We start from the raw sequence: 250,236 nt of genomic DNA, 5'->3' as shown, positions 1-250,236 counted from the left end.
CAAGAGCCCAGTTGCGAAGGGTTTACAATATTTATAAACTGGTTGGTACCAATAGAACTCCAGACCTATCTTTTTCCCCTATTTCCTGCAGTTGCAAATAATATGGGGTCTCTTTAATGACTGAGGGTTCCAGCAATGTCATGATCGCTGGGCCATGGAGAAGTGCTGGATGCGACTTGCAATATGGTCAGAAACTATAACAACATTGTTGTATATCCCCAAAACTGCTTGAAATTCAGGTGAGGACCTCTGACATATTTTGCATATGTGAATTTATAAATGTAGGAAAACAATCCATGTTTGTTTAACCTCTCCTTACCCTCCAATTCAGACAGCATACTGGTAAATCTCTTCTGTACCTTCTCCAAAGCCGCCACTCTTTCCTGTAATGAGGCGACTAGAACTGCATTTAAAACTCCAAATGCAGCTTAATCATCGAGCTGCAACATGGCTTTCTTACTCTTATGCTCAATTCTCGGACCGATGAAGGCAAACATACCAATATGCATTCTTTACCACTTAGTCATAGTCATTCTGCATGGAATAGGCCCTTCGGACAGTCCTATCCTACCCAACCTTTCCCTATAGCTCAGGCCCGCGAATCTTGGCTACATCTTCGTAAATCTTCTCCGCCTTATTTCTTGGTCTACTTGTGTTTCCATTTTCAAGGTACCATATATAACCATATAACCATATAACAATTACAGCACGGAAACAGGCCATCTCGACCCTTCTAGTCCGTGCCGAACACGTATTCTCCCCTAGTCCCATATACCTGCGCTCAGACCATAACCCTCCATTCCTTTCCCGTCCATATAACTATCCAATTTATTTTTAAATGATAAAATCAAACCTGCCTCCACCACCTTCACTGGAAGCTCATTCCACACAGTCACCACTCTCTGAGTAAAGAAGTTCCCCCTCATGTTACACCTAAACTTCTGTCCCTTAATTCTCAAGTCATGTCCCCTTGTTTGAATCTTCCCTACTCTCAGTGGGAAAAGCTTATCCACGTCAACTCTGTCTATCCCTCTCATCATTTTAAAGACCTCTATCAAGTCCCCCCTTAACCTTCTGCGCTTCAAAGAATAAAGCCCTAACTTGTTCAACCTTTCTCTGTAACTTAGTTGCTGAAACCCAGGCAACATTCTAGTAAATCTCCTCTGTACTCTCTCTATTTTGTTGACATCCTTCCTATAATTAGGCGACCAAAATTGTACACCATATTCCAGAATTGGCCTCACCAATGTCTTGTACAATTTTAACATTACATCCCAACTTCTATACTCAATGCTCTGATTTATAAAGGCCAGCACACCAAAAGCTTTCTTTACCACCCTATCTACATGAGATTCCACTTTCAGGGAACTGTGCACAGTTATTCCAAGATCCCTCTGTTCACCTGCATTCTTCAATTCCCTACCATTTACCATGTACGTCCTATTTTGATTTGTCCTGCCAAGATGTAGCACCTCACACTTATCAGCATTAAACTCCATCTGCCATCTTTCAGCCCACTCTTCCAACCGGCATAAATCTCTCTGTAGACTTTGAAAATCTACTTCATTATCCACAACCCCACCTATCTTAGTATCATCTGCATACTTACTAATCCAATTTACCACACCATCATCCAGATCATTGATGTACATGACAAACAACAGTGGACCTAACACAGATCCCTGTGGCACCCCACTAGTCACTGGCCTCCAACCTGACAAACAACCATCCACCATTACTCTCTGGCATCTCCCATTCAGCCACTGTTGAATCTATCTTGCTACTCCACCATTAATACCCAACCATTGAACCTTCTTAACCAACCTTCCGTGAGGAACCTTGTCAAAGGCCTTACTGAAGTCCATATATACAACATCCACGGCTTTACCCTCATCAATTTCCCGAGTAACCTCTTCAAAAAATTCAAGAAGATTAGTACTATTGCCAAGATCTTTCTGTACATCTATGCTGTTAGAATCTTGCCATTCCAATCGACCTCCCTAAGTGCAATGCTTCACTCTTGCTCCAATTAAACTTCATCTGTCATTTCTCTGCCCATGTCTGTAACTGATCTTTACCTTTCTGAACTGCTTGCAACTCCACCAATGTTGTTGTCTGCAAACGTTATTAACGAACCATACTGCATTTTTGTCCTCATTATATCTATACCTCATCAATCACCTTCTTCGCCTCCTCAAAAATCTGAAATCAAGTTTGTAAGACATGACCTGCCTCGGACAAAGCTATGTTGACTGTTCCTAATTAGCACATTCTACCATAAAATCTATCTCTAAGAATCTTCTAGAATCCTCTAAAATAGTTTCCCTACATCTGGCGCGAGGCACGCCAGCCAAAATGAACAGGATTACCTCTATTTCCCTTCTTACACAAAGGAACAATATTGACTGTTCTCCAGTCTTTGGGGACCTTGCCTGTGGTTAGAAAGGATACAAAGATCTTTGTCAAGGCCCCTCTCTTGCTTCTTATTAACCTGGGATAGATCTCTTCAGGTCCTGAGGATATATCCACCTTAATGCTTTAAGAGATCAAACATTATTTACTTTTTGATCTCAACTGCCTGAGCAAAAAGTATATCCCATGCTCATCTCACGATCTTCTATGAGCCTATCATTGGAAAAACATATGCAAAGTATTTAAGAAGGAACTGCAGATGCTGGAAAATCGAAGGTAGACAAAAGTGTTGGAGAAATTCAGTGGGTGCAGCAGCATCTATGGAGCGAAGGAAATAGGCAATGTTTTGGGCTGAAACCCTTCTTCAGACATCAGTGAGTTTCTCCAGCACTTTTATCTAGATTAGATTATATTAGATTAGACTTTATTAATCCCCTTATTCAGGGGAAATTCAGATGTCCTTGCAGCACAATAATAAAAATACAACATAGTATTCATGAAGAAATTCAACACCAAAACATAAAAACATCCCCCCACAGTGATTCCCACTGTGGGGGAAGGCACAAAGTCCAGTCCCCATCCTCTTGTCCACCCAATGTTGGGCCTATTGAGGCCTCCACAGTCGCCGCCACGGCGCCCGATGTTCTCGCCGGGTGATGGTACTCCGGCGTCGGGAGAACCCCCAGCGGCTTGGGGTGCCAGGAACGGCCGCCTTCCCACCGGAGCCCGCGGCTTCCAAGCCAACAGACCGCGCCAGACGGAGCTCCGCACACTGACGATCTCGGTGAGAGATCCCAGGCTCCGGGATGTAAAGTTCAACGTCGCAGCTGGCTGCTCCACAGAACCGCGGCTCCACGATATTTTCATCGGCGGTCCCAGCATACTGGAGTCCCAGCGCGGTGACACAGGAAAGGCATCGCCCGCTCCACGACAGCGCTCCAGCGCTGCGCCACCGCCAAAGCCGATGTTCTGGCCAGGTCCCCTCAGGGAAATGTCGCTCCAGGACCCGCTGGTAGGCCGCGAGGACAGGTCGAAGACGCTGCTCGGAGGAAGGCAACCCCTCCGACCAGGTAGGGACTTGGAAAAGCAGTTTCCCCCTTCCCCCCCCACCACCCCCCACACATAAAAAGATTTAGACCCCCTGACTGTACACTTAACGAACTAAAAATAATAAAAAAGAAGGGAAAAAACGGACAGCTGCAGGACAGGCAGCCGTTCAGGACAGCGCCTCCTCCGGATCTACCTATGCAAAGTGTTTGTTCTTCTACATCTGACTCCAGGCATAACTATCCTTGAGTGATCCTACCTTTGCCCTTGTTACCCTCATGTAACTTTTGTGAATTGTTCTTGTGGTTTTATGTCTTCAAAGATAAAACCACGCCAGGATCTAAGCAAAGGAAGCAGAGTTGATGACATACATCACTCCAATGCGTCTGCTTTGCATGAATACAGCAAAGGAAGGTCTCTATTATTAGGGTAGCAGTTCTCCTGTGAAGATGCATTCCAAGCTATAAAGATATAAGTGGCATGGGACCAAAACTTTTTGTGGGTGATTTGTGGGTGCGCATAAATATTGAGGCAACGAGAGCAGCTCAGAGGTTGGGTGATTGACTAATTACTGAAACCACAAGGCCTTTCTACCATCTACAAGGAACAAGTGTGGTAGAATATTCTCTGCCTGCCTGAATGAGTGCAGCACCAACAAATCACCCTTCAAAGAATATTGCCCACTTGCGTGGCGCCTCGTACGCCTTCCTAAACATCAATTTCCTCCACCACATACAGTGACTGCAGTGTGAACCATCTATCTACAAAATGCACTGCAGTTTCTATCTATCATGTTCTGAAACCACCTCCCAAACCCATCTTTTCTATTAACAGAGAATGCTGGGGTAACAATAGTTATACAGCACAGAAATTGACCCTTTTCCCAACCATATCCATGCCAACCATTAAGTATTCCTCCATATTAAATCTAATATTTTAACATCCACGATGGTGATAAGCATTTTGGGAGTTAGAGATATATGGTAGCGGCTGAGAGTGCGCAGAAGGGATGTTTGCTGGAATGCAAGGCTGTAGTTATAAGGAGATATTGGAAAGTCAGTGTTTATTCTCACTGGAATGTAGGAGCCTGAGGGGTAACATAATGGACATTTGTATCATAAGAAGGGGCATAGATAGAATCAACTTCCCATAGCAGGGGAATCCTCAAGTAGAGGGCACAGGTTTGATGGGAGAAATTCAAAGGAGATCTGAGGGGTGTGTTTTTCCACATATAGGGTCATGAATACATGGAATGAACTGGTGGATAGAAGCAGACGTAATTACAATGTTTAAGAGGCATTTGGACAGTTACTTAGATAGGAATGGTGAAGATCGATATGGACCTAATACAGGCAAATGACATTGGCGTAAATAGGCATCAAGATCGATATGGATGAGGAGGACTGAGAGTGCTTGTACTCTAATTAAAGACACAAACTGCTGGAGTAACTCTGGGTCAGGCATCATCTCTGGAGAACATGAATAGTTGATGTCTTGGGTTGGGACCCTTTAGACTGATTCTATGATTGTTAGAATTACATTTACACAAGTGGAAAAGTCACCATCACACTCCTGACTTGTGCCCTGCAGATCATGGAAAATCCTTGGGGGGGTGTCTGGATGCGAGTCAGTTGCTGTCAGGATTACAGTCTCTGACCTGCTCTTAGAACTGGTGTATTTACGTGGGTGGTCAAGTGAAGCTTCTAGTTAACAAGGAGGACCATTGATGGTAATGGTGGTTAGACTCCCTTGTCGGATATGTTTGTTGCCAATTACTTTGTGGGGCAAATGTTACTGGCCATTTACCAGCATATATTGAATGTTATCGTGCTACAGACAAGCATTGGATGCACCATTTGCTGAAGAGTTGCAAATCACGTGACCTTATGATGGAAAGAAGGTAATTGATGCAGCAGTTGAATATAATTAGGACCAGGGCACCACCCTGAGGAACTCCTGTTGTAATGTACTGGGGCTGGGCTGATTCACATCCAACAAACTTTGATTCCTGTTTTACAATGTCACTTTGTTGCCACTCCTCATGACATCAAATGTGATTTGATATCAAGGGTTGTCACTTTCATTTTACTTCTGGAATTCAGCTCTGATCAATGTATAATCCAATGCCATGAGGAGCTCTGGAGCAAAGTTGTCCTGCCAAAGTCCAAAGCACTGATGACAACAGATTCCTTCACCTAGCTGATGATTGAGAGTCGATTGATTGGGCTGCAATTAGCCAGATTGCATTTGTCCTGTTATTTTTTGTGAGCAGGATAATTCTGGGGAATTTTCCACATTGTCGGGTAGATGCCAGCATTGCAGCTACTGGAACAGTTGTCTAGAGGTACAGTTAGTTCTGGACACAGATCTTCAGAACTACCTCTGCAATGTTGTCTGGTCCCACGGCAATTGGTGTATCTGATGCTATTAGCTGTTTTTTTTAAATATTTATATCTAGCTTCCGTGATGGTGAAATCTCAGGAGGAAGCTGAGATGGATCATCCACTTGTCGCTCTTGCAGAAGATGTTTCTGTATGTTTCAGCCTTGTCGCCTGCACTCACATGCTGGGTTCCACAATAGTTGACGATGGGGATGTTCTTAGTGCTCCCTCCTCCTGCTAACTGGGTAATTGTCCACCACCATTCATGACAGGATATAGTAGGACTGAAGTAGTTTTGATCTGACCCATTGGCTATAGGAACACATAGTTTGACTGCTTTTGTTGATCAGCACGAGGTCTTGTGATGCAGCTGGTCTACATCTCGCCCCAGGAGAAGCTGCAGAATGCAATCAACAAATACCAAATGCATCCCATCATAGCGGAGGCCTTCAAGTCCAGCTTGAAGTCACTTCCTAACTAACACCAGCATGTGTCCTGCAGCACCAGAGGATCAAATACTGTCGACAACTGCTACTTCACCATCAAAAATGCCTATCACACCATCCCTCGCCCTTACATTGGAAAATTAGAGCTCCTGGCTGTACTCCTCCTTGATTATAGGCAGTGACTAAGGAGGGCAACTCCAGCGATAAGGATTACATAGAGCTGTTCAGTAGTGGCAGAGGAATGGCTCTGCTTGGAGCCAGTTGACTGGATGATATTTATGGACATGGCAACAGGCCTGAAAGAATATGCCACATTTGTTACCAATTCTTCATGAAGAACTATGTGGAGGAGTGTGTTTCCACCAAGACCATCTGAGTGTTTCCGAACCAGAAGTTTTGGATAAACCAGCAGGACCGCAATCTAAAGAGGATCACATCTCGGATATTTATGTCTGTCGATACAAGGTCATGTAGGAAGTCTAGGTATGACCGTGGCAATGGCATCAGAAAAACAAATAGACATTCTCAGTCTAAACTGGAGGGTGAAACAGGTATTCAGCAGTTGCGGCAGGGCTTGTATGCCATAATTTCCTAAAGGGCAAACAAAGTAGTAACTCAAGTGACTACTTGCATCACTCCGAGATGAGCTTCATGGTTTCTGTGCTTGCTACATCTGTGAACCTCTCTGGATACCATAGTCCCCAGTGACATTGTAATCTCAGTCACCAAGTCAGATGTCAGAAGTCGGATGTCAGAAGATCCGTCTGAAGAAGGGTCTCAACCCGAAATGTCACCCATTCCTTCTCTCCAGAGATACTGCCTGTCCCGCTGAGTTACTCCAGCATTTGGGTCTACCGTCAGACGATCTTTCATGTGGGTGAACCTTCGGAAAGCTCCTGGCCCTGATCGTGTAACTGGTTGTGTTCTTAAAACCTGCATGGATCAACAGCTGGAATTTACGTGGACTTCTTCAAACTTCTCATTAATAAGGTCCGAGGTTTCTACCTGCATTAAAAGAATATCAATAGTACCAGTGTATAAGAAGAATAAGGCAGCATGCCTCAATGATTACCGATCATTACCTTGCTCAGATTCTCCTGTGTTGATGATTATTGATGATCAGTGGCACTAACATTCGTGGCAATAAAGTGCCTGGTTATGACACACATCAAAACCCGCCTTAGTTTTTTGTGTGTCATAACGAGATTTGGAATGCAACTTCCATCCGATGTAATAACTTAACTAGCTAAAAATTTAGACACCTAGAGAAACAAGATTTAAAAAAACAGTTAAAACAGTATAAAGTGCTTGTTATCACTTGGATAACAAGTCATCGACTGCAACTTGGCATTCAACACTATCATCTCCACCAAACCTATTATCAATCTGGGAGATCTGGGTCTCTGCTCATCCCCATGTGATTGGATCTTGGACTTCCTCATGGCAGAATTGGAAACGCTTCCTCCTCAATAATCATCAGCACAGGAGAACCTGAGCAAGGCTGTGTGCTCAGTCCCCTGCGCAACCCATATTGTGTTGAAAATGGCTCCAACGCCGATGATGCCATTATTGTTGGACGAATAACGGGTAACGACGAGTCAGAGTCCATAACAACAATGTTGCTCTCAACCTCATTGAAACTTACAAAGTAATGAAAGGTGTAGATAGGGGATGTGGAAAGGATGTTTCCACCAGTGGAAGAGTCTAGGACCAGAAATCATAGCCTCAGAATTAAAGGCCACTCTTTTAGAAAGGAGGTTAGGAGGAACTTATTTAGTCAGAGGGTAGTTAATCTGTGGAACTCATTGCCACAGAGGTCTGTAGAGGCCAAGTCAGTGGATACTTTTAAGGCAGAGATGGACAAATTCTTGATTAGAACGGGTGTCAAGGGTTATGGAAAGAAGGCAGGAAAATGGGATTGGGAAGCAGAGATTGGGCATGATTGAATGATGGAATGAACTCAATGGGCTGAATGGCTTAATTCTACTTGAACTTGTGAACATTAGCAAGACCAAGGAGCTGAATGTTGATATCAGGAGCAGGAGGAGGTCATTCGGCCCTTCGAGCCAGCACCGCCATTCATTGTGATCATGGCTGATTGTTCCCTATCAATAACCCAGTTGCACTAGTATTTTGATTCTTAATTTATTGTATCTTTGATTACTATATATTATCTATATGTTATTACATTTATGGGCCTGTTAAGCTGCAAAGCTAAGAATTTCATTATTCCATTGTTAGTATACTTGACAATTAAACACTTGATTTGGTTTTTCTCAGTAACTGCTGCAGACTTAGTCTGGTGGTTACCTTCAGGAGCTGGATTAGTGGATGTTCTCATTGATGTCCCCCAACTACAGTACATACTGCTTTATTAGCAGTTCTTCCAAGTGTTACTCTTTGCCCATGTTTGACTTATTGCCATGACACTGCATTGGCTGTTGAAGAGTGCAAGGCTATTGGCGAATCTGTGATGAGGAAAGGATAGTGATGGAAGAATCGGCTATTGTCTGCAAGGTATGGCCCTGTGAATGCTGCAGCCCTTCAGGATTCGCTGCAAAGTCAATACATTTGGGCAGCTTACTTTTCTTGTTTTTAATCAGAATTGGTCAGTTCTGCTGTAAGATTACCCATCTATAATATTAATTGCTTTCTTTCTCCACAGACACAGTGCGATCTGCAGGGCTTTTATAACATTCTTTGTTTGGTCTCGGGTTTCAGCAACGGCTCTGAATTTACATAGATTTAACTTGTTCATTTGTTTGTTTTCTCTCTAATGGCAGTCCTTAACCTAGTAACTTAACTTAGCTTACTTTTTATTACATACGCAAGGTCCAGATAAAAGACAAGACATTACACAGAATAAATTGCATACAAAGGCACAATAAATTACTTACAAAAGCACAGTAAATTAATCAAACAGCTCTGTTATTTGAAAGATAGACCCTTCTCGACCCAAAACGTCACCCATTCCTTCTCTCCAGAGATGCTGCCTGTTCCACTAAGATCCACTTTTGTGTCAATCTTCAGTGTAAACCAGCATCTGCAGTTCCTTCCTACACATGTCGTCTGTTATTTGGATCCCTGGCATTAGTCTGATAGCTATTCCCTTAGTCCTAGCCATTAAATTAATGTTTTTCAGTTCTGACTGAGGTCCTTCAACCTGGAACATTAACTATGTTTCTCCTTCCACAGGTGTTCCTTGATCCATTGAGGTTCACCGTATTTTTTCCTCTCTGGCCTGGTAATTAGCCTGGTAACCACATCACGCTGCCACCACTGTCTGTGCTGCGAGTGGATATTTAATGTAATGGCACACATCAAAGGATAGTACAGTCAAGAGCATCAAAGGCTGCAGATAGCACAGTGCAGGAAGTGAGGTTTACTATTTTTAGTAACCAAGGCTGTTATTTGTGGCTTTGAAGGACGTATGTTCCCCAGCCCAGGACCCTACCCACAAATGAAATTGAGCCCAGAGTGATGCCTAGCAGAGTTGTGTGCCTGCTATTTTGTGGCCCAGCTCTAAAGAAACAAGGGGATTAATCAGAAAGAATCATGATAATCCATGTTCACATTTGTCCCTTAAGTGTAATAATTTACATAAACATGGTTAATCTGCTGGATTTTTAAAATTTTGACTTGCACTATGTCATTGTACTCAGGGTTGGCATCAGTAATGCATGGTCCTATGATGGCTAACATAATCATGGATATACTGGGGATTGTAGGGATGTAAAACACAACGTGTTAGAGTAACTCAGCAGGTCAGGCAGCATTTCTGGAGAGAATGGATAGGTCATGGGACTCTACAGACTGCTTCTCTCGTCTGAAGAAAGCTCCCGACCCGAAACGTTGCCTTTCCACTCCCTCCAGAGATGCTGCCTGAGCTGCTGAGTTACTCCAGTATTTTGCATTTTGCTTAAAATTATGGACCTTATTGGTCTTAGTGGTTTCACAGAAAATGATAAGAATAACTCATAAATTGCTCACCGTTGCAAATTTCTGAGCATTGTTGAGGGTGTTGGCCGCACACATCTGCACACGTGATACACTTGCGTACGAGTTTGTCCCAATAAGATCCAGCAGCGTTATTGCATTTCCAAATCTCTGTGATAAAGGGACAATCACCATTGTAAGAATCAAGCCACTTAGTTTGCCAAGGTAAATACCAAGCAAGACAGCTCAACAATGTCTAATCACTGGAATAAACACAATCATAACTCACAAAGAAGTAAAGGGATAAATAAAGCCTGGGCCGTAACCAGAAGGAATCTTCATCCCATTGAAAGTGAACTGAATTCATTAAGTTTTAGGTGACCCTTGCAGCCAAATAAAATCCACCTTGGTGTAAGTAGAAAGTGATCATCTTCGGCCTGAGGAATAGTTTTTTTTATTGGAAAAGCAAAGGTTTTTAGACAGTTTGACTAAACACAGAACTGGTTATTGGAGCCACACATGAAGATAAAATGAGTAGGTACTAGTACAACAACAGAGGTTTTTGAGACCAGGTAGAACTTTGCTTCAGAGACATATCTGCAGGAAAATATTACTGCAACCGTAAAAGTCTGAATGAATTCATACCTATCACAAGGGTTGTCTGAGTTTCTCAGCCTAAAAGACTTGATGTCCAGAAAGTAATTGGGACAAACTGAAATTAGGTGCTTTGATTTTTTTTGGTGTGGGGTGGGAGGAGGTGCACAGAAGTGTAAGGATAAATTACAATTGTTTTTGGGGAAGAATTAGCATCTGGGCCTGTTTCGGCTTTGTATCTCTAAATTAAACAATATAAATTCTATTAATTCAGTGAGATTAAAAAAAATTAATATGATATGATGATTGTGGCCAAGTAATTGATTGGAAACCTATTCTAGTCTGTTTGAGAATTGAAACAAGTAATTTTTCTGGTCTGTAACTGAAACAAAAATACAAAATTTCCACCAAGTTTCTATTCAAATCAGTTCCATGTGCTTACGGGCTGCAGAAACAGGTAGTGAAATGGTACAAACCACAGGACTTGCATGCGCTGTTCCAGTTTGGCCCACAGTGCGCGCATTTGTTGCAGAGTTGCAGGAGGTCGTCCCAGAATTCATCAATTGAACAACTATTCATCTTCTGTCAATGTCTTCAAAATAATTGGAAAATAAATCTTTAGTATTAATTTTGTTGCCTTTATAGATTTATACTGATAGTACATTACTCTGAGCCAGCCCCTTACACAACTAAAGATATCTTTAGGTACACAAAATTGCTGGGGAAACTCAGCGGGTGCAGCAGCATCTATGGAGCGAAGGAAATAGGCGACGTTTCGGGCCGAAACCCTTCTTCACTCTAAAGATATCTTTAGTTTTATAGAGGAAAAAAAAATCAGCATCCCTGCATTGAGGCCCCTGAAATGAATGAATTGGGTAGTAGATGGATTGAGCCAGCCAGTCAGCTTCTTGTCGGTGTTGGCTGAAGGACAAAGTTTTTGACAATATACCAGAATGCTGCCTGGATTAGATTAGAGCTTACCTAAAAGAAGAGGTTGGACAAACTCGGATCGTTTTCTCTCGACCATTGGAGATTGAAGGGAGGCCTGAGAGAAGTATATAAAATTAAGAGGTATAGATAGGATAGACAGTTCTAAGCTTTTTTCTAGGGTGGAAATGTCTAAGACTATAAAGGACCCAGCTTTAAGGTTAGAGGATAAAGTTTAAAGAAGATGAGTGGGGGAAATATTTGATACAGAAAGTGGTGGGTGCTGGGAATGTGTTGCCAGAGGTGCTGGTGGAAGCAGATACAATTGCAACTTTCAAGAGGCTTTTACTTTTTACACACATAGATATGCAGGGAATGAAGGTATTTGGATCACATGAAGGCAGAAGAGATTAGGGTAACTTAGCATCATGTTCAGCACAGAACTTGTGGGACATGGGGCCTGTTCCTGAACTGTACTATTTGAAGTACTGTTTTATTTTCTATGTTGTCAGATCGTGTTGGATTAACTTTTTTCAGAATCATTGTGTCATTTAAGTAAAGGAAATGCACTGGACTTTTAAAAAATGTCTGTTTAGATGCCACTTAATAGAGTTGGCCACGGTGAAGCGACCAGTAATAAGAAATGTAATTGTTATAAAAAGGTTATGATATAATTGTGCAGTAAAATGTAAGAAAAGCCACTTGTGGCTCAACAAGTTGAATGTATGTCATTCCTGGATTAATTCTCTGAGACATAATTTCTATTTGTCATAAATTATTTAGGTGCAGCCAAAAATAATTGTATAGATTTAGAAACATAGAAACATAGAAAATAGATGCAGGAGTAGGCCATTCGGCCCTTCGAGCCTGCACCGCCATTCGATATGATCATGGCTGATTATCCAACTCAGTATCCCATCCCTGCCTTCTCTCCATACCCCCTAATCCCTTTAGCCACAAGGGCCACATCTAACTCCCTCTTAAGTATAGCCAATGAACTGGTCTCAACTACCTTCTGTGGCAGAGAATTCCACAGATTCACCACTCTCTGTGTAAAAAATGATTTTCTCAGCTCGGTCCTAAAAGACTTCCCTCTTATCCTTAAATTCAAATTTGGAGGCAAGAAGGAAATATGCAGAAGACTGCAGTAAGAAATAGATCTTGCTGGAGACAAGCAGAGTGAGACATAATATGGTAGTTACTGAAAAATATGAAACTACAATTTGGAATAAATTATTTAAACTCTAAAAGCAAATTTAATTAACGCTTAAAAGGGAACATATAAAAGAATGATCAGCCATGATCATATTGAATGGAGGTGCAGGCTCGAAGGGCCGAATGGCCTACTCCTGCACCTATTTTCTATGTTTCTATGTTTCTAATATGGGGACAAAAGTAGGATTTCGGTAAACAACTCTGGAAATACCAGCATGTGCAAATTTGAATGCAAGTAAAGAGTGTACAGTTAATGGTAAAACCCTGAACAGCATTGATATGCAGATGGATCTTGGAGTCCAAGTTCATAGCTCAATGCAGATGGCAGCACAAGTAAATATAGTGAAGAAGGTATATGGTATGCTTGCCTTCATTGCTAGGGGCATTGAGTATAAGAGTCAGGAAGTCATGAAGCAGCCCAATAGGACTTTGGTTAGGTAGCACTTGGAGCAAAGCGTGCAATTCTAGTCGCCCCATTAAAGGAAATATGTGGAGGCTTTGGAGCGGGTGCAGAGAAGGTTTACCAGAAAGCTGCCTAGATTAGAAGGTTTCTACTACGGGGAGAAGTTGGACAGACTCGGATTATTTTCTCTGGAACGTCGGAGGTTCAGGGGAGACTTGGTAAAGTATATAAAATTATGAGAAGTATATATAGGGTAGACAGTCGGATTCTTTTTACCAGGATGATAATGTCCAACGCCAGGGCATAGCTATGAGCTGAGAGGAGGAACATTGAATGGAGGTGTGCGGGCCAATTTTCGTCACACAGAGTGGTGGGGGCCTGCAACACACTGCCAAGGATGGTGATGGTGGCAGATATGACAGTGGTGTTTGGGGCTTTTGGATAGGTACGTGGAAATGCAGAGAATTGAGGGCTATGGATAATGTACAGGCAGATGAGATCAGTTTAACTTTGTATCAGGTTCTGCACAAATATTGTGGGCCAAAGGGCCTGTTCCCGTGATGTCACTTCTATGTTCTAAATGGCCAAGTGATAACTTTTTTAGGAATTAATTCTGATCTCTACAGGCAAAATGTATAAATTTAGAATTGTTAACAACCACATGAATGCTAAGTTCTTGTATAAGGTACATAATACACATTGTGAATGTGTTTAATGAAAGTAATTTACAACTAGAGACCAGCAACACCCTTACCAAAGTGACCTAATGGATGCTGGAAGAATAATTTTTGAACTGGAAGCTTTTAACACTACAAATGTGCGATCCATGTCATATAATTTTTGACTTTGGCTTGATACTTGAGGATGAAACCTGCATGAAACAGCCAGTGCAAAATGTTAATTTGTTTGGCTTGCATGTGGCACGTAAGGCTGGATAGTGTGCTCAGCAGAAGCTGCAACCAGTGCTATTGCTGAATAATCGTCACATGCCTAATGGGTAGAGGCCTGATCCTGGCATGTAAATCAAAATGTTCTATCATATTTTTGTCTGAAGAAGGGTCCTGACTTGAAACGTCACCAATCCATGTTCTCCAGGGATGCTGCCTGACCCACTGAGTTACTCCAGCACTTATGTCTTTTAAAATATTTTATGCATTGATTCATGCAGACTTTGTCCAATTGGCATTCATCAATCCTGCTTTCTTACAAATATTTTCATCTTTGCTTTGGATGCATGTGGGTTGATTTATTTTTTCACACATTAGAATACTGCCATGCATAGAATATATTGTGCAATTGCATTTGTATCTTAAAGATCTCCATATCAAATCAGTCAGCCACGGCAAATCTTGACTTTTATAGAGTGTAAAACACACGATAACTCCATAATCAAGGAATTAATCTTCCATGAATACCGACACTGTCTTAGTACTTGGATCTCCTCTTGCTAGTTTTCTGACTGTTTAGGAACAGATGATATCATGATGAGACCCTTCCTTGTCTCTTTCTCCTACCACACTCCTATGTCCTCCCAAGCATGGCCCGTTCTATGCTACATGTGTGCAAGCAAAATAAATTGTGATCATCGAAACATTTGCTTTGTTTGATACCAGTCAGAGAGGTATTGATTAATCCACAAATTTCCTGGATCTAAAGATTTGAAGCTCCTGGGGTATTACTGAGAGCAAACTCTGATTTTAAAAACAATTGGGAAATTTTAAAACTACCTTTTATTCCATTTTCTTTGAACACGTTTGCATATTAGTTGTAAAATAATACTGAGAATGAGAAGGCTCTTTGCCTGACAGCCAAGAACCATTTGGGTGACAGATCATAGTAAGGCAAGGAACCATGAGGATGAGCACAGACACAAAATGCTGGAGTAACTCAGAGGGACAGGCAGCATCTCTGGAGAGAAGGAATGGGTCTGAAGAAGGGTTTCGACCTGAAACGTTACCCATTCCTTCTCTCCAGAGATGCTGCCTGACCCGCTGAGTTACTCCAGCATTTTGTGTCTATCTTTGGTTTAAACCAGCACCTGCAGTTCCTTCCTACACGAGGATGAGCATGTTGATTGACTGGGATGTGGGCCTGTGATAGGATATTGATGATAATCGAGGGTTTCAGAGCCTGTAATGAAACATCAAGGAAAATCTCCAACTAAATTTGGAATCTTTGCAGCGGGGATTCTGCAGTCAATTGAGATGTCGGCATCCATCGTCAGCTGCACCTCTGGAGGAAGGTTTACCAGCATCTACTCTTCACAACGTGACTTGAGAATGCTTAGGGCAAGTTTCACTCTGTGTCCAGTTCATACACTACTTCACGTAGGGTAGGGAGGTGGTGTGTGGTTTCCATCTGACAGAAATTAATGCTGATCTGAGTGTCTGATTTTGGTTCATGGTTCTCATGTTCACCTTGCTGTAGAGTGATAGACAAATACATAGAACAGTACAGCACAGGAACAGGCCCTTTAGCCCACAGTCCGTGCTGAACATGATTAAACTAATCTCTGCCTTCAACTGATCCATATTCCTCCATTCCCTTCATATCCATATGCCTATCCAAAAGCCTCTTAAGTGCCACTATGACTGTATGTATGACTGGGACCCGACGGGTCCCACTTAGTCTAGTTTGTACTAATCCTACGTTAATCCAATTTTTTTATTTTTCCCATATTCTTCTTGATACTCCTGAAACTAAGGGCAACTTATGTGGCCAATAAACCCACAAAGTTGCATGTTTTGGGGACTTGGGTGGAAACTGGAGCACCTGAGGACAATCCATGTGGACTCCAGGTCGACAGCACTGGAGCAGTTAGGATTGAAACCAGGTGCACAGAAATAAAAATTCAGTAGTCATACCACAAGGAACAGGCAGATATAAGCAATTTAAATTTGTTGCACTTAAACGTTTAATAGTTGGTATGATCTGTCAAAATGCAATTTGAGGCATTGCTTTAACCTAAACGAGGACTAGGATTTTGCAAACTGTCCCTCCTCCTTTTATTTCTACCCTGTCCGTCACTTCAACTATGTACCCACGTTTCTTTGATTTTATTTTGTTCATTCATTGTATATCCTGGAATTTAGTGTTAGTGAATATTGAAGATAAGTAAATGAATAGACAAATAAATGTATTACTTCCAACTTGCCTCTTTTGCTCTTTCGCATCATCTCATTCACACTGCATTCTGAGCTGAGAGAGAGGCTCGGCGCAATCTGCTGCAGATTCAATCTATTTCTGGAACTTGAAGTGTGGGACTCAATACCTCCCACAATCTTGCTACAACCTGCTTGCTTTTAAAACACTAACTTCGCTTAACCTAATTATTGCTTCTTGATTTATTCAGCCTCTTCTACAATAGGCTTAGCCCTTTATACTAATTACCACTGAAATAATTTATTGTGTGGCGATAAGTTAAAGTTGTTGATTGTAATAGCATCGCCCTTCAGACTTAAATGGGATTATGAATTAACTAACACATGGAAACTTGTCCAAAACATGGAAATTTGTCAAAGATTTTTACAACCTAATCAGTATTTTTAGTTTCAAAATTTTTTAATGTTAAGAATTGGAAAGTTTCATGCAATCAGATAAAGAAGAAACAATTTTAATAACCTCTTCAGCTGAAACACCTAATATGTTTGAGAAATCAAATGTTCATTCTTAACATAAAATGTAGTTAAGTACATATTGCTACAAACTGGTCAGTCCAGTAAGACTGGACATCTCCCACATTCCAGAATTTTACCAATGGATTGTCTTTGTATTTTCCAAAACTGTGTTAAATCTATCTGTTTTATGATTTGCTGCCTCCACAATTCTTTGCCACTGCTATCTTTTCCATTTACCCTGTGGTTTGTAGTCTGAAACTAAGAACTATATTTTGTCAGACTTGCTTTTGTTTCATAGTATACACTTTCTGAGCTGAGCTCCTTTTTTACATTTCGCAGATATGTGAGGCACTCGCACTGCACAAGTACCAGACAATTATCTCCAACATGAGATCCTACCTTGACGTTTACTAATATTACCATCGCCAAGTGACCCATCATCAACATCGTATGGTCACCACTGTGGCCACAGAATATGGGGATCTACAGTGAGTGACACATCTCCTGTGCCCCAAAGCTATTCCATCATCTACACATCACGTCAGGAATGTGGTGAAACACTCTCCATTTGCCTGAATAATCGGAACTTCACCAGCCTCAAGATCAAGAACACTGCAGCCAATTTGATTATCACTCCATCACTCTCGATATATATTCCCTCCACCATTAACACTCGCTACATTGTGTACAATCTACAAAATGTACTGCACTTTCTTGCTTAACTTACTTTTATAGTAACTCCGAGACCAGGATCTCTCTTACCAAGATAGACAAGGGCAGCAGGCATAGGAAATACCACCACTTGCAGGTTCCCCTCCAAATCAGCCATCATACTGACTTGGAAATATATGACTGTCCCTTCATTGTTGCAGTCCAAATCCTGGAATCAACCATCCAACCACTCATAGAACATAACAACATAAGAATAGGCCCTTCAGCCCACATTATCTGTGCCGTACATGATGCCAAGATAAACTAATCTAATTCGCCTGCACATGGTCTATAATCCCTCTATTCCCTACATATGTGTGTGCCTGTATAAAATCTTCTTAAATGCCACTATTGTATCTGCCTTCACCACCACCACCACCCCTGACAATGCGTTCCAGGCACCATCAGGTCTGCCCTCAATCTCCGGCTTTCCAGAGAAAACAATCCAAGTCTATGAGTGTTCCTTAACCAAAAAGATTGCATTGGTTCGAACTTTCTTCTCAAGAGGAATTATAAATGTTGCTTTACTACTGATATTGATGATCCAAAAAAATTATATAATAAAAACACAATTTAGGTTGCAGAAGTGACATTGGATCCAAACATGTCCTAGTGCTTTTGCCATAAATCTATAGAAACAGTAAAATGTTTCAACATATTTAAATTTCTGTATTGAGATGGGTATACAGTATTTGATTAATTCTAAATCAAATGTAAATTACATCTTTTTTGGAAAGTGAATTTAAGTCAGTACCTTTCCCAAATTTATCAATGATAGTATTAAATATTACCTGAACCCAATATACTGTACATTTATGTATGGACTTACATTATCTTGGACCCAGTTGGCTGTTCTTTGTGGCTTGATGGTGTGTGTGCATCTGTGAATCAGTGTGAAACCTCTTGTCTTATCAGAAGGCAGTACTTCCAGGGGTTTTCCCTTGTCATTTTACAGCACATTTCTCGAAAGACAGAACAGAAAAGCAGACAAATTATGTAAAATTTGCAAATCTTACTCAGTCATTTAACTGGTTATTAACAGTCGAATGATTTTACACTTTTACAGCACAACTTCTGACAGATGCGAAGATTAAGTCTGGCCACTGATTGGAAATCCTTTAAACAATTTACCTCAACGTGAGTAAGTAGAAGTTAGGTTCAATTAAATGTGCAGGACAGGTGTAAACTCCACACCAATCCAAAATACTTGATTCTGAGGTTGACATTGAACAATGATTAAACAGCAGTAAAGGAAATATCATTATACATCCCTAAAGAGGAGGACTGTTCCTTACATGCACCAAGGCAATAATTCCTTCAATATCGAAATTATCTTCCTGGTTCTACTATGTGATCTTGACGCTATTCAAAACTTTGTTGCTTGTTTCATAACTTGTATTCTTGTGCCATTTATCCATGTGCTTACTGCTTTACACTGGCTTCCAGTAACGCATGGACTGAGTTTAAAGTTCTCATCCTTACTCTGAAATCCCTCCATTATTTCCCCTCCTCACTAATTTCTAATCTCCTGTCATCCTCAGGTATTTTCCCCAATTCTGGACTCTTGGTCATCCCCACATTAAATCACCATGGTAATGAAACCAGGCTTTGTTCGCCAGAAATCCAATCTTGGAATTTCCCCCTTTAACCTTTCCATCCCTCTTTTAGCCTCTGCTTTTTTGATTGGCAGATGATTGCATAGGGGTTAAAAATGAAAAGACAAACACGATGAGATAAAGATAGACGAGACATGAGATGTGAAGCCAGCGGAAGGAATATAGGTGTGAGAGAGGGTGGAGAGGAGAAATGGGGGTATATCTAGGTGGGCCACAGGAAAGGGGCTGGGGCTGAAGCCTCGAGTACGTGGAGACCACTTTCGAGCATGAAGGAGAGTTACGAAGACCTCCTACGACCTCGTGTCGACCATGCTATGAGTATGAATCGAGGGCAAACTCGCCAGAACTCGCGGATTAGGTCGCCCAAGTGGGACAGGCCCTTTAGTGTTTAATTCAGAACTTTGTTTTTCAGCACTATGCCACCTTGTCATGCAAGCATACTGACATGGTATCATCCTGATGCTCTCAATTGGAAAATATCTCAAAAGTATGGAGGTCTCTGAAAGATATTTGCCAGAGAAAGTTGGAAAAGCAGCAATAAGCACTATACCTTCCAGTGAGATTGAGCAATCTAAACTTCAAAGAGGCACAGACACTAAGCTAAATACTTGTACCTTTAATAAATTGTGAATTGCAGCCATTCATCATCTCACTGTGCATCCTGAATGATTGAGCTGAACCTAGTGGGCAGTTAAACCTGCAACTGGGCCAATGGAGATGGGTTGTAGTTCCAAAACTATTTTAGTTTCCCACTGACCAAAACAGTCATGATAACATTTGCATCTCACTATCTAAAATGGACAAGTTTATTAGAACTGAGCACCAAACAACTAATTATCCAGGAACTTCAAATAATATGTTTTAATAAATGAACTCATGCGAATAACTGTTTTTCATGTCAGAAGATAGTTTTAGGGTAAGAATACCGACTCAACCAAATAATGAAGTGACTCGTATTAAGCAGGAGTCAAGGGATTTGCTTTCTTCTTTGTTGTTGAATACAGAAAAGATTGTGTGAATCACATTTGGAGGTGTGAGACCAAAAGGGGAAGCCTTGGAGAATAAATAGATATGTATATTGCACCAACTCACTCAGAGAGGAAATGAAATTATTCATATTATGATAGTTTCAGCTGCATTTCCTGCAGGCAAAAGTAGTGTGAAAGACAACAACATTTCAAGCTTCTCCCAGATTGAGGAAGTATTTTAAACCATTTAAAATTACTGATGCATTTGGATAACATTTTTTTTTTTAAGTGCTTAAATCCACAGGAAAAATTTTTTTTTTCTTGATTAAGGATCATATAGTTATGGAGTTAAGAGTCAATTTCAGATGCACTGGGAATGGAACAATGAAGTTCTTGTTTGTTGTAGCATTTACAGGCACATAGACAGATATATACAACAGATAAATATGTAATAAACCATAATATTATAAGATTTAATCTACAATTTGAGAGGGAGAAGGGTAAATCGGAGGTGTCAGTATTACAGTTGAACAAAGGGGACTATGGAGCCATGAGGGAGGAGCTGGCCAAAGTTGACTGGAACGATACCCTAGCAGGGATGACAGTGGAACAACAATGGCAGATGTTTCTGGGAATAATACAGAAGGTGCAGGATCAGTTCATTCCAAAGAGGAAGAAAGATCCCAAGGGGAGTAAGGGGCGACCGTGGCTGACAAGGGAAATCAGGGACAGTATGAAAATAAAGGAGAAGTACAGCATAGCAAAGATGAGCGGGAAGCAAGAGGATTGGATAACGTTTAAAGAGCAACAGAAGATAACTAAAAAGGCAATACGGGGAGAAAAGATGAGGTACGAAGGTAAGCTAGCCAAGAATATAAAGGAGGATAGTAAAAGCTTCTTTAGGGATGTGAAGAGGTAAAAAATAGTTAAGACCAAACTTGGACCCTTAAAGACTGAAAAATGTGAATTTATTATGGGGAACAAGGAAATGGCAGATGAGTTGAAAAGGTAGTTTGGATCCGTCTTCACTAAGGAGGACCCAAACAATCTTCCTGATGTACTAGTGGCCAGAGGATCTGGGCTGACGGCGGGAACTGAAGGAAATCCACATTAGGCAGGAAATAGTGATGGGTAGACTGATGGGACTGAAGGCTGATAAATCCCCAGGGCCTGATGGCCTGCATCCCAGGGCACTTAAGGAAGTGGCTCTAGAAATCGTGGACGCATTGGTGATCATTTTCCAATGTTCTCTCGATTCAGGATCAGTTCCTGTGGATTGGGGGGTAGCTAATGTTATCCCACTTTTTAAGAAAGGTGGGAGAGAGAAAACAGGGAATTATAGACCAGTTAGCCTGACATCGGTGGTGGGGAAGATGCTGGAGTCAATCGTAAAAGATGAAATAGCGACACATTTGGATAGCAGTATTAGGATCGGTCCGAGTCAGCATAGATTTATGAAGGGGAAATCATGCTTGACTAATCTTCTGGAATTTTTTGAGGATGTATCTTGGAAAATGGACAAGAGAGAGCCAGTGGATGTAGTGTACCTGAACTTTCAGATTGCATTTGATAAGGTCCCACATAGGAGATTAGTGGGCAAAATTAGGGCACATGGTATTGGGGGTAGAGTGCTGACATCGATAGAAAATTGGTTGGCAGACAGGAAACAAAGAGTAGGGATTAACGGGTCCCTTTCAGAATGGCAGGCAGTGACTAGTGGGGTACCGCAAGGCTTGGTGCTGGGACCACAGCTATTTACAATGTACATCAATGATTTAGATGAAGGGATTCAAAATAACATTAGCAAATTGGCAGATGACACAAAGCTGGGTGGCAGTGTGAACTGTGAGGAGGATGCTATGAGAATGCAGGGTGACTTGGACAGGTTGGTTGAGTGGGCAGGTGCATGGCAGATGCAGTTTAATGTGGATAAATGTGAGGTTATCCACTTTGGTAGCAAAAACAGGAAGGCAGATTATTATTATCTAAATGGTGTCAAGTTGGGAAAAGGGGAAGTATAACGGGATCTGGGGGTCCTTGTTCATCAGTCAATGAAAGTAAGCATGCAGGTAGAGCAGGCAGTGAAGAAAGCGAATGGCATGTTGGCCTTTATAACAAGAGGAGTTGGGTATCGGAACAAAGAGGTCCTTCTGCAGTTGTACAGGGCCCTAGTGAGACCACACCTGCAGTTTTAATCTCCAAATTTGAGGAAGGACATTCTTGCTATTGAGGGAGTGCAGCGTAGGTACACAAGGTTAATTCCCAGGATGGCGGGACTGTCATATGCTGAGAGAATGGAGCGGCTGGGCTTGTATACTCTGGAATTTAGAGGGATGTGCGGGATCGTATTGAAACATATAAGATTATTAAGGGTTTGGGGACGCAAGAGGCGTGTTCCCGATGTTGGGGGAGTCCAGAACCAGGGGCCACAGTTTAAGAATAAGGAGTAAGCCATTTAGAATGGAGATGAGGAAACACTTTTTCACACAGAGAATTGTGAGTCTGTGGAATTCTCTGCCTCAGAGGGCAGTGGAGGCCGGTTCTCTGGATACTTTAAGAGAGAGCTAGATAGAGCTCTTAAAGATAGCGAAGTCAGGGGATATGGGGAGAAGGCAGGAACGGAGTACTGATTGTGGATGATCAGCCATGATCACATTGAATGGCGGTGCTGGCTCGAAGGTTCGAATGCCCTACTTCTGCACCTATTGTCTATTGTCTATAATACAATAATTAAGCAGTTATACTAAGTAACCAGTCCATAATTGTACAAGGTTAAGTACATTGTGCTTGGTAGTACTTAATGTTATCAACCTGGTCACTAAAGCATTCGTGGTTCACTGCACCTGTATGTTGGAGGTAAGTACAGTACCCATAGCAGCCGCTTACTATTGTGACCCAGAATTAACGTATACCCTTCTCATGTTATATTCCCTCACATTTGTTGAACACGACAGTCATGCAGCATAGGAAAAGGCCCTTTTGCCCACCATGTCCAAGCCAATCCTTTTGGCCATCTGCACTACTCGTATTTTGCCATGCCCTTCTATGCCTTGTATATTGATCCTAAAGTCTCTTAAAGTAGTGATTGTTTCTGATTCCACCACTTTAGTTTCGTTTAAATTAGAGGTACAGTGTGGATACAGACGCTTCAGCCCACCAAGTCTGCGCCAACCAGCAATCCCCATAGGCGAGAATTACCCTACACGATAGGGACAATGTACAATTTTTTTTTAACCAAAGCCAATTAACCTACAAAGCTGTATGTCTTTGGAGTGTGGGAGGAAACTGGAGCACCCAGGGAAAACCCACACGGTCACAGGGAGAACGTACAAACTCCGTACGGACAGCACCCGTAGTCAGGATCGAACTCGGGTCTCTGGCGCTCTAAGGCAGCTGCTCTACCACTGCGCCACCGCACACACCCCACTTCCTCTGGCAAATGGTGGAATCAGACCTCATGTTGGTTAATATTATAGACACAAGATTTCATTAAAAAAAATATAAAAGCTTTATTGTGCAAAAGAAAATAATTTACAACCTGTTAATCATTCAAAATAGTAGTAAAATCATATTTTTGGAGATGTAATCTCTTGGTGGTGTTGATGGCTTTGAATATGCACTGCCTTAGATTTCAAAACATAAAACTCAACATCATGAAGAAAGAGAGAACACTCATCAGAAACAGGTGTTGCATACAGAGTGGTGGGGGGATGGAACGCATTGCCAGGGGCGGTGGGGAGGCAGTTGCGATAGTGGTGCTTAAAGAGGCTTTTGGATAAGCACATGGAAGTGCAGGGAATAGATCATGTACAGGCAGATGAGATCAGTTTAACCTGGCATCATGTTCGGCACAATCATTGTGGGCCAAAGGGCCTGTTCCTGTGCTGTACTATTCTATGTCTTCATGTTGCACCAGAAGCCAGCCTGTGCTGGACCACTGCTTTTTGTGCATCATATGATTTCAGGCATATGCGCCTATGAAAGGAGACTTTTAAACCCATTAGGTCATCTATCCATAGCAAGTGCAGCATTACAATATGTTTGTGTACACTAAGGCTGTTGATCATTTGGACTCTCCGCTCAATATGTCCCCCATTCCTGTGACTCCCCTCCATGCAATCTCTCTGACTCAGCCAATTCTTTCAAGGACACCGAGTGTTACTTTTAACATACACTATCATCAAAAACTTGTTCAACATCCATTGTAGCATGAAAAATCAAGCTGGCAGGGAGTACCCCAGTGCACCAAAGTTGCAGATTCGATTCAACAACAGGATAATGATACAACAACCAAATTGGTCCTTTTTTACATCAGTAGTCTATTATATCACTCTGCATAGCTGAGAAATATCCCAGTAAATTTTCTTTGAGTCATCTAGAAACTCATTTTGGGCAGGGAACGGACAAGTGGGGGAAGTTTCAGTTGCACAGTGACTGGTTTGTTACTTCAGAGATTTGCATGTTCATTTGCCTGGGTCGTAGAAGTGTGTGGTGTTGCAATTTGGGAAGTCAAACCTGGACAGGTTCCTCACAGTGAATGGTAGGACCCTGGAGAGTGTTGTAGAGCAGAGGAGTACAAGTACATCGTTCCTTGAAAATGGAATTGCAGTTAGATGGGTGTTGAAGGCTTTTGGCATGTTGAACTTCATCAGTCAGGGGATTAAGTATGGAAGTCGGTACGTTGTACATGATGCCGGTGAGGCTCTCCTTTGAGTACTGTGTTCAGGTTTGGTTATTTTGCTCTAGGAAAGAGTGCATGGAATATTAAGCTGGAAAGAGTGAAGAGAAGAGAGTGGAGTGGCACTGTAGCACAGCAGTATAGTTACTGCCTTACAGTGCCAGAGACGTGGGTTTGATCCTGACTATGGGTGCTGTCTGTACATAGTTTGTACATTTTCCCCGTGACTCCCGATGGGTCTTCTCCTGGTACTCCGGTTTCCTCCCACATTCCAAAGACATACAGGTTTGTAGGTTAATTTGGCTTCTAAAAATTGTAAATTGTCCTTAGTGTGTAGGATAGTGTTAATGTATGGAGATTGTGGGTCGGCACGGATTCTGTGGGCCGAAGGGCCTGCCTCCACGCTACGTCTCTAACCTAAACTAAGATTTATGAGGATGTTGCCAGGACACAAGGTCCTGAACTATGGGAGAGGTTGTGCAGGCTAGGACTTTATTCCTTGTGGCACAGGAGGTTGAGGGTGGATTTTATAGGTGTATATAATTATGAGGGGCAATAGGGTGAATGCGCAAAATCTTTTTCCCAGGGTAGGGGAATCAAAAACTAGATGTCATAGATTCAGTGAGAGGGGAAATATTTAATAGGAACCGGAGGGGCAACTTCTTCACACTAAAGGTGTTGGGTATATGGAATGAGCTGCCAGAGGAAGTAGATGAGGAAGGTATAATATCAACATTTAAAATACTTTTTAAAAGGTACATGGATAGGAAAGGCTTTGAGGGATATGGACCAAACCCAAGCAAATGGGACTTGCTTAGATGGGGCATCTGGGCTGGCATGGACAAGTTGGACCAAAGGACCTGTTTCCTTGCTGTATACTGTAACTCTATAACTCTATGAGAGAGGTGTCAGTTGTTTATCAGGGACCCCAAAAAAGACAGGCTGACTGAGTGATAAAAAAATTGATTGAGCATTGGCTCAACAACGCACTTAAAAATTATTGAGGTATTAACATATGGTAGAGATATTTCAGAGTGAGGGGGGGGCTAAAAACAATAGACAATAGGTGCAGAAGTAGACCATTCGGCCTTTCGAGCCAGCACTGCCATTCAATATGATCATGGCTGATCATCCACAATCAGTACCTCGTAATAATTTAACAAATATATTAACTACAGTAAGGAATTCAAGTTCTTTACCTGAGATATTGTAAGAGAATGGAAAATATTAACAGAGAGGCTGAGACAAATATCACAGGTATCTGTTTTTGAAGGGAAGCTAGATAATCTTTTAAAGTAATGTAACAAGAATATACTGATTGGGCCAATTGAAGTAAAGTAAAATAAGTTTTGTCTGAACCTTAAAATGCATTAATGGCAGGTAGAATTTAACAATGTCTAAAATACTGCAGATTGGAGGAAAGTATGGGTGTAACACAATTACTTAAAGCTTCTGAAATTGCAGTTGTTGTATTCAATTCTGGACTATTGGTAGACATGCTACCTAACATATCTAGAAGGGTTCTGATCCAATACATAGTTTATTTTTTGAGTAAGGCACCAAAATGAAATAATAATAATAAAATACTAAAGTAAGTGGGACCCGTTGGGTCCCATGTTCACACGGGAGGGCTGGTCCCCCAGCACAATATTCCACCTCTCCACCAATTCCAATTTTCCAGTGGGGGGAGGAGCTGTCTGGAGCGCTAGTATGGGTGTTGTGGGCCGAAGGGACTGGTTTCTAGAGGGCTAGTATGGACATTGTGGGCCGAATGGACCAATCAGCTGATCTCAAGATTTTTTAAACATTCATAACTTTTTTTATTTTTCATCGATCGTGAAAATTCTCGGGGCTGCCTCAGTGGAGGAGGGCTGTGAGTAAGATGGCCAAAAATCATAGCGATATATGGTAGTTTTTTTCTAAAATCAATATACAGCGCAGACAGGAAGTGGTCACAATGAGACTTTTAGTTATATAGATGAAAAGGCATTACATTGTCCTATCTGGGACACATGACAATAAACTCTCTTGACTTGACTTGACTTGACTTGACTTGACACACCTTCAGTACTGGTCTTGAGGATAAGAGCAGGAGAGGCTGGTCAGCTCATTAAGCCTGTTCCACCATTCAACAGTGTAAGGGATGTTCCAACACTACTTTCATCCACTTTCTTCCCATTGTCCTTGATTCCCCTATAATTTAACTGTATGTCAGTTTCTGTATTGCACATATTCAAGTACTCCATCGTCAAACCTGTGAGGTAGAGAATTCCAAATATTCATGACACTGAGAAATATCTCCATCTTCATTTGAAATAGGTGATCCATTTTTCTGAGACTCTGTCTCCTAATTCTACACACCTCCATGAGGGGAAGCATCCTCTCAATGCCCACCCTGTTTCTAGGTGCCAATTGGATCAGGTCTCATTCTTGTCACCTTCATTGAGTTTAGTCCCAGTTTATTCAGCCACTCTTCAAATGCCAAGCCTTTCAGCCCAGGAATCAACTGAGTGAAATTTCTATGCACTGACTCCTAAACTGCATACAGTATTCCAGATGGGGACTCACAAATCCAAGCTAAACTTCCCTTTTCCCCATGCCCCTTGTCATAAAGGCCAATATTCAATTAACCTTCCGAATTATTTGCTGTTACCTGTATGCTAATGTTTTCTGTCTCATGTACTGGAACCTCCTGATCATTTGCACTTCAATATTTTGCCCCCATAGCCTCTGACGATATTACAATCTCAGTCACAGAGGCCGACGTCAGAGGATCCTTCAGAAGGTTGAACCCTCAGAAAGCATCTGGACCTGATGGTATACCTGGTCAAATTTCTAAGACCTGTGCAGACCTATTGGCTGGAGTTTTTGTGAACATCTTGAACTTCTCATTAGTGAAGTCTGAGGTTCCCACCTGCTACAAAAGAGAATCAACAATACCAGTGCCCAAGAGAAGAAAGGTGACATGCCTCAATGATTACTGACTAGGTGCACTAATGTCGGTGGTGATAGTGCTTTGAGAGGTTGGTAATTAGATAGAATTTAGATTAGATAGAATTTATTACCACACAACCAGGGTCGGTGGAATTTGGGTTGTCAGCAGCGATACAATAATAAAGAACACATAACCACAATAAAAATGTAACACAAACATCCACCACAGCATTCATCACTGTGGTGGAAGGCACAAAATTTGGCCAGTCCTCCTCCATTTCCCCCTCCGTGGACAGGACCAGAGTCCAGAGTCAGTCCAGGATCGGCTCTTCCTCACCAGAGACCGCGGCTTTAAGTTGTTGTAGGCCGCAGGCCGGCGGTCGAGATTTAAAGTCTCCGCCGCAGCCAGAAGCACCGCAGACCGCAGGGCCGGCGGTCGAAGCTCCCCTCCAGGGGTGATGTTAAGTCCATGCCGGACCCGCGGTAGAAGTTGGCCGCGGGCCGGCAGTGGTGGCTTCTTCTTCCCCCCCCCCCCTGGGTCCCCCACGTGGGATCCCGGGCTGCAGACGCCGCACCAGCTGGAGCTCTGCAGACCGCGGCTTCAGGCTGCCGGCTGCCCCGGGCCAGCAAAACGGAGCGCTCCCCTCCAGCAAGCCCCAGCGAGGGCTCACCCGCTCCACGCCGAGAGTCCACGCTGCGCCCGCCGATGAAGCCCCGGGCGCATCTCCAGGAAAGGCCGCGCCGATCCTTGTTGTTAGGCCACGGGGGAGGCGACCTGGAAAAAGTCGCCTCTCCGTGGAGGAGGCGACCGAAGCGGTTTCCCCCTTACCCCCCCCCACACCACCCCCCCACACAAAACACACCGAGAAACATCAAACACATACTTTAAAACATACAAAAAAATAAAGTTAAATAAATAAATAAATAAATAAAGTTGGAAAAAACTGACGCGCTGCTAATAACACATTTCAACTCCTAGCTCAATAAGAACCTGGACCCACTACAACAAGGGTTCCCAACCTGGTGTAAATTTACCCCCAGAAGGTAAATTTGTTGATTCTGGATTTGTACATATTTTTTCTCATTGACTGACTGTGTTTGGTTCTGGTATATCGGTATCTGTTCATCATTAGTTGTTCATAAATAAGTGAGATAACATTGTTATGTGCTATTAAAGTTGCCAGGGGTAAACGGGATGAAAAAGGTTGGGATCCCTTACACTACAATTTGCCTACCGCCACAACGGGTCAATAGAGGATGCGATCTCGCTGGGTCCCCACTGTGCAGTGGACTACATGGACAATAAAAACACATGTCAGGCTGTTGTTCACCATTTGTGCTGCTGCAAGGAAGAATTTAATTGTTCCATTTCGGGACATTTGACAATAAAACACTCTTGAACCTCTCAAAGCGCTTAATCACCGTGGACATCAGTGCTACCGGTTGGTGGTCATTAGGGCATGTCACCTTGTTCTTCTTAGGCACCAATATTATTGATGTCCATTAAAAGCAGGTGGGGACTGATCCAGCCCGTTGGTCCACGCAGGTGTTAAGATCGTGGCCAGGTACACCATCATGGCAGGATATTTTTAAATTATTCACCCTCGTGTAGGATCTTCTGATATCTGCCTTAGTGACGAAGGTCACAGTATCGTTGGGGGATTTGGGGGCCCGAGAAGGTTAATCGATGCTCTCCCTTTCAAAATGAGTATAGAAATCATTGAGCTTATCCAGGAGAGATGCATCACTGTTACTTGAGCTACGACTTGGTTCCCCTTATATAGGGAGAAATGTTGCGCAAGCCCCACCATGGCTGCCGGAAGTCTGTCTTATCCTCCAATTTAGACCAAAAGCGTCTCTCTGCTTTCTCAATCTCCTTATTGAGTTTGAGTTGAGTTTAGTTTATTGTCATGTGTACTGAGGTCACTGGATCATGCATTGTCTTTCCAGTCATTGGAAAGACGATACACGATTGCAATCAAGCCATCCACAGTGTCGAGATGCATGATAAAGGGAATGATGTTTAGCACAAGATAAAGCTAGTAATAAAGATAGTAAAGTCTGATCAAAGATAGTCTGAGGATCTCTAATGAGGTACATAGTAGTTCAGGACTGCTCTTTAGTTCATGGTCGTGTTGATCGAGGTTGTTCCTGGATTTCTAACATGAATTTGCATCGTCTCTGAAAAATCCAATCAAAAAATCCAGTCAAATTGGTTGTTGCGCCTGGCAAACCCACCATGGGTTGGGAGTCTTGCTCAGCGTGCTTCCCCAATGCTCCACCATATTTAAATGCAAATATGAGAGTCCGTCAGCTCCATGAACTACTCTTGTAAGGTGTGCTGGGGATATTGCTCATCATCAATACTTCTGTTCAGGGTGACATTGTAATGACCCCACATAATCGCACTGTCTTGTCTCCACTGGGCACCACCAATAATGGAGTTGGCCAATTACTGTGCTGGTCTTCAACCATGCCCCTTGCTGAAAGCAAGGACTTCCTTGCCATCAGTTATATAAATCGGCAGGGGTCTGGTGTTGAATAATAGTAAATGGGTTTAGTACCAGATTAAAGCAAATATATCCCCCACAAATGTGCAGAAAGGTGCTTGTACTTCACCAAAAGCTGCAGACGCATTAATACCATGTTAATGTATTGCATCTCCACCTCGGTAGTGAAAGCAGTGGTTGGGATAACATGTGGCATATATAATACCACATGGTGTATGTTTTCTTATCGAAAAGGTACACATAACACACCTACACACACAACATGTAAACCTGTGAAGGTTGCTACATCCTCATTACCTCAAGGCATCAGCTGGTGCTTTTGTGTCCAGCAATGGTTCAGAGCCCAACTATCATTCCCATTCTAATGACCTGTCCCTGAGGGGAATCTCTGATTAAGTGTTGATAGTGGTATTTTTATTCTTGCGAAAGGACAATGGTCTGGAAGGTAAGTTTTTGCTTCTCACAGCATTTTTCATTTTCAATGTTTATTTCATCCAGTTGCAACGTTACTTTAGGCCACTTGGTGGTGCTGGTGGATCCTGCTTCACATAATAACGAAATGACACACATTACAAAGAGAAAATTTACATCTCTGATGATACTGGACAATTTAAAAACTACAGAGATATGTCTTGTCGCCATGTTCATATCTGACTTCCAACAGCACATCCCTCCCCTTCTGCAGAAACTGTTGTAATTCCTTGCCCAAGCATTTCCCCTCCTGTCACCCATTCATTCTCTCTGAATCAGGTTCAGTCTCCACCCTTCATTCCCAGGTAAGTCATGTATTAAGTGACCAATTCCATAGATATGTCAGATGTTGGAAGAATATTGAGCATTGTGTTGAATCCCTGTCAAATCCATAGTTGCCTCTCTGCTTGCTGTTTGCCTTTAAATTTAAAAAAAGATTTCTACATTCGCCCTATTAATTTTCACAGCAGTTTTTTCATTAATTTGCGTGTTAATCAACATAACCAAGATTGTTTAGTCTGTTACTAATCCTGATTTGTATGTGTCCTTAGAAGAATTCCTTCTCAGATGAGGTTTTCTTGATCCTTTGGGCCAAAGCATTTTATATCTGCTGATACAAGGAGTTGCAGATGCTGACTGACAAAAGTAGACACAAAATGCTGGGGAAACAGTTGTTGAGTCTATGGTTACCTTCATCAATGTACAAGCATAGACTTGGTGATTGTTTCACCGAACACCTGCGCTTGGTCTGCCAAGGCCTACTGGATCTCCTGGTTGCTAACCATTTGAACTTTTCTTGCCATTCCCATGCTGACCTTTCTGTCCTGGGAATCCTCCATTGCCAGAGTAACACCACATGCAAACTGGAGGAACAATACCTCTTATTCCACGTGGGTAGTTTACAACCTAATGTTATGAATATTGAATTCTCCAATTTTAGGTAACTGCAAAACCCTTCCCCTCTCCCCATCCTCCCCTCCTTCCCTCCCCTGTGTCCCACCTGGGCTTGCACTTATTTCTCCCCTTCCCATTCCACCTTTGTTCCTTCCTCTAGCTTCACAATGAGCAACTCTTCAATCTTTTTGTCTTACACCTTATGTTTTTTTCATCTTTGACCTTGGCTCACCAATGTTTTATCTCTGAGGGCTGGAAGCCCATGTTGTTACTGGAGATAGGGCTGGAGACATAAGAGCGATTGATAAACATTTTTAACAAACGTGCAGATGCTGGAAATTAAGTCATAGAGCTACACAGAAAAAGATTCTTCGGTCTGTGATCCATGCTGACCAAGTTGGCATACTGGGCTAGTCCCATTTGGCCCTTAGCCCTCTAAACCCTTTCTATCCATATATCTATCCAATGTCTATTAAAAGTCATAATTTTATATGCTTCTCTAACTCCTCTGGCAGATCTTTCCAGATTTGAACTATCCTATGAGTGGAAAATGTTGCCCCGAGGTCCCTCTTAAATCTGTCCCCTTTTCCTTTTTGCTCATGCCTTCTAGTTTTAGAATCCTCTACCTGGGACTGTGAGCGTTCACTTTATCCATGCCCCTCATGATCTTGTGCACGTCAACCTCTGCGAAGGAAGATTGAGGAGAATTCATACATTGACAAACACTCTATCGAACTTCTATAAGTGAGGGTAGAGAACATACTGACTGACTGTGTCACTGCCTGGTTCAGGAATCTAAACGCCCAGAAATGAAGGAGACTGCAAAACGTGATAGATGCTACCGTCCATCACAGGTTTTGACCTCCCCACCATTGAAGGGATGTATCGGAGCGTTGCCTCAAAATGGCAACATTTATCATTGAAAGCCAACATCCTGGCTACGCTTTCATTTCATTACCACCAGGAGAAGGTTCAGAAGCCTGAAACCAGATTTAAGAACACTTTCTTCCCAACAACCATTCGGCTCTTAAACATTACACAACATCAACCTCAACAAGTATGGACTGTGTCTTTGGTTGCACTATGGACTTTGGTTTTGCACTATTTGGTTTGGTAGTATTATGGCTATTAATTAATTGCATTAGTGATTATTGGCTGTGTGTTATTGCGTTTATGGGCCCGTTAAGCTGCAGCAAGTAAGAATTTTATTGTTCGTTTGTCAGGTCGTCTAATAATTACGCACCCTTGACTCCTACGCTCTAAAGAAATCTGAAATAAATATAGAAAATGCTGGCAATATTCAACGGGTCAGTCCACATTTGTGGGAAGGATATCAGAGTTAACGTTTCAGTTAGAAGACTTTTCTCGAAGCTGGGAAGAAACTAAAGAAGTTTGTAAAGCTGCAGGGGCTTTGGGGGAAGAGGGATATCTCATATAGGATGAATCCAGGGTGACCATGGGGATACGTAACAAGATTATCCGGTCAGTGAGTGAATTTGAGTAGTTAGAGATTGAGAACACATGCAAAAGAACATGGACAGAAGAATGGACTCAATATTTTATTCTACAGCTTCAGGTCTTTATCAGCCGTCCCTCTGTGATCCTGGCCCAGCTTTTTTTCTGTTTATCCTTTTCTTTTTCTGTAAGTTGAGGACAAGCCCAGCCTGGCGTGCATTTTCAACTCTTAATTCTTTTGCCTATGTTCAAGTTAACAAGTGACGATAGTTGGATACACCAGAGCAGAAGGTGTCAATTACACAAGCAGTGCAGAGGCCACCAGAAGGTTGGGAATCAGGCAGTGAAACAAAATATTAAACTGGCCAAGGATTGGATCAGGGTGAGGTGTCCAAGATGCTCTGGATCTGGGTGCAAGGATAGACTGTCCATTTTGAGTGGCTTGAGTCAGAGGCACCTGGGCAGTGAAGTTGGTCACCTTAGAAAACGAGAAGATTTACTTCATGGTAAGTGTTTCGAAGGAAGAGTCTGTAATTTGTTTGTGCAGTACAAGAGAGACACTTCATAGAAGTTTCAGGGCAACAGCTGTGCCATGACACGAATCCACAGATAAGGGGAGAGTCTGTAAAGACTATCACTGCCTTCTACAGAGCAATTACGGATGGGATGAAAAACATGCTAAGTAACAAAAGCCCCTTCTTTCGGGAGATTGAACTGCGAGTTTATAACATGACAGAAATCATCTGGGAATCACCTGTGCAGGATGAATGCCCACAGCAGCTAAAGATCATGAGAGATCTTGAGATAATTAGATTAAAATCCTAAACATTTGGATATCTACCAGTTTGCTTTACTACTTCCTTGCTTTTCACATTTGAGGAAGTGCATTAACAATTGATCTCTTGATTAAATATGTTCACAAAATCATCCCTTTAATTTAGCTCAGGAATGTTGGCAGGTACAGCTGATGAATGATTCATCAAAATATAATTTCCCAACTTCCTTCTCCATGTGCTGCCTTTGACAAGAACGTATCAGGAATAACTCTCCCTGCTTGAATAGCTGTGGGATTGTTTGGATACAACCCCCCCCCCCCCCTATTCGACAACAAATCATACAGAAAACATTCAGTTTCAAATACAGTGATTTGAACAAGCCCTACTGGCTGGTAACACACTCTAAACTGCAATACTATAAATACTTGCATCCACTTTACCAATTCCACGTGTTAACAAAATGCAATACCCATACTGCTGCCAGAGAACTTTGAACTCTGGTTAAACAAGTTGTTTTTCTATGGGCTGTTTTGCAGCTTGTTTCAAGGGAAGTTGTGTAAATCATTAATCTAAAATGGCACTCTTTTGACTCTGTACAACTAATATCACAGAAGAATATTTTTCTTCAGCAAAGATCTTCTTATTTCAGTTCGTATTAAATGACATTTAGTAGCGGGAAAATCAGTTTTTGTTTTGGCGAATCTCAATAAATGCTTAATTCCTTGCTATTCAAATAGCTCGGCCTTTAAAACCATTATCTCAATCAAGCTCATCACCAAACTCATGGAGTCAGCACTCATCTCTGCAACTGGATCCTCGACTTCCTGACCAACAGACCACATTCAGAGAGGATAGAGGACTAATCATCCTCTATGATAATCCTCAACACTGGTGCTCCACTAGGATGCGTTCTCAGTCCACTTCTTTACTCCTTATACACCCACGACCGTGCAACTAAGTAGAAATCCAATTCAATGTATAACAATTGTAATTTCCTCTGTGAAGTTCGCTGTCCCAGATTATTGAGAGCAATGCAGCAATGAATCACCCATCCATCAATTTCCGGCCATCTTTCCACATTTGTATAACTTTTGTTTGGTTATCTATCTGTCTGTCTGTCTGGCGGTCTGTCTCTCTCTGCCATCTTGTTTGTTTGTCTGTCTGTCTGCCTGTCTGCCCATGTGATCCTGAAATTAAACCAAAATGGTACATGATAGCACTACAATTTTTGCCCCACCTTACCCACCATTGTCCTGTGGTGTGGTGTATCAAGTCTTGCTTAGATTGATAGTGTATTTTACAAGTTATTCACATTTTAATCTTTACAAACTGCAGTTTGAGAAAAATCACTTGAACTTGCACTGGCAGTTGGCAGCTATGACGTCACAATGGGATCTCATTTACATAAAAGATTGCTCTTTGAAAACAAATGTCGTTACAATGTTAACAAAGACAGGACTCCCAGTGCAATGAGAGATTTATTACATTGTTGTAAGGAGAGGGAGGGAGTGGGGGACGGGACGAGGAGAGGATTGTTGTTTCATGTTATTTAAACAGATAGAGGGAGAGGAGGGGGATAGGGAGGGGAGAAGGGTTATGGAGGGAGGAAAGGAGTGACTCTTGGAAAGGAGAGGGAGGGCGAGGGAGGGAGTGGGAGAGGGAAGGAGGAGAGGAGAAAGAAGAGGGAGGGTGAAGACGTGGGGGAGGGAATGCTGGAGATGAATGGAAATGACCCTTAACCTTAACCCTTAACCTTAACCCCGACCCTTACCCTCGACCTTTAACATCGATCCTTACCCTCGACCCGTAACCTCCACCGCAAACCTTGACCCATAACCTCCACCTTTAAAATCCACCTTTAACCTCCACCCTTAACCCTTAACCTTTAACCCTAACCCTTAACTGTAACCCTTAACATTATCCCTGAACCTTAACCTTGTTCATCTTAGAGAGTAATAATACAATTATTCCATAACCTTTGTTATACATGCCTTTAATATCATGACTTAAACTATGAAGTGCATCACCATACAGCTCCATCTGAACTACTTCTGCTTCTTGATTTGCTGAGCTAAGATCCTTCCTTCTTTTAACCCATTCTTTAATATCAAGGCTACTTCAGCTTATTTTTAATTTGGCCTGTCTCTAATAAAATTTAAGTAACTGGTAATATCCTGGAATATCAAATTCCCAACCTTGGGTGTAATGGCGGTTAGATCAGAATTATTTTTTTCTATTCCATTCATTAATTTCCCATCTTATTATAATGTGTGCATGCAAATAAAGAACCATCATGTTTTCAGCAGATCAGGCAGCATCTCTGGAGAGAAATAGAGTTAAGTTTTCACGTTAAATGCTCTTCTTTAGAACTGGGTAAGGAAGAAGATGTTAGTTTTAAGTTACCATTTTTATTACTCTGATCCTAATAGAATTGTGGATGAAAACAGGCCCTTCAGCCCACTGAGCTCACACCAACCTTCAACCATCTATTTACACTAATTGTACATTAATCCCATTTTTATACTTCACACAGTCTCCCCCCAGATTCTACCACTTAACAACACACGAGGGACGATATATAGTGGACAAAAACCTGCATGTTTTTGGAATGTGGGTGGAAAGGGAGCACCTGTGTAGTCACAGGGAAAACGTGGAAATTCTACACAAATATAACCTGACATCAGGACTGAATCAGGGTCTTTGGCACTATGAGGACTAATGGCTCTACCAGCCACTATGCCACCTCCCATCACCCCCCCCCCCCCCCCCCCCCCCCCCCCCCCCCAACCTACCTCCCCACCGCCCTCATTGAGGAGTACTCTTAACTTTGTTTTCACAGTCCCTTCCTGAGAAATCTGGATTTCATTATCCATTTTAACTGCCCTCTGTTTAAAATCAAAGAGCTGTAAATCTGAAATAAAAACAGTAAATGCTGGAAACACTCAGCAGATCAGACAGCATCTCTGGAGAGAAAAACACAGTTAACGTTTAGGTCGGAGACTCTTTGTCAAAACTAGGCAAGGGTGTTAAGCAACAGTGAGGATGATGAAAGGATGGAGTTGATATATCCAGTCATCTGTCTGCAATGTTGGCTCAGTTTTTTCTCTCATTAACATGGCCTGACTGTTGGTCATTCTGGACAGCTCTGCATTTTGCAGCTTTTATGTTCCTTTTTGTTTTTTCTCTCCCTCTTGTCAGTACACTGACAACGTTAATTCTTGTTATTTCTTTCTTTTAAATCGCCCTATTATATGCCCTTTGTCCTACTCACCGCTTTACAACCTCCTGCAATTTATCCCTCTCATTTCCAGTAGTGACAAAGGGTCCGAAACCTGAAATGTTACCTCTGTTCCTCTCCACAGATGCTATCTGACCTGCCGAGTGTTTCTTGCCTTTACTGCTTTTATGTCATTATACCAGTATTATTACTTTGTCCTTTCACTTTTTAAACTACTCCTCTGCATACACCTCTCCCATCATTTTAGTGTAATACTATAGCAATAGCCCTAGATTATTAGTCACTGGTCCCAGCCCAATTCAAGTAAATTCCATCCCAAAAGAACAGCTCTTTCTTTCCCCAGTAATGCCACCAGTGTCCCATAAATTCAAACCCATTTCTCCCACACCAGTCTTTGAAATATGCAATTATTTATCTGATCTTATTTATGCTGAGCTAATTTGTATGTGGCTCAGAAAGTAATCCAGAGATTATTATCTCAGTGGTCTGCTTTCCAATTTGAATCCTACATACATATTTTTCTCTTCAGCACAACCTCCTTTTAAATCATTTCTATGTCATTGGTTCCCATCTGTGCCACAAAAATGTCTTTTTTTCCCCCACCCATTCCATGCCTCTCCAACTCCAAGGCAATATCCTTAACCCTTGGCACCAGGCAGGAATCAAAGCCTTTGGGACTAACTCTTTCTATCACTATTACATTCATCTTCTTTGCCCCAACTTGAATGGCTCTCGGTATCCCAACGTTGTTGTCAGTTTGGTCATTTTCCCTGCAATTGTGGCTCTCACCCACACAGGCTTCAAGAACCTCATGCATGTTGGAAAAGTGCAAGGTTTAGGCTCCTGCAACATTAACTTCTGATCTCCATACTGTTTTAATTGCAATGAAACACACTCTCTTATCCACTTTGGTCGACCAATTCTATGGTACTGAATATAAGGGGTAAGACTGCTTTGTAGAACAAAGTGTCCAGGTAACTTTCCCCCTTCTGGATACACTGCTATGTAGAAATGTTTGACTGCAGTTTGCCAACTGATCTGACTACAGAGATGGTGCCAAGATGCCATGTTTTCTATCAATTTCCACATGCAAAAGACGTATTAGATCACCTTCCTGAATGAAAGAGTTACATATCTTAGTCCATTTTTGTCAACAACCCTCCCCCAATATCAGCTAAATCCCTCAGTTGCCAAAGCCTGCGCTGTGAATACTACATTTCCTGAGGTGTGAGGAGCTGACATTTGATGAATCTCTTTGGGCTTACAAGTCGGTCCATTACCTCTTCCCTAGTTCCCTCTAATTTGCAAAAAGGATCTTATTTCCCATTTCTGCTGTCTGATTGATACCTAATATGCACCATGACCTCTGATTGTTCACCCCACTCCCTGCTTTGAATATTTTGTGGCTGTTCAGTGACATCCTAGGCTGTGGAATCAGGGAAGCAAATAGGCCAAAATGCAATTATATCTGCAGTCACAGAAGTGTTTGCCTGCACCGATTATTATATATGATTATTGGTTAGTCTACTCACCAGCTCTCTTTATCAGTAACTTGCAGATCTTTAACATGTTAACATAGAAACATAGAAAATAGGTGCAGGAGTAGGCCATTCGGCCCTTCGAGTCTGCACCGCCATTCAATATGATCATGGCTGATCATCCAACTCAGTATCCCATCCCTGCCTTCTCTCCATACCCCCTGATCCCTTTAGCCACAAGGGCCACATCTAACTCCCTCTTAAATATAGCCAATGAACTGGCCTCAACTACCTTCTGTGGCAGAGAATTCCACAGATTCACCACTCTCTGTGTAAAAAATGATTTTCTCATCTCGGTCCTAAAAGACTTCCCTCTTATCCTTAAACTGTGATCCCTAGTTCTGGACTTCCCCAACATCGGGAATAATCTTCCTGCATCTAGCCTGTGCAACCCCTTAAGAATTTTGTAAGTTTCTATAAGATCCCTCCTCAATCTTCTGAATTCCAGCGTGTACAAGCCGAGTCTATCCAGTCTTTCTTCATATGAAAGTCCTGCCATCCCAGGAATCAGTCTGGTGAACCTTCTCTGTACTCCCTCTATGGCAAGAATGTCTTTCCTCAGATTAGGAGACCAAAACTGTACGCAATACTCCAGGTGTGGTCTCACCAAGACCCTGTACAACTGCAGTAGAACCTCCCTGCTCTTATACTCAAATCCTCAAATCCTTTAAGTTAAGTTACAAAAATACACAATTTGTACTTATTATTGTTTGTATATCCCTTTTCCATTTCATTTCTTCCAAAAGGAGTTTTGTTTGTAATGTGCTCTTATATTTCTGTTTACTTCGAGGAATACTTTTGAGAAGAGTGAAACGGGTATGTAGGACAAATTTGAGTTTGATCAAAAAGGACACAAAGTGCTGGAGTAACTCAGCAGGTCAGGCAGCATCTCTGGGGAACATGGATAAATGATGTTCCGGGTTGAGACCGTTCTTCAGACTGATTGTGAGTGGGGGAGGGGGTGGGGAGGAGAAGAAAACTTGAAGAGGAGAGAGGCAGCACAAAGCATGGCAGGCGATACAAGCGAGGAGGGTTTTGATAGGTAGATATTTGGAATAAAGGCCAGAGATAAGATCAGAAGGTGTGACACAGGATTGAAAAGTTGCTAATTATGATGCTGGAAGGAGCATAGTCGCAGGAGGGAGGGGGGAGAAATGGGTGATCCAGGTTGGGGCATAGAGGAGGGGGGGATTTGAACAAACAATATTTTGAGGCAATAAATTATTGTTAGTAGACACAATGAAATGCAGATATTGGTTTACAAAAAAAGGAACAAAGTGCTGTAGTAACTCAGTGGGTCAGGCAGCATCTCCGGAAAACATGGATAGGTGACACTTGGGTTGGGACTGAAGAAGGGTCCTGACCCGAAACGTCACATATTCGTGTTCACTAGAGATGCTGCCTGGCCCGCTGAGATACTCCAGCACTTTGTGTCAATTAATGTTAGTGAAAAGATCAAATGTGCCTAAATAACATTCCTCTGTCTGTTATTCCAAAATAAGCTTTAGTGCAGTTTAAAATGTGATTGACTCCACTGGCATGTGTAATATTTATGAAGACGTTAACTGAAACAGTAACTTTGGGATTCCAGAATTGTTAGATTTTAGTTTGTTTGATCATAATACGTAGTGACACACAAGCTAACCTTGAGTTAACTTAATTTTATTAATTGAATGTCTAAAGGTTATTCTTTCAGTTTGGATTGGCATGTTGGGCTTCTGATCTTCAAATATTGATACTTTGTTTGAGGTTGTTTGAGATCTCTGTTGGTAAATACATTGGAGAGGTGGGCTGTACATTTTCTGGAGTTCTTCATTCTGAGCAAATTGACCTGCAGTACATTGAATGGGTGTTGGACCAAGTTGGGACTGTTAAAGTTTTCATACATTTAGTAAAATTGAAAATAATTCTGTTGGAAAATGTTGTTATAATACAAAGATCACAGCCAGGTCAACCTCAAGTTTCCTCTTTCTACAGTAGATAGCCAGGGGGCTTTGCTTTGACATTCGATGGGGGCAATTGAGAATGTTTGGCAGAGTTGTGCGATTGCCCTACTTAGGGCACTGGGTGCTGCAAAGCCCCCGATGAACGGGGCATGGGTGTAATGGCTGAGTCTCTGCTTTGTCCACGGTCCGTGCCCTGTCTAGGTGCATGCCATGGCCAGGGTCGAGGTCCGGGCTGATTCGGTGCCCTGTGTTGGTGCATGCCGTGGCCAGGGTCGAGGTCCGGGCTGATTCGGTGCCCTGTGTTGGTGCATGCCGTGGCCAGGGTCGGTCCGGGACCTCCTGTTGCAGCGCTCCGTGCCGCAGGCTGACATGCGCGGGCAATGCGCAGGCGTTGTGTTGAGTGTGTGTGGCGGGGCTGGTTTCTGTCGCTCGGGTCGGGAGCTGCGAGCAAAGATCTTTGGCTGCGAGTGCGGGCGACGGGGCAGGACCAGTGTTCGGGGCCAGGAGTCTAGGCACACACCTCTTGAGCAAGTGGTGGCGCCTGCCGGGCGGTCCCTCGGCTTCCCCGGCCGGCCGGGAATGTGGCTCCGGCGTTTCGCGGGGTGACCGCGGGTTAGTGGCCGGAGTGGGGTTCCCGCCTACGGCAGCTTCGCCCGACATCTATGGGAGCCCGTGCCGGCCCGGCCCGCCCGCCGCTCTCCGGCTCCATGGAAACGGCCGCCTGCCGCAAGTTCCAGGCAAACGTCTTCAATCATAGCAAGTGTCAGAACTGCTTCAAAGCCCGCGACTCGCACCTCGCCTCCGACCGGGACCTGACCCAGGTGAGTGGGCAGAGCGCGGCTCGAGTGCCGGTGTGTAAATGGGCCGGGCCAAGCGGGGGACCACGGCCCATTTCAGTAACCAGGGAGGCGGCGGAGCCCACCATCTGGGCTGCAGAAGAGAAGGGCTTGTGCACAGGCCGGCTGGGGGGGGTTTACGGGCAATCACAGGTTCTGTACTCGGAGACAGAGAGAGAGGAGACTACTCCACGCGTTGTTGTCACTGGGGGAAAGTTATGGAGTTCCCCCACCGCGACCCGACACTGTTTGGTAAAGTTGGGGACCTGCCTGGTGCAATGATATGTGAGATCAACCAGGCATTTCACTCTCTTGCTCATAAAAATAGAAAAACACGACTTTCCACAAACGTCAGAGACAAGCTTAGAGTTGTCATCCCGTCCCAACCTTTACAGTGAAAAGTTAAACTAACTACCCTCGAACTTCTAATTTCGAGAACGTTGTGTTTAATCATTTCATCTTTTGTGGAAATTGCTTCTTCTAACCCCGAATCTCCAAATGGGATGGGTAATCTGTATAATTAGATTTCGGTCCTGTACTTATTTTGACTGATTTGTATGAAGGTCACATCTGCGTTTAGTTGCTGTGTAGCGAGCTCGATTAATTCGCCCCAAGGATTTATTTAGAGATCTTTCAATTTCTATCAATATTTATATACATATACATTTTCAAGTTCGGTATTTAACGCATATACTTTCTACAAAGTCTCCGAAAGTTGGCTAGTTCGCTGGTTTAATGTAAAGTAACTTTTTGGAGACGCGCATTACATTTTGTAGTTAACAAGAGACAAATCAAGTATCTCGGTCAATTCTGACAAATTTTCTCATGTATTTCCAGCATCTTCCGTTTTTATTTCTGCGTTTAGATTTCGCAACACGGGCTGATTGTTAAAATAATAACTTTTACTAATTAGATGAAAAATTGCAAAAGTAGAGGTTCTGGCACAATCTCGCCCCCAAAATACATTCTGTTTAAATGCCAGTGTTCTCATTAATCTATTTCGTTTTAAGCTCCCATTTCCCCAATTATCCCAGGAAATCACTGCGCTTGCAATTGTTATACGTTTTCAGTGATTATATCTGGCACTCATTTTTTGTTGGGAATGTCGCCATGTATTGGTCGAGTGTGAATGCTCGATTTATTATTCAATGACGGATGTAGCGCTGGCAAAACCACGCTGCCAAAAAGATCATCGTACACAATGTATTAAAATGTTTACAATTTCATACCTTTGGGGTTACCTTGCCCCATTAGAAATGTCTTGTCCACATTATGTAAATTATAAACTGCAGTTACACCCTTCTAAGAAAGCAAGTTTTCAGTTTTACGTCCACCATCTCAGTTTGCACGCTCTTTAATGCTTTAATCTATCCAGTAGCTCAATATACTAAGCTAAAAAAATATTTTTAAAGTAAGAATGTATTAAAACAGGGATTTAATGATGCCTGCCTTGGGTTTCAAGAAGAAGTCATCCTGTGTGTGGATTTAGTTGAAAGTGTTTTAGTTAAAATGTTCACGACACCATCGTGATTCTCTCAATGACACTGTTGTGTGGTAATTTGAAACCACTCCAGTTTATTATCTTTCTATCCAAGTCCTGAAAGTGGTAATACTTGCTGAGCTGCAATTCTGCAGGTGCCCTCACCTTCGTAAATGGTGGTTCTTCATGGGTGGCCCTGGAGTATTTCAGCTCGGTGCTAGTGAATGATTAGAATTGCTTATTTATTTAGCGAATGCAAAGTCCTTTAGCCAAGCAGTTGCCTTATCTAATAAATTAGAATTGCTGTGAAACTAAAGCCCCTGTCCCACTTTGGAGACATAAACAGCAACCTCTGGTGACCTTGCCCGCCACCCAAGGTTTCCATGAGGTCACCGGAGGTTTTGGTCACTCTCCCTAATGGTCGAGAGTGGTCTCCGCGTGGTCGAGGCTTCATCTAGGTTGCTGCTATTTTTTCCATCATGTTTAAAACCGGCCTCGACTAAAAATAGGTTGCCGTTTTAAAAATCGATAATTTTTTTGTCGCAGGTCTAGTCGAAGCCAGTTTTCTTCATAGTCGAGGAAGGTTTTCAACATATGCGTGGGAGATGGTAAGAGGTTGCAGGTAACCTCGACCTTGATTTTTTTTTTTGGGTGGCGGGCAAGGTCACCAGAGGTTGCTGTTTAGGTCTCCTAAGTGGGACAGGAGCTTAAATATGTTTTCAGTGCAGTTTTCTGTTGGATATTAATGGAGAAAAATTGCACACGTTGTGGTGATAGTTTTCCAGGAAGCTGCTTGTCAGTCCCAGCTAGGCTACTGGTCAAAGTCCCCAACTGTCCCAGCATGATGGGCAAAGAAAATTAGGCAGCTTGTCTAAAAGCCAGCTTGGCTTTATCAGACAAAATGTCTTAAAAGTAAACTTTGGGAAATCTAAGTTTTGTTCTAGCACAAATTCTGCAACAATATTAATTGCAGTCTCACTTCCTCTTTGTCCGGCACTGAAGCAAGTCCTTGAGATTGAAATATTGAGTTAGCTTCACGATCCAAAATCCTCTCCTTAATTGCTTCCACCTCTGATATCACCGCTTCTTTCTCCATCCCTGTCCATCTGTAATGTCCTTGTCCCACTTAGGAAACCTGAACGGAAACCTCTGGAGACTTTGCGCCCCACCCAAGGTTTCCGTGTGGTTCCCGGAGGTTTTTGTCAGTCTCCCTACCTGCTTCCACTACCTGCAACCTCCGGCAACCACCTGCAACCTTCGGGGACCGCACGAAAACCTTGGGTGGGGCGCAAAGTCTCCAGAGGTTTCCGTTCAGGTTTCTTAAGTGGGACAGGGGCATTACTCTCACCCCTGTCTTCATACCTTTGATACAAGACCCAGTGTCCTTTTAATCAACTTCACCCTGCCTACTTACTGCACAGAAGACTATCCAAGGCTTTGCTGCCTCTGTCTTATCCAGGAGTATTCTTCCCACCAATCTGCAAGACTGCACAACTTTAAAAATCTCAACCTTGTGTTTAAATTGCCTCATGGTCTTAAACGTCCATCTTTATGCATCCCCCTGTTCCATATCTATATCTTAACTTTCTGAAACAAGTTCATTTGTTTAAAAAGGGGAAGTAGAGATAATCCATGGAATTATAGGCTGGTGAGCCTCACGTTAATCTATTGGAGAGGATTCTTCAGGTTAGGATTTACTCACATTTGGAAGAGAATGGGCTAATTGGGGACAGTCAAATGCAGATATCTATATAATACGAAAAGTCTCGCCTTGTTTCTATGTGTCTGTCTGTGTGATCGTATCTACGCCAAAACGGCTCACTGTAGTGCTGAAATGTTTGCAGAACCTTGCTCAGCTTTTTCCCGTCGCCGCCCTTGTCAAGTTTCCTTCAGATTTTATGTTATATTTCACGTTATTGATATTTAAAGGTTTAAAAAAAGCCAACTTTGAGAATAATAACTGACTGACTATCTGACGGAGACTATTCTGGCAGCTTCCAGTGATGATGTCACAATGGCATCTCACAGTCTGCCAATCACAATGGGATCTCATTTACACAAGCTGCCGTACATACAGTGCCCTCCATAATGTTTGGGACAAAGACCCATTATTTATTTATTTCCCTCTGAACGCCATAATTTGAGATTTATAATAGAAAAAAAATCACATGTGGTTAAAGTGCACATTGTCAGATTTTAATAAAGGCCATTTTTACACATTTTGGTTTCACCATGTAGAAATTACAGCAGTGTTTATACATAGCCCCCCCCATTTCAGGGCACCATAATGTTTGGGACACAGCAATGTCATATCAATGAAAGCAGTAATGTTTAGTATTTTGTTGAATATCCTTTGCATGCAATGACTGCATGACGTCTGCAATTCATGGACATCACCAGTTGCTGGGTTTCTTCTCTGGTGATGCTCTGCCAGGCCTGTATTGCAGCCATCTTTAGCGTGTGCTTGTTTTGTGGGCTAGTCCCCTTCAGTTTTCTCTTCAGCATATAAAAGGCATGCTCAATTGGGTTCAGATTGGGTTATTGACTTGGCCACTCAAGAACTTACCATTTTTTATCAGTGAAAAACTTCTTTGTTACTTTAGCAGTATGTTTGCGATCATTGTCTTGCTGTAGAATGAACCGCCGGCCAATGAGTTTTGAGGCATTTGTTTGAACTTGAGCAGATAGGATGTGTCTATACACTTCAGAATTCATTATGCATCAGCAGTTGTATAATCCATGAAGATAAGTGAGCCAGTACCTTAAGCAGCCATGCAGGCCCAGGCCATAACACCCCCACCACCGTGTTTCACAGATGAGGTGGTATGCTTTGGATCTTGGGCAATTCTTTCTCTCCTCCATACTTTGCTCTTGCCATCACTCTGATATGTTAATCTTCATCTCATCTGTCCACATGGCCTTTTTCCAGAAATGTGGTTACTCTTTTAAGTACTTCTTGGCAAACTGTAACCTGGCCATCCTATTTTTGCGGCTAACCCATGGTTTGCATCTTGCAGCGTAGCCACTGTATTTCTGTTCATGAAGTTTTTTGCAGACAGTGGCCATTGACAAATCCACACCTAACTCCTGAAGAGTGTTTCTGATCTGTCGGACAGGTGTTTGGAGATTTGTCTTTATTATAGAGAGAATTCTGTCATCAGCTGTGGAAGTCTTCCTTGGCATGCCAGTCCCTTTGCAATTAATAAGCTCACCAGTGCTCTCTTTCTTCTTAATGATGTTCCAAACAGTTGATTTTGGTAATCCTAAGGTTTGGCTTGATGTCTCTCACAGTTTTTTATTCTTGTTTCTCAGTCTCATAATAACTTCTTTGACTTTGATTGGCACAACTTTGGTCCTCATGTTGATAAACTGCAATAAAAGTTTCCAAAGTTGATGGAAAGACTGGGGGAAAGACTAGGTGCTGAGAGCTCTCTTGTACCTGCATTAAGGAGGCAACTAAACACACCTGAGCAATTACAAACACCTGTGAAGCCATGTGTCCCAAACATTATGGTGCCTTGAAATGGGGGGGACGATGTATAAACACAGGTATCATTTCTACATGGTGAAGCCAAAATGTATAAAAAATGGCCTTTAATAAAATCTGACAATGTGCACTTTAACCACATGTGATTTTTTTTTTCTATTACAAATCTCAAATTGTGGAGTACAGAGGCAAATAAAGAAACGACGGGTCTTTGTCCCAAACATTATGGAGGGCACTGTATAGATGGATTGGTTCGTAGGTTTGCAGATGGCATCAACATTTTTTGGAGTTACAGGGAAGAAGGCTGTCAAAGTATACTGTGGGATACGGATCAGCAACAGAAATGGATGGAGAAATGACAGATGAACTTTAATCTTAGCAAGACTGAGGTGTTGTACTTTTGGAGTGTTGAATGTAAGAGGAAAGTATATAGTTAATAGCAAGACCTTTAACAACATTGATGTCCAGAGGGATCTTGGGATCCAAGTTTATAGCTCCCTAAAAGTGGCACCACAAGTTGATGGGGTGGTAAAGAAAGCGTATGGGGGTGCTTGTTGTCATCAGTCGGGACATTGAGCATAATGGTCACAGAGTCTGAAGAAAGGTCTCGACCCGAAACGTCACCTATTCCTTTGCTCCATAGATGCTGCCTCACCCGCTGAGTTTCTCCAGCATTTTTATCTACCTTCGAGTCAAGTTAAATGTAACTTTATAGGACTTTGGTTTGGCAGCTTTTGGAGTATTGTGTGGGATTGTGACCACACCATTACTGGAAGGTTGTGAAGGCTTTGGAGAGGATGAACAAGTTTACCATATTGCATCCTGGATTAGAGGGTATTAGCTATAATGAGAGTTTAGTCATATTTAGATTATTTTCACTGAAGCGTTGGAGGCTGAGGGGGGACCTCATAGAAGTATATAAAAATCTGGGAAACATAAATAGAATAGTTAGATGGAATATTTTTCCCAGGATAGAAATGTAAAAAAACAAAAGGGCATAGCTTTAAGGTAAGGTAACGTTTAAAGAAAATGTGCGGAGCAAATGTTTTTACAGAGAGTGGTGGATGCCTGGAACTCACTGCCAGGGGCGGTAGTGGAGGCAGATTAAATAGTAGCATTTAAGGGACTTTTAGATAGGCACACGGGTATGGAGGAATTATGGATCATGTGCAGGCAGAGGGATAAGTTTAGCGGCATCATGTTCAACATGGATATTGTGGGCCTGTGCTGTACTATTCTAGTTCTTTACTCCATGTACCTCAGTCGTCCCATTTAAATCATTTCTTGAAATTTTCCGATGGTCATAATGTTGTCTGTTTCTTCTGCTATCACTCGGACCAAGCACAGTGAGGTGGAGTGGAGGCTGATGACATCCAGCAGGAGAGTGATGCTTGCCTTCAATGGTTGGGACATCGATTCAAAAAGTTTGGATGTTATTTTGCTACTGTACTAACCACTAGTTGGACTGTACTTGGAAGATTGTGTGCTGTTTGAGTCACCATACCAGAGGTAACCTGTAGTCACAGTGGAGAGATTGCAGAGGCGATTCACGAGGAAGTTGCCTGAATTGGAGGACTTTAGTTATGGGGAGAGATTGGATAGGCTGGAGCGAAGGTGACTGACGGAACGACCTGATAGAGGCGTACATAGTCAAAATATTTTTTCTTGTCAGAAACAAGAATGCTTAGGCTTGAAGTAAGAAGTGAGTCTCAAAGGTGTTTGAGTGGTAATTATAGGGAGGTTGCACGGCAGTTGAGGTCACGACCTGTGACCCGCACTGTTGCCACGCAACGCCTTCTGGAGTACAAGCGGTGAACGTCAGGTAAGCACTTACTATGGCTGACAGTGCAGCGGGCCTGTCTTCTGTCCCAGGATCCGGACTCCACGCTGACTGGTTCCACACTCGCGGACCCCGGGCCGTCTGTCCCCCCGTGTGGGGGTCGGGGAGGGGGTGAATCTCCCGGTGTGTGGGTCGGGTGAATCACCCTGTGTGTCGTGTGTGGGTCGGGGGGTGAATCACCCTGTGGTGTTGGGGGTCGTGGAGGTGAATCACATCATGTGTGGGTCAGGGGGTTGAGTCACCCCGGTGTGGGGGTCGGGGTCCGGTGCCGGTGCAGCGCGGTCAGTGACTCTGGGTGGGCGGAGGGACCAGACTGTCCCCAACTCTGCTGCAGCTGACGGGGACGTTGCCGGGTTTATGGCCCCATGTGTCCGCTGCCCGGAGTCGCAGCCCTGCTCCACCCGGCCCCGTGTGTGGGCGCTGCCGACCCACAGCCCGTGACAGTGCGGCCGCACAGGGAGACGGGGTGGAGGGCGGCCGTGGCCGGACAGCGCTGACCCCGGGGGGGAGAGTGGGGGCTGTCCGGAGGGATACGCTCATCGGCCACTTACACTTTGGTGCTGCCTTGTACTCCAGAAGTCTTGAGCTACTCCGTGGATCACGCCCTTTGACCTCCGTGGATCCACGCCCTTTGACCTTATTGTTACACAGGGAATGTTGCCATCTGGAATGCACTGCCAGAGGATATAGTGGAGTCGGATACAATCAGAATGTTTAAGAGGCATGTAGAGAGATACCTGTACTTAAATAAACAAGACATAAAAGAATTGGTTTTAATCTGAGCAAGTTGGATTAGTGAGGATGGGTAAAAGGTCAGGCTTGTTTCTGTGTTGTGCAACTCTGCTGGATTCTAATAAGAGCGGGCAGGGCTTATTATGAGAATGCAAAAGAAATGCAGAGACAGGTGTGACTGATTAAAATGTAGTGGGTGGGGACCGTGATTTGGAATAGAGGTGCAGCTATTTACTCAGTGATATGGAGTGCAGGTGGAGCAGTGTGCTGACTCATGAAGTGGAAGGACGGTCTGATCTGTTGAATGGTGCAGAGGGGGGAAATGGCAAGATGGGCTGAATTTTCATCAGTGGATGCACCTGTACAGTTCCCTGCATTAAGACATCTCTCATTTGCCTGCACAGCACATGCAGCAGAGATTGCCTTCTTGTAGCCTTGAACTATTCCTGGATCTGGAACTGAAATGACAGAGACACTTTGAAATGCAACAAGAACAATTTGACAGTATTTCAGTAGTTTAAGAAATTATTATTCTTAATTGACTATTGTTCAGTTATATTTCCAACTCTTCACTCTGTCTTTCTGCCAGGTATGCTCTGTTGTCCACAGTGGATCAGCAAGAGGTAGCAGCCACAGTTACTCTACGCAGTCATCTATGTACTGTGGAGAGGGTACTAGCAGCTGATACTTTAAAATCCAAATGATGGTCCCATATTCAGGTTACAGAACATAGAATAGTACAGCACAGGAACAGGCCATTCAGCCCACACTGTCTGTGCCGAACATGATACCAAGTTAAACTGATCGCACCTGCCTGTACATGATCCATATCCCTTTATTTCGTACACTTCCATGTGCCTATCTAAAAGCTTCTTAAATGCCAATATCGTACCTGTATCCACCACCAGCCCCGGCAATGTATTCTAGCCCCCCCCCCCCCCCACCTTTCTCTGTGTATAAATATTTGCCCAGCACGTCTCCATTAAAGTTTCCTCATCTTACCTTCTAGCTGTGCCCACTAGTGCTGGACATTTCCACCCTGGGAAAATGATTCTGACTTTTATAATTTTAAATGGTTCTATCATGTCTCTCCTCAACCTCCATCAGTCCAGAGAAAACAACCAAGGTTTATCCAACCTCTCCCTTGCAGCTGATACCGTCTCATCCAGGCAGCATTCTGGTCAACCTCCTCTGCACCCTCTCCAAAGCCTCCACATGCTTCCAGTGATGGGGCGACCCATAACTGCATGCAATACTCCAGTTGCAGTCGAACCAAAGTCTTATGTAGCTACGTCATGATTTCCATGACTTGTTAGAAAGTGGACGTTTTCAATTACAAAAGGCCGTGCAAGTAATTTGATCAGTAAGAAGTTCTCAATGGTGCCAAGCATGTGGTTATATTCCCAGGTTGGCAATCTTACTAAAGTGTTTGGTTTGGAATGACACTGCAATGAATGTAGTATTTGCCATGGAATTATCAATAATTGCCTTACTTTGAACCAACAGCCACGCTAACAGTCCCTCTCTCCCTTCCTTCTTTGTTGTTTTTTTGTATGTTTTTAGTGTTCTTTAGCTTATTTTATGTGGGGGGTGAGAGGGAGGGGAGTTGAGGGAAACTTTTTCTGATCTTTTACCTTGACGGAAATGCGATTTAAAAAAAAAAAAAGAAAAAAAAATTCCCGTATCGTATCTCCATCCGCACTGCGTCCTAACATCGATGAGTTGGCGGCCTTTGCTGGAGACCAACTTTGAGAGCTCCACCGCGGGAGCCTGCGGACTTAACATCACAGAGCTCGCGATCCCTGTCAGGGATCGACTATGGGGCTCCAACCTCGGGAGCCTGCGGACTTTAACCTCGCGGAGCCCGTGGTCTCTGGTTAGAGATGGACTTCGGGAGCTCCAAGCCGCAGGGGCTTCGACCGTTCCGATCGCGGGACCTTCGATCGCCGGCTGCGGGAGCTTTAATCGCCTTGACTGCGGATGGTTCGATTGCACCGACCGCAGGAGAATAAAAGCGAAAGAAGATTGGACTTTATTGCCTTCCATCACAGTGAGGAACGTGGGGAATCCGCTGTGGTGGATGTTTATGTTAACTTTTATGTAGTTGTGTGTCTCGTTTTTTTTTTTATAGCATGGCTGTATGGTAATTCGAATTTTACTGTATCTTAATTGATACGTGACAAAAAACTGACCTTGAACTTTGAGATTAAACAAAGGTGTGATGCCTAGAAATGTTAGTACAGGCAGCCATTTTGCTCTGATCATTGTGAATTTGGTCTTTCATACATTGATTACCTGATATATTTACCCATTTCCTGCTCTTGTCACAGACCTCTTATAAGCTAAGGATATATTCTGAGTCCTCCAGTCTACCTCGGTGCTGCCCTCGCTTCTTTCTTTCAGCTGCAGTTTTCCTGTAGCTGTAACACTATATTCCACCTGATTTTATTTAATTCAGGTATGGAAGTCTTATCTGGATAGCAAGTGAAAAAAAGGTTTTTCACTATCTCAGTATACTTGACAATAAAAAATCAATACCAATATATTTGTTACCATTTTGAGTATTATCAGCTTCAGCAACTACCATTCCTACCCGAATCATGTAGGAAGTCAAAACTGCAGGTATATGGAAGAGTTCCATCTATTAAGACAGCACCTAACACTGGGTTGGACTATGAAGAAGTGGGTTCCATGCTGGGGTATATCTTTGCAATTTACAATACAAGGATACTTAAGTGGGCTGACCCACTGTACGAGCTAATTCAAGAGCTCTCTCGAGTTTTAAAAGAAAAATCAAACTCGTGTTAAGTTCCCATTGAGAGTAGGGAAGTTTCAAGCAAGAGGACATGACTTGAGAATTAAGGGACAGAGGTTTAGGGGTAACATGAGGGGGAACTTCTTTACTCAGAGAGTGGTAGCTGTGTGGAATGAGCTTCCAGTAGAAGTGGTGGAGGTAGGTTCGATTTTATCATTTAAAAATAAATTGGATAGGTATATGGACGGGAAAGGAATGGAGGGTTATGGTCTGAGTGCAGGTAGATGGAACTAGGGGAGAATAAGTGTTCGGCACGGACTAGAAGGGCCGAGATGGCCTGTTTGCCTGCTGTAATTGTTATATGGTTATATAAGTACGTAGAATGTACGTAGCAGCTACGTAGGAGCTCGGGACGTCTCTTAGCAGTTCGTAACGCTAACGGCAGGTACTCGGGAAACGCAGTAAGCTCGGGAAGACTCGTGAAGATTTTTCAACACGTTGAAAAATGTTCACGAGAACCCCGAGTACCTACGAGCGGCTATTACCGTAATTCTCCGAGTTCGAACCAGGGGAAACTCGGGAGAACTCTTGAATTAGCTCGTACAGTGGGACAGGCCCTTAACATGCAGCAGTTTGGGAGTCTGCTCTGTTTTAGGTGTTCCAGGGTAAAAGCTTATATGCTTTTGAAGAAAAACAGGACCTACTGGTGACCTAGCCAGTGTTTATCCCTCAGTGATATCACTGAAATAGACGTCTATTGGATCTTGCTATGTACAAATTGGCCACTGAAGAGCTATGGGACTTTGAGATTGTGTAAGACATTATATATATATAAATTTGTAATTTTCAATTTTAGTTCCTAAACATAATACTTATTGTGGAATTACTATATGCAAACTCTGAATCTTATACTGAAAGTGGAAAAGATTTAATTGTTATTGGGGTCTGGGATAATTTGATACGAGATCAAGGAATTAAATCCTGGCCCAACAATGCCAAGGTTTGTCCTGGATATTTTCAATGTTCCTATAATAAGGAACATGAAAGAGATTGCTCGGCTATATACACAAGCACACGTACAGAAACAAAAAGGCCTCTCTCAAACTTTAAAGTGTCAAATTGTTATTTTCTGGAGACCTGGTTATTATCTCCTTCTTCCAGATGTGTTTGGTGTCGCCGCGCACTGCCTTCCAGCACATTCATCTATTGCCCTATTGTGTCACTGTGATGAGCTGCAAATTCTCAGTCTGAACATCAATGTTTTTCCAGATTCAGTCTCTTCCATATCCTGTGACCTCTTCACCTTTGCTGGGCAGGATCTAGTTCTGTGATGGTGAGCCAAAATAATGAGACTGGTTTCCTGAACCAGATACTGTCATGACTTGCTCGCCTCCGTAAGCACACTCCAGTCCAGAAAACAAACTGAGAAATGCTAATTTAGCTGCCCTGCTTTGGAACCAACAATTCAGTATCGATGTAACATCATTTTATGTTGTGAGGGGTGACAAAATATACAATATTATTTCTGCCTGGACTCCAAATGCATTCCTGTTATGAGAAGACTGTCAGCAGCTGTTTGCCTCTAAAGTTAAGGGGGAAATCACCCGTCTAATTCTTGCTTTCTTGCCATATTTCATAGGCTCCTTGATTCTGTTGCTTCATTTTTGTTAACTGGATAGGATGCTTGCTTGATCTCTCCCAATCCTGATGCCCTTAGATTGGATAACTGAAGAAGGGTCTCGACCCGAAATGTTGCCATTCCTTCTTTCCAGAGATGCTGCTTCACCCGCTGAGTAACTCCAGCATTTTGTGTTTACCTTCGATTTAAACCAGCATCTGCAGTTCTTTCTTACACATTGCTCATCAAGCCAGCAGCTAACTGGGCGAAGCTTTCTTACATCCGACTCGTGTTGTGGACAGTGAATAGAGACCTTGCAGCAATATGTGCATCAATGTTCAGAGGAATGTTTTCAATAAACCATCATTGTTTCAGATAATCTGGATAGATGCCACTCCTGAATTCCCAGTCTTTACACCCCAGCACATAAACTTCCGTAGGGAGAACACCGATGTTCCATCACAGGTCCCCATAGCCCCGAGTGGCATTCTAATTTCGGGACTTGAGGTTTTGTTTCATTTTGTACTAATATTGACGTTTTTTTTAATTAATTGAACTTTTTAATTTGTTTTTTATTTTGTTACCTATTGAGTACTGTGTTTACAGACCTGTTATGCTGCTGCAAGCAAGAATCTAATTGTTCCGTTTTAGTACATATGCCAATTAAACTTACCGAATAGTGAAAGGCCTGGATCGAGTGAATGTGGAGCGGATGTTTCCACTAGTAGGAGAGTCTAGGACCAGAGGCCATAGCCTCAGAATAAAAGAACGTACCTTTAGAAAGGAGAAGGGAAGAATTTCTTTAGTCGGAGGGTGGTGAATCTGGAATTCATTGCCATAGACGGGTGTGGAAGTCAAGTCAATGGATATTTTTAAGGCAGAGATTGACAGATTCTTAATTAGGAAGGCTGTCAGGGGTTATGGGGAGAAGGCAGGAAAATAGGGTTGAGAGGGGAAAAATAAAATCATCTAGGATTGAATGGCGGAGTAGACTTGATGGGCCGAATGACGCTTCAAGTCATCAAAAATCCTTACAACTTATCTGGACCTAAGTTAATGGGTAAGAAATGCACACAAAAATGCTCTGCAGTGTTGGAATTGTTAAATATTTGCAGTATTACTCTGCACAAATAGACTAATTCCTTCTCTCCCTGATTTTATAGATTATATATAGCACACAAAGGATCAAGAAAGCAGATTCACGCCCAATGGCCAGTTCATTCAATGGGTAACAGCTCAGATCCCAAGGTGCATTTCGGTTGCATTGCCTGATTGTGACTGTTTCTTTGATATTGCATCTTTTAAACATTTGTTTTGGTGTTGATCAAAGCTGATAATTGCGATATGCTGATTGTCCCAGTCTCCTGAATTGAATCTTTCAATTGAGCCTTCCTGGATTGAGGAATTGTCATTCACATGGACAAGGCAGTTCAGTGGCTGAGAGTGGCTCACCCAATCATTTATTCCAGTTTCTTGAACTGTCCGGTGTGTGCTGAAGCATCTGGGTGTGTTGTCATCTGGGATCTTGTGCCCAGGTCGTCTGTCATAAATGCTAGCAAAGTTCAAGGTCAGCTCAATGGGAACATTGTGTTGTGAATAAAGTGAACAGTTGTTGCAAAGATTAACGTTGCGGAATGGAACAAGTTGGGCGAGTGAATTTATTTCATTAAAATTTGGAAGAATAGTCCTGTAAGTACACTGCTTGTAACACTTGGTTTTAACTACCTGCTGTCATGATTTTTTTTCAATGAAGATAGTGTTGCAACGCTGTATTGGAGAAAGCTGGAGATGCTCAGCAGGTCAATCAGGACCTGTGGACAGAGACAGCTAACATTTTATCTCAATCTTTACCCCTTGGTCAGACTAGGGAAAAGTTAGAGATCAAATAAAGTTAGAATTCAGAGAAGGGAGAGGATATAAGAGGAAGGCCTTTGTTCTAGAATCCCCTTCCCTAGTGAAAAACAGACTTTTATTTTAGACTTTGTATCCTATCTATGACCCTCGTAATGTTATATACCTCTGTCAGGTCACACTTCGACTTCCTGTGTTCCAGAGAAAACAATCCAAGTCTGTCCAACCTCTCCCTGTAGCTAATACCCTCTAATCCAGGCAACATTCTGCTAAACCACCTCTGCAGCCTCCACCTCCTTCCTATCATGGGGCGACCAGAATTCCAAACAATACTTCAAATGCAGCCTAATTAAAGTCCTATAACGCTGTATCGTGACTTCTTGTCTCTTATGCCGTTAGGGAGACTGTTTCAATGCAGGTCCTCTCCTGTTTATGAAAGGGATCTGTTTGTGATTTGAAAATGTTACCGCAAACCAAATTCAGCAGACGATGCCTGCAACTCCACGGCAACCGGCAAAATTTGGAGTGTCTTCCAAACACTCGATCGTATGTACAGATTGTATACAAGTCGGCATTAGAAAGCTGGTACATATCTATATTGTAGTGTGCACTAAGATTGGTTTACTGGCTTCCATCTTTGACACCTTTGCCTTACTTATCTGGCCTGGGCTCTTCTGATTGATCATTTACTTCCCTGACAGCTTAAGAATCGGTCCAGGTGGTCCACTATTGAAGAATCCAAATGTTAAAGATCCAAAGTTCAAGTCCTTCAATCTACAGGTGTAATTTAGGGTACAGTACCTGGCTTTGACTAATCTGTGTTCAAGATACAAACAAGAAAAATGCTTCTGATAGTGATATCTGCTGGAGACAAAATATGCAGCTCCATAGCAGCTAGCAAATTGTATGGGAGGTTGCAAAACAGGATAAGAGGGGGTTATGATGTGCCACATAGGTTTACCACTTACTATTTCTTGAAAGAAATGACCACGAGAGAGGTACCAGAGGGATCCATCTCCATCAAGGAACAGCACCTTCACTGTAACCACAAACATGTATGTGTTATACTTATCTCAGTTATAACTCTTGTAGTTAATCTTTAATTATTGACTTTGGTTATTTGGTTTCAGGCAAAGCCTATATACGGGGGCTGGTTGCTATTGGCTCCTGAGGGGACTGACTTTGAAAACCCAGTGCAGCGATCAAGGGTAAGTTGCAAACTAGTTTAAATTTACTGCTTTTTACGTACTTAGTTAACAGATGTTAGTAAGAGTTAAACCTGTATATACAGGCAATGTTGCTGGAACAATGACTAAACAATTAAGAAATGATAGTTACACAAAAATGTTGGAGAAACTCAGCGGGTGCAGCAGCATCTATGGAACGAAGGAAATAGGCAACGTTTCGCCCTGAAACGTTGCCTATTTCCTTCGCTCCATAGATGCTGCTGCACCCGCTGAGTTTCTCCAGCATTTTTTTGTGTACCTTCGATTTTCCAGCATCTGCAGTTCCTTCTTAAACAATTAAGAAATGATTGTGGGCACATTTGCAAAATGGAATCCATTGCACTGGGTTTAGGTACAATGGCAGAGGCACATAGAAACTAAATGAAGAATGCTTGCCATGAAACCTGGAGTTATTTTTAGTTTTCTCTTTACACGATTCTTCCCCCCTCTACCTTTGGCCTCCTTTTTGCTGCTAAGATAGGCAGGAGCAGCTGATAAAGGCAATAATAATATCTCATGCCGAAGGTTGATAATAAATTGGCCTTAATGTGTACGTTCAGTAGGTGTGTTTGTCCAGCAGGTACTTCTTGGAAATGGTTGGATCAAAGCTAGAGTTATGCAGACCAAATAGAAATATTTAGGGCATTCACGGGAGTACACAGTGATATTCTGGAGTGTATACACATTACGAAGGAGGAGATGCTGGATGTTTTGAAATGCGTAAAGGTTGGAATTAAGTTTGCGATTTTCCAGTCCTCTGGAATCATTCCTGACTCCAATGATTCTTGAAAGATCACTACAAATGCCTCCGCAATCTCAACAGCTACCTTTTTCAGTCCTCTGGCATGTAGCTCATCTGGTGCAGGTGACTTGTCCACGTTCAGACCTTTCAGCTTCCCAAGCATCTTCTCCTCAGTATTAGTGACTGCACTCGCTTCTGTCCCCTGACTCTCTTGCAGTTCTGGCACATTGTTGGTGTCTTCCACCATGAAGACTGATGCAAAAAACGTATTCAGTTCATCTGCCATTTCTTTGCTCCCCATTACTACTTCTCCAGCACGAATTTCCACTTCGATACATTCAGTTCCTCCATTCTCTCTTCCCCCCCCCCCCCTTCTTTCCTTCAACTTCAAAATGTTTGATTTCTAATGTTTCCTTGTGCTGATGAAAGGTTATCAACCTGATATGGTAATCTTGTTAGTCTCTCCAAAGCCTGATCTGCTGAGTATTTTTAATTTCTGATTTTATTACAGATTTTTTAACATCTGATGCTTTTTCCAATCCAGTAAGCATAGCGATTCTTCATGATCCTGTCATTTGGGAGAAGGCATTTGTGGTTTGTTGAGCAACTTTTTGAGTTGAGTGTAGTATATTGTCACGTGATACAGTGACAAGCTTTGTGCAGTCACATTTTTAATGCAAATGCAGGGGTGTCCTGGGTTACAAATGAACTTGTTTACAGAAATCTGAATATTTAAATTCTCCCATACATTTATAAAGAATTTAAGTTAGTAATGACAAAATGTTTCATGGTGTTCATTGACCATTGGATATGGTACACATTCCATTCGTTTAATTACAGGTAGCGTTAGTGTGATTATCTGCTGAACTGAAGAATTGTAGCACGTATATGTAGAGCGACATGGGGTATCTATAGAAACATTTTTTTACTTAAGAAATCGGCATACGGGCCTTTCTCAGGAATGGGAGGTGTAATCTGGTGACTGCCTGCAACTGGTTTAAGATTTTTAATCCAGCATGCTTGAATTTATGATTTAAAAGAAGAATTATGAATATTTTTTTGCTTCAATTGAAAACTGCTTTTGACTCTTCAAATCATTGGCGAAATTGGGTTTTAGCCTAAATAAAAACACTCCTCATGAGAGAAATACAAACTTTTTATGAAGAGTTAGTTTTGATTTCTCATCCTCCACTAAATGAGCTAAACATGAGTTGAAAGCACTGAAGCAGAACTAGTTGGAAGAATGAGACATAATGTGACAGACTTTTGTTTATTTATGGTTGGTTGTGAAAACATTACTTTAGATTTCAGTAGCCAGACAAAAACTGCTTGTCTTACCCAGATTCTTTTCTGAATGCTTCCAGTTCATTGGATAATTTCTTTACCTACCCCTTCACAACTTCTAATTCACATCATTCCCTACTTTCCCATATAGTCTTGCTTCAGTGCTGCCAAGTCGCTTGACATTCTCCTCAGCACTGCCTAGATCTTGGGATTCACCCACAGGCATTGTCCCATTTTAGCGGGGCTCAGGTGAATGTTATCAAACCTCTGTAACCCCTCCCATGCTGGTGCATCTCAGAAATCCTGGTGGTGCTGCATGCCCTGAGGATTTACTATAGTGTCTCAGTGCCAGGGACCTGTTAGCTGTCCTGTGGTGTGATGAATAATCTGTGACCTAGCATGCAGCTTGTGTGTCTATCACTGTTTTGAAGTTAATATAAAGTTATGTAAGTACCCGTCATTTTAATATATAATAGATTTATTGAAAGAAGGCCCCTGATGAGAAGTTTTGGAATGAAGAAATAGGTAAACTTGAAACATAAATTTACTGAACATAGAACAGGACAACTCACAAGATCATGTTTGTGCAGAACATGATGCTAAAGTTAAACTGATGTTGTATGCCTGTACGTGATCCATATGCCTCTATTTCTTCCACTTCCAGGTACCTCTTAAGCACCTCTATTGTATCACCACTACCCCATGCAATGCATTACAGGCTCCCACCACTCTATGTGGGGAAAAAAACTTGCTCTGCATATCTTCATTAATATTTCTCCCTCTCACCTTATAGCTTCGCCCTCTAGTGTTGAACATTTCTACCCTGGGGGGGGGAGTTCTGACTGTATACCCTATCTATGCCTCCTATAATTTTATATACTTCCGTCAAATCTCCCCTCATCCTCTGACGTTCCAGTGAAAACAATTCAAGTTTATCCAACCTCTCCCTGTAGTTTTAGCCCTCTAATCGAGGCAGCATTTTAGTAACACAACACACAATCCTCTGAAATTTTCGCCACCTCCAACGGGATCCCACCACTAGCCACATTTTCACATCTCCACCCTTTTCTGCCTTCCGCAGAGACCATACCCTCCGCAACTCCCTGGTTAACTCATCCCTTCCCACGCAAACCACCCCTTCACCAGGTAACTACAACTGCAGAAGATGCACCACCTGTCCCTATACCTCCTCTCTCGACACTGTTCAGGGACTCCGACAGTCCTTTCAGGTTAGGCAGAGGTTCACTTGTACCTCCTCCAACCTCATCTACTGTATCCATTGCTCAAGATGTTGACTCTTATACATTGGCGAGACCAAACGCAGACTGGGCGATTGTTTCATGGAACACCTTTGCTCAGCCCACCTGAACCTACCTGATCTCCCAGTTGCAAGATACTTTAATTTTCCTTCCCATCCCTACATAGACCTTTCTGACCTCGGTCTCCTCCTTTTTCAGAGTGAGGCTAAACGCAAATTGGAGGAACAGCATCTCATATTTCGCTTGGGCAGCTTACAGCCAAGTGGTATGAATATTGATTTCTCTCACTTCAGGTAGCCCCAGCATTCCCTCTCTCTCTCTCTCTATCCCTCCCCCACCCAAGTCGCACTAGCTTCTCGTTTTCACCCTACAAACAGCTAACTGGCCTGTTTCCTTTGTTATCGTTACTTTTTTGCGTATCTTTCAATCATTCTTTATCTCGCCACATCACCGTCTAGTTCTCTTGTTTCCCTTATCCCTAACCAGTCTGAAGAAGGGTCGAGACCTGAAATATCACGCGTTCCTCTCTCCAGAGATGCTGCCTGTCCCGCTGAGTTACTCCAGCTTTGTGTCTGCTCTGCACCCTCTCCAAAGCCTCCTCATCCTTCCTGTAATGGGTCAACCAGAATTGCATGCAATACTCCAAATGCAGCCCAATCAAAGTCTTATAGAGCTGCATCATGACTTGCTGATTCATACTCGATGCCCATAGGAATGAAGACAAGCATACCATGCTCCTTTTTACCACCCTATATACTTGTGTTGCCACTTTCAGTGAGCTATGAACTTGGACTCCAAGATCTCTCTGCATATCAATATCATTGCCATTACCTCTCCCCTTAAATGCAACCTCCCAAAGTGCAACACCTCACACATAGAGCTATACTGCAAGGAAACAAGTCCTTCAGTCCTTCTTGCCCATGCCTACCAAGGCATCTACATCAGTGCCCGCATTTGGCCCATATTTCTCTAAACCTTTCATATCCCTGTACTTGTGTAAATTTCTTTTAAATGTTGTTACAGTATCTGCCTCAACTACCTCCTCCGGAAGCTCGTTCCATATACCCATTACCCTCTGTGTGGAAAAAGTTGCTCCTCAGGCTCTTATTAAATCTTTCCTTTCTCACCTTAAACCGATGTCCTCTGGTTTTTGATTCTCCTACTCAGGATAAAAGACCTCTGCCCCTGCCTTATCTATTCCCCTTATGATCTTATATACCTTTGTAAGATTACCTCTCATCCTATTGCACGCCAAGGAATAAAGTCCTAGCCAGCCAAAGTTCTCCCTATAGCTCAAGCCCTCAAGTCCTGGCAACATCCTCGTAATTATCTGCACTCTTTCTAGCTTAACATCTTTCCTATAGCAGGGTGAGCAAAACCGAACACCATACTCTAAATGTGGCCTCACCAACATCTTGTACAACTGTAACATAACATCCCAATTTTTATAATCAGGATTATCTTGTATTAAACTCCATTTGCCATTTCTCCGCCCATTTCAGCACCAAATTTATATCCCACTGTATCTTTTGACAGTCTTCCTCATCTCTGGAACTCCTTCAATTTTGGTGTTGTCGGCAAACATACGCACCAGCCCATCTACATTTATCTTTTATATGCATCACAAATAGCATCTGTACTTCATAAAATTAAATTTGAAAATATACTATACTTTATGACATTATTTGGGGGGGGTAATATTCTTTGCTTTTAATAATCTAATTTTCATGCTCTGATTTGGATGTCAGTTATTCAATGTTTCTTTCTGCATTTGTTGTTTTTTGGCTATTTGCAAAACAGTACGATATTGCATTTTACAAGCCAGTTTGAATAATATGTATTTCTGAGCTGATATTGTACCTTCAGAGAAGATTTGCACCACAATTTACTTTACAATGTCCAGCATCCGCAATAAGGCCAGTTTTTAAGATCTAAACTTGATCGAAACATCTAAACAGTGTCCCACCGTACGAGGTAATTCAAGAGCTCTCCCGAGTTAAAAGAAAATCAAACTTGTAAGTACGTAGAATGTACGTAGTGGGTACGTCGGAACTCGTGGATGTCCCGTAGCGGCTCGTAATACTAACGGCATGTACTCGGGAAACGCGGTAACTCGTGAAGTTTTTTTAGCACTGTGAAAGATGTCCACGAGAGCCCCGTACCCACGAACGGCTAGTACCGTAATTCTCCGAGTTCGAATCAGGGGAAACTCGGGAGAACTCATCAATTACCTCGTACAGTGAGACAGGCCCTTAAGAAAACATCAGTAACTCCTCTCCCAAACAATGGCATTCTTTTTTTTGCGCAAATTAAAAAATATATATAGTTGAGGCAGTACCTAATGCTGAAAACATAATCTATCTTTTACAGAAATGGCAGAGAAGGTTCTTTCTTCTGTACGAGCATGGCCTACTTCATTACGCACTGGATGACTCTGTAAGTTCCTTTGTTTATATGTATTGCATTGAGTGTTGTGCAGATGTGGTGAGTTTTCATGTGCCAGGTGGGTTTTTGAAGTGTAATTGCAGCTTCCCTTTTTTGTTTTCTAAGCCTCACCTTTTTTTCTTTTCTTTTTTTTTTAATATATTTTTTTATTAAAGGTAATCAATTACAATGCTTCAAACAACTTTATATCAAATTAATTCAATTTGCATTAAGTAAAACACTAGTAATACTTATCTACTATTTTTTTAGAAATAATGATAGAGAAAGAATAGAACAGTTATAAATCATTAAGAGAGTGATTAAATAATAATTTGATTATATATAAGAAAGAAAAGAGAAACGAAAAAAAAAAAAAAAAAAAAAAAAAAAATTTTTAGTAACCACAATATGTATTATTAATAACACTACTACAAGTGATAGTATCAATAAAGACATATATGTAATTCCAATATAAAAATGAATTATTCTCACCAAATCCCGCAGGGTGCACGTCGAGCTGTGTTGCCAAGAACAGCTACTTCTCTAAATACTGTATATATGGAGACCATATCTGTTCAAAAGAATTATACTTGTCCAATAGGACAAATCTAATTCTTTCCAGATGTAACGTCTCCATCATCTCTGTTGCCCACATTTTGGTTGTGGGGGATAATGTTCCCTTCCAAAATTTCAATATGATTTTTTTTCCAATTATTAAACAGTAATCAAAGAAATTTCTTTGATTTACTGTAAGTGATAGATGTAAATCCGGAATTCCAAATATTATTAGCTTTGGGTTAGGGTCCAATTTAACTTTGATGACTTCAGAAATAACTTTAAAGATTTCTGTCCAGTAATAATTCAATTTAGGACATGTAACGAAACTATGTATTACATTTGCCTCTGCTTTCTTGCACTTATCACAAATAGCGGAGAGATTCGGAAAAATACTATTTAATTTAGTTTTCGAATAATGTAACCTATATAATACTTTAAATTGTATCAGTATATGTCTGGCGTTTAATGAACACCGGTGTATTCGTTGTAGACTTTCTTCCCAGTTTTCTTTTGTTATAGCCAATCCCATTTCATTTTCCCATGCTTGACGATATACTTCCGTTATTGGATTCTCCTTATCCAAAATGATGTTATATATATAGGCTATTAATTTTTCTGTATTTGGATATAAATTAAACAGTTCATCTAACAATCCTGCTTCTTTATTTTTATAATCTTGTGTATTGGATTTAATATAATCTCTAATTTGTAAATACCTAAACAAATGTTGTGGAGACAATCCATAAATATCTTGTAACTCCTGGAATAAAAGAAATTTTCCTTTTCTATACAGGTGTTCTATCCTTGTAATTCCTAAATCATCCCATTGTTTAAACCCCCCATCTAATATAGCAGGTTTAAACGATGGATTATTCATAATTGGTAATCTAAATGAGAGATTATCCAAGTGTAGAGTCTTAACTATTTGTTTCCAAATACGTCTATTATTATATATTATTAGGTTGTCTTTATAATATTTTTTTTGTACTTCCGTTGGTGCTTATGATTTTTGTTTTGTTGAAATGATTGTTATAGCCATGTCTTGGTGTTGCTTCAAGTGATTGAGGCTGTATTTAGTGATTTACTCCGTTGCTTCATGTGAAGTTTCAGAGGTGGGAGTAGCATGACCATTGATGTCCCAACAGCTGCACACGCAGTAAACATGTATTTCCGAGCTGATATTGTACCTTCAGAGAAGATTAGCAGCCCAGCTAAGTCGTTGTGAGAAACAGCGATCAAGATATTCTTCTGTACAATGCAAACTAATTTAGAACCCAATCAGTAAATGTGATTAGGTCCTTTGTTTAGGGGTTGCACAGTGTTCTGATCTTATGTGTATTTATGCACAGACGCATCTGTGTTTGACCAGTGATCAAGTGGCATGCATCATATGTTATGATATTAGTTGAACAAAGTTCAGTCGCAAAAGTAGCATTGAGTGACTCTTATCAAGAGAGGTGTTCTGCATCTGTGTTATTTCAAGGGAAATGCTTCAAATATATTTGTTGGTGTTTGCCTGCACTACTTCATCCCTACTACTGCAGATGTTAATCAAGCCACCTAACTGTGGTGCACAACCACCCATTCCCCCCCCCCCCCCCCCCTGTTTTTCTGCCATCTGAACCTGATGTTCTGACTTTGTCCCCATCCTCCATTCATCGAAGGTCTGTTTACCTGAGCCATAATTATGATGGTGCGGTCAAAAAGGAAGAGTCCTTGGTTCTTGTTCTTGGTTCTTGGGTCCTCCAAAATATTCCAACTGGAATTTAAACTGGAGGTGGTGAAGGGAGGGATTAAGCCAGAAAGGGTATAAAGAACACACACTATAGAATTTAACATAAAACATCCCCACACAGCAAAATCAAAGTTTCCCACTGTGGGAAGGCACCAAAGTCAGTCTCTTCCTCCACTGTTCCTCGTGGTCAGGGCCTCCCCAAGCCCTCCGCAGTTGCAGCTACGGGCGGCCCGATGTCCAGGACCGCTCGCCGGGGTGATACAAGTCGGGGCTGCGGGACGTCCTCAGCGGCGTGGACACCAGAGTCGGCCCCCTCCTACCGGAGTCGGCGGCTTCCAAAGTCCACAGGCCGCGCCGGGTGGAGACTGCTGCTGGCGGCCCTCTGCAAGGCGTCCCAGGCGCCCCAGGACTCCACGATGTTGTTCAGCGCCGCCCGCATTGGAAGCTCTCCGCACCAGAGCTCCACGATGTTGGAGCAGTGGCCCAACGCTCCGGAGCTCCAAACGGCGACTCAGGTAGGCATCGCCCGCTCCGCGGTGACTCCAGCGCTGTGCCGCCGCTGTAGCAGCCCTGGTCCGGTTCCCGGTTCCCGGTCCCCGGCAGGAAAGGCCGCTCCGATCCAGCTGGCAGGCCGCGAGTTAGGGGGCGAGGACGCGACTCGGAGAAATAGTCGCGTCCCCGCCAGGAAGAGACTGGAAAACGGTTTCCCCCTTAAGCTGTAGAGAGATCTTTAGAAATGTGGGACCATTTGTAAATGTGGCCATATCGTTCCTCCTGTGAGTATGAGTGGATGAGCTGGCATGTTGGCATGAAAGATGGCAGATGGAGTTTAATGCTGATAAGTGTGAGGTGCTACATCTTGGCGGGACAAATCAAAATAGGACATACATGGTAAATGGTAGTGAATTGAGGAATGCAGTTGAACAGAGGGATCTAGGAATAACTGTGCACAGTTCTCTGAAGGTGGAATCTCATGTAGATAGGGTGGTAAAGAAAGCTTTTGGTGTGCTGGCCTTTATAAATCAGAGCATTGAGTATAGAAGTTGGGATGTAATGTTAAAATTGTACAAGGCATTGGTGAGGCCAATTCTGGAGTATGGTGTACAATTTTGGTCGCCTAATTATAGGAAGGATGTCAACAAAATAGAGAGAGTACAGAGGAGATTTACTAGAATGTTGCCTGGGTTTCAGCAACTAAGTTACAGAGAAAGGTTGAACAAGTTAGGTCTTTATTCTTTGGAGCGCAGAAGGTTAAGGGGGGACTTGATAGAGGTCTTTAAAATGATGAGAGGGATAGACAGAGTTGACGTGGATAAGCTTTTCCCACTGAGAGTAGGGAAGATTCAAACAAGAGGACATGACTTGAGAATTAAGGGACAGAAGTTAAGGGGTAACATGAGGGGGAACTCCTTTACTCAGAGAGTGGTAGCTGTGTGGAATGAGCTTCCAGTGGAGGTGGTGGAGGCAGTTTCGATTTTATCATTTAAAAATAAATTGGATAGTTATATGGACGGGAAAGGAATGGAGGGTTATGGCCTGAGTGCAGGTAGATGGGACTAGGGGAGAATAAGTGTTCGGCACGGACTAGAAGGGCCGAGATGGCCTGTTTCCGTGCTGTAATTGTTATATGGTTATATGTTAGATATGCTTGGAGGGAGGAGGCATTTCAATGGAACTGGTGAATCCTTCAGTCCTGGTGTATAAATTTTAAGTTACCACCATGTGCTGGACAAGGAATATTATTGTATGTGAATTAACTTGCTGATTGCATACTTGTCTTAATGCTGAGTACAGAAGATTCAACACAAGGGCAACACAGTGGCGCAGCTGGTAGAGCTGCTGCTTCTCAGCGCCAGAGACCTGGGTTTGATTCTGACCTCTGGTGCTGTCTGTTTGTGTGGAGTTTGCATGTTTTCCCTGTGATCGTGTTGGTTTCCTCCCGATGCTCTGGTTTCCACCAGTATCCCAAAGGCATGGATTTGTAGGTTAATTGACCTATGTAAATTGCTCCTAGCGCATAGGAAGTGAATGAGAAAGTGGGGTGGCATAGAACTAGTGTGAGCGGGTGATTGATAGTCGGCGTGGACTCAGTGGGCCGAAGGGCCTGTTTCCATACCGTACCTGCAACTAAAATTAAAACAATGCTACGTTTTAATTGAATATTCCAAACAAATATTGGGATGCAGCGCGTTGTTAATTATTCCTGTACTGTATTCTGCCAGCTGCTTTGTTTGTTGCTTCTGAAAACATTGGTAAAGCATTTCGAAAAAAGGTGGACCTCATTACCAAGCCGTCAGAAAGGCACATTCTGAGAGTGTGATGTAATATAAGATGAAGTTCCATTAAAATAATGTATCATTCTGACTTCAGCTTCAGAGCAGCTTGGTACATGAATCCCTCAGGTTATCTGATAACCTGTCTCCCTGGAAGTGTGCCCTATCTGATTAATGAATGAGTAACTAAATGTTTCTTGAATGTAGTTCAAATTGACTGTGGCAACCCCTTAGCTTGCCAGTCAGATCTTTACGCCTCGGCGTGCTGAAGGACTGCTGTTTCATCAGTTTTCATGTTAAACATACACCAGTGCCGATTTGTGCATTAAAACTCAGTCTGTCTGAGCACAATTATTATCTGGCAAGAAGAGTTCTCGGTCTTGAGTGCTGTTGCTCGTTTCATGACGGTGTTTCAGATGGATGATTTATTTTTTCCCTGCTACATTGCTGACAACATATAAACTAATAGGGCGGTGAATCGGGAAGTGCAAGCAGTGGGAGGTGAGAGCTGATGAGGTTCCAATCTCTAACTGTACAAGAAATGCATCAAAGTGGGTGGCTCATTCGTTTGGCTATTGCTGCTCATACTTGCAATAAATATCCTCCACATGTGTGAGCAGATTGGCTATGAAAGCATGTTGGAAGCCAATCAAGTAAGTTATGGGAATATGTGTAAGGAACTGCAGATGCTGGTTTAAACCGAAGATAGAGACAAAAAACTGGAGTAACTCAGCAGGACAGGCAGCATCTCTGGAGAGAAGGAATGGGTGACATTTCGGTTCGAGACCCTTCAGGGTATTGACATGGATAGAGAACTGGTTTGTAGACAGGTAGCAAAGAATGGGTGATGTGTCGGGTCGAGTCTGAAGAAGGGTCTCGATCCGAAACGTCTCTCATTCCTTCTCTCCAGAGATGCTGCTTGTCCCGCTGAGTCATGGGAATATTATTTAATTGCAACCGTTCCCAATAAAGAAATTGCTTTGAAATTTGTGGTTTTGGGAAAGAGCTCTCTGGAAACAACACTGAAACTGATAAAATACTCAACAAAATAGGCAGCACCTGTCTCCCTCTTCCTGTCACACGTACTGTCTGACGACTATGTCCAGTACTTTCTGTTTTTATTTTGGATTCCCAGCATCCACAGGAATTTGCTTCTGTAAATACCTTGCACAAGTATGAAAATCTAAAGGTATTAAAGGCACGGATAAGTTTCAGTTGTAGAGCAATTCAGATAGAAGAAGAGGTGTTCTGGGTGTGTAAAAGTACAGGCACATGCATAAATTTAGATAAACATCGGAAGAAATCAAATGAAGATGGCTGAGAAACTAGCAGATTCTATAGAATTAAATCTTGACTGCAGAATGACTTCATATTCCAGTGTGGGAATGATAAACAATGTACAATAATCGTGACCTTTGAAGGTCAATTATAAAACCACTGTCCCACGGTACGAGTTCATTCCAAGAGTTCTCCCGAGTTTGCCCTGATTCGAACTCGGAGATTTACGGTAATGGCCACTCGTCGGTACTCTGGGCTCTCGTGGACATTTTTCATCATGTTGAAAAATCTTCACCAGTCTTCCCGTGCTTACCTGCCGTTAGCGAGTCTTCCCGAGTACCTGCCGTTAGCGCTAAGAGACGTCCCCGAGCTCCGACGTACCCGCTACGTTCATTCTCTGTGCTTACCACGCATTTGATTTTTTTTAACTCGGGAGAGTTCTTGGAATGAACTCGTACCGTGGGACAGGGCTATAACTACACTCTAACCTAGAGTCTGTTCTGTGGTGAAGGAAATATGAATAGCACTAGTGTTTGTTTTTGTCCTGTCACCCATTTCCCTTCCTACCTCTTTGTTCCTCCCCCCACATCCCTGCCTCCCTGTAATTATACTGTGGGAGATTGACATTGTCCCTTCAACATCGAGGTCAACTCAAGTGGAGACAAATCCTTGATAGAATAAACGCTCTTAGCCTCTGGGTGGAAGAGGTCAAATTGCCTTTCTGTCTCCAAATGTTAAAGGCTTACAATAATAAAGCTTAATTTAGTTCTGGTTTATGCAGTTTAATTTAACTACAACCCTATTTGATATTTATATTTAGGTAATTTTCGTGTTTCTGTACTTATGAAACAGATTGTTGAATTTATTTTGTAACCTGAGTATATATCAAGAGTTTCTAGAGGTCAATAGAGTGAGGCAGCAGTGCTTTTATAATGTACTAGACCAAGTGGGACCCATTGGGCCCCGTCCCCAATGCAATAATCCACCACTCACCCGTTCCCCCAACGCAACCCGTTTCCACCACTCACCCGTTCCCCCAACGTAATCTGTTCCCCCAACGCAATAATCCACCACTGACCCGTTCCCCCAACGTAATCTGTTCCCCCAACGCAATAATCCACCACTCACCCATAGCCCCCACTGGAGGCCTGGTCCCCCAATGCAACCCGTTCCCCAACGTAAGATTCCACCACTTAGCCGTTGGGTCCCTGTCACACGGGAGGCGTGGTCCCCAATGCAACCCATTTCCCAACGTATGATTCCACCATTCACCCGTTTCCCCCAACGCAACCCGTTCCCCCCAATGCAATATTCCACCACTCACCCACAGCCCCCAACTATGCAGGTCATTTTAAACTTTAAAAAAAAAAATGCAATTGCACTAAGATTTAATGTGATGTAGGTGCCACCGACAAGGCTATCTTCTGTTATCCAAATCTAATTATTAAACTTTGCTGTGCTGGGTTAGGCTGGCAGATTATTTCCCTAAAAGACATTTATTGTGATGGACTCGGTGTTCTGGGATAGAAACATTGTAGCCGGTAGGGCATTGTGACATCATAACTGCCTAACTGCCAGTGCAGATTTGAAGCAATCCAACTTTTAAATGTCACTTTAAAACTTTTAAATCTCCCCACTACGTCCCTCTCTTTACAACAATGTTATAACACTCTCATAGCTAGTGTATTGGCAGCAGAGATCACATTGTGATGTCATTTTCAGTTTTTGGAATCTTCACGGCAGCTTGTGTAAATGAGATCCCATTCTGAGATGCCATTGTGACATCATCACTGGAAGCTGCTAAAAAAAGTCTCCCATTCACAGGCAGTTATTTTCAAAGTTGGCTTTTTTTTAAACTTTAAATATCAGTAACGTGAAATATAGCATCAAATGTGAAGAAACTATACTAACTACCACGGGGAAAAGCTGAGTAAGGTTCTGCAAAAATGTTTGCGCTAATGTGTACCGTTTTGGCGTAGTTCCTTGATCACATACAGACAGACAGACAAGACGAGGCTTTTAATAGTATATATAGATAGATAATTAGTCTGATGTTGGGAGAATTATTTTCATATTTCATTGCCCTTGATAAATTATACAGTGATGGTCTGAAATTAGCTCGGCATACCATGGAATTGAGCTGTTTGATAAAGACAGTAAATCCTAATTTTAGAAAAATAATTACATATTCTGGAAAAGATGCAAGGTGCTGGTGTAAGGACTGGGTTACTATGTGCCAGGCCAGGATAGAATGTTAACCCAGGAATTTGAAGTTGCTAACCATCTCTATCACCTCATGTTTGACAAATCTGTTACTAGGTGCTAGGTCCGCTGCTGTTTGTTCGTAATTTAATGATTTTGTATGGCAATGTAGTTAACATTGTTAGTAAATTTGAAGGTGCCACCAGGGTGGCTCAGTGGCACAGTGATAGAGCTTCTGCCTTGCAGCCGCCAGAGACCCAGGTTCGATCCTAAGGGTGCTGTCTATGTTGAATTTGTATTTTCTCCCTGTGACTGCATGGGTGTTCCCCATGTACTCTGGTTTCCTCCCAATTTCCAAAGCAGGTTTGTCGGGTTCTGTAAATTATGTGTAGGATGCGACAGTGGAATGTGACTGGTGTATGGGTAATCAATGGTCGGCGTGGATTTGGTGGACCGAAGGGCCAGTTTCCACGCTGTATCTCTAAAATCCAAAATCAAAATTGGTGGTATTGTGGAATGTGAGGAAGGATAACAACATCTTAGTCAGTTGGGAAGGTGGGCTAAGGAATGGCAGATGGAATTTAACTCAGACAAATGTGATGTGTTGCACTTGTGTTTGTCAAACCAGGGCAGGATTTGCACAGTAAATGGTAGAGCCCTGAAGAGTGCTGCAGAACAGTGGCAAAGTCAGATAGAACGTTGACTTGAAAGTGGCAAGTCAGGTAGAAGTGTGAAGAAGGCATTTGGCACACTTGTTTTCATTGTGATGGGTATTGAGTATAAATGTTTGTACGTTCTTCCGGTGACCACATGGATTTTCTCTGGGCGCTCAGGTTTCCTTGCACATTCCAAAGACATGCAGGTGTGTAGGTTAGTGTGTAGAATAGAACTAGTGTATGGGGAACCGTTGGTTGGCGTGGGCTTGGTGGGCTGAAGGGTCTATTTCCACACTGTTTCTCTAAAATAAACTGAACAGAGTCTGTCCGTTTCACTGTAGGTGGTCATTGAAACTGACAAGCAATCATTTGTATTGATAGTTGTACGATGACACTCTGTAAAACAATGTATCTTACAGTCTCCAGTTTGTTTTTAGCTGACAGTAAGTAACAAAAGTGTACCTAAAGCTATTAAAAGAAACTTTATATTTGTAAATCCTGTGGGGTGGGGGGGGGGGGGGGATATTGTTATTGCAAACCTGAAATTCTCACGATCCTAATACCCTCATCCCTGACACAATTGTCTTTATAACACATTTTATTATTATAAGAGGTTTGTTAGGAAAGCAACAATCTCATTATAACAGATTATCTGTATTCTTGTTCTTTAAAAAGACTTTGAACAAGGATTTTTTTTCTGCAATTCACACCATTGTAAACTGCAATTCTGCAAATGTAAGGGAATGTAAAAAAATGAAGCCACAACCTCTTAACAGGACTATACTAAACTGGATTTGCCAGAAACAGGCCCTTCAGCCCGCAAAGTCCACGCAGACATTTGGTCACCAGACATTAGAATCCATGTTATCCCACTTTCGTACTTGGGCCCATTTACAGAAGCCAACTAATCTACAAACCTGCATGGCTTTGGAATATGGGAGAAAACCTGGAGAAAATCCATGCAGTCACAGGGAGAAGCAAATGCTCAAGTGTGGGAAATCTGCCCAGTATTGGTGCATGAACAAGCTCGTTGCTTAGTGCTATGGGAATAAAAGGAAGTTTCAGATCATTTAACTTGTTAAATTGTTTTGGATTAAGTGTTAATGGCTTTCGCGTGTTTTTAAGAATATATGTTTCATGTTTTTACTTTCTAATTAGTTTTTAAATTGTTTGAATTTTCTAATGTTTGTAGAAAGTTTTTGAATGTTGAATGAGTCAATGAACAGACCTGGTCCTGGAATATCTCCTCCATCCTATCCCTGCGGATTAGTCCAGTATTAGAGATGAGTTTGATGTTGTGAGGATTTCATGTAAAAGTATCCAGAATGTCAATCAACAGCAAGTACACGAGGGAAGCTGGAGAAAATTCTAGAGCAGGGAGTCCTAGAATTCCCAAGGACGCTTGGAGAAGTATACATTCTACAGTGAGTAATTATGGGGAAGTGTGGTGTTGTATGCTGCTGTTTTCCAGGCAATGTTGCTGATTAACTTTTTGCTGTGATGTGCCAATTTCCATTGTCATCTCATACAGATGATCATGTGTGTTAAGTGTTGCACTTGGCTCCGGAAGGGGCCCTGTATGAGATCTGACTTTGGTAAAAAAAAAACTCTACTTGCTCTAAAGGCAGAGACATTCAGATCAATTTTGCTGTTTTGCAAATTAAACTTGTGAAGTGTAGAACGGAGTCCTTCCCACCTCAACCACCACCCCCTCCCCTCCCCGCCCTGGTCCCTCCCCACCCTGATCCCCCCCCTCCTCCCTGCCCTGATCCTCCCCGCCCTGGCCTGGCCTCCCCCTCCCCCCCATCCCACCTCGTCCCCGGCCCCTCTCCCTCTCACCCCTATTTTAATTAAAATATTATGCCCAGTCACAGAATCTCATATATTGCATATTTGCGATTTCAATTAATGGAATTTACAGATTAAATTATGTCAACAAGTATACAGTTGGTGCTTTGCACTGCAATTATCCTGAGAAAACTGCAGTAATGCAAAAGCTCCCATGGTACAACAGTTCAAACCGAGACACAGGAGAATTGGCATGTTTACAGGCAAAGGGTGAGTGATTTTTGTTTTGATGTTGTGGGACTAGCTTGCGGCGTGGGCCCTGAATTGGGGCCGGGAGCTTTTCTCCAAACATTGCAGTTGTAAACTTTGGAGACTTATCTTCCATTTTCTGCCTTTAATTATTGAAAGTGAGGCGTGGGAAAAGTTGATATACTTGAAGGGAAAATTTGATCTAATCGTACCAGCATAATATAACAGACACTGATAGTTCTATAAATCACTGCTTAATGGATATTGTGAGCAATCCTCCTGAATTTCTTAAGTTGATCTTGTTAGTCATTTGAATTTATTGCATGCCCAGTGTTTATTTAGGATTGCAATCAATGGAATAATTATGTCAACATCATAGAATAGATTATGTAATTAACTGAACATAATCAATTGCAATTTGTACTCCCCACTCCCCACACCATTCTTGACCAGGAATTCACATTATAGGACAGATTGGAATTCCACAGAGTGCATATGTAAATGTTTGAAAATGTGTGATTTGGCTTGGCTTTCCATTAGAACCACATGAAATAGTATTCTGCTATGGTACATTAGTGTTAACATAAGGAGTTTGAGGAGCATAACTCGCTCACATGCTGGTTATGTCACAATTATATCTATATAATTTGATAGTTAAATAACACTCCACTGCAATCTTTTTTTGGAAATAGCTGTGACTATAATTAAGAGTTCTCAATTTAAAGAGTACCATTTGAAAGCCGTTGTGGGTTATTTTTTGGTGGAATCAATTGTGTGTGAACTTGCATTGCCTGATGGTGCCTATTTTTAATAAAATAAATTAATTTGTTAGATTCTCTCTTTCCACATAATTTCACTATTTTCATGAAAATTTTCCATGAATTAGCCCAGTGGACTCAGCTCAAATCTATGGCATAACACAAACTGAGAAGAGGGAAGTGAGAGTGCCAGGAAAAGAAAATCTCCTGAAAAGAAATTGTTTCAAAACATGTTGCACAATAAAATGGTGCAGCGGTTGAGTTGCTGCCTTGCAGCGTCAGAGACCCGGGTTCGATCCTGATGATGGATACCATCTGTACGGAGTTTGTACATTCTCCCTGTGACCGCATGGATTTTCTCCGGGTGCTCCAGTTTCCTCTCACATTCCAAAAGACGTGATTTGTAGGTTAATTGGCTTTGGTTAAAAATTGGAATTTGTCCCTTGTGTGTAGAATAGTGTTAGCGTGCGGGGATTGCTGGTTGGTGCTGACTCAGTGGGCCGAGGGGCCTGTTTCTGCGCTGTATCTCTAAACTAAACTTTAAAAAAATGATTGTAGAAGGGGGAGAAGGCTGGAAAGATCTAGGGACGGTACAAAGCTAGGCAAGTGATAGGTGTATACAGGTGAGGGGGGTTTGATTGGCAGATGGGTACAGTAAGTGACAAAGGCTAGAGATGAACAGGAGACAAAAGGATATCAGGTAAGGAGAGAGTAAAATGGAAAGCCAGAGGGAGGGCTACACGTGGAAGGGAACAGGGAGGTGGAAAAAGAGGGAGAATAAAAGGAAAACGAGGGACTGGGATGGGAGATGAGGATGAAAGAGGGGAAGGAGCAGGGTGACTGGGGTGGGAGTATAGGAGAAATGAGTGAGGCCGGGGTGGGGGGGATGATGGAGGGCACTGGAAAGTGGGGGGTTTACTTGAAATTGGAGAATTCAGTGTTTATACCATGGATTATGTTACCCGTGGAATATGAGGTGCTGTTACTCCTCTTTGTGTGTGGCCTCACTCTGGCAATGGAGGAGACCAAGGACTAAAAGGCTTTGGACAAAATCACTTGAATGGTTCATTGAGGAGCTGCCCCTTTGTGGAGCTCTGCACCTCAAACACTCCTGACTCTGGGGTTTATTGATGTTCTTTGGACTCTTTTAAAGGACAAACAGTCTGCTATAAACCATCCATTTATCCAAAGGGCTAAGATGGCATTAGCTTAGACAGTGAGGTGTGAAGTTCTCTTTGTTTGAGCTTGCTGTTCCGAGCTCACTGCTCTTCACTACAGCACTGACTGGCCCTTTGTTTATGTGATTCCATGCCTGAAATCCCTGAGCTGTAAGGCTCTAATCATCAATTACAGTTTACCACTGCCTTCAACGTGTCGTTACAGCCTTTGGTCAGTTGGGCATTTAAGGGTAATTTATGCCATGGGATTTATGGTCTCTGATGCAGCTTTTATTCTTGCCATTTTATATGATTCTGAGATTAGGACTACCGCACTGCAAATATCTTGGGTAACGGGCAAACTACCATCAACATTACTGTGCAAAATCTTCCAAACAGTCTGGAATGATAAGCAAGTCAATGATAAGCAAGCAAGCAAGTCTCAATTATCCCCTCCCTGGGCAACCTCCTGAGTTAGGCCTAGTTAAACTCATTGGACTACCATGAGCAGTAAACTTTGTGTGCTCAGTACCAGATTTCCAAAGCTGACACCATATTCTATAGTCAGCTGAGAAAATGATCTAATGATGAGCTCAAGACGTTATTGAAACACAGTAACACGTCGACTCAATTTTGGTAATCTTTAACCCATGTCCTTTAAAAGGGCATTGGGTTGGTTTTGAGAGCCTCCAAGTATTGGGACCATGCAGGGGTGTGCATAAGGAGCAAACCTCCTTACAAACAGCCTGCCAGCCAATGCCACTTCCATCTGTGGCGGAGACTGCCGTGCTTACGTTGGCTCGTCATTGGCCACAAACATGGAGTAGAACTGAGTCATCCTTGATCTAAAGAGGCTGCCCAAGAAGAAATATACTCTTGTGTAAACATGCAGTGAGTGTATAGCGAAGAGTTACAAAATGAGTAACAAACTGAGCAAAGCACTGGTGAACTCTCAATCTACTTGTCCAAATTCTAAACATTCCATTGCAACAGTATGGTCAGCTCCATGTTCACAAGCCACTGCCCTTTGTTCCCATTTGAGAAGATGGTACTCTCATGCTCTTGGGGTCACTTTTGCTGTAGTAGTCACATCTAGTTTTGTTGCTAATATAGTTTGGACAAATGGAGAGAGATATGATTTGATTGTGTCGGAGAAACAGAAACCAGTACAGCTCAGAAAAACAGACCCTTCTGCCCACCTTATCCATGCTGACCAAGTTGGCATACTGAGCTAGTCCAACTTGCCTGCATTTGGTCCATATTCTTGTAATTCCCTTCCTATCCATATATTTGACCAAATGTCTTAAAAGTTATTATATCTGCTTCTATAGGTTCCTCTGGAAGGTCATCCCAGATATATTATCCCCCGAGTAAAAACGTTGTCCCTGAGGTATCTCTTAAATCTCTCCCCCCCTCCGCCCCCCCCCCCCCCCCCCCCCCCTCACCGTAAGCCTATGTCCTCTAGCTTTAAAATCCACTATGCTGGGAGAAGAAACATAGAAAATAGGTGCTGGAGTACGCCACTCAGCCCTTCGAGCCAGCACCGCCATTCAACATGATCATGGCTGATCATCCAAAATCAGTACCCCGTTCCTGCTTTTCCCCATATCCCTTGATTCCTTTAGCCTTAAGAGCAAAATCACTGTGAGCAATCACTTTATCTGTAATCTCTCGTAGTCTTGTACACCTCAAAAAGGTCACTCTTCAGCTTACCAGCTCCAAACAAAAATGTCCCAGCTTATCCAACCTCTCCTTTTGACTCATGCCTGCAAAACCAGGAAACATCCTGGTGAATCTCCTTTGCGTTATTTCCAGTTTAATGACGTCCTTCTTAGAACTGGATAAGCAAAATTGACGTATACACAGCCAGTTTTGCCAAGAAAGTAGTCTTGGTATCGTTAAGCAATGTTAACATTCTATTTTTGAGAGATGATTCAAGGTTATGTATCACTACAAGTGTGTGTGAAAGTTACAGAGTTAAAAGTGTTGCAGTAAATTATTTACTTATCTAAAAGACTGTACATCCTGGCCTAATCGTTTGTTTATATTGGGAGCTCTCTTGTCCTTATCCTCAGCGATTCTGGAAAGCCTCCAGCAAACAGGACTTGTGTTCTTTATTCCTACTCTGTTAATCCAAGGTTTTGTGAGGGACATTTATTTCTCCTTAACAGCACTCCATAGGCAGTGAAATACAGTTGGAAGAAATTCCCTGTGGCTTGTACAGTTTGACGTGACCATCATTGATTGGGCATAAGCCTCCCTGTTTTCCGTAACTCTTGGAGGTCATCAGATTATCAAACATTCCAGAGTGAGCTCACCATAGGTTTGTGTGATTAACAGGAACTAACCTGAAATTTTGCAGCAGAATTCACGTTGTTCAGTGTGTGTGAAAGTTACAGAGTAGGGAGTGCATTTAATGCTGCTTTTTCCAAAGTGAAACTTGTTGAATCTGGCAGGAATGCATTAATAACATTTCAACCTTGTAAACACAAGCCCTGCTGCAGAATTGGAAACTTTGAAATGACTGCCAATCTCTTTAATCCTGATGCTGGCAGCTAAAGTACTTAATTCTCTGCTAATCTTTAATTGCACCGCCTTAACATTAGCAAGAGGCTTAGAAGACAGTTGTGTTCCACAGTTTGACTAGCTTTAATGTTTGCTATACGTCATGTTGGGGTTTATTCTGTTCCTGGACAGTTTCCAACCATGACTACGTTATGCACTTTGGGAAGAGGGGGTTGGCAGCTGGTACAGCATCTGAAAAGCCAAAAAAGATGTAGATATTTTGTTTCAGGCCTTTCATCCTATACTTGGTATTTGTCTTGGATGCCTCCATTAGGCATCGCAAACATTGGCCACTGTTGAGGCAGGTTTTGAAGGGTAAGTGACCGGGTTATTCTGTTGCAATTCCTATTTTTCTTGGGTTCAGAATTTATTGTGTGAAATATAATAGTTAAAGTTAACCGGCAACATTTTTTATGCAAAATCAATATTTTCCAGGCGTGCAGGTTTGTTGTCAGTGTTTTGATATATCCTTCAGGCTTTCTTCAGTTTATTACCTTTCACTCCTAGATGAAGCATTGGGTTTACCTGTGGATTTAGTCACAAAATTTATATAAGCACACGTTTTTGTAAGTCATATTCTTATAAATTAAGAGATGTTCTAAAAGTCATATTCTTATAAATTAAGGCATGTTCTTGCAATTTTAATGTCGGCGTGCTGTCATGTCTTTTTCAGGCTGCAGGTAGGATTGACAAATTTAATTTGCTTTCTTTGATTTTGGTCACAACTGCTTTGAAGATAAGTCACTGGTGTGTGGCCAATAAATATACAAGATGGGGAGATGAGTAAGTGAATTGCTGCATTACTTGCCAAGACCGATGAAGCCCTCTGAATGGTGGCGGGGAATGGGGAGATGTTGTATCTCCTCCAATGGGAAAGTAACTACAGAAGGGGAGTGACTGGTGAGATTCAAAAGGGATGCATGTGGCAGCAAATAAAATGGTTCCTTCAGAATGCTGGAAATGGAGGGAAAGGTGTGTCTGGAGGTGGAATAGCATTGATGGTGTTAGAAATTATGTAGTTGAATGAGGAGGCTAGTGGAAGATGAGTACAAGGAAAATCCTGGCTTGCTGTAGGGAGGGGCTGAGAGCATAAGTGTGTGAAATGGAGCTGATGTTTCTGAGAGCCCGACAACTATCGTGGAGGGAAGGTTGGGATAAGGGTAAAGCACTGCAGCACAGAAGAACTGGTCTGGAAAAGTATTTTGACCAGAACGGATATGAGAGTTAGAGAAACTGGAAAAATGCAATGGAGTCCTTGCAGGAAGCAGGTGGGAGGAAGTGTAGTTAATACAGCCGTGTGGAGACTGCGAGCTTATAATAAATATTTGTGACTAACCTGACCCTTGAGAGAGTGGTTGAGCAAAGTCAGCTGTAGAAATAGTAGGATGAAAATTAGTAGCAAAGATGTTTAAATATTTGAGTTCTCTATGTGCAGGAAGTAGCACCAGTACAATCACCAATGTAGTGGCCAAAGAGATGAGGGAGGGATCTGCGTAGAATTGAAACAAGAACATAGCTCGTGCTTAAGTGAGTTCCCATAGCCACACCATTTGTTTGATAGTTAAACAATTAATTTTAAGAAACCTGGGACTAATATGGTAATTTTGTTTTCTCAACATAGGTTTACTGGGATTTATATTGCTAAGATGCACCCTGGACACGCTCATAGCCACCATAATTGCTACTGCTCAATCTGAGCAGGAAACTAAAATGTTCCCAGATAATAACCTTTCTCAACAACCCATACACCATGGAGTCATATGGTCATGCAGAATGGAAGCAGGCCCTTTGACCCCCAACTTGTCCAGCCGACTGAGATGTCACAGCTAGTCCGAATTGCCCAATCAGTCTGAAGAAGGGTCCCGCCTCCTTGTCTCCTATCCATTCCCTCGCAGGGAATGTCCCCTATCCATTCCCTCTCAGATGCTGCCTGATCCATTGAGTTACTCTAGCACTTTGTGATTTGCTCAAGATTCCAGCCTCTGCAATTACTTATGTACAAATTTGCTCATGTCTGGCCATTATCTCTCTGAACCTTTCCTTATTGATACCAGCCCAAATTAATGGATGTCATTTTGTGTAGCATTCCTCCTGTTATGACATTTCAAGTATAAAATAATTTCCCAGTAACTTTTAAGGGTAATTTATATAAGTTTTCTGGAAGAATCCTCAATTTACTTTGCAGTTTACTTTGAAATTTATTCTCATTCACCATTCTCTCAAATATGATGCATCATCTGTGACACTGTCTACAGCACAAGTTCACCATCTTCTGCATGAAGTCTAAAGCCGCTGTACACCTTATTAAGAAATCTTACAAACTGTCTGTCAATGTTGTGGTAGTCTGAAACGTTTGGGTTTAGTTTACCTTTACCTGAAGAATCATTAGTATTCTATCTCTATAGATCTCTGCCCTCAGGTGAAAAACAGCAGAGCTCTTTAAATGCCCATTGTGGCTGGTTGGCAGTTATGACCTATTGATGAATTGTTTCTTACCAAGGTTAGTTACTTTGCATAAAATAAAAATGTAGGCATGTTAAAAGCAAGTTGTTCAAGTTTTAAACCATTGATGGTGAAAGCCAATGATCTCACATGGTTTGGTAAAGCCACCTCCGAGAATTTCTGTTTCCTGCCAACAGTCTTTTGCCCAACAACTGAAGACCAAGTTGGTCTATGTAGATGGTTCATGCATGCAACCAATAATATAGCTACCTCAGTACCACTAACCACGCCTTAGTTATCGTATAATAATAATAGCTCTCTCTCTCTCGCTCTCTCTCTCTCTCTCTCGCTCTCTCTCTCTCTCTCTCTCTCTCTCTCGCTCTCTCTCTCTCTCGCTCTCTCTCTCTCGCTCTCTCTCTCTCTCTCTCTCTCTCGCTCTCTCTCGCTCTCTCTCGCTCTCTCTCGCTCTCTCTCGCTCTCTCTCGCTCTCTCTCGCTCTCTCTCGCTCTCTCGCTCTCGCTCGCTCTCGCTCGCTCTCTCTCGCTCTCTCTCGCTCTCTCGCGCTCTCTCTCTCGCGCGCTCTCTCTCGCGCGCTCTCTCTCTCGCGCTCTCTCTCTCGCGCTCTCTCTCTCTCGCGCTCTCTCTCTCGCGCTCTCTCTCTCTCGCGCTCTCTCGCGCTCTCTCTCTCTCTCGCTCTCTCGCGCTCTCTCTCTCTCGCGCTCTCTCTCTCGCGCTCTCTCTCTCTCGCGCTCTCTCTCTCTCTCGCTCTCTCGCTCTCTCTTTCTTTTTCTTTCTTTCTTTTTCTCTTTCTTTTTCTCTCTTTCTTTTTCTTTCTTTCTCTCTCTTTCTCTCTCTTTCTTTTTCTTTCTTTCTCTTTCTTTCTCTCCTAAGAGATGAATTTGACTTCCATATCCAAGAGGATTTTTAAATGCTTTCTTATTTATGGAAAAAATATAAAAAATCTAATTTTGTTATTGGCAATGCACCATACTCTAGGTCACAACTCACGTGGTCTCTTTAATTTATCACTACTCTCACTGAAATATCAACTCTTGCTGCTCCTCAGTTTTTTGCTGCTCTCCTTGGAGTGTCCTTATAGCCTTTCGCCATATCAAGTGTGAGTGTTCTTTCAAATAACTAATCTGATTCCCAAGTATTTGGGATATTATGAGAAGTTCAGGTACTATTTAAATGCAGGGGATTTTTTTCTATAGCTGCATTTTCAAACTATTCAAGCTACCTTGATGCAAGGGGTCTTTTTGTTGCCCCCGAACTTTTGCTGACTAACATTTTTTCATTGTTTCTGAGTTGTCCCTGCTTTTCCTGCTCATAAACTTTCAACACACATTTATGAACTGCTCATAAAAATGAGCCTTGACTGCTCACTTTCTGGCCAATATGGCAAAAGTAATTTGCACTGTTGGATAGGAATATCAGTAAACCATCTGCTCACCCAAACACCTCACATCAGTAATGCTAACCACCTAATCCCATTGTTTAACAATGTGCATTTAATGGGGAGAAAATATTTGTAGCCAGAGTTAAAATTCTGTTTCTTCCCTTGCTTTTGCATGGATATACTGTGAAGCTCAGTGGGATATTAACAGTGGCCGGAACTGATTTTGAAGTGTTTGTATTTACTGGAATTGCCCTTTGTGTTTCTGCAGGAAGTAAAAGGTAGCTTGAGGCAAGATAGAATTGCAAGCAGATGCTTAACTAAAAAACAGTTTCCAAAAACTGTTGTTGAGTGAGAATTAAAAATGATTTTGATGGGTTCCAAGTTGCTCTTTCCCATAATATTCGTAGAAATGTTTAAATGAACCATCAATAGAAAAATGTACTTCTGGAAGGAAATAAAGCGTACTAATCATTCTTAATTATGTTTTCTGTGGGAGGGGATAGGAAACCCTTTGACTGTTCACACTCCTGTGAGGCTCCTTTGTACGCACTCAGGAATTCCAAGTACTGCAGAATTGAACAGAAAGTCTACAGAAATTGAGCTGCACCGTGCATAATCTGGGTCATTCTATAAACAAACTGTGGTGGAAAAAGTAAAATTGGTGAAAGACTGGGTTTAAATACTATTAGACCAAGTGCAGACCCGTTGGGTCTGCTCCCCCAATGCGCTTTCCCCACCCCAAGATGTGAGTTGCCAAGCAGTGTTCTTAATATGTAGAATCAAATGCACTGCACAACGCAAGTTAAAGGAAATGTACCTGTGTGTGAGTGGCCATATGAAGACGGTCAAATTCAGCTGAAGACCTTTTAGCATGTAGCGAAGCTACAGCTTTGTGGTGTAAGTGGATGCAGTTTTAAATAGACTTGGTATTGTGTAAGGAATTTGTCAATAAAATATAACCATATAACCATATAACAATTACAGCACCGAAACAGGCCATCTCGGCCCTTCTAGTCCGTGCTGAACACTCACTCTTACCGAGACCCATCTACCTGCACTCAGACTATAACCCTCCATTCCTTTCCCGTCCATATACATATCCAATTTATTTTTAAATGATAAAAATGAACCTGCCTTCACAACTTCCACTGGAAGCTCATTCCACACAGCTACCTGAGTAAAGAAGTTCCCCCTCATGTTGCCCCTAAACCTTTGCCCCTTAATTCTCAAATCATGTCCTCTTGTTTGAATCTTCTCTGCTCTCAATGGAAAAAGCTTATCCACATCAACTCTGTCTATCCCTCTCATAATTTTAAAGACCTCTATCAAGTCCCCCCTTAACCTTCTGCGCTCCAAAGAATAAAGACCTATCTTGTTCAACCTTTCTCTGTAACTTAGGTGCTGAATAATGTGTGATGTAATATAAACAAAGCATGTATGTTATATTTGAATGAAATGATGTGTTTAATGGGCTGCAGACTACAAAATATAAATCCTGTGCGATTGTTTTTACATCTTTCTTCAATCGTGGCTTTATTTGTAAAAGGCGCCAGACATTACTGGATGAATAGAGGTTTCACAAGCAGACAAGATTCATGGTGAGGAACCTTTATTCCCTACCCAGTGGATGTATAACAGAAGCAGTTTGCATATTATTTTGCTTTTGCTGTGGTAAAGCATCAAAAGATGCTCGAGAGGGTTAATTTGTAAACTCCATTGATTCCGATTTTAAAACCAATGTATTTTTCTCAAATTTCCAGCCCTTCCATCTTCACAGCCTTTCTATCACTCAGTATTTCCTTTCTCTCGCATTTTCACCCATCCCTCAATCCAATTATTTCTCATCTTGCCTCCTCATCTAATAGGTCATGGGTTGATCTTGACCTTCCATGCTACATGTGGAGTTTGCATGTTCTCCCTGTAACCATGTGGGTCTCCCCATAATGCTCTAGTTTTCTCCCATATGCCAAATATGTCCTGGTTGGTAAGTCCATTGGCTACTGTGAATTTCAACTGGAGTAGATGGAGAAGGGTGGAGAGGTAATGTGGAGTTGGTGAGTGCAGAGGGAAAAATAGAATTTGATAAAAATAATATGCTTGATGTTTGGTGCAGGCCTGGTGAGCCGAACGGCCTGTTTCCACTGACTCTGAAATGTTATCCAAAGTGACATTAGTTTTGTTTAGAGATACAACATGGAAACTGTTAATGAGATGCTGATTTTATAACATGAACAGAGAGCAACTGTCACATTAGTGTGTTTGAACTACAACTAAATGAAATTCTGCTTGAATCGCTCAGTGGGATAGGAGCTGCTGACAGATTATTTCCACTTGCCCATCTTGTAAGCAGGATTCCTGCTAAAACGACGGAGGCTTTTAACATTGAAATGTTGCAGAGGCTCCAGAGTTGCTCGAAGAACTGGACATATGAAGAACTTTCTTCTCTTCTGCCTGAGAGTACCTGAGCAGTCATCTTTAAAGCATTTTCTCCTTGCATCTTTGCACCATTTTCTCCTTGCACCTTAAATTCAGCTCAAGATCAAAATTAAATCTGGTGGTGATATCTGTAACTTTTATTTTGTGCATTATTAACTGTTCCAATTAACCAGCCCGCTGACCATTCTAATGAAGGAACAGCCCTCGGGTACGGTACATGCTGTTCATTTCCCAGACCATGTTGTGATTTTAGCTTATTTGTTTTCAGCTCCAGGCTGTCTGTCTTCATAAGTTCGTAAGTTGTAGATGCAGAATTTGGACATTCGGCCCATCGAGTGTAATCAACCATCATTTAATTATGGCTGATCTATCTTTCCCTCTCAACCCCATTCTCCTGACTTCTCCCCGTAACCTTTGACACCCTTACTAATCAAGAACCTATCAATCTCTGTTTTAAAAATACCCACTAACTTTGCCTCCACTACTGTCTTGGCTTGGAAGCTGAGCTTTGACAAGTATGTGAGCTCCGTAGGTTAGCTGTAGTTGGCACAACAGAGTCAGAGAGATACAACATGGAAACAGGCCCTTTGGTCTACTGAATCAGTGATCAGTATAATACTAATCCTCTCCAAATCAATTTTATTTTTCCAACGTTTCCCCATTGAATCCCCATTGAGTAGGATGCCTCGTTCTGGAGATGAACAAAATAAAATTAATAAGAAAAAAAGGGAGATGAAATATACATTATTCAATAAAATGGACAAATTCCAGGTAGCAAACAATCTGTTTGAAAAGTCGAAAGAAGAACTTTGCAGCATAAACTGAGCAGCTTTGTCTGATTTTAGTTCTTTTGTAATACTATCTGCTTTCTTCAGCTGCATGCTTTCTCCGAGTTAGATATCTTGGTCAGTGAACTTCAAGTCCGGCATACTCAGGTGTCTGGGCCAGTCTACCATGCTCAAATTAGGGCAGTGACTCTCAGTGTCTGGATTACTGCCCAAGTGAAACTTTATTTATTTCAATATTTCTGTTTTGAGGAGAGCCAGACTTTTTAAGGAAGCTGCTCCAGTACTTTATGTCCCATAAACATGGAGTATCAGATGTCTCAGGAGCTTGGGAAATATTATCTTAGGAGTTAAAAAAAACATTCCCTGCAGTTCTATATAAAGTGCTATTTAAAAATAGGTGGTGGGAGTTGTATTGGGGGGTGGGGGGAAATAAAGTCAGTATGCAACATAGAAACAGGCCCTTCTGCCCAACTTTTCTATGCAGGCCATCAAGTACTCATCTGTACTGATCCCATTTAACAGCACTAAGTCCACTTCCTTCAATGTCTTTGCTAGATGTTACTTTAATATTGTGATTGTTTTTTGTTTCCACTACCCCCTCTTGCAGTACGTTTCAGACTCAAAGCACCCTCTGGGTGGAGAAAGTTCCTACTCAAGTCCGCTGAAGTATGGGGAATAGTTTCCGACTATCTACTCTATGCTCCTTCTAATTTTGTCTATCTCTATCAGAACCTTTCTCTGCTCCAAGGAAAACAAATCTAACCTATTCCCTTTCTCCTAATCTGAAACGTTCATCCCAGACAACATCCTGGTGAATCTCCTCTGCACCCTTTCAATGTAATTGAATCTTTCCAAGGGAGTGATGCCATAAAAGAGCACAGTCCTCTCGCTGTGGCCTAACCAATGTTTTATAAAGTCGTACCAAGACGTCTTGTGCCCTTGCCATCCATGCGCTGGCATTCCGGATGCTCTCTTCAGCGCCCTATCTGTGCTGTCACCTTCAGGGCAACTTAGACAAGTTGACTAAATGCAGAACAATTAATGAAAGATATGCAAAAAAGTAACAAAACTAATTGTTCTATATCTCTCTACATCATGGTCTATATCTCTTGTTTCCATTTCCCGTGACTTTCAGTCTGAAGAAGGGTCTTGAGCCGAAACGTCACCCATTCCTTCTCTCCAGAGATGCTGTCCTGTTGAGTTACTCCAGCATTTTGTACCTATCTTCAGTTTAAACCAGCATCTGCAGTTCCTTCCTACAAATACTTTGGTTCGCTCTTCACAGAAGAGGATTCAATTGATCTTCCAGAAGTGTTAATGAATCAAGAATCTTTTGAAGGCATGGAACTAAAAGAAATTAGCACCAGTAAGAAAATATTACTGGCGAAATTAGTGGTACTGAAAACTGATCCATTCCCAATGACTGACAATTTGCATCCCAGACCTCTATAAGAAGCTGTGGAAATAAAAGGTGCATTGTTTAGCACTTTCCAGAATTCTGATGTTTATACAATTAGTGACACATTAAATAGACACAGAAACTTAATCTGATTTTAACTGCCTCGATGACGATATTAGATCATCTAGCCTTGCCCCATCGGAAATTCTCTTTGTTCCGCCATCCCTCACCTTCTCTGCAAATGAAAACTGACCTGTTTCTCTCTTTAGAAACAAGGAAAGGCAGATACTGGTTTACAAAAAAAAACACAAAGTGCTGGAGTAATACAATCAACCTGCTAGTTTTTGTATATTCCAGGAATTAAGTCAGAAGAAATAGATTTTATTGTCCTCGGTTTGCTATTTGTTATTTCCCTACAAGGTCAATCTGAAATTTTACTGATAATTGTTAACATTTTGCATAATAATTTAACAAAGGAACAAAAGCAATCTGTTTGCTGTTTCAATCCCTCTCATTTCTGCAGTCAATTAATTTCAATGGACATCTTTCCTTGGGTATGAATGGATTGATGGCTGAATCCAGACCAGTTATATAACAGTTGACTGGGAAATGCTGGTGCTAAAGGGACCCGGTACATATCACTGAAAGCTAATGCACAGGAGCAGCAAACAGTTAGGTAGTTGAATGGAATGTTGGCATTAGGAGAGGATTTGAGGGTAGAGGTAAAATACCTTACTGCAATTGTAAAGGGCCTTGCTGAGACTGAACCTGGTGTTAAGTATGCCTTTGATCTCTTTACGAAAAATATATATTCTTGTGAAGGAAATAACAACTCGTGGTACTGGTAGGAAGGTGGGTTTTCTGAACGCGGAGAGACGAAGTAGACCCGGCCTACATTCTCTGAGAGCTTAAAATAACATTCCGACAAGGCCTGTCAGGGTGGATGTTGGGAGATTTGGCAGTCAAAAACATGGCTGACATTAGTGGAATGATGCTCACTATTTTGTCCAAATAGTGGTCAAAGCTGGACTGCGCGCAATCTAATGTGAGGCTGCAGAGATTTGTGGGGAATTGTGAGGAGAGTAGTCCATGGAAGGCATTGATAAAGCTTTCCAATTCAACAACGGAAACACTTTTCTTCTGTCTAAATGTGTACCTATCTGTGTTATTCACACTTCAGCTGTTAAGAATTTCTAACAAGGAGCAACACTGAGATTGTTGGCTTCTGGGTCCTGCAGTGTTTCTGCAGCTGGCGAGCCTCCCTGTGGGCTAAGATCAGACCTATTGCCTTTGGCTCGGGCTGACTTCTGAATTTGGCACCAAGTTACTGGGTTATGATTATTCCAAGATAAAGTTCCCATTCACTTATTTAAAATGTGTTCCAAAACTGAATTAAATTCCCGCAGCATTAGCTGCATTAAATATCCTTAACCAGATTCAATGCAAATGAAGAAAAATATGCAACTGCATATAGTGAGTCTGTCAATATCCAAGCGGAGAAAATGAAGAGTGTACACCTTCATTACAATGGGATATTGGAGTAATTTGAAAACAAATATCCTGTATCATGAAAGATCAGAGAATCCACAGCAAGGAAGTGTGATGCTAACTCCTACCCCTGAGAGGTATGAAGTAGCGAGAATATGCGTCCGATATTTCTGTGCTCTGAGAAAGCACTTCTGTAAGTGACTAGGACTGAGCTGGTGTCTAATTCATCTAATGCAGGGGTGGGGAACCTTTTCATGTTGGAAGGCCGCATTAAGTTAGCTGTAATCTAATAAGGCCGCATCCAAGAAACTTCAATTTGATATAGGATTATTTTGTTAAATCTTCTTTTACTTTTTGGTATTTTAAATACATTAATTTTAAGATTAAAATAAAAATAATAAAAGACAAACAAAAACATATTAATAAAAATAAAAGGATTTGTTCTACAAAATTTGGATTCATTCAAAAGGCCGCACTTAATGGCCTAGAAGGCCGCAGGTTCCCCACCCCTGATCTAATGCATCAACTATCCCTTCAGCATTTTGATGGAGAAATCATTTTGCTTCTATTGAGAGAATTTCTGCAGTTTAATTTCTTAGTTCCATTTGGTGTGTAAAAAAAACCTTTTAAAATCTATTCTGTAAATATTTTTTCTGGCTGTTGTGTGAATGTGCATTTTTATTTGCTTTATTTTATGTACAATACATTGTTTGGCATAAATCTTACCTCAGCTTTCAGTGCCATTTATTGCTTCAGTGGTGTCGAATTGATCGTGGTGAGAAAGGCATGGGAAAGATATTCAACTAAAATATCAAACGAGAAGAAGGGAAATGCAATGGAAAACGTGAGGAAAAAGTAGAATTGAGATCGAAGGTCTAAAGTTACTGTGGGAAGTATTTGGACACAGGCCTGCAGCGGACAAAGGCAGATACATTTGTACTCAGCTGGTTACCAACTGTGTGGGAGGCCAAAGGAAGGAATGTCAAAGTGGAATCGGAACAGGATGATTCACTGACCTCTGACATTCCAAGGAAAACAATCCAACCTTTCCCTGTCTCTGAAACCCTCTATTCCGGGCAGCATCCTGGTAAACCTCCTCTGCACCCTCTCCAAACCCTCCACATCTTTGCCATTATGGGGTGACTAGAAGTTGAGATCAAACTTTTAAAAGAACAGATATCTTCATCAAAAAGAAAATGCTTTGAGCCTTGGATGTACAGAGGGTAATAAATTTTGATCTAGCTCCATCAAATGACATGTTTTAAATCCCTGATACCTCAAATTAGCATATTTCTTTTAAAACCAAGGATGATAAACATGTAGATGATGCAGAACTGAGAATCAGCCTAGAGCAACTGCAATTTAAAAAAAATTAAAACTGCTGCAGCCGAGGAGAGATGCAGAACATGCCTGCAGCAGTAAGTGGGAGAGAGGGAAAATGACAAAGATGTTGACTGGACTGGTCAGAAGATTACTGACTTCATATAAATCTGTCCAGGGTGCCTTTTTAATTGGAATTGCAGAGAATACCTGGAGAAGAGAGAAATGACAATGGAAATCAGGTTAAGCAGATTTCTTAAAATAAAGCAAATAAAAATGAAAATAAAAGAAATCTTTATGATAAGCAATAATTGATGGAAACATTTAGCAACATTTCTGCTTACGACAGACAAACTGATGATTGAAGGGAAAAAGCAGCTCCTGAATCTAGACATTACAGACTTCAGGCTCCTCTACCTTCATCCCAATGGCAGGAGTGAAATAAGAGGGTGGTGTGATCTCTGATGATGCTGGATGCCTTTTTAAGGCAGCTTCTCTTGTCGATCCCTTCAATGGTGGGGAGGTCAGTACCTGTGACCGGGCAGTGTTCACCACTTTTTGCGTTCCTCTTCATTCCTGGGCATTCGAGTTGCCGAACCAGGCTGTGATACAACCAGTCAATATGCTCTCTGCTGTACACCTGTAAAAGTTCAAGACTATGTAAAAGAGAACTGCATATGCTGGTTTACACTGAAAATCGATACAAAATGCTGGAGTAACTTAGCGAGACAGGCAGCATCTCGAGATGGAATGAGTGATGTTTCGTGTCGAGACCCTTCTTCGGAGACCATCCATACCTGTTTTTTTTTGGTTATTTTGAACACTCCTGGTTCAAAATGCATCCTGGCACCAATCCCCCAACTCTTCTCACCCTTAACAACATCTCTTTTAATTCATCTCACTTTCTTCAAAGCAAAGATACAGCCATGGGTGCCGATGTAGATCAGCTGACATCTAGAGCAGCGGATGCAATAGATGAGGTTGGAGGGGTGCAGGTGAACCTCTGTCGCACCTGGAACGACTGCTTGGGTCCTTGAATGGAGTCGAGGGGGGAGGTAAAGCGACAAGTGTAGCAGCTCTTGCGGTTGCAAGGGAAAATGCCCGGGGAAGGGGTGGTGCGGGTGGGAAGGGAAGAATTGACCAGGGAGTTATGGAGGGAGCGATCTTTGCGGAAAGCAGACGGGGGGAGATGGGAAGATGTGGTGAGTGGTGGGGTCACGTTGGAGGTGGCGAAAATGACGGAGGACTATTTGTTGTATGTGACGGCTAGTGGGGTGGAAGGTGAGGACTAGGGGGACTCAGCCCTTGTTATGAGCAGGGGGATGGGGAGAGAGAGCAGTATCACAGGGTATTGAAGAGACCCTGGTGAGAACTTCATCTATAGTAGGGGAGGGGAACACCGTTCTCTGAAGAATTAGGACATTTCTGATGCCCTGGTGTGGAACACCTCATCCTGGGAGCACATGCGGCGAAGACGGAGGAATTGGGTGTAGGGGATGGAGTCCTCACAGGAAGCAGGGTGGGAAGAAGTGTAGTCTAGATAGCCATGGGAGTCAGTAGGTTTATAGTGGATATCGGTCAGAAGTCTATCACCTGCAATGGAGATAGTGAGGTCAAGAAATGGTAGGGAAGTGTCGGAAATGGTCCAGGTGTATTTGAGTGCCGGATGGAAGTTAGTAGTGATGTTGATGAAGTCAGTGAGTTGTGTGTGGGTGCAGGAGGTAGCACCAATGCAATTGTCCATGTAGCGGAGGTAGAGGTCGGGGTTGGGGCTCTGGTACATCTCGAACAAGGATTGTTCGACGTACCCTACAAAGAGGCAGGCATAGCTAGGGCCCATGCGCGTGCCCATAGCTACGCCTTGTTTTTGGAGGAAATGGGAGGAGTCAAACGAAAAGTTATTAAGGGTAAGGACCAGCTCCGCTATGTTGGTTAGTTCTCTGGTCGAGGAAGAACCGGAGGGCTTTGAGACCCTCCTGGTGGGGGATGGAGGTGTAGAGTGACTGGATGTCCATGGTGAAGATGAGGGGATGGGGGCCTAGAGAACGGAATGCCCAGAGACGACGGAGAGTGTCTGAGGTGTCTTGAACATAGGTAGGGCTTTGTTTCGGCATCTTTCCTATGGCAGGTTGATCAGAATTAAACGCCACACTCGAACTCTTGCTTCAAACAACGTCATGTACAACCGCAACATAACATCCTAACTTTTACACTCAATGCCCTAACTGTTGAAGACCAGTGTGTCAAAAACTACCACTTTCAGCGAGTTCCATGGTTGTGCAATGCGAACAGTAATTCAACAGAGGTTCAATCTAATTCCCACTGTTCCCACTCATGATTAAGATAAGAATAATGAAAATTCATCAATTTTTGAACTGTTTGAGTGTTATTAAACTTCCTCCTTTAATTATAGAATTAAATTTAATTGAATATTCTGTCTCCTAATGTTTGTGCACTGCAGTCTATTCAGTTTGAGTAGGTGCAGTTAGCCAGAATCTTTTGAGATATCAATCCCTAGTAGTCTTGATGTTTCATCAGATTGGGTCTTAACTTGGTTGCTGGCATACTAGCTGGTGATTCTTGGTTATGGTAGCACAATATATTTTTGAGAGGTGATTGGAATGACTGCATTCTCTCGAATCACATGGAGATTACTCGGATAAATAGATTGTCTTCTACCTATCTTCTGATGGACTGTGTAAAGTAAATAGTGATGCATTCAATTCAGAAACATGAGATTGTGAACACCATTAAAAATGTTCTTGGATTTGAAGTGCAGATCATTAGGATACATGATTTATGCTGGAGCAAGTAAATATAAAATGTTAAGAAAAGTACCCTATTAAATGTTAATGTCCATGCTTTGTGTGGAATTCTAGCATTTTCTTTGATGTCTTGCCACTTCAGTAGAACATTAGCAGATTAGAGATCATAATAGCATGTTGTTTTCAACAAAATGGCTCTTTTACACAAATGCAAACACCGATTTTTAATAAAATGTCAAGTCTACTTAGGATGGGTTTTAACATTCAAAATTTAATTAGATTCTGTCCTATTCAGGAAGAGATGGTAGGATACAAATTGTACAAATTGGTGAATATGAATAATAATTAACATTTTGGTGTTTATTGGTCTAAATCGGAAGGATGTTGTTAAGCTGGAAAGAATGCCAAGAAGATTTACAAGAATAGGGCAGGATTTGAGGGGATGACTTTTCTTACATCAACGTAGGTTCAGTTACCACTCCGGCCACATCGTTGTGTCTAAGATACTTTAGGCTTGCATGATAAGCCTTCAGTGTCTGATGGAGTCAAAGTCAGCTCGGGGGTGCCATGTAATCCCATGCTACCTACTCCATGGTCGGATAGTCGATGACTAGACAGTCTCCCCCACCTAGTTTGCCAGGTGAGTAAGGGGTTGTGGACCAAAAAACAATATCTGTCAAAGGGCGGATGTGTTTCCAGCGAGCCAACGGCCATCCACACTTCAGTAGAAGTAGCGATCACTATCGTACATAGCATTGGAAGGAATGATGATAAAGAACACACACCAAAATCCTATACTTCCAGTAGCGGACGTCGGCAGGGACTGGAGGACTGAGATGTGTGGTGCATCCGTCACCGTTCCCGTCGGAAACCAGCACCACTGCGTCGCTAATGATTTTAACGATGATGATGATGATGTCTAATTGAGTAAGTGCAGGGAAGAGATGACTACACAGAGCGATTTAGCTTTTCATCATATGTGGATATACACTCACAAGTTCTTATTCAACCTCATTCCCTCTTCCCTACTCCAACAATGGAAATCTGACTAGTTTCCTTATCACTTTCCTTCCAGTCAAAAAGCATTTATATCTCCAATTACTTGAATGGAAAAGGTCTGAAAGCAACCTTAGTACAGAGTAGAAATGGATGCTGAAAGTTCTTGATCTTACTGACAATATCTTGCTGAATGGGGTATCTGTTTGCTAAGCTAAAAAGGAATAGATTTAATTTTTAGAATTATTTTAGTTTCTTGATTTATTTTCAAATCCCAAGCATAATATATGTCTGAGAGCAAGATTGGGTGGCAAACTCCTAGCTCAGGATTCCGTTATACCTCTTCGGTAAAGCAGCAGCAATCTCTCTGTCCTCGTCGTATCTATAGATCATTATGAAATAAACATTAGTTTATAGCCTGAAGAAGGGTCTTGAGCCGAAACGTCATCCATTCCTTCTCTCCAGAGATGCTGCCTGTCCCGCTGAGTTACTCCAGCTATTTGTGTCTATCTTCGGTTTAAACCAGCATCTGCAGTTCCTTCTTGCACATTAGCTTATCGGCCATGTTTTGGGGACCAGTGAACAGAGTTCTTTTTTACATTCAATCCTTTGGCTGATGAATGTCAGTGTAAATAAAGCACTGTGTCCATCACTGTTCTATAATGGGAAATTGCTTGTTCTGGATGACAATTCATGGTTTGGGGTTCATTGCTGTAGGAACGCCACTTATTAATGTACCCAGATTACAAGTTCAGTTATTTATGATTTGTACGGTTGTTTGAACCGAATGCCTGAAGGAAGTGTAGAGTGATAGTGGTTGAGGTTACCACAATCAAGAAGAAAACCTATAATGTTCAAAGGATTTGCCAGGAATGCTAATGGGTTAATGATAGACCCCAGGGCAGACAGGTGCAGACTCAGACATTCTGCGGAATTAATTATCCCAAGAATGGCAGGTCTAGAAATACAACTGCTTGGATAAGGGAGAACAATCTTGATTTGTTGGAAAATGATTGAATGTAGGACCGTCTAAATTTTTAGCTACACTTTAGATTGTTGCATTTTTAGGGTTATTCTGGTTCGAAAGAATATTGAAGGGAGCATTGAGGTGTGTACAAAATGTGACAAAAAATGTAACAATTCAGAATGAATGAAATATGGGAAATCATATTAATTACTTCCATAACTAGAATTATAAAATTAATTTTCAATGTTTATCTGCTTTAAAACATTGGTTATAAATATCTGTGATGGATCTGAGGAACTTAGGACCATTCTGAGGAGAAAGATGATTTGTGATTAATAAGCCCATTTAAGGACAGCTGATATTTTGATGAAAACGTGAGAAGGAACTGGGCGGATGTGAGAATACCCCGTTGAGTTTGTGTGGAAGCAAATCCCAGGTGTGGGTATAATAGTTCTTCTGTCATTTTCATTTTCCTGTTATTATGGATCCTGTTTACCCAGAAGTTCCAGAAAAAAACAACCTGTTTCCTGACTTGACAATGCCCTTTCATTTACTTAACATTAGCAATCAGGACTAAAAAAATTGCATCCGCTGCTTCTGTTATAAACTCAAGATGTTTGATACAGACGCCATGAAAAACAAAATCTGTAGCCATTGTAAATCAGTTGCCATTTGGAAGTTGGAATAATTCTTTCTTTTAAAATCTTTTTATTAATTTTTTTCTAAAACAAAACCAAAACCAAAAATAATGATAAACATAACAGTGATATTGATACATAGGGATCAGGATTACATTAATGACAAGTATAACCTGAGTATGAGTCCAGTGTCAAAATACACATTGAGTATAGACCTCCTGGTCTCTATGTAATCATAGTTAAGCGTTTAAAAGAGAACTTGTATATATAAAAACAAAAAGATAAAAAGAAAAAAAGAAAAAGAGAAAAAAAAGAAAAACAAAACCCCCTAAACTAAACTAAGCAAATCAAAATCTGGGCTGCAAAGAATTTCAACAATTTAAGTCCCTGTTTGTCGTCAAGTCCGTTCCACCGTATAAAGGTAAAATAATTATTATAACGGTTGGAGAGGGAACAATTTATATTGCGTGAAAATGTTGAATAAATCTTCCCCAAGTCCTATCAAATTTAACCAAGGGTTCAACAATGTCACGTAATTTTTTCTAAATTTAAACATGATATCGTTTCACAGTACCAATGGAGTGTGGTCGGAGGATTAGAGTCTTTTCATTTAAATAAAATAGATCTTCTGGCAATTAATGTAGTAAAAGCAATCAGCCGATGGGCGGAACGGGACAGATGAGTAGAATCTAACATTGGTATCCCAAAAATTGCAGTAATAGGATGAGGTTGTAAATCAATATCTAAAACTACAGAAATAGTATCAAAAATGTATTTCCAATATTTTTCCAATGGTGGGCAAGACCAAAATATATGAGTCAGTGAGGCCACTTCAGAATTACATCTGTCACAGGTAGGATTTATATGACCATAAAATCGAGTTAACTTCACTTTTGACATATGAGCTCTGTGAATCACCTTGAATTGTATCAGAGCGTGTCTTGCACACATTGAAGAGGTAGAAGTTGGAATAATTCATTGCTAACTTTCACTGTATCAGTGTTTTTGTTTTTTTTTGTCAAACTTTGTTATACTTGGCTGCCAACAGGTTACAAAAAGCTAAAGAAAATCCTGATCTATTGGGACTTGAGATCCCATAGCTATAGGGAGACTGAAGAATGCATATCAGAACACGATGGATTAGTAGATGCCATGAGGAATGAATAGTGGCATCTCCTTTGAAATGTTTTCTTTGTTTGCTGGTTGAAGGCTATCCTGGTTGGCCAGCATGCTGCGTCAGAAAGTAGATGATACAAGATTGCAGCTTGAAGATTTTGCAGGAAACATAATTACAACAGATGAATTACTGAACAAGCACTTCCTGTGGGCTACAAGCTGTGCTGGAAAAGCAAATTTTGGCGGATCCTCTGTCTTTTCATTTGAAATTTCCTAAATTGTGGGATACTCAATCACTAGCAAATAAACTCAATTAGGTTTCAACATTTGTTCATAGTGTAATGTCTGCTGTAAGACCCTGTTGTGACTAGCACAATGAATACACGTCCGCCATCTTGTAAGAAAGATTTAATCTGAACAACCAACGGAAACTTCTAGAAGGTCACGAGACACAGGCACATTTGCCAGCTTCTGCTTTTGGCCTCAAGGGGCGCTGGCATTTATATTACATATACATCACATCTCCCCCTTTACTTTAATTACATCACATCTCTCCCTTCAACATTGGGGTCAATACTAATAACTTGAACCTTTAATCAATTTAATGTGGATAAAGTAGCACAAATAACACAGTGATCTTCATACTACAAAACTATAAAATAATTGCCCAAATATTTTACATAACAAGTTGAGTTGGGGGTTTTGACCATCGCCCACTTCTCGTGTAAGTCGTATTTCCAACTCATTCTGTGTTGTATTTCTGTTGTGTGTAAGTGTGGCTTGGCATGTTTCGAGCCGGTTCCCCCACCACAGAACCTTGTGATGCGGCCTGTGATAGTTCTCTTGAGTCTGGGAGACTAGCTCCTTCTGGGAGAGGGGTTCCTCCTTGTGGGAATGTGTTCGTTCTCGTCTGCTGCGTGTTGCCAGGGCATGGCTCAGCTGCTTTGTGCGCAGGTCGTATGTCCTTTCTGTTTCTGCGGAACTCAGTACTACTTGGTGTAGAGATGACGTAGCCACACCTGTTGTTGTTGTTCCAGGCGCGGCAGCAGCTTGGCACTTGCCTTCTCATTGAAGTATGCTGCCTGTTTTTCTTGCCGGACGGCCAGTTGTGGTTCCATGGGAGGGACATGATGTGGCAGTAAGAACGATAGAGGCGATGGCAATTTGCTTCTTATCAGTCTACTGTTCAGTAACTGTGAGGGGGCATAGCCGCCTGTCCCGTCAAGGGGGGTGTTGCGGTATTCGAGGATGGCGTACATCAGGTCATGGCCGCTGCGTTTGGCTTTCCTCATGATACTTTTTATAGTTTGCACACAGCGCTCTATTTGCCCGTTGCTCTGTGGATATATGGGACGAGGTGACATGGGCAAATTCCCAGTCATCCTGGAACCTGCGAAACTCAGCACAGTCAAATTGTCTCGCGTTGTCTGTCATCACCAAGTCAGGAATATCATTCCGGGCAAACATGCTCGTCATCTCACGTATCACCGAATGTGACGTCATGTCTGTGAGTTGCGCTATTTCTGGGAACTTGGAGTAATAGTCCACTACAAGCAAATGGTCAACTCCATCCAGATGGAAGATGCCTGTGCCGACCTTAGACCAAGATCTGCTGGGGATGAAGTGTGGTTGGAGCGGCTCGCTTGCTTGTGCTTTCCGTGTTGCCTGGCATATCGAGCAAGTTCCCACAGTGTCCTCGATCTGTGCATTCATTCCAGGCCACATAAATAAATTGCGGGCTCGTTGTTTTATGTTTCACTACTCCCAGATGTGATTCATGTAGCGCGTCTTCGCATGCTTTGGGGGACTACGATTCGGTTTTACCTCAAGACTACTCCATCGACTTCAACCAGCTCGTCATGGTGTGTATGAAACCGAGTCAAGTCCGAGGGCCTGTTAATAGGCCAACCTTTTCTTATATACTCGCACAACAGTGTTAGGGTTCGATCTTTTTTTGTTTCAGCTTTGAACTGCGCAAGGCACTCGTCTGCCATGTGTAGGATGGCTTCTGCAGCATGTATCATGTTCGGCAGTGCGGTGCGCTATTCCGCACTGCACTGCCGAACGTGCGGGCTTAATTTGTGTAGTGGCTTGGCGAGCAAGCCTACTAACGGCTTGTGGTCAGTAAGGATTACTGTGCGCTGACCGACAATGAAGTCATGAAACTTTCTGCATGCGTACAATATGGAGCACAGCTCTTTCTCTATAGTCGCATAGTTGCGCCCGGCCGCGTTCACACGTCGTGGTGCGTATACAACAGGTCTCTCGTCTTGCATTAGGACTGCTCCAAATCCGCTGTTGGAAGCGTCTGTGGCAATTGAAACGGGCACGTTCACATCGTACAGTTTGAGCACGGGTGGCGATGTGAGTAGAGGCTTCAGATGGTCTACTGTCTGTCTGTGCCTCTGCTCAAAATGCCACGCTACTTCCTTTTCTGTTAGCTGTCTAAGTGGGGCGGTGATCTCTGAAAGGTTAGGGATAAACCTGGCCATGTATGTTACCATCCCCAAGAACGTTTGCACTTCAGCCTTGTTTGTCGGGTATGGCATTTGGAGCATGCAGCTGACATGAGATGGGCTTGGTGACACGCCTGCTTGCAAGATGACGTGTCCCACATATTCAATCTCGTTTGAGCGCATTACCGACTTTCTGGGATTGAGCTTTAGGCCGGATTCTTTCACCCGTTCGAGTAAGGCTTTCACCCTTATGTCATGCTGTGTTGCATTCTCACCCCAAAGGAGAAGGTTCCTTTGCATCACTTCCTGGTTCGGGATCTGCAAGAACAATATCAACTCAACAGGATAGTGAAGACCGCCAGCAGGATTATTGGTGCCCCACTCCCTTTCCTGTTGGAGATATACAAGAAACGGAGCATCAGTAGAGCCATCTCCATCATCCAGGACCCCTACCACCCATCACACCACATCTTCTCCATTCTGCCATCTGGGAAGAGGTACAGGAGCATCAGCTGCAAAACCAGCAGGATGCTCCACAGCTTCTTCCCGCAGGCAATTAGACTGATTAACGGACTTTGTCCCGTCCCCAAACATCGCTCACCAACATATTCAACCTCGTCCATACTTTGACAGTTAGGCACCTGTCAAAGTAAAGCCACTGTAAAGCCACTGTCGGTCGGAATGTCTGTTTTTATTCTATTGTAAATTTTAGGCCTACTTTCTGTTTTTAGGCATGGTAATTTTAATTTGTTTTTAAAGCTCTATGTATTTATCCTTTTTTATTAACTACACTGAATGGAAACTGATCGAGCAACGTTTTTTTCGTTTCCTCTGTGTATGCGAGTACTCAGTGAAAATGATATTAAAGAAATACTGAATACTGATACTGAAAGGTTGTCAACGACTATCTCCACCCCTTTTAAATCGCCAAACTCTTCCTGCATCGCCCGCTGCCAAATTTCACTTGCAGATGAGATTCCAAATAGAAGCACAAGGTATCGGTATCTCCCAAAGGGAGTATTAAATGTGGTCAGACGCCTGCTGTCATCGCTCAGTGGGTACTGCCAGTAACCACTTGTAGAGTCAAATTTCGAGAACCATTCTGCCTTCGGCATGCAGGCTCCAATGTTCTCGAACGTTGGCATCGGGAAATGCTCCCTGCGAATGGCCGCATTGAGGTCACGTGGGTCAAGGCATATGCGGACTTCGCCGTTAGGCTTGCTAACCACAGTCATTGAATTCACCCAATCTGTCGGTTCGCTCACGGGCTTTATGACTCCCAAGCTTTCCATGCGCTCTAATTCGGCTTTGACCTTATCCCTGATCTTATAAGGGACAGTGCGGGGCGAGTTTTGCTTAGGTTGCACGTTCTCTTGCAGCGCTATGTTGTACTCATGTTTTTTTAGCCTTCCCAGCCCTTGGAAAATCTCGCGGTTTCCCTCAATGATCTTCGCAGTATATGGTGGGCCATCAATCGCCTCATTTCGCACGAAAAAGCCCAAACTTTTCACTCGTTAGTTTCCCAAATATGGGTTTCACATTCTCCCTCACTCTTTGAAAGACAACCCTATATTCTTTATTACCTACTTTGACGTTCCCCTTTGCCTGCCCCACAGGCTTCATTGTATGTCCAGAGTATGACCTCAGTGTTACGTTCGTGTTCAGTAAGGCAAGACCAGTCTTTCTGAACAAGTGCTCTGGCAGGATGTCAACTTGAGAGCCAGAGTCAAGTTTGACCTCGATGTCCACATTGTTGATGCTGCACAGCTGTCCCCATTCACGCGTCGACTTAATCACGGTGTCAATGTGGAATACATTAACGTCGTCGTCCACTGGCTCAGGCAGCGATGAAGCGTTCATCTGGAACTCGATGTCGCGGACGTCACGGCTCCAGTCCCTGGCCTTTTGTCTGATTAACCGGTTATGTTGTGGGCGGCTGTTGGGCGCTCTATTTACCGGGCAGTCGGGGGATCTGGAAAGATGTCCAATCTCTCTGCAGGTGTGACATCTCATGTACTGAGCGGGGCAGTAGTTTATGCTCGCGGGTGCATGACCGGCAGACGGTATCCTTACCAGAATCACAGATTTCTGTCTGTGGTTGTCTGGATCGCGATTCCCTGCCTTGGCCCCATGGCCGACTGGCGCTGTCCCGTTTCACGTATTCAACAGTCACTTCGGTGTGTCGATGGCGGTTGGGGCAATCTGCATCACATGCTCGGCTGATGCTTCGGCGATCCTACACATGTCACTGCATTTTTCCAGTGTTAAATCTTCGCATTGTAGTAGTTTCTCCCAGAGCGGCTGACTGGTGATGCCGCAGACGATTCTGTCTCGCGGCAACGAGTCATGGATAATGCCAAACTCGTAATCATTAGCTAAAGACTTCATTTTAATCATGGCTGATCTATCTTTCCCTCACCTTCATTCTCCTGCCTTCACCCCATTTGAGAAAGTTTCATTTAAGGAAATTTCATTTAAATATTTTAAGTTTCAGAATGGAGGTTTGGGGACATCCAAGAAGACAATGGTTAATCCAGAAGCAGGTGCATTCATTAGGAGTCAGAGTCTAATATACATTTTATATGGGATTAAGATTTCACTTTTGATAACTATTTCTATCTGGTGGAGTCACTTTGACTTGCCATGCTTCCTCCTGCTGTAAAGTGTTAACTGGTGTACCATGTTGTCCTGCCGTAAAGTGTTAACTGGTGTACCATGTTGTCCTGCTGAGTTCACTTTTTGTAACGTTACAGCTGAGAGTATTTGAGCCCACTGTTGAAGCTTTGACGGTGGGGAATTGGAAACTTCAAATTATGGCAGATTTATAGCCCCATGTACTTTCAGTCATGGTTAAAGTTTTGCTTTAAAATTAATGTAACACTGAATGTTAATGCTGCCACCCCTTAATCTCATGGTAATAACACTGTGGTACCTTTTTGATAAATTCGCTTAAGACTGCTCTTGCCAGAAAGAAATGATTGAAATAGATAAAGCAGCCATTGATGGAATCATGGTTCTTGCACTAAAGTGATTAATATGTGTTTTGAAAAATATGTGATAATATCCATTCAATGTACAGTGCCCTCCATAATGTTTGGGACAAAGACCCATCATTTATTTATTTGCCTCTGTACTCCACAATTTGAGATTTGTAAAATCACATGTGGTTAAAGTGTACATTGTCAGATTTTAATAAAGGCCATTTTTATACATTTTGGTTTCTATACATCATACTATTTTTATACATAGTATTTAGTATTTTGTTGCATATCCTTTGCATGCAATGACTGCTTAAAGTCTGCGATTCATGGACATCACCAGTTGCTGGTTTTGGGGGCTATTCCCCTTCTGTTTTCCCTTCAGCATATAAAAGGCACGCTTAATTGGGTTCAGATCTGGTGTTTGACTTGGCCACTCAAGAATTACAATTTTTTGCTTTGAAAAACTCCTTTGTTGCATTAGCAGTATATTTGGGATCATTGTCTTGCTGTAGAATGAACCGCCAGCCGATGAGTTTTGAGGCATTTGTTTGAACTTTAGCAGATAGGATGTGTCTATGCACTTCAGAATTCATCAGCAGTTGTATCATCAATGAAGATAAGTGAGCCAGCACCTTCAGCAGCCATACATGCCCAGGCCATAACACCCCCACCACTGTGTTTCACAGATGAGATGGCATGCTTTGGATCTTGGGCAGTTCCTTCTCTCCTACTTTGCTCTTGCCATCACTCTGATATAAGTTAATCTTCATCTCATCTGTCCACAAGACCTTTTTCCAGAACTGTGGTTGCTCTTTTAAGTACTTCTTTGCAAACTGTAACCTGGCCATCCTATATTTGGTTCTAACCAGTGGTTTGCATCTTGCAGTGTAGCCTATGTATTTCTGTTGATGAAGTCTTCTGCTAACAGTGGTCATTGACAAATCCACTGATTTTGAAAATACCTTTGTTCCAAACCATCCCATTGGGCTTCACATTTTTACAAATAGCTAAGAACTCAAATCACCTCTAATCAACACATCATAATTTCAGGATGTGTTGGTGCTAAATGCAGAATCGCACAGACAGCAGAACGTGATCTCGAAAATTCAAATTACGAGACACCATGTTCACATAATGACTATTAAAAACAAACAGGAGTAGGTGCAGCATAGATAGACTTCAGTTACACAGTATTATAGCTGCTGGGGTTTAGCTGGAACATTAGTTACATGAACAATGACTTTATATTGACAGTAGGAATTATAGGATATAGAAAATCTGAAGTTAATATCAACAACAACATGCATTTGGGTATTAATGTAGAAACTGCCCCAAGGCGTTGCACAAGAATGTAACAAGAGAAGCATTGACATTGTGCCAGAGAATTTGATATGATGGAGGTTGTGTACAAGCAGAGGGAGGAAGGAGAATTTCAGATCTTAAAAGCCATTTGGCTAAGACATCACCAGCAATGTGAAAGTGGGGAATCTGAGGAGTATAGAATTCTGGAAGGGATCATGAACTCGGACGGTTATGGATATATGAGGAATAAGGGAATGAAGTGATTAGAGTATGTGTTTGAAAATTTTTAAATATGTTGGATATTGGGAAATTGAACCAGGGCAGGAACATCACAGTGAATAGTAGGGCCACGGGGAGTATGATAAAGTAGAGTAATCTAAGAGTACAGGTACATAGTTCCCTGAAAATGGCATCTCAGGAAGAAGACTGTTTAGCATGCTGGTCTTCACCAGTCAGGGAATTGCATATAGAAAAGATGGATACAAAATGCTGCAGTAACTCAGTAGGTTAGACAGCATCTCTAGAGAACATGGATAGGTAACATTTCTGGTTGGGACCTTTCTTCAAACTGATTACAGTAGGGATAGTGGGGGGGAAATAGTAGACTGATAAAAACCCAGGCCAAATCAAAAGAAAACTGTGTCTATCTTTGGTATCCATTTTCTCAAGAGATGCTGTCTAAACCACCGAGTTACTCCAGCATTTTGTATCTGTCTTTGGTAAACTGCAATCAGTCTGAAGAAGGGTCTGACACGAAACGTCACCTATCCATTTTCTCCAGTGATGTTGCAAGATCCGCTGAATTACTCCAGGATTTTGTGTCTATCTTTGGCATAACCCAGGATCTGCAGTCCCTCTGCACTAATTATAAATAGTGTCTTCAAATTGGGAAATTATGTCATAGTTATACAAGTCGTTGTAGAGCCTTACTTGGATTATTGTGTTCAGTCTTGATCACCCTGCTACAGAAAGATGCCATTAAGGAGGAAAAATGAAGAAAGATTTACAAGAATGTTGCCTGGACTTCCTTGTAAATCGCTACAGGGAGAGGTTGGGCAGATTAGAACTTTATTCCTTGGAGTATAGGCAACTGAGGGGTGATTTTATGGATAAAATCATGAGGTGCATAGATAGGATGAATGAAGTCTTTTTCTCAGGTTAGGGGAATCAAGAACTGGAGGACATAGGTTTAAGGAGAGAGGGAAATTTTTTAATGGGAACCTGAAGGGCAACATTTTCATACAGAGGGTGATGAGTACATGGAACGAGCTGCCAGACGAGGTAGTTAAAGCAAATACTATAACAACATCTGGTAGAGCTGCTGCCTCACAAAACTAGAGACCCCAGTGTTATCCTGACCTCAGGTGCTGTATGTGTAGAGTTTGCACATTCTTCTTGTGATCATTTGGAGGGGCAATGTTTTCACACTGAGGTTTGAGATATATGGAAGATCTGCCAGCTTAGGTGGCTGAGGCAGGTAAGTAAGTGGTCAAGTATAGGATAGGAAAGGTATAGAGGAATGTGGCAAATGGGATAAAACAGGCAAACGGAACTAGCTTAGATGGGGCATCATGATTTCCATGGACATTTAAAATACATTTGGACAGGTTAATGGATAGGAAAAATTCAGAGGGATATGGGCCAAACGTGGGCCGATGGGACTAATGTAGATGGGGCATCTTGGTCGTCATGGGCAAGTTGGGCTGAAGGGCCTTTTTCCTTAGTGTATGACCCTATGACGTTGGTCCAAATAACCTGTTTTTGCGCTGTTTGATTCCATGAATCTTCATAATAGACAAACAGCCAATGGAGCTAATGAAGACAAATAATTGTTGTGCAAGACTGGGTTAGATGTTTAGATGGATTTTACTTGAGTAGCTAAGGGGGTGGTAGGGGAGAAGGGGAGCCCATTAAAGGGTAAAGGTGAGGGTCATACTCGATCTGTTCACAGTAAGTCAGTAAACATGTAAGCATTAATTTGTAAAGAACGTGTATTAATTCTAGGTACACATCAAGTATTTCAAGGCATGTATTTATTTGGCTGCCATTAATTCCTCTCAAATTTAAACTCGATGTTTGAATTGATAGGATTTAAAAAAAAATAAGTATTCAATCATTAAATTAAGATTATTTGTAATGTAGTTAATTTTTAAATAAGTAAGATTGTGGAATACTGAAGGTTGCAAAAGAAAATATGCTCTCAATTCTTTTTGCTCTACACAGCCCACCACTCTTCCACAAGGAACCATCAATATGAATCTGTCCACAGATGTTACTAATGGGGAGAGTAAGACTGCTCAGAAGAACTCTCTTTGCATTATAACACCAGAGAAACAGTATTCCATTCGTGCAGAAAGCAAAGAAACCATCAATGGGTGAGTGTTGTTTTTGATAATATAACCTACTTGTTGGTTGGAGCTGTGCCTGCTCTCTGTATTTTCCTGAGCTTGTTGACAAATAATTATTTGATTCCACTTTTATGATACGATGAGAAAGGAAAGATTTAAAGAAGACCTGATGGCAACATTTTAACACAGAATAGGGAGCGAGCTGCCAGATGAGGTGGTAGAGCAGATACGTATGATATTTAAAAGGCACTTGGACAGGTGCATGGGTAGGAAAGGTTTGGAGAGCTGTGGGCCAGGCTCAGGCAAGCAGGACCAGCTCATTTAGGTAACATAGTTGGCATGGATGAGTTGGGCCGAAGGGCCTGTTTTGATGCTGATTCGCTTTATGACTATGATGTTTCTTGATTAGCGGGCAAGGTTTGTTGATGAATGAAATAGATCTTGGTTAATTAGATCACCTGATGTGCTTGCCAAAAAGCCTTCATTTAAAGATTTGTTTATAAATCACACCTCTTAGAAATGTATGAATGTATGTCTTTTTACAATACTGGAAAGATTTTGAGGAACAAGATTATTATTCAGTTTTTTACACCAATGCACTGTTTTTAACAAAAATCTACCCATCATGTGAAACCTTATAAATAACAGACATAAATTAGATCACATCAAGATCGAAAGTCAAACGCTTTTTTCATGACAGACAAATCTTCATAGTTTTACCACCAATTTGGACACCAAAAATGTGACATTAAAAACTCTGCCCCATTTAGTCATGAATATTTAATTCATAAATAAACCATATGGCCCCTCATACATATACGTTTTGGGAATGATCTAGGGAAATATCTTCATCAATACCAGGAGAAAATTACAGTAACATAAAGTTAACACAGTACAGTAAAGATCCTGTAACGGTCGTTATGTTTGGTGTCCATGGTCACAATGACCGTTATCGGGGTCGGTACCTCCGTAAGTTAAATCATGGAGACTCCAAACCTCTAGTGCTTTTCAAAAACCCAACGAGGTATCCTATGGTAGTAGCAATTTTTGGGCGAGTTCATTATTTTTTCTTATTTTCCAATTTAATATATCAAAAACATCGTGGCAAAAACGCAACGATTGTTTATGATATAATTTCCGACTTTTTAATATCAATTAAAAAAAAAATTTGGACATAAATTGGTCATTAAAACTAAGAAACTGAGCCAATCTTCAATTTGGCAACACACTGTCTCTTGTTTACCTTTCGTACGGACCAAGTCGCTAACTTCATTCCTTCATGTCAACTTCGGGAAGCTCCGCAACAACCGTTACGAATACATTTTACTTACTAAAAAATCAACCCAAATCAAACGTTCTGACGAATCATCGGCCATCGATATAGCTCAAATCCGTAAATCCATCAAATCCATCGTTTAGGTCACATTGGTGAAAATGTTTGGGTTTACACATGATCGGGTGAATGAAGTGGAAACGGTGTTTGCAATTTTATTGTTCCATGTGGTATTCATAAACATAGAAAGGAATAAGAAATACGCAGCATGTGCTGTGCCAACCAGGTCACTGGCGGACACCACACCACAACCGTTACACAAAATGTATTTGTGTGTTCAGATGCCATTTTCGGTAACTTGCCATCAATATGCTATCTTTTATATTTTTTGTTGATACTATGTTAGTCATGAACCCAATAGAATGCTTGTCAACATTTTTGAAGAAATTTGAAATTTGATTCCCCCCTTGTCACATTTTTGTGTGCAGTATTGTAAAAAGACACATATAGCATACATCACTGTACTTAAAATTAATTCATTGTTATGTTTGATATGAAGATACAAACCTATAATGCTTCAGTGCCACAATCAAGGCAAAGATGATGTTTATCTACTTGCGGAAATTGCAAAAATAAGGGATTCTAATCATTGAACAATGCAGTCCCCTCCACTCTTCCCATAACTGCATCCAGCTGCTGCTTAGTTTTTATCTTTATTCCCAACTCCTGGTTCACTATAGGCTTTGAGCAATATTTGTGTAAGAACCCGTTCTTAAAAGTCCTCAATTGGTTGAACTGATTATCTTGCTTAACTTGAATTAGAACTTTGTATCAATCTCAATTCTGCTTTTTGTCTTGTGTGCCTCTACCATTAGGTTGAGGTCTCTAATTTTTTCCCCTAACATTTTCAAGGATAATTGAATAATATCTTGGAATCATTTACAGGCATTGTGTTTAGTGACCACTCTTTCAGTCTGTACAGTACTTCTCTAATCCATTTACTATTGTAGATAAGAATTAAGAACTCAACTGTTGGTAATTCTGACTGTGCGGCATTTCGTGACTGCTGCCCTGAAGTGTCAGTTCACCCAAGTTTGTACTCGCTCTAGATATTTGTGACCTTTGTACACCATTGATGTACAGAGGGATCTACAGTTCACTGAAAGTGATAACAAATAGATAGAGTGGTGAAGTAGGTGTATGATAAGCTTGCCTTCTTCGGTTGAGGCATTGACTATAAGAGTCATGAAGTCATGTTGCAGCTTTATAAGATTTTGGTTAGGCTGCATTTGAAGTATTGTGTGAAGTTCCGGTTGCCCCATTAAAGAAAGGATGGGGAGGCTTTAGAGAGGGTGCAGAAGAGGTTTACCTTATGCTATCTGGTTAAGAAGGTGATTAGCTATAAGGAAAGGCTGGACAAACTTGGATTTTTTTTTTGGGGTGTCAGATGTTGACGGAAGTCCTGATAGATGTGTATGCAACTTTGCGAAACATGGATATGATACACTCAGAACCCTTTTGCCAGGGTGGAATAATCACACATTAGAGGGCATAGCTTTAAGTTCAGAGGGGGGAAGTTTAAAAGTGATGCGTGGGTCAAGTTTTTTAAAATCAGAGAGCGGTTGGTTCCTGGAACGTACTGCCAGGGGTGGTGATGGATGTAGAAATAATATGGCATTTAAGAGTCTTCTAGATAGACACATGGATATGCAGGGATTTGAAGCATATGGATCACATACAGGCAGAGGAGATTAGTTTAACATGGATTCATGTTCAGCTGGGACATTAGGGGCAAAGGGCCTGTTTCTATGCTGTTCTGTTCTACGTTCCATGTAAGTCCTTAGAATGCTGCAATTAAGATACAGGTGACATTTAATTTGTATTATGTCAGCTATTCATCTGAAGAAAACATCATAGTCTGGCAAAATAAATGAGGTATGTGTAAGATTAAATAAAGATTAAAGTAAATATTGCTTTGCACTTTCACCTTTGGGCTATATTGTTTGAATATCAACATGAGATGGTAAACAACATTGCAATCCAAGAAGTAGAACTTCAATACATGATTTAGGTGCCACATTAATACTGATATTAATATTTATCTATTCTGACAGCCTCTATTACTCAGCTGTGTTCTGCATTATGGAATTCTCTTTGCACATCGCTCTTAATCATATGCATTGCCATAAAATACTGTATTTTCTACTTTAAATCCAATGTGAGAACACCATTTGTTACAAATGAAACCCTGAGAGACATGAGCAGTGGTGGTTATTCTATCATCTGATGTTGTTGACCATCTTCTTTTCAGCTGGTTTGAAACACTGCTTATGTATCCACGCACCAATAAACAGAATCAAAAAAAGAAACGGAAAGTGGAACCTCTTACACTCCAGGTAAAGGAAATGTGGGAAGATGAGCAAGATTTTTATTTAATCTGCACCACACAGCACTTGTGTGCATATTGACAATAAACTTGACTTGCCTTGCCTTGAGATAAACAGATGTCAATTGAATGTATTACTCAGTTCAATTTAGTCTATCATGTATGTGCTACCATTCTTATTGTAAATTGTTTTTAAATTGTTTTTCAATTTACGTGAAAAATTATTTTTAATCATTTGTGAGAGTTCATGGGAGAGGGAGAGCAAGCATTTACGTAATGTCTGACCTCAGGATGTTCCAAAGAAGCTCACAGCCGATTGATTACTGTTGAAGTCTAGACTCTCTAATACGGTGAAATGTAACGACATATGTACACATAGTAAAATCACAAAATAACAGTGAGATAATTGATTAATTGAACAAGAGAAGGTCGAGTGATAAATGTTGGTGAAGATACTGCAAAAATCACCCATCAGGAATAGGAACATTATTATCTGCAAGTACATATTGAAAAGAATAAGAAGGTAAGTAAGAATTTTGGAGAAACTCAGTGGGTGAGTCAGCATTTATGGAGCGAAGAAATAGGTGACGTTTCGTGTCGAGGCCCTTCTTCAGATTGAAAATGGAAAAGAATAGGCTTCCGACCTAGTACTTTCAGAGGGGACTTCTGTATGAGATGTGAACAGAAATACGAATATTCCCTTTCATCACCTAGATCTGCTCTTCCCAATTTATAGCACTGCTATCTTAGCTTCGATCAATTAACACAATTTAAACTGATTTTGGTGCTTGTTTGTTTATTGACACAGCATCTACCATCTTTGGCAAGCCAAAGAATGAAGAAACCAATTCAATTTAAGAAATAAAATTCCTGAAGAGAACTATTGCCTTTGGTAAGCTTAGGCATTTTACAGGTGAATGACATTGAAGTCAAGAAGATAACTGGGACGAGATGGTTGTAGTGAGATGTGGGGTATCAGTGGAACATCTGTTTCAACTTGCACCAAACAGATAACTTTTTCTAAATATCATTTGTGTTTCAAGCAATCCAATTTTGCACATGGGCCCTTGAACACGAATTAATGCATTTGGAAGGTTTACGTTCTGATATAGTGCACCTTTTTTCCTGTACTAATATGGTGCATGGTGAGTGTGTACCAAATAATGAATGTGTGTATCTAAATAATCAGTCTGAATTACTAGGCACAAAAATTCCAATAGGAATCCTTTATTTATGGAAAGGCACGCTAGCCTTCATTTGTCATGGAACTGACGATAGAAGATGGGACGTTATGTTACCATTGCAGACGTTGGTGAGGCACATGGAGTATTGTTATCAGTTTGGGTCACCTTGCTATCTGAAAGATGCCAATAACCTCGAAAGGATGCAGAGAAGGTTTGCGAGGATGTTGCCAGAATTCGAGGGCCTGAGCATCAGGGGGACATAGGGCAGGTTATGATTTTATTCCTTGGAGTTCAGGAGGCTGAGGGGTGATCTTATACGGGTATATAATATCATGAGGGGAATAGATAGGGTGAATGCACAGTGGTTTTCCTAGGTTAGGGAAATCAAGAACTGGAGGGCATAGGTTTAAGACAATGGTGAAAGGATTTAATAGGAACCTGAAGGGCAACCTTCTCACTCAGAGGGTGGTGGGTATGTGGAATGAGCTGCCAGAGGAATTAGCTGTGGCAGGAACATTTAAAAGATATTTGTATGGATACATGGACAATACGGACAATGGGACTATCTTAGAAAGGGGACCTTGATTGGGATGGACAAGTTGGACTGAAAGACCTGTTTCCGTGGTGTATGACTCTGACTCTAAATTGGATTAGCTGAAGGTATATTTTTAGAAAATACCAGGAAACCTGTTTTAGTGAGCTCTTCCTGAAAAAATAAAGTGAGCTTAAACAATAGTAGGAGTGACCCTATTGGCTCTTTAAAGGTAGACGAGTTTTTGACAGAATAAGTTACCGTGAGTATTATGTACAAGTGGCAGCTAGGTACGTGAATTAATATATTTGATTGATTGAAGGTATTTTAATTTAGAGTTACCATTTTGTTGTATCACTGCAAAAAAATTGGACTCATGAGACACTACTCATCAAAACTGAAATTCTAGTTGATTTTGAGCTTGTCAGTATGGCACTGTTAGACAAAATGTGATTACAATTTTACAAGGTCCTTTTATCAATCAGTTGCCAATGTCTGTTCTCCACAATGAACAAGTGAAGAATAATTTAAGAAGTAAAAACCAATTACAAAGAAAGGAAGAGGCGGAGACAGTAGGCTGTGGGAGAGCTGGGGAGGGGAAGGAGGGAGAGAGCAAGGAATACCTGAATTTGGGGAGGTCAATGTTCATACCGCTGGGGTGTAAACTACTCAAGCGAAATATGAGGTGCAGTTCCTCCAATTTGCGGTGGGACTCACTCTGGCCATGGGAGAGGCCCAGGACACAAAGGTCGGATTCGGAATGGGAGGGGGAGTTGAAGTGCTGAGCCACCGGGAGATCAGGTTGGTTATTGCGAACTGAGTGGAGGTGTTGGGCGAAGCGATCGCCAAGCCTGCACTTGGTCTCGCCGATGTAGAGCAGTTGACATCTGGAACAGTAGATGCAATTAATGAGGTAGGAGGAGGTGCAGGTGAACCTCTGCCTCACCTGGAAAGACTGTTTGGGTCCTTGGATGGAGTCGAGGTGGGAGGTAAAGCAGCAAATGTAGCATTTCCTGCGGTTGCAAGGGAAAATACCGAGGGGGGGTTTGGGTGAAAGGGACAAATTGACCAGGGATTTACGGAGGGAACAGTCTCTGCGGAAAGCAGAAAGGGGAGGAGATGGGAAGATGTGGCCAGAGGTGAGATCCCGTTGGAGGTGACGAAAATGTCGGAGGATTATGTGTGTATGCGACAGCTGGGAGGGTTGAAGGTGAGGACAAGGGGGACTCTGTCCTTGTTACGGGTGGCGGGGGGATGGGGTGTGAGAGCGGAGCTACGGAATATAAAGGAGACCCTGGTGAGAGCCTCATCTATAGTCGAAGAGGGGTACCTCCGTTCCCTAAAGAATGAGGACACCTCCGATACCCTGGTTTGGAACACCTCATCCTGGGTGCAGATGCGGCGTAGACGGAAGAATTGGGAGTAGGGGATAGAGTCCTGACAGGAAGCAGGGTGGGAAGTAGTGTAGGGAACTTCCATACCAGAGCATCGGAAATGTCCTCGTTCTTCAGGGAACGGGGATTCCCCTCCGCCACCATAGATGAGGCTCACACCAGGGTCTCATCCATACCCCGTAACACTGCTCTCTCTCCCCATCCCCGCACTCGCAACAAGGGCAGAGTCCCTCTGGTCCTCACCTTTCACCCCACCAGCCGCCAAATACAACACATAATCCTCCGCCATTTCCGCCACCTCCAACGTGACCCCACCACTCGCCACATCTTCCCATCCCCCCCCATGTCTGCCTTCCGCAAAGACCGCTCCCTCCACAACTCCCTCGTCAATTCTTCCCTTCCCTCCCGCACCACCCCCTCCCCGGGCACTTTCCGTTGCAACCGCAAGAAATGCAACACCTGTCCCTTCACCTCCCCCATCGACTCCATTCAAGGACCCAAGCAGTCGTTCCAGGTGCGACAAAGGTTCACCTGTATCTCCTCCAACCTCATCTACTGCATCCGCTGCTCTAGATGTCAGCTGATTTACATCGGGGAGACCAAGCGTAGGTTGGGCGATCGTTTCGCCGAACACCTCCGCTCAGTCCGCAATAACCTACCTGAACTCCCGGTGGCTCAGCACTTCAACTCCCCCTCCCATTCCCAATCCGACCTCTCTGTCCTGGGTCTCCTCCATTGCCAGAGTGAGCAACAGCGGAAATTGGAGGAACAGCACCTCATATTCCGTCTGGGGACCTTGCGTCCGTATGGCATTAACATTGAATTCTCCCAATTTTGCTAGCCCTTGCTGTCTCCTCCCCTTCCTTAACCCTCTAGCTGTCTCCTCCCACCCTCCCATCCGCCCGCCCTCGGGCTCCTCCTCCTCCTCCCCTTTTCCTTCTTTCTCCCACCCCCCCACCCCCCATCAGTCTGAAGAAGGGTTTCGGCCCGAAACGTCGCCTATTTCCTTCGCTCCATAGATGCTGCTGCACCCGCTGAGTTTCCCCAGCAATTTTGTGTACCTGGGAAGCAGTGTAGTCCAGATAGCCATGGGAGTCTGTGGGTTTGTAGTAGATGTCGGTCAGTAGTCTGTTAACTGCGTGGAGATGGTGAGGTCTCGAAACGGTTGGGAGATGTCAGAAATGGTCCAGGTGAATTTGAGTGCCAGATGGAAGTTAGTGGTGAAATGGATGAAGTCAGTGAGTTCTGCGTGGATGCAGGAGGTAGCATCGTCGACTCGGTGGGCCGAAGGGCCTGTTTCCGCATTGTATCTCGAAACAAAACTAAAATGAATTGTTGCAGTACTCTTGTGGATGACTTTTCTGTTTTGTGAAGCCAATATTAGAATCCCAATGTATTTGATTGTAAAACATAGTGTAATCAACCAGCTGTAGTTTACCCAAGGGATTTAACTGCTGAGGTATTTGAGCTTATTTGAATCGCCTCAAATTATTATTTGGTATCCATTACCGATTTAAATATTTACCATATATAATTGCTTATTTAATGAGAATTAAATAATGTATGGATTTTTTTTTGAAGTACTAAATGGACACTGGTTTTGCTTCCAACAGGAGCCTGGACCTGCTAAAGTTGCAGTTACCAGCAGCAGTATATTAAGTGCTGAGAGAGTTCCCAGCACCAAGTCAACACTCTGGCAGGAAGAACTTAAAAATAAGGGTCTAAATGTTTTCAGCAACCTGGTGAGAAGCCCTTCACAGACCCATTCTCCTATTGGATCATCATCAATGCGTAAAGGTGAGAGGCTTTAATTATTAGGTTGAAGGGAGGAGAATAGAGCAGAAACTAAATTGGGATATTTATTCTACTGGATTGTTGGTTCTGCTAGCCAGTTGAGTAAATTGCCTTTTTTTTCCGGATACCTTTGCTTGTGGAGCTGCTAATTCCATGGGGCATAATCAAACTACCTCCCTCCAATTTAAATTGCCAGTCAGTACAGATTTCCTGCTGACTTCCTGGTGAAATATTTCGCCTTTTGTCCTAATTTGCTCAGAATTAGCCGCAGGCCTTGCGTTTTAGTATTGGACCTAATTTCTCTGTCAGTGTTTATTTTCATGGGAACTGGCTGACAACAGTAAACGTTTAGAAGTTCCTTGCTGTGATTCGGAATATTCTTTAAAAATCTATTTATTGAAAATGAAACAGCATCCTGAAATGCACCACTGGCTTAAAGTACACAGCTGCAGTAAAATGATTTATGTATTTATTATAAATGAATGGCCAGAAATCTTTCAGGTACTTTTTATATAAATGGTTAACTTACTTATCATAATGCATTTGGACCACAGGGAACATGCGAGCTCCCAGCAGAGCAATCCCATTGGTCCCATTTCCCCTCGTTTCCCTGTAGTCCACATAATGTGTTCTCTCTCCAGTGCCCTTCATCTCTGATTCCTTGTAACGTCCTTACAACAGGGAGAGTTTACAGTAGCTAATTAATACACCAACATATCTTTGGGATGTGGGAGAAATCTGAAACAAATTTCTGAGGGTGGTCTTGGGAAGAATGTTCAAACGTTGCACAGACGAGAGTTTTTCATGATGCAGTTCTATAGTACTTTGGTTCGGCCACATTTGGAGAATTGCGTGTAGTTCTCGTCGCCCCATTACATTAAAAATGTGAAGGCTTTGGATTGGGTGCAGAGGAGGTTTACCAGAATTCTGACTGGATTCTAGGGTTTCAGCTACAGGGAGAGGTTGGATAGACTTAAATTGTTTTCTCTGGAATGTCGGTGTTTGAGGGGAGATCTGATAGATGTATATAAAACTATGAGAGGCATTGATAGGGTAGACAGGCAGAACTGTTTTCCCAGCATGGAAATGTCCAGCATTAGAGGGCATAGCTATCAGGTGAGAAGGGAGTTGCAAAGCAAATGTTTAAAAGAGTGGTGGTGGGAGCTTGGGATGTTTAGCCAGGGCTGGTAGTGGTGGAAGATATCATGGTGGTGTTAAAAAGTCTTTTGGATAAGCACATGGATGTTCAGGAAATAGAGGGACGTGGATCATGCACAGGCAGAAGAGATCAGTTTAAATTGGCATCATGTTCAATTTAACCATTGTGGGCTGAACTATTCTATGTTCTATGAGAACCAATGTTAAGATCAAACTCAAGTTACTAGAACTGAGAAAGTTAAACCTCAGAAATGATTACAAATCTAGAATAAATGATCATTTAATTTGTAATAATATTAAGATTAAAATATAGAAGTACAATATGGAAACCGAATTGACTCCAAAGTTGCACATAAATAGCCTGGATTGTTTTCAGACATTTTGTTTTCAGGCTTGTGTCCAAAATCCGTTTTTTTTAAATGATTCACCATCTCTGTTGTAAATGAAACTGGCCAAGTCACTTAGTACTGTGATATCATTAAAATGTCTATGTTTTCTTCTGATACAATCACAAAAGATTACTGGAGGAACTCAGCAGTTCAGGCAATATTTGTGGAGGGAAATGAACAGATGCTGTTTTAGGTCAGGACCCTTCCAAGTTTTTGAGCCGTTTCCTTTTGTCCAAGAGTAGCAACAGCAATAGTAGGTTGTGCAACTAAATCTACATGCATGATTTGACCTCTGGCAGAGAGAGTACAGCAGCTCATCAGATGATTTACATTTACAAAAGAGGGTAACACTTTACTGCTGATTTTTGTTGCAATGAACTTTAGGCAACATATAGACACAAGAAGCCGCAGATGCTGGAATCCTGAGCAAAAAACAAACTGCTGGAGGAACTTGGAAGGGTCCTGACCTAAAACAGCATCTGTCCATTTCCCTCCACAGATATTGCCTGAACTGCTGAGTTCCTCCAGTAATCTTTTTCCTCAATGGCTCAATTTTTCAATGGTAATGTTTTCGCAAGTGAACCAAAGTACAGTGACATTTTTTTACATTCAGTCCAGTGACAATAGACAATAAGTGCAGGAGTAGGCCATTCGGCCCTTCGAGCCAGCACCACCGTTCACTGTGATCATGGCTGATCATCCACAATCAGTACCCCGTTCCTGCCTTCTCCCCATATCCTCTAACTACACTATCTTTAAGTGCTCTATCTAACTATCTCTTGAAAGCATCCAGAGAATTGGCCTCCACTTTCTTCTGAGGCAGAGAATTCCACAGATTCACAACCCTCTGTGCGAAAAAGTTTTTCCTCGTCTCCATTCTAAATGGCTTACCCCTTATTCTTAAAGTGTGACCCTTGGTTCTGGACTCCCCCAACATCAGGAACATGTTTCCTGCCTCTAGCGTGTCCAAAGCCTTAATAATCTTATGTTTCAATAAGATTCCCTCTCATCCTTCTAAATTCCAGAGTTTACAAGCCCAGCCGCTCCATTCTATCAACATATGACACTCCCGCCATCCCGGGAAATAACCTCGTGAACCTACGCTGCACTCCCTCAATAGCAGGAATGTCCTTCCTCAAATTTGGAGACCAAAACTGCACACAATACTCCAGATGTGGTCTCACTAGGGCCCTGCACAATGGCAGAAGGATCTCTTTGGCCCTATACTCAATTCCTCTTGTTATGAAGGCCAACATGCCATTCACTTTCTTCACTGCCTGCTGTACCTGCATGCTTACTTTCAGTGACTGATGCACAAGGACCCTCAGATCTTGTTGTACTTCCCCTTTTCCCAACTTGACACTATTCAGATAATCTGCCTTCCTGTTTTTGCCACCAAAGTGGACAACCTCACATTTATCCACATTAAACTGCATCTGCCATGCATCTGCCCACTCACCCAACCTGTCCAAGTTACCCTGCATCCTCATAGCATCCTCCTCGGTTCACACTGCTACCCAGCTTTGATTCATTTGCAAATTTGCTAATGATACTTTTAATCCTTTCATCTAAATCATTAATGTATATTGTAAATAGCTGCGGTCCCAGCACCGAGCCTTGTGGTACATCCACTAGTCACTACCTGTCATTCTGAAACGGACCCGTTAATCCCCACTCTTTGTTTCCTGTCTGCCAACCAATTTTCTATCTATGTCAGTACCCCACCCCCAATACCATGTGCTCCAATTTTGCCCACTAATCTCTTATGTGGGACCTTATCAAGCTTTCTGAAAGTCCAGTTACACTACATCCACTGGCTCTCCCTTGTCCATTTTCCTAGTTACATCCTCAAAAAATTCCAGAAGATTAGTCAAGCATGATTTCCCTAAATCCATGCAGACTCGGGCCAATCCTGTTAATGCTATCCAAATGTGCCGCTATTTCATCTTTTATAATTGACTCCAGCATCTTCCCCACCACCGATGTCAGGCTAACTGGTCTATAATTCCCTGTTTTCACTCTCCCGCCTTTCTTAAAAAGTGGGATAATATTAGCTACCCTCCAATCCTGAAGGAATTGATCCTGAATCTATAGAACATTGGAAAATGATCACCAATGCGTCCACGATTTCTAGAGCCACTACCTTAAGTGCCCTGGGATGCAGACCATCTGGGGATTTATCAGCCTTCAGTCCCATCAATCTACCCATCACTATTTCCTGCCTAATGTGGATTTCCTTCAGTTCCTCCGTCACTCTAGATCCTCTGGCCACTAGTACACCAGGAAGATTGTTTGTGTCCTCCTTAGTGAAGACGGATCCAAACTACCTGTTCAACTCATCTGCTATTTCCTTGTTCCCCATAATAAATTCACATTTTTCAGTCGTTAAGGGTCCAAGTTTGGTCTTAACTATTTTTTTCCTCTTCACATACCTAAAGAAGCTTTTACTATCCTCCTTTATATTCTTGGCTAGCTTACCCTCGTACCTCATCTTTTCTCCCCGTATTGCCTTTTTAGTTATCTTCTGTTGCTCTTTAAACGTTATCCAATCCTCTTGCTTCCCGCTCATCTTTGCTATGCTGTACTTCTTCTCCTTTATTTTTATACTGTCCCTGACTTCTCTTGTCAGCCACGGTCGCCCCTTCCTCCCCTTGGAATCTTTCTTCCTCTTTGGAATGAACCGATCCTGCACCTTCTGTATCAGTCTACCCAACATTCTTACTATACATACTAATTGTAAGTGTAAATAGTAGATCACACTGAGTCAGTACAGAAGAGTTACCATGCTTTTGTGTCATCTTGTATCCATCAAGACTGAAATTTAAAAAAAAAATGTTAAGAGTCTCACTTGGCCATAAAGGCCTGATGCCCTGGTGGTGGCGGCATTGGGTCCGTGTTGCAGGGGTTGTCCTGGCCAGGCAATGTTCTCTACTGCCGCTCCGTGTGACTGCAGGCTGCATCCGTTCCATGCGCTCACCACGTGAGGTAATATTAGCAGCCTGGCTGCCTCTTTTGGAGGATTATTGTATCTTCACATTTTGTTTGTAAACCAAATTATCTTCCTCCTAAACATAGCTCAAAGTGTTGTTAATGGTGACGAACTGGATGGCCAGGAAAAGAAACGTGTAGAGAGTGGCTACTTTTCTCTGGAGAAGCTGAAGCCTGACTCAAAGCAGTTAATCTCCTCACCTCGCGGCAACACCACTGACAGGTATAGTTCCTCTGAAAGTGGCATGGTAATACTGTGCCACACAAGTCTGTGCAGCAATTCTCTCCTTCCTGCAGGTAACCTTCTCTCCAATGGCTCTTGTGTTAGCTCTTCTCAGAGCTCCTTGGACTCCGAGACCAGTAATGTGACAATGATGAGCAAAACAAGCTCAAACAGCAGGCATGGGGAAGGGCCAAGCCATTCCCCAGCTGTAAAGACTAGCCGGGGCTATGCTGCATTTGCAGTTATTCCCAATGCCAGGAGGATCAGCAACAAACAGGCCTTTCAAGTGGATGAGCAGCAGTTCCAAACCTGCAGCCCTGGTAAACTGGAGCTGGACCGCTTATTTGGACGCGATAGGAGGTAAGAAACAGAGAAAAAAATATATATATATAAATATATATATATATAAATCTGACATTTTTTCACAATGCCTTAAATGCGGTGTAGTTTCTGACGAATGATAATCATATCACCACCACATCATTTTAATTTACAGTAAAAAAATGAATGTCAAAAGACATGGCTGTTGACATTTATTTTATTAAGAACATGAGAGGGACTATTGATGTACAAAATGTGTTCAAACTTGCTTCTCCTTTCAAATCTGCATATATTTTCGATTACAGCTTTTGGAGGTTTCTGTAACCTTAATGAGATCTCCGCCATGTGTCATTCTTAAACAAGGTGGTGGTTGGAATTTGCCTGTGGTACCTGGTGCTGACTAAATTTGGCTTTGGGGGCCTACTGCTATTAATGTCATAACCATGACACCATTCTCACTTGGATATTCCAGTTTATCCATTATTTAAAATGTATCAGAATGTGTGCCAGCATTTAAAATGTATTGCTCCTTTCACTTCAGTTCTACAATATATGTGGCTCTCTTATTCCAAAATGTTTGAAACTAGTTTGTTTATATTCGATAAAGGTTGAATGTATAAACTATAAAAGTTATAATCTTATAAATTGGCAGATGACAATAAAGCGGGTGGTATCGTACATCACAAAGATGGTAATCAAAATTTACAACAGGATCTTTATCTATTGAGCAAGTAGGCTGAGGAATGGCTAATGGAGTTTAATGCAGGTAAGTGTGAGGTGTTGCATTTTGGAAAGTCAAACCAGGGCAGGATCTACACAGTGAATGGCAGTATCCTGGGGAGTGTTGTAGAGCAAAGGGATCTAGGAGTGCAGGTACATAGTTGTTTGAAAGTGGCATCACAGGGCAAAAGGGTGGTCAAGAGGCCTTAACATACATTGGCCTTCATCATTTGGGATATTGTGTATTGAAGTTGAGATGTTATGTTATAGTCGTACAACACCGTTGTAAATCTTCTCTGCACCCTTTCCAGCTTAACGACATCTTTCCTGTAACAGGATGACCAGAACTGAACACAATACCTCACCAATGTCTTGTACAACTCTAACATGACCTCCCAACTTCTATACTCAATACTCTGATGAAGACCAATGTACCGAAAGCCTTCCCGACCAAACCATCTACCCGTGATGCCAATATCAAGGAACTATGTACCTATACTCCTAGATCCCTCTGCTCTACAATACTCCTCAGAGCCCAGCTATTCACAGTGTAGATCCTGCCCTGGCTAACTTCCCAAAATGCAATACCTTCCTCTTCGTTGTATTAAACTCCATCAAGTTTCCTCAGCCCATCTGCCAAGTGATCAAGATCCTGCTGCAGCGTTTGACAACCATCTTCACTATCTACAATACCACTCACTTTAGTGTTATCTGCAAATTTACTAATCATACCTTGTACGTTCTCATCCAAATCATTGATATAGATTGCAAACAGCAATGGGCCCAGCACCAAAACCTGACGCACAGGCCTCCAGTCTGAAAAACCTACCATGAAGCCAATTCTCTCTCCAGTCGGCTAACTCTCCTTGGATCCCATGTGATCTAACCTTCCAGAGCAGCCTACCTTGTCAAATGCCTTGCTGAAATCCATATGTACATCTACAACTCTGCCCTCATCAACCTTTTTGATTACATCTTCAAAAAACTCAATCAGATTTATGAGACATGATTTCCCATGCACAAAAACGTGCAGACTATCTAATCAGCCCTTATCTATCTAAATCCAGTTCAATCTTATCCCTCCGAATACTCTCATAACTTTCTGACCGTGGATGTTGGACTCACTGGCCTGTAGTTCCCGAGATTTTCTCTGCAGCCCTTCTTAAATAGAGGCTCCTCCAGTCTTACTGGACCCTGTCTATATTTAATGATGACTCATAATCTCAACCAGGTCACCTGTAATTTCCTCTCTAGCTTCCAATGGTGTCCTTGGATATATCTGAACATGCCAGGGAGATTTGTCTACCTTCGTATGTGTCAGGACCTTCAGCACCACCTCGACCCAAAACTGACTGCCCTCAAGACACTTCCATTGATTGTCCCCAGTTCCCACGGTGAAAACAGAGGAGAAATTCTTATTAAGAACCTTGCCCGTCTCATATGGTTCCACACTGAGTGGACTGCTTTGATTTCTGAGGGCCCCCATTCTCTCCCTGGTTAACCTTTCTTCCATAATGTTTCTAAAATGTATTGGTATTATCCTTTATATTATCTGCCAGAGTTATCTCTTGCCCCATTTTTGCCATCCTGATCTTCTTCATAAGTGTGCTCCTTAGTTCCAGAAACTCCTCCAGAGATACACCTGATCCAAGCTGCCCATACCTGCCCCATGCCTCCATCTTATTGATTTTTTTGTTTTCCATATTCTGTTGTATCCTTCGAAAAGCTTTCCAACTGTGTAGTAAGGAAACAGCTGTTTTCTGGCCTCGTTGGTTCCAGTACATTGACTCGGGTGCCTTGGTATTCTGATATAAAATTGTACAGTAGAGCATGTTGTATGTACAGCATGTTGAACTGGCCTAGTTACAATTGCTACATTAAAAAAAAATTATCGCATTTTGTCTTTAATTTAAAAAAAGCAGGAAATTTCCAATTTTGCGTCCGTTTGGCCTTAAAAGTATAGATAATTGTATTAGAATATAAGGCTAAATCTGTTTTCTGAATCTAACTAGCAAACATGGTACAGCTGGTGCCTCACAGCGCCATAGACCCAGGCTCAATCCTGACCTCAGGTGTTGTCTGTGTGGAATTTGCATGTCTTCCCTGTGACCATGTGGGGTTCCTCCTGGTGCTCTGGTTTCCACACACATCTTAAAGACGTGCGGATTTGTAGGTTGATTGGTGTCTGTAAATTGCCTCTACTGTGTAGGAAGTGGACGTCAAAGAGGTACAACATAGAACTAGTATGAATGAATGATTGATGGTCGGCATGGACTGGCCTGTTTCCACACCGTTTCTTGCAATCAATCAAAACCTGTCAGTGGCAAAGGATTAACCTTTCTGCAAACCTGTTGAACATTAAGGGGCCTCTTAAACTACACATTGGAGGTCTCAATTGCAGTTCCTTAACTTTGCTTAGAAAATAAGTTTTGTTCAATATTAAACACATATCTGAGAGATTGCGCAGGATTGGGAAACCTGCATTGGCCATTGGGTTTTACAGTACATGTGATGTAAAAATTAGTACAATAAAGCCAAGCTGCTGATTTTCCATGTGACAAGGATGACTGCTTGTAATTCATTTTCTGGTGAATTATGCTTCAAACAGTGCCCTCCATAATGTTTGGGACAAAGACACATCATTTATTTATTTTCCTCTGTACCTCACAGTTTGAGATTTGTAATAGAAAAAATCACATGTGGTCGAGTCCACACACTAGATTAGAAATTGTTCAGCAAGAGCTAAACACACTTCTCGGCATCTGCAGTTTGTCTGTCTTTTCGCTTCTTGTGCGTGGTGGTGGATGTGAATGCTCTTTCCTTAACCCCATTACTGTGGTTAAAGTGCACATTGTCAGATTTTATTGAAGGTCATTTTTATACATTTTTGGTTGCACCATGTAGAAATTACAGCTGTGTTTATACATATTCCCCCAATTTCAGGGCACCATAATGTTTGGGACACATGGCTTCACAGGCGTTTGTAATTGCTCAGGTGTGTTTAATTGCCTCCTTAATGCAGGTATAAGAGAGCTCTCTGCACTTACTATTCCCCCCGTCTTTCCATCACCTTTGAAAACTGTTATTGCTGTTTGTCAACATGAGGACCAAAGTTGTGCCAATGAAAGACAAAGAAGCCATTATGAGACTGAGAAACAAGAATAAAACTGTGAGAGACATCAGCCAAACCTTAGGCTTACCAAAATCAACTGTTTGGAACATCATTAAGAAGAAAGAGAGCACCGGTGAGCTTACTAATCACGAAGGGACTGGCAGGCCAAGGAAGACCTCCACAGCTGATGACAGAAGAATTCTCTCTATAATAAAGAAAAATCAGCAAACACCTGTCCGACAGATCAGAAACACTCTTCAGGAGTCGGGTGTGGATCTGTCAATGACCACTGTCTGCAGAAGACTTCATGAGCAGAAATTCAGAGGCTACACTGCAAGTTGCAAACCACTGGTTAGCCGCAAAATAGGATGGCCAGATTAGTTTGCCAAGAAGTACTTACAAGAGCAACCACAGTTCTGGAACAAGATTTTGTGGACAGATGAGATGAAGATGAACTTATATCAGAGTGATGGCAAGAGCAAAATATGGAGTAGAGAAGGAACTGCCCAAGATCCAAAGCATACCACCTCATCTGTGAAACACGGTAGTGGGGGTGTTATGGCCTGGGCATATATGACTGTTGAACGTACTGGTGATACAACTGCTGATGGTAGTAGCATAATGAATTCTGAAATGTGTAGACACATCCTATCTGCTCAAGTTCAAACAAATGCCTCAAAACTCATTGGCCGGCGGATCATTCTACAGCAAGACAATGATCGCAAACATACTGCTAAACAACAAAGAAGTTTTTCAAAGCTAAAAAATGGTCAATTCTTGAGTGGCCAAGGCAATCACCTGATCTGAACCCAGTTGAGCATGCCTTTTATATGCTGAAGAGAAAACTGAAGGGGACTAGCCCCCAAAACAAGCATAAACTAAAGATGGCAGCAATACAGGCCTGGCACAGTATCGCCAGAGAAGACACCCAGCAACTGGTGGTCCATGAATCGCAGACTTCAAGCAGTCATTGCATGCAAAGGATATGCAACAAAATACTAAACATGACTACTTTCATTCACCTGACATTGCTGTGTCCCAAATATTATGGTGCCCTGAAATAGGGGGGGGGGGGGGTACTATGTATAAACACTGTTGTAATTTCTAAATGGTGAAACCAAAATTTATAAAAATGGCCTTTTTAAAAAATCTGACAATGTGCACTTTAACCACATGTGATTTTTTTCTATTACAAATCTCAAATTATGGAGTACAGAGGCAAATAAATAAATGATGGGTCTTTGTCCCAAACATTATGATGGGCACCGTGCTTGCGTGGCAGGTTATGCTTGATTCTCAACCTCAGGGCTGAATAGTGCAGAAACCTGATTTAGCAAGTGAACAACCCGACTCTGAAACTGTTTTAATTGCCATCAAGGAAAATTCCTACAAATTGTGCAACATTTTGACAGAAAATCCTCTGCTTTGAAGAGCCCCCTCAGGTTATTTGAATTTAATTTACTTTGTGCAGTTTGGAATGGCTAACATCAGCCGAAGATCATTCTTAAAAATAATTTCTTTAGAAGATGTATTTTGTATAATTCCTCCTAAACGATATTTTCATGTGCACTGGAAAATACATTCTAATTTTCCATCTTTAACACTTCGAATCATTGGAGTAATTTTAACGATTATTTCAAATTTTGTATAATCAGATACTGCTTATGCCAAAAGGCGAAACTAATAATAGCTTTGTTTATTGATGGTATTGAAAATTGATAGCTGCCTGATAGATAGATAGATAGATAGATAGATAGATAGATAGATAGATACTTTTTTAATCCCTTCCTCGGGGAAATTCTGATTTTTTGCAGCACACCAATAAAAATAAGACACCACATTAAAAAAGAATTGAACATAAAACATAAAAACATCCCCCAACAATGGTTCCCATTGTGAGGGAAGGCACAAAGTCCAGATATGTACCAAGTTGAAGTGGGTAGAGATAAGGATGCAGTGAATTTTCAAGAGAATGTAAAGCTGAGCAAGTGGGGAACATTGTGAATGAAGTGTAGTGTTGAGAAATGTGAGGTCATCCACATCATTCAGAAAAGTAGAAACTGAATTTGAGAAATTGAGATGTTGATGTTCAAAGAGTTTTTGGTGTCCTATACAAATCATTGTAAACTGATCTACATATGCCTCAGGCGGTTAGGAAGGCAAGTAGTAGGTCGAGATGAGTCAGGTTTATTCTATATGCAGTAATGATGAGGTACAGGTACAATGAAAATTTGCTTGGGGGCAGTATCGCAGGTCCACGAAAGCATTAATTTATGCGTAACATTATACATAAATTACACAAATTCTTTATAAAAAAGGAGTGCAAAAAAACCCAAGACATTCGTGCAAAAATATGTCCATGACAGTGCAAGATGTGGTCTGTAGTGTTCCATTGCGGAGGTAGGATTAGGGTTGTGTGGGTTGGTTCAAGAACTTGATCATTTTCGGCAAGTTGCCATTTCTGAATCTGGTGGTGTGAGACTTCAGCCGTCTGGATATCCTGTCTGGCAGTACCAGCAGGAAGAGTATGTTGGATTTATTGCAAGAGTATTTAAGAACAAGTGCAAAGCTGGTTTGGTGAGACCGCATCTGGAGTATTATGTACGGTGTCGGTGACTTTATGTAAATGTGGTAGGGAGGGTGCAGCGGACATTTGCTGGACTGACTCCTGGGCTGGCAAATCTGTCACACAAGGAGAGATTGTGCTATACTCCGCAGTTCAGAAGAATAAGAGGTGAGAGTAGAGGCAAGGATTCTCCTGGTGGTGGGGTGTAGAGCAAGGGATCACAATCTCAAAATAAGATTTTGACCCATTGGGATCAAAAGGAGGAGAATACCTGCTCCAAGGACAGTAGATCATTGGAATTCATTACTTGGAGGTCTATAGAAGGTCAGTCATGAAACATTCAAACTGAGGTTGATAAATTTCCAGAAGTCTCCATATCCAAGGATGTGGAGACTGGGCAGGATTTGTGTATTTAGAAGATCAGCTGCAGCTAGATTTTGGAAGGAGGAGCAGGGTCATTTCATATCATGTCATGTCTTGAATTTTCATGCCTTGTATTTCCATGTCATGTCATGCCTTGTATTTCTATGTCATGTCATGCCTTGTATTTCCATGTCATGTCATGCCTTGTATTTACATGTCATGTCATGTCTTGTATTTACATGTCATGTCATGTCTTGCTCCTGTTTCTTATGTTCTTTTATACATAAACCTCGACAAGTAATTAGTTTCCTTCTTCATTATGATCAAATATTTATGGAGTAACTTCCAATGATTATTATCTGTTCCACCGGGAGGCGCTTCGATGGCAGCATCGCCTGCAGTCTGTCTGTCCTTTTCATCTTTTTTTTAGTGTGTTTAAAAAGAATGTGTTAATGTTCTCTTGTTTGTTTTGTGTGGGGGGTGGGTGGGGGAAACTTTTTTTCAATCTATTACTTTGCCGGAGATGCGATTGTTTTCCGGATCGTATCTCCGGTCGCTCTGCGGCCTAACATTGTGGAGCAGGAAGCCTGACTTTGAGCCCCACCGCGCAGCGTGCACTTACCATCGAAGCCGATTCCTTGCCTGGGATCGACGCTTCAACCGCAGCTTGCGGACTTTAACATCAAGGAGATTGCAGTCTCGGGTTGAGACTGACGTTGGGAAGCTCCAAAAGCCGCTGTCGTTCGACTAGGGTACTGGGGTAGATCGCCCGGCGCGGGGAAGCTGAGAGGGAAGTATAGTGTGTCCCTCCCCCCCCCCCCCCCAATGCAGGAGCTTGATCGCCCTGACGAGGAGGCCCGCCGCCAGCTATGGGAGTAAGATCGTCCCGTCAACGGAAGTTTAGAGGCCCCCGACCGCTGGAGGACAAAGAAGGGAGAGATTTACTTTTTTTCGCCTTCCATCCCAGTGAGGAATGTGGAGGAGTCACTGTGGTGGATGTTTATGTTAAAATGTATTTTGTGTGTTCTGTTGCTTTTTATTGGTATGACTATGGCAAATGAAATTCCTCGTATGTGGCAAAACATACCTGGCTAATAAAGTATGATTATGCTTCTTAGAGTCATAAAATCTTACAGCACAGAAACTGGCTCTTTGGCCCAACTTGCCCATGCACACCAAGATGCCCCATCTACACTAGTCCAAACTGCCTGTGTTCGGCCCCTATCCCTCTAAACCTTTCCTATCCATGCACCTGCCCAAATGACTTTTAAATATTGTTATAGTACGTGCCTTCACCACATCCTGTGGCAACCTCCTTGACCACTCTATTTAATTGTGTGACTCCACTTCCAAGGAACTATGTACCTGCACTCCTAGATCTCTCTGCTCTACAACACTACCCATTCACTGTGTAGGGCCTGCCATAGTTTGACTTCGCAAAATGTAACACTTCGCACTTAGCTGCATTAAACTCCATTAACCATTCCTCAGCCCACTTGCTCAACTGATCAAGATCCTGCTGTAATTTCTAGTAATCAACTTTGCTATCTATAATAACTTTAGTGTCATCTGCAAACTTACTAATCATGCATTCTGTATTCTCATCCAAATCATTGATATAAACCACAAGCAGCAACGGGTCCAGCACCGAACCCTGAGGCACAACACTGGTTGCAGGCCACCAGTCAGAAAAACAACCTTCCACCATTACTATCTGATTCCCTTCATGAACCCAATTCTCTATCCACTCAGCTAGCTCTCCCTGGATCCCATGAGATCTAACGTTCCAGAGCAGCCCACCATGCAGAACCTTATCAAATGTCTTGTTGAAGTCCATGTAGACAAGGTCTATGGCCTTGCCCTCATCAATGTTTTTGGTGCTTTCCACTGCCAATAAATTTTTTTTTAAATGTTTTGTTTGTGTAGAAAGTTATTCTACAAAAACGGCACTATCCAGACACAGCTATTCCTAAGAGTGATGGGACCCATTGGTGGGGTTTAACATTTTTCTTTGCACTATGATCTTCTTTGTACTCTTGCCCTGAGTTAAATAATGATGTCTAGTCAGAAACGTATCCTCGGACAATGTTCTCTGTTCATCGACAAAACTTGTTTTGGGGAATGGGAAGTTGGGATAAAAATGAGGATTAAGAATGGTTCACTTCAGTGTGAAAGGGTTAATTGTAGGTTTCAGCCCACCTGGGAATTCTTGGACCATAACTTATCTGGGTGAAATGTTATTGCGCTGGTGTTGTTTATGACCCTGTAAAGATGTCCTTTGACTCTCCTGACATGTGCATTAATCAATGTAAATTAATCTGCATTGGAAGTAAAATACTTGTGGCTGTAAGAATAATGGAATATAAGTTGAAACGGAAAATTCTGGAAAACTATAACAAGTTTACGAAATACCAGAAGAATGTATTGTTCACCAGGGTGGCACTGTGGCGCAACGGTTGGGTTGCTGCCTTACAGCGTAAAGAGACATGGGTTTGATTCTGACTATGGGTGCTGTCTGTACGGGGTTTGTACATTGTGACCTGCATGGTGGGTTTTACCCAGGAGCTCCGGTTTCCTCCCATACTCCAAAGACCTACAGGTTTGTAGGTTAATTGGCCTGGTATAATTGTCCTTAGTGTGAGTAGAATAGTGTTAATGTGCGGGGATCGTGGGTCGGCATGGACTTGGTGGGCCGAAGGGCGTTTCCATCCTGTACCTCTAAACTAAACGATATATTGCTCTTTCGTCTGTGGTGAAAGAACATCTTGATGATCTGCTGCCCCTGTGCGGTGTGAGTCAGTATTACAATTGTGAATATCATAATGTAGCTGATTGTCTCAGCTGTGTTCAGAAATACAATCTTCAATATATGAGTATTGGATACAAGAGTCGGTGGCAAGATTAGTGCAAGCTCATATTTGACTTTGAGAAGTTGATATCGGACGACCCTTCTGTATGCAATAGGGCTTAAGATCTTTTCTGCTCTGATTTGGGAGTGTTAAAAGAGTGTGGTGCTCTGAAACCATTTCCCAAAGTTTTGATAGGATCAAGATCTTTAATGCAAAAAACAATCTTGTGGTCAGCATTAGCAAGACCCAAAAACTGACTAATGACTTTAGGAAAGGAAAGCCGATGGACCACGCTTCAGCCTACGTCGGCGGGACCATGAGTCAACAACTTCAAGTTCCTGAGCGTACACATCTCTGCTAATTTGTCGTGAGCCTCAACCCATTGATACAATTACAAAGAAAGTTCACCATTCCAACTCCCTCAGAAATGTGTGGAGATTCATCATGTTGCTGAAACTCTTGAATTTTTGGAGACTTTACTGGCTGATTACATCACTGTCTAGTTTAATAATCCAAACACTCAAGGAAGGAGGCTGCAGAAAGTGGTGGACATTGCCCAGTCTATCACGTATTGACCTCCCCACCATCAAAGGGAAATACAGGAAGCACTGCCTCAAGAAGCTAGCTAATATTATTGAAGACTTACTCTACACTGGCCACGCTCTCATCTCGTTGCTACCATTAGGGAGAAGGTGCGGGAGCTTGAGAACCACTACCTCTCCCTGTTCAAAAACATCATCTTCCCATTAACCATCAGACTCTTGAACGATCCTGCACAAACCTACTTTAGCGCTGAACTACGTTGTATGACTAAGGATGCACTAGGTACTTTGGCTTGTACTATCATTGTCTGGTTTACCAGGAATAACTGACAATTTAATTTATTTATTGCGCTGTTGCATTTAATGTGCCTACATAGCTGCAGCAAGTAAGAATTTTATTGGTCTGGGTGCAAATGATAACTAAACATTCTTGACTTGAGATGTTTAGACCTGCACTGGATCCAGAAGTGTAGTTAAAGATGCAAGGAATGGCCAGCCTTGAGTGTGGGCAATATGTAGGGTGGGCAGGGTGAGGCTGTAGAGTGCTAGGGAGAAACCTGGCAAAGTGTCCTATTTGAATAACATGATTTCGGGGAAGGAACAACTTGTGTTCCGCAAGTAAACACAGATAGTTGCGATATGGAGCAGTGTGAGACTGAACATCAAGCTGGAAGACTAAACAAGCAGTTCTACTTCTGAGAAATGTGTATGTATTGAAGGATCCCCAAAGATAGCAGCACAGCGAAGTAAGGTGGTTTAGAAGGCATTAGGACACTTGCCTGATAAACTCCTATAGTGACATACTGAGTTGGGATGACTGATTACCAACAAACAGCCACCTTTCTTTGTGTACGGCATGACTCCAATCATCGAAGGTTTTTCGCCTGGATACCCACGGAATTCAGTTTTACCAGGGCTTCTTGATACCACTCAGTGAAATACTGCTGTAATGTCACAGGCAATCGTTCGTGCCTCCACTAGGGGATTCATTTTTCAGACTGCGTTTAGATCAAGACTAATAAGGTTGAAGCAAAGTGGTCCTAGAAAAAGATGAAATGGGTGTTAGTGAGCCGGTCATTTGAGACAACTGCGACTTGCTAGCATTGTTGACGATGCCTTCCATTTTCTTATTGATGGCTGCTGTCAGCAAAGGCTTATGATATTTAATTATGATCGACCCTCTGAATCGAGCAGCCCTTTGTATGTGTGCCTTTAGATCCATCAGCAGTTCGTTCATTGGTGAGAGGATTAACTTAGTTCAATGCGTTTTGTTATTAGTGTTCGTCCTACTAAAATGATCTGTGCCTGTAGGTTAGAAGATAAGGAGGTTGGATTCGGAGGCATATGAGGCAGCATACGTATTCTCTTGACCATAAATGCAGGTTTAAAGATACAGTGTGGAAATAGGCCCTTCTGACCACTGAGTCCATGCCCACTAGCGATCACCAGTTCACAAGTTCTAACCTACACACGAGGGACAATTTACTGAAGCCAATTAACCTACAAACCTGCCATCTTTGGAATGTGGGAGGAAACCAGAGCACCCGGAAAAACCCCACGTGGTCATAGGGAGTACATAGAAACTCCGTATAGACAGCACCCCGTAGACAGGATCGAACCCGAGTATCTGGCACTGCAAGGCAGTGACTCAACCGCTATGCCACCCTAAATGAAGGTGCCCTGAAAGTGATGAATGGAAACACGTCCGGAAGTACTCCAGTATCCGCCATCACAGTTGTCGGTGATGCTGCTGCCTTTAAAGTATTCCCTTGTCAATGTCCCAATGAGAATTCTATATTTGTATAAAGGGCCTGTCCCACTTACGTGACTTTTTCGGTGACTGCCTGCAACCGTCACAGGTTGCCGAAAATTTTCAACATGGTGAAAATCCAACGGCGACCAGAAAGACGCTACGACTCTTTGGGTGACTAGGAGACTACTCACGACCATACAGGCGACACCCTGGCAACATGTCGTGGGGTGAAGCCTGTATGGTCATGAGTAGTCGCCCAAAGAGTCGTATCTTGTTCTGGTCGCCGCTGGATTTTCAACATGTTAAACATTTTCGGCGACCTATAACAACCTGGTGAACAGCTGTTTCTTGAACAAGGCCCGTACTTTGGGGATCGGTGCTGGGGCCCATTGGTGTTTGTCATCGATATTAATGCTTTGGATGAGAATGCATAAGGCATGATTAACAACTTTATAGATGATCCTAAAACAGTTGATATTGTAGACAATGACGATGGTTATCAAAGCCCACAGTGAGATCTTGATCAGCTGGGAAAGTGGGCAATGGAATGGTTAATGGAGTCTAATTCAGATAAGTGTGAGTGAGGTGTTACATTTTGGGAAGTCAAACCAGGACAGGACCGTCACAGGGAATGGTAGGGCCCTGACGAGTTTTGTAGAGCAGAGTGAAGTACTTGACTTGACTTGACTTGGCTTGAAGTACATAGTTCACTGAAAGTGGCTTCGCAGGTTGGTGACTAAGGCTTTAGGCACATTGACCTTCATCAGTCAGGAAATTGAGAATAAAAGTTGGGATGTTATGATACATGGTACAATTGTACAAGATGTTGGTGAATCAGCACAGAGTACCATGTTCAGTTTTCATCACGCCGCTAGAGGAGAGATGCCATTATGATGGAAAGTGTATACTGAAAATTTACGAGGATTGTGCCAGGACTTGAGAGTGAACTATAGAGTGCGGTTGGGCAGGCAACAACTTTATTTCTTGAAGTGCAGGAGACTAAGAGGCGATCTTATAGAGATGTATATGATCATGAAGTACATAGATAGGGATTTTTTCCAAGGGTTGATAATTCAAGAACTAGCAGGCATACATTTAAGATGAGAAAGTGGTGGGTATGTGGAACAAGGTGTTAGAGGAAGTAGTTGAGGCAGGTACAACAAACAGCATTGGAAAGATAATTGGACAGGTACATGAATAGGAAAGTTGTGAGGGTTATGGGCCAAATGCATGCAAGCTGAAATGAGGCATTAGGCCAAAGGGTCTGCTTCTGTGATGTATGACTCTGATTCTATCGAGAGTGGGGGGGGAAAAAAGAAAGTGGCAGGAAGATAAGTACATTGAACTCTGAATTGAAAAAAATATAAAATGGAGGGGGAACAAGTGGAGGGATGGGAAAAGCCACCTAGAACTGAAGTGGATGTTATGATTTCCTGCTTAACAACCACCTTGATAACATCTCTGTTAAAGCCTACAATTGCATGGTTTAATTGCTATCTGGTGATACTCTGCATCTAACTAGTTACTGGTAACGCATGTGTGATATTTAAATGTCTCTGGTGGGGAGTTAATCATTTGCTGGTGGGGAGTTAATCATTTGCTGATGGTTTTCTTTTTCCTGATCCATTTCTGATTGTCCGGTGCTCTTTTGCAGGTTACCCATAATTTGCTCTTAGCTGTGTGTCCAGCATTGCCATCTGCTCTCTGCCTCGCATCCATTTGATTGCAGATTTTAGAAGACTACTTCCTGCTGCCTGTCAAAAAATTAAACCTGCATTTCACAATGAATGATTTTGCCTTGTTTTGTAACTGACAGTTAAGATTAGTCCAGTGTTATGTCCTTGCCAGTTAGCCTACTTTGTGTTACCTTTGTCGATTGCTTAGGAAATGTCAACATTTGGTATTTTGTGCTATAAATAATTAATGAGGTTTACTCTAAGATTCTATCATGTGGATACAGCATACTTTTTCGCCTCTTCTATCAATTCACTTAGAAACTGCAGGTGAATAGATTCTAGCAACAGCTGCATGGAACTTAGACTATTGGTGCACACAGAATACATTGTAATCCCTGTAGATTCATTATCAAGGCAATAATTGTTTTTGCCACTTAAATGAGCTGCTTATTATAATCTTAATTATAATCTATGACTAAATTATGAAATTTTGACTGAATTCTATAAACAAGATAGTGATCCAGTGTTAAATACACTGTCCCAGTTCAACTAATACTCCCATCTGCCTGTCAGAACCTGTCATCACTCTTAACTTCTCTTTTGACTCCTCTCAATTTGTTCGTCCAAGATAGAGCCTGGGGCGGAAATCCCGGGGGGGGGGGGGGGCAGGGGACACACGCCCCCCCCCCCCTGTTTTGAGAAGTGGGGGACGATCCCCCCCACTTTTTGTAAACCGGATTTTAAAACTTGGTGAAATCTCCACTTTCCGTGAGACAGTGGAGGTGGGACTGATGATCGAGGGCGCCGATTGGACAAAATAGACGTCGGTCAGCGGGCAATGGGGGCGGGACATGATGATTCAGCACGATGATTGGAGGAGAGAGGTGCCGGTCAGAGGCGGAGGTAGGGGGTGGGACTGAGGATTGAGCGCGGTGATTGGAAGAGGGAGACATCCTGGTGGAGCAAGGATCATAGAGCGGAGCTTGAATTGCATGCCCAGGTCATAGGCTCACAAGCGAAAAACACTCTCGGCATCCCTGGACACAGACCTGCGCCTCATCCACAGCCAGGATTGCTGCCGAACCGCCACTGGACCGTCCCCGTCCCCACCCGAGTGCTCCCCCACCCATACGCCCGGGGGTGGCCTGAGACGTCGGGAGTCAGACGGGAGCGGTGCCCCCAGGCCCACAGCCACGCAGAGAAGCAGCGCTAAACCCAGCTCAACTCTGCCTGTCCCGCCAGGTTAACCTACAGCCCTGCCTAGATTTATGGGAACGACGACGCAGGCTTACAACCAGCGCGGAGAAGCAGCGCTAGCTCCACGGCTCCAGGCGGGTGTTCCGTCAGTCCAGGCAGGGCTGTAGGTTAACCCGGCGAGACGGGAAGAGTTGAGCTGCATTTAGCGCTGCTTCTCCGCGCTGGCTGTAAGCCTGGACCATCGTTCCCGTATTTACCGTCCACAGGGCCCATGGCTGAAGCCTCCGAAGCCTCGCGTGTGTGTGAGTGTGCGCATGCGCACGCGGCCGCCAAGAAATTGTGTCCCCCCCCATGTTTTGATAGCAATTTCCGTGCCTGCATGAGCACTTGCATAGACCCCAGCTATGCCTGCCTTTAATTGTTTAAGAAGGAACTGCAGATGCTGGAAAATCAAAGGTAGACAAAAGTGCTGGAGAAACTCAGCGGGTGAGGCAGCATCTATGGAGCGAAAGAAATGGGCAACATTTCGGGCCAAAACCCTTCTTCAGACTGATGTCAGAGTTTCTCCAGCACTTTTGTCTACCTGCCTTTAATTGATTAGGTTAATTTAATTTAATTGCTTTTATTGAGTAATTGGTTACATTTAGCCTCCAGCTAAACCTCTGTTCTACACTTCCCCAGTTCATCCACTGTCCCTGCTTAACCTGAGCTACTGCCTTTACACATCTCACTGCTTCCACATGACAACATACCTGATCTACAACCAATTTCCTCCTCTCTGTTGGACGTGCCTTACCCCACATTGCTTTCCCTGTGCTGAGCCCTAAGCCTCCTTTCCCTTGCTGCACCCTACCAACAATGTCTGTATGACCCAGAGGTGATTGTGCTTCTTCTACTGCCTGCTTTGAGTTCCACTTCCTCCTAGTTACACTTGGCACCAGATTACTAACAAAGGTTTCCTTCCTCCCTGATAATTGCAACTCAATCCTCACCTTTGCACACTTAAACCTCTCTGTTAAACTGGACAATGGTAAATGGAGAATATCTTTCCCATAGAATATCTTTCCCATATGAGACACTGTGGAACTCCTAACCATTTCCTAATATATGAACTAACTAATCTCTCTAACCTTTCCACCTTAGAAATTGCCACCTCATATACTGTCAATGGCCACATCAACCTAGGGAATAGCCCAAACTGCAAACACCGCAACTTCAACTTGCCTGGAAGCGCTGACTTCTCTATCCTTTCTAACCCGTCAGTACCATATTTTCTAAGTTGCTGAACCTGTTCAGTGTCATCCAACTTCCTGTTATACTACCTACCCAAACTTTTAACTGGTTTCTTCATTATAGACGGGATTTCTTCTTCATCTAAACAGAACCTTTTCTCTACTACCTTGCCTCTTTCCAAAGAAATACTCCGTGATTTACTAGGCTTAATCTTCAATCTGGCCCATTTAAGATTATCATTTAACTTGGACAAGATTGAGACCTTCTTGTACAAGCAATTGTTGTGGTCTCCAAGGTCATATCATCCATATAGGCCCTGATTGGAGAGAGGCGCGGTCCATCTTGCCATCTCTCCCCACCGATGACCCACCGTGATGCTCTAATCACCAGCTCCATCGCCATTGTAAACGCTAATGGGGAAATAGTACACCCTGCCATAATGCCCATCTCTAGTCTTTGCCATGCTGTCGTAAAGTCTGCTGTACTAAAGTCTGCTGTACATTCAGACATCTTGGAAATATGCTTTTACTAAATTTACTATTGATCCTGGAACTCTAAAGAAATCAAAAGCACTCCAAATAAGACCATTTGGCACAGATCCAAATGCATTTGCCAGGTCCACGGTGGGTCTATTGTCCAAAAACACTACATGCAAATCGCTTCTCTTGAGCTTGGCTGTCTGATTTAATCTCATTTTTTAAAACTTTAAATCCTTGATATGAAGAGATAAGCAAACAAGTTGTATTTTGAAAAGAAAATGTCACAACCTTAAAAAAATATAAGGTGCAAATAAAAATGTGACTACAGGTATCAGTTGATTACAAAACTGTATATTCCAGGACATTAATTAATAGTTTTACATTTCAAGTTTAAATAATCATGCTGAGGTCTTGTATGCACCACAGACAAAATCTTACAGCATTGTTTTTTTGTTGATGTTTCTCCTTCTCCCACCATCCTTCTTAAATGTTGCACGTATCATTGTGGCTGCAAACAATTTGAACTACTTCAATGTTGATGCACTCTATTGTTTAAAATAAAAAAATAGCTGTGTGCTTAAGGGTGAGTCATGTGAAAACTTCCCATTGTTTCCTTATAGGAGGTCGCAAGTCATTGAACTGTTTGAGGCACTGGAGATTGAGAGACCTCAGCAAATGGAGTCCAGTTCCTCCTCTGAGTCCAATATCTGTAGTGGAAGACATCGAGGTCGAAGTGAGAAAAGATCTTATCCAAGGGAAAGAGTAAGCATAACTATTCTGAAAGATATAATGTATCTTCCAGTTCAAATCTATGATTTTTAACGTCCTCTACAAAATTCGGCCCACTCATCAAAACCAGTGGAAGGCGTCGATTTCTCTTTGCCGTTACCTTGTCTTCCTGGTATCCAGTTGAATTTTCACCGTCCTCTTTTGTTTATTAAGGCTTATCCACTGTGGTGTATCAGAATCGCAGGTAATATTCCTACTGTTACAAAGTTATGTCCATACAGATGCAGGATAACCTTCTTGTTTTTCCTATTTAATGCATAAAGCTCCTTGTTTCAAGGAACAATTTCTTGTTTTAAAGCCGCATTCCAAATGTGGTGTCTCAAAGTATGGCTTTAAATCTATTTGAGCATCTAGCCAACTTCCATTGTTTCCACAGTGTTGGTAAGGAATGAAATTCAGTCCCTTGCAAGGGGTGACATAGAATCAGGAGATGTAGAGTCAGTATGGATAGAACTGAGGAATTGTAAGGGTAAAAAGACCTTCATGGGAGTTATCCACAGGACCCCAAACAGTAGCCTGGATATAGGGTGCAAGTTGAATTGAATCAAGAGTTAAAATGGTTGTTAAAATAATAGTGGTTATGGGAGATTTCAACATGCAGGTAGACTGTGAAAATGAGGTTGATTCTGGACCCCAAGAAAGGGAGTTTGTGGAGTGCCTCCGAGATGGATTCTTAGAGCAGCTTGTACTGGAGCCTACCAGGGAGAAGCTAATTCTGGATTTAGTGTTGTGTAATGAACCGGATTTGATCAGAGAACATGAGGTGAAGGAACCATTAGGAGGTAGTGACCATAATATGATAAGTTTTAATCTACAATTTGAGAGGGAGAAGGGAAAATTGGAAGTGTCAGTATTACAGTTGAGCAAAGGGGACTATGGAGCCACGAGGGAGGAGCTGGCCAAAGTTGACTGGAAAGGGACCCTAGTAGGAATGACAGTGCTGAGATCCCAGCTATTTACAATATACATTAATGATTTAGATGAAAGGATTAAAAGTAACATTAGCAAATTTGCAGATGACACAAAGCTGGGTGGTAGTGTGAACTGTGAGGATGCAGGGTGACTGGACAGGTTGGGTGAGTGGGCAGATGCAGGGCAGATGCAGTTTAATGTGGATAAATGTGAGGTTATCCAATTCGGTGGCAAGAACAGGAAGGCAGATCATTATCTGAATGGTGTCAAGTTAGGAAAAGGGGAAGTACAACGAGATCTGGGTGTCCTTGTTCATCAGTCACTGAAAGTAAGCATGCAGGTACAGCAGGCAGTGAAAAAAGCTAATGGCATGTTGGCCTTCATAACAAGAGGAGTTGAGTATAGGAGCAAAGAAGTCCTTCTGCAGTTGTACAGGGCCCTCGTGAGACCACATCTGGAGTATTGTGTGCAGTTTTGGTCTCCAAATTTGAGGAAGGACAGTTTTGCTATTAAGGGAGTGCAGTGTAGGTTTACAAGGTTAATTCCCGGGATGGCGGGACTGTCATATGTTGAAAGAATGGAACGACTGGGCTTGAATACACTGGAATTTAGAAGGATGAGAGGGATCTTATTGAAACATATAAGATTATTAAGGGATTGGACATGCTAGCGGCAGGAAACATGTTCCAGATGTTGGAGGAGTCCAGAACCAGGGGCCACAGTTTAAGAATAAGGGGTTGGCCATTTAGAATGGAGATGAGGAAAAACTTTTCATCCAGAGAGTTGTGTATCTGTGGAATTCTCTGCTTCAGAAGGCAGTTGAGGCCAATTCTCTGGATGCTTTCAAGAGAGCTTTAGATAGAGCTCTTAAAGATAGCGGAATCAAAGGATATGGGGAGAAGGCAGGAACAGGGTACTGATTGTGGATGATCAGCCAAGATAGTGAATGGCGGTGCCGGCGCGAAGGTCCGAATGGCCTCCTCCTGCACCTATTGTTTATATACTAATACTTTTCTGCATCCTGCTAATGATTTTACCTAGATTTATTCCTTGGACTGATAAAATATTTCCAGGGTACCTTAGTTCATTTTTTAACATTCTGGTGGGGCTACAGAAACATTTGTTCTGAAATTTTAATCCCAATTTCTCTCTAAAGCAATGCATACACCATTTCCTTTCTAGGTAGATGATTAATCTGATATTGATTTTAGTATTTATTTTGCGGTATTGTAAACAGAATGCTACTATAAATAATTAACCTTTGGTTTACTTGCTGATTGTTGCCATAGGATTTTGTGAGTGTATCAGACCAGATCAACTCTGCCCCAGACATCTCTGCAGTGCCCATCCCACAATTTCGCAGAGCTAAATCACTGGACAGGAGAAGAACTGAAACGGCGGTGACGGTAACAAAATTAAAACATTGGGTATTAGGGAATGGGGAGATGTGGAGGAAATAGTGCTGATGGTGGCAACTACAGAAAGAAAGAGAAGGAACAAATGTTAGCTGAAGGAAGGATAGTACAGCTGTGGAAATGGTGATATAAGATTCTGTGGTAACCAATCAATGAAAACAAATTTGTCTGACCATGACGCTGTCCACTTGCTAATGATTCATGGTTTTCGGTTTTACGCTGTCACCTGTTCTTAATTGGAAGAGTTAACAGAGTTACCTCTCACGTACAACTTTCCATTGGTTAAGTGACTGGCAGTAATCTGTGTTTCCTGTTTTCAGCCAGACCTGCTGAATTTTAAGAAAGGTTGGATGACCAAACTCTCTGCAGGTGGCCAGGTAACAAAAATGAAATTGCTTTGCATTTCTTCCTCTTTTTGAAGGATTGGTTAAATCCATTTCAGTAAGATCATGGCTAATGTTCTATTTAAACTTCTCCTTCCTATCCTATCTCCATATCACTTTCTGTCTTTATTATATTTAATGATCATTGATACTCATCCCTTTGGGCAAAGTTCGACCTTGATAAAGGATTTTTTTCTCATACCATTGTTAGATGGTTGCCGTCTTATTCTGATCTAGTTTAAGATCCACCACCTGTCAGGTCTTTGGTGCGTGGGGGGGAAACCGGAGCACCCGGGAAAACGCACGTGGGCAAAGGGAGAACGTACGAACTCCGTACAAACAGCACCCGCAGTCAGGATCGAACCCGGGTCCCTGACGCTGTAAGGCAGCAACTCTGCCGCTGTGCCTTTCCTGTGCCATCTTGTACACTGCTTCTGATTCTTTTTCTAACATTGGTAGAAATGTTCTTTTTCTAACATTGGTATGAATTCAGTAAAGAAAATTCTCTGTAAATAAAGGTCACCGTCTTCAGCAATGATGAAGATGAGAAAATGTCCACAGTACTCTGTCCAACATTGTGATAGAAATCAGATCCTTGCTCTATAATATTATGTATGCATGAAAGGAGGGAAGTAGGAGGTGCCAATATGACAATCTCAGGGATGTACTCCGCTTTCTTACAGTGGAAGAAGCATTGGTTTGTTTTGAATGACCACGTTCTGAAGTATTACCATGATTCTGCAGCAGAGGAGGTAAGTGTCACAATATTTACATTGAAGAATGGACAGGTTGGAGGAAGACATTTTACTGCTTGTATTCTTGTATAGTGTATTTATTTTCAGATTCAGCCCAAAACTTCCTTTCTCGACAACCAACAATACTACCTTCTGGCTTAGTTAAAAAGTGATCGCAATCTCTCCTGGGGTTGACTTATGGGCACCCTGTACATATGAATGTGGAGACTGTTGTAAGCTGCGGGGCTGCAGGTGTTGTCAGCCGTGTGGTAACAGCACAAATGGTAGTGTCGAGCAGATTCACTCGTTCACTGAATCTGAAAAGCCAGCTAGTGGTCACTCTTTCTCCATCCTCTCCCATACCGTTTTTGCCCGATCGATCGGGGTTATGAGCGGTTTTCGGGAAGGAAACGCTATCGCAACTTGAGGTCTGCCTGTGCTGAAAATACTAACGATCCACCAACAAATTTCATTCCGACTTCATCTGGAATAAACAACTTCTTACTCTGAGACTGAGATCTCCTTGCAAGTAAATAGTGCCTACATTTTACATGGATTTTCTTTGTTGTTCTTTGTTGCAGGTAGTGGATTTGGATGGAGAGATTGATTTAAGTAATTGCTATGATGTGGCTGAATATGAAGTTCAAAGGAATTATGGATTCCAGATCCATGTAAGTATAGATTTCACCTGACATATTCCAGAATAAATTCATGACAGAAACAATGACTGCAATAAAGTCAGATCATGTTTGGCACAGATAGTGTGGGCTGAAGGGCCTGTTCTTGTGCTATTCTATTTTCTATGTGTTTGAGCTTTTAATGTATTTTATGTTTCCTCGGGGGTAGAATGGAGGCAGATACGAAATTTGCTTTTATGAGGCACATGGATGTGCAGGGAATAGAGGGATACGAATCATGTACATGCAGATGAGATCATTGTATCCTTGAGACAAGGTGTCCTTGAGACTCTTGAAAGGCGCCCATAAATAAAATTTATTATTATTATTATTATCATTGTAACTTGGCATCATGTTTGGCACAAGAATTGTCGGTTCTTGTGCTGTACTGTTCTATACTGCTTCTAAATGTAAACATCCTAAATGTCAGCCTGTAGCTAGCTAATTGCTGTTTGTTCTACATAAAAGCAACCAAACTCTGTTTTTAAATTAGCTGTATTATTTATTTCAAAAGTTTGATTATTTTTACACTATTTGGGTGGTACAGCAGCATACTGGTAGAGCTACTACCTCACCGCTCCAATTACCTAGGTGCACTCCAAACCTTTTGTACTCTCCATGAAGTTTACATGTACACCCTGTGACTACATTGGTTTCCCCTAGGTGCTCTGGTTTCCTCCCATGTCCAAAGTTGTGCAAGTCTGGAGGTTAATTGTCCATTGTAAATTGCCCTTAGTTGAGGAGCAACAGGTGAGTGGTGGAATCTGGGAAGTATTGAGGGTAATGTGGGGAGAATAAACTGGTATTAGTGTAAATTGGTGCCTGTTTGGCAAAGATTCTGTGGCCAAAGAACTAGGTTCCAACCTGTATGACTCTGATTCTTTTGTCATTTTTTTATCATCCATGAGCTAGACTTTAGGGAAAGTCTACACACTGTCTGCCATGACATCGGGGATTCGCCGGAACTGGATGCAAGCAATAATGAAAAATATCCATCCTGCAAATACCCCAGATGTGACCAGGTAGATGCCTAGGAAGTGTGTGTGTGTGTGTGTGTGTGTGTGTGTGTGTGAATGACTCTCATTTAATGCTTGGTATATCATTAGCAGCGGGGCAGTCCTTGGTGATGCTGTTAAATTAAACTGAAGGAGCAATGACAGGAATAATTCTACTCCAAAAAGTTAATATAACAAAATGGAGTTATTTTTGACTGGTTGTACCTGGTGTTCGCCATCAATTAACCTTGCTCTCTGCCACATAACATGCCTCGTTGCAAAATCTACGCTGCCCGCTGGAGCAATGACAGGAATAATTCTACTCCAGTAAAACATGTGGGAACTGAGAAGTAGAACTGTAATGACACAGCCTTGCTTGCTTCCAATAAACCCTGGGATTGGGTCTGCAGTTAATCTGCTGGTATATCATGTGACTAATGTGGAATGGTAAAACAAAAGTTCCGACGACAGCCAAATTTGAAATGGATTCTTCATCATCCCTCTCAGTTCATTGAATCATAGTTTTTTATGGGGTTAAAATAAAATCAAGTACAGTAGTCAGTGCTGCTCCCTAGATCTTGGTTCAAAAACATTGCACTGCTTGAAGGAAGGAAGGTGCACTGCAGCTCAGAGAGAAACTATTCTACCACTAGGTGTGGAGGAATCTTGCTGTGACCTTCCCTGTGGCAGACAGCAGGGACATCTCCATTAACTACATCAAACATATCCTGTCTTGAAGATAGAATCATAGGATGATTGCACCACATCTTTCTACCACAGCAAAATTGCAAATTCCTTCTTCCTTTTCCTCAACTTTGCAATTTTTTCCTGATGTTTATCTCGCACTTTCGTGATACCCCAATGGAACCTTCATTGCATAAAATACGTTTTTATTGTTACTGTTTATTTTCTGTGACCTCTGTAGTCCTAGACCCTTGCACAAACAGGATCAGACTCTCACTACCCACTCTGTACAGGCATCATTTCAGACCTTCACTTAATCTGCACTTCAAAGAAAATATTCCCAGCCTCTATAATCTATCCTTGCAATTGCAATCCCTCATCCTAGTAATCATTCATGTACATCGCCCTGATGTTTTTATTCTGTATTCATAAAGACCAGAATTGTGTATGACCTAATTTCTCATCCTATCCTGACATTTTCGATGATTTGTGCACCCATATCTCCAGATCCCTCTGCTCCTGAATCCTTTTAGAATATTTTTTTTTTCTTTCTATATTGCCCCTCATTATTCTTACCAACAAGCCAGAACTCAGGCTGCAAACTGACCATTTAACTTTATATCTAACTGTACTCTGGTGCAAAGTTATTGATCTGTAATGTTACCACTTTCACCACAGATTCTGTCTGAATCTTTTTTGGTTTACATTTTACATTAATACCATATTTATTTTCTAATTTTGCGATATCCCCACGCTCATAAAATCTGTTCAATTTGTGCACAATCTAAACTCGCAGGCTAAAAAATAAATGCTGCTCTATCAAACTTGTCCCACGCCATTGGAACGAGAGATTATTTTTTTCCATTCTCATTCTTTCATTCCAAAGGCAGAAAACAAGTGAAGGAAATGAAAAGAGTAAAGAGAAATGCTATATGAGTATATAGCCCTGATGGGTTTGATATGAATGATTGTAAGTTTTATTTGGTTTCCAACAGAAGCCTACCAGAAGAGAAGTTGAAAATGAAAACTTTGCTTGAAGGTGCATCAACAAATGGAAGACAGATAGCACTGACCTCCATTGATGGAACTGGCTTAGAAGCTGAACGAAAGAAAAGCAGAGCTTGGGAGCGAAGGAAAGAAGGACGTTCAAAAACATTTGACTGGGCAGAATTTCGTCTGGCACAACAGCAGTCCGATGGAGGAAATGTCCGCAGAACTACCACACTGTTCATCAAGCCCACAACTAATTCTGAAACGGGCACCTGCGACCTGGAGCTGGACCGGGCACGACGGAGGGAGGAGAGGCGCAGACGATTCGAAATATCTGGTCTTGACCATGCAAACAGGGTAGAGGTCGACAAGGCCACCATAACGTCCCCACGCCCAGAACCTAAGCATGTGAATGTGGAAATTGAACACCGATGGCAGCAGGTGGAATGTACACCACTGCGTGAGGAGAGACAAGTTCCTATTCTCAATACGCCTTCTAGTGAAGGGGGATCGCCTTCTAGTGAAGGGGGATCGCCTTCACAGGACCTGGCATTAATGCTGAATAAGGAGGTAAGGAATGAACAATTACATGAGGTGAAAATTCTTAGTCTTTGTAGTTCATTTTTCAAATGATCAGAGAACTACCAGAATGAATGAACTACAATGATTTTAATCTCTTAGAATGTACAAAAACTTTGAATAACAAAATGACCATCCTGTAATTTTAGGCCCAAATCCTTGTCTTTCACAACTATCTCTTTGAATTTATTGATGTTAGAAACATAGAAATATAGAAAATTGGTGCAGGAATAGGCCATTCAGCCCTTCGAGCCTGCACTGCCATTCAATATAATCATGGCTGATCATCCAACTCAGTATCCTGTATCTGCCTTCTCTCCATACCCCCTGATCCCTTAGCCACAAGGGCCACATCTAACTCCCTCTTAAATATAGCCAATGAACTGGCCTCAACTACCTTCTGTGGCAGAGAGTTCCAGAGATTTACCACTCTCTGTGTGAAAAATGTTTTTCTCATCTCGGTCCTAAAGGATTTCCCCTTTATCCTAATATGTTTTATTAATTTTATTTTCATTACTTTTATTTCTCACATTAGAATGCTTGTATGTTGAGGGAAAACGTGTTTTAAATACGCTGATAAAGACTGGCTTAATTTAGATGCCAGATAGTCTATTCCTATTCCTGTTCTTCGATATATATCTGTTTAAAGTAGTATCCTTGCTAAGATTGCCAAAATACTTCAAATGCTGCCTGGCTCAGGTTATTAACTTGGAATTTAGATTAAGAGTGCTTTGATTGAAGTTTACAAGATATTAACAGGAATGGATGGAGAACTATTTGTGATTTCTTGGGGAACTAAAACTGGAAGCAAAATCTAAAAATTAAAGCCAGGCCTGACAAGTATGAAGTTGGGAATATTTCATAATCATGGACATACAGAGCTATACAGCATGGAAACCGGCCCTTCAGCCCACATTGTCCATGCTGACCAAGTTGAAATGCTGGGCTATTCCCACTTGCCTGCATTTGACCCATAATCCTCTAAACCCTTCTTATCCATATATCTGCCCAAATGTATTTTAAAAGTCTAAATTATATCGTCTTCTTAATCTATAGCTTCCTCTGGCAGTCCTCTTCGTCCAGATATAGACCACTCTCTGAGTGAAAAAGATGCCCCTGAGGTTCTCCTTGGACCTCTCACCTTAAGCCTATGCACTCTGGTTTTAGAATCCTCTGCACTGGAAGTTTGTAATCATCTTCCACAATTGCGAACTGTTGCTCCCAAAATCCCAAAGATGCGCAGGTTTGTAAGTTAATTGACCTCTGTAAAGTGCCCCTAATGTGTAGGGAGTGGGTGACAAACAGTGTGAATAGGTGATTGATGGTCGGCGTGGACTTAGTGGGCCGAAGGGCCTGTATCTCTATACTGAGTTTCTTGCTGTATCTCTAACTAAACTAAAAGAACTCACCTCAAACAAACTGAAGTTATTTCAACTTGAACATTATCTTAAACGTTGAACATGAATTCAGAGTTAATGTGCTGTATCTTGTGTTATAATTCAACAGGCTCTTGCTTGTACAACATACTTAAATCCACTAGCCACAACATTGAGTTGGCATGTATTCAGTTGCATGGTTATGCAGATTCACCCTTGTGCTGTTTCATCCTGTTCTGGTTCTGGTTCTGGTTGATTACTGCACAAACATCTCATAAGTGGTTCAGCATTAAAGAGTCATACTTCATAGAAATGGGCCCTTTGTCCTTGCCAACCAAGGTGCCTATCTATGCTCATGCTATTTTTCTGCTTTTGGTTCATATCCCTTCAAATTTCTTATCTATGTACCTGCACAAATGCTTTTTGATTGATATGATAGTACCTGCCTTCTTGGGCAGCTTGTACCAGATATCCTCCACCCTCTGTGTGAAAAAACGCCCATCAGATCTCTTGCATACAAACTATGTCCTCTTGTTTTAGACTCTCCTTCCCTTGGAAGAAGACCATGATCATCTATCCTAGCTAGGTCACCCTTCAGCGTGTTGTGCTCCATGGAAAACAACCCAGTTTTCTTCAGCAAAAGTTTACTTAAGAACATAGAACAGCATAGGAACAGGTTATTTGGCCCAGAATGTCTGTGGTGAGCATGATAACTAGTTATAATCCTTGTTCTGTTTTTCTAATCCTTCCATAAATTTCAATTATCCATCTCCTGTGTTAAACTGTTCTATCATCTAACAAACATCTATTAAATACATCTGGTCTGTATCCCGTCAGTAATCGGCTATAACTGGTTCATAGTCATTTATCCCAACTGTAAGGAACTGCCACTGTTGATTGTGTGATACTTATCTCTGCAGTTGGAGAAGTTACAGCAGGAGGTCTCCAAGTTGCAGGAACAAAATAGAGAATTGCAGAGGCAATTGAAGGCAGCACAGGAAAGGGAGCATAGTGCACTGAATGGCTATGTTCTTCAGGTAAACACAATTATAGCCTTTATATTATACTATACCATTCAGGGCTGTAACAAAGTGTGATGTATCAACATTAAAATATCCCCTGCTCTTTCTATTCACATTATTTTATTTAAGTATTCAGTCTTGAAATGATATTTGAAAATAGATAATTATTTAATGTACTTGCATGTGTTACATCTTAGTATTTCATTGTGTGTTGTATAATAAATGCAGTGCTCCTTTCCAGCAGGTTTTGGTTTACAATATTTTGCAAAGGTGTACTATTTGTTTACAGCTTCATTTACATGTTATTGTACAAAGCAAAACATTTTTTTCAGGTTATAATGGAGAGACACTCCAGCTTTTCCCATCAGGACACCACGACAATATATCCTCAGTTTATAGAGACACGAGAACTGCAGATGCTGGAATCTTGAGCAAAGTGCTGGAGGAACGTAACAGGTCAGGCAACATTTGTGGAGGGAATGTGCGACATCTGAAGAAGCAACCCAACTTGAAATATTGCTTGTCTATTTCCTCCATTAATGTTGTTTGACATGCTGAGTTCCTCCAGCTCATTGTGTTTTATTATCCTCAGCTTCGTCTGCTTTTCTCTCTACCATTTACCGTTGTTCAGAGTTCAGCATGGGTCTGTGTGATTCTTATTGTTTCTATGTACTATGTATTTTAAACTCCTAACAATAGTTTGTGGATTTATTTTGCCTGGAATGTTCTCTTGTGGATTATGAGTTATAGGATGATGTGGAGGCTTTGGAGAGAGTGCAGAACTTACCAATGTCTACTCTGTGTCCCGTAGTTCTGCTCTTGCTCTCCCTCCCCCCAGGCGAGTTAGAGTTCCCTGGTCGTTACCTTTCACTCCACCAGCCTCCGCATATTCACCACATTCAACATAATTCAATGTGATCCCACCACCAGTCCCATCTTCCCATCCCCACCTCTTTCTACAGAGATCACTCCCTCTGCAACTCCTCATCCCTTCTCACACAAACCATCCTCGCCCTAAGTACTTTCCCTTACAACTGCTGGAAATGTAACACCCGTCCCTATACCTCCTCCCTGACATCCATCCAGTGATCCCAGCACCCATTTCAGGTGAGACAGAGATCACGTGCAACTCCTTCAATTTCATGTATTGCATTCATCTTTAAATTCACTGACGATACCAGTGTTGTTGAACAAATAACTGCTAACAACATTTCAGAATACAGATGAGAGATCAATAATCTGTTTGAGTGGTGTCAGAACAACAATTTTGCTCTCAATGTCAGACTCAAGTCCTGGCAACATCCTCATAAATCATCTTCTTCTTCTTGCATTTGAGGCAGCAGAACGCCCTCCAGGCACTGTAGCCAGTTCAATGTGCTGTTGTTGAGGGCCGTGAGGTCTACTCCTCCACCAGGGGGGGGTGTAGGACAACGCGGTCAAAAGTGACGTGCTGCGCTGTTTGCTGGTCTGTTCCACATGCAGGCTGCTGATGAACGCAGCCCGCTGATGAACGCAGCCCCCAGCGACGTATGTTGGCGATGAACCGGCCGACCCCTGTACGGAGCTGGTTCAGGGCGACCCACTCTTTGCGGGGCAGGTCCAAACCGGGTGGGGCTGTGGTGTTCGGTGCAACAGTGAATTGAGGAAGTTGCGAAGTCTTCCCAGCTGGATCTCCATGCTCCGAGTGTGTTGAAACCGGAGCCACAGTGGGTCGCTGTGTGACGGGAGAAGGGGCGACGAGATGACAGGCGTTGAGGTCCCAGTTGCTGTGAGTCCTGGGAGAGGTGGTGCAAAGGATGTTTGGCATCCAATGAGGCTCATAAATCTTCTCAGCACTCTTTTCACCTTCACAACATATTTCTTATAGCAGCATGACCAAAACTGAACGCACTACTCCAAATGCGGCCTCGTCACCATCTTATACAACTCATAACATCCCAATATTCCTCAGTAAAAAATATGCGATGCTGTATTAACAGACCTGTATTCATTCCGTTCAGGCAACTTGTGAGCGTGGTTTCACAGCAATGGAAGAATCCCATCAGAAGGTGATTGAGGAGCTGCAAAAACAGCACCAGCTGGAACTAGAGAATCTACAGCAGGAGAAAGATCGTCTTCTGGCTGAGGAAACTGCCGCAACTGTAGCTGGTAGAAACAGTTTACATATTTGTATCAGGATTTGATTTTTTTTTGACAGTCTTGATATTCTACCGACTTAAATCGGAATTCCGATTTTTTTTGTTTTCCTAGAAATTAATCTGATTTTTCACTTCGACTAAACCCTCGATTCGACTAAACCTCGCCTCAACTACGAAACCTCGCCTCAACTAAACTTCACCTCACACTTAACCCTCAACTCACTAAACCTCGCCTCAACTAAACCTCCCACCTCATAACTAAACTCCACCTTGCACCTAATCCCCGCCTCGATAAATCACTGCCTCTCTCCCGTGGGGAGGGGCTGCAGCTGCCGAGGGGGGGGGGCTCAACGTCAGCGCGAGTGTGCCGCTCCCCTCCCACCGCTTCTCTCGGGTAGTGCCTGCGCTGCTCTCCGTACACGGCCCCGCCCCCCTGGTTGGAGCTGCTCCGCTCACGTGAGACGCCGCCAACGGCCGGGGGGGGGGGCCTAGAAATAGCGAGAGCGGGTGAGAGGCAGCGATTAGTCGAGGCGCCGATTAGGTGTGAGGTGGAGTTACTCGTGAGGTGGGAGGTTTAGTTGAGGGGCAAGCTTTATTGAGGTACGGGTTAGTCGAGGCGAGGTTTAAGTGTGAGGAGAAGTTTGGTATTGGGGTATTGTCGAGGCGAGGGGTTTAGTGATGCGAGGGAATTAGTCGAGGTGTCGGTGAGAAGTGAGCGTAGGTGAGGTGAGAAGTGGGTGTCTGTGCTCCGGATGGGAGACAGATATGCTGCTGAAGGAGACGAGACCACTGCCTTCTGTGGCAGAGGATTCCACAAATTCACAACTCTCTGGGTGAAAAAGTTTTTTCTCATCTCAGTGCCAGGCAAAGAGACATTTCAGGTAACATTTTTTGTAAAGATTTTTTTAGCTGTATGATGTCATTTATTGAAACATATAAGATTATTAAGGGTTTGGACACGCTAGAGGCAGGAAACATGTTCCCAATGCTGGGAGAGTCCAGAACCAGGGGCCACAGTTTAATAAGAGGTAGGCCATTTAGAACAGAGATGAGGAAAGACTTTTTCACACACAGATTGTGAATCTGTGGAATTCTCTGTCTCAAAGGGCAGTGGAGGCCAATTCTCTGGAAGCTTTCAAGAGAGAGATAGATAGAACTTTTAAAGATAGCTGAGTTAAGGGATATGGGGAGAAGGCAGGAATGGGGAGAAGGCAGGAATGGGGAGAAGGCAGGAATGGGGTATAATTGTGGATGATCAGCCATGATCACCGTGAATGGCTGTGCTGGCTCGAAGGGTCGAATAGCCTACCCATTCACCTATTGTCTATTTCATGAAATATATATATTTTAGGGGTTATTTTACTGGTTATGTGTTAGAAAAATTCTAAGCTTCTGTTATGTAAACTACCAGCAGAAAGTTTGGGAATCACTTTCAATTTATTGAAAATGCAGGAGCTTCAGGGGGTATTGCCCCTTGAACCCCCACCGGGGCGCTGCCCCTGGACCCCACCAGGGGCCTAGCCGGTCTCGTGGACCCCCGGCCAATATTTTCAACTTTTTTTCTAGAGATGAATATCATGCTTGTTTTTAAAATGTTCAATTTTTGGGGGGAGCTGTAACTACACAGTGATTCACTATTTGCAACTCCTGTCACTCATTTGCCCCGTTGCCATGGCGATTGTCTGAGGCTGAATTACAATGAATAATTACCGAATTACAATCAGTAATACAATTGATTAGGTAATAAATATCATGTTTCCTACTGCATATTCAGGCAATCTCTGCCCATTTATTTTCTTCTCGGATACTCACAGAATTGCCTTTGTGATTTCTTTGTCACTAAACTACATTACATGGTAATTTACAGTAGTTAACTACCCAACATATCTTTGGGATGTTGCGAGAAACTGGTCCACCAGGCGGAAACCCACGTGGATGTGAAGAGAATGCAACTTCACATGTACATCTCCCTGGGTCAGAACTGAACCCAAGTCTTTGGGGCTTTACACACAGCAGCACCAACAGCTGCACCACCACGCGTCCTCTGTGACATCATCTGATTCTTCCCATTCAGATCAACTGAAATTTGATTTATTTGTGTTCCTTCAGCTCTGACCTCTTTCATGCATCCTCAATTTTAATTGCGCCGCCACTATTTTCAGCTAGCTAGACTCTATATGCTTGCACTGCCTTACTAAACCTTACCATCTTTCTACCCTTCTCCTTTTCAGATGTTCCTTAAAACGGATCATTTGACCAGGCTTTTGGTTTAGTATCCCTTTACCTAATCCTGTATAAAATTTTGTTTGAAAAAACTACTGTGAAGTTGCATGGAAATTTTGTGTGTTAAACTAATTATACAAATTGCAATTATACAATTTTTGTTGTCTCCTGTTTCTTCATAGCTATTGAAGCAATGAAGAATGCCCACAGAGAGGAACTGCAGAGAGAGTTGGAGAAAACACATCGGTCACAGATTAGTGGTATGAATGCAGATGTAGAGGATCTGGGCAAACAGCACAAGTAAGAGCTTGCTCATCAAAGCTTTTAGAAATTGTTGGCAAAATACTCTCGATGCCACTGAACTTTATTTGTATAACATTTGCAATTCAATGCAAAAATAGTTACCAACTTTGGTTACAGGTATCTCTGTTTCTCGCCTCTGATGTGAGTACTTGGGTCTGGAGAACGTTAGAAAGGCTATCCCAGTATCATACCTGCAAAATAGAGAGTGCTAAAATCCTCAGCATTTATTAAGAGCTGAACAATATTAGCATTTTGAATCAATGACCATTCATCCTATCTCAGGTTAACAAACTGAAAAAATAGCTCACACTTTGCTGATCTAATCTCACTTGATTAAAGCATTAAAACATCAAATTCTGAAAACACCTAGCAGCTCAGGCAGCATCTGCAGAAATAATTTGTGTCAGAAATGAGAAGGTGAGAACACTAAATAGTTATAAGTTACAGAAAAGATGGGAAATGCTAACGATATTTGCATTATTTCAGATTGCGATTACGATCTGTTATTTGAATTAACTTGAGCACCATGTCTATATTTGAAATTTTGAGCATTATTTTTTTTTCTCTGTTCTAGTTCCAGATTAGAGTCCAGTTGCAATAACAAACTCAATTTTTATCTGTGGATTTTACAGTTTGCACATTGCTGGGATACCAGCATATAAAGTTCTCATTCAATCCATCCATACCTTGATATCTGTCCGTAAATACATAATGACCAACCTATAGTGGCAGATTATTATATCATTCAAGGAATTGCTCCCTCTAGCCACTAAGAGAATACAAGGGGTGAGGAGATAGTGTCGTTTACGCATGGGAGCACTCCACGAGACATTCAAAGCCTCTCGAAAGATAAATCTTCATAACACAGTCTTTTGATTAATAGTTTCTTTATTGTTGAAGAAATACAGTAAGATATTCATTCAACCTTCTTCTTTGGCTTGTACACTTTAATCTTCGTCAAACTCCGTATGTCTCCACATGGCCGAAAGATATTCCTTCTCACTATGCTTCCTCCGTACTAACTAAAAAATTAACAGCTTCTGCGCAAGAATCCCAGCAGCAAACACGCCTCCGACTACGTAATAAATCCCACACACATAATTACAGGCAGACAAAATTTAAAGGCAAATGCCATAATTTATGACACACAAAATTAAGCCGAATGTCCACTACACAACCTGAGAAGGATTTTATAGATTTTATAATATTATCATAATATTTTATATATATGAATGTTTTACCGGTATGTGAAGTATTCTAGTGTTCTTTTAATGCTTGTCTGCTTTAATTTTTTTGGTCTGATCTCACATTGATCATTTGGTTCTTTTATTCTCTAATTTACAGAGAGGAACTGGTCTCCATCCAACGGGAGCTGCAAGTTCTATCAGAACAGTACTCTCATAAATGTTTAGAAAATGCACACCTGGCCCAAGCTTTGGAGGCTGAACGGCAGGCACTTCGGCAGTGTCAGCGGGAGAATCAGGAGCTAAATGGCCATAACCAGGTAACGGTGAATGACATACTAGACAGCGCAGTATTCACATTGCTAGCAAGCAAGAACAATGGGAATTTCTGGAGACAAACAAAGTATTGGAGAAATTCACTGGATCGGGCAGCATCTATGGAGGGAATGGATGGGCGTGTTTTGGATTGGGATCACTTCAGACTTATTGTATTGGGGGGGAAACTAGGAAAAGAAAGGTTAGGGTGGGAAAAAGTCTTGCAAGTGACAGGTAGATATAGCTGAGGGTATTTTGATTGGCAGGTGGGTGGTATAAGTGACAAAGACTAGAGATGAAAAGGACAGAAACGCGTGTTAGATAATGAGAAGAGTAAAGACAGAGGGATGTATACAGGTAGAGAAGAGGAAATGGTGGGGAAAGAATGGTGCGGTAGTGGGGTGGGGAAAGATGGGTGTGCTTTGGGGATGTGGGGGGGGGGGGGAGATAGAGGGGTTATTACTTAAAATTGGAGAATTCAATGTTCGTACCTTTCGGTTGTGAGCTGCCAAAGTGGAATATGAGGTGATGTTCATCCAGAGTTGTGTGGACTTACTCTGGCGAAGGAGGAGGCAAATGACATAACGGCCAATATGGGAAGCGGAGTTAAAGGGGTTTGCAACCAGGAGATCCAGCAGGTCTTGAGTGTTAGTGTTCACCCAAACAGTCACGTTCACACTTGATATCGCCGATGGAAAGGAGGTCACATCAGGAGCACCAAATGCAGTACATGAGGTTTGAAGTGATGCATGCACTCTGTCTCATCCTGAATGGCTGCTGGGTCCCTGGATGGAGGTGAGGAAGAAAGTGTAGGGACGGTTGTTACATCTTCTGCAGTTTCAGGGTAAAGTACCGGAGAAAGGGGGAGCTTAGGTGGGAAGGGATGATTGAACCAAAGAGTTGCAGAGGGAGTGGTCTGTGCAGAAAGGGGTGTGGTAGAGAAGATCATGTTGAAGCTGATGAAAATGTCAGAGAATTTTGTGTTGGATCCAGAGGCTGCTGGGCTGAAAGATGAGGACAAGGGGAACTCTATCCTTATTCCATCAGGAGGGAGGGGTAAGTTCTTTGTGTGTAACCTTTTCATCTATATCCCTGAAACAGGGAAAGGGAAAAACATCCAGAATTTTTATTCTTGAATATTTTGCAGCATTCCACCCCGAAACATGTACATGTGTAAGGTGACTGCATCCATGCTCTATAACTAAGTAACTCTGTACTTAGCTTTTTTTCCTAAACGTTTCAGATTTGCACTGGTTATAATGAGCATGTAGAATGATTATCCCATGTTATCACTAGATCCAGCTGTATTCTTCAAGCTACCTTTATGTTTCTTGTTCTTTTTTACAGGATCTAAATAACCACTTGGCTGCAGAATTTGCCCGATTAAGGCTGCTGATTACTGGGGACGGGAAGGAAGGGGGTGCCGGCTCACCCCTCTCAATGGGGAAAGATGTCTACGAACTGGAGGTAAGGGCAGAGCCATAAAGAGTCATTTCTCTTTGATTTGTTGACATTGCATGTCGTCTCTTTGTAATGGGTGCTTGGGAGTCTTCTTTCTGAACAAAGGACAATGTGAAAGGCTGAGTAATTGCTATTTACATTTATTCACGAGAAGAAAAACTTCACATTTATACATGGCCATAGAACATCCAACAGTACAGCACAAGAACATGCCGAACATGATGCCAAGACCTATCTGCATATAACCTATATCCCGCCATCCCATACATATCCATATTCCTATCCAAAAGTATTTTAAATGCAACATATTTATCTGCTTCAACCATCACCCTCAGCAGTCCGTTCTGGGCACTCACCACTCTGTGCAAAGAAACTTGCCCTGCACATCTTTTTTAACCTTTGTCCCTCTCCCCTTAAAGCTATGGCCTCTAGTATTTGATTTTTGCATCCCGGGAAAGATTCTAACTGTCTCACAATTTTATATATTTTTATCAGGTCTTCCTGTAACCTCTGTCAAGCCTCTCCCTATAGCTAATACCCCCTAATCCAGGCTTAATTCTTGTAAATTTCCTCTGCACCTTTTCCAAAGCCTCCACATCCTTCCTGTTATGGGTGACCAGAACTGCACACAATACTCCAAATGCAGCTGAACCAATGTCCTATAAAGCTGCATTGTGACTTCCTGACTCTTATACTTAATGCCTGACCTATGAAAGCAAGCATGCCCTTGACTATCCCATTGTTTAAGAAACAGTTAGACAGGTACATGGATAGGACGGGTTTGGAGGGATATGGACCAAGCGCAGGCAAGTGGGACGTATGTAGCTGGGACATTGTTGGCTAGTGTGGGCAAGTTGGGCCGAAGGGCCTGTTTTCACACTGTATCATTCTATGACTCTATATTATTTTATTACCACTCTATCTACTTGTGTTGCCACTGTCAGGGAGCTATGGACTTGGACCGCAAGATCCCTCTGTACATCAATGGTGTTAAGGGTCATGTCATTAATTATATATTTTCCCCTTACATTTGACCTCTCAAAATGCAACACCTCACACTTGCATGGATTCAAGTCCACCTGCCATTTCTCCACCATTTCTGCAGCTGATCTATAACAATGATCAGCCATGATCATATTGAATAGCAGTGCAGGCTCGAAGGGCCGAATGACCTACTCCTGCACCTATGTTTCTATAACCAAACTGTATACTTTGACAACCTTCCTCACAGTCCACGACCACAGCAAACTTGGTGTCATCTACAAACTTACTAATCAATCCATCTACATTTATATCCAAGTCATTTATATATATCATGAACAGCCGTCCCAGCGTAGACTCCACTGTTCACAGACATCCGGCCTGAATATTGTTCTTTCACCTTTGTCTTCTATCCAATTCTGAATCCATACAAAGTCGCTATTAATCCTGTGCATCTGAATCTCCTGGATCAGCCTACCATTGGGGAGTTTATCAAATGCCTTACTAAAATTCATGTGGACAACATCCACTGCTCAACCCTCATCGGTCACCTTTGTCATCTTCTGAAAAACCCAATGAAGTTATTAAGACATGATCTGCCATGTACAAAGCCAAGCCTCTGGGACCTTGCCTGTGGCCAGAGAAGATGTAAAGATCTTTGTGAAAGCTCCCACAATCTCCACCCTTGCCTCTCTCAATAACCGGGGAATAATCCCATCAGGTCCTGGGGATTTATCCACCTTAATGCTATTCAAGAGCCCCTACCCCACCACCTCCTCAATCTCAAACTGCCCTTGCATATTAGTATTTACCACAATGTCCTTTATTTCCTACTCCTTGATGAAAACAGATGCAAAGCAATTATTTTGTACCTCTCCTACATCCCTAGACTCTAAGCACAAATTCCCTCCTTTATCGATGAGGAGTCCTACCTTCGATCTGGTTATGATCTTTATTTTTAATATAGGTATTAAACACTTTGGGATTTTATTTAATCCAATTTGACAAAGGCATTTCATGCACTTTTGGCCCTTCTAATCGCCTGCTTCAGTTCTTTCCGCCTTTGTTTATATTCCTCAAAGGCCCAATCTGATTCCAACCTCTTAAACCTTGTATGTGCTCCCTTTTTCTTTTTGACTAAATTTACAACCACTTTGGTCATCCAAGGTTCCCTTACTTTGCCCTCGTTATGCCTCCAGAAACATTTGTGGTCTGAACATCGATCAACTGGCATTTAAAAATCTCCCACCTGTCGGATGTGGACTTACCCAATAACAATTGTTCTCAGTGTATCCTCCTGTGCTCCTGCCTAATAGCATTTCAGTTAGCCTTATTCCAAATTAGCACCTTCCCCCAAGTTCCAACCTTCTCCCTCAAAAAAATTTAAAAGTTATAGTCATGATCACTATCCCCAAAATGCTCACCTACATCATCACCCAAACTGTTTACGCAATTTCTTTCTTTCTGTTTGTTGAAGTACTATGAGTCACTCTCAACATTTGTCAATTTGGAAAAATGTAAAAACTCTAATAAGCTTTCTAACTTGGTAAATTTGCAGGTTTTATTGCGGGTCAAAGAATCTGAAATCCAGTATCTGAAGCAGGAGATTAATTCTCTAAAGGATGAACTACAGTCTGCACTGAGGGTGAGTGAACACACATGTGCAACATAGAACTAGGTAAAAGTAGAGTTTTATCACATCACAAATTTTGTGATCTTCGCTTTACAAGGCATAATGCAACACATCATTATTACAAGGGTCAAAAATGTGCAGAAATACGGAGAAACTAGAACTGCTTTCTCTGAAAATAGAAATGAGGGTTGGATTTGAATTGTTCAAAATGTAAATGGGATGGATGATGCAGATTCAAAGACATGTGATATAGAAGCTAATTATAAAAATATTTCACACATGATAATATTTATATGAAGTACTTTGCTGCAGATGGTGATTTATAAATTGTTCAGACAGTAATTAACCATTTAAAAAAATATTAGGAGAGCTTGAATAAAAGAGATAGCAATAGAAAGTAGAAAAATAGAATTCGTAAATCTGTCTCAGGAGGGACCTAAATGCAGCATTGGGAAGAAGGGTTAAATGGTGTATGCTTGTGCTAAAATACACTTGATAGCATGGTGGCCTTTGTTTCAATTATGTACAGTGCCCTCCATAATGTGTTGGACAAAGACCCATCATTTATTTATTTGCCTCTGTACTCCATAATGTGAGATCTGTAATAGAAAAAAAATCACATGTGGTTAAAGTGCACATTGTCAGATTTTATTAAAGGCCATTTTTATACATTTTGGTTTTATCATGTAGAAATTACAGCTGTGGTTATACATAGTCATCGTCCGTCCCCCCCCCCCCCCATTTCAGGACACCATAATGTTTGGGACACATGGCTTCACAGGTGTTTGTAATTGCTCAGGTGTGTTTAATTCCCTCCTTCATGCAGGTATAAGAGAGCTCTCAGCACCTAGTCTTTCCATCACCTTCGGAAACTTTTATTGCTGTTTATCAACATGAGGAGCAAATAAAACTGATAGAGACATCAGCCAAACCTTAGGCTTACCAAAATCAACTGTTTGGAACATCATTAAAGAGAGCACTGGTGAGCTTACTAATCGCAAAGGGACTGGTAGGCCAAGGAAGACCTCCACAGCTGATGACAAAATAATTCTCTCTGTAATAAAGAAAAATCCCCGAACACCTGTCCGACAGATCAGAAACACTCTTCAGGAGTTGGGTGTTGATTTGTCAATGACCACTGTCCGCATGAGACTTCATGAACAGAAATACAAAGGCTACACTGCAAGATGCAAACCACTGGTTAGCTGCAAATATATGATGGACAGGTTTCAGTTTGCCAAGAAGAACTTAAAAGTCCAACCACAGTTCTGGAAAAAGGTCTTGTGGACAGTTGAGACAAAGATTAACTTATATCAGAGTGATGGCAAGAGCAAAGTATGGAGGAGTGAAGGAACTGCTTAAGATCAAAAGCATACCACCTCATCTGTGGAACACGGCGGTGGGGGTGTTATGGCCTGGGCATGTATGGCTGCTGAAGGTACTGACTCACTTATCTTCATTGATGATAAAACCGCTGATGGTAATAGCATACTGAATTCTGAAGTGTATAGACACATCTTATCTGCTCAAGTTTAAACAAATGCCTCAAAACTCATTGACCGGTCGTTCATTCTACAGCAAGACAATGATCCCAAACATACTGCTAAAGCAACAAATGTATTTTTCAAAGCTACAAAATGGTCATTTCTTGAGTGGCCAAGTCAATTACCTGATCTGAAACCAATTGAGCATGCCTTTTATATGCTGAAGAGAAAATTGAAGGGGACTAGCCCCCAAAACAAACATAAGCTAAAGATGGCTGCAATACAGGCCTGGCAGAATATCACCAGAGAAGATACCCACCAACTGGTGATGTCCATGAATCGCAGACTTCAAGCAGTCATTGCATGCAAAGGATATGTAACAAAATACCAAACACGACTACTTTCATTTACATGACACTGCTGTGTCCCAAACATTATGGTGCCCTGAAATGGGGGACGACGACTATGTATAAACACTGCTGTAATTTCTACATGGTGAAATCAAAATGGCCTTTATTAAAATCTGACAATGTGCACTTGAACCACGTGTGATTTTTTTCTATTACAAATCTCAAGTTGGGGAGGACAGAGACAAATAAATAAATGATGTGTCTTTGTCCCAAACATTATGGAGGGCACTGTGACTACAAAATCAGCGCTGTAAGAATGTCTGTGATATTTTCCATTATGTTACCTTTTCTTTTAGAAGGCACCCTGTGCAATTTTCATTCTTGCATGCTTTACTAAATCAGTCAATTTAATGGCATCTTTTTACATTTTAAGGACAAAAAATATGCTACAGATAAGTATAAAGGTATCTACACTGAACTGAGCATTGTTCGAGCAAAGGCTGATTGTGATGTCAACCGACTGAAAGAACAACTCAAAGTTGCCACTGAAGCCATGGGAGAGAAGATAATAGACTGTGGTGTTGCTGGCTATGGTAAAGATTGCAGAGTTTACTTTATTTCAGAATTCGAAGGCATTATTTGAATAGGGTAGAGGTGCGGGATAAATCCTGAACATTCATTTTCTCTGGCCAATTTCAGAGATGTATAAAAGGGATAATACATTTACTTTATAAGTAAATAATATGTAGGAAGACTGGGAGCTTGGATTTAACAGAAGCTGCCATGGATAATAATAAGCGACTATTCTCAGTGGATAAATTAGCTTCCCCATTTTGCCCTTATATTCTTCCCACACACTTTGTTGTTGTGCCTGTGTGATGTGGTACCATCACAGTCACAAGTGTTCCAAGCTCATATTTTTCATTCTTGACAGAAGCATTTCAAAATGTTACAAGCTGCATCATTCAGCAGACCTATTGACTCTAATGCTAGATTGATATTTCAACACTGCAATGATCTCAGATATTTATGTCTGCTTATCTTTTTTTGTTTCAATCTGCCACTACCAGACATCATGAAATCAAAAAGTAATCCTGATTTTTTGAAGAAGGACAAGCTGAACTCTGGCAGGTCTATGAGGAATTTGCGGTCAAAAGTGAGTATTAGAGAAATCGCGAGAAACTGGCTCTTGAGTTGCTGGGCAGAGACACACAAAACTACTGATCACCTGTCCTCTTTCATATGAATAATGATTATTATCCAGTTAAAAATAACAAAGCTGTATCTGTGGCATCCGCAAAGATTGAAAAAATTGTATCTTGTTATGTAAATCCACCGGTATATTTCACTCAGGAATTTGAGCAATTGTGGGTGAATTTCAGTGTTGGCTTTCCTAAATATATCTTGCTGTCTTTGAAAAGATTTCATGGTCCTTGGATTATTTATTATTTCGACTGATCCTCTGCCAGTCTGAATTTCTGTGCTTGATCATCATCCCTCACACACATCTTTGTGCATCCCAAATTTCCCCAAAATATGATTTTGAAATTCGGAATTTTTGTAAGCTTTTTGCTTGGATTACACTGTCAGCCCTAGTTCTAGAGCTGCCTGTGGTCTGACCCACTCTCAGCTTCATGAAATTCCTGTTTAAAGGCCATTCATTTGGCAATATTGCCTTGATAAGTTGGTTTATTTACTTTATTCATACTGCCATGAGTCTGCCATGACATCATGATTTTATGAAAATAAATATTGCCTACCAATCTATAAGATTCCAAGTAAAAAGAATGCTACAAAATTTAGTTTAGTTTCAATTTAGTTTAGTTTCGAGATACAGCGCGGAAACAGGCCCTTTGGCCCACCGAGTCCGTACCGACCAGCGATCCTCGCACATTTACACTACCCTACACACACTAGGTACAATTTCCATTTATACTAAGCCAATTAACCTACAAACCTTTGGTGTGTGGGAGGAAACCGAAGATCTCGGAGAAAACCCATGCGGTCACGGGGAGAACGTACTGACGAGTACCCGTAATCAGGATCAAATCCGTGTCCCTGGCGCTGTCCGGCAGCAACTCTACTGCTGCGCCACCGTGTTGCCAACTCAGTGGTGAGAGAAGGATGATGATCTTTCACAAAAACTAGAAAAAGTTAGAAATCATAATTATACTTTATTAGCCAAGTATGTTTTGTAACATACGAGGAATTTGATTTGCCATACAGTCATACCAATAAAAAACAAGTCACACAAAATGTATTTTACCATAAACATCCACCACAGTGACTCCTCCACATTCCTCGCTGTGATGGAAGGCAAAAAAAAAGTTCAATCTCTTCCCTACTTTGTTCCCTACTCTGGGTCTCGAGCCTTCCTTTGACGGGACGATCTTGACTCCCATAGTCAGCGGCCGGGCCCTCCGCGTCAGGGCGATCAAGCTCCCACATCGGGGGGATCTCAGTTCCCCTGTGCCGGGCGATCTGACCCCGGGTTCTATGTGTCCCACCTGAACTCGCATCCATTTCGCTTCCACCCATATTCCTTTCTCTGGCTTCACAATTCAGTTTATCTGTCCTTATTTCACACTCTGTGTCTTTTCATCTCTGGCCTTTGTCCAACCACCTATCAAAAATCCTCCTCGTCTGTATCCACCTATCATCTGCCAGGCTCTGTCCTGCCCCTCCTCTTTTCCAGTTTTCCCCCCCCCTCCCCCTCACACCGCAATCAATTTGAAGAAGGCTCTCGACCAGCACTGTGTCTTTTTTCTTTGTCTTATCATCCTAAATGCTCATCTTTTTATTTTAATGTTGCCCTTGTCCTCGATTCCCTGCAAAGGAAAACATCAACTATCCTGTCAGGTCCATAAGAATTTTATATGTTTCAATGAAATGAGCAACATTGGAAAAATGAGTTGCTTATTTTGGTAGGAAGAACAGAAAAATAATGTGCATATGTTTTTAGATATTAAGGAATCAAAGCATATGGGCATTTGACTGGAAAGGAGACAGATTAGAGGCGCAGCATGATTTTAGTTCATAAATGAGCAAGCTACTATTGCTTTTAATTCTTAGAGATTGGGAGAAATTTTAAGAACATAAAAAAACTTCTAAAAGTCCAGTTAACTTTCTCATTCGAGTCTCTCAGATTGTTCATTAGTGACACCACTGTTCTAAACCTAACTGCCATTGTATACTTAATGAAGCTTTACTGCAGCAGTTAAATTTTAAACTGATGTAAAGCTGTAGGTTACAGGGTATGCCTTTGACTTGTATTTTTCTTTATCCAACAAGAAAGCAAATATTGTCTGCATTTAAAAGATCAATTGCTTTTCCTGTCTCCACTGGTTCTCAATATTTTTCTCCATGTTTTTCGTCAAACAGTCTGTAATAGAATGGGTCACATGGTAAAGATGAATGATGCAAGTGTCACGTTTGCTATTATGTAGGTATCAGGATGGTTAAATGCCCCATTTTGCATGCATATCAATTTTTCTCAAAGATCTTGCCTTGCCCCTGATACTCTGGTCACCCAAATATAATGGTGAATTTTTTGCTTACTAGAAATCGGGAGAATGGAGAGTAGAAATAGATTTGTGCCATTAAGTTGCGGAAATGTCTAATTTTATTATTAATCATGTCATCCAGTTGTAGATTACATGAATGGATGGTTATGGTCTGAGTGCAGGTATATGGGACTAGGGGAGATTATGTGTTCGGCACGGACTAGAAGGGTCGAGATGGCCTGTTTCCGTGCTGTAATTGTTATATGGTTATATGGTTAATCGATGTTGGTGGTCATTTTCAAGCCTCTAGGCAGATAATGACCTAAATTCAGTTGGCCTTTCCTTCCCTTACTATTCTCTCGACAGAGGTCAAGTAAAGGTTTGTGGCAGAATTGAAAAAGCTTTTGGGTTCCCATTGGTTATACCAAAAATTGATGATCCTCAATTATCTCTCCAATGCTTTCCGTAAATTTCCCACAACCTTTGCTCCATTGGCCCTATGTTTCTAATAAATCACCATTCCGTATAAAAAAATAGTGAAACCATTAGCCTTCCCATGGCATTCCATTAGCTTATGTTTCAGCTGTCTTGAAGACATCAGTAGGGTTTACTTTATCTATTCTATTAAGAAGTATGAATAATACTTCCTCAGCCTTCGGGTAAACAAGTTCTTCCATCTCTCCTTCTGGTGGATGTCCTAACTTTTGTCATACTTTTCTACAAAGCTTGCTACCTTTCTTCCGTATTATAGGTATGACACTATCAGCGTCCCTATTTAGATTCATCATCACTGTCTCGGGGTTCAACTGTTTCTTCGGCTTCCAAAAAAACACCAGCCTTTATTTTATAGCCACATGCTCGATTATTACTAGAGCCAGGATGTTTAGGCACTAAAAAACTCTGAAATAGGCAGGCAAAAAGGCATAATAAAATTACAAAAAAGGCACGAAAAAAACATTTACTGACAATAAAAAGGCATGTATTTCCAGCACCAAAATATGGTTACAAATTACAATATAATGGTATACTACTTTAAATTACCAAAGTTGCCTGCTTGCACATAATTACTAGCATATTTTTCAAATTATCTGGTGTTAAACTATGCCGTCTGTCAGACAGAATATGCTTCAATTGTGAAAAACGTCTTTCTACCTCAGCTGAGGACACTGGTGCATACCCGAAACAAGCGACAGACTCTATATTCATGTCGATATCTTGTGCATTGCAACTACCTTTGAGAACTTTAGCTATGTTTTGGATTTCTTCAAGATCTTTGTTAGCTAAATTCACTCTCTCACATTTTCCTTGCATGTCTTTACTTACATCGCCAGGAACTGTACGACTATCGTCAGTTACTTTGTTGAAAACCTGCAAGTTATTCACTAATATTTTGCCACGTTTCTCAAGGGAAGTGATAACTTGTGGGAAGTTTGCAAAATTGGAAGCAATAAATAGATTTTGGAGAAGACAGAACCAGCGGGCAGCTGCACGAACGAATGGTGGCGCCCCCGGCTTCGCCTCGGTGGTGGTAATTTATACTATGTTAACACCTTAATAATAACTAATATTAATGTGTTAACATAGAAAATGTAATTGTAAGTACAGGACAACTAGAGAAAATAGCACGATATTTTAGCAAAACTGCAAAAAAAGGCTGATTTAGGCACTCGATTGTGAAAAAGGCATTATCTTGGTGAAATCGTCAAAAAAGACATGAAAAGGCACCTGGCATTTATGGCAAAATCCTGGCTCTAATTATTAGTATCAGTGAGCCAGCTACCAGTACTCCTAGATTTTATTATGAAGCTTCACTCCAATTATTTCCAATGTCTGCTTTCATTGCCTGGTATTTGTCCACTCTCAGTACTTGCTATTCAGCTTCCAATCTTCAGATTTTGTAGAAATGACATAGATGTTTTTAACTTCATATCACAAAGTAATTGTTGATCAGTGGTGCCAAACTTTTTGAGAGGTCAAGACTGGAAAAACAGATTAGTTGAACCATATTTTATTTAGTCAGGTACATATAGTACCTGACATATAGTCAGGTACATGTTCTTGAACATGTTTCCATCCATCCACCACATACTCACTGTTAATTTGTTTTAGTCACTCAATATTTGCCCATATAAAAATACAATGACAAATAAATGGGCAACTTAGAAGACAGAAATTTTGTTTACTCGTACATCGTTTCTTTTTCCCCTCACCCCGAAATACACCTAAAATCTTTGTCCTGTCAATGCAAAGAACTCAGTCAGATGAGTTACAATCAGGTTGACAGAAGATTTGGGATCCACCAAAGATGCAGAGTTACTACTGAGCTAACTGATTAGCAGAGCACTAGTAAACTTACGGTCGGTCCTAAGAGCAGGTTAGGATATTTACTTTGGAAAATATTGTAACACTTTTATACAGAATCCATTCTGAGATTTTTCCTGAACTCTTCCTTGGATAGACTGTAAAGAACAGTGACTCTACAGTCACTGAATAGGAAAACCCTCCCACCTACTGTTACTTCTCCCCCTTACCCACGACCTAACATGTGTCAATAAACAGCAGAGAAGCCCCAAATGTAATTGTCAAAGTTTGAAAAACATTATGAGTGCAAATACTTTGTTCATTTGTAATTTCTCTTTCTTTCACTCTCTCCCTACTTTAAATTGTCTACCACCTTTTTAACTGTTGAAGCCAATTAATGTCAGTTCCATTAAGTGGATAGACCATGGGGAGCCCTGGTGAACTCATGACCCACTGGGCTCTTATATGCTGTAATGATTCTAAGTCTCTCTATTTCTACCTGTGCCATTCTTTTAGAAATGGCTCCAGCAAGATGTCTGCTGACTGCAATATTTCAGTTCTCTGTTACTAATTTATTGATACCGATTTCAGTTGGAACAAGCTACAAACATGATTTAGTCATCAAATCATTGAAAGATGCAAAGCAGTTTGAATCCTGGTGATTGGAATGTGTAGTTGATTATAGGATGTGCAATGTGTGTATGTGGTAGATAATGCATAATATAGAAACATGGGCTATGTTTCCTTCTGTTTCTATAGGTGTTTCCCTCTGGCCTGCTCAGTAACTTGCAACCAGGGCTTTGGAGTCGATACCCAAAACACCCGACTCTGATTCCTTGATTTCTTGTGTATCCGACTCCGACTCTGACTCGGACCCCTAGGTATAATAATTCTAAATCTGCTATGGTGACATTACACAAGACGGCATTTCATAAGAACTGCATGAATCATCAAGCTACCTTTTAAACCCATGTCCTTAAAGTTTTGAGTCTAATGGTTGTAGCTATTCTATTGTGGCTTTTTTTAATTGTTTATTCTTGAAAAAAAAAACATAATTCATTATGCTAAAAGAAAAAAAATACATATAGCACTATGACAAAATTAAAATTCCATTGAATTAAATAAAAATTATAAAAATATTACTCCAAAATTTATTAAACTAAGGCCACAGGTATGAGCTAAATGGCTAAATTATGACCAAAAAAAATTTCACAAGTGTAATAGAAATTAAATCTAAATGCATAGGTAGTTAAGTTTGCTACAAAAGTACATACCTAAAATGTATTAATAACTTATCCTTAGGAACATAATTGCTTCTGCCAGATCCTCTTTCATTGAAGCCCTTAAATCTGATTTAATTATTGTCAGTGCAGAGAACAGTCTCTCCACGCTGACCTAAGTGGGTGATATGGCTGTTACTATCATAGCTGCAAATTTTTACTTTTTCTGGGTAAGCAGGGATGACTTTGTGTAATCTAAGTTTCTATGAGCGATCATATTTCTCTACTTTTAAACAACCAAGAAAATCTTGCTTAAATTCTATCCGTTTAACATCAAAAGGCTGCTTTTGCATGTTTAAACTGGAACGCTTTGCTCTTAATAGGAATGTACCAGGAGTTAAATCCTCTGCTTGCAGCTTTTTGGTGACTGCATAAGGGTGAGCAAGCAGAGCTTCTAATTATCATACCAACCTCCATTGACTTTTAGTCAGTAATTCACTGGGATTATCAATGTCTTCTAGAAAGGGTTTTAAGGCAAGCAAACGCTTAACCATCATATATGTGCTGCCCCAGCGAGTTGCTTGGTCAGCTCGGCCGCCGCCTGGGCTCCAGTGCAGGCCCCAACTTCATCTCCGGGTTCGTCCCTGACCCAGGCTCGTCCTTGGTTCCAGTGCCGGCTTCTTTTTCGGCCCCGGTCATGTCCACATCCCAAGCCCCGGGCTCAGCCCTCACTCCAGCTCCAGCTCCAGCACCACCCTCCCCACTGGGTGCTGGGCGCCGGCAGCGGCCACCACGCGAGCACTGGAGTGCCCCTCCCTCCCGGAGTGTCCCGTCCTGCCTTGCAACTGCATTGTGACGTCACTCTGGGGTTTTTTCCGAAATTGGTGAGTTTTCAGGCTGTTTTTAAAACTTTAAACAATTAAAAAGCCCAGAAATATAGGTGGGAATGCGACGGGAAGATGTTTATCGCCTTGACGGGTAAAATGTGAGTAGGATGTGTGGAAATGGGAAGGCTGTGGCCTAGCGTTTGGAAGAAAATAGGAAATTTGACCAGATTCTCTCACACACACACACAGCCACACACACACATACACAGCCACACACACAGCCACAAACAAGACGAAGAGTCTTGTGCATATCTCCTTCTCAGGGACTAAAAATTCCTTTATTAATGGAAGTCACTTTCTTGAGGACCTTGGGCTGAATTCAAATTATTAATCTGGTGTTATTTGCAAAACATGTTGCACCCCAGCATTATAAAAAGGATGGAATAATTTATGATATTTATAAATTATTCCATAAATAAATGATAAATTATTGCATTCAAGTTGACCAGCCTGGTGTTCAAAGTTCAGTATGTACATGAAAGGAAGCCAAACCAACCAGTCCTATCTCCTTTCTACTCATCCCTCGTTGCTAAGTTGAAGGTTCTGGAATGGGCAGAAGGATATATCTCATTGTTGGCTATTGTGAACTACCTGCAGAACATGTTGTAGATGTATTGAGGAATAGTTAAACTAATGTCATGTGATTGCATTTGCCGAACTACATCACCTTGATCTTAGATCAAGCTCTTCCCCCAATAAGAGTTCATATTTTCAGCCTTCATACAATCAAACTTGCATCTGGATATATTTAGTTTAAAGGTGCAATAACACATGAAAACAATTATGTACAATGTATTTCAGTGAAGCAAATGTGATTCTTTCCATGTTGTGAAAATAAACTGACATCAGTTGCAGGTTCCACAATAAATTGAGATTTCATTTGTGGCTCTTGAACTGTGGATGCAGAATGATTGAACTACATCATGCATGATTTTGGCAGTCATTAATATTTATAGAAACATACTTCATGCAAGCTGTTATCATGGTTTTGGAATGGAGGGAACTGATGCATGTTATAAATAACCCACATTAATTGTGGATGAATGTTCACTGGCTATTCACTTCCCTCACCAGCAGTCATGAATCACAATAATTAACCACAAATGACGACAAAATCCAGTTCATATTACAGGTAATACAAAGCATTCTTTGTTTTAAAAGAGATATAACAATTAACGGCCTTTTTTTTCTCTTTACAGAGCCTGAAAGAAGGCCTTACAGTGCAAGAACGAATGAAACTGTTTGAACCCAAGGATTAGGAAATGAATGCCACATCATTGGCTCAGGCCTAATCTGCACCTCAAATTAAAGAAACTGCCTCACAGTAACAAATATTAATCCTTCATAGAACAATCATTTGGTTCTTTCTGACTTTGCACTTCAGTCATTAATGTGAGCATGTAATATATTCAAGTTCGTAAGCTTCACTCTGAGGTTGCACAATCTATGTTGTTAACTAGAAAGAATTCTCTCAAGTAACCAGATTTTTAAAAGCAGACGGTTTGACCTTTCTGTACTATTAGAAAAGTACATTCTGTATTATTCCCTACCAAAACAAGTGTGATTTTGCTGTTCTTTGCATCTTTTTATTATTCAGGCAGAAAACAAATGGTCAGATAGCCATTAGGTGCAGGCTGAGGGCTTCGATTTTTGTGAAGCAACAAAACTTTTCTAACTTTTCTTATTCATGTGCCAATAGACGATCCAGATCAAGGCCATAAGCTAACAAGAGTATTGAAGAGGCAGGCGGTCACACTTTTTTTATATAATTATATTGGGCAAAAGAGCAGTTCCAGTCATTTGTCTATTTTTCTTGGATAGCAGCGTAAACATTCCTGCTAATATATATGGATCTACTACAGAGATAGGCTTTTACCCCGACATTAGGAGAGATTAGCAGTACCTGGAAATAGAAGCATTGAAATAGGGGAGAAAAGACTCAAATAGAACGTGGAGACAGCGAATGGGGAAGCCACAAAAGATCCAGTATTGCTTTCAATGGCTTTCAGCGACAGAGACCCAGGTTCAATCCTGACTACCGTGCTGTCTGTGTGGAGTTTGTATGTTCTCCCTGTGCCCGCGTGAGTTTTCTCTGGGTTCTCCGGTTTCCTCCCATAAAGACGTGCAGGATTGTAGGTTAATTAGATCCTAGTGTGTAGGATTAAAAAATGGATAACAGAACTAGTATACGGGTGATCAATAAATAGTTGGTCTGGACTCGGTAGATGGATCTGGTTCCATGCTGTATCTCTAAAAAAGTGTGGGATTGGGATGAGGACACTTTGTTTCCGAGTCAAAATTTAGGGGATTTGTTTTTAATTCATTCACAACATAGATTATCACTGCCTGTATTTATTGTTCTTTCCTGGCTGGGTATGTGAAGATAGTTTAATTGGGGCAGTCTATGCTGCAGTAAAAATGTAATTGTTTTGTTGTCGGTACCTATGACAATTAAATAATCTTGACTATGTAATTAAGAAATTTTCAGAGCTGTAGGTAGAAAAATTCCATGATTTTGACCCTGAAACAAAGGAACAATATATCTTCAAGTTGTGGAACCGAGGAGATGTATCAATTAGCTGTGTTTTCAAATGCTGATGTGCCTGATTTTCTCAGTAGTAATGATACAGCATTAGGGGACCTAGTAGACAATGCCTTGATGGTATTGTAATGAACTGGGCTTGATATACTGATGGAGAGTCTAAACATTTAGGATATTGAATGGTGCGCCAAAGCAGTGTTTTGTCATTTCTATCAAACTACGGTTGAGGCAAATCTTATTTGTTGCACAGCATTCCAACACATGATAATGCCACCGAATGACGGGCAGCAGTCATTAAATGTTTTTTTGTTGCAAATGGTGCACCATTGAATGGTGCAAGTGTTAATTACTTATGCCTGAATGTCGTCCAGAGCTTTGTGTATGTGCGTGGACTGCTTCATTATCTGAGGATTTGCATATGGGAATGAAAACTGCAATATATATTCACCTTCAATATGGAGAGAAGCAGCTGTAGATGGCTGGGCATTTGAAGTGACCCTACAGTAATGTCTGAGGCCCAACAAGTGCAATTCAATTCCTTTGTGCCAAGTATGACTTCACCCAGTTAAGTGATTTCACCAATCATCAAATGATTTAAATGTTAAATTTCTTTAGCAATGTTTGTCTACACTAATTGAAAGTAAAGCATTTCAATCTGGCAATGTTATGCTGCAATGCATTAGCACGTGGTAAATTTATTGTCATGAATTTTTTTTTGCTGCATAGAAGAAAAGGACTATCACCATTATTCCATAATCGCTGTTATATAATCTAGCTAAACTGACAGACACAATGAGATAGTCGTTGGGAGCAACATTTTTACTTCTGTGCTGTGTTCGGTGGGCTGGTGCACGAGTTGAGTAATATATGATGTGTGATGTTCTTTATGTGAGAGTGCTTGACCCCAAGAAGCACCCGAACAACATCTGGGGCTGAGATGCTTTACTTCCAACAACCACATCCATTTTTTCTCTGAATGTGTGCATAATAGAAAGAATGCAAAATAAAAATGAAAACTATTGTTCATTTGAGGTTGTTCCTTTAAATCATTACTCTGCAGCACACAATTCTTTAATTACTGAACACAAAAGCCATACACCATTGATGTATCACTAAGCTTCCACAAAATAAACTGGACGAACATGCATCAACCCTGATGTTGGAACTTGTCTTAAGTATTGTTATCCTATAACAGAAAATTCTACACGTGCTATGTTGTGCTTGTGACTTATTTATGGAAGCACTGCTTTTCAGTGTTCAGGTGTTCTTTCTTCCTATCCAGACACCACTGATTTATTGGTGCTTGCAGTACATTTCCTGTGGCCTGAGGCAGTGATTTTTGAAAGAACACCTGCAGAAATTGTGCGAGAGGGATAAATAAATAAATTGAATCTTAGTGCTTCTAAACGTTCGTGTTTTTTTGAGCAGGAGAATCAGAGTTGAGGACTGCTGCAACTTGTTTTCTTACTTCAAACTCCTTAACAATTCCAATAGACAAAGGTATTGCACATCTGGCTCATCTCAGGATATGTCTGACAAATATTTAGCTTTTAAATTTGTTACAAGTGAACTTGGTTTTTACTCCTCGTATGTCTGTTTATAATTTTGGTTTGATTAGCTGTTTAGATTTCCAATAGTACATTTTACAGAATGCTATCAAACTGGCAACTTATTTTCATTGCTGCCTGACCTGATGGGTTGCTCCAGCACTTTTAAAAAATATTTTCTTCAATACAATATTAGAGCACTCAAGGTAGGGAAATCCAAGATTGTACTATGATCACTTAATGTTTGAATGAACTGCATCTTGTAACTTCTATAATGGTTACATTTCTTCCAAACATTTGCATAATAGTTAAAAGAGGAAGGGTTTCATTGTGAATACTAACCATGTTCCAATGAAACAGTGAACATTTGCACAAGTATTGAAATTCTCATCTTTATTCAGGCAATAGTTAATATAAATTTAGGCCACAAATCTAAGTTTCATTACTGCTCTTTGAATTTACAGCCACCTGTTCCAATTTGCATTGCAAATATGTGGTTAACCAACCAGCTAGGTTGATGCTTTTAGCATGACCTATTTGTGCATTTCCTTTCACTGTGTATGTTGTTTGTTTTGCCTTTCAAGAACGTCAACAAATATCAAAGTAATTACCTAATACGTAGATATATACAACTCTTCATTTCGAAGGTAATAAGAGAGGTAGAGTAGAGTACAAGATGTATGTTACCTTCCCAAAGCAGGGAAATACTTCCAATCTATCAGGTAGATATTACAATTTAATACAGTAAAAGCAGTTGCTAGAGATGTATAATCCATATTTTGGTTCCCCAAACCTTTGCAGATAAAAGATATCAGCTGTGATTTAGTGATGGCAGTCTTGCAGTTATGGGCCCATGGATTTGAGCCAGATCCTTAACTAAAATATAGGTTGACTATAGAAAGTAGTGCACAAAGTTGATGACTTTTGGATAGGATACTAGGACCAGGCCCCAATTGTCCTTCTTCTTGCGTATGGCGTGCACAGCCTAAAGTTGTAGGACAACTTGTTCTATTTGATTTTGCACGCCCGGTTGATTGCATTTGTTGAAACAGGGCGGATCACGTGAAGGTTATAATCTCCCACCCCAACTGTCCTCTTGAATGGACATAAAAGATTCAATGCAACATTCTAAACTCAGCAAAGGAATAGTCCTTTTATCCATTTTATGTAGGGGGACCAATCGGCTAGCAGGGAGGTTTGCTCGGGGTACTCTGGAGGGTTTAAACTAGAGAAGCTGGGGGAGGGGGTGTGAACTAGAGTAGTTGGTCAGAAATTGAAAGTAGTGATGGGAAGTTAGAGGTTTGCACCGCAGGTATCGAGGGAAAGACAGGCAGAGTGAAGTGAAGGAATATGCTGACACTGGTGGGCTGATGTGTGTTTATTTCAATGCAAGGACTATTGTGGAGTAAAGCAGATGAACTTCAAGCCTGGAGAGGTGCTTGGGACGATGTTGTTGTGGCTATTGCGGAAACATTATTGCAAGAGGGACATGATTGGCAGCTCACTGTTCCTGGGTTTTGATGTTTCAGATGTGATCAAGAAGGAGACAAAAGAGGTGGTGGAGTTGTGCTACTACTCAGAGAGTACATACTGGATGGTTTGCTGAGGTGATTATAGATACATAGATACATAGAAAATAGGTGCAGGAGTAGGCCATTCGAGCCTGCACCGCCATTCAATATGATCATGGCTGATCATCCAACTCAGTATCCCGTACCTGCCTTCTCTCCATACCCCTTTAGCCACAAGGGCCACATCTAACTCCCTCTTAAATATAGCCAATGAACTGGCCTCAACTACCCTCTGTGGCAGAGTTCCAGAGATTCACCACTCTCTGTGTGAAAAAGTTTCTTCTCATCTCGGTCCTAAAGGATTTCCCCCTTATCCTTAAGCTGTGACCCCTTGTCCTGGACTTCCCCAACATCGGGAACAATCTTCCTGCATCTAGCCTGTCCAATCCCATAAGAATTTTGTACGTTTCTATAAGATCCCCTCTCAATCTCCTAAATTCTAGCGAGTATAGCCAAGTCTATCCAGTCTTTCTTCATATGAAAGTCCTGACATCCCAGGAATCAGTCTGGTGAACCTTCTCTGCACTCCCTCTATGGCTATAATGTCCTTCCTCAGATTTGGAGACCAAAACTGTACGCAATACTCCAGGTCTGGTCTCACCAAGACCCTGTACAACTGCAGTAGAACCTCCCTGCTCCTATACTCAAATCCTTTTGCTATGAAAGCTAACATACCATTCGCTTTCTTCACTGCCTGCTGCACCTGCATGCCTACTTTCAATGACTGGTGTACCATGACACCCAGGTCTCGCTGCATCTCCCCTTTTCCTAATCGGCCACCATTTAGATAATAGTCTGCTTTCCTGTTTTTGCCACCAAAGTGGATAACCTCACATTTATCCACATTATACTGCATCTGCCAAACATTTGCCCACTCACCCAGCCTATCCAAGTCACCTTGCAGTCTCCTAGCATCCTCCTCACAGCTAATTATGAGTAGAATTTAGAAATAACAATGGTGCAAGCTCTCTTATGGAATTGTACTATAGGCCTCTCAATAGCAAGCGGGAGATAGAGTAACAGATATATAGACATGTTACTGAAATATGTTAAAATAACAGGTTTGTCTTAGTAGTTGACTTTAACTTTTGCCATATTGACTGGGACTTATTCAATACCAAAGGCTTAGACAGGGCAGAATTTGCGAGCTGTATCCAAGAGGGTTTCTTGAAACAGTATGTGAATAGTCCTCCCTGAGAATAGAGCATACTGGACCTTGTGTTGGGAAATTAGCCTGGCCAGCTGACTGGAATTTCAGTAGAAAAACATTTTGGGGATAATGATCACAATCCATAAGTATAAGACCTTTTTTGAAAGATCAGGAATTTGAGGGCCTTGGGAACAGGCAGATAAGATGATTAATTAAATGCAGGGGAGCTTGAGGGGCCAGGTGACATACTCCTACTCTTGATGTATTTGTTGAAATTCATAGAAGATAAATCCAGACCCTGTACCATTATGCCCGTCCCACTTAGGAAACCTGAACGGAAACCTCTGGAGACCTTGTGCTCAAGGTTTCCGTGAGGTTCCGGTCACTCTCCATGAATCACCAGAGGTTTTGGTCACTTGCCTGGAAAGCCTCGACCGAAGAGTGAGCTGCATCTACTCATCAAAGAGGGGAAAATGGGGAAGAGAGAAGGGGTGGAGACAGTTTTAAGAAGTTTAATAAAATTAGCGGGCATTTTACCTTCCGGCGGATCTTTGCTGAAAACTTTAATGAGCCAATAAAAATGGCCGGTCAGCGAAGGCGATTGCCTTCGACTGCCTTGTAAGTAAATAGTGACCCCACTACACTGGCTTCAACCAAACGGCAACCTATTTTTAGTCAAGGCCCGTTTAAAAAAATAATAATCGCAGGAACATAGAAGAAGCCGCGACTACGCGGAAACCACTTTCCACCAATAGGGAGAGTGACCTCTGGGAACCTCACGGAAACCTTGGGTGGGGCGCAAGGTCTCCAGAGGTTTCTGTTCAGGTTTCCTAAGTGGGACAGGGACATAAGACACAAATCCAGTCATTTAATTAATTGATCATTTTGGTTAAATGATAGATCCAAATCCAACATCAACACAAATGTTTGTTATTTTAATAAATGACATCACAAAATAAAGTTGTATTGTTTGTATGATAGTTCTACAATATAAAATTCCTGACATATCATTCATTACTTGTTACAGCAATTTTGCTCCAATTAACATTTCTCCACACTATGAAAACGTCAGTTCCAGCTAAGAGCACACCCATTCCCTGCCCAGTGTGCACAACTTCCAAACTTAAAACAGAATCCCACTCTGTGGTGTCCAATTTGTAGTCATTTGATGACGCTGATGCTTATTACAGGTCACATTACAGATAACGTTGTTCACTATTTTGGGCTTGTACACTCTGGAGTTTAGAAGGATGAGAGGCGATCTCATTGAAACATATAAGATTGTTAAGGGCTTGGACACACTGGAGGCAGGAAACATGTTCCCGATGTTGTGGGAGTCCAGAACCAGGGACCACAGTTTAAGAATAAGGAGTAAACCATTTAGAACGGAGACGAGGAAACACTTTTTCTCACAGAGAGTGGTGAGTCTGTGGAATTCTCTGCCTCAGGTGGAGGCAGGTTCTCTGGATGCTTTCAAGAGAGAGCTAGATAGGGCTCTTAATAGCAGAGTCATGGGATATGGGGAGAAGGCAGGAACAGGGTACTGATTGGGGATGATCAGCCATGATCACATTGAATGGCTCGAAGGGCCAAATAGCCTACTCCTGCACCCATTGTCTATTTACTGCCTCCATCTTTCTTCGATGGTGAATTTACACCGTAACTTAATCAGAAACTCCTGTAAAATACAGTTAGGTCAACATTGCTTTGAATATGCACAGCAGTACGTTGGTTCACAGCAGTAATTTCTCTTCAGCAAAAACTTGTAATGTAAACACATTCTTCAGTGCCCATTATCAGGTAGAAAATTAATCCACAGCTCAAAAAAATGTAAGTGCAGCATTCTAATTAGTTCTAACTATAGTCACAATACCCAACAATTATTGAAATGTATAAAACCAGAAATGTACCAGCTACACATACTGGAAAGCCTTTTCCAATGCTCCAAATCAACAATAGTAATGGACCCCCCACATAATGGCAATTCAGGGGAACAGTAATTCGCCCACACGGAATTCACAAATTTAAAATACACAATAAGCTAACTAAACAAAAACAACAATTGTCATTTTTTGCCAAGGGGTGACATTGTAAAATAAAAAAATTCTTAGGAATGTCCCGCTTTCATAACGCAGGGGTGCATATATTATCAAACCGATGTGCTTAATTTGGAAACCAATATAGCATAATTCTGCAACAAATAAAATAGTCCATAATGATCTCCCAGGCGAAGAGGTGATTTCATTTGTTTTTTCTCACTGTAATGCCTTTGGCTACACCTTTGTTCAAACTAAGAACTGCAAAAAAATTGAATACAAAAAGATACAACAATCAAATTGAAATAAGCAAAGCTGCAAAATAACATGCATTTTATATACTAAATAAATATATCAAACACTGATGTAAATAAGCAGCATACGAAGCATATCTGGAGAAAAGGGATGAGTGATGTTTCAGATCAAGACCTAAACGGGGTTCGGAGGCGAGTGATTATGATATTTGAGCTCCGTGCGTCCTCGAAGGGGCAGAATCTACGTGAACACGTGATTTGATGCCTGCCATCCGGGGCGGGATCCATGTGATAGATGTGGCCCGCCATCCGCTCAGACATATGGCCTGGCCTTTTGGCAGAAAAGGTTGCCAACCCCTGAACTAAGGGAAGGACAGTCTGAAATACATTTGACCATTTTTTTTTGGGGTGGTGCATCAAATCAATTCTGAGCATGTCTAAATGTTCTTTAATGACTTTGCTCCTGCCTCTCCTACTCCTGTTCCTTTAACTCTGGCCTTTCATACAATCCACACTGCCTGCACATGGCAACTGTGCAGTCAGATATTGTGTCCCTAAACTCCAGAAATACTTCTCATCTGTCTATAAATTGTCTATGGTCCTTGATTCAAAATTCTCCTTTAAACCTGTCACTTTGACTATGTGTAAGTTGCTGCTATTCATTTTCTTTCTCTGCATCTGTGTGTTTCTCATATTCTGTATAATTTCCTGTTATAGGCACTATTTAAATGAGTTGTTAATTTGTAGCCAAAAAGTTGTATTTATGCTTTTCATTCTTTCTATTTTTAAATTGGAATATTTTTTTGCAGAAAATTCAACACTAGCAAGAAATATGTTTACAATTATGCATATTTGTCTTTTTTAGTGAATGTGGTTCATAGAAATAAATAGATCCAAGCAAAAACAAGTTATTTGTCCAAACAGTATTTTGAGTTTTACTTGCCACAGTTTCCATTAATCCTGTGTGGACAACCAGTGGACTATAGTAAAATCCATACAAGATTATGCAGGTGGTTTCTATTTACCTTTGCGGAGAGAAGCTGTACTTTGTTGGATCATACTCATTCCAAAGTCGTTCAAATTCTTCTGTAAATGCTTTCACAATATCAGCATCTTTAATTATAATTACATTTTCCTTATTTCTAAAAATGGCCTGCGCACTCCAGTTCAAGGATCCAGTTATAAGAATAGATCCATCAATTAGGGCGAATTTGTGATGCATGTAATTTGTATCCTGATCGTGTCGGACCTCTATACCTGCCATCATAAGAGAAAATAAGAATTAGCAAGATTGCCATTCAGCTTCTCATACCTGGTTTGCCAATCAATAAGATTGTGGCTAATCTTTGGCATCAGTGTCAATTTTGTGCACTAACCCCACATCTCTTCATGTTCTTAATATCAGAAGTATTTTCATCTACATGTGCAAAGTACCCTGAACGTGGTGTCACAGGTAGATCAAGCAGCTTTTGGTACATTAGCCTTCATCAGTCAGGGTAATGCAAATAGAAGTTGGCGAGGCCACACTTAAGAGTACAGTGTTCAGTTTTGGTCATCCTGCTATGGTAAGAATATAATTAAGCTGGAAAGAATGTAGAAAAGATTTATGAGGTTGATGCCCAGACGAGGGAATGAGGGAGATGTTGGGCAGGCTAAGACTTTATTCCCTGGAGAATTTTATAGAATAGTGTATAAAATCATGAGAGGAATAGGTAGGGTGAATGCATGGGGTCTTTTACCCAATGTACGTGAAATTAAAAACAAGAGGACATGTTTAAGGTGAGAGTCAAGATTTAATAGAAATCTGAGGGCCACCTTTTCACTTCGAGGATGATGGGTTTTTGTGTATTTTTACAATAATGTTCAGCACAGAACATTAAAAATGTAATATCTCCACCGTTTCAAGTAGTATGGTGTTAATGTTTTCAGGGATTGTTACTCAAATGTGTAAGAGATAATAGAGATAAAATCAAGTTGATTTAACCAGTTTATATCTCAAAATTATGATTTTGAATACACCAAAAATGACATGCAATGAAATAAAGAGGCAATTTCTACATTAATTTCATTATAATTCAAAACATTTTCAAGTTTGTTGCTTTGCAGAGATGCATGTTTCACAGTAATAAGCAAAACATTTGATGAATTTGGCATTAAGTGCTCTGAATGGCCATATTTCAAAGAGTGTAACGGTGGTTACTCTTGGTGTCCACCCTATTTTAGAGTAACCATCGTTACACCACAATGATAAATTAAGACCAAAGAACTTCAAGGAGATTGAACATTTTCTAGTTTGAAGAACTCAATAGATAATGAAATTATGAGAAGAAAGTAACCTTAATATCAAAATTCTGTAAAAGCTGCTGCATGCCAAAATTAGTGAATATGTTTGGTGTCCACCATCACACGTGTGACACCAGCATTTTGCAGTAGCTATATTTCCATCAAATTATGTACCTGCAGTCTCTTATTCTGTATGGACAATTACTTCCATAAAGTTTATTCAAAACATGAAAGAAATTACAAAAAATACTAGAAGAAACTGGAGCTACTTTCATCTTGGTGTCCACCCTTGGACACTATGTAACGCGCGTAACACATGATTCAGTAGATAACACATCATACTGCATCTGCCCATTCACCCAACCTATCCAAGTCACCCTGCAGCCTCATAGCATCCGCCTTGCAGCTTACACTGCCACGCAGCTTTGTGTCATCCACAAACCTGGAGATATTACATTTAATTCCCTCGAGTAAATCATTAATATATATTGTAAATAACTGGGGTCCCAGCACCGAGCCTTGCGGAACCCCACTGGTCACTGCGTGCCATTCTGAAAGGGGTCCGTTAATTCTTACTCTTTGCTACCTGTCTCCATACCAGTTCTCTATCCATGTCAATACCCTGAAGGGTCTCGAACCGAAACGTCACCCAATCCTTCTCTCCAGAGATGCTGCCTGTCCCGCTGAGTTACTCCAGCTTTTTGTGTCTATCTTCAATAACCTACCCCCAATACCATGCGCTCTAATTTTGCACACTAATCTCTTGTGTGGGACCTTGTCAAAGGCTTTTTGAAAGTCCAGATACACCACATCCACTGGCTCTCTCTTATCCATTCTACTTGTTACATCCTCAAAAAATTCCAGAGGATTAGTCAGGCATGATTTCCCCTGCAGTCCATGCTGACTGACCGATCCGTTTACTGCTCTCCAAATGCGCTGCTTTTACATCTTTAATAATCGACTCAAGCATCTTCCTCACTCCCGATGTGAGGCGAACTGATCTATAATTCCCCGTTTTCTCTCTCTCCCTCCTTTCTTAAAAAGTGGAGTTACTACATCTGGATACAGTCCAGACCATCTTGCAAACTAACCTTCCATCTATTGACTCCATCTACACTTCACACTGCCATGTCAAGGCCAGCAGCATAATCAAGGACCAGTCTCACCCGATCACTCCTTCTTCTCCCCTCTCCCATCAGGCAAGAGGTACAGAAGTTTGAAAACGCATACCTCCGGGGACAGTTTCTTCCTGCTGTTATCAGGCAACTGAACCGTCCTTTCCTCAGCTAGAGAGCAGCCCTGACCTTTCATCTCCCTCATTGGAGACCTCTGTACTATCTTTAATCGGACTTTATCTTGCACTAAATATTATACCCTTTATCCTGTACCTGTACACTGTGGGTGGCTTGATTGCAATCATGCGTAGTCTTTTCGCTGACTGGATAGCACGCAACAAAAGCTTTTCACTGCACCTCATAACCATCTATCTATACATAACTAAAACCCTGATCTTGTGCTCTTCCGGTTTGCACGTTTTTTCTATTTGCGCAAAAACGGTACACGATAGCGCTACGAGTTTCGTTCCGATCGGTGGTATGTTGTAAAAGTTAGCGAGGTTTAAAAATCTTTAAGAGTTCATTCGGAACATCACCATCTTTTTTCCCGCCTCATCACATCTCCACGGGTAAGTTTCGCTCTATTTTAATTTCTCCGCCTGCAGGCGTCCCCCCTGGCTACAGGATGCTGCCCCCCCCCCGGCTGTAGCCGTCCCTGTCCCCAGCTGCAGGACTCTGGCTTCTCCCCCCCACCCCCAGCCACCGCTTGAAGCTGTCCCCAGCTGCAGGATGCTCCCCACCGGTCCCCGCCCCCGATGGGGAGCGGCAGCTGCAGGCCATGTCAGCGGTGGGCCATGGCAACAGCAGGCCGTGGCATCGCCCCCTCCCCCCCTCCACTGGCTGCAGGATGCTCCCGATCGCCCCCCGCCCGTAGCCGTCCCCCTCCCCCAGCTGCAGGACGCTCCCCGCCTGAAGCCTTCCCCTGGCTGCAGAACGCTCTCCACCGGCCCCCACCTGAAGCGGTCCCCCTCCCCCGGCTACAGAATGCTTCCGCTTGAAGCTATGCCTGGTCCAGCTGCAGCCCGTTCGGCCCACAACACTGTACTAGCCGTCAAGAAAGCCTCGCCGCCCTCCCCCACCGGCCTCCGACAGCCCCGCTGGAATCCGTCCCCCTCTCCCACCGCCCCACGACAGCCACCGCCTGAAGCCGCCCCCTTCCCCCTCTGCAGAACGCAACAAGAGACGCAACAAGAAAGAATGGACTAAATAAATCTCATCTTTAGCATTTAAATTGTTGTTATATTTTAAGTTATTCACATTTTAAGCTTTAATAAATCCCTTTTCCACTTGCCGTGCCCGTCAGATGCGCCTGCGCAGTAATACCCACGTGTTCTACGTCACAATGGGAACCCAATGGGCGGGAATGGCTGCTCCGCCCGGAGAGCCGCTAAGAGTGGATGGGGGGGGGGGGGGGGGGGGGGGGGGATGGTGTGTGGATCAGGGGCGTCACAACGGGAACGCGTCAGCCGCGCCTATGCAGTTGGGGGCTATGCGTGAGTGGTGGAATATTGCGTTTGGGGTCCAGGCCTTCCGTGTGACAATGGGTCCCACTTCGTCTAGTAATAAACTAAATCAAATTACCCCTTTCGCATTTAATGTTAAGATGCTATTTCCTGCTTTAACTATGTGCTGAAACTACTATGCCCTAGAACACAAAAGATATTTCTTCGGACACAAAAAGCTGGAGTAACTCAGCAGGTCAGACAGCATCTCTGGAAAAAAGGAATAGGTGATGTTTCGGGTCAAGTATGAGAGTCAGGGGAAAGGGAAATTAGAGATATAGAGGGTGATTAAGAGACATAGACAAGTGTGTGAAAGACATGCAAAAAAGTAACGATGATCAAGGAAACAGTCCATAGTTAACTGATATTTCTGTACTTTGCTCATCTGCAATCTTTCTCCACATAGAAGAGTTTTTACCTACTTTGTCTATAATCACCATTATGCCTCCCTACATCCTCCTCGCAGCTCACACTGCCACCTAGCTTTGTATCACCTGCAAACTTGGATATTTTCATAACATCTGCTCATCCAAATTGATTGTGAACACCAATTTCTTTGTTTGCAGCCTTGCAACCCAAACATGACCTCTGTATTACTTAAGTGATCTTTAGTCTAGTGCAACTTTTTACCTCCAGCACTGTGCATTTTAATTTAATATCTTGTGTCACACTTAGAAAATGCCTTATAAGAGTCCAAATACACAAAATCTCGTTCACCTTTATCTGTTCCAATAGTTACAAATGTAAAAAAATCCCAGATTATTAAGCATCATTTCTTATACATAAATTCACATTCACTTTACTCAATCCTATTCTTATTTTTTAAGTGACTTAACTAATAGATTCCAGCATTTTTCCTATTCAGGTTGTCGGATGAACTTGTCTATAGGTCCCCTTTTCTCTCCCTTTCTTTTATTTGGTATCCTACAATCTGTGGAAACTATTCTAGAATCAATGGAAGCTTGGAAGACAATGTTCAGTGCACAATGGCAACATGCCTTTCCACCCAACCCACCCATTCCGTCCAAGAAGCCCCCATCTAAGCTAATCCCCATATTTGGCCCATATCCAACTAAAACGTACCCTATCCTATACGAAGGATGTTATTAAGCTGGAAAGTGTAGAGGAGAAGTCTGAAGAAGGGTATCGACCCGAAACGTCACCCATTCCTTCTCTCCTGAGATGCTGCCTGACCCGCTGAGTTACTCCAATATTTTGTGTCTAACTTTGATTTAAACCAGCATCTGCAGCTCTTTCCTACACAGATTTATGAGGATGTTGCCAGGACTTGAAGACCTAAGCTAACTAATTCATTTTACTTCCTTATTTGTACTACCCCCTTTGTTCTACAGTATTTCTGGAAGATTGCGTCTTTTGTGAAGCCAGGTACAAATTATTCGTTCTATTACTCTGCTATGCCCATATTCCTCTTAATGTGATATAGCTCAATCTAAACCAAAACAAAAAAAATACTATGAAGGTATGAGGAGTGAGTTTGCTGTGACTGATTGGAAAAAATACAACACAAATAGTGGTCCATCCATGGCCAAGAGGAGAATTATAAAGATTTTCTGTTAAAACAACAGAAAATGATTATAAAATTTGCCAAAAAATACAGGAGGCCCACAAATTGGGATCTAAGGACTGTTTTATAAATTTCCCTGAATGTTAACAATGCATTTGCTCTCACTGGCCTATTCTTTTTTTTTATACAAAAATAGTGAAATTCAGTTTTTATATTTCTCACTGGTTTACACTCATTTAAAAAAAATAAAAATTCTGGCAACTGAATACGTTTTTTCTGTAGGTTTGGCACTCTTTAATCTATTCTATAGCCCTACCAAATTTCTAGTAATGTCTTTTTGCCTTAAGGAACATATATTTGCAATGATAGATTTCTGTAAGTGTAAAGTTACTGTCATGATAGCCATCCCCCCCTCATAACTTCATACCTCATACCTTCCATTCGCACCATTAATGCCCTTATTTCACCCTTAAAGAATCCCCAATGTTTGTTGTGCCCCCACCCCGACTGCTACTTAGCACCACCCAAATAGATTCTAATTCTACACAGGAATCTTCCAAAGGTGTTTTGTTTCCTGCTCTACTATTCATTCCATTGCAACAGCATTATAATATCTCCCTTTCCTTCTTTAATAAAATGTAACAATCTACTGGACGAACTCGGACAGTCGAGCAGGTTTTAAGGCCATGCTGGCTTTGGGCACTGCAGAAAGCCCAGCGTGCGGGAGGCTCCGGGCCGGTAAATAGACATTTAGTTTGGGAGGAGCTGGCCAGGCACTGCGTGGCGGCTGCAGTGGAGAGCTGGGGTGGGATCTAGTGATCGGACCGTTGACAACAGGCTTGGCTCAAGGCCCGCGCCACTCACGTGCCTTCCTGAATGTGCCCACTTGCGAACTGGCCAGCGCCATGTAGTCGGAGTCGGTGATAACACGCCGTGCGCAACCAACACCGAGCCGCTCAGGTTCAGGCTGGGGATGGTGAAGACGCAGACGTCGAGCGAACGGCGAGCGCTGAGCAGCAGGCTGACCATGCAACCCAGGGCCGCATTCACAGGCCTACCAACTGCCCGACTGACCCTTCGCAGCAGTCACCGGCCTTCCGACAGCCCGACTGACCCCTCGCAGAATCCACCGGCCTACCAACTGCCCGACCGACCCCTCGCAGCACTCACCGGCCTTCCGACAGCCCGACCGACCCTTCGCAGCACTCACCGGCCTTCCGACAGCCCGACCAACCCCTCGCAGCATCCACCGGCGTACTAATTGCCCGACCGACCCCTCGCAGCATCCGCCAGCCCACCAACTGCCTGACAGACCTCGTAGTACTTACCGGCCTTCCGAACACTCTCACCATCCACCAGCGGACCGACAGCCCAACCGATCCTCCACAGCATCCATCGGCCTACCGACAAGCCCGACCGACTGACCCTAACCCTGACCCTAATCCTAGCTGTACATTTGTTATTTATCATTTTTATTTAACAGTTCACATCATAACTTTATAAAGATAAATCAATTGAAAATCAAAATGATCAGCAAGGTGAGCATTACCTTTATTCCTTGGAAACCTTGCTATTGCTATTAATGTTATGATGAGGCAGCCATGATCCCAGGTTCCTCGCTGCCTAGCGACCATAAAACAAAGCGCGGGATTGGTCAATTTGCGTCCAACCTCAATGTCAAATGTGCATTGATTGGACAATTACTACTCTGAAAATTGGAAGTTTTTGTCATATTTAAACAAAATGTGCAGGTTTTGGTCTTGATGAGTTTCAGGTATGATTTATATAATATTTTTACACAATATGTTAAAAATTCAGGTAGTTCCGTGAGTTGGGTCACGAACCTGAACGATAAAGTTCCTCAGCCCACAGCCTAAGTTCCTGCAGCCCCCACCTTACCTCTTTCTACCAGCCACATTCCCTTCATACTCTCTGCCCTGTTCAGAAATGTCGACCATCTATCTCACTGTCTCCACAGATGCTGCCTTACCTACTGAGTTCCACCAGCATATTATTTATTTGCTCTGTCTTCTCTCCAGTGGTATCACATACTTCCAGTTGTGTGGTACTAGAACTACATATTTGCTATTTTGTATTGTGTGCCTCAGTCATTAAAGTATACTTTAAGCATGTATTCTTTCTCCTCAGCCACCTTCCTTCTATCCCAGTATCTAAGAATGTTTTAAGTCTCCAGTTCTTCTATACATCTTACTATGCTGCATTCTGCATTCTCTTGCCTTGTTTAATTTCCCAAAATACATTGCCTAACCTTTCGACGGCAGATAAAAATGCAGGATAAATCAGCGGGTGAGGTAGCATCTATGGAGCGAAGGAATAGGTGACGTTTCGGGTCGAGACCCTTCGTCAGACGGGTCTTTAGTTTGGGACAAAGATTATAGAGCTCCTCTATAATCTTTGGTTTGGGAGGTGCCGGCCAGGCACTGCGTGGCGGCTGCAGTGGAGAGTTGGGGTGGGACCCAGTGACCGGACCATCGACAACAGGCTTGGCTCGAAGCCCGCGACACTCACCTGCTTTCCTGAATGTGCCCACTTGCGAGCTGGCCAGCGCCATGTAGTCGGAGTCGGTGATAACACGGACGCGCACGCCGCGCTCGTATGCAACCAGCACCGAGCCGCTCAGGTCCAGGCTGGAGATGGTGAAGACGCAGACGTCGATGGAACGGCGAGCGCTGAGCAACAGGCGTGCCATGCGGCTCAGGGCGCTCTCCCGGTGCGGCAACGGGCAGTCGCAGCGTCCGGGGCTCGCCAGCAACAGTGGCCGCACGCAGGTCACCGGCGCCGGGAAGAACAGCACCCTGGGCTGTTGCTCACGGACCCACTTCAGGTATCGGAACAGGTAGTAAAGTCCCTCGGCTGTGAGCACCAGGCCGACCGTCGCCACCAGGCCTCGCCAGACCGAGTGACTCGAGCTCATCTTCGCCTCGCCCTCAGCAACGGCCGTAACCACGTGCCGCGCGCCAAAACAATCGCGCACTGAGCACCATGACGTCAAACGTCACCTGCTGCCCCCAGGCTCCATCTACACCTTTTATCCTCTCATTATCCGTCTCTGCCTCTCATCCATCACCCCCCTCCTCCACCTGGTTCCATCTGAAGCCAGCCAGCCTGCCTGCCTCACCCCCTCCCTCAACTGCTCCATCTGCTCATCACCTTCCTTCTCACTAGTTCCACCCAAAGATACTAGAGGAGCAAGATGCGCCACTCAGCGAAAAAGACGTAGTATCACATGTGTGATTGTCGACGCCATTTTACCGGTCTGCCCACACGCTGTCCGTGAGGCTGAGGTTGGGAAATGGGTGAGGATAGAAGCAAAAAGCCCCCCGTGAGAAATGGTATTTAACTCGGAAATTGAGGATAGATAAAAGCTGGAGTAACTCAGCAGGACAGGCAGCGCAGCGACTCTGGAGAGAAGACCCTTCTTCAGACTAAACTGAACTCTCGTCGGTAAGAGTACTTGTGATTGTCTGCAGAAGGGTCTCGACCAGAAACGCAACCCTCTCCCCAGAGCCCCTGCCCGTCCCGCTGAGCCACCCCAGCGGGACTCCCTCTCTCCCTGTCTCTCTGTGCCCCTGTCTCTCTGTGCCACTCTCTCTCCCTCCCTCTCTCTCTCTCTCTGTCTCTGCCCCATCTGCCTTTCTCTCTCTTCCTCCCCCCTCTCTCTCTGCCTGAGTTGGCAGCCCTGCGTACGCCGGCCGAGACGCTGCGTACGCCCTCAATGCGCCTGCAGGCATTGCAAGATTTTTCAAGCGACCACGTTTGGTCGCGCTAGACGCATGCAATCGCATGCTGGTGGGGATAGGTCCTTAACTTGCCTCTCACACACAGGCACGCACAAACACACATTGATATAAATATATATATAAGTTAAATTTCTTTTTTTTTTTTGCACAGTGTGTGTTAAAGCAATACAAGGGAAGCTGCACAACACAATGCAAGGGAAACTACGCAAAGGTAGCGGCTGTGACTGAGAATGTGACTGAGGTCGGCCGGCTTCACCCTCTGCAGCGCTGCATCAATACGCGGCTCATGCGAGTTATTTCCCCAGTCTATATCCGATGCATTTGCAACGTGGTCCCAGCTCCTCCGGCCACAAACTCCAAAAACGTACGGGTTTGTAGGTTAATTGGCTTGGTATAAATGTAAATTGTCCCCAGCGTGTGTGGAATAGTGCGGGGATCGCTAGTCGGCGTGGACACGGTGGGCCACAGGGTTCTTTCCACACTGTATCTCTAAACTAAACTTAGAACTAGTGTGTGAACGGGTGATCGATGGTCAGTCAGGATTAGGTGGGCCGAAGGGCCGGTTTCTGTGCTAAAAACAAACAATGCTGTTATTGGAGTTGCCATGGAACTACCCCCTCTCCTTGTGCCTTCAACCTCCCAAAGTGCAACATTGCACTCTTGCTCAGATTAAACTCCATCTGCCATTTCTCCGAGAGAACGTGCAAACTCCGTACAGACAGCACCCGTAGCCAAGATCGAACCTGGGTCTCTCGCACTCTAAGGCTTTAGTTCAATCGCTACGCTACACTAATGCAGAGAAGCTTCGCTGGTCAGCGCGGACACGGTGGGCTGAAGGGCCTGTTTCTATGATGTACCTCTAAACTAAACACATACCTAGTGTGAACAGGTGATCATTGGTCATCGCGGACTCGGTGGGCTGAAGGGCCTGTTTCCACGCTGTATCTGCACTGTATCTCTAAACTAAACTAAACTGACCCATTGAGTGACTCCAGCTTTTTATGTCGATCATTGGTTTCAGCCACCATCTGCGGTTCCTTCTACAACTAAATTCACCCTCTCAACCGTAAACCCTCGTGATAACACCACTTTATGACAGATTTTAATTCTGTCGGACGGGCCTGCCGACTAATGTCGATGCTCCCTTGCCACTTCTCTGTCTGATATGAATATTGATTTCTCTAACTTCAAGTAACCCCTGCGTTCCCCCTCTCTCCATCCCTCCCCCACCCAAGTCGCACCAACTTCTCATTATCACATAGTAAACCGCTAACAACGGCCTGCTTCCTTTACCATTGTGAGCTTTTTTGCATCTTTCATTCATTTGTTTTATATCTCTCTACATCACCGTCCATATCTCTCATTTCCCTCTCCCCTGATTCTCAGTCTGAAGAAGGGCCTCGACCCGAAACGTCACCCATTGCTCCTCTGGAGATATGCTGCCCGTCCTGCTGAGTTACTCCAGCCCTTTGTGTCTAACCCCCCCAGATCCGCTGAGTTACTCCAGCCCTTTGTGTCTACCCCCCCCCCCCCCCAGATCCACTGAGTTCCTCCAGCATTTGTTTTCTCGATGAATAAAGGGAGTGTTATGCACCCTCAGCTTTGGGGAACTCTGCGATACATTTCCCTTCATTCTGTGAAAGAACATTTTCATTTTTAGCACTAAATTTCCTCACAACTTCTGTCTACTTTCTCATATATCAAGAGGTCGTTGGGCCGCTCGAGTTTCTGCCACTTCATAAGTTATAGTGATAATGGTAATATAGCGAGCAAACTCAATGCGAGCATATATGTCTATAGGGCTTATATACACAAACAGGGATATAATGTTGAGGCTCTATAAGGCGCTGGTAAGGCTGTTTTTGGAATATGGTGAGTAATTTAGGGCACCGTATCTGAGGAAGGATGACTCTTAAGATAGTCCAGAGGAGGCTTACAAGAATGATCCCAGGAATCAGTACACTAACCGATGATAAGCGTTTGTTAGCACTGGGCCTGTACTCGCTGGAGTTTAGAAGAATGAGGGGGGGACCTCATTTAAACATACAGATTAGTGAAAGACTTGGATAGAGTGGATGTGGAGAGGATGTTTCCACAAATGGGAGAGTCTAGGTCATATCCCACCACCTGCTCCCTCGACCCTCTCCCCACTCCCCTGTTGAAGTCCTGCCTCCCCGTACTCTGCCCCTACCTCACTAATCTCTTCAACTCCTCATTGTCCCAAGGAATTGTCCCCTCCGCTTTCAAAACTGCTGCCGTTACACCAATCTTAAAGAAACCTGGTCTTGATCCCTCCTCTCTCATTAACTACCGCCCAATCTCAAACCTCCCCTTCCTTTCAAAAACCCTGGAGCGTATCGTTGCGTCACAACTTCATTCCCACCTCCTTGCGTATAACCTACTTGAACCCCTCCAATCTGGCTTTCGCCCCCTCCATAGCACAGAAACTGCTCTCCTCAAAGTCCTCAACGACCTCCTCACCTCTGCTGACACTGGTTCCCTCAACATCCTCATCCTCCTCGACCTGAGCGCAGCCTTCGATACAGTGAACCATAACATCCTGCTCACCAGACTCAAGGACCTCGGCATTGAAGGCTCTGCACTCAGCTGGCTCCGTTCCTACCTTTCCAACAGATCCCACTTCATCTCTCTCCACAACCACACCTCTGCTACAGCCGCAGTCACTCAAGGCGTTCCCCAAGGCTCCGTACTCGGCCCCCTCCTCTTCATCATCTACATCCTCCCCCTTGGTCAGATACTCCGCCACTTCAATCTGGACTTCCACTGTTACGCTGATGACACCCAGATTTACCTTGGCACCAAATCCCCCCACAACCCCCCCCCTCTCCCATATCAACTCCTGTTTGTCAGCAATAAAAACCTGGATGCAACATAATTTCCTCAAACTCAACAGCGATAAGACAGAATTTCTCCTCATAGGCTCCAAAGCCACACTTAGCAAAATCAATAACCCCACTCTCACCATCGACGGCACCACTGTCTCCCCATCTCCCCAGGCCCGCAACCTTGGCGTGATCTTTGATTCCACCCTCTCCCTTGAGCCTCACATCCGCCATGTCATTAAAACCTCCTTCTTTCATCTCCGCAACATCGCCAAACTCAGACCCTCTCTCACACCGCCTGCTGCTGAAAGACTCATCCATGCCTTCATCTCCTCCCGACTGGACTATTGCAACTCACTTCTCCTTGGCATCAGCTCCACCTACATCAACCGACTCCAACTGGTCCAGAACGCAGCCGCCCGACTCATCACCCACACCAAATCCTGGCATCACATCACTCCAGTCCTCAAAAAACTTCACTGGCTTCCCGTCTCCCACCGGATCACCTACAAAATCCTGGTCCTCACCTACAAAGCCCTCCACCATCTGGCCCCCACATATCTCATTGACCTCCTCTCCCCCTACCAACCCTCACGGTCCCTCAGATCCACATCAGCCGGTCTCCTCTCCATCCACAAGTCCAACCTCCGCAGTTTTGGGGACAGAGCCTTCTCCAGGGCAGCTCCCAGGCTCTGGAACTCCCTCCCCCAACTGATCCGCAATTCCGTGTCCCTCCCCATCTTCCAGTCCCGCCTCAAGACCCATCTCTTCACCTCTGCCTATCCTTAGCCCCACGTCCCCGTCCCTTTTCATCTGTGCATTAATTGCCTCATGCTGTGTTTTGTATTGAATTCTGTCTTTACTTTGTGTACTAGTCATGTCTCTACTATTTATTTCATTCCCCTTACATGTTTTTCCTATACATGCTCAATTTTTGTAAGGTGTCCTTGAGACTCTTGAAAGGCGCCCATAAATAAAATGTATTATTATTATTATTATATCCTCAGAATTAAAGAACATTCTACTACTATTCCTTATGACCTTATGATAGGAGCAGAATTAGGCCATTCGGCCCATCAACGCCATTCAATCATGGCTGGTCTATCTCTCCCTCAACCCCATTCTCCTGCCTTCGCCCCATAACCCCTGACACTCGCACTAATCAAGAATCTATCATTCTCATACCTTAAAAATACCTATTGACTTGGCCTCCACAACGTTCTGTGGTAAAGAATTCCACAGATTTACCTCCCTCTGACTAAAGAAAGTCTTCCTTATTGCCTTCCCAAAAGAACGTCCTTCAATTCTGAGGCTGTGCCTCTGGTTCTAGACACTCCCTCCAAGTCTACTCATCTGCCGATCACTTGCCAGGCTTTGACCCATTCACACCTGCTCATACAGTTCACATAGTGTAGAAGTTGGGAAGTCATCTTGCAGTTGTATAAGACGTTGGTGAGGCCGCATTTAGAATATGTGTGTTCAGTGCTGGGCACCGTGTGAAAGGAAAGATGTTTTCAGCCGGAAAGCATACGGAGAAGATTTATGAGGATGTTGCCAGGATTCTATGGTCTGAGCTATAGGGAGAGGATGAGAATTCCTTGGTGTGCAGGAAGATGAGGGTGATCTTATAGAGGTGTACAAAATCATGAGAGGAATAGATTGGGTAAACACATAGAGTAGGTGAATTGAGGACCAGAGGACATAGGTTTATGGTGAGAGGGGGAAAGATTTAGTAGTTTTCTGAGGCGTAACTTAGTCACACAATGGGGTGGTGGGTATACGGAACAAGCTGCCAGGGGAGGTCATTGAAGCATTGACTGTTCCAACGTTTAAGAAACATACAGGTACATGGATAGGTCTGAAGAGGGTCTCGACCCGAAACGTCGCCCATTTCTCCAGAGATGCTGCCTGTCCCGCTGAGTTACTCCAGTATTTTGAGTCTACATGGATAGGACAGGTTTGGAGGGATATGGACCAAACGTAGGCAGGTGGGATTAGTGGAGCTGGGACATGTTGGCCAGTGTGGGCAAGTTGGGCCAAAGGGCCTGTTTTGAAGGGACTCAATCTGAACTGTGGTTTGTAGAAACAAGGAACTGGTGACACTAGTCCACTCCCTCCGCAGATCCGCTGAGTTCCTCCAGCACTTTGCTTTCTAGATTAATAAAGGGACTGTTCTGCACCCTCAGCTTCGGGGAACTGTTGGATATATTTTCCCGTAATTCTGAAAAAAGGACTTTTTTATTTTTCGCACTAAATTTCCTTTTCCACTTCCTCGTAAAGCAAGAGGTCATCTCTTGGGCCTCTCAAGTCCCTGCCACTTCACTGTTTCCCATGAGTCTTACTCATACACTAGGGATAACCTACGGGGGTAAATTAAGGTCAGAGGGGGAAAGCTGAAGTGGGTGGCACAGTGGGGCAGTGGTAGAGTTGCTGCCTCACAGCGCCAGTGACACAGGTTCGATCCCGACTACATGCGTTGTCTGTACAGAGCTTGCACTTTCTCTGCGTGGGTTTTTTCCAAGATCTTCGGTTTCCAAAGACGTACATGTTTATAGGATAATAGGCTTGATATAAGTGAGCAATTGTCCCTAGTGTGTCGGATGGTGTTAGTGTGCGGGATCGCAGTTCGGTGCGGACTCGGTGGGCCGAAGCGCCTGTTTCTGCACTGTATCTCTAAACTAAACATAGAACCAGTGTGTGAACGGGTGATCGATGGTCGGCGCGGACTTGGTGGGCCGAAGGGCCTGTTTCCGTGCTGTGCTATTCTCTGTTCTAGGTTTTCACTCTCTGCTAATTCATTAAAAAACTTTGCGAGGTTTGTTGGGCAAACTTGCCTTGCACAAATCCAAACAATCTTGAATTAGTAACTCAGCTGGTCAGGCAGCATCTCTGGAGAGAAGGAATGGGTGACGTTTCGGGTCGAGACCCTTCTTCAGACCTGAAACGTCATCCATTCTTTCTCTCCAGAGATGCTGCCTGCCCCGCTGAGTTACTCCAGCATTTTGTGTCTATCTTCGATTTAAACCAGTATCTGCAGTTCTTGAATCAGTGCAGTGCAGAATCACTACACAATTCTTGAATCAGTGCAGTGTTGCCCAAATGAGCACCCTAACCATGGCGATGTGGAACAGGAGACTGTCACACCCACTAGAATAGATACCTCCAATTTGACAGGGAGGGGAGTAGCGGCCGGTGGGGAGGGGGTTACAGAGACCAGGAATAGGGTCAGAGCCAGAGTAGGTTTGCAGATATAGTGAGGGACTCTTCCCACATTACACCACTCGCTCCACTAAATCAAAGCCATGCCCATCAGGGATGAAAGGGGTTAACTATTTGCTGATAAAGAAATACTTCCTTATTTTACTTCAGTTTCCTGATGTAAATTTCCCCCTCTACACATTCGTGTTCTCCACACAGTGACGGCCACTGAGAACAAGAGTTGGACAGTCGATATTCCAGACACAAGCAGTGGACACAACCCAGGTACGTAATTCTGTGTCTGTCGCTTGTTCCCACAAACAACCTGTTTAGTTGAGTTGTGAATTTGTACAGAGTCTAATCACTGAAATACTTTGTGTATTAAGGTAACTGCAGATGCTGGCTTATACCGAAGATAGACACAAAGTGCCGGAGTAACTCAGCGGGACAGGCAGCATCTCTGGCGAGTTTAATTTAGTTTTCTTGCTATTGAGGGAGTGCTGCATGGGTTCACCAGGTCTGAAGAAGGGTCTCGAATCCGAAAGTACACAAAAATGCTGGAGAAACTCAGCGGGTGCAGCAGCATCTATGGAGCGAATGAAATAGGCAACGTTTCGGGCCGAAACCCTTCTTCAAAATCCGAAACGTCACCCATGCCTTCTCTCCAGAGATGCTGCTTATCCCACTGAGTTATTCCAGAATTTTGTGTCTTCCTTCAATTTAAACCAGCATCTGCAGTTCTTTGCTACACATTTTCACCAGGTTAATTCCCGGGATGGCAGGACTGACATATGATGAAATAATAGGTTGAATGGGTTTGTATTCACTGGAATTTAGAAGGATGAGAGGGATTCTTAGTGAAACATATAACATTCTTAAGGGATTGGACAGGCTAGATGCAGGAAAAATGTCCCCGATGTTGGGGAGTCCAGAACCAGGGGTCACAGTTTAAGAATAAGGGGTCGGCCATTTAGGACGGAGACGAGGAAAAACGTTTTCACCCAGAGAGTTGTGAATCTGTGGAATTCTCTACCACAGAAGGCAATGGAGGCCAATTCACTGGATGTTTTCAAGAGAGAGTTAGATTTAGCTCTTACGGCTAACGGTATCAAGGGATATAGGGAGAAAACAGGAACGGGATACTGATTGTGGATGATCAGCCATGATTATAATGAATGGTGGTGCTGGCTGGAAGGGCCGAATGGGCTACTCCTGCACCTATTTTCTATTATTCTGTGTTATCTATGTTTATTGTCGTGTGTACCGAGATACAGTGAAAAGCTTTTGTTGCGTGCTAACCAGTCAGCGCAAAGACAACACATGATTATAATCGAAGATAGACACAAAATGCTGGAGCAACTCAACGGGACAGGCAGCATCTGTGGATAAAAGAAGGGTCTCGACCCGAAATGTAACCCATTCCTTCTATTCAGAGATGCTGCATGTCCCGCTGAGTTACGCCAGCATTTTGTGTCTATCTATGGTTTAAAACAGCATCTGCAGTTCTTTATGTCCCTGTCCCACTTAGGAAACCTGAACGGAAACCTCTGGAGACTTTGCACCCCACCCAAGGTTTCTGTGCGGTTCCCGAGGGTTGCAGGTGGTTGTCAGAGGTTGCAGGTAGTGGAAGCAGGTACGGAGACTGACAAAAACCTCCGGGAACCGCACGGAAACCTTGGGTGGGGCACAAAGTCTCCAGAGGTTTCCGTTCAGGATTCCTAAGTGGGACAGGGACATAACTATACATGGTTACAATTGTTCCATTTACAGTGTACAGGTACATGATAAGGGAATAACATTTAGTGTAAGCTAAAACCAGCAAAGACTGATCAAGGATAGCCTTAGGGTCATCAAAGAGGTAGTTAGTAGTTCAGCACTGCTCTCTGGTTGTTGTAGGATGATTCAGTTACCTGATAACAGCTGGGAGAAAAACTGTCCCCGATTCTGAAAATCGGTGAGAAGAAATGGGTGACGTTTCTGGTCGAGACCCTTCTTCAGACTGAGAGTGAGGGGGGAGAGAGAGACACGGAGGTAAGGAAGTGAAAGGTGTGAAAACGAGACAAAGGTTATGAAGTTCGAGGAAATGGGCCGAAGAAAGGTTGTGTGGTTGGAGCTGTTCCAAAACCAAGCTGATAAAATGCTTTCTAACAGGCCCTTCAGGGGGTGGAATGGAGAGACTGCTTTGTGTGATGGACTGGGCGATATCCACGATAGGGGCGGCACAGTGGTGCAGCGGTAGAGTTGCCTCAAAGTGCCAGAGACTCAGGTTCGATCCTGATGTCAGGTGCTTGTCCCTCCAGAGTTTGCCTGTCTGAAGAAGGGTTTCGGCCCGAAACGTCGCCTATTTCCTTTGCTCCATAGATGCTGCTGCACTCGCTGAGTTTCTCCAGCAATTTTGTGTACCTTCAATCTGGACTCTTGGCCAGCTTGGGTTTACTGAGCTTTCCTCCCACATTCCAAAGACATTTAGGTTTGTAGGTGAATTGGCGTGGCAAGATTATTAATTGGCCCGAGTGTGTGTCAGATAGTGCTGGTGTGCGGGGATCGCTGGTTGGTACGGACTCGGTGGGCCGAAGGGCCTGTTTCTGTTCTGTATCTCTAAACTAAACACAGAACTAGTGTGTGGACAGGCGATCGATGGTCGGCACGGATTCGGTGGGCAAAGAGGACCTGTTTCTGTGCTGTATCTAAACTAAGCTCTCAGCAATTTCTTGTGGTCTTGAGCAGAGCTGTTGCCAAACCATGGTGTGAAGCAACCTAACAGTGTTCTTTCACAATTCATGTGCAGATGTTGGTGTGAGTCAGTGGAGAAATGATGATGATGATGCATTTTATTTGCTGGCGCCTTTCTGGACACCCAAGGACACCTTACAACAGTTAACAGAAGAGAAAAAAACATATAGTCGGAGAAAAATAAATAATAAGGACATCATCAATACACAAATTAAAGATAGAAATCGTTCCAAAGACACAAAATCAAAAAATCAAAAAACACAAGGTGAAGAGAGAGCAGCGGCAGCTAAAGCGCGCCAGCGTCCACTCTCCCTTCCGACAGCCATCTTGGACACAGACCAACATGTTAACTTACACACAGAAAAATCATCACCCACAGTGGATACCACTGTGAGGGAAGGCACAAAGTCCAGTCCCCATCCCCAGTTCACCCAAAGTCAGGCCTATTGAGGCCACCGCTATAGCCTCTACGGAGGCCCGATGTTCCTGGCCGTTCTGGCCGGGTGGTGTTGCCCCGGCGTCGGGAGAGTCCTCACAGCGGCTGGGCCACCTGGAACGGCCGCTACCTAGCAGGGGATTGTCGGCTTCCGAAGCCGACAGGGCCGCGCCGGGTTGGAGCTCCCAGGCTCCCGATGTTAAGGTCGGCGCCGCCCACTCCGCTCCGCAGACCCGCAGGTGCTGATCTCGGCGGTCACAGCTCACCAGAGCTCCAGCGCGGCGATCCAGCGGTGCTGGGCGGTCCCCACCAGGAAACGGCGCTCCACGTCCGCTGGTAGGCCACGAGGACGGGTCGACGGGCAGCCCGGAGAAAAAAGCTGCCTCACCGACCAGGTAGGGACCTAGAAGTATAATTACCGCCTTCCCCCACAGTAAGAAGTCCATTTCTCCAACAAACGAAGAACAAGACTTACTAAAAACTTTTTTTAAATGACAAACGTCCTTCATCTTTTGAGCAAGACGAGACAACAGTCTGCCTTATTGACCACAGCTTCAATGTAGTTGATGCAGGGTATGTTGTTGATGATATTTAAGGCCATACGTGATAGGAGGAGAATAAGGCCATTCCCCCCATCAAGTCTACTCCACCATTCAATCACGGCTGATCTATCTCTCCCTCCTAACCCCATTCTCCTGCCTTCTCCCTGTAACCCCTGACACCCGCACTAATCAACAGTCTATCTATCTCTGCCCTACATATATCCACTGACTTGTGGCCTCCACCGCTGTCTGTGGCAAATAATTCCACAGATTCACCACCCTCTGATTAAGGAAATTCTTCCTCGTCTCCTTTGTAGAGGAATGTCCTTTAATTCTGAAGCTATGACCTCTAGTCCTGGACTCTCCCACTAGTGGAAACATTCTCTCTACATCCACGCTATCCAAGCCTTTCACTGTTCGGTAAGTGTCAATGAGGTGTCCCTTCATCCTTCTAAACTCCAGCGAGTACAGGCCCAATGCTGACAAATGCTCATCGTATATTGAAGCCACCATTCTCATAAACCTCCTCTGGATCCTCTCCAACGCCAGTAAATACTTCCTCAAATATAGGGCCCAAAACTGCTCCCAATACTCCATGTGCGGTCTGATCAGCATGTTATAAAGCCTCAGCATTTTCTCATTTTATGGTCACTACCTCTGAAATGTTCTTTTACCATAATCACCCTGATTAAATCTGGTTTGTTATACAATAGTTTTATTTTTAGAGATACAGAGTGGAAACAGGCCCTTCAGCCCACCGAGTCCGCGCTGACCAGCGATCTCCGCACACTAACACCATCCTACACACACACAAGGGACAATTTGCTAATTTATACAAGCCAATTAACCTACAAACCTGTAAGATCATTGGAGTGTGGGAGGAAACCGAAGCATGGGGAGAACATACAAACTCTGTAAAGACAGCACCTACAGTCAGGATTGAACCCGGGTCTCTGGCTCTGTGAGGCAGCAACTCTACCGCTGTGCCACTATGCCCCCCATATACCAATGCCAAGCCAAATTGCCTAGTATGCTCGATTACAAGCTGCTCTTAGAAGCCATCTCAAAGACACTCTACAAATTCCTTCTGTTGATATCCAGTACCAACTTGAATTTCCCAGTCTACCTGCATATTGATACCGCCATGACCTTTATCCTGCTGCAACCTTACACCACCTTCCTTGCCAACCACAACATCACAAATTTCCATATCACCTGAAAATTTGCAAATTATACTTTCTCCCACTGAGACACAAAAGATGCAGGTGCTGGAATCTGTAGCGACATTCCACCTGCTGAGGGAACCCAACAAGTCATGCAGCATTTCATACGTTTGTAAGATACATAGGCCATTCGGCCCATCAAGTCCACTCTGCCATTCAATCTTTCCCTTTCGACCCCATACTCCTGCCTTCTCCCCATAACCACTGACACCCGTACTAATCAAAAATCTGTCAATCTCCGCCTTGAAAACACTTGGCCTCCACAGCCATCAGTGGCAATGAATTCCACAGATTCACCACCCTCTGGCTAAAGAAATGCCTCCTCATCTCCTTCCTAAAACTACGTCCTTTAATTCTGAGGCTATGACCTCTCCCATTAGTGGAAACATCCTCTCCACATCCACTCTGTCCAGGCCTTTCACTATTCTATACGTTTCAATGAGGTTACCCCCTCATCCTTCTAAACCCCAGCGAGTACAGGCCCAGTGCCCACAAATGCTCATTGTACGTTAGTTAACCCACTCATTCTCTGGGATCGTTCTCGTAAACCTCCTCTGGACCCTCTCCATCACCAGCACATCCTTCCTCAGATACGGGGCCTAATACTCTTCGCAATATTGTCTGGTGAGGAGATGGGGGGAGGAATTCCTGCAAGCCTCATCGAGTCATAGAGCAGGGAAACGGGCCTTTCAGGCCCATCTCATCCATACTGACCAAGAACCCCCATCCAAATTAGTCCCGTTTTCCTGCGTTTGGCCCGTATCCCACTGAACCTTTCCTCTACACCTACCTGCGCAAGTGTATTTTAAAGTGTAGCATGATGGCGCAGTGATAGAGTTGCTTGTAAACCTCCTCTGGACCCATCCAGAGCCGGCACGTGGTTCATCAGACATAGGACTGAAAATTCCTCACAATATTCCAAATGTGGCCTGACCAGCGCCTGAAAGAGCCTCAGCGTTACATCCGTGTCGTTTAATGTATATTGGTCACTGGAGTTTTACTGCAATCAATTTCTCTTCCAGATCGGGGACTGACGGGATATCTGGGATCGGACAATGATCGGGCGATCGTTCTTCCTCCTCTCCCTTCTCCAAGGTACCATCAGCAGCAACTCAGAAGTGTTTAGAGGCGAGGAGGCTTTAACTGGTTGGCTGCCAGTGACTAGCGGAGTTCTGCAGGGGTCGGTGCTGGGGCTGCTACGATCATTCCGCTGAACACCTTCGCTCAGTCTGCCTGGACCTACCTGATCTCCCGGTTGCCAAACACTTTAACTCCCCCTCCCATTCCCACACTGACCTTTCTGTCCCGGGCCTCCTCCACTGTCAGAGTGAGGCCAAATACAAATTGGAGGAACAGCATCTCATATTTTGCTTGGGCAGCTTTCACCCCAGCGGTATGAATATTGATTTCTCTCACTTCAAGTAACCCCTGCATTCCCTCTCTCTCCATCCCTCCCCCACACAGGTCGCACCAGCTTCTCGTTCTCACCCAACAAACAGCTAACAATGACTTGTTTTTTTGTCATCATTACTTTTTTGCATATCATTCATTGTTCTGTGTCTCTACATCATCGTCTATATCTCTTGTTTCCCTCCCCCGTGACTTTCAGACTGAAGAAGGTTTTTGAACCAAAACGTCACCTATTCCTTCTCTCCAGTGATGTTGCCTGTCCCACTGAGTTACTCCAGATTTCTGTGCCAATCTTCGGTTTAAGGAAAGAAAGACATTCTTGGCATAGAGGGAGTACAGAGTAGGTTCACCAGACTAATTCCTGAGACGTCAAGACTTTCATATGAAGAAAGACTGGATAGACTCGTCTTGTACTCACTAGAATTTAGAAGACTGAGGGGGGATCTTATAGAAACTTACAAAATTCTTAAGGGGTTGGACAGGCTAGATGCAGGATGATTGTTCCCGATGTTGGGGAAGTCTAGAACAAGGGGTCACAGTTTAAGGATAAGGGGGAAATCTTTTAGGACCGAGATGAGAAAAACATTTTTTCACACAGAGAGTGGTGAATCTCTGGAATTCTCTGCCACAGAAGGTAGTTGAGGCAAGTTTATTGGCTATATTTAAGAGGGAGTTAGATGTGGCCCTTGTGGCTAAAGGGATCAGGGGGTATGGAGAGAAGGCAGGTACAGGATACTGAGTTGAATGATCAGCCATGATCATATTGAATGGCGGTGCAGGCTTGAAGGGCCGAACGGCCTACTCCTGCACCTATTTTCTATGTTTCTATGTTAAACCAATATCCTCAGTTCCTTGTCAGCAGATCTATATCGGTGAGACCAAGCGGAGGCTGGGCGATCATTTCGCTGAACACCTCCGCAATAACCAACCTGCCCTCCCGGTGACTCAGCACTTCAACTCCCCTTCCCATTCCGTATCCGACCTCTCTGTCCTGGGCGTCCTCCATGGCCAGAGCGAGCAACACCGGAAATTGGAGGAACAGCACCTCATATTCCGCTTGGGGAGCCTGGATCCTGGGTACACAAAAATGCTGGCGAAACTCAGCGGGTGCAGCAGCATCCATGGAGCGAAGGAAATAGGTAAAGTTTCGGTCCAAAACCCTTCTTCAGACTGATAGGGGGTGGCAGGGAGAAGGAAGGAAAAAGGAGACAGGAGCCCGAGGGCTGAGGAAGGGGAGGTTACAGCAAGGGCTAACAAAATTGCGAGAATTCAATTTTCATGCCCGCAGGATGCAGACTCCCCAATCGGAATATGAGGTGCTGTTCCTCCAATTTCCGGTGTTGCTCACTCTGGCATTGGAGGAGACCCAGGCCAGAGAGGTCGGATTGTACAGTGTACAGATACATGATAAGGGAATAATGTTTAGTGCAAGGTAAAGCCAGCAAAGTCCGATCAAGGATAGTCCGAGGGTCACTAATGAGGCAGACCGCTCATTAACCCGGACCGCTCTCTGGTTATGGTGGCATGGTTCAGTTGCCTGATAACAGCCGGGAAGAAACTCCCTGAATCTGGAGGTGTGCGTTTTCACACTTCCATACCTTTTCCCCGATAGGAGAGGGGAGAAGAGGGAGTGACCGGGGGTGAGATTTGTACTTGGTAATCTGGAGGTGTGTATTTTCACACTTCTGTACCTTTTCCTCGATAGGACAGGGGAGAAGAGGGCGTTGAGGGGGGTGAAACTGGTCCTTCATAATCTGTAGGCGTGTGTTTTCACACTTCTGTACCTTGTAAAAACATCCTTCCTCGTGTGGGACTGGGATTACCATGTGAACCGATGTATCCAGTAATGTTTAACTAACAGTATCTGTTCCTGTGTGTGTTAGATTTCACAGATATACCCAGGATATTCTCTGCTGAAATGGTAGCAGGTCATCCTGTGAACGTGACCTGCTCCTTCAACACCACATTTAATGGAACAACACCCACCCTAACCTGGGTCACCCCCGCTGGTGAACCACCTTCAGCCTCACACAGAGTAACTCAGTGGGGAGACACTTGGACATATACTTCTGTTCTGTCCCTGACCCCAGCGCTCAAACATCACGGGCAAAACCTCACCTGCAGAGTCACATACCCAACTGTCTCATCCTCACAGATCCTCACACTGAATGTGCAATGTAAGTACGGACATCGTTTATTGTGCAGGAACAGCAATAATCCATTAGCAGTGCTGGTACATAAGGTCATAAGTGAAAGGGAGCAGAATTTGGCCATCTGGCCCATCATGTCTACTCCGCCATTCAAGCATGGCTGATATATCTCCCTCCTAACCCCTTTCTTCTGCCTTCTGCCCATAACCTCTGACACCCGTACAAATCAAATCAACACCAAAAGCTGGAGTAACTCAGCGGGACAGGCAGTATCTCTGGAGAGAAGGAATGGGTGATGTTTCGGGTCGAGAGCCTTCTTCAGAGTGAAAGTCACGGGAAAGGGAAACGAGAGATATAGACGATGATGTAGAGAGATGTAGGACCTACCTGATCTCCAGTTGCTAAACACGTTCATTCACCTGGTAGACAAAAAAGCTGGAGAAACTCAGCGGGTGCAGCAGCATCTATGGAGCGAAGGAAATAGGCAACGTTTCGGGCCGAAACCCTTCTTCAGACTCTAATTCACCTTCCCACTCCCACACTGACCTTTATGCCATAGGACTCCTGCACTGTTAGAGTGAGGCTAAACGCAAATTGGAGGAACAGCATCTCATGTTTCGCTTGGGCAGCTTACAGCCCAGTGGTAACTTCAGGTAGCCCTGGCATTCCCTTTCTTTCCATCCCTCCCCCACCCAAGTCACACCAGCTTCTCGTTCTCACCCAACAAACAGCTGCCAATGGCCTGTTTCCTTTATCGTAAATGTTTTGCATACTTATCTTTCATTCTTTGTTCTATATCCTTCTACACCATTGCCTAAATCTCTCGTTTCCCTAACCATAGACTAATGTGTGAACGGGTGATCAATGGTCGGTGCGGACTCGGTGGGCTGAAGGGTCTGTTTCCGCACTGTATCTCTAAACTAGCCTTAGAACTAGCGTGTGAATGGGTGATCGAGGGTTGGCGTGGACTGGGTGGGCAGAAGGGCCTATTTTCACACTATCTCTAAAGCCTGAAGACTAAAGTCTTTTACAATCCAAGGTTCACCGAAAGTGCCACAAAACTGATTGCTGAGTTTTATCTGTTTGCAGACGCCCCCCAGAATCTCTCAATCACTTCCCACGACGACGTGAACAGTTCCTGGGTCAGTGTAAAGGAAGGAAACTCTGCAGCGATCCTCTGCTCAGTCCAGAGTTTCCCAACATCTAACCTGACATCTCGGTGTCACGCTGAACACAACATGTTCCAGCAACAAGCTCTGGATGGAGTTCCCTCAGCTGACACGGCAGGATGCTGGGGTCTATCAGTGTGTGGCGGAGAATGAACACGGGACAGTAGAGAGGGATGTGACCCTCACTGTAGAATGTGAGTAGATACACACTGACATGTCTATAAACACAGATGGATTATTGGCCCATGAAAAATGCTGGAATTCACCGTGTACACGCACACTCACTCACACCTACTCACAGTCTTCCTCTCTCTCACACCCACACACACATTCTCTCTGTCCCACACATGAACACCATCACTCACACACACTCTCAACACACATACACACTCTCAGTCTCTCTCACACACTCACCCTCTCTCTCTCACACACACACACACACACACATTCTCTCTGTCCCAAACACAAACACCATCTCACACACTCTCTCTCAAACACATACACACTCTCAGTCTCTCTCACACACTCACCCTCTCTCACACACTCACCCTCTCTCACACATACACACTCACTCAAACACACACACATTCTCTCTCACACGCACACACACCCTCTCTCTAACACTCGCTCACTCAAACACACACACACACACACACATCCTCAAGATCTCGGAGAAAACCCACGCAAGTCACGGGGAGAACGTGCGAACTCCATACAGACAGGCACCGCTGGTCAGGATCGAACCAGTGTCTCTGGCGCTGTGAGGCAGCAGCTCTACCCACTGCGCCACCGTGCCGCCCACATCTACAGTATTTTGTGTTCCCCACCTGTATGTAGCCTGTCTGACCTCTGCCTGACATTGTTGTATCATATTGGTCTTTCTACCCTCAAAGCTTCCCTCTATGTATCGTCACTCCTCACGTTCCTTAAAACACAAAATGCTGGAGCAACTCAGTGGGTCAGGCAACATATTTGGAGTCATAGTCTTACAGCGTGGAAACAGGGCCTTCAGCCCAACTTGCCCACACCGGCCAACGACCCCCATCTACACTAATCCCACCTGCCCTACTTAGACCCATATCCCTCCAAACAAGTCCAATCCATGTTACCTGTCCAACTGTTTTTTAAACGTTGCAATGGTCCCAGTCTCGACTCCCTCCTCCAGCAGCTCGTTCCATACACCCACCATCTTCTGTGTGGAAAAATGTTAACCTTCAGGTTTCATTAAATCTTCTTCCCTCTTAAACCTATGTCCTCACAACCCCCGTATTCTTGAACTGTGATCCCTGGTTCTGGACTCCACCAACATCAGGAACATTTTTCCTGCATCTAGCCTATCATATAACCATATAACTATGTAACAATTACAGCACGGAAACAGGCCATCTTGGCCCCTTCTAGTCCATGCCGAACACTTATTCTCCCCTAGTCCCATCTACCTGCACTCAGACCATAACCCTCCATTCCTTGTGTTTAAGAAGGAACTGCAGATGCTGGAAAATCGAAGGTACACAAAAAAGCTGGAGAAACTCAGCGGGTGCAGCAGCATCTATGGAGCGAATGAAATAGGCAAGGTTTCGGGCTGAAACCCTCCATTCTTTTCCCGTCCATATACCTATACAATTTATTTTTAAATGATAAAATCGAACCTGCCTCCACCACTTCCACTCGAAGCTCATTCCACACAGCTACCACTCTCTGAGTAAAGAGGTTCCCCCTCATGTTGCCCCTAAACTTTTGTCCCTTAATTCTCAAATCGATCCTATCGAATCCCTTAAGAATTTTATATGTTTCTCTAAGATCCCCTCACATCGTTCTAAATTCCAGTGAATGCAAGCCCAGTCAATCCATTCTTTCATCATATAACAGTCCCTCCATCCCGGGAATTAACCTTGTGAACCTACGCTGCACTCCCTCAATAGCAAGAATGTCCTTCCTCAAATTGGTTGACCAAAACTGCACACAATACTCCAGGTGCGGTCTCACCAGGGCCCTGTATAACTGCAATAGGATCACCTTGCTCCTTTCTCAAATCCTCTCGCTATGAACAATTTAATGAAACCTGGGGGTTAACATTTTTCCACACAGTGGGTGTATGGAACGAGCTGCTGGAGGAGGGAGTTGACACTGGGACCATTGCAATTCGACAAGGTCCCACATAAGAGATTAGTATACAAACTTAAAGCACACGGTATTGGGGGTTCAGTATTGATGTGGATAGAGAACTGGCTGGCGGACAGGAAGCAAAGAGTAGGAGGAAACGGGTCCTATTCACAATGGCAGGCAGTGACTAGTGGGGTACCGCAAGGCTCAGTGCTGGGACCCCAGCTATTTACGATATATATTAATGATTTGGATGAGGGAATTGAATGCAACATCTCCAAATTTGCGGATGACACAAAGCTGGGTGAGTGGGCAAATGCATGGCAGATGCAGTATAATGTGGATAAATTTGAGGTTATCCACTTTCGTGGCAAAAACAGGAAAGTAGACTATTATCTAAATGGTGGTCGATTAGGAAAAGGGGAGATGCAACGAGATCTGGGTGTCATGGTACACCAGTCATTGAAAGTAGGAATGCAGGTGCAGCAGGCAGTGAAGAAAGCGAATGGTATGTTAGCATTCATTGCAAAAGGATTTGAGTATAGGAGCAGGGGGGTTCTACTGCAGTTGTACAGGGTCTTGGTGAGACCACACCTGGAGTATTGCGTACAGTTTTGGTCTCCTAATCTGAGGAAGGACATTCTTGCCATAGAGGGAGTACAGAGAAGGTTCACCAGACTGATTCCTGGGATGTCAGGACTTTCATATGAAGAAAGACTGGATACACTCAGTTTGTACTTGCTAGAATTTAGAAGATTGAGGGGGGATCTTATAGAAACTTACAAAATATTTAAGGGGTTGGACGGGCTAGATGCAGGAAGATTGTTCCCGATGTTGGGGAAGTCCAGAACAAGGGGTCACAGTTTAATGGGGAAATCTTTTAGGACCGAGATGAGGAAAACATTTTTCACACAGAGAGTGGCGAATCTCTGGAATTCTCTGCCACAGAAGGTAGTTGAGGCCAGTTCATTGGCTATATTTAAGAGGGAGTTAGATGTGGCCCTTGTGGTTAAAGGGATCAGGGGGTATGGAGAGAAGGCAGGTACAGGATACTGAGTTGGATGATCAGCCATGATCATATTGAATGGCGGTGCAGGCTCGAAGGGCCGAATGGCCTACTCCCGCATCTATTTTCTATGTTTCTATGAAGGCCAACATGCCATTTGCTTTCTTCACTGCTTTCTTTCATCCGCAGCCACCCCTCTGTCTGATGTCCTGGTATTAACTTCCTAAAAGAACTCCAGCAGATTTGTCAGGCAAGAACTTCCCTTCACAAAACCATGCTGACTTCAGCCCATTTTATCCTGAACATCTAAGTACTGCGTAACCTCTTCCTTTACAATTGACTCTAAAATCTTACCAACCACCGAAGTCAGGCTAACCGGCCTATAGTTTCCACCCTTCCGTTTCACTCCCTTCTTGTTCAGCGGGACGATATTCACAAATTTCCAATCTTCATGAACCCACTCCTAACTCTAATGATTCTTGAAATATCACAACTAATGCCTCCGCAATCTCCGAGGTCACCTCCTTCAGAACCCTGGGGTGCAGTCCATCCGGTCCAGGTGGCCTATCCACTCTCAAACCTTTCAGTTTTCCCAGCACCTTCTCCTTAGTAGACAAAAATGCTGGAGAAACTCAGTGGGTGCGGTAGCATCTATGGAGCAAATGAAATAGTCAACGTTTCGATGCCGATTGGCCCGAAACGTTGCCTATTTCCTTCGATCCATAGATGCTGCCGCACCCGCTGAGTTTCTCCGGCATTTTTGTCTACCTTCGATTTTCCAGCATCTGCAGTTCCTTCTTGAACCTTCTCCTTAGTAATCGCCACTCCACTAACTTACACCCCTGACTCTCTAGGATTGCAGGTACACTGCTGGTGTCCTCCACGGTGAGGACTGATGCAAAAAAGTTATTCAATTCCTCTTCAATTTCTTGATTTCTGCTGCATCATTCTCCAACATCCACTCTTGTCTCCTTTTTTACTTTTTGTATATCCGTAGAAATAAAGAACAATGAATGTAAGGTCGGAGAGCAGGAGGCATCACAGAGAGGGAGCAGTGAGAGAGAATGTGGCAGAACCTCATTGTTGTGAAAGATTACAGCAGGATCTTGATCGATTGGTCAGATGAGTTGAGGAATGGTTGGTGGAGTTTAATACCGAGAAGTGTGAGGTGTTGAATTTTGGGACATCTAACAAGAGCAGGACCAACACAGTTAATGGTCGGCTTCTGGGTAGTGTTGTAGAGCAGAGGGATCTAGGAATGCAGGTGCATGGTTCCTTGAAGGTGGAGTCGCAGGTAGATAAGGTGGTCAAAAAGGCTTTTTGCACTTTGGCCTTCATCAGTCAGAGTATTGATTATAGAAGTTGGGAGGTCATGTTGCAGTTGTATAAGACGTTGGTAAGACCACATTTAGAATATTGTGTAAAGTCTGGGCACCGTGTTATAGGAAAGATATTGTCAAGCTGGAAATGGATCAGAGAAGATTTATGAGGATGTTGCCAGGACTAGAGGGAGAGGTTGAGCAGGCTGGGTCTCTATTCCTTGGAGCGCAGGAGGATGAGGAGTGATCTTATAGAGGTGTATAGATCATGAGGGGAATAGATCAGGTAGATGTACAGAGTCTCTTGCCCAGAGTAGGGTAATCGAGGACCAGAGGACATAGGTTCAAGGTGAAGGGGAAAAGATTTATTAGGAAGCTGAGGGGTGACTTTTTCATACAAAGGATAGTTGGTGTATGGAACAAACTGCCAGAGGAGGTATTTGAGGCAGGGATTATCCCAGTGTTTAAGAAACAGTTCGACAGGTACATGGATAGGAAAGGTTTGAAGGGATATGGGCCATATGCGGGCAGGTGGGACTAGTGTATCTGGGAAATGTTGGCCGGTGTGGGCAAATTAGGCCGAAAGGTCTGTTTTCACACTATCACCCTATGACTCCAACTCTCGTTGGAAAGAGGAGGAGAACCTCTTCAAAGTAGACATAGCTGTATCTTGAGGAGATATCTTGACGAAATGTGTAGGAGGGAACTGGAGGTGCTGGTTTAAACCAAGGTTAAACACAAAGAGCTGGAAATACTCAGCGGGTCAGGCAGCATCTATAGAGAGAAGGAATGGGTGACGTTTCAGGTCGAGACCCTTCTGCAGACTGGTCACATCCGTACTTTATCGTTTCTCTCCGTATTGTCCTGTTTGACACGTGGAACTCTGCCGTGTGAACACGTTTAAATCTCCGTTTGTCTTTAGATGCTCCACAGAATCTCTCAATCACTTCCCCCGACAACGTAAACAATTCCTGGGTCAGTGTAAAGGAAGGAAACTCTGCAGCGATCCTCTGCACGTCCAGAGTTTCCCAACATCTAACCTGACGTGGAGACATCTCGGTGTCACGCTGAACACAACACGTTCCAGCAACGAGCTGTGGATGGAGTTCCCTCAGCTGACACGGCAGGACGCTGGGGTCTATCAGTGTGTGTCGGAGAATGAACACGGGACAGTAGAGAGGGATGTGACCCTCACTATAGAATGTGAGTAGATACACACTGACATATCCCTCGAAACATCATAAGGTCATAAGTGATAGGAGCAGAATTAGATGACCGAATGGCCAAGTCTACTCCACCATTCAATCATGGCTGATCTATCTCTCCCTCCTAACCCCATTCTCCTGCCTTCTCATACAGTTATAGAGCCGTAAAGTCATAGTCACAGAGAGTGATCCAGTGTGGAAACAGGCCCTTCGGCTTAACTTACTATCAACAGCCTACATGTCTCAGCTATATTAGTCCCACCTGCCCACGTTTGGCCCATATCCCTCCAAACGTTTGGCCCATATCCATGTACCTGTCTGTTTCTTAAACACTGGGATAGTCCCTGCCTCAACTACCTCCTCTGGCAGCTCGTCCAATATACCAACTATCCCGCTGTATGAAAACGTCACCACCTAGATTCCTATTAAATCTTTTCCCCTTCACCTTAAGCCTATGTCCTCTGGTCCTCGATTCCCCTACTCTGGGCAAGAGACTCTGTGCGTCTACCCGATCTATTCTTCTCATGATATTATACACCTCTATAAGATCACCCTATGCAGAATAGAGTCCCAGCCCTGCCCCTACCCTATAGCTCAGAGCCTCGAGTCCTGGCCACATCCTCGTAAATCGTTGTACCCTTTCCTGCTTGACAACACCTTTCCTTTATTTCCTCTCTCCTCTTCTAAGACGAGGAAGATTAGATAAAATGATTTGAAGCATTGTGTGCAGTTCTGGTCACCACATTGCAGGAAGGATGTGTTGAGGGGGCAGAATGCTGCCTGGATTACAGAGTATTAGCAATAAGGAGTTTTAAGGAGGGCACACAGTGGTCCAACAGTAGAGTTGCTGCCTCACAGCACCAGAGAGCCGGGTTCGATCCTGACTACGGGTACTTGTCAGTCGGGAGTTTGTAAGTTCACCTCAGATTCAGATTCAAACTTCATTGTCATTGTGCAGTGTACAGTACAGAGACAACGAAATGCAGTTAGTTAGCATCTCCCTAGAAGAGCGACATAGAATATGAGCAATAAATATATATATGTACATACAGTCATAGTAGTGCAATTTTTTCTGGTGGAAGGAGTGTCCGGGGGGGGGGGGGGGGGGGGGGGGGTGACTGGCAATCACCGAGGTACAGAGTTGAGCAATGTAACAGCCGCAGGGAAGAAGCTGTTCCTGGACCTGCTGGTCCGGCAACGGAGAGACCTGTAGCGCCTCCCGGATGGTAGGAGGATAAACAGACTGTGTCTGGGGTGAGAGCAGTCCTTGGCGATGCTGAGCGCCCTTCGCAGACATCGCTTGCTTTGGACAGACTCAATGGAGGGGAGGGAGTAACCGGTGATGCGTTGGGCAATTTTCACCACCCTCTGCAGTGCTTTCCGGTCGGAGACAGAGCAGTTGCCATACCATACTGTGATACAGTTGGTAAGGATTATCTCGATGGTGCAGCGGTAGAGGTTCACCAGAATCTGAGGAGACAGAAGGACCTTCTTCGATCTCCTCAGGAAGAAGAGACGCTGGTGAGCCTTCTTGACCAGTGTTGAGGTATTGTGGATCCAAGAGAGGTCATCAGAGATGTTGACCCCCAGAAACCTGAAGCTGGAAAAACGTTCCACCTCCGTCCCGTTAATATGGATGGGGGTGTGCGTGCCACCCCTAGACCTTCTGTAGTCCACAATGAGCTCCTTGGTCTTCTTGTAGTTACAGGCCAGGTTGTTGTCAGCGCACCATGCTGCTAGGAGTTGGACCTCCTCCCTATAGGCCGACTCATTGTTGTCGCTGATGAGGCCAATCACTGTTGTATCATCTGCATACTTGATGATGGTGTTAGTACCATGTACAGGTGTGCAGTCGTACGTGAAGAGGGAGTAGAGGGGGCTCAGCACACAGCCCTGTGGAACGCCGGTGTTCAGGGTGATGGTTGAAGAGGTATGGTTGTCTGACCTAACAGACTGGGGTCTGTTGGTTAGAAAGTCCAGTATCCAGTTGCAGAAGGAGGGGTCGATGCCCAGGTCGCTGAGTTTGGTGATCAGTTTTGAGGGGATAATGGTGTTAAATGCTGAGATGAACAGCATTCTCACGTAGGTGTCTCTGTTGTCGAGGTGGAAGAGTGCGGAGTGAAGTGCCGTTGAGATGGCATCCTCCGTACTCCTGTTCTTGCGGTAGGCGAACTGTGTGGGAGGTAGGCAGCCTTTGAGGTGTGCCAGGACCAGCCTCTCGAAGCACTTAGTGATGATGGGAGTAAGTGCAACTGGGCAGAAGTCGTTGAGGCTCGCCGCAGTGGAGTGTTTTGGCACCGGCACGATGGAGGTGGTTTTAAGGCACGTGGGGACAACTGCTTGGGCATGTGACAGGTTGAAGATGTCAGTCTAGACCAGTGGTTCCCAACCATTTTTTGGCCATGCCCCACCTAATCACCTCTAAAATCCTGATCCCCCCCCCCCCCCATGTGGTGATATATAATTCTTATCATTTAAAAAGTGAACTCCGTTTCAGCTGAAGAAGCTTAAAACGCCAATCCCTTGGTTTAAACAAGCTTCAAAAGAAATATGATAATAAAAGAGTATTCACAGGTAATAAAGAGAGAGAAAATTTCTATATTAGAATATTGAAATATTTGTGGATTGGCTCAATTGCCCCCCTTAAAAATCAAATTGCCCCCCTGTGGGGCGTACGCCCCACGTTGGGAACCACTGGTCTAGACAGTAGGTTAATTTGGTATAAATGTAAATTGTCCCTAGTGTGCGTGGGGTAGTTTAATGCACGGGTATCGCTGGTTGACGTGGACGCGGTGGGCTGAAGGGCCTGATTCTGTGCTGTATCTCTAAACTAAAAAAGGTTCTGACTGTCTGGTTAAAGATATGAACACATGGGCTCACTGGTCTGAGGGCTATAGAAAGAATCTTGCACTTTGCTGACTTTCACAAGCAATGTTAAACTGAGACCAACGAGGTAACGGCAATAGTTTGTTTTAGAGAGATGGTGTGAAAACAGGCCCTTCTGCCCACCGAGTCCATGCCAACCAACGATCACCTGTACACTAGTCCTATATCCTTCACACTAGGGGCAATATACAGACGTCAATTAACCTACACACCGGCACATCTCTAGAATGTGGGAGGAAACCAGAGCACCCGAAGGAAACCCACGCAGGTCACAGGGAGAACGTACAAACTACAAGCACACGTAGTCAGTATCGAACCCGGGTCTCTGGCACTGTAAGGCAGCAACTCTCAGTCTATCGCTGCGCCACCATGCTGATCAATTCACTTGATGCTAAGGAAGTTGTATGTCAGCCCTCTGCAAACTTTAAAACCCAATGAGTTGTTCCTTCTCCATTTGGCACATCAAGTCCTCTCCGTCATTCAATCATATCTGGATTGGCATGGCTTAGAACATCAGAACAACCCTCTGCCACAGCCACTGATTTCTCAGGGACTACAAAGGGAAAATGTACTCCAGGAATCCCTCTGTGTGCTTTATATCTGTCTGTTAAGGTGTTCAGATTTGTCAAATATTGAATTGCATTCCAACAATGGAGTCTTTAGGTTTATAGAGTTAAGTGTGAAACTGATAAAGCAGAAGTATTTTCATGCCAGGAACAAACTACACACACTTTGACTATAGACAACTCTCATTTGGCAAATGTCAAAAATATTCTGCTGCTTTTTAAGTATTTTTCCCCAACATGGCAGTGTGGCTCAGCGGTAGAGTTGCTGCCTCACAGCGCCGGAGACCCAGGTGCTGTCTGTACAGAGTTTGTATGTTCTCCCCGTGACCCGCGTGGGTTTTCTACGGGTGCCCCGGTTTCCTCCCACACTCCAAAGACGTGCAGGTTTGTAGGTTAATTGGCTTTGGTAAAAAGTCCCCAGTGTGTAGGATAGTGCGGGTGTAGAGGTGAATACTGGTCGGCATGTACTCGGTGGGCCAAAGGGCCCGTTGCCACACTGTATCTCAAAATGAAAACACTTGAGATTTAATATTGTTTGTGCTAGAGTAACTCAGCGGGTTCAGCAGCATCTCTGGAGAACATGAGTGGGTGACGTTTTGGTTCAGGACCCGTCTTCAGGACCAGACGTCAACGAGTGCTGGACTCACCATGACGTAGAAACATAGAAAATAGGTGCAGGAGTAGGCCATTCGGCCCTTTGAGCCAGCACCGCCTTTCAATATGATTTTGGCTGATCATCCAAAATCAATACCCAATTCCTGCTATCTCCCCATATCCCTTGATTCTGTTAGCCCAAAGAGCCACATCCAACACTCACTTGAAAACATCCAGTGAATTGGCCTCCACTGCCTTCTGTGGCAGAGAATTCTAGAGATTTTCTACGTGAAAATGTTTTCCCTCTCATGAGCCCTAAATGGCCTAACCCATTATTCTTAAACTGTGACCCCTGGTTCTGGACTCCCCCAACATCGGGAACATTATTCCTGCATCTAGCCTTAACTCCTTTAAGAATGTTATATGTTTTCATAAGATACCCTCTCATCCTTCTGATTTCCAGCGAATTCAAGCCCAGTCTACCCATGCTTTCATCATACGTAAGTCCCGCCACCCCAGATATTGACCTGGTGAACTTACGCTGCACTCCCTCAATAGTAAGAATGTCCTTCTGTAAATTAGGAAAGGTACAGGAGTGTGAAAACGCACACCTCCAGATTCAGGGACAGTTTCTTCCCAGCTGCTATCAGGCGTCTAAATCATCCTACTGTGAGGAAAGAGTTAACAGACATGGTTGATTTAGACTAGGGATAGAAATAAAACTTAGAAAGAAATGAGGTGTCAGCAGAAGCCAGACTGCTAGTAGAATAGAAAGTAACGATATAAAGAACAGAGAGAAATTCTAGATAAAAAGTAGCAACAGAAATACTTCAGTAGTAGTTTGGGTGGACGTTCCACGACGTTCTCGTGGGAATCTGGGTTTTATGTTATGATTGGAAGAAGCTCAATGGGTGTGAAAATAGTGAAAATAAATGTATAAAGATAGAAGACATCCCGATCCTCGGTGTGCCTCTAGGGGACATCAGTGGAGAGGCACCTATTCTGCAGAATATGAAATTAATAAAAACACTTCTTTGTCTGAATTTGTCTCAAGAGCATTTGTGATTTTTGAATCTCACACTACTACAACCAGAGAGCAGTTCTGAACTACTATCTACCTCATTGGTGACCCTCGGACTATCCTTGCTGGCTTTACCTTGCACTAAACGTTATTCCCTTACCATGTATCTATACATTGTAAATGGCTCGATTGTAATCATGCATTGTCTTTCTGCTAACTTTTTAACATGCGACAAAAAGCATTTCTCTGTACACGTGACAATAAACTCAATTGAACTGAGTTCCTTGTATCTAACACTTGAGTCCAGTTGGTTATAACCACTGTGACCTGTGGTCATATGGTGAAGTGGTTTATTCCCTTCTGGGTTGGCCTTCCATTCATAAGATCGCAAGTTTGTAAACCATCATAATCAGAGGTGACCTCATAATGTGCCTGGCCGGCGACATCACAGTGAACTGCATCCGTAACCATGAGAGACGGACGGGCTCCATTCCATCCATCAACTTGAAGTGGGTTCACAGTTTGCGAGATATTGAACAGACAGCAACAACTGTCTTGGCTTCTCTACTCCACTGGCCCACTCAAACCGGAAGGGTCCTGACCTGAAACGACAAATGTTAGGGAGCATCTCTGGAGAAGGATATTGAATTATGTGAGGTAAGGGAAACAAGTAGAATAGCTATGGAAACTATGAGATTAAAAGAAGAGGAAGTACTGACACTTTAAAAACATATAAAAGTGGATAAGTCTTGAGGGAAGTTAGTGTAGAAATAACAGGGGCTATGACAGAAATATTCCAAATGTCATTAGAAATGGGAATAGTGCTGGAGGATTGGCGTACTGCGCATGTTGTTCCATTGTTTAAAAAGGGTTCTAAGAGTAAACCTAGCAATTATAGACCTGTTAGTTTGACGTCAGTGGTGGGCAAATTAATGAAAAGGATGCTTAGAGATAATATATATAAGCATCTGGATCAACAGGATCTGATTAGGAACAGTCAACATGGATTTGTGCCTGGAAGGTCATGTTTGACCAATCTTGAATTTTTTGAAAAGGTTACTCGGAAAATTGATGAGGGTAAAGCAGTGGATGTTGTCTATATGGACTTCAGTAAGGCCTTTGACAAGGTTCCTCATGGAAGGTTGGTTAAGAAGGTTCAATTGCTGGGTATTAATGGTGGAGTAGCAAGATGGATTCAACAGTGGCTGAATGGGAGATGCCAGAGAGTAATGGTGGATGGCTGTTTGTCAGGTTGGAGGCCGGTGACTAGTGGGGTGCCTCAGGGATCTGTGTTGGGTCCACTGTTGTTTGTCATGTACATCAATGATCTGGATGATGGTGTGGTAAATTGGTTTAGTAAGTTTGCAGATGATACTAAGATAGGTGGTGTTGTGGATAATGAAGTAGATTTTCAAAGTCTACAGAGAGATTTAGGCCGGCTGTGAGCTGAAAGATGGCAGATGGAGTTTAATGCTGATAAGTGTGAGGTGCTACATCTTGGCAGGACAAATCAAAATAGGACATCCATGGTAAATGGTAGCGAATTGAGGAATGCAGTTGAACAGAGGGATCTAGGAATAACTGTGCATAGTTCCCTGAAGGTGGAATCTCATGTAAATAGGGTGGTAAAGAAAGCTTTTGGTGTGCTGGCCTTCATAAATCAGAGCATTGAGTACAGAAGCTGGAATGTAAAGTTAAAATTGTACAAGGCATTGGTGAGGCCAATTCTGGAGTATGGTGTACAATTTTGGTCGGCTAATTATAGGAAGGATGTCAACAAAATAGAGAGAGTACAGAGGAGGTTTACTAGAATGTTGCCTGGGTTTCAGCAACTAAGTTACAGAGAAAGGTCGAACAAGTTAGGTCTTTATTCTTTGGAGCGCAGAAGGTTAAGGGGGGACTTGATAGAGGTCTTTAAAATGATGAGAGGGATAGACAGAGTTGACGTGGATAAGCTTTTCCCATTGAGAGTAGGGAAGATTCAAACAAGAGGACATGACTTGAGAATTAAGGAACAGAAGTTTAAGGGTAACATGAGAGGGAACTCCTTTACTCAGAGAGTGGTAGCTGTGTGGAATGAGCTTCCAGTGGAAGTGGTGGAGGCAGGTTCGATTTTACCATTTAAAAATAAATTGGATAGGTATATGGATGGGAAAGGAATGGAGGGTTATGGTCTGAGTGCAGGTAGATGGGACTAGGGGAAAATAAGTGTTCGGCACGGACTAGAAGGGCCGAGATGGCGTGTTTCCGTGCTGTAATTGTTATATGGTTATAACATGGATAGATGACATTTCACGTAACTCAGTGGGTCAGGCAGCATCTGTGGAGAACATGGGTAGGTGACGTTTCACAGAGTACTGGAGTAACTCAGCATGTCAGGCAGCATCTGTGAAGAACATGGATAGATGACGTTTCACAGATTGCTGGAGTAACTCAGCGGGTCAGGCAGCATCTGTGTAGAACATGGATAGGTGACGTTTCACAGGACAATGAAGCTGGTTGGAGAATGGTGGCCGATTAGGAAAAGGGGAGATGCAACGAGATCTGGGTGTCATGGTACACCAGTCATTGAAAGTAGGAATGCAGGTGCAGCAGGCAGTGAAGAAAGCAAATGGTATGTTAGCATTCATAGCAAAAGGATTTGAGTATAAGAGCTGGGAGGTTCTATTGCAGTTGTACAGGGTCATGGTGAGACCACACCTGGAGTATTGCGTACAGTTTTGGTCTCCTAATCTGAGGAAAGACATTCTTGCCATAGAGGGAGTACAGAGAAGGTTCACCAGACTGATTTCTGGGATGGCAGGACTTTCATATGAAGAAAGACTGGATAGACTCGGCTTGTACACGCTAGAATTCAGAAGATTAAGGTGGGATCTTATAGAAACTTACAAAATTCTTAAGGGGTTGAACAGGCTAGATGCAGGAAGATTATTCCCGATATTGGGGAAGTGCAGAACTAGGGGTCACAGTTTAAGGATAAGAGGGAAGTTTTTTAGGACCGAGAAGAGAAAATCATTTTTTACACAGAGAGTGGTGAATCTGTGAAATTCTCTGCCACAGAAGGCAGTTGAGGCCAGTTCATTGGCTATATTTAAGAGGGAGTTAGATGTGGCCCTAGTGGCTAAAGGGATCAGGGGGTATGGAGAGAAGGCAGGGATGGGATACTGAGTTGGATGATCAGCCATGATCATATCGAATGGCGGTGCAGGCTCGAAGGGCCGAATGGCCTACTCCTGCACCTATTTTCTATGTTTCTAACTAGGGTTGGGGATGGGTGGAGAGAGAGGGAAGGCAAGGGTTACTTGAAGTTGGAGAAATCAATATTCATATCGCTGAGTTGTAATCTGCCTGTCCCGCTGTGTTTCTCCAGCATTTTGTGTTTATCTTCAGTGTCATCCTGCATCTGCTGTTCCTGCAGATTTTGTCCTGCCCACATTGACCCAGATGCCCCATCTACACTAGGTCCTCCTGCCTGCATTTGCTCCACATCTCTCCATACCTATCCTATCCATGTACCTGTCAAGAGTCAAGAGTATTTTATTGTCATATGTCACAAACTGAACTATTAAATGCTGACTTACGATACGATAGAACTTTATCTATCCAAGGAGAGAAATTGTTCTGCCAACAGTCATACAACACAAGATAAAGATGGACATGGTGGAGCAGCGGTAGTGTTGCTGCCTTACAGCAAATGCACGCCGGAGACCCAGGTTCGATCCCGATTACGGGTGCTGTCTATACGGAGTTTGTACGTTCTCCCCGTGACCTGCGTGGGTTTTCTCTGAGATCTTCGGTTTTCTCCCACACTCCAAAGACGTACAGGATTGTAGGTTAATTGGCTTTGGTAACATTGTAAGTGTCCCTAGTGTGTGGAGTAGTGCTAGTGTACGGGATGATCGCTGGTTAGTGTTAATGTGCGGGGATCGCTGGTTGCCACGGACCCGGTGGGCCGAAGGGCCTGTTTCTGCGCTGTATCTCTAAACTAAACTAAACTAAACTAAACTAAACATGAAACATGAAATTAAAGTGATGAGTGGAAAGGATTGGGGATGTGCAAAGATTGGGGAGGGGGAGAGGGGTAGTCAGTCTACCCCATGACAGAAGGGGGTGGAGTGGTACAGTTTGATAGCCATGGGGGAGCAGGATCTCCTGTGGTGTTCTGTGCTGCATCTTGGTGGAACCAGTCTGTTGCTGAAGGTGTTCCTCAGTGTGTCATGGAGTGGGTTACGTAGCAGCACAACATTAGTGTAACATATTGCATTGTAAAACCCTTACTAAACAGCAAAAAAAGTTCAGTGTATATTAGAGAAACAGACAATTAGCCCAAATAGTCCTGTCCAAATATCTTCTAAATGCCATTGTACCAGCCTCCACTACCTCCTCTGGCAGCTTGTTCCATATACCCATCTCCTGGGTGAAGGGAGTGAATTAATTATGGTAGACAAAAATGCTGGAGGAACTCAGCAGGTGAGGCAGCGTCTAGATGCATGCTGGCTCATCCGCTGAGTTTCTCCAGCATTTTTGTCAACCTTCGATTTTTCCAGCATCTGCAGTTCTTTCTTAAACAAGTTAATTATGGTAGTGCTTTAGGAATGTTGGATTCAGCCGAGTCTTAAACGATGCCTCTGTAGAATAATCTATTCCGTTTTGAACTAATCATGCTTTTTTTGCTGATGGGATGAGAAAACGTGAATCTTTGAGGCTGGGCAAATATCCATGGGTCAGGCAAACTTGTTTAAATTGGACAAATTGCATTTTCACTTCAAATAAAATAAATTTGCTTGTTTAACCGTTGCTTATTCGTCCACGTGAACTCGTTTACAGCATCTGCAGACTCCTTTTAATTTAAAATTCTTTTAAAATAGGGTTTGACTTAGTCAAAGCTTCACTTGAAGACCCAACTTTTTGCATCTTTGAACCATGAATTGGAGACCCAAAAATCTCTGTCGAATTGGTTATCAAAATGACCATGTGCTCCCCCGGAATGATGCCAGCTCTTGGGAATATTTTCATTATGATTCTTCACTTTTCCTTCAAATTCGATTTTTATAAAAAGATTCAGCTTGTGAACTTTAAACAGCCCTTTTATTTTAAATATCCTTCGCAGACTTGGTGCGCTGAAGGGCCTGTTTCCACTCTGCATCTCTAAATCTAAAACTAAACTCACACGCACGGCTTGTTGTAGGAATTACAGAGACATGGCTGCAAGAGGGCTGGTGATGGGAACTGAATATTCAAGGATATATCTCCTATAGAATAGACAGACAGGTGGGCAGAGGGGCTGGGGTAGCTCTGTTGGTGAGGAATGAAATTCAGTCCCTTGCAAGGGGTGACATTGAAACAGGAGATGTGGAGTCAGTATGGATAGAACTAAGGAAGTGTAAGGGTAAAAAGACCCTAATGGGACTTATCCATTTGGGGTTAGCAATGGTGTTAGACAAGGGGGAATTTGGTCCCCAGTCCTTTTTAATCTATATATTGATGATCTGTCTAAACAATTGAAAGCCTGTAACACTGGGTGCGTGATTGGTAATATTTTTACTGAACCATATTATGTATGCAGATGATCTTGTGATCTTTAGTCCATCTAGCGCTGGTCTCCAGCAGCTCCATACTATATGTTCTGTGTATGGTGTGGAACATGACATTAAATATAATGCTAGTAAGAGTGCTCTGTGTAGAACCAAAGAGGATAAATGTCTAACATTTCCTGATTTTAAATTGTCTGACAATAATCTTAGTGTCTGTAATAAGGTCAAATATTTACACTGATTTACAGTATGCTTTCGGAGTCGTTCACGATTATGGGCAATTGTGGAAAAATCGAGGCTTCCTGACCTCATCAGGAACAGTTATTTCACACCAGAAGTTAGTTTCCAACCTATTACAGGCAATCCAATTGCCCAGTCAGTTTGCAGTTATTAAAGTTCGTGCCCACACATCAGGCCAGAGCCCTATAGATATCGGCAATCGCCTTGCCGATGGTGCCGCTAAAAAAAGCTTCTTGGACTAACCAGGTTGTTGTGCCCCGAATGATGAGGCAGACTAAAAATTCTAGTAAGAATCAGTCTCCCCGGAAAAAGGAATGCCAACCATCCAGGAAGTACTTCAAATACAGGAGGACGCTCCTGCACAGGTAAAACAGCTGTGGCAGCACCAGGGCTGTGTGTTTGATCCTGTCACTAGCTTATGGGTTACGCCTGCAGGCCAGACTTGCATGTCTGATGAACTTGCGTTATGGATTATTGAATGTGTACACTTTGCAACTCATTGTGGTGCCAAGGCCGTAAATGATATGCTTTTAGACACCTGGTGGCATCCAAAACTTCTGGACTTGTCCCAGCGTATCAGCCAGCGATGTCTGATTTGCCAGCAGCATAATCCAGGTAAAGGCTTGCCCTGTGAACCAGGTAAGACCCCTTTACCAGCAGGTCCATTTGAGACCTTGCAAATGGACTACATTGAGTTGAAAAGGTGTCAGTGTTATAAGTATGTTCTTGTAATTGTCGATGTTTTCAGTAAATGGATTGAAGCATACCTGACCACTGACAATAAGGCGTCTACCATTGTAAAAATATTGTTACGCGAAATCATGCCGCGATTCGGTGTTCCTGCGCGTTTAAGTTCCGATAATGGTCCTCATTTTATTGCTGCAGTAAACAAAGAAATGTGCCAACAATTACAGATACATCAACAGCTCCATTGTGCATAAGGACCTCAGGCCACCGGATTGGTGGAACGGGCAAATCAGACTTTGAAAACCAAATTAGCTAAATTAGTGGCACAGACTGGCTTAACATGGTTAAAACTGCTTCCTGTAGCTCTTTTTCAGATACAGACCACTCCTTCTGGTACGGCACGATTGACGCCTGCGGAAATAATATATGGTCGACCTTTACGGATGCCATGGAATGACCAGGCGGTCCATTTCCATGCCCCCGCAGCGGTCCATTTCTACCAGATGACTGAGGAAATGACATCCTATGTGTTAACTTTAACCCGTGCTTTGCGAACTTCTCATTCACAGGTCAGGGCTGCAAATGGTGAGGTGCCAGCGCTCAAAGTTCCATCTAATATTGAGACATGTTGCTATGTGCTGGTCAGGCACTGGAAGTGTAAGCACTTGGACTCACGTTGGGATGGTCCCTTCCAGGTCCTCCTCACCACTCCAACCGCTGTCAAGGTCGAGGGTCGTGCTGCATGGGTTCATCTGCACCACTGCAAACTGATTGGGGAGCCCAATCAAAAGGGGGGAGAAGAGTCATTTTATTTTCAACTCAGAGTTTTTAGTTTTTACATTGCTGCTTTGCTTGGGAGTTGTATCATTATAAGTTTAGTTGTATCATTATAAGTTTAGTTGTAGCATTATAAGTTTAGTTTTGAATCCTTATTTTGCTATATGGTTAAGAATATGCGACTGATTACTGGACTGACTGACTGAAGGATGGTTAACTTGAGTGAATAGTTGATTAAGTCAATTAAGTAAGAAATGAACTTGTAAGCCTTTGCATTTTCCAGATAAATTCAAATGAGGCGATTTATCCTGCCATGCAACCTAATGCTACTGCAGCCAGAGGGAAATAAAGGAGAGATTCGACAATGTGTCCCAGGACACGCATATAGGATCTTTCACCTCTGCAAAGGAGATGTTGTACAATGTAGAGGCCCAGAAGTCCTCGGAAGATGGAACATAACTAAAATTAACTACTGCCATGGCAAAATGCAACAGACTAACCGAAGCCTCTACCTAATTGATCAGTCACTCTGGGAGTTTCCATGTGGGTACCAGATATGCAGTTCTCTTGCAGGAGGAACCCCGGGGAGGACCGAACTCTAAATAAACACTTGTATGATGGACTATGTTATCAAGAAGCATTAAAGGTCCACCCGGGGTTACAAAGGACAGAACCTGAACAACAAATACGGGAAAAAGGAGAATTTGAAGAAAAAGACACTAACGTGTTTATACGGGCCCATAATGAATTATTTGGTAAAGGGCAAGTTGTGTGTTACCCCGCTATGAAATCTGTTATTAACCTATTTACAGTATCTCCTGAGTGGGGAAGGATTTAACGATTAGTAAAGTGTCAAGATGAGAAGCCAGCTCCGGTCAAAGCTGTCACCATCTATTATGACGAGTCCTTAGCCCCACCAGCTAACTGTTTGCCATTACCTGGCGACAATAAGCATTCATACCCAGGCTGTCAAAACTCTTCGGGTACCAGAGTAGAACCACTAATGCCGTGTAACTTTACCCCTAACACCGACAATAGACAATACGGAAGATGCTTCACTAACCAGGGATACGGGTGCATAGTTGTTGACGTCCCTTCCAACATTACGTGCACAGTACGAACCCCACGACAACCTAGTTGCAACAGTACATCTAAGGGCATCCAATGCACCATTCCCAAAAGATGCGTCGCAGTCTCTGCAGGGTTGCAACTGCTTTGTGGGTGGGCCAATGGAACCCATCTAACTGTAGGATTCTATCACTTGCCCATCCCAAGATACAGCAATTGGATTTCAAGCAATTGGATGGACTGGGCAAAGGGTGGCGAGGTGATTAATACACGCAGAGACTGTCTTGGGTCCATATACAGCGAGGAAGGCTGGCGACCGGAAGGGAGCCGGTTCGAATCCCGCTTGGAGTGCATACTGTCGTTGTGTCCTTGGGCAAGACACTTCACCCACCTTTGCCTGTGTGTGAATGTGTGTGAGTGATTGGTGGTGGTCGGAGGGGCCGTAGGCGCAGTTTGGCAGCCACGCTTCCGTCAGTCTGCCCCAGGGCAGCTGTGGCTACAGAAGTAGCTTACCACCACCGAGTGTGACTGAGGAGTGAATGAATAATGCGATGTAAAGCGCCTTGAGTATTAGAAAGGCGCTATATAAATCCCATCCATTATTATTATTATTACTTATTTTTCAATGGCAAAGGGACCAATTTGCTAAAACCTCCTTTTCCAAAGAACGTAGCCATCGGTACTCCTGTCCCCACCACCGTTCCCTGCCCAGAGAGTTGGTCCCGACAAAACCAAAGGACTCTGCGCTGGGCAGTATCCGCAGAATTCTGTGCCAATTGGAGAAACCCAATTACAATGGGAACATCTAGGTGGGATGCTGCGGGATGGGGAGTACTAAGCCTGCTTACTTTCAGAGGTGTAGGGGAAGGGTTGGCAGCAAAACATCGAAACTATATGATTTGTGGACTAACCATTTTGGGAAATGCCACTACTGGTGCCTTGGAAGCAATAAAAACCCAACTATCAGAAATGCGTCTGTTCTCTTTACAGAATAGATATGCCTTAGACTATCTGTTGGCCCGTGAGGGAGGGACGTGTGCTATTGTAAAAGAAAAATGTATGATGGGAGTTCAGGATAGAACTAGTAATATCAGCAAACATCAAGAGGACATTACTACCCTGCTTGATGGAATGAATGGGGAAACTGGGGTTTTGGGGGGATTATATAATTGGATCATCAGCATGGCCATAAATGCAGCAATAGTGATCATGTGTTTGTTAGTGGGAATTGCTATTGTTAAATGTATCATCACCAGACTAATGACAGCCTTGGGTAATGTGGAAACTGGTGGGCAGGTCTTATTGCAGCACCTAGAAGACATTATGATGTTGGAGTCTGATAGAAGTAGAGTACGTGTGAACCAGCAGTTAGAGAAGGAAATGTTGGAGGAGGAGTGTAATAGACTTAATAATGTGGAGAAGGAGGAATGTTATTAAGTCCAGAATAATTGAGCACCATAAGGGCTAGGGTATAAAGCACGGCAGAGAAGTAGGGAACAGCATTGGTGTCAACAAGCCAGCCTGCTGACCTACGTGGTCCAGGTTTTGGGGGCTATAAAGCATCTCGAGGTTAGGTATAAACTTGGATGACTAATAAGCCAATGCTGATGAATCTCTGCCTTGTGTTATTATCCTATTAGTGGTCATAGAATGACCAGAATGAGGAAATATTATACAAATAGAACCGCTTGGATAGAGACTTTTATATAAGCTAGGTAAATTGCAAAAGAAAAGCTTAAAGTTTTCCTGAACTGAAATATATTGCAAACAGACACATACACACAGGCAAAAATGAATCAAAACATGGAGGCCTGAACCTGAAACTGCTTAGCTTAGGTTATTGTTTGGGGCAATTATAGCACTGGAGGAAATTGTATTTGATATGGCTTTGTGTTGAAGAATGGGAAGCTGAATAAGGGGCCTCTTCTCAGGCCATCTGCTCTGTCTCTATGGCACATTATTGAGCTTTGAATGTGACATAAACGTGAAGAGTTATGGCTTGTTATGCTAGGTTTGAGACAGAATTCAAGGCTGAGAGATGATAGACTGCAGTTAGCCTTGGCTGTGTAAAATTATAATGAGTGTGATAAGGAATAAGATGCAAGTGAAGGAATAGTTGCTTTGAGAAATAATTAGATTGAGGGAGTAGTTTATAGAAGGTTGAAGCAGATGGAATTCTGACGTAATGGTCTGGGTTGTACCTTGTACCTTGTGTTCTGTCTGGTACATGAGATTGGAAATCCTGCTTCCCGATAACAGGAAAGGCACCAAACTCATATTAACTAAATTGACAGATTTACGACCCATGTATCTTTGGATGGGAGATGGAAATGTGCGTTTTGAACTTAGAAACTGTAATTCAGCAAACTTATATAATTAATGTTTTAAAGACATAGGTAATGGTATTTCAAAATGTGTATAATTATAGTAACACCAATTATGCAATGTATTGTCTTAGTAGAAAGGTACACTTTACTTTCTTTACTTTCCTTACTTCTATCTTTTTCTTAAAGCTCAAAAAAATGAAGCGGTACAAAAAATGTATTAAGATATATGTGTTGTGTATTATTGTAATTTACCGTACTTCTAATAAAAATTAAAAAAAAAAAAAAAAAAAAAAAAGAAAGGTACACTTTAGACTTATAGAAATTGTTTAGATTTATAGAAATATATTTTCTCTTGGTATATAAAGTGTGTATGACTTGAGTGATCATTGTATGTATCTTATATTTTGAAGAGTGGTCTTTGATAAAAGCCTACAGGGGTTTTGCTGTGTTGAAATAAACTAATTCTAAAACAAAGTTATAGAGTTATACCATAGACAAACAAAGATTGTAAAAAGACGTCAGGAAAGGGGAGATCATGTGACTGATGTTGTAAATCACCAAAAGGATTCAGATGATTGGTTACCAGTTGTCCTACCCTCTGTGTTTGAAATGTCTAAATACCTGTATAAAGCAATGAGTTTGTATCAAAAACACAAATACTTAGGAGCTGCCCCGGAGCATCTAGCTCTGTGTTGGAAGATTCAAAGAATTGTCTCAGTACTGAATAAAGAATCAATTCCAACAGCTACAAGCATTTGAGTCAAGTTTTCTTGACTTTAGATTGACAAAATAACTCAGTTTAACATTCTCACTGTCTCTGACTACATTTTATCTCTGTGCCCACTCTCGTCATCACTCTGAAGAAGGGTCTCAACATGAAACGTCACCCATTCCTTCTCTCCAGAGATGCTGCCCGTCTCGATGAGTTACTCCAGCATTTTGTTTCTTATCTTTGATTTAAAAGACATTTTGACAGGTCTGGAAAGGTTGAGAGGGACATGGGCCAAATGCAGGCAGGTGGGACTAGAGTTTGTACGTTCTCTCTGTGACTGTGTGTGTTTTCTCTGGGTGCTCCGATTTCCTCCCACATTCCAAAGATGTGCAGGTGTGTAGATTAATTCTGAAAATTGCCCCCAGTGAGTAGGGTAGACCTAGTGTACAGGTTATCGCTGGTCGGCGCGTACTAAAAAAATGAAAACATAGCCATGAGGAACTGTAGATGCCTGCGTACTTTTAAAAAAGATGTAAAGTTCTGGAGTAACTAAGTGAGGTGCAAGTGTCCCAGCCTGACGTTTCAAGCACAAAATGTTTTACGACGAGACTGTTCTAACTTTATGAAAACAAAATGTTCTCCCAGAATACTGCCTGGATTAGAGGGCTTCAGCTACAGGGAGAGGTACAGTGTAAAGCTTTTTTGTTGTATGCTAACCAGTTAGTGGAAGTACAATACAGGATTACAATCAACCCATCCACAGTGTACAGATATAGGATTAAGGGAATATCGATTAGTGCAAGGTAAAGTCTGATTAAAGATAGTCTGAGGGATAGTTTAAGAATAAGGGGTAATTTATTTAGAACGGAGATGAGGAAACTTTTTCACACACAGAGTTGAGAGTCTGTGAAATTCTCTGCCGCAGATGGTGGTGGAAGCCGTTTCTCTGAATGCTTTCAAGAGAGAGCTGGACAGGGCTCTTAAAGGTAGCAGCGTAAAGGGATATAGGGAGAAGGCAGGAACAGGGTATTAATTGTGGTCAGAATCTGCAGACCAACAAGTTATATGTTCATGTAGTGGATGATTGCTCCCTGTAGCTGGGTTCACTAGGAGGTCCCTGCTCTTGGGTACAGCCATTACTGGCTGGACTATAATTCCGAATATTTTTGGGGACCAGGCTTGAGTAGGCCAATCTGGCACTACCAATATGCCTGTGGTTTAGTCTTGCTTTATCTTTGTCAAGCATCGGTTTGTGAGACAAATTGGCGGAAAGCATACATAAACATTCCTCCCCAATTGAGGGAGAAAGCATCCACTGCCTTGCTCCTGGATCCAGCTCGCAGGACACATATCTGGGTAACTAATGGTTAGTCTAGATGCAAACGGATCAACATCTGATATGCCAAATCGTGTCGTTATTTCGTTAAATACTGTCTGATTCAACATCCATTCTGTGTTGTTATTAAACATTCGTGATTCGTGATCCAGCATCTGTCACCGTGTTATATCTACCACGTAGATTTCCCAAATATTCCTCTCGATACACCAGTGCCAAATGAGGTTCGACAATCTGTCGTAAGATACAGATTTTACACCACCCTTGTTAATGGATATATGCCACCGCAGTGGTGTTATCAATCTGAATTTGAACAAGCACCGGTTGCATATAGCTACAGGGAACCTTGAGTCCATATTGTGCCCCCAACAATTCTGGGTAATTGATTCCATGTGTTGGGGAATTACAGACTCATTCCTGCTCATTCCATCTGCCCCCACAGCTTTAGACTGTGTTGGTGTCTCCCCATCCTTAGCTGCTTGCATAGGTCTGAAGAACCCTCGATGGCTTTCGAGCAAAATTTCCCTGAGCTGTCTCCCATTCGTTATCCACCATAGTTATCCAACAATGGCCTCTGCTGGCAATCCATAGTTTGCCAATCGGCCTGCATGTAATCTGAGTGTTCGTTCCTTTGCTTGCTGTAAGTTCTGGTAATGCAAAGGCCCGTACTGCTGGGAATGCAGCTACTATTTGCCAATTACACTCGCTGTTTGCCTGATAGATGGCTAGAATTTGACTATCAGGTCATTGCAGGCTTTATTAATATAGTCGTTTGCCCCTAGGCAAAGTTACCAACATATTTACTGTTTTTGATAGTAAATTCTAGGTAATCAATTACCCTTGTAGGTGTCAATTTTGATTAACTGGATGGATGAGATAACCAATTCTTTCAAACAGGGTTTTGGTTTGCTTGACTGATGCTTCTGCCAATTCTTGGTGACTCCAAAATGAAAATGTCCTCCAAATATGCCATTACTATGTGGTTTTGAGACCTTTGTAGTCCCAGAATTGGTTTCCGTAGTTTAGTCAATAGTCTAGGAACTGATGCCAACCCATTTGGCAGAGCAATGCCATTCAGTTAAACTTCAAATATCTCCTGTTTTTAGTGAATAGACACTTCGAGTCGAGACCCTTCTTCAGACTGGTTAGGGATAAGGGAAACGAGAGATATAGACTGTGATGTGGAGAGATAAAGAACAATGAATGAAAGATGTACAAAAAAGTACTGATGATAAAGGAAACAGGCCATTGGTAGCTGTTTGTTGGGTGAGAACGAGAAGCTGGTGTGCCTTGCATGGGGAGGGATGGAGAGAGAAGGAATGCCGGGGCTTCCTAAAGTTAGAGAAATCAAAATTGATTCCACTGCCCAAGCGAAATATGAGATGCTATTCCTCCAATTTGCATTTAAACTCACTCTAACAATGGAGGAGACCTAGCACATAGCAGGCAACAAAAGCCTTTCACTGTACCTTGGTACACCTGACAATAAACTAGACTAAAACAATAGATGTTCAGCAGTGAGTGGGGAGAAACATGGACTGTACACGTTCCCCACACACACACACACACACACACACACACACACACACACACACACACACACACACACACACACACACACTCACACACACACACTCACACACTCACACACACACACACACACACACACACACCACAGCATCAGGATCCTTCTGGTTCATTTCTGCATCATCGTGACACCTCCAGTTTTTACACTGTTATTACCAGGTTTTCATTGCCCATATATGCTCCTAATGTCGACTCCATCTACACTTCACACAGCCTGAACTAAACTAAACAATGACTGTCTTATCCTTACTGCCCTTAGTGAAGAACTCTGTCCCCATCTTCCTGATCACAGGTCATCATGACATTCCTGATCCCCGACCATTTCAACCTCCCCTGACCATTGTACCTCCTTGTTCAGGGATCATCCTTGTTTAGTTGAGTTTATTGTCACGGGTACCGAGGTACAGTGAAAAGCTTTTGCTGCGTGTTAGCCAGTCAGCGGAAAGACAATACATGATTACAATCGAGCCGTCCACAGTGTACAGATACATGATAAGGGAATAACGTTTAGTGCAAGGTAAAGCCAGCAAAGTCCGATCAAGGTTAGTCCGAGGGTCACTAATGAGGCAGACCGCTCATTAACCCGGACCGCTCTCTGGTTATGGTGGCATGGTTCAGTTGCCTGATAACAGCCGAGAAGAAACTCCCTGAATCTGGAGGTGTGCGTTTTCACACTTCCATACCTTTTCCCCGATAGGAGAGGGGAGAAGAGGGAGTGACCGGGGGTGAGATTTGTACTTGGTAATCTGGAGGTGTGTATTTTCACACTTCTGTACCTTTTCCTCGATAGGACAGGGGAGAAGAGGGCGTTGAGGGGGGTGAAACTGGTCCTTCATAATCTGTAGGCGTGTGTTTTCACACTTCTGTACCTTGTAAAAACATCCTTCCTCGTGTGGGACTGGGATTACCATGTGAACCGATGTATCCAGTAATGTTTAACTAACAGTATCTGTTCCTGTGTGTGTTAGATTTCACAGATAAACCCAGGATATTCTCTGCTGAAATGGTGGCAGGTCATCCTGTGAACGTGACCTGCTCCTTCAACACCACATTTAATGGAACAACACCCACCCTAACCTGGGTCACCCCCGCTGGTGAACCACCTTCAGCCTCACACAGAGTAACTCAGTGGGGAGACACTTGGACATATACTTCTGTTCTGTCCCTGACCCCAGCGCTCAAACATCACGGGCAAAACCTCACCTGCAGAGTCACATACCCAACTGTCTCATCCTCACAGATCCTCACACTGAATGTGCAATGTAAGTACGGACATCGTTTATTGTGCAGGAACAGCAATAATCCATTAGCAGTGCTGGTACATAAGGTCATAAGTGAAAGGGAGCAGAATTTGGCCATCTGGCCCATCATGTCTACTCCGCCATTCAAGCATGGCTGATATATCTCCCTCCTAACCCCTTTCTTCTGCCTTCTGCCCATAACCTCTGACACCCGTACAAATCAAATCAACACCAAAAGCTGGAGTAACTCAGCGGGACAGGCAGTATCTCTGGAGAGAAGGAATGGGTGATGTTTCGGGTCGAGAGCCTTCTTCAGAGTGAAAGTCACGGGAAAGGGAAACGAGAGATATAGACGATGATGTAGAGAGATGTAGGACCTACCTGATCTCCAGTTGCCAAACACTTTCATTCACCTGGTAGACAAAAAAGCTGGAGAAACTCAGCGGGTGCAGCAGCATCTATGGAGCGAAGGAAATAGGCAACGTTTCGGGCCGAAACCCTTCTTCAGACTCTAATTCACCTTCCCATTCCCACACTGACCTTTATGCCCTAGGACTCCTGCACTGTTAGAGTGAGGCTAAACGCAAATTGGAGGAACAGCATCTCATATTTCGCTTGGGCAGCTTACAGCCCAGTGGTAACTTCAGGTAGCCCTGGCATTCCCTCTCTTTCCATCCCTCCCCCACCCAAGTCACACCAGCTTCTCGTTCTCACCCAACAAACAGCTGCCAATGGCCTGTTTCCTTTATCGTAAATGTTTTGCATACCTATCTTTCATTCTTTGTTCTATATCCCTCTACACCATTGCCTAAATCTCTCGTTTCCCTAACCATAGACTAATGTGTGAACGGGTGATCGATGGTCGGTGCGGACTCGGTGGGCTGAAGGGTCTGTTTCCGCACTGTATCTCTAAACTAACCTTAGAACTAGCGTGTGAATGGGTGATCGAGGGTCGGCATGCACTGGGTGGGCAGAAGGGCCTATTTTCACACTGTATCTCTAAAGCCTGAAGACTAAAGTCTTTTACAATCCAAGGTTCACCGAAAGTGCCACAAAACTGATTGCTGAGTTTTATCTGTTTGCAGACGCCCCCCAGAATCTCTCAATCACTTCCCACGACGACGTGAACAGTTTCTGGGTCAGTGTAAAGGAAGGAAACTCTGCAGCGATCCTCTGCTCAGTCCAGAGTTTCCCAACATCTAACCTGACATCTCGGTGTCACGCTGAACACAACATGTTCCAGCAACAAGCTCTGGATGGAGTTCCCTCAGCTGACACGGCAGGATGCTGGGGTCTATCAGTGTGTGGCGGAGAATGAACACGGGACAGTAGAGAGGGATGTGACCCTCACTGTAGAATGTGAGTAGATACACACTGACATGTCTATAAACACAGATGGATTATTGGCCCATGAAAAATGCTGGAATTCACCGTGTACACGCACACTCACTCACACCTACTCACAGTCTTCCTCTCTCTCACACCCACACACACATTCTCTCTGTCCCACACATGAACACCATCACTCACACACACTCTCAACACACATACACACTCTCAGTCTCTCTCACACACTCACCCTCTCTCTCTCTCTCACACACACACACACACACTCTCTCTGTCCCAAACACAAACACCATCTCACACACACTCTCTCAAACACATACACACTCTCAGTCTCTCTCACACACTCACCCTCTCTCACACATACACACTCACTCAAACACACACACATTCTCTCTCACACGCACACACACCCTCTCTCTAACACTCGCTCACTCAAACACACACACACACACACATCCTCAAGATCTCGGAGAAAACCCACGCAAGTCACGGGGAGAACGTGCGAACTCCATACAGACAGGCACCGGTGGTCAGGATCGAACCAGTGTATCTGGCGCTGTGAGGCAGCAGCTCTACCCACTGCGCCACCGTGCCGCCCACATCTACAGTATTTTGTGTACCCCACCTGTATGTAGCCTGTCTGACCTCTGCCTGACATTGTTGTATCATATTGGTCTTTCTACCCTCAAAGCTTCCCTCTATGTATCGTCACTCCTCACGTTCCTTAAAACACAAAATGCTGGAGCAACTCAGTGGGTCAGGCAACATATTTGGAGCCATAGTCTTACAGCGTGGAAACAGGGCCTTCAGCCCAACTTGCCCACACCGGCCAACGACCCCCATCTACACTAATCCCACCTGCCCTACTTCCACCCATATCCCTCCAAACAAGTCCAATCCATGTTACCTGTCCAACTGTTTTTTAAACGTTGCAATGGTCCCAGTCTCGACTCCCTCCTCCAGCAGCTCGTTCCATACACCCACCATCTTCTGTGTGGAAAAATGTTAACCCTCAGGTTTCATTAAATCTTCTTCCCTCTTAAACCTATGTCCTCACAACCCCCGTATTCTTGAACTGTGATCCCTGGTTCTGGACTCCACCAACATCAGGAACATTTTTCCTGCATCTAGCCTATCATATAACCATATAACTATGTAACAATTACAGCACGGAAACAGACCATCTTGGCCCCTTCTAGTCCATGCCGAACACTTATTCTCCCCTAGTCCCATCTACCTGCACTCAGACCATAACCTTCCATTCCTTGTGTTTAAGAAGGAACTGCAGATGCTGGAAAATCGAAGGTACACAAAAAAGCTGGAGAAACTCAGCGGGTGCAGCAGCATCTATGGATCGAATGAAATAGGCAACGTTTCGGGCCGAAACCCTCCATTCTTTTCCCGTCCATATACCTATACAATTTATTTTTAAATGATAAAATAGAACCTGCCTCCACCACTTCCACGCGAAGCTCATTCCACACAGCTACCACTCTCTGAGTAAAGAGGTTCCCCCTCATGTTGCCCCTAAACTTTTGTCCCTTAATTCTCAAATCGATCCTATCGAATCCCTTAAGAATTTTATATGTTTCTCTAAGATCCCCTCACATCGTTCTAAATTCCAGTGAATGCAAGCCCAGTCAATCCATTCTTTCATCATATAACAGTCCCTCCATCCCGGGAATTAACCTCGTGAACCTACGCTGCACTCCCTCAATAGCAAGAATGTCCTTCCTCAAATTGGTTGACCAAAACTGCACACAATACTCCAGGTGCGGTCTCACCAGGGCCCTGTATAACTGCAATAGGATCACCTTGCTCCTTTCTCAAATCCTCTCGCTATGAACAATTTAATGAAACCTGGGGGTTAACATTTTTCCACACAGTGGGTGTATGGAACGAGCTGCTGGAGGAGGGAGTTGAGACTGGGACCATTGCAATTCGACAAGGTCCCACATAAGAGATTAGTATACAAACTTAAAGCACACGGTATTGGGGGTTCAGTATTGATGTGGATAGAGAACTGGCTGGCGGACAGGAAGCAAAGAGTAGGAGGAAACGGGTCCTATTCACAATGGCAGGCAGTGACTAGTGGGGTACCGCAAGGCTCAGTGCTGGGACCCCAGCTATTTACGATATATATTAATGATTTGGATGAGGGAATTGAATGCAACATCTCCAAATTTGCGGATGACACAAAGCTGGGTGAGTGGGCAAATGCATGGCAGATGCAGTATAATGTGGATAAATGTGAGTTTATCCACTTTCGTGGCAAAAACAGGAAAGTAGACTATTATCTAAATGGTGGTCGATTAGGAAAAGGGGAGATGAAACGAGACCTGGGTGTCATGGTACACCAGTCATTGAAAGTAGGAATGCAGGTGCAGCAGGCAGTGAGGAAAGCGAATGGTATGTTAGCATTCATTGCAAAAGGATTTGAGTATAGGAGCAGGGGGGTTCTACTGCAGTTGTACAGGGTCTTGGTGAGACCATACCTGGAGTATTGCGTACAGTTTTGGTCTCCTAATCTGAGGAAGGACATTCTTGCCATAGAGGGAGTACAGAGAAGGTTCACCAGACTGATTCCTGGGATGGCAGGACTTTCATATGAAGAAAGACTGGATACACTCAGTTTGTACTTGCTAGAATTTAGAAGATTGAGGGGGGATCTTATAGAAACTTACAAAATATTTAAGGGATTGGACGGGCTAGATGCAGGAAGATTGTTCCCGATGTTGGGGAAGTCCAGAACAAGGGGTCACAGTTTAATGGGGAAATCTTTTAGGACCGAGATGAGGAAAACATTTTTCACACAGAGAGTGGCGAATCTCTGGAATTCTCTGCCACAGAAGGTAGTTGAGGCCAGTTCATTGGCTATATTTAAGAGGGAGTTAGATGTGGCCCTTGTGGTTAAAGGGATCAGGGGGTATGGAGAGAAGGCAGGTACAGGATACTGAGTTGGATGATCAGCCATGATCATATTGAATGGCGGTGCAGGCTCGAAGGGCCGAATGGCCTACTCCCGCATCTATTTTCTATGTTTCTATGAAGGCCAACATGCCATTTGCTTTCTTCACTGCTTTCTTTCATCCGCAGCCACCCCTCTGTCTGATGTCCTGGTATTAACTTCCTAAAAGAACTCCAGCAGATTTGTCAGGCAAGATCTTCCCTTCACAAAACCATGCTGACTTCAGCCCATTTTATCCTGAACATTTAAGTACTGCCTAACCTCTTCCTTTACAATTGACTCTAAAATCTTACCAACCACCGAAGTCAGGCTAACCGGCCTATAGTTTCCACCCTTCCGTTTCACTCCCTTCTTGTTGAGCGGGACGATATTCACAAATTTCCAATCTTCATGAACCCACTCCTAACTCTAATGATTCTTGAAATATCACAACTAATGCCTCCGCAATCTCCGAGGTCACTTCCTTCAGAACCCTGGGGTGCAGTCCATCCGGTCCAGGTGGCCTATCCACTCTCAAACCTTTCAGTTTTCCCAGCACCTTCTCCTTAGTAGACAAAAATGCTGGAGAAACTCAGTGGGTGCGGTAGCATCTATGGAGCAAATGAAATAGTCAACGTTTCGATGCCGAAACCCTTCTTCAGACATGAAGAAGGGTTTTGGCCCGAAACGTTGCCTATTTCCTTCGATCCATAGATGCTGCCGCACCCGCTGAGTTTCTCCGGCATTTTTGTCTACCTTCGATTTTCCAGCATCTGCAGTTCCTTCTTGAACCTTCTCCTTAGTAATCGCCACTCCACTAACTTACACCCCTGACTCTCTAGGATTGCAGGTACACTGCTGGTGTCCTCCACGGTGAGGACTGATGCAAAAAAGTTATTAAATTCCTCTTCAATTTCTTGATTTCTGCTGCATCATTCTCCAACATCCACTCTTGTCTCCTTTTTTACTTTTTGTATATCCGTAGAAACTCTTGCTATCCATTTTTACATTATTGGCCAGCTTACATCCGTTCTGAAGATAGACACAAAAAAAGCTGAACTAATTCAGCAGGACAGGCAGCATCTTTGGGGAGAAGGAACGGGCGAGGTTTCGGGTCGAGGCCCTTCTTCAGACTGGTTAGGGATAAGGGAAACGAGATATATAGACGATGATGTAGAGAGATAAAGAACAATGAATGTAAGGTCGGAGAGCAGGAGGCATCACAGAGAGGGAGCAGTGAGAGAGAATGTGGCAGAACCTCATTGTTGTAAAAGATTACAGCAGGATCTTGATCGATTGGCCAGATGAGTTGAGGAATGGTTGGTGGAGTTTAATACCGAGAAGTGTGAGGTGTTGAATTTTGGGACATCTAACAAGAGCAGGACCAACACAGTTAATGGTCGGCTTCTGGGTAGTGTTGTAGAGCAGAGGGATCTAGGAATGCAGGTGCATGGTTCCTTGAAGGTGGAGTCGCAGGTAGATAAGGTGGTCAAAAAGGCTTTTTGCACTTTGGCCTTCATCAGTCAGAGTATTGATTATAGAAGTTGGGAGGTCATGTTGCAGTTGTATAAGGTGTTGGTAAGACCACATTTAGAATATTGTGTAAAGTCTGGGCACCGTGTTATAGGAAAGATATTGTCAAGCTGGAAATGGTTCGGAGAAGATTTATGAGGATGTTGCCGGGACTAGAGGGAGAGGTTGAGCAGGCTGGGTCTCTATTCCTTGGAGCGCAGGAGGATGAGGAGTGATCTTATGGAGGTGTATAGATCATGAGGGGAATAGATCGGGTAGATGTACAGAGTCTCTTGCCCAGAGTACGGTAATCGAGGACCAGAGGACATAGGTTCAAGGTGAAGGGGAAAAGATTTAATAGGAATCTGAGGGGTGACTTTTTCATACAAAGTATAGTTGGTGTATGGAACAAACTGCCAGAGGAGGTATTTGAGGCAGGGATTATCCCAGTGTTTAAGAAACAGTTCAACAGGTACATGGATAGGACAGGTTTGGAGGGATATGGGCCATATGCGGGCAGGTGGGACTAGTGTATCTGGGAAATGTTGGCCGGTGTGGGCAAATTAGGCCGAAAGGTCTGTTTTCACACTATCACCCTATGACTCCAACTCTCGTTGGAAAGAGGAGGAGAACCTCTTCAAAGTAGACATAGCTGTATCTTGAGGAGATATCTTGACGAAATGTGTAGGAGGGAACTGCAGGTGCTGGTTTAAACCAAGGTTAAACACAAAGAGCTGGAAATACTCAGCGGGTCAGGCAGCATCTATAGAGAGAAGGAATGGGTGACGTTTCAGGTCGAGACCCTTCTGCAGACTGGTCACATCCGTACTTTATCGTTTCTCTCCATATTGTCCTGTTTGACACGTGGAACTCTGCCGTGTGAACACGTTTAAATCTCCGTTTGTCTTTAGATGCTCCACAGAATCTCTCAATCACTTCCCCCGACAACGTGAACAATTCCTGGGTCAGTGTAAAGGAAGGAAACTCTGCAGCGATCCTCTGCACGTCCAGAGTTTCCCAACATCTAACCTGACGTGGAGACATCTCGGTGTCACGCTGAACACAACACGTTCCAGCAACGAGCTGTGGATGGAGTTCCCTCAGCTGACACGGCAGGACGCTGGGGTCTATCAGTGTGTGTCCGAGAATGAACAAGGGACAGTAGAGAGGGATGTGACCCTCACTGTAGAATGTGAGTAGATACACACTGACATATCCCTCGAAACATCATAAGGTCATAAGTGATAGGAGCAGAATTAGATGACCGAATGGCCAAGTCTACTCCACCATTCAATCATGGCTGATCTATCTCTCCCTCCTAACCCCATTCTCCTGCCTTCTCATACAGTTATAGAGCCTTAAAGTCATAGTCACAGAGAGTGATCCAGTGTGGAAACAGGCCCTTCGGCTTAACTTACTATCAACAGCCTACATGTCTCAGCTATATTAGTCCCACCTGCCCACGTTTGGCCCATATCCCTCCAAACGTTTGGCCCATATCCATGTACCTGTCTGTTTCTTAAACACTGGGATAGTCCCTGCCTCAACTACCTCCTCTGGCAGCTCGTTCCATATACCAACTATCCCGCTGTATGAAAACGTCACCACCTAGATTCCTATTAAATCTTTTCCCCTTCACCTTAAGCCAATGTCCTCTGGTCCTCGATTCCCCTACTCTGGGCAAGAGACTCTGTGCGTCTACCCGATCTATTCTTCTCATGATATTATACACCTCTATAAGATCACCCCTCATCCTCCTGCGCTCTATGCAGAATAGAGTCCCAGCCCTGCCCCAACCTCTCCCTATAGCTCAGAGCCTCGAGTCCTGGCCACATCCTCGTAAATCGTTGTACCCTTTCCTGCTTGACAACACCTTTCCTTTATTTCCTCTCTCCTCTTCTAAGACGAGGAAGATTAGATAAAATGATTTGAAGCATTGTGTGCAGTTCTGGTCACCACATTGCAGGAAGGATGTGTTGAGGGGGCAGAATGCTGCCTGGATTACAGAGTATTAGCAATAAGGAGTTTTAAGGAGGGCACACAGTGGTCCAACAGTAGAGTTGCTGCCTCACAGCACCAGAGAGCCGGGTTCGATCCTGACTACGGGTACTTGTCAGTCGGGAGTTTGTAAGTTCACCTCAGATTCAGATTCAAACTTTATTGTCATTGTGCAGTGTACAGTACAGAGACAACGAAATGCAGTTAGTTAGCATCTCCCTAGAAGAGCGACATAGAATATGAGCAATAAATATATATATGTACATACAGTCATAGTAGTGCAATTTTTTCTGGTGGAAGGAGTGTCCGGGGGGGGTGTGACTGGCAATCACCGAGGTACAGAGTTGAGCAATGTAACAGCCACAGGGAAGAAGCTGTTCCTGGACCTGCTGGTCTGGCAACGGAGAGACCTGTAGCGCCTCCCGGATGGTAGGAGGATAAACAGACTGTGTCTGGGGTGAGAGCAGTCCTTGGCGATGCTGAGCGCCCTTCGCAGACATCGTTTGCTTTGGACAGACTCAATGGAGGGGAGGGAGTAACCGGTGATGCGTTGGGCAATTTTCACCACCCTCTGCAGTGCTTTCCGGTCGGAGACAGAGCAGTTGCCATACCATACTGTGATACAGTTGGTAAGGATTATCTCGATGGTGCAGCGGTAGAGGTTCACCAGAATCTGAGGAGACAGAAGGACCTTCTTCGGTCTCCTCAGGAAGAAGAGACGCTGGTGAGCCTTCTTGACCAGTGTTGAGGTATTGTGGGTCCAAGAGAGGTCATCAGAGATGTTGACCCCCAGAAACCTGAAGCTGGAAAAACGTTCCACCTCCGTCCCGTTAATATGGATGGGGGTGTGCGTGCCACCCCTAGACCTTCTGTAGTCCACAATGAGCTCCTTGGTCTTCTTGTAGTTACAGGCCAGGTTGTTGTCAGCGCACCATGCTGCTAGGAGCTGGACCTCCTCCCTATAGGCCGACTCATTGTTGTCGCTGATGAGGCCAATCACTGTTGTATCATCTGCATACTTGATGATGGTGTTAGTACCATGTACAGGTGTGCAGTCGTACGTGAAGAGGGAGTAGAGGGGGCTCAGCACACAGCCCTGTGGAAATAGTTCAGGGTGACGGTTGAAGAGGTATGGTTGTCTGACCTAACAGACTGGGGTCTGTTGGTTAGAAAGTCCAGTATCCAGTTGCAGAAGGAGGGGTCGATGCCCAGGTCGCTGAGTTTGGTGATCAGTTTTGAGGGGATAATGGTGTTAAATGCTGAGATGAACAGCATTCTCACGTAGGTGTCTCTGTTGTCGAGGTGGAAGAGTGCGGAGTGAAGTGCCGTTGAGATGGCATCCTCCGTACTCCTGTTCTTGCGGTAGGCGAACTGTGTGGGAGGTAGGCAGCCTTTGAGGTGTGCCAGGACCAGCCTCTCGAAGCACTTAGTGATGATGGGACTGGGCAGAACTGGGCAGAAGTCGTTGAGGCTCGCCGCAGTGGAGTGTTTTGGCACTGGCACGATGGAGGTGGTTTTAAGGCATGTGGGGACAACTGCTTGGGCATGTGACAGGTTGAAGATGTCAGTCTAGACCAGTGGTTCCCAACCATTTTTTGGCCATGCCCCACCTAATCACCTCTAAAATCCTGATGCCCCCCCCCATGTGGTGATATATAATTCTTATCATTTAAAAAGTGAACTCCGTTTCAGCTGAAGAAGCTTAAAACGCCAATACCTTGGTTTAAACAAGCTTCAAAAGAAATATGATAATAAAAGAGTATTCACAGGTAATAAAGAGAGAGAAAATTTATATATTAGAATATTGAAATATTTGTGGAATGGTTCAATTGCCCCCCTTAAAAATCAAATTGCCCCCCTGTGGGGCGTACGCCCCACGTTGGGAACCACTGGTCTAGACAGTAGGTTAATTTGGTATAAATGTAAATTGTCCCTAGTGTGCGTGGGGTAGTTTAATGCACGGGTATCGCTGGTTGACGTGGACGCGGTGGGCTGAAGGGCCTGATTCTGTGCTGTATCTCTAAACTAAACTAAAAAAGGTTCTGACTGTCTGGTTAAAGATATGAACACATGGGCTCACTGGTCTGAGGGCTATAGAAAGAATCTTGCACTTTGCTGACTTTCACAAGCAATGTTAAACTGAGACCAACGAGGTAACGGCAATAGTTTGTTTTAGAGAGATGGTGTGAAAACAGGCCCTTCTGCCCACCGAGTCCATGCCAACCAACGATCACCTGTACACTAGTCCTATATCCTTCACACTAGGGGCAATATACAGACGTCAATTAACCTACACACCGGCACATCTCTAGAATGTGGGAGGAAACCAGAGCACCCGAAGGAAACCCACGCAGGTCACAGGGAGAACGTACAAACTACAAGCACACGTAGTCAGGATCGAACCCGGGTCTCTGGCACTGTAAGGCAGCAACTCTCAGTCTATCGCTGCGCCACCATGCTGATCAATTCACTTGATGCTAAGGAAGTTGTATGTCAGCCCTCTGCAAACTTTAAAACCCAATGAGTTGTTCCTTCTCCATTTGGCACATCAAGCCCTCTCAGTCATTCAATCATATCTGGATTGGCATGGCTTAGAACATCAGAACAACCCTCTGCCACAGCCACTGATTTCTCAGGGACTACAAAGGGAAAATGTACTCCAGGAATCCCTCTGTGTGCTTTATATCTGTCTGTTAAGGTGTTCAGATTTGTCAAATATTGAATTGCATTCCAACAATGGAGTCTAGGTTTATAGAGTTAAGTGTGAAACTGATAAAGCAGAAGTATTTTCATGCCAGGAACAAACTACACACACTTTGACTATAGACAACTCTCATTTGGCAAATGTCAAAAATATTCTGCTGCTTTTTAAGTATTTTTCCCCAACATGGCAGTGTGGCTCAGCGGTAGAGTTGCTGCCTCACAGCGCCGCAGACCCAGGTGCTGTCTGTACAGAGTTTGTATGTTCTCCCCGTGACCCTCGTGGGTTTTCTACGGGTGCCCCGGTTTCCTCCCACACTCCAAAGACGTGCAGGTTTGTAGGTTAATTGGCTTTGGTAAAAAGTCCCCAGTGTGTAGGATAGTGCGGGTGTAGAGGTGAATACTGGTCGGCGTGTACTCGGTGGGCCAAAGGGCCCGTTGCCACACTGTATCTCAAAATGAAAACACTTGAGATTTAATATTGTTTGTGCTGGAGTAACTCAGCGGGTTCAGCAGCATCTCTGGAGAACATGAGTGGGTGACGTTTTGGTTCAGGACCCGTCTTCAGGACCAGACGTCAACGAGTGCTGGACTCACCATGACGTAGAAACATAGAAAATAGGTGCAGGAGTAGGCCATTCGGCCCTTTGAGCCAGCACCGCCTTTCAATATGATTTTGGCTGATCATCCAAAATCAATACCCAATTCCTGCTATCTCCCCATATCCCTTGATTCTGTTAGCCCAAAGAGCCACATCCAATACTCACTTGAAAACATCCAGTGAATTGGCCTCCACTGCCTTCTGTGGCAGAGAATTCTAGAGATTTTCTACGTGAAAATGTTTTCCCTCTCATGAGTCCTAAATGGCCTAACCCATTATTCTTAAACTGTGACCCCTGGTTCTGGACTCCCCCAACATCGGGAACATTATTCCTGCATCTAGCCTTAACTCCTTTAAGAATGTTATATGTTTTCATAAGATACCCTCTCATCCTTCTGATTTCCAGCGAATTCAAGCCCAGTCTACCCATGCTTTCATCATACGTAAGTCCCGCCACCCCAGATATTGACCTGGTGAACTTACGCTGCACTCCCTCAATAGTAAGAATGTCCTTCTGTAAATTAGGAAAGGTACAGGAGTGTGAAAACGCACACCTCCAGATTCAGGGACAGTTTCTTCCCAGCTGCTATCAGGCGTCTAAATCATCTTTCTGTGAGGAAAGAGTTAACAGACATGGTTGATTTAGACTAGGGATAGAAATAAAACTTAGAAAGAAATAAGATGTCAGCAGAAGCCAGACTGCTAGTAGAATAGAAAGTAACGATATAAAGAACAGAGAGAAATTCTAGATAAAAAGTAGCAACAGAAATACTTCAGTAGAAGTTTGGGTGGACGTTCCACGACGTTCTCGTGGGAATCTGGGTTTTATGTTATGATTGGAAGAAGCTCAATGGGTGTGAAAATAGTGAAAAGAAATGTATAAAGATAGAAGACATCCCGATCCTCGATGTGCCTCTAGGGGACATCAGTGGAGAGGCACCTATTCTGCAGAATATGAAATTAATAAAAACACTTCTTTGTCTGAATTTGTCTCAAGAGCATTTGTGATTTTTGAATCTCACAATTTGGGGGCTCGTTTCCGAGATCCAATACTCTGGACAGCTGACGGGAGTAGACGGACGAAGGGAAGGTGCACCCTGCTGAGTTCAGCGGTCTCAGACTCCTTGCTTGCCGTCAGCTGTTTAAGCAGTAGTAACCGGACCACACAGAGACTCGACAAAGAAGTGGGAGTAGTCGGAAATCGCGAAAAATCAATCGAGCAATTCCAGTGCATGGAACCCAGGTAGGAAAATGACTATTAAGTACTTCCTGGGCTATTGAGAATGATGAACACGGTACGATGAACACGGTATTAAGAATATAAGTCCTTGTGGTTAACGCCCTGAAGGATTCAGGGGGCTGCAAGGCAAACCCAGAAGGGAGAGGAAAAGGCTGTGGGCCAAATCCCCGCATTCTGCCCAATAGTCCGTTGGGGCAAATGCTGGACCCTGGATGGCAGGAAATACCCAGGGGTTGGAAAAGCCAACAATGATAAGGTATTGTTATTTTGAATGGCCAAAACACCCGATAAAAGGAGCTTCGGTCTGGTGGCCAGAGGATGGGTCAGATGAGGATTGGGTACAGCAGGCATTGAATGTATATGTGAAAAATAAACCCAATCCAATGATAGAAGAAACCATGTATGGGAAACGGGATGTAATCTGTTGAAATTAAAAGAAGAGGTTGAACAGTCAAATTCCTCTGCACCCTCATGGAATTTACTGGAGAACCTAGCTCCTCCCTATGTACATCAATTACCCGCAGTAGCGCCGTCAATTCAACCCCCGCCCCCACTCGTAGCGACGGGAGTGGAAGAGGTGACACCCGGGTCCACTCTGGTGGTAAAGAGAAAGGTCAGGGTAAAACAAGAATTTAATGATGATGTTACTGACAGTGATGACACCGACAGTGACCTACCGGACCCCAGGAGTGAGAAAGAAAAGGGAATAAAGAGACAGGAGGCGGTCGGGGTAGATGAATTAAATCCCCCGTCACCAGGAGAGGGAGTCAGAAGGTCAGACAGAGTAAAAAGAAGATCGGTAAAAATGAGACCCCTAAGAGAGGTGCCCATGGGAGGACCCCAAGGGGGAATGGGGTTTGTTAATGTCCCCTTAACTAGTACTGAAGTGAGGAATTTCAAGAAAGAAATGAAAAGCCTCCTAGGGGATCCTTTAGGTCTGGCAGAGCAGTTAGATCAATTCCTTGGGCCAAACACTTATACATGGGAGGAATTGATGGCCATTATGGGGAATCTCTTCACATCAGAGGAGAGGCAAATGATTAGGGCAGCAGCAATGAAAAAGTGGGAACAGGAGAACCCTCCAGGGCAGCAGAATGCGGCGGCAGCAGATAAATTCCCAGTACAAGAGCCAGATTGGGACAAGGGAACAGCAGCAGGACGAGGGAATATGAAGGAACTGCGGGATATAATTATAAAAGGGATAAGAGAGGCAGTACCTAAAGGAAAGAATTTCGAACGAGCATTTGAGAATGGACAGCAGAAAGATGAGGCCCCGACAGTGTTCCTTCAGAGACTCAGGAAGAACATGCAACAGTATTCCGGAATAGACCCGGACTCAGGGGCAGGACAACAATTGCTTAGGGCCAATTTCGTGACCAAATCCTGGTCTGATGTGAGGAAAAAATTAGAAAAGATGGATGACTGGAATGAGAAACCACTACCTCAGTTGCTTACAGAGGCCCAGAAAGTGTACGTGCGGAGAGATGAGATAAAACAGAAGGGGAAGGCACTGATTATGATGCAGGCTGTAAAACGAGTGGTAGATGTTAAGGAACAGGTAGGTACAGGATGGAGAGGGAATTACTCCCGAGGTAGAGGTAGAAGAGGATATGGCAGAAGAGAGGGAGAAGGATATGGCAGAAAAGAGGGAGAAGGATATGGTAGAAGAGAGGGAGAAGGACAAATACAATTGGGAATGGGTACAGCACCGATAGAAGGAAGAATTGTGGTTCAGCTGTATGCTCTAAGAGAGGTGGATGAGCAAAGAATTAATGATCAAGTATGGGCCAAGGAAGGAAACAGAGGAGGTTTGCAAATACCCGCTCTTCAGATAGCATTAAATTATGGTGCAGACATAGTACGAGTAAGACAGTACCCCATTTCGACCGAGGGACGAAAAGGCTTACAACCAATCATTGAGAATTTATTAGAGGACGGGTTATTGGAACCATGTATGCCCCCCTACTATACTCCGATCCTACCAGTCAGAAAGACCGACGGGACGTTTAGACTCGTACAGGACTTGAGGGAACTGAACAAGGTGGTCCAAGCCCGACACCCGGTAGTGCCTAACCCTTACACCATCATGGGACGGATACCCCCAAGCCACAAATGGTTTAGTGTGGTAGATTTAAAGGATGCCTTCTGGAGCTGTCCGCTGGCAACAGAGAGTAGAGACTTATTTGCCTTTGAGTGGGAAAACCTAAAAACCGGGCGAAAGCAACAATTCCGGTGGGCAGTGCTCCCTCAAGGTTTTACAGAATCACCAAATTTATTCGGCCAAATTTTAGAGCAGGTATTGGAAGATTTCCCAGGTCACGGGGAAACGCAACTATTACAGTATGTGGATGACCTCCTTTTGTCAGGAGAGACAGAAGAGGAAGTAAGGGACGCCACAATAAGCCTGTTAAACTTCTTGGGAAGGAAGGGGTTAAGAGTGTCTCGTAACAAGCTTCAATTTGTGAAACAAGAGGTAAAATATATGGGACATCTGATAAGTGGAGGAAAGAGACGAATAAACCCTGAAAGGATAGCTGGGATCACGGGAGTACCACTACCAAAGAATAAGAAAGAGAACCGAAAATTCCTGGGATTGATAGGATACTGTCGACTGTGGATAGATGATTACTCCAGACAAGTGAAATTCCTGTATCCAGCGGAGAAACAGGGTGACAAGGAAGAGGGCCCAGTACACTGCTGTAGTGAAATAATAGATTTACAGACAAAAAGTAGAGAAGACTTAGAAGAGCAACCTCTGGCTGAGGGCAGCCGGTGGTTTATAGATGGATCCTCCAGGTGCATAGGTGGAAAAAGACATAGTGGGTACGGTATAGTGAACGGGGAAACTATGGAGGAAATTGAAAGCGACAGGCTGCCTGGTAGTTGGTCAGCTCAATCTTGTGAATTATATGCATTAATGAGAGCTTTAGAATTATTGGAGGGGAAGGAAGGAACAGTATATACCGATTCAAAATACGCTTTTGTAGTACACACCTTTGGGAAGATCTGGAAAGAGCGAGGAATGATAACAACTCGAGGTAAAGAACTAGCGCATGAGCAATTGGTAGGACAGACACTGGAAGCCTTGCAAAAACCAGAACGAATAGCCATAGCACATGTGGCAGGGCATCAGAAGGGTAACACCCTGGAGGCCAGAGGAAATAGGGCAGTGGATGAGGTTGCAAAAAGAGCAGCCACAGAACAGATGGTAGAAATAAAGTCACTAATACCTTTAAGGGAACCAGAGGAAAAGATACCTATCTTTAGTGAGAAAGAACAGGAAAACATGAAAGAAATGGGGGCTCAGCGTACTTCAAATGGGAAATGGTGGACACCAAATGGAAAGCAGCTATTGAACAAAGAAATAATGAGGGAGTTATTAGGGAGATTACATGGACAAAGCCATTGGGGAACACAAGCCATCTGTGACACCCTCCTCAGAACCTACGCTTGCTGTGGGATGTTTACCATGGCCAAACAAGTCATAAGGGGCTGTGTAATATGTCAGCGAATTAATAAGAAAATCATGAGAGCAGTCCCAGGAGGAGGACAATCATTAGCAGTTAGGCCCTTCCAAAGAATACAGATAGATTTTACCGAGCTGCCCCGGGTACGAACATGGAAGTACCTGTTAGTGGTAGTGGACCATTTCACCAGATGGGTAGAGGCATTCCCCACGGCAACTGCCACCTCACAAGCGGTAGCCAAGATATTATTAGAACAAATTATACCCAGATATGGGATTGTGGAAACAATAGACTCAGATAGAGGGACCCATTTTGCCTCCAAAACACATGAAATGATATGTGAAGCACTGGGAATAGAATGGAAATTGCATACAACATGGCATCCCCAGAGCTCAGGAAAGGTGGAAAGAATGAATGGCACCTTAAAGACCCAAATCACCAAGTTGATGGAGGAAACGAGACTCCCCTGGACTAAGTGCCTCCCGATAGCCCTGTTGAGAATCCGAACGGCACCTCGAAAAGACATAGGGATATCACCATATGAAATGTTATTCGGGCTCCCATACTTAGGGAAGGTGGAAGGAGTCCCAACAATACAAGGGAACGATGTGTTCCTAAGGAACTATTTACTGGCAGTGTCCCAATCTCTTGCAGAACTAAAAATTAAAGGATTTCTGGCCCAGAGCCCACCACTGGACTTTCCGATTCACTCAGTCAAGGCTGGAGACTGGGTATTAATAAAAACGTGGAAAGAAGAAAAGCTGCAAGCTAAGTGGACTGGACCCTACCTGGTGTTATTAATCACGGAGACAGCAGTACGAACAAAAGAGAAAGGGTGGACACACGCAAGTCGAGTTAAGGGTCCTGTGGAGGCCCCACCAGACGATATCAGCCCGTGGACTGTGCGCAAAGGAGAGGAACCATTGACTTTAATATTTACCAAGAACCCGCAGGAAAAATGAAGATTTCGTGTTGGTGGGTCGTGTGTTGGGTGGTTACCCAACTTGTAAGCAATGTAACATGCATAAAAATCACAATACCACAGAATAGAAGGTCCACCACCATCCCATTTAATGTATGTAAAGGAAAATGGTGGTGCGGCTATAGAATGTATGTATGCACCCATCCCTGTAAAGATTGGCACGCGGTGTTTACTTCATCAAAATATGGGTGGCATCGGACCACCTATCAGTTTGAGATACACCGAGAGTATATCAAAACCCGAACGAGAAATTGCCAGGACGCGTATATGTGAGCATACAGAGTGTCCAAATACAGGAAAGTGGTAGGTATTGGATATGTGCAGATAAAACAGGGAAGGACGCATGTCTGAAGTTTGAGATAGAAGTAAAGTGAGATGGGAAGATACGAGGATAGGGGAGAGGTGTTCAAGATAGATGACAGTCAGAATAGGGATCCCGTGGCAACACCAGCACCACCAGTAGTCAGCAATGTCATCAGGGAAAATGAGTCGAAGGATCTGAAGATAATGATAGTAGCAGGAGAAACAGGATTAAGGCAGTTATATAAGAAAGGAATACCAACAGGGGGAAAAGGAGCCAACACCTGGCTTGCCTGGATGATGTACACAGCCAGAAGTATGCAATGAACCAATTGTTACGCCTGCACTGGAGCTAGGCCTCAGCTGGTCCCAGTACCATTTCCCCTGAATTGGGATAGAACACCTAGGACTATGACATGTATACTACAGCTATTCATGAATCCCCTCTTACCAAAGAATGTGATATGCCAGAGTTATCATTACCTATTTCCAGCCAGCAACAACAATACGAAGGGCCGAAGGGAAGACCCTCGACCTCCTCCATTTACCATTCCTTTTGGGGAGGAGGGGTTTGACTGCTATACAAGAAATAACCCAGAGGGACAGGACATGGGGGAGGTGCTCAACTGCAATAAGACGTATAACATAACGGCTGAGGAACAGGGGCCACTGTTCAATAGCTCCTGGCTGAAAAAGCAGATAGTCAGTAGAGCCGATGTCTGGTGGTGGTGCGGGGAGAATACCCTGTGGCCCCGGTTACCAGGGTCATGGACGGGAACCTGTATCCTCATACAACTGATGACGCCCTTCACCATAGTAGTAGAACATGCTGTAGAACTCGATAAAGGAAGCCGACGACAAAAGAGAAAGGTGAGAGGATCATTCGACACACACATCTATATAGATGCGATAGGGGTGCCAAGAGGGGTACCCGATGAATTTAAAGCCAGAAATCAGATAGCTACGGGCTTTGAGTCCATACTCTTCTGGTGGTCCACAATTAATAAAAATGTGGACTGGATCAACTACTTATACTACAATCAACAACGCTTTATAAATTACACTCGAGATGCAGTTGAAGGATTAGCGGAACAACTGACAGCTACCAGCCAAATGGCCTGGCAAAATCGCATGGCCTTGGACATGCTACTGGCTGAGAAGGGAGGGGTGTGTGTAATGTTTGGCGAACAATGTTGCACATTCATCCCCAACAACACTGCTCCGGATGGGTCAGTATCAAGAGCCCTAGCAGGTCTCACCTCTCTGTATGACCAGTATGACCAACGAGAGGAGGATAGGGAAGTGAAGAATCTTCTGTTAGCATTAGAAAAGGAGGAGATAGTGTAAATCAAGGGTGCGTAGCAAAAAAGAAAAGGATGGATTGTGAGGAAAGAGTTAACAGACATGGTTGATTTAGACTAGGGATAGAAATAAAACTTAGAAAGAAATGAGGTGTCAGCAGAAGCCAGACTGCTAGTAGAATAGAAAGTAACGATATAAAGAACAGAGAGAAATTCTAGATAAAAAGTAGCAACAGTTCAAGTTCAAGTTCAAGTGAGTTTATTGTCATGTGTCCCTGTATAGGACAATGAAATTCTTGCTTTGCTTAAGCACACAGAAAATAGTAGGCATTTACTACAAAACAGATAAATGCGTCCATATACCATGATATAAATATATACACACATGAATAAATAAACTGGTAGTGCAAATAACAGAAAGTGGTTGCTAATAATCAGAGTTTTGTCCGAGCCAGGTTTAATAGCCTGACGGCTGAGGGGAAGTAGCTATTCCTGAACCTGGTTGTTGCAGTCTTCAGGCTCCTGTACCTTCTACCTGAAGGTAGCAGGGAGATGAGTGTGTGGCCAGGATGGTGAGGGTCCTTGATGATACTGCCAGCCTTTTTGAGGCAGCGACTGCGATAAATCCCCTCGATGGAAGGAAGGTCAGAGCCGATGATGGACTGGGCAGTGTTTACGACTTTTTGTAGTCTTTTCCTCTCCAGGGCGCTCAAATTTCCGAACCAAGCCACGATGCAACCGGTCAGCATGCTCTCGACTGTGCACCTGTAGAAGTTAGAGAGAGTCTTCCTGGACAATCCGACTCTCCGTAATCTTCTCAGGAAGTAGAGGCGCTGATGAGCTTTTTTGATAATTGCGTTAGTGTTCTCGGACCAGGAAAGATCTTCAGAGATGTGCACCCCCAGGAATTTGAAGTTCTTGACCCTTTCAACCATCGACCCGTTGATATAAATGGGGCTGTGGGTCCCCCTCCTACTCCTTCCAAAGTCCACAATCAGTTCCTTGGTTTTGCTGGTGTTGAGGGCCAGGTTATTGCGCTGGAACCATATGGACAGTTGCTCGATCTCTCTTCTGTACTCTGACTCATCCCCATCAGTGATACGCCCCACAATAATGGTGTCGTCAGCGAACTTGATGATGGAGTTCGCACTGTGGTTCGCTACGCAGTCATGGGTATAGAGTGAGTACAGCAGGGGGCTGAGCACGCAGCCTTGAGGTGCTCCCGTGCTGATTGTTATTGAGGCTGACACATTTCCACCAATACGAACAGACTGGTCTGTGGACGAGGAAGTCGAGGATCCAGTTGCAGAGGGATGCGCAGAGACCCAGTTCTGCGAGTTTGGTAACCAGTTTGGAGGGGATGATTGTGTTAAATGCCGAGCTGTAATCAATGAATAACAGCCTGACATATGAGTTTTTGTTGTCCAAGTGGTCCAGTGCGGAGTGGAGGGCCAGCGAGATCGCATCCACCGTTGATCTGTTGTGGCGGTATGCGAACTGCAGTGGGTCCAGGTTTTTGTCGATGTAGGAGTTGATTTGCTCCATGATCAACCTCTCAAAGCACTTCATCACCACCGGCGTTAGTGCTACTGGTCGATAGTCATTGAGGCACGTCACCTTACTCTTCTTGGGCACCGGTATAATTGATGCCCTTTTAAAGCAGGTGGAGACCTCAGACCTCAGAAGTGAGAGGTTGAAAATGTCCGTAAAAACTCCCGCCAGTTGGTCCGCACAGGTTTTTAGAACACGGCCGGGTATACCATCAGGTCCAGGTGCTTTTCGGGGGTTCACCCCTCTGAAGGATTTCCTGACATCGGCCTCTGTGACTGAGACTGAAATGCCATCACAGCGAATGGGGGATCGGGAAGGCACATCAGTATTCTCCCTGTCAAAGCGTGCGTAAAACGCATTGAGCTCGTCAGGGAGCAACAGAAATACTTCAGTAGAAGTTTGGGTGGACGTTCCACGACGTTCTGGGTTTTATGTTATGATTGGAAGAAGCTCAATGGGTGTGAAAATAGTGAAAAGAAATGTAAAAAGATAGAAGACATCCCGATCCTCGGTGTGCCTCTAGGGGACATCAGTGGAGAGGCACCTATTCTGCAGAATATGAAATTAATAAAAACACTTCTTTGTCTGAATTTGTCTCAAGAGCATTTGTGATTTTTGAATCTCACACTACTACAACCAGAGAGCAGTTCTGAACTACTATCTACCTCATTGGTGACCCTCGGACTATCCTTGCTGGCTTTACCTTGCACTAAACGTTATTCCCTTACCATGTATCTATACATTGTAAATGGATCGATTGTAATCATGCATTGTCTTTCTGCTAACTTTTTAACACGCGACAAAAAGCATTTCTCTGTACACGTGACAATAAACACAATTGAACTGAGTTCCTTGTATCTAACGCTTGAGTCCAGTTGGTTATAACCACTGTGACCTGTGGTCATATGGTGAAGTGGTTTATTCCCTTCTGGGTTTGCCTTCCATTCATAAGATCGCAAGTTTGTAAACCATCATAATCAGAGGTGACCTCATAATGTGCCTGGCCGGCGACATCACAGTGAACTGCATCCGTAACCATGAGAGACGGACGGGCTCCATTCCATCCATCAACTTGAAATGGGTTCACAGTTTGCGAGATATTGAACAGACAGCAACAACTGTCTTGGCTTCTCTACTCCACTGGCCCACTCAAACCGGAAGGGTCCTGACCTGAAACGACAAATGTTAGGGAGCATCTCTGGAGAAGGATATTGAATTATGTGAGGTAAGGGAAACAAGTAGAATAGCTATGGAAACTATGAGATTAAAAGAAGAGGAAGTACTGACACTTTAAAAACATATAAAAGTGGATAAGTCTTGAGGGAAGTTAGTGTAGAAATAACAGGGGCTATGACAGAAATATTCCAAATGTCATTAGAAACGGGAATAGTGCCGGAGGATTGGCGTACTGCGCATGTTGTTCCATTGTTTAAAAAGGGTTCTAAGAGTAAACCTAGCAATTATAGGCCTGTTAGTTTGACGTCAGTGGTGGGCAAATTAATGAAAAGGATGCTTAGAGATAATATATATAAGCATCTGGATCAACAGGATCTGATTAGGAACAGTCAACATGGATTTGTGCCTGGAAGGTCATGTTTGACCAATCTTGAATTTTTTGAAAAGGTTACTCGGAAAATTGATGAGGGTAAAGCAGTGGATGTTGTCTATATGGACTTCAGTAAGGCCTTTGACAAGGTTCCTCATGGAAGGTTGGTTAAGAAGGTTCAATTGCTGGGTATTAATGGTGGAGTAGCAAGATGGATTCAACAGTGGCTGAATGGGAGATGCCAAAGAGTAATGGTGGATGGCTGTTTGTCAGGTTGGAGGCCGGTGACTAGTGGGGTGCCTCAGGGATCTGTGTTGGGTCCACTGTTGTTTGTCATGTACATCAATGATCTGGATGATGGTGTGGTAAATTGGTTTAGTAAGTTTGCAGATGATACTAAGATAGGTGGTGTTGTGGATAATGAAGTAGATTTTCAAAGTCTACAGAGAGATTTAGGCCGGCTGTGAGCTGAAAGATGGCAGATGGAGTTTAATGCTGATAAGTGTGAGGTGCTACATCTTGGCAGGACAAATCAAAATAGGACATCCATGGTAAATGGTAGCGAATTGAGGAATGCAGTTGAACAGAGGGATCTAGGAATAACTGTGCATAGTTCCCTGAAGGTGGAATCTCGTGTAGATAGGGTGGTAAAGAAAGCTTTTGGTGTGCTGGCCTTCATAAATCAGAGCATTGAGTACAGAAGCTGGAATGTAAAGTTAAAATTGTACAAGGCATTGGTGAGGCCAATTCTGGAGTATGGTGTACAATTTTGGTCGGCTAATTATAGGAAGGATGTCAACAAAATAGAGAGAGTACAGAGGAGGTTTACTAGAATGTTGCCTGGGTTTCAGCAACTAAGTTACAGAGAAAGGTCGAACAAGTTAGGTCTTTATTCTTTGGAGCGCAGAAGGTTAAGGGGGGACTTGATAGAGCTCTTTAAAATGATGAGAGGGATAGACAGAATTGATGTGGATAAGCTTTTCCCATTGAGAGTAGGGAAGATTCAAACAAGAGGACATGACTTGAGAATTAAGGAACAGAAGTTTAGGGGTAACATGAGAGGGAACTCCTTTACTCAGAGAGTGGTAGCTGTGTGGAATGAGCTTCCAGTGGAAGTGGTGGAGGCAGGTTCGATTTTACCATTTAAAAATAAATTGGATAGGTATATGGATGGGAAAGGAATGGAGGGTTATGGTCTGAGTGCAGGTAGATGGGACTAGGGGAAAATAAGAGTTCGGCACGGACTAGAAGGGCCGAGATGGCGTGTTTCCGTGCTGTAATTGTTATATGGTTATAACATGGATAGATGACATTTCACGTAACTCAGCGGGTCAGGCAGCATCTGTGGAGAACATGGGTAGGTGACGTTTCACAGAGTACTGGAGTAACAGCATGTCAGGCAGCATCTGTGAAGAACATGGATAGATGACGTTTCACAGATTGCTGGAGTAACTCAGCGGGTCAGGCAGCATCTGTGTAGAACATGGATAGGTGACGTTTCACAGGACAATGAAGCTAGTTGGAGAATGGTGGCCGATTAGGAAAAGGGGAGATGCAACGAGATCTGGGTGTCATGGTACACCAGTCATTGAAAGTAGGAATGCAGGTGCAGCAGGCAGTGAAGAAAGCAAATGGTATGTTAGCATTCATAGCAAAAGGATTTGAGTATAAGAGCTGGGAGGTTCTATTGCAGTTGTACAGGGTCATGGTGAGACCACACCTGGAGTATTGCGTACAGTTTTGGTCTCCTAATCTGAGGAAAGACATTCTTGCCATAGAGGGAGTACAGAGAAGGTTGACCAGACTGATTCCTGGGATGGCAGGACTTTCATATGAAGAAAGACTGGATAGACTCGGCTTGTACACGCTAGAATTCAGAAGTTTAAGGTGGGATCTTATAGAAACTTACAAAATTCTTAAGGGGTTGAACAGACTAGATGCAGGAAGATTATTCCCGATATTGGGGAAGTGCAGAACTAGGGGTCACAGTTTAAGGATAAGAGGGAAGTTTTTTAGGACCGAGATGAGAAAATCATTTTTTACACAGAGTGGTGAATCTGTGAAATTCTCTGCCACAGAAGGCAGTTGAGGCCAGTTCATTGGCTATATTTAAGAGGGAGTTAGATGTGGCCCTAGTGGCTAAAGGGATCAGGGGGTATGGAGAGAAGGCAGGGATGGGATACTGAGTTGGATGATCAGCCATGATCATATCGAATGGCGGTGCAGGCTCGAAGGGCCGAATGGCCTACTCCTGCACCTATTTTCTATGTTTCTAACTAGGGTTGGGGATGGGTGGAGAGAGAGGGAAGGCAAGGGTTACTTGAAGTTGGAGAAATCAATATTCATATCGCTGAGTTGTAATCTGCCTGTCCCGCTGAGTTTCTCCAGCATTTTGTGTTTATCTTCAGTGTCATCCTGCATCTGCTGTTCCTGCATATTTTGTCCTGCCCACGTTGACCAAGATGCCCCATCTACACTAGGTCCTCCTGCCTGCATTTACTCCACATCTCTCCATACCTATCCTATCCATGTACCTGTCAAGAGTCAAGAGTATTTTATTGTCATAT

At 43.1% G+C, this 250,236-nt stretch overlaps 3 protein-coding genes across 4 annotated transcripts; 2 read left to right on the top strand and 1 right to left on the bottom strand.

The window, feature by feature from the left end:
* Positions 1-41,057: 41,057 nt before the first annotated feature.
* On the top strand, positions 41,058-168,911 carry LOC116985779 (myosin phosphatase Rho interacting protein). Of its 2 annotated transcripts, none has more exons than XM_033040772.1 (23): positions 41,058-41,534; positions 56,443-56,520; positions 62,194-62,259; positions 104,183-104,334; positions 107,892-107,976; positions 112,690-112,873; positions 117,493-117,988; positions 135,060-135,201; positions 137,430-137,546; positions 137,876-137,932; positions 138,622-138,690; positions 139,254-139,343; positions 140,262-140,371; positions 142,024-142,588; positions 144,894-145,010; positions 146,996-147,143; positions 149,539-149,656; positions 151,004-151,163; positions 152,506-152,625; positions 155,159-155,245; positions 157,501-157,660; positions 158,138-158,223; positions 166,178-168,911. In XM_033040772.1, exons 1-23 carry the CDS (start codon positions 41,376-41,378, stop codon positions 166,235-166,237), a joined length of 3,426 nt encoding a protein of 1,141 aa, XP_032896663.1. In that variant the 5' UTR covers positions 41,058-41,375; the 3' UTR covers positions 166,238-168,911. The 2 variants fall into 2 exon arrangements, with proteins under 2 accessions (XP_032896663.1, XP_032896664.1); XM_033040773.1 differs by having other exon boundaries at positions 41,066-41,534; positions 117,493-117,628.
* A 3,792-nt stretch (positions 168,912-172,703) lies between these two features.
* Positions 172,704-183,583, bottom strand: pld6 (phospholipase D family member 6). The gene is made up of 3 exons (XM_033040771.1): positions 183,033-183,583; positions 175,104-175,335; positions 172,704-174,085 (listed from the first exon to the last, which is right to left on the bottom strand). Exons 1-3 carry the CDS (start codon positions 183,436-183,438, stop codon positions 174,079-174,081), a joined length of 645 nt encoding a protein of 214 aa, XP_032896662.1. The 5' UTR covers positions 183,439-183,583; the 3' UTR covers positions 172,704-174,078.
* A 56,635-nt stretch (positions 183,584-240,218) lies between these two features.
* On the top strand, positions 240,219-240,926 carry LOC116985598 (endogenous retrovirus group K member 25 Pol protein; the record flags this gene model as incomplete). Its single annotated transcript, XM_033040435.1, has 1 exon — positions 240,219-240,926. A coding segment is annotated over exon 1 (708 nt), but the record flags the coding sequence as incomplete, so codon positions are not given.
* Between the last annotated feature and the right edge of the window lie 9,310 nt (positions 240,927-250,236).

This window comes from Amblyraja radiata, chromosome 22 (genome assembly GCF_010909765.2).
Source record: "Amblyraja radiata isolate CabotCenter1 chromosome 22, sAmbRad1.1.pri, whole genome shotgun sequence".
NCBI lineage: Eukaryota > Metazoa > Chordata > Chondrichthyes > Rajiformes > Rajidae > Amblyraja > Amblyraja radiata.
The sequence above is the reverse complement of the archived record's forward strand: the minus strand, read 5'-3'. Positions and strand labels throughout refer to the sequence as shown.

What these genes read in the sequence shown, in the direction of transcription:
- LOC116985779 (XM_033040772.1), top strand. Translation starts at nt 41,376, where the DNA reads ATGGGAGCCCGTGCCGGCCCGGCCCGCCCGCCGCTCTCCGGCTCCATG. An exon ending in ATTACGCACTGGATGACTCT is followed by an intron (nt 62,260 to 104,182) that starts GTAAGTTCCTTT and finishes TGCTCTACACAG; the next exon opens with CCCACCACTCTTCCACAAGG. An exon ending in ATCATCATCAATGCGTAAAG is followed by an intron (nt 112,874 to 117,492) that starts GTGAGAGGCTTT and finishes TCCTAAACATAG; the next exon opens with CTCAAAGTGTTGTTAATGGT.
- pld6 (XM_033040771.1), bottom strand. Translation starts at nt 183,438, where the DNA reads ATGAGCTCGAGTCACTCGGTCTGGCGAGGCCTGGTGGCGACGGTCGGC. An exon ending in GGGCACATTCAGGAAAGCAG is followed by an intron (nt 175,336 to 183,032) that starts GTGAGTGTCGCG and finishes TTATGATGGCAG; the next exon opens with GTATAGAGGTCCGACACGAT.